General features: G+C 41.5%; 3 protein-coding genes and 1 non-coding gene across 5 annotated transcripts in view; 1 reads left to right on the top strand and 3 right to left on the bottom strand.

Moving 5' to 3' along the window:
• The window catches only part of LOC126470153 (plastin-2), a 237,643-nt gene extending 127,864 nt beyond the window's left edge, over positions 1-109,779 (bottom strand). The window contains exons 1-3 of one of the 2 annotated variants that reach the window (XM_050097772.1): positions 109,681-109,779; positions 20,757-20,921; positions 1,917-2,179 (exon numbers count right to left, since the gene is read on the bottom strand). In XM_050097772.1, coding sequence (XP_049953729.1) covers positions 1,917-2,179; positions 20,757-20,921; positions 109,681-109,743 — 491 coding nt within the window. In that variant the 5' untranslated portion in view covers positions 109,744-109,779. Of the gene's footprint in view, positions 1-1,916; positions 2,180-20,756; positions 20,922-24,326; positions 24,460-109,680 lie in introns of those variants that run through there. The other variant, XM_050097771.1, reaches the window with a different exon arrangement.
• Positions 62,392-62,466, bottom strand: Trnas-cga (transfer RNA serine (anticodon CGA)). Its single transcript has one exon. It is a non-coding gene; the product is annotated as a tRNA-Ser (tRNA).
• Positions 109,780-126,261: 16,482 nt separating the features above from the next.
• LOC126470152 (sorting nexin-7-like) lies at positions 126,262-270,674 on the top strand. Its single transcript, XM_050097770.1, has 10 exons — positions 126,262-126,526; positions 126,634-126,789; positions 126,862-126,972; positions 174,745-174,909; positions 174,992-175,187; positions 202,618-202,778; positions 202,859-202,984; positions 240,746-240,895; positions 244,355-244,489; positions 266,933-270,674. Exons 1-10 carry the CDS (start codon positions 126,398-126,400, stop codon positions 267,020-267,022), a joined length of 1,419 nt encoding a protein of 472 aa, XP_049953727.1. The 5' UTR covers positions 126,262-126,397; the 3' UTR covers positions 267,023-270,674.
• Positions 270,675-275,061: 4,387 nt separating this feature from the next.
• The window catches only part of LOC126470818 (uncharacterized), a 15,108-nt gene continuing 1,811 nt past the window's right edge, over positions 275,062-288,358 (bottom strand). The window contains exons 2-3 of the mRNA XM_050098830.1: positions 288,280-288,358; positions 275,062-275,768 (exon numbers count right to left, since the gene is read on the bottom strand). The exon at positions 288,280-288,358 is cut by the window's right edge and continues 120 nt beyond it. Of these exons, the coding sequence (XP_049954787.1) occupies positions 275,062-275,768; positions 288,280-288,358 (786 nt within the window). The remainder of the gene's footprint in view (positions 275,769-288,279) is intronic.

Here is a 288,358-nt window from a genome sequence, read left to right as displayed (position 1 = left end):
GCACTGCAACACAGGACTGAAAGGAAGGTTAAAATCTTAACATCCCTTCCCCAAGACCAATGGGCACTAACATTTGTCTTAAGTGGGCAAGGATGAGGAATAAATCAGATACAGCCTTACTAGATCACCCATTCCATTGCCATACATATTAATTTAAGGACGTAATGAAAAACTTAAATATGGATGGCTAAATGGGGATATGAACCCACCTTCGTGTGTCTTACCACTGTGTCACTCCAATCAACAGACAAATTGGATTGGCAATGTAAATGAACAGGACATTCTTTCATTAGAACAACAAGAAAGGGCAACTCCTTTCATTTGTGAAATGGGTGACTAGAAATAGACTCAAAGAAAAAATAATGCATTCACTATTTGTGCAGCAAGCTAAAATCATTGTGATCAAAGATATTGCTGCATCAATGACAACAATCAAAGCACCAACATTTCACTTCACTTAGCATAATGAAACTATTCTACCAAAATGATGACTGAACCATCATCTTCTAGTCTAGTCTAACTCAACCCCCCCCCCCCCCCCCCCGACCGCCACAGAGTTCTCGACTGCTCCATTACATAAATGCTTACAAGAACAATATGTCTAGTCACACAGCAGAATAGTAAGGCACTGAAAACTTACACTGTGAAGGTAAATCTCAACACAAAATATAAGAAAGGAGCATAGTGACTGATTTTCTCATCTTAGACTAATACATTCACAACTAGTGAGAAGACATTACTGAATGAATGAATGAATGAATGAATGACCAATGAACTGCAACTTTGAGAACACACATTACAGTTTTAAACGTTTCTACTAACATGATTACTTGCTTTTGCCCTGTAGTCAAGTGTACACTGCAATTAACAATGTGAGAATTTAAAACTTTTATAACATTCTACTTAAGGACACAATTCACACTGGTTGTCAACCACAAGGCAGTGGTTGCAGAATTATATGATGAAATCCAAGTGTTCCTATGCAAACTTCCATTGCTGGTCACACACAATGTTCCAGCCAACAAGATAATGCCCACTTTTACACATTTCCAATCTGCAACCTCCTATTGACATATAAGTTATATTATTATAATTAAACGCTAGCTAGCAGGGTTTTTTAAGCCCTCATTACACCTCAAATATAGTTTGAATATATTCTACTGTAGCAATTTATTGATATTTAGTTCAACGAACTTAGGAAAATGAAACTATCAGGAATGATACTACTACTACTACTACTACTACTACTACTGTTGCTGCTGCTGCTGCTGCTGCTACTACTACTATTACTACTACTACTACTACTACTACGAGAGAAACAAGATGTCAAACACTGAACTTTTAAAACCACGTTCAGGATTTGTCAAGTGGTGATGTAATTACCAACCACTGTATAAATCAAGTTTTGTAAACTCAGTGCATTTTTATCATACCCAAGCAAAGAGTTTCAGCTAACCTCTTAATAATAATTCCCGAAATCTATGGAGGGAGCGAGGTGATGGTCGGGCGGGTGGGGGTGGGGGTGGGGGGCGTGTGCATGACACCAAGAACAGAAAAATAAACACAAAGAAAATACACACCATACATCTTTGCAAGCACACTATCATTAACAGTTTACACATAAAGGTTACAAACTACTTTACAAATGTTACAAATAGCAATAACAAAAGCTAACAACAATCAAATCACAATAATCATTTGGTTGTACTTTACAGTAATATTTTCATGAAAGGCGATTGGTCTCTTCCCATCAAGGAATGATTTACAGTCTTATGTAACCAGAGTAAGTTTCTAACTATATCTCAAATTATTCATTGAGTACTTATCTTACCAGTGAAGATATATTGGTGTTCAAACAGAAGCACACCACAGCAAATATACAATAATATCAGAAAATGGTAAAGGACATTACTTACCATAACAAAATACCATCTTTTACTTTCTCATAAAGTGTCTTGCCCTCTGAGTCAATTGGTAGTAAGTGCTTCAGATCAGGATCAAGCCTCAGATTTGTGTTAATCCAATCAGAAAATGCCAGTTGCTCCTCCAACCTCACTGAATGTGTTGTACCTTCACTAGATGCATCTGACATTCCTCCAAGTGTTTCTAAATTCTCTTTTTTCGACACAACTTTCTTAAATGTGTTTCCAACTTCATTTGATTTTAGATCTAAACAGAGCTGCAGAAAACAAATAACATGCTGTTTAATAAAATCTTTTACTACATAAAGTGAAATTTATACAGGTGGCAAATGACTTAGTCTTTCAACATATGCAACAATTCATGGCATTTTTGATTATTCAAGTCAAGTTTCTTGTCTCAAGAATGAGCAGAAAATCTCTTTTATTCAGAATGTAATCTAGTCCATCGATGCCCTTGAGCAGATCTGTGGTGCTGGCAGGTTGCATGGTGTTCGTGTTATCTGGAATGTACATGTTGAGCGTATCAGATAGGTAAGCTTTCCAATGAGCAGAATTTAAATTTAACACATTTTAGTGTAGCAAGGGTGAAGATCATTGTGGAAAAGTAGAAGTCTGCAAAATGCATTCTGACAAGTCCGAGACTGTGCAATTTTTAACAGTGGACTTCGATTAAAGCCTTTTGCAAGACACTGTAGTACAAGAACTGCAGCTATCACTGACAAACAGCTGCACTTATTTCTTGGAAGATAGCTACTTCATTCCCCAATACCATGAAGTAATTCTTAAGGTTTTATACAAATTGCGACAAGTCATTTCCGTGACCTACATCTTTATAATTGTGGCACATTTCATTTCCTGATTGAATGTGACAAAGAAAAATTGAAGGACAACACATAGTTACAACATAATCACAAAATTGTAAATAAGAACTCAAGAATGCCAAAATATCTTGTTAAAATATGTGATTGTAAATTATACAATCCTTTGACTTTTTCACCAACTTAATGATGGTATCATTTTTTGTTATTCATTAAAAATTAGAAGTGTCCAGAAAACAGACATTTCTAATTACAAACACATGCTACAGAGAACACTTTCCTGTTTTAGGGGTATTGGTAGTCATTTAACCCTTTATTTACTTGCAGGACTTAGCTGTCCCGGCATGTTTTGTGCAGAATTATGTAACTCAACAGCCCGTTAGACCTGTAGGGACACACAGGTCACATTCCTAAAAGTTCATGCTTCCTACACTAGATGTCAGCACAGACTATGCAACATTTGAAAGCGTACACAGCAGACTCTAATATAAACGTCTGTGCTGCAAATAGCTGCTTGGTGTGCGAAATAATGCTGTGAAGTTACGAAAATAAAAATTAGGTTTATAGATACACTGATGTGAGTGAAAATATTTATTTAGTAACTTTTATAAATACTAATGTTAATTCTGATAAAATGTCTGTACAGTGCCGTTGTACTACTCAATCATAATGCGAAATATGACTGGTACTTAGGAGTCACAATCTGAGGTTGTATTGACGTTAGGTTACTTTTGACATATGTAGCTTTTTCACGTTTCATATTCTTTTAAAATAAAAATGTTTCATTGCTGATGACAGTAAGGCAATTCATTTTATATAAAAAAATAAAAATGCTATTTATTTTGTTTTAGGCTATGGCAACCTATTACAGAAGAGGTCTTACAGACGACGAAATTCTTACTGAACTAGACAATTTTCCAGATGATATTGACACACCATTTGAATGTAGTGATGGCAGTGAAGATGAAACAATGATTAGTAATTCAAAGAATAATAATGCAAAAACTCTTCAGGCATGTGCTAGCTCTACACAAAATACAGCAATACCTACAGTAAATGCAAATGAAGAAGAGGAGGAGAATGAAAAGAAAATATTCAAGCTGTACCTGCCTCTGCTGTGCAGTGGAAGAAAAGGAATTTCTCCACAAAAATACCCATCTTTAGTCAACATTCAGAAGTAGTTTTAGAATACTTTGAGGACTGATACATCAGTTAACTTTTTCCTGTGTTATTTTGACATCGACATTGTAGAAAATCTTTTTTTCCAAAGCAGTTTATATTCCCAGCAGAAACAAAGATGCATACCAGTAATAACCTCCAATGACATATATGCACTTCTTGGCCTACAGTTTCTTTTTGGTTACCACCGTTTACCCAGAATCCGAGATTACTGGTCCTGCGACCCAAATTTAGGTGTTCCACTAGTAAAGCATACAATGACAAGCAATATTTCCAAATTATTGACAACCTCCATGTAAATGACAATCTTTCAATCCCAGACACCAACTCTGATAAACTGTATACGGTGCACCCACTAGTATTGAGTTTGAGCAAGAATTTCATGAAACTTAGGGATCCAGCAAGAGTACAATGTATTGATGAAAGAATGGTGGTGTTCAAAGGAAGGTTTCCAATCAAATAATATAATCTCATGAAGCCCATCAAAAGAGGATATGAACTCTGGTGCACATCATCAGACATGTCTCAGTATATTTATGAATTTGAAATATACCAAGGAAAGCAGAATAAATTCCACTAAAATCTCCAAAAATAATGTTGGTTTAGAGGGTTCTGTAGTATTGAATTTGACAAAATCTTTAGAAGGAAAAGGCTAATCATTATGATGGATAACTATTTTTCCTCTCCTAAGCTTTTTGAGCAGCTGAAGGACGTTGGCATTTATTCCTGTGGTACTGTATGACCAAAACGTGAAGGACTTCCAGAGTTTGTAGCAGGTAAGTGTCTGAAGAGAGGAGAGTTTGATTTTAGATTCTCAGACACGGACCTCTTGTTTGTCAAGTGGGTGGACAATTGTGCAGTTCACTTTCTTTCAAATTATCATGGAAATGAAATATGCACTGTACCCAGAACCCAGAAAGAGGGAACAAAGATTGAAGTGGGAGCACTGATAGCTGTACGAGATTATAATGAACACACGGGTGGCGTAGATAAAGCTGACATGTTTAGGTGTCTTTATGAAATAGACAAAGTCAAAAAAGTATTTGTACGGATTGTTTTGTGCAATGGTAGAAATGACCCTTGTGAATTCCTGTATTTCATACTGTGACACAAAAGGAACACCTCCACTGTGACTTGAAACATAAAACTACACTTGGGCTACTCACACTTGGAAAGCAAATGTCCAAAAAATGGGGAAGGCCAAAAGATGATCAAACTTCTCCTCTTTCCATTCCAAATAGAAGAAAGGTAGCATTTTCAGTACCAAATGACATATGTTTTCAGAATACTGGATCTCATTGGCCAACATTTGTCAATTCGAGAGGCAGATGTGACCTTTGTTCATCTACAGAAGTGGAATTTCTACCTCATTCAAAGTGTAATATCATCTTGTGTGTCAATAATAATAATAATAATAATAATAATAATAATAATAATAATAATAATAATAATAATAATAATAATAAACCTCACAATAATAATAAATCCCGTGGAGGCCCGGGAAAAGAATAGGCCTCCAGTATGTTCTGCCAGTCGTAAAAGGCGACGAAAAGAACAAACCACTAATAGGGCTAACCCCCCTTTTAGTGTGATTAGTTGGTTCAGGACAGAACTAATGAAGCCTCGGACAAGCGCCGTCATGGTCGGGGACGGCGCTTGAACCCTATGCCCGCCCACAATGGTAACGACACTGCTAGCCAACTGGAAAATGATTTAAATCCGAATAGAGGTGTTTTGCAGGATATGCTTCCTGCAACCACCCTAGAAGGAAAACAAAGACAGAGGATGAGATGGTCAGATGAAGTTAATCGACACCTCATGTTCTGTTATTACCAAGCAACAAACCTAGGAACCAACACAACTGGATACAGATCACAAGTATACACAACATTTATTACCAGATACCCAGAATTAAAATTTTTAACAGAACAACGACTAGCTGATCAGATCCGTGTAATAATCAAAAATAACAGGATACCCCAGTCAGAATTAGATAACATCAAACAACAAGTACAACAAATACTGGAACAAAATAATGTGCAATCAGAAGAAGAAGAAAATACAGTAATTGACTCAAACATCCCAGAGCAAACAAACAAAGAACAACAAGCACCAATTAAACAATCAGAGGAAAACGAAATCTTAAGGCAGCCACCAGAACAAGCACAAATAGAACACAAAGTGACACACATGTTAGATATAGAAGAAAAATTTCAGCTAACATATATAGAATACAAAGACACAAATACAGACATTAGACCATTCTTGCATAGACCACCAAATAACCCACAAGTCGAAACAACAATAAAAACTATCAACACAATCATGCACAACAAAATAAATGAAAACACAACTGTGGAAGAGTTACAACTACTGGTATATATAGGAGCACTCACTACACTAAATATACACACTGGGTAGAGATCAGAACCAACCAACACACAGAAGAAACCCACAAAACCAGCATGGCAACACAGGCTACAGATCAGAATAGCAAAACTGAGACAAGACATCGGACAGCTAACACAATTTATAAGAAATGAAATCTCGGAAAAACAAACGAAAAAGGTTAGGTAAAATCTCACAAGAAGAAGCGACAGAGCTATTAGATGAAAAGAAACAGAAATTACAAGCATTGGCCAAACGACTTAGAAGATACAAAAAAAAGTGAAAATAGAAGGAAACAAAACCAAACATTCAACACAAACCAAAAGAAATTTTACCAGACAATAGATAACACACACATTGAAATAAACAATCCATCAAACATAACAGACATGGAACACTTCTGGAGCAACATATGGTCAAACCCGGTACAACATAACAGGCATGCACGGTGGATACAAGCAGAAAAAGACACATACAAGATGATACCACAAATGCCTGAAGTGACAATTTTGCAACATGAAGTCACCCAAGCAATTAATTCTACTCACAATTGGAAAGCCCCTGGAAATGATAAAATAGCAAATTTCTGGTTAAAGAAGTTCACCTCAACACATTCACATCTAACTAAATTATTTAACAGTTACATTGCAGACCCATACACATTCCCTGATACACTTACACATGGAATAACTTATCTGAAACCTAAAGATCAAGCAGACACAGTGAACCCAGCAAAATATCGCCCCATAACATGCCTACCAACAATATACAAAATATTAACTTCAGTCATTAAACAGAAACTAGTGACACATACAACACAGAACAAAATTATAAATGAAGAACAAAAAGGCTGTTGCGAAGGAGCACGAGGATGTAAAGAGCAACTGATAATAGATGCAGAGGTGACATATCAAGCTAAAACTAAGCAAAGGTCACTACACTATGCATACATTGATTACCAAAAAGCTTTTGATAGTGTACCCCACTCATGGTTACTACAAATATTGGAAATATATAAAGTAGATCCTAAATTGATACAGTTCCTAAACATAGTAATGAAAAACTGGAAAACCACACTTAATATCCAAACAAATTCAAATAATATCACATCACAGCCAATACAGATTAAGCGTTGAATATACCAAGGAGATTCATTAAGTCCTTTCTGGTTCTGCCTTGCTCTGAACCCACTATCCAACATGCTAAATAATACAAATTATGGTTACAATATTACTGGAACATACCCACACAAAATCACACATTTGCTATACATGGATGATCTAAAACTACTGGCAGCAACAAATCAACAACTCAACCAATTACTAAAGATAACAGAAGTATTTAGCAATGATATAAATATGGCTTTTGGAACAGACAAATGTAAGAAAAATAGCATAGTCAAGGGAAAACACACTAAACAAGAAGATTACATATTGGATAACCACAGCGACTGCACAGAAGCGATGGAAAAAACAGATGCCTATAAATATCTAGGATACAGACAAAAAATAGGAATAGATGATAGAAATATTAAGGAAGAGCTAAAAGAAAAATATAGACAAAGACTAACAAAAATACTGAAAACAGAATTGACAGCAAGAAACAAGACAAAAGCTATAAATACCTACGCTATACCAATATTGACCTACTCATTTGGAGTAGTGAAATGGAGTAACACAGACCTAGAAGCACTCAATACACTTACACGATCACAATGCCACAAATATAGAATACATCACATACATTCAGCAACAGAAAGATTCACATTAAGCAGAAAGGAAGGAGGAAGGGGATTTATCGACATAAAAAACCTACATTATGGACAGGTAGACAATTTAAGAAAATTCTTTCTAGAACGAGCAGAAACTAGCAAAATACACAAAGCAATCACCCACATAAATACATCGGCTACACCACTACAATTTCATAACCACCTCTACAACCCTTTAGATCACATAACATCAACAGATACGAAGAAAGTAAATTGGAAAAAGAAAACACTACATGGCAAGCACCCGTATCATCTAACACAGCCACACATCGATCAAGACGCATCCAACACATGGCTAAGAAGAGGCAATATATACAGTGAGACAGAAGGATTCATGATTGCAATACAGGATCAAACAATAAACACCAGATATTACAGCAAGCATATTATTAAAGATCCCAATACCACAACAGATAAATGCAGAATTTGCAAACAACAAATAGAAACAGTAGATCACATCACAAGCGGATGTATAATACTAGCAAATACAGAATACCCCAGAAGACATGACAACGTCGCAAAAATAATACATCAACAGCTTGCCTTACAACATAAACTTTTAAAACAACACGTTCCTACATACAAGTATACACCACAAAATGTACTGGAGAATGATGAATACAAATTATACTGGAACAGAACCATTATAATAGATAAAACAACGCCACATAACAAACCTGACATCATACTCACCAATAAAAAGAAGAAATTAACACAACTAATTGAAATATCCATACCCAATACAGCAAATATACAGAAGAAAACAGGAGAAAAAATTGAAAAATACATCCAACTGGCTGAGGAAGTCAAGGACATGTGGCATCAGGATAAAGTGGACATTATACCAATTATACTTTCAACTACAGGAGTCATACCACGCAATATCCACCAGTACATCAATGCAATACAGCTACATCCAAACTTATATATACAACTTCAGAAATCCGTAATTATTGATACATGTTCAATTACCCGAAAGTTCTTAAACGCAATGTAACATATACCGTACAGTTAAAAGGAAGTGACGCTTGATCAAGGTCCGCGTCACTTTCATTCCGAACCAGACCTAAGGTCTGAGAAAGGAAAGATAATAATAATAACTGTTTTTATAAGTATCACCAAAAGCAATAACACTAGCCGTATGATTTTTTTGGGACTTCCGCCTGTATAATCCTGTCAAGACTTTTATGTGTTTTAATAACTTTGTATGATTTTTTAAATTAATTTGGTATTAATTCAATAACAGTTGAAGTATTGAAGTAAAAATTTTGAGCCCTGATTTTATATTTTTTAGCATTCCAGTAAATAGAGGGTTAAAATCCGTATATTGAAGCACATTCACAGTCAAACCTGCAGTAGTACTCAACAAATACTGAAACTTCAAAGATGGTAAATGTAGACCAAAAATACAATATCACAACAAGAAAACAAAAAACAGAATCTCAGCGATTCCTGAAGCAGTTCGAGCTTTGTGTGCACACGCACAGAAGGGTTCACTGGCTGTCACTGGCCTTCAGTGTAGATGCACACCAAGCTCAAACTCTTAAGGGAATCAATGAGATGCCACAAGTAATGAGGCCCATGAGCAGGGGCACTGCATCAGTAGTGTGTGGTGTAAGTTGAGAATTTGGGTCTGACGGTAGGCGTGCTAGAGTTGCCTGTGTCCAGATGGCATAGTAGTCGGTGCATCTGCCTGGTGAACAGGAGATTTGGGTTTGATTCACAGTCCGGTACAAATTTTTAACTTGCCCCAATGATGTAAGTCAATGGCCACTGACAGCTAATGTGTTTTATTCCTTTTCGTCTCAATTCATAGTGGCCGCAGGATCAAAATGGTGTCTGTTCTTTGCGACATGTCTGAAATAACAGACACCAGAGTTACAGGTATAGTTAGCTGAATGTAGCCATTACTGGAAGATGGCCTAATTAACTTACCATTCAGGTAATTAACACTATTCAAGGACATTACACATGCCAGTCTTCACTGCCAGAGTAGTTTTTTTAACTACCAAAGTGTTAAAAAGAGAATGAAATATACAGGGTTATTACAAATGATTGAAGCGATTTCACAGCTCTACAATAACTTTATTATTTGAGATATTTTCACAATGCTTTGCACACACATACAAAAACTCAAAAAGTTTTTTTAGACATTCACAAATGTTCGATATGTGCCCCTTTAGTGATTCGGCAGACATCAAGCCGATAATCAAGTTCCTCCCACACTCAGCGCAGCATATCCCCATCAATGAGTTTGAAAGCATCATTGATGCGAGCTCGCAGTTCTGGCACGTTTCTTGGTAGAGGAGGTTTAAACACTGAATCTTTCACATAACCCCACAGAAAGAAATCGCATGGGGTTAAGACGGGAGAGCGTGGAGGCCATGACATGAATTGCTGATCATGATTTCCACCACGACCGATCCATCGGTTTTCCAATCTCCTGTTTAAGAAATGCCGAACATCATGATGGAAATGTGGTGGAGACCATCCTATGGTACATTTAGCTCCCTGCTTGCTTTATTCATCGACTTCCGCGGGCTACGCGTGAAACTTGCCCGCACGCGTTCAACCGTTTCTTCGCTCACTGCAGGCCAACCCGTTGATTTCCCCTTACAGAGGCATCCAGAAGCTTTAAACCGCGCATACCATCGCCGAATGGAGTTAGCAGTTGGTGGATCTTTGTTGAACTTCGTCCTGAAGTGTCGTTGCACTGTTATGACTGACTGATGTGAGTGCATTTCATTACAAGCACAACAAACGCTTTCTCAGCTCCTGTCGCCATTTTGTCTCACTGCGCTCTCGAGCGCTCTGGCGGCAGAAACCTGAAGTGCGGCTTCAGCCGAACAAAACTTTATGAGTTTTTCTACGTATCTGTAGTGTGTCGTGACCGTATGTCAATGAATGGAGCTACAGTGAATTTATGAAATCGCTTCAATCATTTGTAATAGCCCTGTATATGAATGAGCAGAGCCTACACAAATATATTAAAGGCATGTCCACCTATTTGCTTTCTTTTTAAAAGTATGAAAATGAGATTTATACATAATTTCGACCTAAGAAACCTGATTATACCTCCCCCCCCCCCCCCCCCCACACACACCCCTTTTTCTGCTCCTCAAGTTGTTATTCCTGTAATGGTACATATTTCAGTGTATTTTAAATCAGGCAGAGAATCGAATGTAGGCCCAATCAATTTCTGAAAAACATTCTTTTAAAATGACTCATTTGCAGTAATCCTCACACTACTGGGTTACTATATTTTTATTTGAACACTCCATCTTAATAATATCAGCTCTTAATCAGTGCAATTTATTCCCTCCCACTCACTTCCAGCACTGTTTTCACATACATCATTGCTTACCTCCAGTAATTGCTTACCTTCAGTACTAAAATCCTCAAAACACTGGTAATATCAGTTAGCATTACACAACACTTAAATATTTGCTTAGAACTTACCAAGACAGCAGTACTGGTAATACTTGTTACAAGCAGCATAACAATGGTTCGCATGATACTTGCTGTATAAATACCAGAGCCAAAAACACTATATGTTGACTGAAGAAGAACTATATGAAAATGCAGTCCTATGTAGTTGTTACAATGTTTTACTTTTTATAAGAACTGTTTGAAGTAGTTTCCTGGCCCATGTTATGTATCCAGATTTCAATGACAGAACTTGGCCTATAATACATCATTCCAAGTCCTATACTACATCATCAAACAGCGTATTTGGGTAAATAAAAGTTTTGCACTCAGTGATACATGCAAATGTCTTTATTACAATCCTTTTTCTTCCATATTCGTGACTTTAAAAAAATCACCACCTTGTGATCAGATCTGTGGAAAATAACGATTTTGAAATGAGTTATTAATACAAACTAAAAACCAATACACCCCACTTCTTTAAAGAATCAAACTACCATGCATAAAACAGCTTCAAATGTCTGATTACATTACATATAAATTAATGTGTTAAATATTCGACATTAACCATTTAAGTGAGAAAATTTGTGAAAATATTTGAAATTATGCTTGCTTAAAGTTTATTGGAAGTCGCTAAGTGCCCTCACTGTGCTCCATTTTAAGCAAAACCAAGTTTTTCATGCATGTCAGTGTACAGGACATCGTAGTTCCTGCACCGGGTATCTTACAGTGACATAATTCTGCAGATATTGGTTAAAAACAATCTTGGTTGCAATTTTAGGTTTTTATTTTTCAACAATGCGTTTTGCCTTATTTAGGTATCTTTAGGTTATCTTTTCTAGATGGACTCGAGAGCCACCAAGATCTGCATAATGTGTTCCCGTTCACAGGAGCGAGTAACAGTAAGCCCCCATCTTACTCTGTTACTCGCTCCTGTGAACGGGAATGCGTTATGCAGATCTTGGTGCCTCTTGCGTCCATCGCTGAAAAATAAACTAAAATTGCAACCAAGACTATTTTTAACCAATACTGTTAAGCACTGGTTTGCTGTATGCCACATATGGATTGGAAGAAGTTCTAATTTTGCACATATATTCAGTTGTATATGTGGATACCGTCTGCAAACTGTGTTATGAACACAGTTGGCAATAGAGAAGTAAAAAATTAAAACGTGTCTGATGTGGAGTTTTATTGAATGAACAGCAAAAAAAATGTGGTAAGTGATAAAATCATTTTCCTTTCATCCTTCTGAGGAAGATGTCAGTGACAAAAAGTTTGATAAAGGTTTCAAATTTTGTGTGAAGTTTGTTGGAAATCGCTAAGTGCCCTCATTCTCAAATACTGGATGAATCAAGTCCAGGTAGTTGCATGCCATCGGTTATGCTGCCTCACAACAAACGGTTTCTGGCTGTAATACTTGTCTTATTGTTTTAAAACTTTTCACGTAACATTATACCTCTTAATGAATAGATTATGACAACATTTTAAATTTTTAAATTTGTCAATAATGTGAAATACTGAAAATCAAATTTTTGTTGCTCATGGAAGCTTTTGGGTAGGCAACTTGCAACTGGTAATGGGTTCTGGGATAGTCACTTAGTAACACAGTCGCCATCAAGAAAATTCCTTTAAATCTTTCACTGATAATCTATAATGGCCGTTTACCTCTGAAGGGAGGGTCTTTCTTCTGTTAAGGGGGAAACTGAACTACGTACAAAGAATGAACTATAAACATATTAACAACTGATATAATTGTATCTGTTATACATGACATTTCACTGGTCAGTTACAATTCATTAAAAATGTTACATACATGATAAATATTTCATGAATAAATAAGGTAGGATAATTAGATGTAGGAGTCACTTGAGTTGGTTTTCTACCTTGATAAGTGATCATATAGAAATGCACTGACAAACTGCCTATTGGCAAATGCCTATTGGTAAATGCATTGTTACCAAATACTAACACCACACGTCACATGTAAATGACAATTTATAATGACAGACCACGACATATTGTCTTACAAAACATTCTATCCAGTAGTGGCGTACGTGACAAGAACACTGCATGTGTTACTGCTGCATTCATGGACTGATCATACAGATTCGATGATTCACATACTTCCACAAATTTTTGCATTTCTCGAATTTTAATTTTTTATGTGATCGAGGTATTTGCATAGCACAGGCAACATGATCTCAATCAGTATAGTGAATCATTTACAAGCACTAGTGCATCAACTTTCTTCTTCCCTAACAGTATTCCCGTTGAGACTGTATACATAGCACATGACCTACAGATGGTTGCATAATATGAACCAAGTGCTTTCACTCTAGCAATGTTGTCTGGCTAGCCATTCTACTTACTTTTGTAATGCTTCAACCTACAATTCAATATCATACTGAACATTTTCCATTGTCCTCGCATGTCACTTTTAACAACCCATCCTTCCTCAATCACATTTATCTTGTTTGCACTTTTATCTTTCTCACTACCTGCACAACATGGCATTTTCCCCTCTGCATCCAGTAGCAGTTGCTACAAATAACTGACACAGTGGTTTATTCAGCCAGAACACAATAGGAGCACAGAAAAATGTGAGTTTCTGCTTTTTGTTCTAATACAAGAATTACACCACCTGCAGTTAATTTCATCAATTGACGGTTGTTGCCATAACTGATCACGATCACATGTTACTGAGTAGTAGTAGCCCTCTCCACTACTTCAGCCAGTCGATAATAATGAAACAATATGAATTCAACATCAAAGACAGAAAGGACCAAATTTGGTACAACTTAAAGCTCTGAAGTGCTAAACCTCCAACAAGAAATTTACTCCATTGAAAATCATGAATGACATCCTACAAGAAAACCCTAATTGGGCAGGTATATTTAATTTATTTCTCTGATTTAAGCAGTACTCAGACTGATACTGTTGCTCAGAGTTCTTTTACATATTCAATTATATCTCCCATTTGTCTGCCAGCTTTATTCAAGATACCTGGAACCCCTCTCAAACCAGAAATAAAGTCATCAGGTGAGGTATGTCATTCATGCTCTGAAGGAGATGAGCTGAAAAATTTATACATAAGGAAAAATATATCAGTCCAAGGGAGCATGTATGGCATCAACTGGGGTTCAAGTCGCTGTCCTCTACATCTGTAACATGAAGCCAACCAGTTCTGACAAGCAAGAATTCTGTATTTACCCACAGTAGTCACCACCTTATATATATGTCAATTACAGTCATAAAAAGGTATTTAATGTCAAATGCATTTGAATTTTTTTGGTTACATCTTTAGTTGCTGTCTACAGTCACAGTGTAATTCTGCATCTGCTGTTTAGTACTGTTTCTATGCTGTGAAGTTGCTCAAATTGCTGAAGCACATGCACACTTGTGTGGTGGCGATCCACTATGAGGCACACAGTTCAAATCCTTGGGCTGGAAAAAAAGTTCATCAAAAGTATTGGCCTGGCAAGGTTCCAATGCCCTGCTCTAAATTCCAAACCTCTCTGCAGAGTCTCATGGAGTGAGAGAGATATGATAACAGAGGTGTTTATTTGTCCATTAGATGGTGGATCACTCACTCACTCACTCACTCACTCACTCACTCACTCACTCTCTCTCTCTCTCTCTCTCTCTCTCTTTACTTAACCCTAAGATGTTTGGACTGTCCGGTAGTGTTGCCATGGGAAGTCTTCTGCCCCTCGCCGACAGCCACTTTTTTTTTACATATAACTCTTCCCACTCCAACATCGAGTGGTGCTACACATTGTGAATTTTGTTTTCCGCTCCAATGTTGATCTTCATTCAACATAATTTTTCGCAGTTCTCACACGCTCAATTCTCGAAGCTGACAATGCTAGCTATCAATGGTGCTTCGTGCTGCCATCTAGGGGAATCTGTGTTAACTCTGTGTTAAACTGCTGCAGTTACGTTTAAATGAATGTTTGAATTATTACATTCAAGTTTGCCTACGTGCAGTGGCTAATTGCTCATGTTCAGTTCTGAAGAAGAGATTTTACAGCTTTTAAAGGAATCTCTAAGATACAGTGATAGTGACAGTGATTTTGATGATGAGAGTTGTTCATTTCTAAACAATTCTAGTGAAGATGACAGTGAAAACATTGAAAATGTGCATTTTTCTGGTAATTCAGCAGAAGATTTGTGGCAAATGTGAGGCGAAAATGATTCCAACATTACATATTTTGCCTTTTGACAATTCAAAGTGTGGTTTTATCACTGAAACTGGTAATGTTCCATCACTGCCAGTCTGTTTCTGTTAATTTTTATACAGACAACCTATTTCAACACATAGCACACCAAAATACATAACATGACCACTTCTACAACATTCTGTGTGGTGTAACCAAGGAAGAAATAAAATTCTGGCACGGTGCGCTACTGAATATGGCATTACAAATATTTCGGTAAAATTTTCATTCACTGTGTTTAATTTCGTTGAGTGTTCCAGTGGCAACTTGAATTTTTGGTTGTAGCTAAGAAATTTTGTGAAGTTTTGGTGATATTGGTGTTAATTGTGGTTTAGTAGTATTTATAGAAGTTGTTGCTTTCTTAGTAGAGAGAATTTTGAGAGCACTATTGTAAGTTCTTTAAACAGTTCTACTGTTGCAATTGAACTTAGGTAACATAGACATTCTGTTTTTTCAGTAAATGTTAAAATTTTTTCATGAGTGAGAAGTGTGGGCTTTCTTGTAGGTTTGTGAGTAAAGGGTTATTGTGTGGGATTTGTTCAAAGAATTTTCATTTGGGGGAGGGGGGGAATGCAGTCGGGAAGCCAATGGGCATCCTAGCGAGATTTTTCCTGGAAATGTACAATTTGTAGCAGAAATAAGTTGAGAGAAGAGCAGGAGAGTAAGATCTGTGTCCTTCACTTGAAGTTACAAGACACAAAGGAGGAACTAGATAGGTCGAGGAGGGTAAAGGGTGCTGTGGAATGAGAACTTGCAGTTGGTAAGAAGGCAGCTAGGAGGAGCAGTTATCCAGACAGTTGTACTTTGCGTATAACCAATAGATTTGACCAACTGTCAGAATTGAGTGGGGAAGAGCCTCTTGTAGCTGTAAGAAACCTGTAGCAGTCCTCAGCAGTTAGAAAGCCTTAGTCAATAGCAATTTCTAACATAAAGAAGAAAGTTCTGCTGCTAGGTACTTCGCATGGCAGAGGTGTGGGCCAGCAGTTGCAGGAAGTCTTGGGTAGTGAGTACCAGGTGACCAGCATTGTGAAGCCAAGTGTAGGGTTGGCTTAGGTGACTGACAGCATAGCCGAGTAATATAGGAATTTTACAAAAGAGGATCAGGTAGCGACTGTGGATGGAGTGAGAAACTGTCTTTATATGGACAGGGAATATGATTTAGGCGGTGACCTGGTAAAGATAGCTGCTAAAACTGGTGGCACTAATGTGCACTTCAACCAACTGTTTCAGCATCATGATTGGCTTCATGTTAATGCTGCTGTTAGGTGTATTAACATGGGGCTGGAGAAAGCACTGATGGCAGAGGGTGCCAGCTGTGTCTATCAATAGATAGTTTCACTAGGCATGGCCTGCACCTCAAAAGGTATGGGAAGGGGAAGCTGGCAAAGCTCATAGGTGACAGTGTAGTGGGTGGTGGTGGGAGCACTCACTGAAAAATTCCTGTAGTAATTTGTGTTAGAGCTGCACCTTTTTTAGCTTTAAGTCAGCTGATAGGTATATCTGCTTGAAAGAAGCCCTCTAACAAAGGAATCACTTTCACAGGAGGTCAGGTACCCAAGTAGAGAAGGGATTAGCATATTTCATCAAAATATAAGAGGTATTAGAGGTAAAGTTAGTGGACTGCTTATAGATGATGACTGACATTATTGGTATATTGGAGCACCACTTACATAATTTGACAATTCATATGCTTCCTTTACCACGATACAGATTAACTGGCTGTTTCTCAAGGAGTTCTTTGCAGAATGGGGGAGTGGGCATGTATGTAAAAAAACAGTATTCCATTTGAGTCCATAAACGTATCACGGCACTGCACTGAAGAGGTATTTGAATGTTGTGCAGGGGCAGTTGAATTTAGTGAAACTAAACTACTTATTGTTCTTTTTTGTAGGCCCCCTAGCCCTGACTTCAGAGCATTTCTGCCCAAGCTAGAGAGGGTTCTTTGTTCACCTTATAAGAAGTACCAAAAATTAGTTATACGTGGTGACTTCAATTTTAATTTTCTATGTGATTGTGCAAGAAAAAGGATGTTGGAAGACCTCCTAAACTCATAAGATCTGATGCAGACTGTGTTTTTTCCAACCAGTGTGCAGGTGAACAGTAGCACAAGCATAGACAATATTTTCATTCATTCTTCATTACTAGATGGCCATTCTGTTAATAAAAGGGTGAACAGCCTTTTAGACCATGCTGCACAAATTTTAATTCGAAAAGGCTTTTATACTCCAACAAATGTCACATTTACACCTCATTACAGAAGAAGAGTGGCAGGATGTTTATAATGCCGATAAAATAGGTGACAAATATAATGCTTTCCTTAACACATTTCTCATGATCTTGAGAGTTGCTTTCCATTAGAGTGTTCTAAATGGGATACTAGCACTAATAGAGAGCCTGGGTGGCTGACTAGTGGTATATGGATATCTTGCAAAATGAAGTGGAAATTATATCAAAATTTTTGAAGTGGTCACAATCAAGCTACAGTAGTCCATTACAAACAATACTGTAAGGTGCTTAAAAATGTTATTAGGAAGGAAGAGAGTATATGGTACGCAAATAGAATAGCTAATTCACAGAATAAAATTAAAACAATATGGTCAGTTTTGAAGAAAGAACAAGATCAACAATATAAATTCAGTTCGTAGTAAAAATATTTCTGTTACTAGTAAGTCAGATATATGTACAATATTTAACAATCATTTCCTGAGCATTGCTGGTGAATTAAATAAAAACTTAACTTTCTACAGGGAATCGTATAACTCCCTTGGAAAATGCCTTACCAAGATTGAGGTCTGAAATATTCGTCAATCATACTGACAAGGGGGAGTGAGTCAATAATTTAAAACACTGAAGACTAAGAACTCTCATGGATCTGATGGAGTGCGCCCTGTACTTAGCCATATTTGTAATTTCTCCTTTGGGAATGGTCAGTTTCCTGAACCATTAACATACTCAGTGGTAAAGCAACTTCATAAAAAGGGATAATGTAGACAATTTTAGACCTACTTTATGCCATCAGTGTTTGCTAAAGTTATTGAAAAGGCTGCATATGTAAGGATAATTGATCATTTTATATGACAATTTGCTATCAAATGTACAGTTCAGCTCTAGAAGTCATTTAACAACTGAAAGTGCTATATTCTCTTCTCTCTCTGAGGTACTGGACAGATTAAACAATAGCTTTCAAACACAAGGCATCTTTTATGATTTAATTAAGTCATTTCATTGTGTCAATCACAAAATATTGCTCCGGAAGTTGGACCATTATGGAATATGGGAGTAGCTCACAATTGGTTCACCTCTTACTTTAGCAACAGACAGCAAAGCGTCATTATTGATGTTGTGTGCAACATTGGCTCTGTTTCAAATAGTGCAGTTCATACTTATAAGTTCATGAACTTATACGTTCATGACATGTAGAAAACCTTATTCCCAAGAGTTACCAGCTTTCACTCAGTTAATACTAGACAAAAATCCAATCTGTATTTGGATCCCACATCCTTTGTTCTTGTGCAGAAACGTGTGCAGTATACTGCTGCATCCACTTTCAATTAGCTACCACAAGAATTCAAAAATTCTAGCAGTAATTCACGTGCTTTCAAATCAAAAGCGAAGCATTTCCTCATGCATCAGTCGTCCTATGCCATTGAGGAGATCCTTGAAAAATTAAGCTGTTTCTTATGTTATATTGTTGATTGCATTTACTTAAACTTATGACTTGTCTCTTTTTGGGTTCATAAACATTTTATTTTATCTGTTATTGCTTTTATATTGTAATTCATGTACTGGAACATTTTATGAGCTTGGAGATTTGCTGTTGAATTTGGTCCTATGGAACTACACATGTAAAATAAAAATGAACAGAAGTGCAAGAACCTGCAGGACTTTTTTCAAGACAGTGCTTATAATCATCTGACTTCTTTTCAGATTGTTTCACTTGCAGATGATTTATGCAATTTTTCTGGGCACTTCATGTTTCTAATCCGGAGTGCTACACATGTCAACACTTAGGTTCAGTCACTTCTGAGTCAAGTGAAGTATGTGATTACTTGTCTCTCAAGTTTCTCAAAATTTATGAACCATATAGGTATTCAGCTGCTGATGAATCTACAGCATCATTCAAGGGTGGTGTGTTATTCAAAATGCACAGAGATTGAATTTAATAAGCATCTACCAGCCATACTTTGCTGAATTGTTTGTACTTTGTCACTTGGCATCCAGTCATAAATGTCATTTGGCACACAATTTGTGAAGTGAGAAACAAGCATTAACACTTTTACACTGGAATCCACCGTTTCCTACAAATACTGCACCTAAACTACAATTAAAAGATCAGAGCATCAATTCAGTGTGCACAAGGCAACTGAACGCTGTTTACAACCTCAGTCACCTTTCCTGCCGACTATAGGTGCCCAGTGACTCCCTATGACAATTCTTAAAACAATAAATGAACATCAAATACATAAGAAATCCAAAAAACATCATTTTCATTTTTCAAACCAGTGACTGGTATCATCTTTATATTTCTCCCACGAATTGTTCAATATATAACGCTAGAAATGACACTACAGTTATCAAGTAACCTCTCTTGGGTTCAAACTCCCACTATATCTTGTGCAAACTTTTACTTATTTATGAGCTGAAGTGGCCACAGAAAAATTGCATTACCTTTCATTATTTAGGTAAGTTACATGGTTAATTGAATTACAATTGATTTCAGGTCTTCCAGCAGATTTGCCTTATGAAACCATGAAGAGCAACCAGGGCACTAAATTGTGGTTAAGCATGGAGTAAAAGACCAATGTCACAGATGCATTTTTACGAAAATATCTATCCACTTAAATCACAGGATCATAACTTGCATAACCAGGAATGAAATGTCACAACAGTCTGACTGGGAGGATACTTCTGCTTGTACCTGCCTACTGTCACAACTACATAGTATATCACTCTACATTGTAGCATTATTTTATGAACAACTTTCCACAAGCCACCTAATCACAGCAACAAACAAATAATAATGTTGTACAAATACCTTCTCAAATTCATCAAAGGAGAGGCGGCCAGAATGGTTAGAACCACGGCTGTTAAATTCTGCTATTATTTTTCTAACTTCCCATCCAGGAATTTTGAATCCACAAACCTCCAGGGCTTCTCGTAACTCTGACAAATCAATGAAACCATCTCCATTTTTGTCGATCTGTAACAACAACAAAAAATTATAAATCACTCAATGTACAAACCTTAACTTAATGATTAATTATATATCATGTAATACTGTGTTTAGTATCAAAACAAGAACAAGACAATAACACCGAAAGACAATGAAGCCAACTGTTACTAAGGCATAATGACAGTGAGATTCATCTAAGTTCCCCTCTACATTTTACTTGTTTTTGCCTACTTAAGTTTGGCTGCAAGTGTTTCAGAAATAAAGCACTTAGTTAATAATAATATGAAGGCAATATAGTTTCAAACCACAGACGGAATTTTAAATTTTTAAATTCTTTCTAAAAAGTCTGATTGTCTGACTTATTTACATGCTTCTTGAAAAGTACATTTGTTATTTTATTAGCCTATTCTGAATGTTTCCAGCTATCTTCTGCTTATAAAACAGAAATCTTTCTGTAGTCCTGATTTTCAACGCCCATTATTTCTCCTTAAATAATAGGAAACCACATTTACCAAGGAAGTGAACTTAACCATGCTTTGAATACAGTAAACGCAATAAATTTGTGGATGGTTCATAATTGTGTAAGCATGATATGATTAGTATCTAAGTGCACTGCTTCTGAAGCCTCCATGGCTAAACTCCAGTAGACAAAAACTAATGTTTTTCTGAACATTTTAAGTATATTTTGGTTAATGGATAAACTCAACTGAACTTTCACTCTGTCACAAGCCAGAAAGAAATGAACTTTAAGATGAGGTGACTTCCATTCAGAATTTCTCCTTCACCTTTTTTGAGAAAATTTGGCCATTTATTATACAAAATGGAGTTTAAGTGCTGCTGAGCAGCCCTATCGGACACTTTCTGCCTGATCTGAATGATTGAATGAATGTGTCAAGCGTCACAATAGCATATAATCACACCAGTACAAAGAATACCTATTCCTGTTACACAATTACAGGTACATTTTATAGGGTTGCACTGTAGGGCTCATGAAGCTGAACAGCATTCATGGAGTGCTGCAAATATGGATCACAATATAATTGTGTGCTGCCTATTTCACTGATGGTTCGTGGAACAGTAGCGCATTCAAAGACCAGATTCTGGACGGCAACACATCAAAATTACTGTGACTGCCTTTTATGGTCTGCACTGGTTATCACAACACCATCTATGGAAGAGCTCTGGAATTATTTAATACCTGAAGTTTAAATGTGGGCCATCAGAAATCACTTTTTGGCAGAAGAATTTTAAGCTTGAGGTAGAAATTGCAGGTAAGTCAAAGTGCGGATGATGCAACTGTAACAATGGTAAGTTGGTATTTTATGCAGTCACGTAAAAATTCTGAAAATATCCGTTCAGATTATTACAGTCTTTAAGACAACAAGAGTTGTGTCACAGGATCCATCAATCATGTTTCAGCAGGTTTTCTGTGAAATTAACTTTATAGCCTTTTCACTTCCCTGAATTCCTTTCCTTTCCTTCGAAATAGTGGACCTTATTACAGTGTCACCTCATTATACTTTTTGCACAGTCTGCATTATCTTCAAGATGCATTTTTATACCTAACTAGTGGATACAATTTACAAGGAAAGTAGTAGTGCTTGACTAAATCCGAGTAATAATACTGACACCACATACATTTACACCTGGAAGAAAAAGTGAAATAACCACAGAGTGAACATATCTGTGACACTACTGTCACAGAAAGAGTACTGGTTCAGAACGAAACACACAGGAAGCAATTAGAATTAGCCTTTTTAATGGCACTGCCTGAGTTATTCCACAATTTGCCCCAACTGATTTAGGAACATTTATTAAATCAGGTTGGTGAGGTATAGATTTGCCCGTGAGAGACGGAACAAGAGCAGAGAGCAAGAGATTCCTACCAACAAGCCTAGAATTTGCTTGTGTAAAGGATTACAGCAAGTCTCAGATCCATTATCTGAGAAATTATTAGTATATAGAAATGAAGCTGAATATACTGTGTTTTATGAGTCATGAAATTAATTAAAAGATAATCTTTAAAAATGTGCAAAACCATGTCAAATCCATTAATTGTTTCTTCTAGTGTAGTTTGGTTAAAAGTAAAGTTAAATACCCTATTTCAGCTAACTACACATAGGAGGCTTACACTGGAGTGCTATATTTAAAATCATCTGAAGATCAGCATCATCAGAGTAGTGAAGACACTCATCAGCTACAGTTATCAGAAATTGTCTTCTTGTCCCCATTCTTTGGCATCATACAAAGTGGTTCAATATGCTAACCCAATTCTCAAGTCACATAAGACTTGCTTAGCTTGAACTCAAGCCACTAGAAGAATAAATTTATTTCACAGACCTGACAAATGCTTCTCAGGATTCTAGCAATAACTTAATTTTAGGTTAATTGTCACAAATTTAATATTAAAAACTTTAATCTCTTTACAAACTGACTTCTGCATACACACTGAAAACTTGACAAATATTTCAGATGATAGCACTATATGTTGAATAAGACAGCAGCATTAAAGCATCCAGTTTTTACAGAGACCTGTCATGGAAGTGTGGTTATCCCATATTAACAAACATTTAAAGTTTAACTGGTTCATCCAATCCACCATTCGCTAAGGATTTTGAAGAACCTCCCACAATTCTGTCATTCTCCCTCAATGAACTGTGTATCAATTTTATATGAACTGTTCTTATCTAACATCCTTCCCAAAATTTTTCTCAGTAACTGACATTTTTTTTTTACACACAACAATCAAAACTGAAGATTTAAAAGCACGAATACAAAAAGTAAGTAAATCAAAGTCTACATAAAAGTTGTAGAAGACTGCTATAATGGGAAATACATTTACTTCAATTTGGTTATGAATAACAATGCTCTTTTTATAGTGGGAGTATACTGTTATTCAGGTTAATAACCACATTTTGACTGTCTTTTGCACAAGCCAAAATACATTATGTGACACAAAAATGTTACATCAATCATAGTGTCAAGCTCACTCTTAAATGCTTTGGTGGATGATATAGGTTACTTAAAGTACAGTTATTTATCATACTGCACACATTCTGATTAACAGTGTTGAGTTGTTTTTCATAGTAGTAAAGCTGATCTAGTCACATTGCAAAGAATGTTAGTGATGACCATGGTAAAACTAATATCTAGGAACCAGTGGCTGTGAGGAGGCTGAAGTGCAGTCCAAATTAAAACGACACCAAGTTTTAGTTCTGCCACACAACTTATATCAAGAACGAAACATGACTGTACCACATATAATCTGTGTGAGGAATAAATTTTAAACTGGTTCTGATGAACAACGGTCAATTAGTAAAGATGACAACCATCTGAAGGATTTTAACGACAACGTTATGTGAACCCATTTCCTGATCTGAGCCGAAAGGTTCCCACGCATTTTCCGTGCGCTGAGTAATAAAATTAACTCACGCGAGAAAAGAATTCGTACGCGTCTTCGTCTAGCTCGTCGAATATGGAAACGTAACCGTTGCTTTCCATCGTGCCCAACGAACTGCCATCTACCACCTATTTGCTTCTGAGACAGGTATTTCGTCCCGTGCTGATAACCACTTACGTAAGCTGATAAAGGCGACGTCACGATAGCAGATTTTGTACGGAATGCATCTTTCATATTTTTCCGTTATAGCTATGAACGATTAAAGACTGTCCCTTCCGCTGCCAACTCTAAGTGGAAATTAATTTGTTTGAGAAATAATTTGATTGTCGCCAGTACCACTACGAGAAATTACTGTTTCTCCCTAATTAGTAGGTGTTAATATATCGGCTAATTTATGAGAGGCTGTCTCAGTAGCCTACAAATCAAATTGTTATTCTCTCTACATATCTACGTAGATTACTGAAGATACATAGCATCAACCAGGAAAAATACATTTGCTAGAATCCACTGAATAATTTCAGTTACTGAAGACTAAATCAAATAATTTAGTAACCAGGGGAACTAAATTGGTTCTAACTTGATCATAAAATAAGTGATAAAATAGGAAAGCTATGAGTATACGCCAAAACTGGAGCCTCCACTAAAACGATTATGGGGAAAAAAAAAAGACAGCAACAGTCCAACTAACCATCTTGTGATGTATTTCTCTTTTTCCGATGGCTTGGGACAATAATATTTCTGCTCCCGGTATTTTATTTATTTAGTTTACTACACTCCTCGAGTCATGTCACCGACTCACCTTATATATGGCTCCACGATTATTAGCCCAAACGCTGGAAGAAGAAATATTGCTGTCCCGGAAGCATGACAAAGATGACGGCATAACTGTCTATGTAGAAACACACAGATGACATAATACATCCAGATGTAAACATCTGAATTAACATGCTTAAAATAATGTGCTCCGATTCATTGCTAAACGGACGCGCATAGCGTGCATAATTATTTTCAGGAGAAATGCGCATCATTCGTCATGCAGTGCTAGCTAGACTCCTTTCCGCCAGCAATGATAGGGGACGGTATCTGCATCGGATTGCACAGGCGCTCACGAATGCTCGAAAATGTTGAAGGGAGTAGTACATGTTCAATTAGGAGCAGTCTAACAAGACGCGAGCTGGTCGAACTGTAGGGTCGCGCTGCAGCCGCTATATTGCACACGACTGGATCCCCGACCGCTGTCAGCAAAGTGTAAACAGTGAAAAGTGAAAAATTAATTTCGTGTGCATAAATATATATTCCTAAGACGCACGCATTGTTTACAACGTCGGAAGATAGCTACAAACACATTTTTAAAGCTTCCTCACATAGTAAACTGTGCATCTAGAAAGCAGAGGCATTTAGCTAGCTAGGCATTTGCAGTAAGCTGCAAATCTTATCGCCGGAAGAAATTAAGGGAGAAACCTTGCTAATTCTGGAACCAGTCAGCCTACAGCAAAATGTGAGAGCCCAGCAAATGCTAAGGCGGTGCTAGTGAAAACTCCCTAACACAAACGACTACACATCTTGTGAACGGTTGTGCGAAAATATGCAGAAACTAGTGAACTGAAAATTTTTTGTTCCTAACAACTTCCACTATGTATGCAGACGAATTTTTATGGTAACGTACAGAGGAAAATATTTATTACTGTACAAACTCGTCTGTAACTACTGTGGTCACCAATCCTACAAAAAGGGTTCTTGCAGCTGACTGTTTACGATCATTTTGAAGTACTGCGAAAACCGATGTTCTCTACGAGAAATGTTCTCAAAAATTACTAACCCTAATACTGGTTAGATGCAGTTAGCTTGGCAGCTATCCTCATTTCAACCTAGCTTCTGCATGCTGTTTCACCAGCGATCGTCCCAACGCACTCTCACTCAGACCTGCTCTTGTGGTTCCTACCTTACACCATCCCATCTACAAGCATTTCCAGAAACGACTCGTGCAATTATCAGTGTCCATCCATTCTATCTGGTCGAGTCATTGTGTTCTTTATTAGCTATTTTTTTCTAATTAAAGCGTTCCAGGACAACTTCATTCCTAGCTCCACATCTACACAGATACTCTGCAAATCACATGTAAGTGCCTGGCACAGGATTCATCGAACCAGCTTCACAATTCTGTTATTCCACCTTCACAATTATCTTTTATTCCAATCTCATATACTGCGCGGAAAGAACGAACACTTATCTTTCAGTACGAGCTCTGATTTCCCTATTTTATCATGGCGGTCGTTTCTTCCTATGTAGGTCGGCGTCAACAAAATACTTTCGTATTCGGAGTAGAAAGCTGGCGATTGGAATTTCGTGAGAAGATTCCTCCGCAGCGAAAAACGCCTTTGTTTTAATGATTTCCATTCCAAATCCTGTATCACTACAGTGACACACTCCCGTATTTCGCGATAATACAAAACGTGCTGCCCTTTTTTGCACTTTTTCAATGTACACTGTCAATTCTATTAGGTAAGGATCCCACTCAGCGCAGCAGTATTCTAAAAAGAGTACGAACAACCGTGGTGTAGGCAGTCTCCTTCGATCTGTTACGCTTCGTAAGAGTCCTGCCAACACAACACAACACAATCTTTGGTTAGCCTTCCCCACAACATTTTCTGTGTGTTCCTTCCAATGTAAGTTGTTCGTAATTGTAATTCCTAAGTATTTAGTTGAATTTACGGCCTTTATATTTGACTGCTTTATCGTGTAACCGAAGTTTAACGGATTCCTTTTAGCACTCATGTGGATGACCTCGCTTTTCGTTATTTAGGGTCAACTGCCAATTTTCGCACCATATACATATCTTTTATAAATCGTTTTGCAAGTTGTTTTGATTTTCTGATGACTTTACTAGTCAATAAACGACAGCGCCATCTGCAAACAATCAACCCATCCGATCGTTTTAGTCTCCTGTGAACACATTTATACAGCCACTGATCGAAGCTGCTGCTGCCGCCGCTGCAAATATAGCCGATGAGGCGTTGTCAGACAAAAGTAGCGGCAACGAGTCCGGTAACCCAAGATTTCGTCGCTGGGCAGTCAAAGTGGGACAGTGCACCAGAATATGGGCCACTGTCAACCGGGCGCCGCACTGACACTCAGGCGGGTCTTCACGGCGCAGGAGGTAACCGTGGGTCGCCAAATGGCTCTGAGCACTATGGGACTTAACTGCTGAGGCCATCAGTCCCCCAGAACTTAGAACTACTTAAACCAACTAACCTAAGGACATCACACACATCCATGCGCGAGGCAGGATTCGAAGCTGCGACCGTAGCGGTCGCGCGGTTCCAGACTGTAGCGCCTAGAACCGCTCGGCCACTTCGGCCGGCCGTGGGTCGCTAAAGCGTGGCCAATGCGGAGCAGGCAGAGGACAACTGATTCCCTGCGAGAGGCCAACATGGAAGACATTCGTAAGTCTCCTTAATGACACGCAGTTTGTTGTGTGTACTGTCATGCTATTCCGTCTCCCAAAGCCGAAAAACCCTTCGGCCTAAGTCAGAACGCAGGTTCAGAGATACCAATCTCCAGAAGCGGTTTCCACGTAGCTTGTTTGGCTAGCCTGTCGGCAAGTTCGTTGCCTGGGATGTAGACGTGTCATGAGGTCCACACAAATACCACTGAACGACGGGACCGGTCCTGGGCATCGACGGACTCCTGGATGGACGCTTCCAAAGTATGGCAAGGGTAGCACTGGTCGATAGCTTGTAGGCTGCTCAAGGAGTCAGTACACAGAAGAAACTATTCCCCGCGGCATGAACGGATATACTGAAGCGCACGAGATGGCCACCAGCTCTGCAGTGAATACAATGCAGCCAGCGGGCAAGGAATGCTGTTCAAAATGGCCTTTGTGGACGTAGGCGAAGCCAACATGACCTTCAGCCATTGAACCGTCGGTGTAAACGGCTTCAGAGCACCTGAACACGTCAAGAATTGAGAGGAAGTGACAGTGGGGAGTGGCAAGTGTAACTGAGTCCTTAGGGTCATGCGAAAGGTCTAGACGAATCTGCGGCCTAGGTGTACACCATGGAGGTGTATGCAGACAGACATGGATGGGAGGTGGCAAAGGAAATGACCCAGACAGAAGGGATCGCACGCGAACCATAATCGTTAGCCCTGACCTGGACCGCCGATGCGGGAGATGAACTGCCGTGGGTGGAACAAAGTGAAAGCAATTCGGATGCTCAGGAGAACTATGCTTGTGTGCAACATAACTGGCGAGCAGATGTGCGCGTCGGATCTGCAATGGCAGCCTCCACCAGGACACTGGTCACCGGACTCTTTCTAAAAGCTCCCGTCGCTAGGCGAACGCCACAGTGGTGCACTGGGTCGAGTACACGCAACGCTGAGGGCGCCGCCGAACCATAAACCACACCCCCATAGTCAAGACGCGATTGAACAAGGGCTTTGTAGAGCTGCAGCAGAGTAGAGCGATCTGCACCCCATTTGGTGTTGCTCAGGCAGCGGAGGGCATTGAGGTGCTGCCAGAACTTCCGCTTAAGCTGATGATGGTGAGGTAGCCAAGTCAATCTGACGTCGAAAACCAGTCCTAAGAATCAATATGTCTCCACTACAGTGAGTGGATCGTCATGAAGGTAAGGTTCTGGTTCCGGATGAACGGTCCGACACCGACAGAAGTGCATGACACACGCCTTAGCGGCCGAAAACTGGAAGCCGTGGGCGAGAGCCCATGACTGCGCGTTGTGGATGGCTCCCTGCAGGCGCCGCTCAGCAACACCAGTACTGGTGGAGCAGTACGAAATGCAGAAGTCGTCTGCATACAGAGAGGGTAAGACAGACGGCCCTACAGCTACTGCTAGACCGTTAATGGCCACTAAAAATAGTGATACACTCAATACAGAGCCCTGCAGGACCCCATTCTTCTGAATATGGGGGCAACTATGGGAGCATCAACTTTGACATGGAAAGTATGGAGCGACAGGTAATTCTGGACAAAAATTGATAGTGGGCCCGGAGACCCCACCGTATAATGGGGCAAGGATATGATGTCGCCAGGTGGTTTCATACACTTTACGTATGATCAAAAAAGAGAGCAACAAAGTGTTGGCGTCTGGAAAAGGCTGTTCAGATGGCAGAATCGAGGGACACAAGATTATCAGTGGTAGAGCGACCCTGGCAGAAGCCACCCCGACATGGAGCCAGTACGTCACGTGGCTCCAGGACCCAGCCCAACCGCCGACACACCATACGGTCCAGCAGCTTAAAACAACGTTGGTGAGGCTGACAGCTACCCACATCAAGCGATTTTTACCGGATTCGACCACCGGAACGATGGTGCTCTCCCGCCATTGCGATGGAAAGACGCCATCGCACCAGATCCGGTTGAAGATGACAAGGAGACGGCGCTTGTAGTCAGACGAGAGATGTTTAATCATCTGACTGTGGACCGATCTGGCCCAGGAGCTGCGTCAGGGCAATGTGCAAGGGCGCTGACGAGTTCCCACTCTGTAAATGGGGCATTATAAGGTTCACTGTGGTGTGTAGTATGCTCAGGAGAACTACGAATGTGTGCAACTAATTGGCGAGCGGTTGTGCACGTCTGATTCACAATGTTGGGACTCCAGCCTCCACTTTGACACTGGTCACCGGACTCTTTCTAAAAGCTCCCGTCACTAGTCGAACGCCACAGTGGTGCACCGGGTGGAGGAAACGCAACGCTGAGGGCGGCGCCAAATCGTAAACCACACTCCCATAATCAAGACGCGATTGAACAAGGCCTCTGTAGAGCTGCAGCAGCGTAGAGCGATCTACACCCCAGTTGGTGTTGCTCAGGTAGCGGAGAGCATTGAGGTGCTGCCAGCACTCCCGCTCAAGCTGAAGATGAGGTAGCGAAGTCAATTGGGCGTCGAAAACTAGTCCTAACAATCGATACGTCTCCACTACAGTGAGTGGATCGTCATTAAGATAGAGTTCATGTTTCAGATAAACGGTACGACGCCTACAGAAGTGCATGACACACGACTTCACAACTGAAAACTGGAAGTGGTGGGCTAGAGCCCATGACTACAACTTGTGGATGGCTCGCTGTAGGCGCCACTCTGCAACACCAGTACTAAAGGATCCCTACGAAATGCAGAAGTCATCCGCATACAGAGAAGGGGAGACCGACACCTCTACAGCTGCTGCTAAGCCGCTGATAAGACACTAAAAAGAGAGACACACTCAATATGGAACAGCGCGGAACGCCATTCTCCTGAATATGGGGGAACTATGGGAGGCACCGACTTGTACGCGGGAAGTACGGAGCGGCAGGAAGTTTTGGATAAAAATCGGGAGTGGGCCCTGGAGACCCCACTCATACATTGTGGCAAGGATACGATGTCGCCAAGTCGTGTCGTATGCTTTATGTAAGTAAAAAAAACTGTAACCAGATGTTGGCATCTGGAAAGGGCTGTTCAGATGGCAGACTCGAGGGGCACAAGACTATCAGTGGTAGAGCAACCTTGGCGGGAGCTGCCCTGACACGGAGCCACTAGGCCGCGTGACTCCAGGACCCAACCCAACTGCCGACACACCATACGTTACGTTCCAGGAGCTTACAAACAACGTTGGTGAGGCTGGTGGGCCGATAGCTATCCATATCAAGCGGATGTTTAGCAGGTTTTAGCACCGAAATGACGGTGCTCTCCCGCTATTGCGAGGGAAAGACGCCATCGCACCAGATCTGGTTGAAGATGACGAGAAGATGTCGCTTGTAGTAAGACGAGAGATGTTTAATCATCTGACTGTGGACCGATCTGGCCCAGGAGCTGTGTCAGGGCAATGTGCAAGGGCGCTGACGAGTTCCCACTCTGTAAATGGGGCGTTATAAGGTTCACTGTGGTGTGTAGTGAACGACAGGAGTTTGCTTTCCATCTGCTGTTTTAGGGTGTGGAAAGCTGGGGGGTATTTCTCCAACACAGAGGCTCGAGCACAGTGCTCAGCAAAGTGCTTGGCAATCGAGTTTGCGTCGGTACAGAGCACGCCACTGACGATAACGCCAGTGACACCTGTTGGGGTCTGGTACCCAAAAAGACATCTGCGTCCAGACCTGGGAAGGTGACTTATGGCACGCAATGGTCGACAAGTACCTCTCCCAACACTCCTATTTCCGTCGTTTTATAAGCAGGCGAACGCAGGCAAGGAGCCACTTAAAGGCTATGAGGTGCTCCAGGGAAGGGTGCCGCATATGTCACTGTACAGCTCGTCGACGCTCTTTAATGCATCAACGATTTCCGGCGACCACCAAGGCACTGTCTTTCGCCGCAGGCACTCTAGAGAACGAGGGATCGCGTTTTCCGCCGCAGAAATTATCGTTGTAGTGACCTGCTCAATCATAACATCGATGGCACCATGTGGGGGGAGATTGAATCCTGAATTACAAGAACCGTAGCGAATACAATAGTGTGTCAGGTGGAGTTTTCGTTTATGTCCTGAACTCTGTATGTAGTGAACCTGTACCCTTTCAAATTCCTTTTGAAGTTGTGGCTGACAGGATACGGACGTCGCAGGAAATAACTGTCTGCAACGTATATCTCCCTCTAGATGGTGTGGTACCCCTGAATGTATTGGCTGCACTGATACAATTACTCCCTAAACCTTTCCTACTTTAGGGAGATTTTAACGCCCATAACCCCTTGTGGAGTAGCACCATGCTCACTGGCTGTGGCAGATACGCCGATAATTTACTGTCCCAACTCGACCTCAGCCTCTTAAATACTGGGGCCGCCACACATTTCATTGTGGCTCGAGGTTACTCGGCTATTGATTTCAGTTTGCAGCCCAGGATTCCTCCCATCTATGCACTGAAGAGCACATGACGACCTGTGTGGTAGCGACCACTTCCCCATCTTCCTGTCACTCCCCCAGCGTCATGCTCACGGACGCCTATCCAGGCCTATTCTAACCCGCAGACCCTCAGCGGGGGTCTTCGTGTTTTACTGTCCCTTTTAATACATATCAATGAAGCATATATAGGCTAGACTAATTTGGGGAAAAAACGCACGCACGCGAACAAAAGCGCGCGCGCTTGTTGATAGCTCCATGAGGCTGTTCGCACACGATACAGTTGCCACTAAGAAGGTAGCAAACGCCAGAAAGTGAAGCAAACCTGCAGGAAGACATGCACAGCATCGATGGTTGATGCAGTGAGTAGCAGCTGATCCTGAGTGTAAATGAATGTTACGTATTACCACTCCCTGCAACAGGTGTCGGTCCTCTGCAAGTCTTCCTGCTCTTGGCTAAGTTTTCTAGCGTTGCGACTTCTCTGTAGACAGCAGCGTCATCCATGAAATGACCCTTACAGCATCCGACATTCTACACTAGGTCATTTATCTACATTTTGAAAATTAACGATCGTATAACATTCCCTTAGGATGCACCCGAAGTTGCTCTTACGTCTCTGAAGATTTTTCTCCATTAAGAATAACATACTAAGTTCTGTTCCCTAAGCACTCTTCAATCCAGTCAAACAGATGGCCTGGTAAAAGTTTTTGTCAAGTATCCGGCAAACTGTAGGAAATGGAGCTGCCTGGCTGAGATTCATTGGAAAGATCTTAAGGAAACATAATTCATCCACGAAAGAAGTGGTTTATATATACACGAGAGAGAGAGAGAGAGAGAGAGAGAGAGAGAGAGAGAGAGAGAGAGAGAGAGAGAGAGAGACGTTGTTAGTCAGCCGTTGTGCATCACAGAGACATTTACCAGACATTTTAAGACAGTACAAGAAGATTAAGACTATTTTACTTCTGTCATGTACGTTTCGTGAAAATACCACAACGAAAAGTCAGAAAAATTAGAAGTAATAGGGAGGGTTACCAACCATCATTGTACCCACACAAGTGGGAGTGGAATAGGGAAGAAGGGTTGGTGTGGGTGGGAGGGAGGGAAGGGACATAGTGGTACCAGGAGTACCCTCTGCCACATGCCGTAAGGTGGCTTGTGTAGTTTAGACATAATGATATCACGGTGTAATAATCCCACAGAAAAACCTAGCTGGATAGCTGTGTGGGTCACGTGCCGCTCTCTGGACAGGGATGCTCGCCGACCATGGATCGAATCCGCCTGAGGGATAAATGGCGAGGGTCGGTATGCCAGCCAGCCTGGATGTACATTTTAAGCTATTTCCGAAATTCTGCACGATTGATACATATTTACGGAACTCCTCCCACCGGAGGTACGAGTCCTCCCTCAGGTATGGTTGTGTGTACTTTAAGTAGTGTGGAAGTCTAGGGACCGATGACCTCAGCTGTTTGTCTCTTAGGAATTTAAACACATTCTAACAGCTTTTAGGGAACTTATGCTCACACTCACATGAATAACACGACAGGCAGACTTTTAAGGTACACACACTTCGTCCTGGGGAGGGAGGGAGGGAACAGGGGGGTGGTGATAGGAAAGGTATCCGCCCACCCCTTAAATTAAACATGGCAAATCCATTAATAACCATGCTGACCCAGCGCCAATACGGGACGGAGGAGGAGGAGGAGGAGGAGGAGTAGTAATTATCTTGTGTAAGCCCGTGGACAGGTACTGAGAAGGTATGTTGGAGGACCTTGTTGATTTTGTGTATTTTTGAGGAGCAGATGTGTGGCGGCTTTATATCAGAACCAGAGTTTCAGCCCTCCATGCTCATGCGATACACAGGCTGGCAGGACGATACAGGTAAGCACAGCATTCAGGGCAAGTCCGGGCAGCTTGATGCGCCTCACTGGCAAGTAGTTTCCTGAGGTCAGCGGGTCATGCTCTGCGGTTACTCACCGGACCAGCCTGTTCCTTATTCTGCTGAAGACGACGGACGGTTTATCCAACGAGCTCAACATCGTTGTCATTAGTCCCTTCATCTTCATCCTTTTATCATCCAAAAGAAAAGTTTCACGAGTAATACAGAGTCTGATCAAGAGCAGTGCATGTCACAAATAATGACCTCCACCAAACTCATTAAAAAAGAAAAATTTAATGCACTGTTAAGTGATAAGGACACATTCTAAGATTCCTAGTACAGTAAGGTAAGACTTGCAGTTTACATCTACACTGGGGTGGAGCTGAGTCAGTATCACCAGAGGGCGGAACAAGCGGTAAGACGTCAGTAGTACGGCTACACGGGTGCGAGCACATTTTGTTTGTACAGGTTGCCTACATCTGGGGCAGGTATGCACTCAGAGGCAAACCTATTGTTCTTCTGGGATTGACAGGTACTTAACCTATAGTTCTCCTTTGCTGACAGGTAATTGACCTATTGTTCTGTTAAGTGGTTTTCCATGTCACTGCACTTAACCTATTGTTCCCCATCCCCTCAGGACACCCCCACCCCTCATTGCTACAGGTACACTTTCAGGTCAGTTATTTGAATAGACCCCACTCTCACTATTATCAATTTGACTGGCTACTTAATTAAATTGATCAATTAATTAATCTTTCTGGTGGGAAAGTGCCATGCCCTCTGGCGGGAAGTTCAAATTCCATCAGGTTGGCAACCTCTACAAACCTAAGAAAATGGCAGGAAAGAAAGGGCACTTGGGCTACCTCCACTAACCTAAGTCACCCGACTGCCACCTCTTCCTAGGGATAGGTGGGGAAGAACTTTACCTGTGCTGGACTTAACTCTATTTTGCATGCACCAGTCTTTATTTACACAATTAGAGGCAGTACCACCATCCAGTGTTTTCGCCACGAGATCTGGACTCCAACTGACCTAGTACACAGTACTGCCACCAGAGGGCACAGTCATCTGTTCTGTGATGTAATCCAAGATGGCGGGGAAAATGGCAGGAAACAGTGTGATCACCATGGGCTCCGGAATCCAACTGACCTAGTACACGGAAGCGCCACCAGAGGGCGCTGTCATCCCTTCAATGATGTAATCCAAGATGGCGTTCTGTTGGTGGAGAGGAAGGGTCGCATAACGGGAAATTCAAGCGTATATTGTTTATTTATAAAAAAAATCAGTCTGTGAGGGTTGGATTTCTCTTGTTCATCATTCTCTGCTACTAGGAAACATGTAGCTCTTGTAAGAAGTAATTACATGGAGCCCCATGTCACCCACATTTCCTTAAAGTATTCTACGCCTTTGATACCAAATAAAGTAATTAGTTGTCCTCTCACCATTTTCTGGTACACTTTCCGAATTTTACATGCTTTTGAAAGCCATTTCTGGCGAATTATTCTTTGTCACCCACCCCCACTTAAACTTTTGTGCTGCGTTTTTCATAAAAATTATGCAAATTAGCCAAGTGTTCTGAACTTCAGCTGCTGTTCTGCTCCATTCCCCCAATCATGCACACCTCCCCCCTTAACTATTTTACTCCTAACACCACAATGATGTAAAAAAATTTATGAAAATTAATTAAATCGATATTTTTCACTTGCATGGGGTAGTTTTTTTTAATTCGCAGCATCTTATTGGTAGGTGAAATAAATGGAATACAGTTTAAACAAAAGATCGCTAATAAAAAAAACACACCCCACTATTCGGCACCCGGCGCGCCGCTGCCCCTGGCCCCTACCCCATCCCAGCTGCCGCAGCCGCCGCAGCCGCCGCAGCCGCCACAGCAAACCCTTTTACATCATTCATACCTACACCAGGAAGACAGACAGCATCGTCTATTCCATATTCCTTACAGCACTACATATCTCTCCCCCCCCCCCCCCATTTTAATTTTTAATGGTAGACTGATGATGCATTCTAGACAGGGGGAAAGTTGTGATCCTTAACGGTAAACCTGTCGTTCATCAGAGGACTTCCATCTCAAGGGTGATGAAACGTGACACTTTCCTCTAAACGAACTTTGATTTATGATATGTACTACATCCCACTGTCGCATCTTGGGTGTAGAATAGGGACTTCAGCTTCATAACTAAGTTAGCAAAAGGTGCTTGTGAGGCACTGCAATACCCGTGTAAACATTTGCCAACAGACATGCTATTTACAGACTTAGTGGCGCAATTACTTTTAATATTCACATGTTGGACGCTGCTGCTATGCATTTATCTGTTTCCTTGTAAGAGGTATTCGCCGTTACTAACGATCATTTTATATAGGGCTGATGCAGGAATAGTATAATTTTCGAACCGTGATCGGATGTGAGCAGTGGACGTTATACATCTCCGGAAAGCTATATTGTACTCTTACCACACAGAGCCAATGTTTTAAGGAAGTAGTTTATTTGTTTTACAGTTTGTTACCATAGTTTATGGTACAGAAACCTGCAAGAAGGATGCATGTCATGCACTTTAAACATATTTCTTACACTGGAATATTAACAGCGCTACATTCCATACGACTGATAGATCAGAAATGAAAGTGATCTAATATTATGGCCCATTTTAAGTGCAGAAAGTTGTAGCCTTAGAAGTGCATGTGTTTATGTTCTCTCTTACCAGTACCTTCCAGGTAATGATCCTAGACTCTAGAACAATACTTTTAGAGTTGATAGCTTGGCTGATTTACGTAAAAATGCGTCTGTCTGCATAAAAATCAACTATTTCTTGTTGTTCTTAACCGTCTGCTATTACATCACGACACTTTCAAATCTGTTACTATACACTGATAAGGGGTGCTAACGTCCTCAACATGAGCACATCTTGAGAAATCTTGTGTACTTGGATGGGTGAAGACTCTGATAGCTCCATTCATTCACGAGACGTTGAGTGTAACAGCCTACTTCTGGTTGGTTGCAGATTAATCCGTAACGGTGCTGCACGGTGGGTTAGTCAGTCACAGTGTGAGAGGGTCTTTCACACTCTAATTTTACCATAAGACAGCGAGAATGCTCTGTGACTCCCATACGCAGAGAAAGATGATATAAATTAAGCACTATGCTCGAGGTGTCAAATATGTAGAGTGCTGCCCGATATCCTTTGATGGTGGATGAGTACGAGAATTAACAATGAATAGAGGTAATGCATAGTCATCTATCCACGTTCGCAATGATACTCGCAAAGTGGAGAAGGGGTGGTTTAGCTATGGTACTGGAATTGGGAAACATGCTGTCGCATCATTGGTCTGTGTTGAAATTACTGTAAAAGTGCTGAAGTTGTTCGCACTATCAACTGTGATGCTTATTATTAGAGTACATCGATGGTGTCTTTTCCATCCCATCCGTCCACTGGCACGCTGTTGGTTACGACATAATGATTGACTGATGTCGCTTCTTTGAGTAGAAGAAAAAGTTTTGGGGGATGGAGAACACCTTCTGGGATGGATAGCACCGAAACAGTGATCACGTACATGACTGCAATATGATGAATCAGTCGAAATGGAACGTACAGTCATCAGCTATTCCATGACTGTGACAGAGGAGTTTAAATGTTGAGCTCGTGAATCACTTTCAGACTGTAGTTTTGAAATAATCCACAAGGCTGCAAAAACTCACCCAATTTGCTTATGTTGTAACTCTTATTTAAAATCATCCAGTGTTTGTGGTGTGTTACGGTAGCCATAGTAACGATATGATTTACATTGTGCGACATCTAGTTCCCTGCGAGAGGCTGTGAATCAGAATGTCTTAATGTCAGTTTAGAACATGACACAGACTTCGAAGTCATGGCAGAAAAACAAAATGTAATGCAGTGTACAAAGCGCGTTACAGCAGAAAAACTAATGTTTCAAACAATGAGACAGGGCCACAGGAAGCATCTGTTACTATTTACGGTATAGTCCACGGGATACGATCATCCTCCTGCAGTACAGGCGATGAAACCTTAAACTAGCCTCTGCAGTGGATCAAGAGCTGTATATTTAATAGGATCGTTCTGCACCGGCAGCAGCAGTTTCACAGGTAAATTCAATGACGGACACGGTGCACTGTTAGGACTGCTAGGAGAAATGCTATTCTGGGAAGCATTGCAACATCTCTCTCTCTCTCTCTCTCTCTCTCTCTCTCTCTCTCTCTCTCTCTCAGCACTTGACCCACGTCGCAGCTATGTGTCATCGTGTCAGTAACAGCGCCTAGATGAGTTCTATATCAGATGAAGTTAGTGGAGCTTTTATAGTTCATAATTTTTCTCTGTTGGATGGTACAGAATAACGATGATAGCATGTTGGGCTGATAGATGTGTATGGACTCTGATCTTCTTCGGACTGTAGTATCTGTATCTGGTTTGGAGACGCACCACAATGTGTACATTTCCACCGAATGGTCGAAACACTGTCCTCTTGCACTAACTCACGTCATTCTGTTTCTACACGGGTTGCAGTAGATGCTGGATATGGCTTTCTCCGACTTCTGCTCAGTTCAGACTTAAATTGGAACTATCAGATGCGCAAAGCTGCAGAAATGGGAGCAGTTGCAGGATGCGTAGGGACTGATTGAAACCACATTGGAATTTTACTGTAGCAGATAGGTTCGAGAAAGGTGACTCGTTTCGAGATATGGAAGTGCCAGAAATATGATATGGCAATGAGACAGAATGCGTAACAAATACTGCAGAAATATCTAGTGGCGGTGGCGTGAGAGAGGGGGGAGGGGGCTGCAAATACCTATTTCATACCACGCTCCTTAGCCGAATCACTTTCAAAATTCGATGATTTTATTACGAGGGCGCATCTGGGGCTACGTGTAACCGCACTGCTGGTGTGATAACACACACTCCTACAATCACCGTCCCGGTATTTGTCTGGAGAAACCAATTCATTTGGAGGTAATGCCATACCTTGATTTATAAAGCCAGTATAGTTTTTAACATGGATACTCGTGTGCACCTGTAGAACCAAGACCTTTTGTGACAGTAACATAAAAGTTGTTGCGATGGTTTTTTTTAACATCTGGCTGATTACGTCTCTCTAAGACACAGTGGTAGTCAGCATTATTTTGTATCATATGTATTCATTTATTGGCGAAGTACTACACTTAGTAGTAGTAGTAGTAGTAGTAGTAGTAGTAGTAGGGATTGCGTGATAGGTTCATCTTGAGCACCAGGCTTATAATGTATGTGTGAGTTCAGACATGTGCAAAGGAGATGACTGTGGAATACTGTGATAGCAGAGGGAAGAGTATCTAAACTGATAACGATGGTACAGATATTTCTATTTCCAGAGCCACTGCCCTCAGCAGGGTGTATTTCTGATACTTCACTCATTGTCAAATGTCCTTCAATTGAGAAGGCAATCCTAAAATTTAGTTGTAAGTACATGCATAAAATATTTATGAGGGTGGTTTCTTAGGAGGATGGTTCTGCCTCTGTGTGCAGAGTAGGTTACCTGTGCACAAATTATTCATGTTTTCCATTAACGGTAGGAGCTGTCAGAGTGGAGAGGCCTGTTGGAGTGTACGAATGTAGATGAATTAACCGTGTTGTCCTCTAGACGACCAAATAGCGAACTAATACTTAGAATGTGTTGCACAGCTTTCGTGATAGCGAGGAAATTTGAGAAGATTGAATAAGGTGTGTGTTTGCGCTGGACCGTTATTCCCTCCCATGTAAATTGTTTGGTTGACTGCTTCTGCACATTTCGCGCCTTTATTTAGTTGAGAGAATATCGATTGAGGTGTGTGCATCTAGCATGTGGAAGACACGTTTTCCAGTTCTCTAGACATGAGAAACACCTAAGTTGACCTAGTAAATTGTAGGGATGATTTAGAATCTGCTACATCACCGATATTGGCATTCGCGAGTAGAAATATCCGTTTGCTCTTTTTTTTTTCGAGTAAAATGTCTTTGCACACGGAATAAGTTTCTAGTTAGTCAGTGGTTTACAGAATGCCACACCAAGCTAATGTTTCGGGTTTCTAGAGAAAATTTCCAGTCTATATCTTGGGAATTATCAGTATGATACTGCTGTGGGCAAACTATGCGAAAATATATTTGTTCTTCTAATCCCAGAATCTGGAAATGGGTGTAGGAAAGAAAGCAAGCAAGCAGGGAATCATGTCCAGACCAGAAAAAGTAACGCCTTTGTGCCGGGAGGGGGGGGGGGGTTGGGGAGAAGGGGAGGCCGAATTTCTGGAACAGTTCTGAGGGCACTCTGGTCACCTGCTGGGGATGGATAGCCGCCGACCTCACAGGGGAATACCTAGTGCTGTAATGAGTGCATACAAGGCTGTCTGTCTTAGTGGTACATGTACGAATGATATAAAAGGGCCGATTTTGTATGTTTACTACATTGAGACGGTATGTGGTGATATTTTGATGGGTTGGGGATCTGTTTCGTGTTCTAATATTCAAGCTCCTGTCCTCAGTGGGAGAGCAGTGTAATTGAGTAAGAGTCTTTCCGTATTTGACTAGATGTAGGGCATGCTGCAGGGTTTAATTGCTGGTGCAATATGGTGACCAGTACAAAATACAATCACAATGCTCTATTCATTCACAATACATCCTTTGTGCTGGGACGTAGGAGCATGTACATACTGATTCAAAAAAAAAAAATGGCGGGGGGGCAAGGTATGTATGGAAAGTTCTGAGAAAGCAAGTGTTAAAAGACAGGATGAAGCAGACAATTCATCTCTGGTGGGGATGCTGTCACTGGCCACTGTGGCATTAAGACATCTCCAGACCTGTAGCTGTACGATACCGAAAAATCTGGCCATTTTTTTCTCTTCTGTATGACAGTGCTTCGAAGGACGACGCCGGAAGCCTCGTGCAGCGCCGCGAATTTCGTGAGCACAGCGGACAGCGCAACGGGTTGGTGAGCCGACTGGCACCGTGCACGCCTCTATTCAGGCAATAGGTACCTTTCTTCGATTCTCTCGAGATGAATGATAATCAGATCCATTAGTTTCTCCTAAAAGCATTTTAATTTTTGTTCTTACCTAAGCTATCCAAGTGTTTAATGATGAATGTCTCACGCTGCCAGCTACCTGTTCCAAAAGGTAATTACTCGCTCTTTTGTTAGAAAGCTACTTTTTTCCTGCCGTCCTTGCTTTCTTAATGCAAGTTTTTCTCCGACTTACAGGGCTAGAAGAAATCGAAAGAAGCTCAACTCTCCGGTTTGTGTCTGGAGGTCCGCGCATAATGCAGACAGTTTTTATTAAAGAATACTCAATCTGCTTCGGTGTTTCCTTTCGCTCTTGTCGCAGGGCGTGTACTCTGTATTTCCTGAACGTTTCATCCTCTTTGAATTCTTACTATTCACACGTGCTTCCAGCCTTATATAAGGGGTGTTCAAAAAAGAAACGAGCCAGAGGCATAATTACAGAAAGCAGTACCTATATGTTAGAAGTATTGACACTGACTGTTGAGCACTTGTCCCACTGTGACAAGGCGGTGAATGGCTGCGATGTTAACCAGTTCCGCGCGTACAGGTGGACATCGTCGTCCGAGGTGAATCGTCTGCCCCTCAGAGCCTTTTTAGGGGGACCAAAACTGGCGTAATCACGGGGAGAGAGGTCCGGACTGTATGGATGGTGGCCGAGAACCTCCCATTTGAATTTCTGCAGGAGTGCCGCGACTGTATTGGCCGCATGAGGCTTTGCATTGTCGTGAAGCAGAATGACCCCACGGGTGAGACTGGTCGTTTTGATTTGATCGCTTGGCGAAGGGTGGTCAAGGTTTGCGAGTAACGCTGGGCATTCACTGTTGTCTCGTCCGTGCAGCAGGCATTGAATCAGAAGGAGGCCATCTTGGTCAATGAAGAACGTCAACATAACCTTTCCTGCACTCGTGTGGACGGCAACGTCCAGCCGTACATGTGGAACTAGTTAACATCGCAGCCCCGGGAATTTTATGAGACAGCTATTCACCAGCCGGGGTCAATACTTTAACATATAGGTACTGCTTTCTGTAATTATGCCTCCGGTTCGTTTCACTTTGAACGCCCCTTATATTTCTCCCCTCTCAGGGTTGTAACCTCTTTCACCACCCGGCACAAAGCTACTGATCTTCCTATGTGTCAGTTTCTTCCACTGGTCACTCGCGTTTGAGCAGCAACGGTATCTCAATGTTCTACAAAATGCAGGTCCCGAGATGGTTGCCGATCCTCAAGTATGACTATATCTTCGTTCATTATACCGGCATTTGTATGTTGTTGAGGTATTAATGGTCAGTAAGTGGCATCTGTTCTTTCGAATCAAATTGTCGCTCAAGGTATTTCAGTTTACTGATTTTCGGTGTCTCCAGTTTCTGTCGTCTGAACTGATCTGATCCAGATGCAGCCGTATCGACAAATGTGGTCATTTTTCAGTCTGTTCCTTGTTCTGAAATGAAAGGTTGTCTTCATCTGACAGCAGCGTCCTTTCCATTTCTGATACTTTTTAGCTTCAGGAATCTTATCGTTTTTCCTAGCGAGTCTGAAGTACCAGTTGCGAGAAATTCAGGAAATGAACTTGTGAACTGTGCATGTATCATCACGTATCCAGCTGTTATTCGTCCTCTACTAATAAATATAAATTAAGTACATAATGTTTCTTTGATTGTGATGCCATTCCATTTTCAATGTCGTCTAATCATACGTGGATGATAGCAGGTGACAACCTTGAGGGAGCAATCACGGCAGATAAAGTCGCAGGTGATACTTTAGTTCCTTCTTACGTTGACTGGGTTTTACGACGAATTGTTTATTGTTCTTGGCTGCTGACTAATGTGTTTCTCGATAGACAGATAAATCCAATTAATGGAGGCTTTTTGTCGGGAGCGTCTCTACTACTGCACCTTCTAGTTTTTCGACATGTGCAAACTCGCAAGTAGCTCCGAGTCTTTTTACAACCAGGTGTCACCAGATATTTGGAAAGCATTGATTGTATCACAGGACCAGGCATATTCTTGGCAAGACTGCTTCCCACCTGCGACTGGGGATTTACTATCGGGATATAGCCCTGTATATTGGCTGACTTTTTTACGGAGTACCGTAGTGCAGACTATGATATTTGAAAGAGATTACTTAACTCAGTTTTCAACCATTCTGCAAGAGAGATTACTGGTCACTTCATTACTTCTTAGGGATAAAACTAGGCATGAGCAAAGTGAAAGACGCATAGGTTTAAAATAACTTTGAAAAACTACATTACGTCAAAAACGGAAATTCAGCAGGTACTATCAATGCTGTCCTTAGCCGGCAGCAAATGCCGATACACTAGATAGGTCTATGCTGAGCGATCTTATAATCGCCAGAAAAAAAGTTTCCTAGTGGCGTTCTCGTAAGGAATGCTTGATACGTGAACTTATCACTCGACAAGAACTTATGGCCACAATCAGTTCCGCTGCTGCAGCAGTGCCGCAATGTGTACCTTCCGCGTTAAGGCGTCTTTTCACGGGCGCGGATGTCTACAAGACCAGACGGTGCAAGTGGTCTACCAGTTCGAACAGCGTGTAGGTCGACGTTCATCTGTATCAAGTCTGTCTAGTCAGCCCTTTCGAAGGAACGCTCGCGTGATGTTGACTTTTGAAGTGCTCGCTGTGGGACGGTCGCGGCGACGATCGAAGCGATCAGCCGTCAAACCGGTCTGCCGGGCCCATTCACAAGGGGGACAACGCCTGCTTCAACCATCCTCTCCACAGCCCTAACCCGTCTGGCTGTGAGAGAGACGGATCGACAGACCGACCCAATCATGTGCCCAGTCAAGTGGTGCCACTCATCTCTCACGAATTCGAAGGGGAAATGCTGGTGTTATGTTTAAATGAAGACGAAAATAAAGGACGCTTATGAATGAAAGAACTGTTACGAGAAAGACTTAGGTTGCCTCGCAAAGATGTTGCATACCTTACGGTTCAAGAGCCTGCAGACAAAAAATATTTACTTATGACTTCAACGGTTAACTGGAATAAGTGATACGCCCTGTAAAAGAAGGAAATGCACACGTGGACTACCACTACTGATGAAACGGTAGTCTCAGAAATTTTGTTTTCTGGCTACAGGCAGAGGTCGTGTAGTCATGAAATTTATCAGTGCGATTTCACTTCAATTCCATGCAAAAAAACACCTCTGGAATAGGATGCGCCCGTTTCGGTAACGTACAGCCACATTCCTTCGAGTAAGTACACTATCTTATATTCTGGCTGTTTGTGTACGTGTAATATGCAACCAGTCGCAGTTCGTAATGCACGATTGATATAATCAATGCTACATTTAATTACATCATTGTAATAATTTAAGTTTTTTATTAAATTGTACAACTTTACGAAGAAAATTTTAATTTAGTTTTTACGTGAAAATTGCTTATTTCTCGAGTTCCAAAGTCGATTGTTATATAACTGCGCCGTAGTATGGTGACGCTACAGCTAAACAAACATCAAAACACACGACGTCAGTCGACTGCAGTGCACGGAAGAGAGAGTATTCCTGCTAACGAGGCTCCCTGGCTGGCAGTTGAGTGTTCGCTACTTTGGACGAGAGTGCATTAAATACGTGAGATGTATTCCGTGGGCAATATGAATCCAGCAAATATAGCTCGCGACCTCAATAACAAGGTCAATGAATATTTTCCTGTGGAGGAATCGGTTGACCTATGACCTTGCGATCAAATGTTTTCGGTTCCCATTGGAGAGGCACGTCCTTTCGTCCACTAATCGCACGGTTTTGCGGTGCGGTCGTAAAACACATACACTGAACTTATTACAGTGAACAGAGACATCAATGAACGAACGGACAGATCATAACTTTGCAAAAATAAAGAAATTAAACTTTTCACTCGAGGCAAGACTTGAACCAAGGACCTCTCGTTCCGCAGCTGCTCACGCTAACCACGGGACCACGGCGCTCCGCAGCGTGCTCTCTCCTTAATGCTGCGTATCTTGCACATGGACTACTCAGTTTGTGTATTTTGCTTATTTTTTCATAGTTCCACACAACTTCTTCCTGTTTTCTCGATTGATCTGTGTTCAGTTTTTCAAGGCCTATCCACTGTGCCAACTTATAACTAAATCTGAGAGGGGTGCGATGGGGAGGTTCCCTTGTTAGAACAAATCTTCAGTATGTGTGTTAGTTTGGTCAGATGCACAAAATACGTATGCTTCCTAGCCACCTACTGGCCGTTAAGCCCCAGAACATTTACGTGCATGCACGCACCTTTAATATTCTGAATTCACTTCACGTCTCCATAGAAAAATAAAACGCTACACGGAACAGTCCATACTCTGCTGCTATTAATAGTCTAATAATTAGGAGTTCACAGAGTCACCAGAATTTTTTTATTTCTCAGTCTCGTTGGTCGTACAGGTATAGTCCAAATTTAACACGCTGAAGTACGAAATTTCTATATAGAAACGGTGTGTGTTCATCACTGTCATGAAATCGATGCGAATCGATGCTTAAAATGTGTCGGAAACTGTGAAGAAGTGCAATGAAGGGAATGAAAAACTACAGCAATTAGATAAAAGATAAAGCTGACCGTTCTCTACTGATACAAATATATTTTAAAAAGTTATGTTGCAAAAGAAAGCGTTCTGCAAGTAACCTGTAACAGATATTACTGCAAGGTCTTATGAACTAATGAACTACGAGTATGGGCTTAGCTACTTAACTACACGAATTTCGGAATAAAATATAAATAAGAGATATTGTGAGGCGTGTCACAGAAGCAACTAAGGTCCAGGTAGCAGTTCACTGACTAAACAGCAACGATGTTGCTGGCCCAACTGGTGCAATAAATGATCACTGATGATTTTGACTGACTACTGCAAGAAATTGAATCAAAATGTCTTGTGCAAAATCGCCTTCATGGATTCTTCGCAGAACGCTTTCTAAAGTGAAAAGGAGATGAGGCCACCGGACATTGAAAGCAAACTGGTGTAATAACTGGATCTATGAAATTTAAGTCCTTAAATACTTAAAATGAGATGCCGAGTATTATAGTAAAGATACTCTGATTGGCCAAAACATTATGACAACTGGACAGTACGAAACACTAAGAGAAGTAAAGGGTGTTATCAGTGGATCGATTCGTCTTTGTTGGTACTGTTAAGTGCTATATACGTTTTACCATACGAAATATAAAACTACTGAACGAATAGCCTTAGTGATTCAGTATAAGGATATTTTTATATCGTTCTTTGGAAACAGTACATTGCAACTGGAGCTACACCATACGTTTTGTAAGGAATATACATCAGTAGAGGACGATAGTACGGTTTTATTAGTTGTACCTGACTAAATTAGCTTTCTCATGTTGACATTCAATAATTTACCATGATGTTAACAAATCTACATAAAAACAATGTATGAATTCTTATATTTCTTTTATATTGATTATTTAGTGGATCGCTTAACCAGTACGGTACGAGCGACTACGCTAGATTTTAGCGTCTTGACGATTACCAAATGGGTACGTATTAGGCATATTTTATCAAGACGATTTTTTTTCCTTTTATTGTGATTTAACAGTTCTGTGTAGGTAAGTTGTATGAGCCAATTAATGATCTTTTGCATAAAATTTGGTGTATAACTTCCTCACCAATATGTAAGCTGAACAAACATTTCTTGATGCAGTTTAAAGGTGATATGCGACTATCTTCGCTGATGGTATTTCATTAAAACCGGTTTTTTTTTTTACCTACAACATCGGAAAGAAACAAGGTGATTAGCTTGCAATATTGAGCGCGTTACTGACACTATACGACGCAAACTGAGAAGTATACGGAGACATGTACTGCTGCGAGTTCGTTGTATTATGACTCGATCAAATGGTATGTCGACTATAATGGAGCACTGCTATTGGGTAACGTGGTGGTTTTCATAAATCAGTTCTGATTCTGTAATTTCCTTGTATTTTAGCACTGAAGATGGCTATTTATAGCTGAAATATTGATATGCAAGACTAAAAACTCTATGGGACTACGACTGACGGTTGTGTTCCTATCCTTTCTTGTAATAGTCTACAGTCGCTGTGCGCAACAATTCCTTATGGAATCAAAGGTGACTATTTACTGAAATTTCCACAGTTGCTATTTCGATTTTCAAGTCGTTATGATGCTAAAGACATCAGCTGTCAACATTGGCACCTGCCACTTGAAATTTACGTAAAAGCCGAAAGGCAATTGTGGAAATTTTAATGAACAGTGCAGTCGATGGCGTAGATGTCAGTGAAAAATTCAACGAAACTGCGATCCTAAAGACAATTTAAAGGGAATGAACACTCATTTCTATAATATAGATGCACGAAATAGTTGATCACAAGAATGGCAAACATTAATAGGTCAGTATGCCTTTCTTAAGTAACCTTCATACGGAAAATTTATTAGGGTTACAATCTGTAGCGGGCAGGCGAAATATTACGGTACCGGTGAGACACGATACAACGCTGTTGAGTCGACCTAAAAATAACAGGCTTAAATGACATATGCAGGCCAGCGTGAATCACGCTGACGGTTCTGCGCATGTTTATGGCCGCGGTCACGTCGTTCTCAATGCGCTTACCATTTGCGGCAACTGGCTACGCTACCACGCATGTCGGACGGCGCGCACAACTCAGTTTTCCCCGTGTAAAAACCAAAATCTGACAACTTCTAATATGCTCTTTTTACGTCGGTATAGATAGAATTAATGTCTTACTCGTTTATCTTTGTATCTGTACTGCACTGAAAATATCTGCACAACAGTACAAATGTCGATAGTATGCACTGTGTCTTGTTTGCAAACAAACTTTTTACATTTATTAACGAGACAAATGTCTTACTTTAATTTTCGTCCTCAGGCTTCCTTTCTTTCAGTACTTTTCAGGTGTAGTTTGTTTTCCCGCAGTGTTAGATTTACGTTAACAGACATACACAGCAATAGGGTTAGGTGGCAGAAACACACCTTGTGAAGGGGTTCACTAAATCAGTACGACTAAGCTATTTTGAGCCCTTCCCACAGCGACGGCAACAACATCGCAGTACTTTTGCATTTGCACACATGTGTCTACGAGAAACCAGATCCTTGCGTTTTAGGATTGCATTTTCGTTGTAAATTCCTATTAGACCAAACTGCTGAGGTTATCGGTCCCTAGGATTACACACTATTTAATCTAATTTAAACTAACTTACGCTAAGGACAAAACAAACACAAACACGGACGCACACGCACGCACGCGCACGCACGAGGGAGGACTGTAATCTCCGACGAGGAGAGCCGCGCAAACCGTGGCAAGGTGCCTCAGAACACACGACTTCCCAACGCGGTTAGTATTGCATACTACTGGCTCTTTATCTACTGTGTAGTTATTCTCACAGAAACAAACATAACTCGGATAAAAAAATCCAATAAATCAATTATATTATTCTTCTACATCGAGACACCGAAGACAACGGGTCGTTTATACCTAAATACTCAAAATCTCTCTTGAATAACAAACGATGATTAGGAAGTGACAGGATCACTGGGAAGTGGTCACTGTCACAAATATCGTCATGTAGCGGCCACTGTAGGGAAGCCGTGAAATTAGGGGGAGTGATCGTTTGGCTGATAGCCGGAAATGCACCATTAGCGGCACTGAAGTTGGTGTAAGTACAGTCACTGAGGAGACAAAAAATCGGAACGAAGCTAGTCAATCATAAGGCCACTACCAGAGGTCATGGTACATTGCCACAGAGGGTGATGCGCACTTAAGTTCCCAAGTAGGAGGAAAATGCGTGGGGGGGGGGGGGGGGGGGGTCGTTGGATTAAGGTCTCAAGACACGCCTGTCTGGGTGTAAACTTACAGCTACAAATAGTGATCGCTGGAGTGGTTTTCATTTTCATTACTATTGCTTCCGATATAGTACAGAGGAGAATCCACTCACTAACGACATCTGTGCGAAGCAATAAACAGAACCTTCCAGTTGCCCTCCCAGGGCCAGCATGATTCAGACAGAATGCACGGTAACCATGAATTGTTGGGGGAATGGTCAACAGTGAAGTGAGTTTATTGGATATCAACACAAACGGCAAAACAGGGGGATATTAGTTTTTGTGTTTCTGGCATTTAATATCATCCAAAACATATCCATTTAATTCTTTCGTTGAGGCTGTCCTGGTTAGGCCTGAAGGGGTCAGGTGGTCACGTCACGCTCCAGGATCATTATCACCAGTAGGTGTGGAACAACATGGCGAACATAGGTTCGCAGTCTGATGGCGTGGGGAGTTCAAGTGTCTCCGGGGTGACGGCAGTAGCCTTCTCCCGACATCTCCGCCCCCCCCCCCCTCTCTCTCTCTCTCTCTCTCTCTCTCTCTCTCTCTCTCTCTCTGCGCTTGTGGCGGTCGTGAATCCTGCGACGGCTTATCCGCTGTGGGTGTAGGAGCAGCAGAGGTGGAGGTAGCGCTTGGACCCAAAGTCGCTGGTTCATTCAGCCTCAGGTGCGTGACGTGGTACCGAAGATGGTGGTGCAGGAACCACGAGATGGGAGAGCCTATCGCCCTCGACGTGGAGGAAGTAAATACGCCAGGCACTGCCGACAATCTGGTCACAATAGTGACAAAGGTCTATGCCACAGAGGGGATATTAACTATTATGCTTTCTCCCAGATTCAGAATACGGCAGGCGATCGGCGACCTTCAATTCCTGAATTTTGCGTTATTAATTATGGCAAAATACTTCATGGATCTGGGAGGGTGGTTGTTCCTGCAACTGACACTGACAGGTAGTAGTGTACACGGTAGATTTTCGTGAAGTGGCCGGTCAAAATCTCTAGACGAATCAGGTCGCATGTACACCACGAAGACTCATGCACAAAGCTCTGGAATTTACAGCACCGCATCGGCGGGGGGAAATGCCGCTTCGCGTCTCAACAGTAAATCATGACCACTGGACGCCAAATATTCTCAGAAACGAGGATGCCTATTCCGCTCTCAATCATATCGTCTGGTGGGCCTAGACGTACATGAAGTATGAAGTAGATCCCTCACTTGGGCAATTGTTCACGTCGTTCTTCATCCGTCTACAGCGTTAGGTTCCGGTGAAAAACCTTGCATCATGTTTAGTTCTGGGGTGCATCACCACTTTCTTTACAAGAGGATACCGCCTGAGACTGGGTAGGATTTGCGGTCAGAACGAAGATCGTACCATTTCATAATTTGCTAAGTGAAGAGCTTTCACCAAATAAGTTTCCAACATTCTCCACAAAAATGTTAGTTTAGCAGAGAGAAAAGACCCGACTGATAACTGGTCGTTTCATCACATCAAATCTCCTGCTCCTGCTCCTCCTCCTCCTCCTCCTCCTCCTCCACGATGCCGCTAACTCTGAACGATGACCGTCCCCACGTGCGCCACCCAGCCAGAGCACAGGCCATCTGGCATGCTGGCCAGTGGCCGGAGTCGCAGCGCTCCCAAGCAGGTAGGCACCTACCCCTCAGCATGCGCGGGGAGGTAGCAGCTCAGGCATCAATAGTGCAAATCCATGTGTGATCAAAGGGATACTGCCGTACGAGTACCTGACGCCCCCATCCTCCCCCACTCCCTACAAGAACTGGCTACCATGCTGGATATTGAGCGACCTTCCCAGCACTGCCCACATAATATGTAAGTAAATGTTGAAATAGTAGAGGTCAAACCTAGATATGAAGGCTGAACGTAGGTTAACCGAAATATGTGGTGTGCAATAAGAGAGAAAGTAGGAGAAGCCAGAATAAAGTGCAACAAGCGAGTTACGTTGTCATCGGAGAATATGTCCTAGAAGAAAATTCGGAGAAAAGATAGTCAGAGAGTAAAAACGGCTGCATAGGAAAGGAAGTACTGGAATGGATTGGGAACCCATGCTCGCCACCCATATACTCACGAAAGAGTTGAGCCTCTCAGGGGATGGGAGGCAATGCGTACGTTTAGTGATCATTACATCATTCTTTTACGTAAGGCATTGCTTAATTCAACTGTCCAACAAATAACCGGTTTCCCTGCGCCAATGGCTGCTTTTAGAGCAGTCGTAAGGTCCATCCTCCAGCTGCTTCCAAGAATTCAGGTACAAAATCCATCTACAATGTCAGTGTAATCGAGTACTTTATTCAGGAATGGACGCGTAGGAAGCTCTCAAAATAATAGGAACACCAATGGCATACAACACAGTATTACTGCTAACCACAATCTGACTACTCGTGCATTGACTATACTTTGCCACTAGAGTGAGGTAAACTTTAATAGTACGCTAAGCAATGTATTACACAGTAATCTATGAAACTGAAGATAAAGATGAGGCAAATGCATTCAAAAAGCTGCCGTAGTTGACAGTAAGTTTGAGCGACTGCGTCGTAGATTGTGTGTGTCTTCGGTGTAGCTAGAGCAACAGTGTCCACGCGAAGTGTTGTCACGATTCGTGACTGGAATTACGATCAGTCAAGCGTAATAAATTAAAATAATCGTGTGGTTCGTATTGCCGATTGCTGTGAAAGGGACTGGAAATAAAAAGAATTAAGGGTGGATGTAGTACGCGACCCAAGCGCGACCCAACTGTAAAAGGGAGGGCGGCAATACTGTATCACCGATTTTGTTGGTACATGCTGTAATATCCACCCCCCCTCCTTCCTAATTCCTGCTATTGTCCACAATAAACAAAGTCCTTTATAAAGAATTTGAAAGGAGCGAAGATTACAATACACTTTCTAGTTTACTCAGCTTTTCATGTAAGGTTGGCTCCAGTTCTCCTTGTCTAGGGGTCTGAGTCTTGAAGCTGAAATTCTCACGTTTTAGGTACTCATGCTTGAACTGATCTAAATAAATTTTAAGATTGTTGTTGTAGAATTTTTGTTGTTACGTTAATATATTTTGTCACATTTTAGTATATTAAAGCCTTTTGAATTTTCACATTAACAAAGCCGAAATTACAAAAATATGTCCGATCACATCAGAAGCATGCTTACTACCACCTGACTCTGCGGTAGTAACCGTATTCCAAAGGGTTTAAAAGTTTTCCTGACAAATGAATCTCTGACTAGTTTCGATTATTATTTTATAACTGAATCCAGAAATAAACATGGTAAACAGTACTAGATTGCGTAATTATTAATAGAAATTTTAAGTGTGCCAAATAATTCGTAATTTCAAATATTTCTAAATAATTTAATTGTACATTCAGAGCTAGCTACCGATTGTAACACAGAAAATAAAGTAATTCCTTTTTATAAATTTTAGCTTCAAATACAACATATTGTGCATAAAATTACATGAAAGTTTTCAGAAAAGCAGTTGAGATACTGACCTGTCCAAAATACGAAAAATAATAATGGTATCGACTACTACTGTTGCGGAAAAGTAATGTTAGAGGAGGATGTCCCGTTACAAGGCGCAGGTTTTCGTCAATGGAGAAAAATGTGCCTTTACAGCTTTAGATCTACAGTCTGCAGTTTTCGATCAAATTAACGCAAGTGTTTTTGTCTCACTACAGTTCTAATGCCTCAGCCACTTGGTGGTTTAGGAGACGAGAATGCCCCGCACTTCAGATTTGCTAATTGTGGTAAAGATAAGAAAAAATTTTAACAGGTAGGGCAGTCCCAGCTAATCCGCGCCCTCTTCAGTTCTCCGTTGGGCTAACGGTGAAAGTTATGTCGACTGGGAGAGCGGTATGCTGACCACATGCCTCTCCACATCACATACCCGATGATGCTATGGACAGAGGATGACACGGCAGTCCGTCGGGACCGAACGCGAAACCTTACGTACCTTATGTGTGTTTCGCATGCCCGAACACAACTCCTCCCGATTTCTAGTATGGAGAAAGACAGTGTCCGTCCAAACTGAAAGTCTTGTCACGATTCGCGACTGCTTTTATAATCCCCAAAAAGTCCATATTTCTGATTTTAATACTACACTCCGCAGTTTTTGATAAAACCTACGTAAGTTTTCTGTGTCCCCGCAGCCTTAATATCTAAAACCATTTGGTGGTCTTTATGTTTTGATAAAACTAATTTCTATAAAAAAAGTCAAAATGCACGTTAACTCTAATCCAAAGTAAAAAGAACTGCAAAGCCCTCCTTTTACTGATAGTATTTATTTAAAAAATAGCGTCGTTGGCAATTTCGAGCCGACAGGGTCATCACCGATTACTCTTTTTCTCATTTAAACTGTGCTGCACGCAACAAGTGTGCTGTTTCAGGCTGTGGAGAAAGTTTCCTGGGTGTTCCACGTGCAATCTTAAGATCCTGCGTCTTTTTATGACACTTGAATGTTGCTAAAGAACTTCATATCCCATGGAACAAAAAAAAAACAAAAAAAAGCACTTCGACCATATGGATGGTTTTGTCAAAAATTGCATTATTAACAATGAATATAGCACTTTTAGCCAAAGTGCTTGTGCCTAATACACTGTAACTGTTTACAACAGCATCCCATTTCGAAATTCCATCATCAGTGCCATATCAATTTGCTACTAATTACTGAGCGATTTTAAAATGTAACTTTTGTATGTCACTTTGCGTTCACGTCGCCAACATTTAAAACAGGTCTTGGACCAGTGGTTGTGCGCAAACCATTTGACAAACGCAACTTCACCCACATGGTACCGCTGATTATGTTGACTGTGGCTGTACTACGCCTTCAACAGCACCGTTATTTGCGCCAAATGTGAGACCCAAGTTTTGTAAATCCAAGAAAATAACAGGAGATTAAAACCTTCGTTATAAAACACCTTTCCCGTCTTTCCCGTCCCCCAGCCACCTTCATGTCTTACTCATAGTCTAAATTTTCAATTTGTTCATGTGAAATATACTGATAAAATATTGTCAGAGTAACAGGATAATAGTAAATCAGGGGAAAAAATCATCGATTACTAACGACGAAGAACCAGCGTTCGTGGAAATGTTATCACCAGCAATTAAGGATAGTGTTTGACCTAAACACTAATTCATGTGTCATCATTATCTAAAATACAACGCATATATCAGATAAACTGGTGGCTACCATCCCGTCAGTGTATATACTGAATGTATATTTCACCGAAATTTTACGCCACAGGCATCGAGCACTGGTGGCTATATTCGTTGGAGAAGGAATGCATGAGTCATCAGTCAACGCCCCATTCGGAGGTTGGTTAAGACTACTGTATACTGCCAGAGCGACCAGGAGGCATAACAAAACTAGCTGATGTATCATAAATTACAGCTAATTACAACGCCCAACATTACTACCCGACTCAGTTGCGGAAGTCTTTAACGCCCGCTAATGCGGTGGTGCTCTACTCTGAGATAGCAGATTCGAAACCTCGTCACTGAAGACACGTCCAGCGTCAGTATTTCACCGGCAAGGCGAGGAAACGCGATGGCGTGAAGTTACTTTCATCACAGGTACTGGGTTAAATCGCAAACATCTCCGTCTTGTGTCTGAATGGGAGCGTGTGACATTGGTGAGAGACGATGAATGCTTCAGACTCGTGGTCAACGCCCTAAAAATGAAAAAATAAAAAAACCAATACCAGAAATGCAGTACTAAGTAATTTATGACGTCATCACTCTGAATAGTTATATTTCATATTAACACTTCGTAAAGGAAGGTGTCTAATTTACTATTTTTTTCCAATTTAGACAGTCTAACTCTTACAGAACTTCGCAGCGTTACTAAAGGTCCCCACACACTTTCCTTCGGTATCATCGTAAATATATTTCCTGAAATCATTTCGTGCCTAATTAGGCTGACCAGATGTCCCAGTTTTGCCGGGACGGTCCCAGTTTTCACATGAATGTGCTCGTGTCCTGAGAAAAATCATTCGGTACACACAATTGTCTCCGTTTTTAATCGAGAAACAAAATGGGTGCAACAATATTTCTCATTTAATTAAATGTTTGTGAAAGATAAGTTTCCTGGAAGTAGAACGTTATAGAAACACACTTTTTCGCAATATGTAGGCCGACCGCATTTGGTTTATCTCATCTTATGCTTAAAGAAAGAGTAAGATCTTTTGAAAAGAAAAGCAGCTACTGTTTACTACCGCCTCTTACTTGCCGACCTTCCACTTTATGGCCATGGAGACAAGTAAAAACAAAACCAAAGGAGGTACAAAGCAGCATCACTTTAATCATTTCTTCTAACGGGAATGCAGCCATCTGGGAGTTAACTTTGTGAGGAATGTGATTGATGCGGCTTGTGTTACCAGTGCTTACTGAATACTGTTTGGCATGTCTACACGCTTACCCTAACAGTCAAAGGAAATCTTAAATTTTAGTACGAAATGTATAATTTGCATCTGATTACTGGTTAGTAACATTACATAATTTTTAGGATTAACAAATTGTACCTGAGAACTTGGCAAGTGACAAAACATAGCACCAAATACCTCCAGGCAATTACAATACGGAAGTATCTATCAGTCCCTTTTTTTCTGGCGAAATGAATTTTATTCCTGTGTAACGTACCTACATTTTCCTTTCCAATTCGCGAAACGGAGATACATTCTTGCTATGGGTTTTTCAGCTGGGGTATCGTCATAGGCCTATTATCGATTTCAAAATATCACTATAATCGATAAGAAAGGTGTTAACATAAGTATCCGGTTTCTCTGTTTGTAGTATGGTCAGCCTATGCCTCATCAAATAATGTTACTCTACTTTCTTCCACATACACCGTATTTTCTAATGTGATAGAAGCGTGTGAAATTGATTCTGTGACTAAGGATAATTAAAAAAGAACGAGTAATAAAGCAACAGGCCGCCTGGCCTCGCGGATGGAGCCGAAATTATAAAAAAAAAAAAAAGGCGGCGTCAACAAGTGTTCCCTGCTAGAAACGGTTCCTCAATAGAAAAGGGCGGAAGGCTTTATACAGGGCTGGTATCAGTAATGAGCGAGATAAAAAAGGTGCGCCAAGGTCAAGAACGGCGCAGTGCAGCGAGGCGAGGCGAGAGGTGACAACGGAGTGCGTCGCCACTGGGCGTCGCCGTCTGCAGGCATGCGCGTCACGCCCGGGCGGCCGCACAGCGCTGCTGCTGTCTGCGCTCAGGCCTCCAAACTACGCACACAATCAGTCACTCGTCTCAACGCAAGCCCAGCTCTGACGATGTATCATCTTGCTGCATAGTTAATCACTAATTACTAGTGTAGCTTCAAATTGCATCTACATCTACATTTACATTTATATTCCGCAAGCCACGCAACGGTGTGTGGCGGAGGGCACCTTACGTGCCACTGTCATTACCTCCCTTTCCTGTTCCAGTCGCGTATGGTTTGCGTGAAGAACGACTGCCGGAAAGCCTCCGTGCACGCTCGAATCTCTCTAATTTTGCATTCGTGATCTCCTCGGGAGGTATAAGTAGGGGGAAGCAATATATTCGATACCTCATCCAGAAACGTACCCTATCGAAACCTGGACAGCGAGCTACACCGCGATGCAGAGCGCCTCTCTTGCAGAGTCTGCCACTCGAGTTTGCTAAACATCTCCGTAACGCTATCACGCTTACCAAATAACCCTGTGACGAAACGCTTGCGCAGCTACCATGACGTAGGAAGCCCGTATGTACGTACGTGTAAAACATGAAAGGTCATACATTATGTCATAAAAGAAACATGACATCAGAGGGTACTACAAGAGCATCGGAATTTCGTGAACCATACTAAAATGTGCACATTTAAAGTGCATACTTAAAACGCACATTCGAATGTCCAGAGTCCCTATGAAGTAGACCTCGACCTGATATTAAGCTTTTCAGTGTGGTTTTCGGGATGTACATTTTCTTGGAGCAACAGTACAGTATTCTATCATGTTTGGTTCTTTATTCTGGCAAAATGCCATATGTGCTAGAAGATGAAAACGTGTTGAAATGCAGCGAATAGTTGAAACTGGGCAGTACTGTAAAATTAAACATTTCGTTTCAAATACATTGACGGCCTCTGCGGAAAAGGTTAATAAAAGTAAAATTTCTTTAACAGACAGACAAAAATAAATTCATTGTTCTGCAAGGCAATTAATGCTTGCCTGTCAGAAAGGTGGAAATAAAATCTGAAACTAATAACATATTTTAGCCTTCCGTAATTAGGTGAAAGTATTTTAATTAACTTGATAGTTCCCGGCCACAGATATCCGTTTTGTTATCATTTGACGTGAGAGTAAACGCAGGGGAAACAGCAAAATCACTAAATGTAAACATGGATCACTTTGAGACTACCCACTGTAACTCAGATTGCTCTGCCCATTAGCCCCAGGTCTACGATATTTGCTAACCGGGTCAATAATAACAAAATCGAATTTTCAAAAATACGTTCATCTAAGAGGACAATTTTAGTAATCAAAATGGATAACGGCACAAATGGGCTATAATTTTTCCAAAATGACGATGATGCGCTAATGTTACCCTAGAAGAGATTCGACTTTCTGGTTTGAAACTGTTCCCTTAAAGGTCTTACTGTCGAAAACTTTGCTGTCACATATCAGAAAGTTTAGTTCTCAGTTGGGTGTAATACATGCATATAAATAAGCATAAAACGTTTAAGTTTTGTCTGAAACTGCTTTATTTCAGAGTTATGCTGTAGAGTAAGAACCACAAATGCATCACAAACACAAAATTAATTCTTCTTGGGAAGCAACAACACGAAACGAATCGAAATACAGTACAACTATTTACATTTACCGTAGAACGTGCTCAAGATAATGTGCATGTTGACGAAGAGTGTGAAGTGCTCGACATTGTACAGCTCTCTGAATGCTGCAAGCTCTGTTCATCTCATTCTGCACAGCTGCACAACCATTTTCAATTCGCTACTGTATTTGTGCTACATTATCGCTTCCAACGCCATAAAGAGCTCCTTGAGACGGCCCCAATGGTAGAAGTCCAGGGGTTAAGACCCGGTGATCTGGTGGGCCAAGCAACTGGGCCCGCACGACCTATCCACTTATCGGGGATAAGCAACACTGGGATACTCTCTTGCCTCCCAACTGAAAGGTGCAGGGACACCGTCGTGCATCAATCATAAGTTCGTTCGTGTAGCGAGTATGACGTGAAGCAGACCACCCAATTCGTCTTCCAAAAACTGTCGATATACTCTGCCAGTAAGGCGCTGTGGAATAACGTGCGGGCCGAGAAACTGACTGTCCACTATAACACAATGCTCACTGCAATAGGTATCATCGTACTGTAGTTACGCGAGGATTCTCCTATACCCACTCGTGCCCCACAGAGTACAATGGACCACGCCGAAGTGAACGGCATTTCGTACCAGAATCAACCGAGGAGTGTAGAGGAGTGTACGAAGTAACATCAGTCGATTTTCGAATAAGACACACCGAAACGGTGCACTGGTCAAGAGTGTAATGCCTACCACAAATGACATGGTGTATCATAGCTCGGAAACAAAGCAATTTTCAGTGTACGGTTACTTTTGAATCATCTTGGATAAAGATCTAGTTTTCGCTTTCTTCCGTTTCTAAGTGGGAGGTAAACTCTTTCGTCAGTGTGGTCATTTTCTAATTATAGTTGTGGAACTCCTACGAAGAAAATACGTAAGATATCTTTCTTACCGGGTCTTATAATGAAACCTATTCACAGTGGTTGTTAAAAAACTGTATGACATTATTTGCTGTACGACGCAGGCACTCCATAAAACTTTGTTCACAGTGGAGGGAAATTGTGTAATGAATCAACATTTCATGTCAACAGCGCGATGAAGGTTGCATACAAAGCATGCACTATCCTCTGAAGATGAACAATTCTGTTTCGAAACTGGTGATTGCTCTGTTGCATTCAAATAAAAGTAGTAAATAACAGTGGCTGGTTTCTGTCTTACTATCAGTAATTCTTCGAAGGAATTACGGCAGTACTTGCATCACTAATCAAACATTTTCCCTATCAGAAAGTGGTCGAAAAGCTTATAATGATCCACTCCGCGAGCAAAATATTTGATAGATATCGAGCTAAGGCTTACTATCTCGTGGCGCAAATTCTGTAGTTCCTGATACACAGTTACATCAAGACCAGGCAGATCTCATGTACTGACTGACAGCGACCGTCGGTCAGTATGGAGGGCGATCGTGAAAATGGCACGAAATCGGCTGAAGGAATCACTTTTGAGCTGGAAGTCCAGCTAGCTCAATGACTCTGCGTAGGGAGCTAATAAGAATGAGCAGCTCCTCATAAGCCGCACATTTCTGTACTCAATGCTATGCGACGCTTGAAAAGCGACGTCACTATACAGTGGATGACTGGAAACTAGTGATCTCGACTAATCAATCACGTTGTAACCAGTGGCAATCCGGTGGGAAGGTTTGCGGAGTTTTCATAGTTAACATGTGGTGTCGTCACAGCGCTTAATTAAACGCTAAATGGGAATGGATATGAACACATTTAACAGCACTGTGTACTGTGTACAGCGCAGGAACAATTCGGAGATTATAATTTTATAATCATGACAATGCACACTGTCATAAAGCGGCATCTGGGAGGCAATGGTTTCTGGACGATAAAATTCCTGAAATGGACTCGTCTGCTCATAGACTACACCTGAACCCAATGGAAACTTTTGAGTTGAGTCAGAACGACGGTTCGCTCCGGACGCCAGCGTCCAACATCATTACCTTTTCTGGTTTCGGGTCTTTACAAATAGTGGGCTACCACCTCCACAAAAATTCAAAACTCATTGTCAACTTCATAATGGGGAGGGAGCTACACACTCCATATTAATGCCCACTAACAAGTATACGGATACTTTTAATCAATATCCTCCTCAGATCCTCAACCCTCTAAACTTAATTTTACTAAAAAAAATCAGTTTTATTTGATGTTATGGTCAACATTAGTAAGGAAACATTGTTTTTTAAAAAAAATTTTGATTGGTTTTTTTGAAAATCTGATGTGTCATAACGACACACTGGTACTGAAGGCAGACAATTATGGAATGAATGTATGTGACTCCGTATGTTATAATATAGATTTATTTGGCAGGTTTAGTAAAGGAACAAATTTCACTGTACAATATCAAAGTGTTAATATTTTTAAATTACATTATTTTAACATCCGCTGATTTTTCTTGGCGAGTTCAGTTCGTGTGAAAATCTCGAAAACAATTTCTACCCTTCACGAGGCACAAATGAATCTTGCATTCTGTGCAGAAAACTCATCCTCTTACACTTTTACATCCTGGTCGCCTACAATGATGTGTCTTTTCATCGTTCGTGACCTTTGGCATGTGAATAACACTGCTCTTTCGTTTTAGCATCACTCGGAATTTGTGCTGGAAGACTTTTTCTTTTCAAGGAGCTGGAGGCAATATCCACTTCTTTATCTTCATCTGTAGTTTCGTCATTAATATCAGATAGATCATTTCCTGAATGGATAAGCCACTCTGATACCTCAATTTTAAATTGTAGGTAGTCCATCGTATTTTTCCTTCTTTTCTTCAGTGCATTACAGTCTCTCCTGTACTCTATCCACGCTGCAGCACTTGCAAAGTCAAAGAGATGCAGGATCATTCGCACTGTCCACTTTCTTGATCTTGCACTTTGTCTGTAAACAGCAATGATACGATATAGCATGTCGACCCCCACCTATATTTTCATTATATTTCTCGATAGCAAGAGGCCTGCTGATATTTACGTATTGTTTGTCTTGCTTTGACCAACGCCTGCACCGTCCTAGAGGCAATTTTCCTTCTGCAGATGAGGCAACAATTACAGATTTGTTGTCATACCATTTAATAATGGCAATTTGTCCATCACCACAAACAGACTGATCAACTGCACCCCGACCTGCCTTTTTCATTTCCGACTGAAGATCGCTCACTCTTGGAACTTTACAAGACTGTATTGTCCCTGTAGCCTGACAGCCTCTGTCTGAGTGTAGACAGTCTAGGAGCTCAACTGACGTAAATTATCAGTCCATATAAATTATAGACCCTTCAGGTAGAGTAGTTTCCAGTCTCATTACTACCTTTCCGCCAATGTTCAAGTAATCATAGCCTTCCAGTATACTGTCACCTTTCCCTTCATACACGAAAAAGTCAAGTGGTAATCCATCTGGAGATGTGGAAACAAAATTCTTGAGGCCACACGGATTAGGCTTTCCACGAATGTATTGCCGCAGCGTTGTCTTGCCCCAGAAAGGAATCATCTGTTCATCAATGGACACCTGTGTCCTAGGATTTTGTAAACAGCCTGCTCTGACGGTATTTAGCAAAGGACGAATTTTTCAATATTTATCTTTTGCTCTCACATCACTAGACACATCATTGTCTGTAAATAGTTTCAGTGCACTTCTGATTGCAAAAAACCGCTTCCTTGACATTTTCCCTGCTACATCAGTCACTCTTGTCCCGAGAGCCCAATACATATTTAATCTGGGGTAGCCAAGGCATGACATCTTGACTGAGATGCCAAAATATGTCATAATCTCTTGACGAGTTGTATTTAGTGATTTCCCTGTGCGTGAAAAAGATGACTACAGGATGACACATCTCAAAAACACTGTAAGGAATATATTTAAGAAAATATTCTCTCGTCTCACAATGTTTCCCTTGCCAAACAGTTTCTTCAAATGCTGGTGCAGGTGGTAACGGCTCAAAGACGTCTGTATGGTGCCAAGGGGGGACGTCTCTGGATTTCTGTATGCCAAACTGATCAGACACAGTATCTGAGACAGCTTCACACGAATCGTCATCACTTTCCGCTTCTGGTGCTAAAACAGTATCTTCATTGCATTCTTCATCACTGGATAAACATTCAAGTTCTGAGATGTCTCCATCGAACTCCAGAGGTCTGTCCAACTCTTCAAGGATCTGTGCATCTGACACTGAAGAAGTCAAGAAAGGTTTAATTACTTTAAATGAAACCAAAACCTGTAATTATAATTACAGCATCAAACAATTAATGCAACGTTTGTAAAATAAGTCTAAGGATAATGATTGACTATTGCTCAATAATTTTTAGGACATGTATTTTAGTGTACACAGAAATACACATTCAGTTCCAATGTGTCCTATTCGACACACGTGTACAAAGTCTTTTGTAGTACAGTGAAAAATATTATTTCGTGGTTTTAAAATGCTCACATACCGAGTAGTAGTATTTGCCTCAAACATTATGCACCTTAAGGTAACACAAAATGTAAATAACTTTACATAAATGGGTACTTACAATATCTCGACATCATTTTGTCCGCCTTTTCACGCATGCACTCAGGAAACAAAGCTTACACTCGTCACTTTACGCACCAGACCGCTGAAACTCACAGGAATCCATGCTGACATCTCGCGGACGTCTGGGAAACTACTTATACATGCAGAATGAGATTTTCACTCTGCAGCGGAGTGTGCGCTGATATGAAACTTCCTGGCAGATTAAAACTGTGTGCCCGACCGAGACTCGAACTCGGGACCTTTGCCTTTCGCGGGCAAGCGCTCTACCAACTGAGCTACCGAAGCACGACTCACGCCCGGTACTCACAGCTTTACTTCTGCCAGTACCTCGTCTCCTTATACATGTGTCTCTGGCGTTACATCGGAGCTGTGGCTAAACAAAATTCACCAATTTGGTGTGTCGTATAGGACACGCGGGATCTGAGGAGGATATAGTTCATCGCCGGTAATTTACTTTTAGTACTATTATGTTAGTAAAATATGGGAAACCAAGTAAAATGGCTATTACGTGACCGAAGCGTATGCAAAAGGAAACACTTAAGCACTTATAAGCTTCAGTAGTTATGGAAGCATAGAACACAGACAATACAAGCTATCCGATTTGAAGGGACATATCAGTACCGTTTTTTTCTTGTAAATATAGTTTCTGTTCCATTTATTTACTGTAGTAAGTCTAAATTTTTTGCTTATTTTCCTTGCTACTGTTGAGTTGTCGTCAAGCTTCAATTTCATGAAGAAACAGCTTATCTGCATACCTGAACCTCGCATACTATTGGGTTGGTGCATAAGTTAGTAGCGTTTTCCGTAAGTTTGATAAGCACGACATATACACATAACAGAGACTTTCGTCATCAATAATATATTGTCCTTTACTATTTACAACAGTCGGTCAAAGCAGACTTAACTCGATTCCGTGACTGCAGAAACCACATGGTTCTGAGGCGAAGACCTCGTCGAACAATGTTCGGAGTGCATTTTCATCCGGAAAGTTCCTTGAAGGTAGTTCGATAGTGGGCGAAAAATGTGAAAATCTGAAGGCGCAATATCAGGCGAATAATGTGCGTGCGGAATGACTTCCCACCCCAACTCCTACGCAGTGTTTTTTGTCAGTCTAGCAGAAAGCGGATGGACGTTATCGTGGAGTAGCATCACTTCCTGGTCGTTGTTCTTTGATTTCGTCGGCAAGATGTCTAAACTATTGACAATAAATGTCAGCAGTGATGGTTACACTTCGGGAAAGCAATTCTTAGTACACCATACCGTCATTGCTCCATCAGATGCATAACTTTATCTTTTGAGGATGTGTGCAGGTTTTGTATGGGAAGTTGCTGCTTTGTTTGGGCTCAACCATTCATTCTTATGTTAGCATAAAGGCACCATATATCGTCACCAGTAACGATATAGTAGGGGAATGGTCGGTGTTCTTCACGCACCAACTGATGATGTGCAAGCAGATATGCACATATGGCCACCCGCTGATTTTTGTGAGTTTGGCTTAGAGCTTAGGGTACGTATACTGTTGTGTCTAGACAAGACAGCCTAGACACAATGAGAGGAAGCCGAAAGGCACGCGCTAAGTTAAAGCAGGAGGGCGTGAGATCTGAAACAGGATACGTAATGAATGCTATAAAGAAAAGTACGTAGCGTCTGGAATACTTAACTTTAATCCATCCTTTTGGTACATCTGGAGATTGTGGCGATACAAGTGAGACTCTTTAGATACATGCAATGTTACTAATGGCGCCTTGCTAGGTCGTAGCCATTGACTTAGCTGAAGGCTATTCTAACTATCTGCTCGGCAAAGGAGCGAGGCTTCGTCAGTGTAGTCGCTAGCTACGTCGTCCGTACAACTGGTGCGAGTGCTAGTCCGTCTCTCGAGACCTGCCTTGTGGTGGCGCTCGGTCTGCGATCACACAGTGGCGACACGCGGGTCCGACAGGTACTAATGGACCGCGGCCGATTTAAAACTACCACCTAGCAAGTGTGGTGTCTGGCGGTGACACCACATATACACCCGATTTTTGAACGTTCCCCACTGCATGCAAATGTCGCACGAAGGCGAAATGATCACAGTACAACACATTTTCCAATCCTCGAGTACACACTCGTGGATAATTGTGGATTAATGCGTTTAAACGATCATCAAACCCCGAAGGTCTTCCTGGAGGTGTAGGGCCACTAATGCCGAAACGATTCTCCTTAAAACGAGAAAATCATTTTCTTGCCGTGCTCTGTCCAGTAGCATTATCCCCATACACGATGCAAATATTTCTGGCTGCTTCCGCTGTCACCCCTCTATCAAACAGAAGAATATGTCTGAAATGTTCGGAGCGTCCATAGCTACACTCATTATCGACCAAATGACAATATGTGAACTCAAATGGCAACAGAACTACAAATAAAAAATTACAATGTATAAATAAACACACAGAAAACGGAATACTAACATGCAAAAGCTTACGCGTCAACCTAATAGTAACGATATATATCCGCCTCATTCCACACCACTGTCTCCACCGATCAGAATGCGGAAATGTATGAATGACATCAGCCGAAATGGGACATTTTATGTTAAACGATCTCTTAAGAAATATCCCATTCCTACGAAACTTTGCGTTTTATTAACGGAAGGCAAACATCCCCATTTTTAAATCGTATTCTCCAGAAACTACAGTGTCAAGTGAGTATAGCCCAGTTACAGGTATACTACTCATGCTACGTACAAATTACGTTTACATGTTGAGTCTCATTAGCGTATCATCGGCCTTTTATGAAAAGAATCAGTCACATTGATTAAATTTCTAGCGTACCATTACGAAGTTACAAAAAGGATCAAACATATATCAACTGTGCTATGGGCGCATGGAAACTTGAAAGAGTTGCGGGGGTAACGCAAGGAATGTTTCCCACAAGTCTATTCCCAACCCAGTGTCCCTGCCATAGACGTTTATGTGCAGTTGAAGTGTTATGCATACGCGAAACTGGAAATAGAGGAAACAATTGAAACTGAAGTATAAAGCGAAAATAACCACCATAATGGAAGGATATAAACTACTACTGGTAAAAGAGCAAGCTATTGCAGATGTGCGAGTAAAGCTTACATATTGAATACAGTGTATCTAAAAAATTTGGCTATGACTTGGGAATACAGAATATCAGTGTCTACTGTTAATACCAATGGAAAGTGGACATATAATGGAGTACTTGCACAAGTCAGTGCATCCATGCACATTTACTATATTAAAGAACACATTGTTTTTATAAATATCCCATTAATATTTAGATTTGCTTAAAGAATGACTGTTACACTGTATCTAAATGTGGTGGATTGGAAGTTGTACACCTAAATGTCAGAGCTCCATGAGACTGGTCAGAGATGATGTGGTTGTCTGTAGGAGAATAGCAGTGAATTTCAGAGGACTGCCAGTTGGTACAGAGACTGGATATCAATAAATAATACATCATACATACAGGAGAAGAAATCCTGTACTGAACATTTACACTATTGGCAACACACTACTGAGAACAGTAACTACCTTATAATACCTAATAGTAATTGTCCAGATCGACCTAAATTTGAATGACTCATAAGACAACTTAGAGGAAACACATATTCTATGCTGTGGTTCACTGGGAGAATCTTAGGGAAATGTAATTAATTCACAAAAATAAGTATGTTAGCAAAACACTTTTTCGACTGATTTGTCAGTACTGCTAATCAGCCTGGGACCTTTACGATATTGGATTAATAAATGAGATGAGATAAATAGTAGCGCACTTCATTGTGGGATTGTTATGGAGATGATAACCAACAAACTCCAGTTTTAGATACTACAATAGAGGTGTTGTCACTCATATGTTTACTACTGAAAAATCTGTGGGACTAAGTTCCAGGCAATATATTATTTACTTCCATGTACATCTTACGAAATGACCACTTCAAGAAATTACACCATACACTGTGAAGTGGTACACAAGTGTTGCAAGTCTTATTTCCAGTACAGACAATAGCACCATCTGGTGAATAAGACAAAATGGTCTGCCTCCAATTAGCATATTTGTTCCACAACACTTTAATAGCTACACCAATAATTAACCACTGATTAATGGCAGTGTGATCCATATTTGATGCTGACCAAGCTGTGGCCACATACGGTAGTGGGTGTGAGGAAGTTTAAGTGGTATAAAAACTAGTGGAATAATTAAAGTTTCCAGCAATTTGTTTGCTAGAGTGGTTAACTTACACATAGACTATGTGGAAACAACACTATTTATGATTTGCTAATCATATTACCAAATTTATAAAGTACCCTGACTAAAGATTATATTAAGCTATAGTTTATAGCTCTAATGTTTAATTCTACAAAAACAAACACTAAAGAAGTTGAAAGAATTGGTATGCGACACTTGAAAAAAGGAGTCTTTGTACCTAGACTGATACATTCATTGAGAATCATTCTGCTGGAATGAGGGGAAAATACCAACTGCAAAACTTTAACTGAAAACGAATTTTGTAAAACTTTGAAGCCATATACTTCTAAAACAAGTATAGGGTTACTGTGTCATAGAATTGATGATGTAGGTGTAAATAGTATAGTAATAGTATACCTCTCCAACGTAATGCGATCTGGATTGTTGGGAATCGCCGGCCGGTGTGGACGTGCGGTTCTAAGCACGTCAGTTTGGAACCGCGTGACCGCTACGGTCGCAGGTTCGAATCCTGCCTCGGGCATGGATGTGTGTGATGTCCTTAGGTTAGTTAGGTTTAAGTATTTCTAAGTTCTAGGGGACTGATGACCTCAGTAGTTAAGTCCCATAGTGCTCAGAGCCATTTTGTTGGGAATCATTCCCACATTTTGTTTCAGATGAAGACATAATTGTCTTCATCGTATCTTATACTGGTGGTGGTGGTGGTGGTGGCCCAAGTGTGGCAAATTGATTAAACTTTGTGTACTAGTGTAATCTGTACATAGCAACAATGTATTTGAGTAATGCACTGTAGTAATGTGTTAAACACTAGAAGTCTCCCATTTACAATAATGGTGACTACCTTGAGAGGCATTTGAAAATGAAAAATTGGGCAAAAATTGTAAGAAATTGCCTCGAAACTGATTTCTGCTGTTGTTACCAAAACATTATGCTGATCGACCAATGTACAGAGCACAAATTACAAGTCCAGCTTGTGATTATGGCTGTTATGCCCTGACGAGTGGTGGGGTAAGACAACTTTGACTGGTGGCGGGGGTCAAATCCCACAGATGGGGTAACCCAATTGGCCTAGGAGTGTGGGGATTTTGAAGGTGGCCATTTTGGGTCAAATTATGATAACTAAGATAATGCTAAAAGTATCTGATCATAAGTTAACCTAACTTGAGAGCACAAGTGAGTGGTTTGTTTACACTAGACTAGAGCTATAAATTGTCCTAAACAATGGAGGGGCTTACTGGGGTGCTGTTTGTTCACATAAAGAAGCTAGACAATGTGGCTGGTTTGTTTACATAAGGAGAGTAGTCCCACTGCTACTGAACCAGCTCCGTTCCTCTACTACATGAAAGGGGAAAACTGAGGCACTGCAAGTAATATTGATGCCAGAGAAGAGCAATAACTGACAGAGTTTTAAGTAACGGATTGTATCAGTATGCGTATCAGAGAGCAGACAAGTGCTACACAGCGCTGATCTGTGGCGAGAAAGACCTCTCCCACATCTGTTCCTCCAACAACCTAATGAAGGGCTAGGACAGAAATGCAATAAATAAATCCTTCTAGCTGAGGGTTACATAATAGCAGAAGTGAGAAGCTTAAAAATGTAATAAATGTAAGTAGGACTGACAAAAGAAAAAAAGGTGAAAGAAATAATCAGGACAGTAAGCGTGCAGTCTAATGTCTCCCAGGATTCAGCAAGCAGTGGAAGGGCATCCCTTCCACAATCACTGCAGCCCCCAACCCAATGGGAATAGAACCCACTCAGAGAGAAACCTTAAACACCTTTTTAACTGTGTTTTTTTGCTATCAGTGTCAAGGACAGGGAATCATTACACTCATGTATTCACTGGTGTTCGCCTATGAAGTAAAATAGGATAAGGTAGGAAAAATGCTAACTGCATCTAAAAATAATTAAAGAAGAGAAAAGGAGATGATCAAGGCATCTGATGGTAAAGATAGGGTCGAGGGCACCACTGATCCCCATTCAGTGGGAGACACACTAGCTCCAACCACACTGCTCCCACCCCAAAAAGAGTTTAAAACTGAGGGGGGGAAAATAATTCTCAGAGGAAACGAAGAACCAGTTCAACTATCCACCAATATTACTGGCCAAGAATCTGGAAGGCCTTGCTTGGTACGGAGAGCCAAGACGAGAGGGCACTACACCAGGATGTGAGCTACTGTCTGCAAGTCTCCGCAAACGGAATGTGAGGAAGGCTCATTACATGAGATTAAACTCTGGGTTATTGCAATGGCTAATGCGGAAAACATAGGATGGAGGATTCCTTCTGTGAGGAACAGGAGGAGGAGCACCATGTGACCCTAGTCTCTCATTGTGTGGCGTTTATTAGAGGGGCGTAGTCCATCATCTACTGTTCCGTCTGCAAATAAGTAGAAGTCTGCTTTGCAAATGCAAATCTGTGCCTGGAATTCTCAAAGTGAACATCGGATGAGTACTCTTATTTCTAATCAAACCGGTCTGTAGCTCATTTCCCAGGATACCCACACGATTTTGGACCCAGAGAAAGACAAGCAAGCAGGTAGTACTGCTAAGGTCACACACAAGATCATAAACAGCAGATATTGCAGGCAGACAAGGGTAACAGTGATCAATACAATGGAGACTGCTCATTGAGCCACTAGTGAAAACTTTGTTTGGTGGAGGTCTATTTAATAAAATGTAGGGCTCTGCTAATTGCTATAATCTTCGTCATACAAACACTGCACATTCCCGAAAATGAAAATTGTTCCCAATAGCAGGAGATGTAAAAGCATATCCTATCATATCCAGGGTTCTAGAGAAATCAGTGTAAATGGCTGCAGAATCCTGATACTCCCAAAGAGATAAGAGGCATATATGCTGAAATGTCATGGGGACAAGTGGAACTTCAGATACTTCCATCTCTTGACAGGTCAGCCCTAATTTATGGTCTGGGAACTAACCAAGGAGTGCACAAGAATACATAGGGAGCACATTCTAAAGGAAATAGGTGGAGGCCTTAGCATAGGGCCTCAAGTCACATTCCAACTGGTTATGCCATCTGAGGGTGACTGTCATGCAGCTAATGCCCCTTATATGAAAAATAATAATAATAATAATATAATTTGGATAGTTAGAATACTGTATGGTGTTTCCAAAAGTGAGCAAGATTTGGCTCTGAACAGGTAAGAACCCCACTTCAGCAAGGAGAGTCTACAGGATCAGCCTGGAAAGTGCTCGTGGCCAATTTTTCTCCACAATGATGAACTTGGTCCAACAATTTCAAAGCTGTAGGTGTCACAGAGCCATAAACCTGACAACCATACCCATGTCAGTATGGTATTTGGGTACACTAAATATGGATTAGAGTAGTGTAATATGTAGTGCAAGAGGTATGGGTGAAAAACAATAAGCATTTAACTTTCACATAAAGCTGGTCTTCAGTTGACGAATCTTTTTATCAAACTAAAGTCACATAAATCGATATTTAACAACAACAGCCAAGTGCTGAGTATGCAAATACAGTGCTGTGTTAGGATGAACTGTGCTACAAATACACAATTTGTGTTTTCACAAGAAAATTAGATTCCGAGGACAACAGTCCAACTTGAGGTCCTTCGGGTGGCTCCTTGGTGCTGACATTCAGCTGAGCCTACAGATTGCAAACTATATCAAGGGAAAAGGTCGTTGACATATGTCACATGTTAACCACTTGCCTGACAAAGGTCAAAAGCCCACTGATGGAGATTAAGAGACACACTCATCACAGAGCCCCCAGCGAAGACGTTCTCTTCGACTTGTGGGAAGCTGAGTTGATTTAACTGTAGCCACAAACAATTTGTGGAATAAAAACTGGCTAATGAAAATCAGTAGGAAGTCTCTAATACCTGATTCATGGAGGGCACATAAAATGTGATGGTACCAATTAGTAGTCTCTTATACTTTATGCATACGAAAGAAAGACTGAAATGAATGTTGGCATTTACAAAATGCCTATCAGACTGCTGTTTCCAACCAAACTATCTCATTGATTGTGCATCCTCCTTCCCAGAAACCATCATGGGGGAGGAAAGACCTCCTGATTTGAGAACCCAGATTAATCATCAGGTTACCAGCCTTTCAAGCATTTTTCAGAGCACACCGATGAGGCTAATCCATCAGTAGCTCTTGATGGACATAGGTTTTCACTTGGTTTTAGGCTTGAGACAATGATACTGTGTCAACACTTTGAAATAACAACACCTTTTAGTCAAGGATGATTGAAGACCTTGAGCAGCTGGAGTATGTGAAACAGAGACTCAGGTACTGGATCATCTGCTTATTAATGTACTCCGGGTCTGGGGCTGTATCACGTGCTTAGTAAATTCCTGAAACAGTTTGATGTGACTGGGGTGGGGGAGCGGGAGTTGGTAGGTGGTACATGATAGGGATAGGTCTTCAACATGTCTTGAGTGTTCTTAAGGTATTTAGGTAAGAGGAGAACATTGACACTGCCACAAAATGAAGTGTGAGGTGTTCAGCAAGAACTGAAGCATTCATACAAATACCATCATGAAGGAGGACACCCAGACAGTTTATTTCTGGCAACCCAGTAGTCTACGGAGTATGGTTCAGACCTGGGATGAAGGGGCATACATTCCCTAGGAGGAGACAGGCAAGACTTTCCATGGAACTGCTTAGAAGTTATGAGGGCAATATGTGAAGGGTCACACTCAAGACATTGTAAAGCCCTTCAGAGTGTTGACTATCTGTCACACTGCATTTGGTTTACCACAGCACCAGTCGCTGGAGAAGGGATACCTGCAGAAAGGGCGACAGCAGTTACAATGGAGCAAGTGATCATGTCACCTCGTAGATGCAATCAGACAGAAAGGGTACAAAGGCGATAGCAGAGATCAACAACTGCTAGCTGGCTATCTACTGCCCAATGTAGTAATTGGTCCCTCAGGTGGTGAAAAGTGACAATCACTGAAAAGCAGTCACTGTCACAAGGATTATTGTTTAGCATCCATTGTAGGGAAGCTATAATATTGGGGGAAGAGATTGAAAGATCAGTAACAGGAGACACGTGTACTATCATAACGTGTGTCAATCAGAAGATACCTACGAGAGGACGTAGTACTCCCCAAAAGGGGTAGTGTGCATTGAAATTCTTAAGTAGAAGAAAATGGTGGGGGGGGGGGGGGGGGGGGTGAGGACAGAATGAGTGCAAGAGTTGTCCGATTTGGTGCCCATCTCAAGAAAGTAAATACCACGCTTAGCGGCAGATCAGTGTTACAAATGGTTATCAATGGGGCCATTTACACTCTCGCTGCCATGGAACGGAATCCGCTCACTGACACCATCTGTATGAACCAAAGTATAGACCCCTCCAGATGCTCTCAGGGCCAATACAGTTCTGACAGAAGGCACCTCCAGGAGTTGAATGGTCATCATTGAAATGTGATTCTTGGAGATCAACAGGGATGGAAGAACAAGAGAAAATTATTTGTTTTCGTTCTTGCAATACAGTACCAATTTTATCATGTTAAGGGTGTCCTGATTAGATGTGAAAGGACCAGGCAAATCATGTGTGAGGATCACTTTGTCATCAGTGGGGTGGAACGATACTGATGGACTGTAGTCCAATGGCACGAGATATGGCATCACCAGTTTCACTGGAGTAGCTTCATCCCAAAATTTATTCTTTTTCTCTTCAATTACTTTAGAAGGGCAGGCCTCTTGCAAGGGCTTATCCACTGTGGCAGAAGGAACTTAAGAAGAGTAGGCAGCCCTGGAACCCACATTCCATGGTTCAGCCACTGGCTGGTGTTGGGTCATTGGTCTGTTTTCATGAGGAGTTGTCTATAGGGAGCCCCATCACTGACAGACCCCGAAGTAGACTGCTGCTTTTCTGGGTGGATGTGAGTTGAGGTCTCTGAAAATGGTGCTTCAGGAACCTCAATTGGGGAGTGTCTACCCGATCCATAAGCTAATTTACTTGCACGACTACCAGAGGCTGATGTTCAGGGGACAGTGAGAGTAAATGCATGACATACTGCTAATGACTGACATTTCGAGCACCATATCACAGGTGCGAAATAAGGTTCCACATGAAAACAGTAAACCACAATTTTGACTCTCAGGAAGTGCGACCCATCAAACGTTATGAGGATTGCTGTAGTGAGAAAATTGTTGTCTCGCAGGCTTAAAATACACAACATACCAAGAGGATCCTCTGCTTAACCAAGTGTTTGTGTAGTTCTTCAGTCATCTGCAGCATTAAATCCCAGTGAAAAATTAAACTCGCTGCCAAGTTCAGTCTCTTACAGGGTGTTGTGGTAACAGGTACATCATGAAGTTTTTTTTTTTTTATCCAAGACTGATGCCTGCAACTGGGTAGGATTTGGTATTTTAATAGAGACAGAAGCACTTTGTAGTTTAACAAGGGATGAGATTTCTCCAACTAAATTTTTAATGTTCTCCATAAATAACAAACAACAGTAGATATGATCATCTGTCTGGTTGCAAACAAGAACAGAGATTAGTACGTTTCTTCAGTTTGCTTGAATTTGCTTACCTCAATGTTATGACCAAAAAGTGAAAATTCGTACAGTACTAATAACCTGCACCGAAGAATTCCTGTGTATCCGAAGAGACTGCCAGACTCATTGCCACTGGTAATTTTGGTCTTTTCACTGCACCAGACGTTCGTAATTATGCCATTTACTCATACTGAGGGCTCTCCTCACAGGTGCCACCAAAGCCCATCAAAGCCAGAGTAATGGCCAAACAGATTGATCACCATTGCCCACAATCCTGGTGTCCCAAAATGGACAGGCATCTAATCCTTGGCAAGGGAGTAACAGTTTGAGCATCAATAGCGTATTCCTTGTGATATTGGGGGCTACCATATGGACTGACTAGCATCTCCACCAATGGTGGATACCCATCCCCATTCAGAGGTACAGCATATTTTGACTGACTATCGTTGTCAGGCAGTCATAGTCATGGAAAGAGAAATGATAGAGGTGAATGGCTAATTGACTTCTGCAGGGAAAGGCAGCTGATAGTGGCAAACACATGGTTCAAGAACCACAAGAGGCGGCTCCACACTTGGAAATCACCAGGGGATAAATACAAAAACCAAACTGATTTTATACTGGTAGAAGAAAGATACAGGAATGGAATTGAGAAGGTGCACACATTACCAGGTGCAGATATTAATAGCGACCACAGCTTACTTATGGCATAAACAGAAATTAGAATGAATAAACTAAGGTAGGCGACCATGGTGAAGAAGTGGGATCTAGAGAAGAGAAGATCCAACAAAGAACAAATTACAGAAATGCTGTCACTTGAGGTCTTAAACACATTACGAGACAAAGAACCACCTGATGATATCAACGAGTACTGGAATATGCTGAAAGAATGAATCATTGAAGCAGGACACCAAAATATAGGATATATCCAAGGGAAAGGGGCAAAAAAAAAAAAAAAACCATGGGTCACACAAGAAATGATTTCCAAGATGGAGGACAGAAGAAAATTTAAAAACAAGAACACTGAAGATGCAAGAAAGATGTACCCAAGGTTAAATAATGAACTGAAAAGAGAAAGAGCAGCTAGGAAAAAAATGGCTAAAATAGGAATGTGATGCAGAAGGAAGGGAAGATACGACTTACTATACAACAGAGTAAAGACTATGACACTGGATCAAAACAGAGCAGGAAGTGCTACTATGGAAATTTTTAGTGAAGACATAGAGGTAGTGTACAAAGATTGTGACAATGTCCTCCAGAGAGGGGAAGAATATCTAAACGGGCTACATGACACAGACCGCAAACCAGAAACTCTGGAACTTTAATCATTCAACAGTGTAAGTGATACGAGAAAGGACCAAGCCAGATGAGGGTGATTCATCTCTGGCTGAAGATAGGGATTGGTATCCCCGGTGGATGGGGAACAATTGTTCCAATATCAGGTGTGGGGGAAGCAGCAGGAGCCCCCCCAAGCCATCAGGGGGCAGCCCTGAGGGCTCACTGTAGGACACATAAGGGGTGAGAGTACTGTCATCAGAGGGGAGGATGTCGTAGCTGTAGCTTACAACACTGTCAATACATTTAGATGATCTTATTTTTTCTTGAACTCTTGGTATTTCAGTCACTCAAGAGTCTCACTTTCCTGTTTTTTCCCCCCCCTCTGTGAAAGACAGCAGAGTCTGGTGAGTAGGGAAAATGGTTCTGTCCATTGTTGATGCAGACATGGGGAGGGGCACAAAGGGCATTCATGTGCAACCATTGTCCACCTTCCCTACAGACTGGACTGGTGTCATAGCATGAAGACATGTGCCTAAATTTCAAATGTTCGAAGCACCGCATAGGGGAAGGGGAGGACATACAGTTTCACATCATATCGGTATACTATCACCTTGACCTTTTCAGGCAGTGAATAGCTCTCGAAGGCCAAGATGAAGGTCCCAGTAGCAACCCTATTGTACTCTGGTGCTCTAGGGACACTATGGACAAAACACGCGACCCTTCACTCAAGTCAGACTAAGAGGTGGTCACGATGGAAATGATGCGTTGAACCATATTTAGAGTATTATGGGGAGGGACAGTCACCAGAATGTTACTCAGCTTGTCAGAAGCAAGGAACACCCATGACTGGGCAGGGGGGTACTGTTTTAATCGAAACTGACCCACTCTTTATTTTGGAGATGGCTGCCACTTCCCAGACTTGTCCTCTATATTCTCTACAAAGAATACAAGCTTTGTAGTCCATCCCCCATCTCTCCTTGTACAAACATGTATGGGGGAGAGGTAGCATTTCTGTCACTTAGCCCTATGTTCTTCCCACAATGTAGCAAGGGAAGGAAACATTTTGGGGGCAAATGTCTGTGTTGAATATGCTCTTTCCTCCTGAAGAGATTGCTGGGGCTCCATGAGTACCAGTGGCAGAGAGCTTCCATCCACTTCATACGCAAGTCGTCTGCCATGCAGCCACCCAGTCCGAACAGGAGCTCTCCCCATGGACCCCATCCAACCTCAGCAATGGCTACATGGCCAATAATCCATTGCTTAGAGTTCCTTTGCCCACGCACAATGTGCACATACTCAGCATACATGGGGAGGTATCAGCTCCTGCACAAACAGTATGATCCCCGCATGGTCATGTGGCAGCCACCCTGCAGGTACTTTATGATCCCCCCAACCCACAACAGGATAGCTGCTGTGCTGGGTTTTTAGTGTATTACCACAGTGCAAAGCCACAAAGGTGGAACATACACCACACTGGGCAACTTTCCCTGCACGATCAGCACTGCGAAGGCTGGAAGCTCATGGCAGCCAAGTACGTACTCGCAGAAGAGTTTTAAGACCCCTAACAGTGGGTGGAAGGAGGGGGGGGGGGGGCAGGCATGTGGGTAATTGGCATTGTGGGGATATTGCTAGACACCATGCTATTTCCGTGACACTGCAAGGATTATAGCACAGTTAAATTGGGGTATGCGCAGTCGTTCACAGACAGCTGCATCTCTCTTCTGAATGGAACACAGTGCAGCTGAAAGCATTTCAGCACTCAACACTAGTTTCCAGTTATCATGAAGAGAGTGTGACAAACCATGTTTTCATATGTTTTGTCTGCATGCTAGCGAGAACTGAATATACTGAAGAGAAATGGCATAATTTTAGTGCAATTTCCAGCTCACATTCAAAGAGTAATGGTATAGTTTTAGTGCAATACTTACAGTGTGCTGCAGCACATTACTATCAGTCGCCCCTCCCCTACGGGTCTTTTCCCTAGAGGTGGAGGTGATGTCGTTGCCATCTGTGGTAGCATAGATGCATGTACTCGCTCCATCCTGACTTTCAGGTCATTGTTTTACTGTGTGGCTTCTAAATTAGACACAGTGCAGGTTCCCAGGTCTTATTGAGACTATAAACCCCCTTCCTGTTGACGAGACTGTCCCTGGAGTGAATTTCAATGGCCTCTACTGACACTGCCCCAGTATTTGGACGTCTGTGCTAAAATCCAGGCAAATTCATATTCCACTGCACAATTCTGGGACAAACTTTGACAACTGTCTTGTTGGGACTGATTAATTCAGTGTGCTGCTTGTGTTCTCAGCAATTTTCTTTGACAGTGTGTATTACTTGTCCAGTATATGTCTTGCCACAGTGGCATTTATCCGATATAATCCAGCTATCTGCAAACTGAGATCACCTTTAATGCTCCAGAAGTACGCCAGAGTTTTATTGGGTGAGTAAAAGACAGTTCTGACTTGGTGCTTTTTCAGCATGAAGAAATTTGACAAGCTATCCCACTGAAAATGCCATATGCTGAATGTTCTTGCATTTCTGAAGAGGTGTCATGCCGAGCAGGTTGTGACGCATGACCATGGCGAAGTTTGGCACATCCATTCAGCAGCAGCCAGGATACTTGAGAAGTGGGCCAGCCTTGCCTTGGTACATGAGTGGGTATACTTTACCTGCCAGAGTCTTGAGTACAACTCAAAGTACATTTACAGGTGGTGAATAACTAACCTCTAAACAACCTGAACTGATGGTGTTGCATGAATGACAGCCAATTCTGTACACAGGAAGGCCACAGACATCAAAGATCAAATTTTGTACAAAATTTACCATCACTGAAGGCCTTGTGCAGGGCTGTCATCAATCTGACAGATGCAGCTGAGTGGCAATAGAGAGGGAACTTAACTTTGCTCCCACCCCTATGTTCAAACCACCAAGAATGTGGAGAGAAAGACCAGGGCACTTCTCAAGGACTGATTTGCCACAGGGGGTCATCAAGAAATTGTTACTACAAGGACCCGCACAGTCAAGGCTTAAGAGATTCCCAATGTCCACAAAGTGGGGTGCCATTACACCCCATTGTCAGCACCATTAAAGGATTATACACTTATTGGCAAAATGCCCGATAGAAATACTAAGTCCTTATACAGGTAAATGAATGCATCACATCAGCAATTTTGTAAATAGCCTCAAAGACTTCACACTGAAAGACTCAGATATCCTGGCACATTTGGTTGTCATTTTGTTATTCATCAGACTGCCTCCACAAGAGTCACTAGAACTTTGAAATTTGATGGGAAGACCACCAACCTTTTCAGGCATGTCCTGGCCCATATGTATGAGGGCAAATAAAGTCTTTGCCCCTACTTTTTTAGCCAAATTATGGTTGTAAATGCAAACTAAACATACACATTTCCAGCAGTTGCTCCTTCTTGGACCAGTCCAGCCTTACCTGCCAGTAGCTCTGCAGACAGTGCTGCTATCAGTTGCTGAAGATGGTGGTTGTGCTTCCCACATACACAGCAAATGAACAATGAAGCATGGTTCGTTTTCTACAGAGAAAGTGACGAACCCTCATAGAAATCCAGAGGAGAAACGCACCACACATGTGAGGTAACATGTCTCACTTTGTGATGTGCGAGGTGGTGCTGTTGCACGTTCACAAAAGGACCTGAAGATCTGTGCGACTGATCATTTGTGGAGACTGTGTTCATTGATGAGTGACAACATTTCCCACATGGATAAAATGGTGAATGCAAATCGGCATGTGCAGCTCAAGGACATTTCTGGGAGCTTACTATTTCGTATGGAAATGCTCACATCATTCATGGATCCTTAGAGCACCAGAAGATTTCATGTTGGTGGGTACCTAAGCAGTTGGATGACATTATGAAAGACAAGCAAATGATTGCTTCACTGAATCACCTGGAACAGTATGCTGAGGAGTGTGAGTTTCTGGACCACACTGTTACTGACAATGCTGCAGTCCGAATCTAAGCAGCAAAGCATGGTGTGGAAACATCTGAGTTCACCAGTGACAAAAAGATTCTGTTCGGTGCCATCTGTTGAGAAAGTAATGTTAACTGTCTTCTGGGATCACCATCCTCCTGGATTTCATGTCACTAGATGCAACCATCAACGGCGACAGTTATTGCTCCACACCGTCATATCTGAGGGCTGCTATCAGGAAGTAACACTGAGGGATTCTAGATGTGGACAATGTAGTTATCCTCCACCACAGCGTGAGATTTCATGTGGCATTCATAACCAGTGACAAGCTCCAGTCATTTTGCTGGAATAGTCTGGACCCCCCCCCCCCCCCCCCCTTCATACAGTCTGGATCTCAACCCTAGTTATTTCCATGTTTTCAGTTCACTGAAAGAGTTCCTGGCACAACAGCGATTCATGGGCAATGATGAAGCTGAGACAACAGTCTGACTGGTTTCACAGTAAATGAGGCAGATTCTATCACCAGGGCTTCTCAAATTTAGTGCCGTGATGGGACATGAGCCTGAACCAAGGGGGGGACTATGTGGAAAAATAGTGTAAGGTACATAGAATAGTACATATATTTGTAATTACCTGTATGAACCTTATTTCAGCTAATAAAAATGGAGGAAACGACTGATTCACCCCCATATTACCTATTTAATGGAGAATATTATGAACAAAGTAAGGGAGTTGCAATATGCTGCCAACTTTTGCCCGTGGTTGTGAATTTGTATATGGAGCACTTTAAGGAAGAAGCCTTGAAGTCATCCAAATGGAAACCCACCCGATTTTTCTGTTACATGGATGTCACGTTCATCATATGGCCCCACGAAAGGAACGAACTTTTTTATTTCCTTGCGCAAGTGAACTCCATACATCCCAACATCAAATATGCTCTGGAGAGCAAAACAAGAAAACTAACCATTCTTAGTCATCGTGAGAGCTTATGGAACCATGGGCCACGGCGTGTGTCAGAAAAAAAATGCACAATAACCTTTATTTGCATGGAGACAGCTGCTACCATCCTGCATGGAGTAATGGGGTACTAAAAACACTAGTTCCCTGCGAGTGCACCATCTCAGACGCACAGAATGCTTCACGATCTAGAACAACACAATTGTGTTCAGAAACAACAGTTCCTCAGAATGGCACATGAGGCGCGTACTCCACCCCACCACTACAGTATAAACTGTGGAGATGCAAGAAATCACGGATGAAGAGGTAGCCACTGCCTTTATACCGAACACTGGCGCACTTTCGGAAAAAATCGGACGCATAGTGAAAAGTGCCGGGTAAGAACAGTATTTTCCCCTCCCAATAAAACTACGGTAGAAGTACTGGAGTGCGCCAAAGATGACCCATTTGCGGAAGGGCGGCGTATATCAGACTCCATGCCACAGTAACAAGACATATTGGTCAAATAGTGTGCACCATCGAAAATCGATGCCGAGAACACCGGTGGCACACATTACTAATGTGTCCAAACTAGTCGGCGGTATAACAGCATTGTTTGTTGGAAAATTATACCGTAGAACATGAACGTACCAGGATTTTAGCGTAGAATGAAATACTGTAGCAGCGTCGTTAGAGAGACCATCGAAATTCGCACTAGGGACAAACTCATTAACTGGAACTGTAGTCTCAACAAGGCTTGAGAACCAGCACCAGGTCTAAATAAGACGACAGAAAACAACGATCTGGTAGTTGGGGGCGGGCAGAGTATCTACACCTCCGCTACCACAGATACCGATGCCATCGCCTCTGCTGTTGCCGATGCGCGCCGTCGGCGCGGATCGTGTCGGTAACGGCTCGCGGCGGGAGAGGATGCAAGTTTGCCACGCGCCCTCAGGAGCTCAGTTTGTCAACGCACATAACGATGGCAACATGTCTGATCGCCAAACCATTGGGCCCGTTGGACACTATGGAACAGAATTACAAGCGTGTGCAGCTCCATAGACTTTCCTTATTCCTTCTACCCAGCTCACGACAACTTCGGCTTGGTTACAGATTACGCTTTAGTTCAGGAAACGGACATTTTAGCTACAATGCTGGGTAACGGGCGACTTTCCCTCCATGGCCCACCCTGTTGTAGAAGTGTTTGAAACGGTGAGGAAAAACCCAGATGTGAGGACGAAACATGAGTTAACGGATACGTTGTGCAAAACATAGAAAAAAGTGGGAAAAGCCATAATCTATGTTCTAAGAGCTACCTAGCTTGACAGCAAGGAATCTATCCTAGAGATCAAGTGCCACACATTCGGAGAGCATGATTGCATCACTTGAAAGGAAGTAGTACTGCAATCACGGGGGGGGGGGGGGGGGGGCAATCTCGCCACACATACTAGAGTTATGATGCACTGTGGGTTAAAAGGCAAGGCTCAATTATGTTTGCTATATTGGTGACTTTATTTTATGGGCATTAGGCCGTGGTCCAAGGTATAGGTCTCTGGCTAACGTTTCGTCTTTCAATGATCAGAGGCTACAATGACTCAAAGCAGTTACAACCTCAAAAAAGCTTAGCAAGCCAAACTGACAGATTATAACTATCTTCTGAGCCATTACAGTCTCTGACGATGTTTCCACCATTGGAAGACGAATTCAGAAAGATGCGTGCTATATGAATGTGTTGTGCTCATATATGTAATCTTCAAAGTATCGCAACAGTAATTGTTGGGGGAATAATTTCCAGACAATATCACAATATTATCTGTCTCTGGTGTCTGCAGCAGTAGAGTAAGCTTTTAAAGAGAGGTAAAGTTACGAGAACATTTTATCTCAGAGCCGGTTCCCGAAAATAACGCCGCCTTCCCTCCGCGGATTCCCCGTTTTGTTCGAACCTACCGTTAACAAATGTAGCAGCCATCCTCTGAATTGCTTCGATGTCTTCGTTCAATCCGGCCTAGTACGGATCCCAAACACTCTAGCAGTACTAAAGAATAGGTCGCACCAGCATCCTATATGAGGCCTCCTTTACAGGTGAACTACTCTTTCCTAAAATTGCCCCAATAAACCGAAGTCTACCATTTGCCTTCTCTACCACAGTTTTCACATGCTCGTTCCACTTCATATCGCTTTGCAGCGTTACACCCAGATATTTCAATGACTTGACTGTGTCAAGCTGGACTCAGAACGGAATATGGCTCTAAACACAGGAATCTGAGCGTTTAAAGTGGCTGACTCATACTGTGACTTCTCACACGGAGCATTTTCTTACCTTTTTGTACCATATGCTACGCCTTTCATACTAGCCAAGTTACTAAGACATAGTACCATCTTTCCGATTTAGAGGTAATTTCAGTTTCAGCGAAGTTCATTTTTCCCTTCTGAGATTACATTTATTTTTTTATCCTCTCTGAATCTAATTGAAACACCGAACCAAAACAAAAATTACATATTACAAACTTCTCTTTAAAGGCCTGGCAGTTGTCTAAGATGAGTTTGGATGACAAATTATTTTAACTTGTTTTGTGATTTACCTTTCCTAAAAATGAATTATACTAGTATGTAATTCCACAGAATATTGCTGAATGATAACAAGTACTTCCATTTGCTGTTTTTCTCTCTCTTCCAGAAATTCAAGGCCATGTAGTGTGAAAGTGGCTGAAATGACTTAAAAATTACCAGAATGTGAGAGTTTTTAGCTCTCAATTCAAAACTCGTCATTATGAAAAACAGGAACGAGAAGGTGCGTTTCTTATTAAATCTCAGCCACTTATCCAATTATTCATTACTGTTTTAAGCTATGGTCTGCAGTATATGCAGAATTTCAGACCATGGTTTTTGAGTTTACATTGATACAAAATACAGGAACATACAGGATTCTCTTTTACTGTTCTCATTCATATGGAATCAATTCAACTTGCAACTAAGTGATGCAATATAAATTTGAGGATGTCAAAGTAATGGCCAAGAACTGCGAAGGACTAACAACTCAAGATATGTCCGTTTTCCAATGTGGTTGCAGAGATTCTATATCTAATTACAATCATCACTAGCCATCATGAAGTAAACATAAAACTGTTTCTCATTTAAATGAATTTTCAACGCGAACGAATGTTTTTAGTATTGGAATCTTTCTATACTTGTGTACTGCGCCCACAGACTCTTTATGAAAAACATTTCCACACTAACTGATAACTTTTTAAGTTTGACCCTAGTGTTCATGATCAGAAGTCGAAATATCTTACTTTTAAGTGAGTCCATCACATTTTCTTCGTTTTCTATTACAGGCAATAGCAATTATTCTGTCCAGGTGGTGATTCATTCATTTAAGGCCACTCTCCCCTTTCCACGCACACAAAATCATCACTTTTCCGCCTCTATTTGCATTCAAGGGGGCCTTAAAATATTTGGTCACACGCATTTATCCTTCAATCTGCTGTATCTTCATCAGTGTATTGATCTTCACTAGCTGTCAAATCCTCAAGTCACTGGACCCGGAAATTCTTTAACAATTACTGCAATTAGTTAAAAGAACAGAAAGAAATTACAAGAGTACTGGGGTCTCCTGCGAGATTTTATCGACTATTAAAATAGCATTCGTACAAGAAGGCGAACAGAGTGCCAATTGCTAATGAATTGTTTGAACGGTGATAAGAGATGACTGGATGTTCAGATAATGCGAAAGATAAAGGATCAATTTAATTTACGTGTGAAACGACCTTCCTGTAGTGGAAAAATATTTACCGACGCAATGAGAGCCTGAAGCTACAATTATTCTGAATATTTTATTTGCTTGGCAAAAAATTATTAAGTGGCCAGATAATTCAGTGACACCCGGGTATTAGTGAGAAATGTCAGAGCTGCCCCAAGATGCCTCAAACAGGAAGAATAAGTTTCCATAGCAGCTCTGTTTCTTGCGCGGATCATAGTGGCTCGCGCTGCTGAGCAGAGTCCGCGCTGTCCAGCACTGGGCATGAGACCCGAAGCTGAAGAAACAAAATACGAGTACTAAAAGATTTACAGCATCGGGTTTTATCCAAAGCTACGATAATATCTTAATGTCTAGCTTGGAATAATATTCTGAGACAGTGCGGGCAACCTATTCCATCAACTGAGATATGTCAAACTGAGAAGCCTACGCAATCTCTTTGTCAGTAGAGTTTGCTCTAATGTAATCGCTAGGAGTTTCATACCAACGACTCATTTTAGGTTAACAATATTTATACAATTATTGAAGTTTAACTATAAGAACAGACTGCTTCAAAAGACTGAGTTTGTAGCTAAATGACTCGTGGGCGAGGCTCGCTTTACCGAGTAATTTCCTGTAGCGACATACGATTTCGAATACAATTCAGAGATCTTTTGGAAACCACCATTCAATGTCATGTATAAGCAGCAATAGCACAATTACTCATATCTGGATTTCTGTTTCTACAGCAGCCGATACAGCCTCCTGTTTTCGTGAAACGCAATTTGATTCACCGTCATATTTGCATATTTCCGCTTTAGTCCTGCAATGCTACATGCACCTACATGTAGGAACATACAGTTCCTACATTCAAAGAGTAAATTTCTAACTACTCCATGACGTTCCAAGCACACTTTCTGTCGTTACTTTTCCTTTTTTAAAATAAACACTGCATAAGCTAATAAGAGGACACTATTCGAATTTTGAAGTGATTGCAAGTTATACATTTAGATATTACTTACATAACACCTTGCACGAACAACTCAACGTTACTCACCTTGTCACTGCATTTCGAAATTTTTCTGACACGGGTGATTCAAACTACTAAGTTCGAATTTTCTTCCATACTAAGAAACTTCAGTCAACTGTGGAAAAATATAGTTCATTACATTTTTCAGGCAGCTGAAACTCTTCGTGAAACCCTTCATAGACCTCAAAAGCGGATGGTACGCCTGTGTTTCTATCTCACGTGTACGTCATGGTATTTATTCTGCTTACCCTACACAATTTCCAAACCAATAGTCAATCCTCCAAATTTCGCAAGGCATTGGGCAGTGGCCTGTGTCGGGACCAGAGGCGGCCGGTTTGTTTGTATGAGATGAAATGGAGCCTCTGCTGTGCTTTTAGCCTGGTTAACAACACAGGAAGCTACAGTCTAATCATTTGTACGTTTGTTTACTTACAGCACAGTAGTTAACTCGTACCTTTAGCAAGACAATCCATAAACCCCCAAAAAGTTGTGGACACTGATCAGGCTAGTTGCCAACTGTTTCAGTGGTGCGTGGTGTTCACCCCCATGATGTGCGGGCGCCGTTAGTTATAGTGTGTTCCGAAACATGGAGGACTTGTAGAGGGAAGCAAGTACATAATATTTTGAATAGGAACCCGTGTCTGGAAACGTCATCCAACGACACTACAGAGCGTCGAAGTTACACGCGTTGCCGTCTGTAGGTGTATGTATATGCAGGGTGATTCTGTGAAGATGATACAAACTTTAGTATGATTGAGAAGGATAAACATATCAGTTTTTGAGGTAAGGGTCCCTGTACCGAAAATTAACTAGTCTGAAGTTATAAGCTGAAATCTTTCTGATACCTGCGACTAGCAGAATGGATGTACTGGTAATGTTGTTGCTAAGATTGTAGAGTACGTAACTTTCTGAGGTTTTAGCATGGACCAAAACGTGGAAAAAATGTCCAGTACGCGTAGTCTCTAAAATGCATGTCTGTGGAGCTATGAGCACTACATCTTCGCTAATGTGAAACATCTATTCTATTGAAGAAGTGCTCATAGTTATCAACGTATGCATTTTAGAGCCCATGTTAACTGGACAGTTTCTTATTTTGGTCCATACCACAACCTCTGAAAGTTGCCTACCTTACAGTCTTAGCAACAACAGTACCAGTACATGGATTCCACCGTCAGATATCAGAACGGTTTTGCTTATAACTTTCGATTCGTTCGTTTCCGGTACAGGGATCCTTACCTCAAATTGATACTTTATCCTTGATCATCCTAGAAAGTTTGCACCACCACCACTGAATCACCTTGTATATACATACATCTAAAGGCGACAGGGCCTCTAACTGTGTACTACTCCCCTCTACAAATCCTACAAGTTTGCAACGGGAATTTCCGAACACCCTGTATAATGAATGCAGGAGTGTCGAATCCTATTTCTCACCCTTCTGTTTTTTATGCTCCAACAGCAGCCGTGTTTTCAGAATATATTATGGGAATTGGGTTGCGCCTGTTTACGCAAATCAATCTTCTTATGTAAATTTATTTGAGAAACACGTTTTGGCAAATTCGTGCCGCCGTAATGCCCCGTTTGGAACGACTTTTTATGTATATCAACAGATATCCATCAAACCGAATTAGTCTCACCAATTCCAGGGCCAACGCCAATAACGCTTTTATATGTACTTTGAACTTTGTTTCGAAATCCCTACAACCAAGAAAGACCGTACCATTTACAAAATCAGGAACAAAGTATTGACAAGCTTAGATTTTACGTAGATCCATGAAGCCCATTACGAATCTGAAGAGCGTTTATCTGTGGGCGCACAATTAACGGTATGATGGGCACGGCTAGAGTTCAATGTCAGGCTCGTCCAAACCCAGAGGATCTTTCATATCAGCAGTAGATGAACTACTTTCTGTATCGTACCGAAGGGAAGTAATCTGTCATCTGATGTGTCCACATGTTCTTCCGAGTTTCTAACAACACATCACTGCAATGTCGAGCATCGTACGGCATCCAGGACAGAGACCACAGACCAAACTAAACAGAAGTCGCCAATACGCATCAATATAATATTTCGCCAATGACACTTCACCTGAGTACCTGTGTTCCGGTACTAAACTATGAGGAAGCGTTACGTCAAGTTATTTCTGCCTTTTTCCTATATGCGCTACAGTATTTACAAATACAGTCACCTAGTCCCCCAGAATTGTCAAAACACAATTTAATCGCAATCAAGCCTGCATCGATAAAGATTCATGCCAGCGTTGAGTCTGAATCTTCGTAAGTACGAATGATTATGCCATGGCGTACATGCGTGTAGAGACGCATCATGAAACATTGTATAAACTACAGTAAAATGAAAACGAGACAGATAGAAAAAGATAAACTATTTATCATTTCAAAAGTAATCGCCGTAACTTAATATATATTTTCCCACTGTGAGGCAAGACGATCAATGCGTATATGGAAAAATGTTAACGGTTGCTTACACAAACAAGAGAGTACAGGCGTTTATCTCTTCGTTCGAAGCAAATCTACGGCCACTGACGCCTTTCTCCAGGCATCCAAAAATATGGAAACCGCATAGGGAGGGATTGGGACAATATGTAGGATGTGTTAGGATTTCCCAGCGAAGCTTCTGCAGTGTAGTGGAAACAACAGGCATTCCAACTTCAGGAAAGTCATGACTGACATCAAGAGCCCGCAGCTCATTGACTTTCTGGGACACGGCACCACAATTAACGCACAGCGGTACATGGACACTTTGCAAATATTTAAGAGCGCCAGCTAGTGCACGCGCCCAGAAATGTTGAAGAACGGCGTCAATCTGTTGCAGAATAATGCACGTCCATAATGTTATGTTGCCAAGGCCGTTTCGAGTACGCTGCAGAAGTTTCGATGGGAAGCCCTCGCCCATCCTAAATGCAGTCCCGATCTCTCCCATGCGATTTCTCTGCGTGGACATTCGCGGCCGTCAATTTGCTTCGGACGAAAGGTGCATGCCTCGGTAAAAACATGGTTCCGTAGGCAACTGCATTTTTCCGTTAAGGCATTGACAGTCTTGTGTTACACTGTGGTACATGTATTAACAGTTACGGCGATTACTTCTGAAATATTAAATTTATTTGCTTTTTCCATCTGTGTCTTTTCATTTGACTGCCCCTGTATTTAAAGTTTTGTCACTCGTTTGTGGCTGAGGAAAAGGAAACATTCGAAAACTTTGCGTTCATTCGAGCGAATGAGTGAGAATGACGAATCTTTACCAGAATTCTGTAACATCACTTTTACACACGCCCTCTGATAGTGCAGACCATTGTGATGGTTTTAGAAAATAATTATTTCTGAGTTCACAGGCTTCGACCTTCTCGCGGCTCGATAAATTAGAAATCATCAAGAGCCATTTTGGAAATGCGCACAACACTAAAGTATTGTAGCAGGTCGATTGACAGTCAGCGCTGAGGGTGTTCTCTTCAGTGAACGTTCTCTGGGGCAAGGCGGGTTGGTAGTATTTTTAGAGAACCGGTCTTCCCGCTTCTTATTCGCAGTTGCAATACAGAAGCGATGAGAACCCTCAATGTCAGTCACAAAAGCCGGGCTGATACCTGAAGCTTAGTCCTATGAAATACACTTTCTGACTGTCAGAGATGCGCAATTTCGCTTGCTACTGAACAGCAACATTTAGTAACTCGCGCGAGCTACTTTGTTTATCGGGTCTTTGTGTAGGTTGTGACTATCGTTATATGATCTTTGCTTTCCGTGCGTACTACGAACCTGTGGAGGAGCGCTAATGACAAAGCTGTTTACCGCCCAACAATTTTAATGCCCACAACCATCTGAAGCTTAGCGTTCCCTCAATAATGAATCCACCGCAGTCACACTGACGTAATTAATTGAAAAGCACGTCGCGGACGGAGAGCGGCCGCGCTATTTGTGTAAGCTGACCCCGCCCATGCTACGTTAACACCATACATGGCTGCCGTACTGACTCATTCCGCAGCACTTCCGCGCAGCGCATACGTCATGGGAACGCTGCTGTGTGTCACCAGCTCACTACGCTTCGCTTCCGTGTTCGTTTCTTTGTACTAGGCGGCAGCTTTAAATTTCCACTATGAGAGAGGTGGTTGTAGTATGGGAACATTCCATGGTTATCTTTATCGCTTGCATTCCAGGACTTACTAAGAGTGGAGCACAGCTCAAACCACACAGGGTATTACTACTACGCCGCCTAAATCGTAATCTTTCCAACTACGAAATCTGGAACAGGAAGACTTAACACCGAACAGTTTTCAAGATACGTCCGTCACAAGATAGGCGCGAATGAAAGAGTTCCAAGCAAAATCACATTAGGGGCCTGACTAACGTTACTCGTACAAGGAATTATAGGTGTCGATGCATTCTTTCATTTTTAACGCTTCACTTTGAAGATCACATAGTCTTCGCCCTTTTAAAAATACGACGTGTATCAGCTAAGCCATAGTGTACACAAATTGTTCACTGATCAGTTACAAACATCTGTAAAGCTCTCAAAGCAAAATTCTACCTTAACATGCTTCATTTTGGAGCATGTTGGTTCAGAATTTTTTAATTCTAATAAATCCATTGGAATGACTTTATAGCTAGAAGTAGGACTGACAACTTTTACCTCTGACAAACTTCTAGATTTGAAAAATACTCATTAGCAAAGTGAAGATCTAATACCGTAATACAGTATCCACCACCCATCCCAAACAAACTAATGTAACGGTGGGCTTTTACACGGGTAACAGCAAAGCAAGAACGCAACACATTTTGCATAACATTCAACTACATCTACATGATTACTCTACTATTCACAATCAAGTGCTTCTCAGAATGTTCAATGAACCACCTTCAAGCTGTCTCTCTACCGTTCCATACTCGAACGGCGCGCGGGAAAAAACGAGCACTTTTCTATGCGAGCCCTCTTACTTTATCGTGATGGCCATTTCTCCCTATGTAGGTGGGTGCCAACAAAGTTTTCGCAATCGGAGGAGAAAACTGGTGATTGAAATTTCATGAGAAAATTACGTCGCAACGAAAAACGCCTCTGTTTTAATGACTGCCACTCCAATTTACGTATCATGTCTGTGGCACTATCTCCCCTATTTCGCGATAATACAAAACAAGCTGCCCTTCTTTGAACTTTTTCGATGTCATCCGTCACTCACACCTGATGCGGATCCCACACCGCACAGCAGTACTCCAGAATAGGGCGGACAAGCGTGGTGTAAGCAGTCTCCTTAGTAGACCTGTCGCACCTTTTAAGTGTTCTGCCAGTGATTCGCAGTCTTTGGTTTGCTCTACCCACAACACTATATGATCGTTCCAATTTAGGTTATTTGTAACTGTATTCCCTTAAGTATTTAGTTGAATTTACAGCCTTCAGATTTGTAACTTATCGCGTAATCTAAATTAGCGAACGTGTGAATCCCTAAGGAACCAAACTGCTGAGGTCATCGGTCCCTAGACTAACACACTCCTTAACCTACACAAAGTACAACACACACACCCATGCCCGATGGAGGACTCGAACCTCCGGCGGGAGAGGCTGCGCAATCAGTGACATGGCGCCTCTAACCGCGCGGCTCGAAATTAGCAGATTTATTTTAGTACTCATGTGAATAACTTTACACTTTCCTTATTCAGGGTCAATTGCCACTTTTCGCACCATACAGACATCTTATCTAAATCATTTTGCAATTCGTTTTGGCCATCTGATAACTTCACAAGACGGTAAATGACAGCATAATCTGCGAACAATCTAAGACGGCTACTCAGATTGTCTCCTACGTCGTCAATATAGATCAGAAGCACTAGAATGCCTATAACACTTCCTTGGGGAACGCTGGATATTACTTCTGTTTTACTCGATGACTTTCCATCTATTACTACAAACTGTGACCTTTTTGACAGGGAATCACGAATCCAGTCGACAACTGCGGCGATATTCCATAGGCACGCAGTGTGGTTAGAAGACACTTGTGAGGAATATACATTCAGCAAATACTTCATGATGACAACTTTTGGGCAAGATCTACTGTACTTCACGTACCCAAGTTCTGTTTTGCTATGCACTGCTTAGAAACCTTATTCGCTTTTCTTTTAGGTTGGTGGGCCGAGAAACTAATACACTTTACTAGAAAAGAAACTAAGGGAGCCAAGAAACTAAGGGAGCCCTTCCATCTCTGGTAAGATGCGTAGATAAAGTAACGTAATCTCATGGTATATATTCAGTCAAAACATAATTCGTGTAAAGCAGTTGCTAATTCGCATTACAATTGACTTCTCACTGGATTTTTCCTCAATGCTGCACCGAAGGTGTTGCACAATTCCCAAAACCCTTAAATTAAGGGTTGACAAGTATCAACTGTCATCAGCCTACACAATTTTCACTTTAAGAGCGTTTGTAGATTGCGTGTTTCATACAAGTATCTGTCGCCTCTTTATCATTTTTATTACCAGTATATACATATATACATCCCCTAGGCTGTGGCTAAGCCATGTCTCCGCAATATCCTTTCTTTCAGGAGTGCTAGTTCTGCAGGATTCGCAGGAGAGCTTCTGTAAAGTTTGGAAGGTAGAAGACGAGATACTGACAGAAGTAAAGCTGTGAGGACGGGGCGTGAGTCGTGCTTGGGCAGCTCAGTTGGTAGAGCACTTGACCGCGAAAGGCAAAGGTCCCGAGTTCGAGTCTCAGTCTGGCACACAGTTTTAATCTGCCAGGAAGTTTCAAGTATATATACTATATGCATTTCAAGATTCTTCTGTGGAACATCATTAAATCAAATTGCAAACTATGTATTAAATAGCGTCAAAATAAATCACTGCTGAATTTATGTCACCTCAGCGACATTGTCAGTTGAAAATTTGCAACTCCCCTCTCCCCCCCTCCCTCCCCCCTCTCTCCCTCCCTCTCCCCCCCCCCCTCTCTCTCTCTCTCTCTCTCTCTCTCTCTCTCTCTCTCTCTCTCTCTCTCTCTCTTTCTTTCAACTCCAGTTATGTACTTCTGACTGTAGTTTCAGAAATTCATGTGCTGAAACTCCCTAACAGGCTTTTACCCTCATAATCAGCTGAAGTATATTCCTGCGTAGAAACATAATTAAGACCACTGAGTACCGAAGAAACATAGCCTACCCGAGCACAAGAAAGCTGAGTCAGTTTTACTACCATATATGCTAGTGTACTGATCCGAAACTATCGTTGGGCTTAGGCATTCGTTTCAAATTATTGTGTTTTAATGCGTAGAAATCTGTTTGCTCAGTAACGTGTACTGCCGTCGTATATGCTACGAACGCTCTTCGTTTATGCGCCATACCTCTCGGTATTGAATTTCGATTCTCTCCTCCTATAGGTTTAAAGACAGAAGGCTACAAGGTCCGAATCTGACACCAAGAATGAACAACGACAACGACAAGAAACTGACTGTCCTATCTCCACCACCATTGTACTGACTGCTATCAACGTAAGCTAGCTCCAATGATGACCGTTGCAAATTTATCGTCATTTACTGTTGAGATGTCGTAGAGTTAAAAATCTTTCCTTTGCCACATGAAAATTCGATCGAACGGGCCGTAACAGCAAATAACCACAACAGTTGATATGTTAACTTGTCACAACGGGCTGCACGAATATCTGGAGTCAAACTGTACGTCGCTTTACTATAAAACTACATTAGTTATTGATGTGGTCTTACTAGAGTATACGCTCTTATCTTCCTCTGAAGTGAGAACAGACTCAAGCAGAGCGTTTCGAAATGGGAGGCGGAGGGTAAAACGGCATCCAAACAACAGTAAGATTTGTAATTTATTAGATACACCAACTGACTGATATGGAATTAAGTGCCACAGTAACTCTTAACTATCCTGATAATGAACTTCGCAGTCAGAAAATATTAACATAGTAGTAAATCACAAGACAGTAAGCCATACCAGGGTAAGGAACTTTTGTGGAATGTCAAAGCTAATACACGACCGCAGCATAACTGTCAAACGTTTGCAATTGCCAAATAATACTAAAAATATTTAATACACCCTGTACTGAGTATCTCACAACAACACCCTAATAAAGTATACAAGATGTGTACAGCCCAAACTTTATACACATGGACGAATTTTGGGTACCAGTTGGATCATCATCCTCAGTGGATGTTTATTTTTAACAGAAGGTGCAGACGGGGACTCTTCAAGCTGCCACCTTTGCCACGCATTCTAATAAGCAACGTTATATTTCTGCCCTTTTTTTACTTTGGAGGACTGTAACAAAAAATGTGCACGCGTTCTCTCTGCAGTAACTAAACAAAACTTTTCGAAGGAAAATTGTGAATTAGTGGTGTGGTCAATTTTGGATTCGGTTTTACCAGAAAGATGTTTTCTTCAGTGTTTTGGAATTGTGTACAAAATACAATCTTTTAAAGCGGTATAACACTACCCTTTCAAAAGATGTATCTATGACTCCTGTGCTCTAATCTGTGAAATGACAATTCTAGTTCGGCTGCGAGTACCAGTAATTTCATTGCGATGCAGTTTTGGGTAGTTATTAATGACTGGTCGTTGTCATATCTACTATGGAGATTGTAGAGTATCCCGCAGTTTAATGCCGGTTAAATCGACTGTCTTCTGGTACAAGCGTTACGATGTCTTCGTTCAAAAACTGAGTGTATATGATGCCCCAACACCTGAATTCTACAACATGAAACATTTCCTCCATTTTTACGACGTACTGTTACTAATCCATGATCAGATGATAACGATGATCATTACCTGGCTAGAAACTAAAGAGTCATGGTGCGGCTACCGGGCATGGTACGCCTAAAATTGACTACAGTCTGGAAACACAGTGCTAATAATTTCTGCAATTGGTGAATCATTGTGGGGTAACTGATGAGAAGCTTCTCAATTCTGACACTAAAATTTTATTATTGGATTCTGGAATGTAATGGAAACTTGCCACTGGAATAACTTACCATTAGACGTACAAATATGAGAAAAATTCATCTCAATCGTGTTTTATTTGTAAACAATATAAAATTGGTTGATATATTTGTTTGGGTCGCTCAACCGGCTAGTTATCATTGGCCTTACAAATACTTTCATGAGTAATACGGTTACGGCATTTAAAATTAAAACAATGGCATAAAAATTAAGTAAAATCGCGTTCACTCTCTGAACTTCATATTCGTAAAAAATTACCTTCCCGTACAAAACGTAGACGTTACTTTAAAATGTACTGTACAAAAGAAATATGGTTAGTTAGTACGTTGATGAGACAGAAACCCTTGGAACAGACAATTTCTTTCTTACAATTTTGAAATACAAACTCAAACTCATCTCATGTTCACAAAGCTATTGCTAGTTTCTCTCTTACATTATAAATAGATGAGGTAGCCGCCTGAATTATGCAATCCGGTCTTCCACCTAATAGTTTCGGTATTAGCAATGTTTAACTACGTCAATAAACGTCATTTGGAATAGAGACGATGACCCAGTAGCTGCCCTCTTAGGATACGAAGTACACTCAAAATGTGCCGTACTGGTATCAGTACACCGCAAGAACGTGCGCCTGGTAAGGGCGTTAGGCCAGAGAAGGGAAGATGCGTCACTGAGGTGTGTCCTACTTGGAGACGTGTCAAGATGATTTCATCGTGTCAAGTGGCCGGAAAGAGAAGCGCCTCCTTTAAGTAGGTTTTACCGAAAACCTGTTATCCATCACCTCTAGACATTTTCCACGCTACAAGCATAAAACGGATCTATTCATCATTAGATCACGCTGATGCATAGTACACAGTCATACTGATTACTCTATATACCTCCTTAGCTGCAGTATCCTTTGCTTCATTCCAGCATACAGCAGGAGGGCAAACTGGAGAAGGGTGTCCTTGATATTATGGACTGTTTTGCCTACTGGGTATCTGTGCTGAATCGTCTGGAGAAAATCCCACAAATATATACATGTAAGCAATTTCGGCCCCTGATCAGATCACGTCCTTCCGAATTACGCAAATGTATGCATGAAGAGCATGAAACACATTAGGGAGACTGAAGACTATGTGGGAAAAACGGCTAAGCAGCTTGGAACCATTACTCTATACTATTTTAACACATCTGTACTAACTTATTATGTTAATAAATTTAATATTGAAAATGTAGTTTTGAGTAACCAAGTCTCTGAATTTATGATGTAGCATTATTTCTTCGCGTCCGGCGTCAGTACACCAAACACTCTCATACCAATGTCTGAAATGCTGCTGCACTCGTGTTCCGAACTACTTCGTCGCTCTTTAGTTATTTCTCTACAATCGCTACAAGGTTGCAGAGATACTAGTATTACCAACAGATTTACATGCTGTCCTTCTCTGTCCGTCCATACGGCTATCTTGTCCTGACGTACTTTAAGCCTAGAGCGATAACGGATGGGGGTGAGGTTATATTACTACTAAACCATCGTAAATTTTACTGCTCCAAATTATGTTCAAAGGAAGTCATAATTTATACTTTATGCACTTATTACTTACAACTATTAGACTTCCAGTGGTATCCTACACACAAAATAAGTACAGAAATCCTGTTTTATACATCATACTGACAATTTTACTGCTCAAAATGTTATCGGAAAACAAGACATAAGATACGCTATGCACTAGTTACAAATTATTGCAATTATGACTCCAAGTGTATTTTACACACAAAATGAGTAGAGAGCCATTGCTCTCTTCCATGGTCACCCAGGGATTCTTTATACGACTCCTTATTTGCTGCTTCAAGTCTGGGTATACATCGCTGTCATCTGCACACACAACAATGACTTCTTGAAAATCTTCTTCATTAAATAGTCCATTGATTTGTGCTAATTTCAGTAGCAAATAATACTAGCACTGAAGTGGGCTAATGTAACGATATAAGCTAACGCTGTGACTGCTTGATATTACATCTACAATGCCACACAAATTCTTCGCGATAAAACAAATATGCCGACTATTAAAAAACAGGCACCCCATTAGTAAATATTCGTAATATTTACGAAAGGGCGCCAGTGATAGCAAACCGCTGGAGTCAAATAATTCAGCCACTGTTTACTACTATGTTTTCCATGAAGGTACTAAGGAACAAGTGTCAGTAACGTGTCCATATTGGCAATAAGCACAAAGAAATACCAACCGCAATCTTAAATTTTACGAGAGTTAGTAATCTATGACTGAAGATGTGAAGATGTACAGCATATCGTGTGCTTACTACTTTACCTTTACCGTAAAAGACGTGTGACTAGAGCCTCCCGTCAGGTAGACCGTTCGCCGGGTGCAAATCTTTCGATTTGCCGCCACTTCGGCGACTTGCGCGTCGATGGGGATGAAATGATGAAGATTATGACAACACAACACCCGGACCCTTAGCGGAGAAAATCTCCGACCCAGCCGGGAATTGAACCAGGGTCCTTAGGATTGACATTCTGTTGCGCTGACAACTCAGCTATCGGGGGCGGACAGCTTTTTTTTTTTCGCCGATGTGAATGAAGTGACACTGGGGTTTAAAATCTCGTCGACGGAGAGATTAGAAAAGGAGCCAAAGCACAGACAGGTAAAGTATGTAGATGGGGAATGCTACGACCGTTTCAAAGTGACCATCGCTCCAATTGTCTCAATAGACTAATATGGAAGCCACGAAAACCCTGAATTTGGTTGGTTGGCTACGGATTCGAACCGCCATTCTCCCAAATGCGATGCAAGGCTTACCTCTACGCCACATCACTCTGCAGTTTTGAAAGATATTTACATAGCCCAAGCCACAAACGTTCTTAATTTGCTTGTAAGATCAAACTATTTAGTTTTTTCTTAAACATTGTAGACCATTTTTATTCTCTCGTTTATTTCTTCTGCTGTCCATCCAGTAATTGAAGACAACTGCCCTAAATACAAATGTTTATGTTAGATATAACAAGACATAAAATGACTGCTTAGATGCGCAAAGTGACGAAGAATATGATGGCTCATTATTGTAGGCACACCATCAACCTAAGTTATGACAGTCACATACATGCACAACCTCGTTTTAAGTCCAGCCACTTTCATCGTAGCAGTGGACTTCTGGATATTATATTACACTCTCCAATACGGAACTACTGAATATACCATAACCGAAGTATTTCTTAAGCACAGATCGTATTATAAACGCTACTCGGGTTTCTTGGCTGGCTTCGGACACCTGTGCTAAAACGAAACGTGCAGCCGTCAACGAAAGCTCCCACTGGAACTTAACTTCGGAACTGGAAATGTATCGTTTCGACAGATCTTCGTTCTGACCGGACTACGTGTATACATGGTGCCAGGTTATCTGTTTTAGCCCTAAATATTAGTCATTTCTGGCGCAAGTGAGCTTATAGCAGCCTGACAGCTACCTTCTGGTGCACTTTCAATACTACACAAGATGTAAAAGTAGACCACACGGAGGCTAGTAGCCTACACTCACTCCTTTACAAAATAGAATGCGTTTCGACTGAGCATATGAACGTGATCTTAAACCCATCAAAATATTATAAATGTGGCTGATTACAACACGCCAGAAACGTATATGGCTCCATTTGGAGAACGAGATACACTCCTGGAAACTGAAATAAGAACACCGTGAATTCATTGTCTCAGGAAGGGGAAACTTTATTGACACATTCCTGGGGTCAGATACATCACATGATCACACTGACAGAACCACAGGCCCATAGACACAGGCAACAGAGCATGCACAATGTCGGCACTAGTACAGTGTATAACCACCTTTCGCAGCAATGCAGGCTGCTATTCTCCCATGGAGACGATCGTAGAGATGCTGGATGTAGTCCTGTGGAACGGCTTGCCATGCCATTTCCACCTGGCGCCTCAGTTGGACCAGCGTTCGTGCTGGACGTGCAGACCGCGTGAGACGATGCTTCATCCAGTCCCAAACATGCTCAATGGGGGACAGATCCGGAGATCTTGCTGGCCAGGGTAGTTGACTTACACCTTCTAGAGCACGTTGGGTGGCACGGGATACATGCGGACGTGCATTGTCCTGTTGGAACAGCAAGTTCCCTTGCCGGTCTAGGAATGGTGGAACGATGGGTTCGATGACGGTTTGGATGTACCATGCACTATTCAGTGTCCCCTCGACGATCACCAGTGGTGTACGGCCAGTGTAGGAGATCGCTCCCCACACCATGATGCCGGGTGTTGGCCCTGTGTGCCTCGGTCGTATGCAGTCCTGATTGTGGCGCTCACCTGCACGGCGCCAAACACGCATACGACCACCATTGGCACCAAGGCAGAAGCGACTCTCATCGCTGAAGACGACACGTCTCCATTCGTCCCTCCATTCACGCCTGTCGCGACACCACCGGAGGCGGGCTGCACGATGTTGGGGCGTGAGCGGAAGACGGCCTAACGGTGTGCGGGACCGTAGCCCAGCTGCATGGAGACGGTTGCGAATGGTCCTCGCCGATACCCCAGGAGCAACAGTGTCCCTAATTTGCTGGGAAGTGGTGGTGCGGTCCCCTACGGTACTGCGTAGGATCCTACGGTCTTGGCGTGCATCCGTGCGTCGCTGCGGTCCGGTCCCAGGTCGACGGGCACGTGCACCTTCCGCCGACCACTGGCGACAACATCGATGTACTGTGGAGACCTCACGCCCCACGTGTTGAGCAATTCGGCGGTACGTCCACCCGGCCTCCCGCATGCCCACTATACGCCCTCGCTCAAAGTCCGTCAACTGCACATACGGTTCACGTCCACGCTGTCGCGGCATGCTACCAGTGTTAAAGACTGCGATGGAGCTCCGTATGCCACGGCAAACTGGCTGACACTGACGGCGGCGGTGCACAAATGCTGCGCAGCTAGCGCCATTCGACGGCCAACACAGCGGTTCCTGGTGTGTCCGCTGTGCCGTGCGTGTGATCATTGCTTGTACAGCCCTCTCGCAGTGTCCGGAGCAAGTATGGTGGGTCTGACACACCGGTGTCAATGTGTTCTTTTTTCCATTTCCAGGAGTGTATTTTAACGGTGCCCGAGCCATATGGAAGGGCGCTGCCAAAAAGGAACCATTCAACGTCCACTTCGGACTCCTGTCCTCACAGTGGGCAGACCCCCATCAATTTCAAAAGATTTTGGAAGATCTGTTAAGATACAAAGAAATCACACGATTGGTCCTGCGAGCTATAATAAGAAATGATCTCTCCGCCAGTTACGTCTATATTCTCTTTACGTGAAACAACATTGTAACACACAGTACAGGGAAGATAATCCTGCCGTCGCCAAGACCCTTCTAATCCTGGCGACTAGCCCCTGTTGCACGCTATCACCACTTCTTCAAACCAATATTCTTGTCTATATTTCGTTGAGTGTATCTCACTGCAATAAACACTTTTCAATTATTTGCACTGAAATAATAGTTTTGCCGCGTACACGCCAGTTATTCTCACAAACGCTTCATCAACTGCCGGCTTGGTAGACTGAAGCTTACGAAAATTGTCGAATTAAAGTGACGTTCAATAAGTATAAACCTAACTACGCTTCTATTTTAGTAGTAGTTCGCATCGCGCCGTAGAATTCAAAAGATTAAGGTACGCCATGTGGTATCCAAGACTATACAGGTTGACGTTCTTGTGAAAAGTGCTTAAATATCTCCAACTCCCATGGGGATTCCTTACACTAATGACGGGAAACTTTCTTGTTATCAGCAGACTACCATGATGGTAGTGACGACTCAACGGGAGAGCGCGACACACACACACACACACACACACACACACACACACACACACACAAAGCACTTCCTGTAAATGTGCGGAAGCACAGTTCCCACGCCACAATACCTCTGGCAGGTAAAGTTTAAAGACCGAAAGAATAGCACTGAATCAAAGCGTGCTCCACTACTGTGACCTAGAGGAATCACCTCGTTATCAGACGCTGACAGATGGCTACGTGCTTATCGAGCTTCTTGTAGCTATCAGCTCTCACCACAAGGAAAACTATGTAGAGGACACCTGTCAGTATCTAAGATATCGGCGTCTTATCCCAAGTAATTATCAATGCATTAAAACGTGATAACCATATCTCTCATATAAAAGGCGGCTTTTTCACGAACTATAAGCACTATAAATGACAATGCGATTAATTATACCAATTAAAGATGATGCCGTTGATTGTGAAATCATTATCACCAGAACCAAAGTGGCGCCAGAAGTAGTGGTTCTACACCTAAAGAGTGGCCGGAATACTGATATTTTGAAATCCAGTGAAAGTTTAGAATTACGCACATTCACAAAGCAGAACTGGCGGATGCAGTTACATAAAGAAAAACTGTTTCATGAGAATCAATTGAAGCCTCTAACTGCACATGTTACAATGATTATTACAACGAAGTCACGAGCGGTTCTAGCGAAGAAACGCTATTACCAAATGCACTGGACGTCAAAATGAAGGAAATACTTATATTCTGGAAAACAGCACAATTGATACGTTGTATAATTCATACACTGCGGCTCTCGTCTAATCCTGCAATGAAACTGCGTAGACTACAATACATTAAACAGGGGAAAATACTTACTCGTGTGTCCAATGAACTCAAGAGAGATTTGACTGATACACAACGAGAACAGTGATGCAGCGTGGTTAGTCGTAAGCAGTTGAATGTAGAACTTCAGTGTGGGGCTAACGCAACTGAGACAAACTTCAAACTTAACAAAATAAAAGGGGAGGTTAATATTGGAAGAATACTAACTAGAATCGCGGACTGTGAAGAGAACTGTCGCCAACAGATGGTGAGCAAATGTGACGTCAAAATTTGAGTAGCACCCGCGGCTAGGAGGTCCTCTCCCAGCATCAACCGACCACGACCTAGGAACGCACCGACACGGCGTACGTAAATGGTACAGAGTTCATGCATAATTTAAGATTAGTACGATCCGATTAGTCATATCCGCTGATTCCACCTATGCTCATGGTTTATGGAAAGCGAATCGACAAATAAGCTAATGCATTGTCTGACCTGGTGGTCTGCCGGTAAAACGCGTGTCTGGGAACCGAAAGGGCACGGGATCGAAGGATCGAATCATGGCCCGACGACGGTTTTCTTTTCAGTTTGCTTTTAACTCAGCCATCACCTCTAAATTACGTGAAGGTTTTCCAGACACGACATGTGGTTCGGATTCCACGTTTAATAGTAGGCCCCCTTTCCCCATTTGGCTAACTGGAGTAGGCTAGGGACACTATGTCGCGAAAGTGAGCCGTTGAGCATATGCCAGCGTATTACAGTGAACACGGAGTAACCGATGCTGTGGGCCACAGTTTCATGGCACTCCGATGACCTATTTGTAACTGAAGATGATTATGAAGACAATTATTATTTGGACATTTTAGTACACCAAATGCATCATATGATACAGGTGATGTTCACAAACAATGTCGCCACCCCCCCCCCCCCTCCCTCACTGTACAAGACGTCACTGTACATTACGAAGGATTTAAGGCCAAGGCGTGGTTCAACGTATTTTTAGGTAAAATACAATTTTTCGGCCCTGCCACTCACACAACAGTACCTTTGTTCGCGTTAGACCAAAAAACTTCTGAATTTTCACTTCCCCTTGTTGCTGCCTGATACATACGTCATGCAAAAAAGTGTGCGAAGCCCTCCTAAAAACTACTCAAAAGTTATGCACACGTGCCGCAATGATTTGCAATTGTTTTAAACTTGTTTACAGTGGTGGTTACAGCAGTTTGACAATGAGCCCAAACCGTGTCATTAAAGGCCATTTTTAGGTATCAGTAGATAAGCGTATCAGCAGTTGCAATGTGCATCTGTACACCGGGAAGGGTATACCGTGTACTACACTACCTATGAACACGGCACTAAACCACTGCCTTTTAAGGAAGCAAGACGCGCTGGCACCTTTGTGGAACAGGCGAGAGACTACTGAACCTCGAAATTACAACAAATCGACAGATTTCATCGACACTTAGAATCCACAGCTAAGTTACTATCTGCAGGGCAAAGCTATCATGAAGACGGGGACACCCACCGACTGACGGTATGATTATATCCTTAATTTATATTCATTTATTTGACCTTCATAAAATTTTGTGATCGTTGGACATAATAACCAAAATGAATGATGGTAAATTCTTTACGTCTAGCAAATACACGCAAGTAATCGCGCCACAGATGTAAATGCTCCCAACTCATTTCAAGTACTTCCCAGAACAGTACAAGCAGCCATGACTCAACAATCTTGCATAGCGAGAAAACAGAACTGGGGACATTCCCGATAAAGAGGATATCTTCCATCTGCGTCGTTTCAGCTACTGAAGATAAGATAACCGCAGCCCCCAGAAGACGGGAAGTGCCCGAGAGGCTACAGCTCAACATGAGATTTCTACCAAAGTTTGGTCCCATCGTGCAGACATACCACGCAGACTTTTCCACGAGACAATAGCGGTTTTTACGTTTAAAACCCACTCGCTACTATAAACTGCCCATAATGTTACGGCTGGAATTTATCACAAATTTTGGGTTGCCATCTACAGCTGTAGTTTTTTTGCTTAGACTGCCACGTGCAAACTTGAGCTAACAATAATTCCTGTAACCCTACAGAAGTACGACGACACTGTCGTTTGTTGACTTTCTGAATTTAAACTGTCATAAGCAGACTGAATATTGCTCCACAGCAACGGAACAAGGTCAAGAAGTTTAAGGAAACTACAATTGTACCTAAATTATATTACCTTGCGACGGGTAGAATTTAACGTCCTTCACCGGTACCTCACACGGCATATCGAACTTGGCAAATACGAGTAGCCTCTAGAACTGTCTGTGCTATTTAAAGCTTTATACAGCCACTTCACTTACATGGACAGTTACTGAAAATTTTTGATCCATAATTTGGTGACTTGTTTTGGGGCTCAAAACAAAAATCAATCAAAATGGGCTTCGTAGGGAGGCTGGTGGCAGTGGAGTAACGGATATATATGCACAAGGGGGGCGATTAAATTGTTTCCCATCGAAAGCTGTACAGTTCAGAATCGGTATACCAATCGGGCAAAATCGCCGTGAGCATTGAGGCATTTATCCCACCGACGCACCAGGTTGAAGACACCCGTTTGATGAAACACCGTGTCCTGCTGGCGTCAAGAAGTCGCTAACTGCCTTCTGCACATCCTCGTCCGACAGGAATCGTCGACCCTTCAAGGCTTCTTTTAAGAGATCGAAGGCGCGATAATCGCATGGGGAAGCGATCAGGGCTAAAGGGCGTGTGCTCGAGTGCTTCCCACTTGAGTTGGCGGAACATTTGAGATATGGAGACGTGCGTTTTCATGAAGCAGCAGCAACGCTTCCTTTTTCACAACAGTGCTTTTTAACAGCCCTACTACTTCCTACAAATTCTTCATTGTCCGATGTATGTCTACCGGTGTTTTTCCTTCGACAGGTAAGGAAAGAATAACAGCACGCTGGTCGTGTTTGAAGGCCTTTGGTATTAACACCGCCATATTTCACGTTTCCGCATTTACGGCACGCACGTAGGAAAGACGCGAATGCCACACTAATCCCTTGCCTACATGTCGGTGCTTATATACACGTATCGGTGTGGTGGTACGTTGCGTATGCGTTGCTGCAACGCCCTATAGCACATTTTTTGATCGTCCCCTTATATGCTACTTCCACGAAGCTATACTTTAATGCATTACGCATGACTGACATATTTGGGAAATCTGGCGACAAGGCTGAGGTTGTCTTCAAAAGCAAAGTTCTATGTCATCTCGAATGAAATTTAACGTAACCATAAGTGCGATGACACCACTGCCAAAATACCGGGTGATCAAAAAGTCAGTATAAATTTGAAAACTTAATAAACCACGGAATAATGTAGATAGAGGGGTAAAAAATTGACACACATGCTTGGAATGACATGGGGTTTTATTAGAACAAAAAACAGTATTGCTAGACGCGTGAAAGATCTCTTGCGCGCGTCGTTTGGTGATGATCGTGTGCTCAGCCTCCACTTTCGTCATGCTTGGCCTCCCAGGTCCCCAGACCTCAATCCGTGCGATTATTGGCTTTGGAGTTACCTGAAGTCGCAAGTGTCTCGTGATCGACAGACATATCTAGGGATGCTGAATAACAACATCTGACGCCAATGCCTCACCATAACTCCGGACATGCTTTACAGTGCTGTTCACAACATTATTCCTCGACTACAGCTATTGTTGAGAAATGATGGACATATTGAGCATTTCCTGTAAAGATCGTCATCTTTGCTTTGTCTTACTTTGTTATGCTAATTATTGATATTCTGATCAGATGAAGCGCTATCTGTTGGACTTTTTTGAACTTTTGTATTTTTTTGGTTCTAATAAAATCCTATGTCATTCCAAGCGTGTGTGTCCAGTTGTACCTCTCTATCTACATTATTCGGTGATTTATTCAGTTTTCAAATTTATACTGACTTTTTGATCACCCGGTACATGTGAATTATTTAAGACAATATATGAAATCGCGTAAGAACTTTTAGCAACAGATGAATAAAAGCAACTGCAAACAATCTACGAAATAGCCCTCAGTTTCACCATAGCCAGCCAACAGTTCGGCGCAGGTTGGCATAAACAAAACCACACTAAAAACTGCACACCAAATACAAATCTCTACATAATGCAACGACTGTTCAAAGCATTGATGTCAATTTTCTGGTCCGTAATGACTGGTGTTCTGCGAGTGCTAATACCACAGTTGACTAAACCATGCTTCACCTGAAGCCATGAAAAACTAAAGAGCCCAATGATCTGATGGCACGTCGATCAAAAGTGACTAACAGAACTGAACACATGCAGATTGGTCTGAATGCGTCAGCCCTGCACAACAGAAAATCTGGACAGTTAAAGACGCAGGTCCTTTCAGCAAAGTTCTGACCTGACAATATCTGAATTCCCGTTTGCTTAGCTAACTGGATACTTTTCTTCAGCCCATATTTCACTGGTGTGATGTTTGTCTGGTATTTAGATTCGTCTACTAAGTTTTCTAGAGATCTCTCTGCTGTTTAGCCTACGTTGTCACGAAACTTCTAAAACTTCTTGTATTTGAGAAATGTAAAAAGTGGTACAACAATAAAAAGTGATATTAACAAATACATTATTAGAAGGAAACATTACCTTTAGTGAACTCTAGTGTATGTAACTTCAGCAAAGAAAGGAGTTACACACGCAGTTGTATAACAATGTAGCTACGGAAATAAAAAGTTTGACAGACGGCTAATTTTTTTGTTTTCAAATACAGATTGAAATGGTTTCGCCTTAACAGCTCTTCCTATACCGCACTGGAATTCTATAGAACTTTGACAAACTGACATATACAGGACACTTAACTACATGAAAAAAACTGTAATTAGTTACAAACCACAGTCACACTTTATTCAACATGTTAACGTCACTACTGATATTCGGACTTAGGTTATGACATGTTCGTTATGCCTGCCATCATTGGTGATGTGGCGCAGACTAAGAGTGAAATTCTGCATGACCCGCTGAAGTGTCGGAACATCGATGCTGTCGATGACCTCATGAATGGCTGTTTTCAGATCAGCAATTGCTTGCGTGGACGTAAAAAACAAAATTTTCCACTTGCTGGACGACTTAAGGAACAAACTTAGAAGAGAGATTCGTTATGTTAAACACTCGTTCGTAATAAGAGGTTAGTCAGGCTACAGTACTTTGACGCTTATTGTCCAAAACTCTGTACAAGTATGTGGGGCAACATTCATTCTGCTTTAAGAACTTCGTCACTTTTCATGTTTATGTTTGTTGTTTCACTTTTTTTGCGTTCCACTACATAATACTCTCCCGGTTCCTCCTATGTCCGCTGCTGCTGAAACATCTCCGGATATTGCGGAGACCTGGCTTAGTCACAGCCTGGGTGATGTTTCCAGAATGAGATTTCCACACTGCAGTGGAGTGTGCGCTGACATGAAACTTCCTGGCGGATTAAAACTGTGTGCCCGAGCGAGACTCGAACTCGGGACCTTTGCCTTTCGCGGGCAATATCCTTTCTTTCAGGAGTGCTAGCTCTGCAAGGTTCGCAGGAGAGCTTCTGTAAAGTTTGGAAGGTATGAGACGAGGTACTGGCAGAAGTAAAGCTGTGAGTACCGGGCGTGAGTCGTGCTTCGGTAGCTCAGATGGTAGAGCACTTGACCGCGAAAGGCAAAAGTCCCAAGTTCGAGTCTCGGTCGGGCACACAGTTTTAATCTGCCAGGAAATTTCAGAAAGTTGGTTACTGTAATTTCATGAGCAGATACCGCCGCACCGAAAAATTCCTTTGTTTTGATGATTGCCACTCCAATTCGCGTTATCATATCCGTCGCACACACTCGTCCCCCCCCCCCCCCCCCCTCTGTTTCGTGAAAACGAGGTGCCTTTCTCTGAAATTTTCGATGTCCTCCGTCAGTACTATCTGATGAGGTGATGAGGATCCCACACCACCCAGCAAAACTCCAGAAGAGGACGGACAAGCGTAGTGTTGGCAGTGCAATAATTATGTTTGTGTGGAAGGCAAACCAAAGAAAGTGCTTTATTAGCAAAAGATTTAGAAGATGGAACAGGTCTACAGTAGACCTTTCTCATCTTCTAAGTCTTTTGCTAATAAAGCACCATTTTTGGTTTGCCTTCCACATAAACATAATTATTGGATACCAAAATGTGTTTGCATAGTAGTCGATGGCACTACTGACTGAGCATTAGCGAAGGCATTGGAAGTACATTGGCCCGGGCAGTATTACAGGAACTATCGTCTCTTTTACTTAGCGTAGTTACGGAAAAAAAACCTTGAAGACCAGTCATAAATCTGAAATCGCTATTTCATAACAAGGCCAGCGTCAAATGCTGTACCACTCCGCACGCAAAGTTAATTTACAATTACATCATGTCATTATGACTAGATCCGAAAGCGTTGACTTTAATGTTAGGCTATTGGCGAACATGACAATGAATCTAACAGTGTTTTAGTAGCATACACATCATTCACATGTAGAAGACTGCGGATCTAATTATTCAACTGTGGGAAACGAAGGGGAGCAACGTCTCAGTGCCATAAACTAACGACGGTGAGGTGCACGAAGATCGCACAATTTAAATGTGGATGGCCTGACAAGGATTTAAACTGCTTTCATCCAGAATGGAATTTCATTTTTGTTGGCCTTCAGGACGTGCCCATTCAGCCATCTGAATAGTGGTATGTCAATTATAGCGACACGAAAGTAATGAATACAACATTCAGTCCCCGAGTGAAGAAACTATGCAACCCGGTTGGGAATCAGACCCGGGCCCCTTCGCTTAGCATTCCGCTGAGCTGAACGCGCAACTACCGAGGAGGGTCTCTTGTGTCTTACCACTGCCCCATCTCGCTCGGGCCACTATGGAGAAACCAAATTACAGCAACCTAACCCTTTCCGGTTGAACTGTTCATCAGATATGGCTAAATAAGCTCCTCAAGAATCAAACAGCATATTTTAATATTACTTTATACAGGACAAATCAGCTAAGACGGGACACCATAAATATATCAGCAACAAGTGAACGTACAGTGGCACCCTATCTTTTTTTCTTCGAATACTACATTACAACTCACTTCTTTCTTTCTTGAGAACCTCTTACAGTTTCCAAACTGTGTCTCCTTCAATAAAACTATGTCCATTCTAGCAGTCTCAATAATGATACAATGCTGCCTGCTTTCCTACCTCACTCTTGATATTAGGGAGGAATTTATATTTTGCTTTTAACAAATGTCAGATGAAAAAGTGCTACTAACATAATGCAATTGATAACTTGTGACACTGCCTGCACAACATTGGGGAAAAAACTGCTAAATCACAACATAAAGGAATCCCCAGCTAAAAAAGGAAAGGAAGATTTGTTACATTACCAGCATTAGGAAAAACCACCACCTCAAGGGCATACCTACACTCACCACCACCACCACCACCACCACCACCACCACCACCACCAAGAAAATTAATTAACATTTGCTCACTATGTATATTCATCATGTAGTGATTCTACCTACATTTTTCAATAATTTTCTGTAATTACTTTGTGCATGCACTATTCCAACAAGTTAAATGTTAATGCAGATCTTTTACTCATGCTTCCCACAGGTTTTATTTCCAAATCTTATTGTCACTGCTTGGAACTATAGTAAGGCTTTCCAGCATGGATTCCGTGTCTGAAATGCTGACAGTTTGGTCTTGGATAACAGCAACAAAAACTGTACAGCTATCCAAAAAGCAACAGGCCACTTAGCACACACAGGATACAGCAAGTCTTTCTCTGGTGACATCACTACTACATCTAACACTGGCTGTTGAGTGCTCATTTATTTCATAATTTTTGTTCCATTTGAAGCCATATAACAGAAAATGCCCTGAATTAACATGACTTTACAAATAAAGTTGCAAAATCCAACCATTTGGTTACCAATCTACTCAGAAAATTTCCACATCAAACTTAACCACTGAATATACTGTAAAAGCCTCCAATGCAACTGCATTAGTAATACAATTGCTCTTGTGATGCATTTTTTTCTGGTTCAGCCACATCTTCCACCTAAACTGTGCATTTTGCCTGTTGCAATAACTGCAAACATTAATCTACTCACGGAAAAAATGCCACAATATCGAAACCAAATGAAAACAAATTCATAAAGAAACAATTGTTTTAGAAAAAAGCATAGTACAGAATATTTTAACAAATTTGTACTAGCAAGGGCACTTACTTCAAGTGTGCCAATAACAGTAACAATGTCACAGTTTCAACACATACAAACTTATGAAGAAATATTCCAGACCCCATTACGTTTGCACTTATTAACTGTCTGAAATAATTAAAACATGGAAATAAACTATTAGGATTCATAGAAGACATGTGCTGACTTAGAGCCATCATGGAATCTGGTCAAAACTAAGTTTCCTTGATGTGAGGTATTACCCAAGTCTCTGCAGATTTGCTCCATCTGAAGTTTGTCACCTTCTCTCTTTAACAACCATCTTTCCACATCAATGGTCGGAGCGAAGTGTGCTACTTGCATGCTATATACTTTGATAACTCTTTTGCTCTTATAGGTACTTTTTGGCTCTTTGTAGTCCAAATAATGACACAATTCTGTACCCATCCTGTGTCTGTGTGTGTGTGTGTGTGTGTGTGTGTGTGTGTGTGTGTGTGTGTGTGTGTGTGTTAGGGGAGGGAATTTTCAACTATTTGTAAAATAACAAACTTGACACCTAGAACCAGTCAGTTACTCTGTCCTCTGTCAACATACTGAACAATTATAGGGGTGAAAGCTTATGATATATAAATATTGTGGAATTCTCTAGTTCCAATCACAGTGTCACACCTTCACATGTGTGAGGCAAAACAACAACAAAGTAGACCTACTGTAGTTCAGGGGAACATAAAGAAGCAGGCATCATAAGTCAGTCATCAACCTGAAAATTTCTAGTTCAGTCAAAAGCACAAAAAAACAATTCAGTACTTTTCATTTTACTTTACATTTTCTGAGGTCCGAGTCCTTGTTAACAGAAAAATTCAGTGACACTGTCCAGTAAGACTGTGCTTAAAATGTCGTCATGAGAATTTACACCAGAAAACCAAGCAATGTGGTCTGATATCTTATCACAATGGGAAACACCAATTGCAAAATACTTCTATAAAGTATATGATGCCAAAGTGTTTCACATAAGGCTACGAATTCCTTGACAAAATTGTTTAACTACCTCCCTGATACAGTAGGTAGCCTCCAAGTGCAAACTGCTTCTTTGACCAGGATAACAAGAAGAACTATAATATCGTTTTCATTGCATATCAGTTGCTATCAAAAGAAATGTTTACTGAAGAGTTCTAAACATCTTTGCCAAAAATATCACCAACACATTAATATCACATATTACATCAACACACCACATTTGTGCAATGAAAATTTCATGATTGTGCGATATTTTCAAACTTATGTTTTAAAATCAAGCACGGGCAGAACAGCTTTTCACACTTCCATTTATTAACAAAGTGGAGGATCCTGCTGAACTACTGTATCATACGCTGGCCAACGCCCACTCTCTTTAATTCACAATACAGCCACCAAGCAAGGTATGTAAATACAACCTTAAAAGTATCTATCAGAAAGTACACAATACTAATTTCAAATGCACCCTAAACACTGAAGATATAGCAATATTTAGAACACGAGTCTTTGCGGCACGAATCAATGCCGTACGCACAAAAACGCTTTGATTGCTGGGAGGACTTTTCATTGAAACAACAGTAGTTAATGGACATACATCACAGACTGTTGCATCGTTTTCGAAAATTAAGTATTCTCAGGCTGTACAATACCTTACCTAACTTCGGTGACTGACGAGCCAAAATTCTGATCACAACACTGCTTATATATTTAACGAATACAATAATATCGTTTTAATACGTAATCAAAGAGACGAACGCCGACAAACAATACGAAGAAAGTGATATGCATTAATTCTGCAACGTCAAAAATCACTAAAAGATGACAAATAAGATGCCTAAAACTGCTATATTGCTTTACACTAAGACTTTGATTACAAAATGTTATTTCTGTGAAATTTATGCACTACAAACACAATCCGAAAACTGCACAGTACACTACTCAGCCTACACGTTTATTAATGTAAATACGACACCGTATCCATATACACACACAAGACATTGAGGAGGCTATCCCTTCACGCAACTTCTGAAAATCTACCCAAATGACAAATGTTTGAACCACGCGCCACAAGTAAGCACAAACATTGTGAGATTATACAGCTACTGGATTCTTTTTGATAAGATAACTCACGGCAGTAAATTGTTCTTGCAGTTCTGATCGCTCCTCTTCCGTCAACGGACCTCGCGACGCCATAGCTACTTCACTACTACTGTTTCTTCACCCTCGAACCAAAGATTCCTCGCGTTTCTTAGGCAACGATGTACCACAACATATTCCAGCAACTACCAACCCGTATCCAGAACAGACTGTAGTCAGTTTCCGGGTGAACAGTCATATCCTAACCGTTGAAAAGCACAACACAGTCAAGACTGGTAGTAGCGTGAAGTGAACGAATAGTGCATACGTACTTACGACATTCATTATTCCGTATTAACACGTAAAGGGGTGCCCATTGCTTCCACCAAAATTTGTAATCGTAATAAAAGTTTGACAGACAGGAAAATTAAATTTAAAAACAAACTGAAAAAGTTTCTCCTTGAAAACTCCCATCTATTTCGTAGGTGAACTTCTATTTATGTAACGGCAACCAACCAGCTCTGTTCACTCAACGATAATCTTCAGATCAAAAAGTAAAAGTAAAACGTTCATACGAATTAATTATCAAAAAATTAATAAGCATCTATTAAGTAATTACAATAGGCAATCCAGGATGGAATAACGACAGTATTATGAAAAGGACAGAGTGCTACTCACCATACAGAGGAGACATTGACTCACAAACAGGCACAATAAAAAGACAGCTATACATTTGAGCTTTCGGCCACAAGACCTTCTACTAAAACGCACACACACATAACCGCTGTCTCTGGTTTCAAAGTATATAATTGCATTAAATGTTGTTAAACATTAATTCAGTTGCAGCATCTCTCATGATATATATACTCCATTATCAATTTATAAAGCTACAGAAGCATGTATATTTACAGTGAAAGATAGGTGCTGCCTATAGGAAAATTAAAGAAACCATTGTAGGAAACAGAGGCCCCTTTATGAAAATTAAGACCCTCAATGACAAACCTGTACTAAGAAAAGAAGTCAAGGCTGAAATGTGGATGGAATGCACAGAATGGCGTCGTGAGGGAAATTGATTGGAAGATTATGTTATAAAAACAGCGAGATCATCAGCCCCATCAGATTAGTGAGGGGTGGGGAAGGAAGTCGGGCGTGCCCTATCAGAGGAACCAATCCCACATTTGCCTGAAGTGATTAAGGGAAATCACAGAAAACCTAAATCAGGATGGCCGGACGCAGGTTTCAACCACCGTCCTCCTGAATGCGAGTCCAGTGTCTACTACATCACCTCGCTAAAAGTAGTGTCATGGAGGTAAGGACTAGTTTCATGCACACTTTGTGCCTTCATGACTCCTCCTTTCAATTGCTGAATTGATGCCTGGCAAATGTGGATACCACCACTCCATATGCTCAATGTGACATGTGATAAAGCTTCAACATCTACTGGTGGAGGTGCTCAGGGATGACCACCTTGTAGTATGAGTAGCCAAAGTGAGGGCATCGCTCTTTGTGTTGTGCCAATTGCACATTGAGTTGATTGTCTGTAGAGAAAGTGGGGCCTTGGTAGGACGATGTTCCAGCTGCTCCACCTACCTGCATTGATTCATTAATATTTCAGCCACCACTTCTCTTGATATGAGGGTAAAAACATACAGAGGCTGCTATAAGTTTTTGTGTAGTTGAAATCAAAATTTCTTTAAAGTTAAATGAGCATCTACATCTTCATGACTAGTCTGCAGTTCACACTTAAGTGCTTGGTTGAGGATACATAGGACCACTTTCAGCATATTTCTCGTCTATTCAACTCTTGAATAGCATCTGGGAAAAATGAACACCCAAATCTTTCCGTGCAATATCCGATTTCTCATATTTTATCATTATGGTCATTTCTCCCTATGAATGAAGATGTGCTGAAAAGTAATGCCTCAGAATCTTCCATGTGAACGCATATAGTTTTTCAATAAAACAAAGTGTATTAACATTTTACATTTTTATTCTTCATATTTATTTGAGGACATAGTCACCCTGGCAATGAAAACATTTCTCCCAATTTAAAGACCAGTTTGTTGATACCATCACTGTAGAATGTTTGATTTTTTTGATGGAGCCACAACCTTACCTCTGCCTTCACTGCTTCATCACTATCAAAGTGTTCTCTAAGTTTTTGAAACAGATGAAAATCTGATGTGACCAATTCGGGATTGTATGCAGGATGGTCAATGGCAGTGAACACAAAAAATTGTATTGTTGCAGATGTCGAAGTGCTCGTGTTTGTGTTCAGGCAAAGTCATGCTGAAGGAGAGAGTGATCCATGTGAGGATGAACTCTTTGAAGTTAGGTTTTCGGTTTTCTGAGGCATTAGAGGACACCATTCCTCATGCATCGACAAATTTATGCTCTACACCGCCATGTTACCCTACAGTTCAGAGTCCTCTAGCAACAGAGGGTTACAGCTTGGATCAGCAAAGCGTAAAAATTGACTGAGCAATAAGCGTATATATCAACCAATATTGAGAAAAGAATAAATAAATTCTATGACATTACTGTCCACCATACCCTTGCAGTTGGGAGGCAGCAAAATATTTTCCCATTTGGATGAGAAACTTGGTGATCGAAATTTCGTAAAAACATCTTGACAAAGCTACAAACGCCTTCATATTAGTCGCTCCAACATCAACTTGCATATCAGATTCGTGATACTCTTTCCCGTATGTCGCAATAATACGAAACGAGCTGCCTTTCTCTAAAGGTTTTCAATGTCCTCTGTGAATTCCATGTATCAATTTGTCCAAGAAAACAAAGTATTTGATTTACTTTCCCACAACATTTTCTGTGTGATTGTTACAATTCAAATTGTTTGTAATTGTAATCGCTAGGTCGTTAGATGAATGAATAATAGTAGAATGGCTATGGCTACTCTCGTTCACTTTATTGCAGTGTAAAAATCATCAAGATAAGACGGCCCCTTTATCTGTGACATCATTATCATGGTGTCATAAGCCACCTCCTTATCTGTGACGTAATGATGATGACATCACAAGCCACACTGCCTTCTCAGTGATATAATAATAATCAAATGATCTCATATTTGTGGGAGAATTTTAGAAAAGCAAGATGGCAATGGCAGGAAAATAAAAAACTCCAAGATGGCATAATATGCACAGTTACACTTTGACAGAACACTGATGCTACAATCCAAGCTGGCGCCATATTCAAAAGTATCTGAACATCCTGAATTTCTTTGTTGAAAAGTATTTGATAGTATATCAAAAATACATAACACACACACACACACACACACACACACACACACACACACACACACACACACACACACACACACACCTCACAAGTATACTCATGTCATAAAAAATTTTGTAAATGCGTAACTTACAGCATTTCCACATCTGCTTTATGATCAGTAAATTTCACCTGCCTGTTTTGTACATCACTACAAAAAATCTCAAATACTGTTCTAGCTCAGTTAATTTCGTCTCACTCTCCTATGTATTATTCTTTTCTAAAAATGTTTATAACAAATACTGCAGTCCCTTGAAAATAAATTTCATCAATAGTTACTTGACTGAGGCATCAACAATATGAGATATTACAGAGGGAAATATACGAAAAAATCCGAACAAAAATACTCTCTATACAAATTTCATTTTTTACAACATCATTACATTACAAAGAAAATTTAGAAGCACATTTGGTTGACTGCACACAGTTTAAGCTAATCATTTGTAACAGAACCAGTGGTAAGGAAAGGTAGATAATTTACCAAGTTTAGCAGCAAACTAAATTTGCCTTTTTTTAATTTATCCTGATATAGAAAGCATACTTGAACCAGTTGCTACTTGCAGTCAAAGTAGTAACTGTGGTTTACATTCCAGTTAAGCACCTTTACATATGCTATTCACTATAGCCTGTTACAGACACCAGCTATGACGAAACATATTTAGAGTTTAAATCGTATAATGCTTTTACAATAAAATCAGTTATGAATCACACTTAATGGCTTTACATCTCACACACACATAATAAAATTAGTGATCGTCATGTTTCCAGTGCTAGCGACTTCCAAGCTAAGGTATTCATATCAGTTACATATCACGTTTAAAGGTTTTACTTTTTCACACATGCACAATAAGATTAGTGATCATCATTTTTCAGGTGGCAGTTACCCCCAACTACTGTATTAACGTTATCTAGAAATATAAATCATGTATTATGTTGTGCTGATAAATCTAGTCTGTCATTTACAAGTAGAAATTACGTGGCGCTGTGGTCAGTTAACATGTTGTGCAGGTGTTTTAAATTCGGAATTGCACGTACAATCAGCAATTATTAATGGCTAATTCCTTAACAGATGACTGTTCAACACCCTTTGCTCTGTGCATTATACATCCTGAAACAGGCTCGAGTGCATAAATTATAGCTCATAGACCAACAAATTCGATACCGGTAATAGGTTCACCTTTCAACTCAACTTTCATTAATCAACTTCCGTTTTATTTACATGTGGAGTGTTATATCTGTTATTTACAAGGATACCTAAATTATCAGAGCATGTGTGTATATCACATTTGACATATTCATAAATATCTGAAGTTTAAATATGATAAATTAAGCTATAGCATTGTGTGGAACAGTGTCTTCCATACTTTGCCAGCAAACTTGTTTAGTATCTGTCCATAATGAAAGTCTATAAGAAGATCTTTGAAATATATAAAATAGCCATTTCTACTGCTATGCACTTATCAAACACTACATTAATCATGCTTAACTCAGTACCAACTAAATTTTCATTAAAATAACACTCCTTTGAAAATTAGGGCTTGCAATCAATGCAGCTGCTTCTTACCTACCTGCACAGGATGTCACTAGTATTATGTTCCTCATCTTTTGCACATTTTTCATACTGTTCTGAACAAAAGTTTATTTATCAGTTTGAAAATATTTTTTTCAAAATCATTGCTTGTATTCATATATTTATGTGTATTAATCTTAATGTATGACTTCATCCAAAGAATTTGCCTAAATTAGAAAATTCTATGAAGCTTTTTTATACTAATTTATGATGCAGACATTCTTTAAATTTATTTAGTGAATGACATAGTTTTTCTTATCATATAAAATCGAAATTAAATTCTTTGGTTTGCTACTTTCAGATAGTGAAATCTTTTTCTTTTTTTCAAGAAATATCGGCAAAAATGAATAAAAATCGTGAATACTCTCAGGATATTCGAATTCTACTTCCAAATGTATTCATTGTCATAAGCAGCTAGTACATTTTTTATATCTGTGTAGAAAACCATACAAAACTTGGCACTACAGGCATTGTAACACTGCTGAGCTGTAGATACTATTCACATCCAGATACACTGTCCAGTCACAACAACGTGACCACCTGTCAAAAGCCCGAATATCCACCTTTTCCAGTGCCCACCTCTGCTGTACATGCAGGAAGACTGTTAGCAAGGTTCTGGAATGTACTGACATAGCTGTGGTACCATGTCAACCCTAGTGCCACAGCCATCTGTGTTACGTTTCCTGCTTGAGGATCCAGGGCGTGAATAGCCCAATTGAGGTGGTGACACAGATTCTCAGTTGGGTTTAAATTCAGGGAGTTTGGTAGCCAGAGTAGTATGGTACAGTCATCCTGATGCTCTTCAAACCAAGTACATACGCTGTGAGCTGTGTTACACGTTGCATTGCCCTGCTACTAAATGTCATGATGCTGAGGGTAAAAAACCTGCATCTAGGAGTGGATATGGTCCCCAAGGGTAGATGCATACTGTATTGATTCATTGTGCCTTCCAGAATGACAAGATCACACAGGGAATGACATGAAAACATTCCCCAGACCATTACACTCTTTCCTAGTTTGATTTCAGACGTCTCATATTATGTCTGATGGAGTACAAAACGTGATTCATCTGAAAAGTCAGCTGTCGCATCGCAGTGGACGTCCAGCTGTGATACTGGCTTGCAACTCTAGGGGGTTGCTAGCAGTGAAAAAGTGATCGCGTACATGAGTGCAATATGAGGAATGAGCCGAAAGGGTACGCATAGTCGTCACTGTGAGAGACTAGCCTTCACGGCTGATGGACAGCAGTCAGCATGGATGCATGAACCAGGCGCTCGCTGTGTAAGTCCATACACAGCAACGTCCACTGAACTGTCATTGAGGAGACATAGCTGGTTGCCCCTTGGTTCATCTGGGCAGTCAGTTGCTCAACATCTACACGTCTATTCGTTGATATACATCACCGCAACTGTCATTCACCAGAATCGACTATGGTCTGTAGTGCACCACAGCTGCCTCGGCACCGGGTTTGAACACCGCCACTTTACTATCCACCTCATACTTCAACCACAGCGGTACACAAACAGCTTACAAACTTAGCTGTTTCGGAAAAGCTTCCATCCGTTGCCTGAAAGCAAAAGATCATGCCCTTTTAGATGTCAGATAAATCACTCCATTTCCACATTACATCAATGACTTGACTGTTTTCCATGTCCCCCAACATGTTTTATATACCCTTCAACACTAGTGCTGCCTCCTGCCATCTGTGAGTGGGGAGCACATTGATGTTGAACGTAGTTGGTGGTCACATTTATGTGAGTGGAGCGTGTATATAATGTAAGATTCGTCAGTATTATCGTCATAACTAGCCATGAAACTATTGTCTCCAACAGCTTGTCTGCAAGAGGAATGAACAGTATCACTTCTTGTGCCTCATTCATTAAACTGCAATTGTTCAATATCGGTAATAATCAGCAATTCTGCTCTAGTAATTTTCGGAAGATTATCCAATGCCAATCCAGGTGAAGTAATGTAATGAGCAGCAACCAGTTAATATATTCTAAGACACAGGCTACAAAAGTTTTTGAACGCATCAACCAGTAATAGTACATAAGCTTTTAAATATAAATTAGAACTCTCTCCTAGTGTCTTTCATTTCAGTAAATTACATACACTGCAGTCTCTTTGGTATTAACGTTCTGTTACCGTTTCACCTGTAAACTTCTCCATTGGAGAGAAATGATGATGAAAGTATATTACTCACATACTTATACAGAAAATATGCTTTCCTGACTGTCTGAATTAAACTCATAATCATCTGACTTCAGGTATGATGCACACTTTTTAGAGACTATGTAAAAAATTAAGTTAATCTATAAATTGGAAATGTGCGCAATGTGGTACATCCCCAAACTACATACAAGAACTACAGATCCGCGCCCATTCAAATCAGTCAGCCCAATATGCTGTCATCGTTATTCTCTACCTCCCAACAGAGAAAAACTGCGAACTATAAAAGCTCATCTCATTTAGAAGTCAACTAGGCACCGATGCTGGCACACTGATGCACAGATGTGCTGCGGTCTAGCACAGAGAAAGAGATTTCACAATACTCCTCAGAATAGCGCAGGGTGCAGCCAGCCAAGCACTCCTAGCGATATACACAGTCCCTCTGCGAATTTTCAACTCAAACTGCTGCTGCTACTGGCTCCTGTGTCTTACAACAAAAAACCATAACACGCCACACATCTGCTGATTTTAAATAAAAGACACTTACAACATAAGCAAACTCAAAGACTTTTATGGTGTTGGCATAGGTCTCCAAACTATAGTCCAAAGTTTATTCACGAGCTCTACATTTAGACTAGTCTCTCACACTGATGGAATAGCTGACGACTGTGCGTAGCCGTTCCTCTCATTCCACATATTGCACTCATGTATGTGATCACTGTTTAACTGCTAGCAACCCCCAGAAGTTGCTGTCCATCCACCAAAACTTTTTCCCCAACTCAAACAAGCCATATCAGTCAATTATTATCGGCTAACCAATGCAGGGATAGGATGGAAAAGACACCATCCATGTACTCTAATAATACACTTGATAGCGCGAAGAATTTTACACTAAGTTCAACACTGGCCAATGATGTGACAGTATGTTTCCCCAATTTCAGTATCATAGCTAAACATGCCCTCTCCACATTCCGAGTATCATTGCAAACATGGATAGATGACTGAGCAGCACGTCCATTCAGTCTTAATTCTCGAACACATAAATCATCAAAGTATACGAGACAGTGCTCCACATATTTCTATCACCTCAAGCATAGTGTTTAATTTACTATCTATCTCTCTGTGTATGAGAGTCACAGAGCATTCTCGCTGTCTTAGGGTAAAATTAGAGAGTGAAAGATCCTCAACACAGTGTCATTGACCAACCAGCCCTGCTGCACAGTTAGCGAATTAATCTCCAACCGACCAGAAGAAGACCGCTACACTCCACATCTCGTGAATGAATTGAGCTTTCCGAGTCCTAACCCGTCCAAGTGCACGAGATTTCTCAAGATGTGACCATGTCGAGGAGGTTAGTATTCCTTATTGATGTACAGTAACAGATTTCAAAGTGCCATCATATAATAGTAGACAGTTAAGAAGAACAACAAACGATTGATTTTTATATGCGATGGAGCCTCAGACAGATGGAGTTCGACGCATTTTTACGTAAATCGACCAAGCTATCTACTCTAAAGTATTGTTCTAGAGTCTAGGAGCGGCACTTGGAAAGTATTCGTAAGAGAGAGAACATAAACACACGCACTCCTAAGGATACAACGCTCTGCACTTAAAACGGGCCTATAATATTAGATCTCATGCGTTTTCGATCTATCAGATGTATGGAACTGTAGCATTGTTAATATTCCAATGTGAGAAATATATTTCAAGCGCTTGACATACATCCTTCTTCCCAGTTTCTCTACCATAAATTACCTTATCGAACCGTAAAACAAAAAAAAACTACTTTCTTAAAACACTTGCTCTGCGTGATACGAGCACAATATAGGTTCCCTGATACGTATAGTGTCCACTGTTCACATCCTATCACGGTTCAGAAATTATACTATGCCTGCATCTGGCCTATATAAAATGATCGTTAGTAGCTGGGTACACATCCTACAAGGAAACACATAAGTGCACAGCAGCAGCGTCTGACATGTGAAAATTACAAGTCATTCTGTCACTAACTATGTAAACCGCACATGTATCGGGCAATTGTGTACACTGGGACTGCAGCGCCTCACAAGCTCCTATCGCTAACTTAGTTATGACGCTGAAGTCTCAAATTTACACTCAGGATGCGACAGGAAGGATCGCATAAATCAAAGTTCGTTTAGAGGAATGTGTCAAGTTTAATCACACATGAGATGGAAGTCCTCTGATGACCGACATGTTTACCATCAACGATCGCAAGTAGACAGTACTTTAAACCACATACAGAACACGTGGCTATATACGACTAGAACGACTGATGCATCCGGAGAGAACAGGGGGAAAAAATTGACCTGCAGTAACTTCTCCTTCTCTGGAATGAATCAGTCAACCATTAAATCATACCTCGTTAGAGCTCTATCTCAGTTGATCACCCTGTCCACTCTCGGTTGTCCTTTAACGCAGGTGCAAGTAATTTTAGACACGAATCGTTCTCTGTCTTCCTGAAAAGCATCAAATACAGTAGTCAACTCACGTGTATTACTGGTACCTCAATAGGCATACAGTATAATACTGCCTCGACGAAAAAAAAATTGACTACCTCCCTGATTCCATTCGTTTCGATGTCGACGTTTTCCCAGATTCCTACTGCTGCCCCATACTTGCTCCTATGAACAAACTGTTCGGCACAAACCGGAAGATATCCAAGTATTTCCTCAATATCACAGCACTTCAGTGTATATTCTGTCAATTTATACCTATTCCGTCGTCATTTTCGCAATTATATCGATTTTAGGTCAGATCTGTCCATGCGATCACAACATAATAACCTCGTTCTGTGTTCTACATTTGCCTGTAAATGTAGCACATCCGCCAACACCTAGCCCAAATGCACTGATAGGGAAGCGTAATATAGCGCTGTACTCGACTGTATCCAGTCACCTCCACATTCGGAGAGTGTTTGCCCTGTTTCCTGCATGTCCATGTATATGAATACCTCATGCACGGCTCCCAGGAGACAGCCCCCTCCACTGGTGGACCAAACTTTGAACATAGAATACATGGCCGAACGTAACGCATGGTTGGTCCACCTGCGAACCCTACTGCAGATGTGGTGTGTGGTGGATCCATCTCCGAACTAGGTCCTTATACAGGGTGTTACAAAAAGGTAAGGCCAAACTTTCAGGAAACATTCCTCACACACAAATAAAGAAAAGATGTTATGTGGACATCTGTCTGGAAACGCTTAATTTCCATGTTAGAGCTCATTTTAGTTTCGTCACTATGTACTGTACTTCCTCGATTCACCGCCAGTTGGCCCAATTGAAGGAAGGTAATGTTGACTTCGGTGCTTGTGTTGACATGCGACTCATTGCTCTACAGTACTAGCATCAAGCACATCAGTACATAGCATCAACAGGTTAGTGTTCATCACGAACGTGGTTTTGCACTCAGTGCAATGTTTACAAATGCGGAGTTGGCAGATGCCCATTTGATGTATGGATTAGCAGGGGGCAATAGCCGTGGCGCGCTGCGTTTGTATCGAGACAGATTTCCAGAACGAAAGTGTCCCGACAGGAAAACTTTCGAAGCAATTCATCGGCGTCTTAGGGAGCACGGAACATTCCAGCCAACGACTCGCGACTGGGGAAGACCTAGAACGACGAGGACACCTGCAATGGACGAGGCAATTCTTCGTGCAGTTGACGATAACCCTAATGTCAGCGTCACAGAAGTTGCTGCTGTACAAGGTAACGTTGACCACGTCACTGTATGGAGAGTGCTATGGGAGAACCAGTTGTTTCCGTACCATGTACAGCGTGTGCAGGCACTATCAGCAGCTGATTGGCCTCCACGGGTACACTTCTGCGAATGGTTCATCCAACAATGTGTCAATCCTCATTTCAGTGCAAATGTTCTCTTTACAGATGAGGCTTCAGTCCAACGTGATCAAATTGTAAATTTTCACAGTCAACATGTGTGGGCTGACGAGAATCCGCACGCAATTGTGCAATCACGTCATCAACACAGATTTTCTGTGAACGTTTGGGCAGCCATTGCTGGTGATGTCTTGATTGGGCCCCATGTTCTTCCACCTACGCTCAATGGAGCATGTTATCATGATTTTATACGGGATACTCTACCTGTGCTGCGAGAACATGTGCATTTACAAGTACGACACAACATGTGGTTCATGCACGATGGAGCTCCTGCACATTTCAGTCGAAGTGTTTGTATGCTTCTCAACAACAAATTCGGTGACCGATGGATTGGTAGAGGCGGACCAATTCCATGGCCTCCACGCTCTCCTGACCTCAACCCTCTTGACTTTCATTTATGGGGGTATTTGGAAGCCCTTGTCTACGCAACCCCCGTACCAAATGTAGGGACTCTTCGTGCTCGTATTGTGAATGGCTGTGATACAATACGCCATTCTGCAGGGCTGCATCAGCGCATCAGGGATTCCACACGACAGAGGGTGGATGCATGTATCCTCGCTAATGGAGGACATTTTGAACATTTCCTGTAACAAAGTGTTTGAAGTCACGCCGGTACGTTCTGTTGCTGTGTGTTTCCATTCCATGATTAATGTGATTTGAAGAGAAGTAATAAAATGAGCTCTAACATGGAAAGTAAGTGTTTCCGGACATATGCCCACATAACACATTTTCTTTCTTGGTGTGTGAGGAATGTTTCCTGAAAGTTTGGCCATACCTTTTTGTAACACCCTGTATATAGTATGCAGCAGATCCACCATTGAACGCTAACATGGATGTGGTATATTGTGGATCTGCATCCCAACACCTCTTTGTACATTGCACGTAACAGAGCCACCTACAAACCCTATCCTATTCATGCAATATTGTGGATCCACATCTCAACATCGATCCGGATATATCATGTGGGGGATCCACATTCGAACGCTAACTCGTGTCTACTGCGACTCCATTCATGAATGAATGAACACTGTGCTCATAGTGGGAAAATGTGAAACTTCTCATTTGATCATTGAATATTGAAATTGTAAATTGTGTTATTGGACATGATTAAAATTGAAATGGAACTAAGTACTTAGGTAATACGTTAGAAGAGCGACGTTGGTGTCACTTGTGTTCAGTTAAATTCGTTAGCATATCTACACAAGGCTATGTCTAGCACGAGTATAAAGGTCTAGGCTGGAGGCTGTGAGGATAACAGTCACGCACTTGCGGACCACTGACGCGTCACATGTCTGGTTATAACGCAGGAGAGAGAGAGAGCAGACGATCTTGTTGCATCACCCGACATCACGGTAGCGCCCTCTGGTGGCCACGATATGAACTAAGTCAGTTGGGCTCTGGAGATCATGGTGAACACACTGGTTGCCAGCATCTAGATAATGGTACTTGCATCATGGTCTGACATCAGGACAGCGCCCTCTGGTGGCGACGATATGAACTAAGCCAGTTGGAGCCCAGATCCAGTGGCGAAGATATTGGGTCCCGCCATCTTGCATAACGGTACTTGCGTCATGATCTGACGTCAGGCAGGCGCCCTCTGGTGGCGACGATATGAACTAATCCAGTTCGAGTCCAGACCTAGTGGCGAACACATCTGCTTGAAATTGGTTACACAATAAAGAGAAGTTCTTTTCCCACCATTTACTTTGGCTAGTAGAGACAACCGAGGTGTGGTGCATTATCGTGATGGAATTTGAACTTTGCGCCATTTTTCTGGGGGAGGGGCCGTCGTGGCACTTTTCCGCCAAAATTAAAACTTCCCCCCAAAATCCGCCATCTTGATTGTCGTCATCGCCTCCATATTGGATGACGTCATCGTCACCATCTTGGATGACGTCATCGCCGCCATCTTCGATAACGATACTTTTGACTGTGAGTGCCCTTGTCCCAATACTCACAATATGGACTGGTGATGGGGAATTTCAAAGAACACAAGGTCTGCTTCAAGTTATATTCCTAAGACCTTCGAAAACACTAAATTATTCAGCTAAAGAACTCAAAATGCACTGTGAATTGTTGCATTTGATTTATCTACATAAGAAAGCAAACTGAGTACCAAAAAGTAAAAGCAGTGTGAAATACAGAACCATTATAAAACCTATAAGAGGGTAAAAATAGCAGCAGTGATGGTACTGACATTCAGCATAAAAGAGTGAACAATTATTCTCGCAGTGTGTACGTGATGACCAACCCAATGAGTTAATACATTGGCTACAATTTTTCATGGCATCAGCTGCTGCTTTTAACACAGCTCATTTGAATGTGCTTGTTTCAGTAATTTGAGAGCCTAGAGAAAGAGATATCACTGAATAAATATGGAGACAGTGGTTCGAGAACTACACAAACCAGCATGCAAAACATACCTCGTAGACGAGTTATGATTAATGATTTGGATGGCCTATGGCAGGCTGGTCTTATTGACATCAAGGAGTATTCTTGTGTGAAAAACTATTCCAAGTATATTTTAATGCTCATTGATAAATACTTTAAACTTGCGTCGGCATTACTTGTGAAAACAAAAATGGGGAGAGATGTTGCAGAGGTGTTTGAGCGTTTGTCGCAGACAGGGTCTGGACATCTTTTCCATAATACAGCTTCTTGATCTATCAACACTTAAGGCAGTTCAAAATGGTTCAAATGGCTCTGAGTACTATGGGACTCAACTGCTGAGGTCATTAGTCCCCTAGAACTTAGAACTATTTAAACCTAACTAACCTAAGGACATCACAAACAGCCATGCCCAAGGCAGGATTCGAACCTGCGACCGTAGCGGTCTTGCGGTTCCAGACTGCAGCGCCTTTAACCGCACGGCCACTTCGGCCGGCTAAGGCAGTTCAGTATGTTGTATCATCGGTACTATACGGTTTTGAAAATAGGCAGCACACTTATGCCATTGTAGTAGATCTAAGAAAGCTATCTGGCACTCTCACAGATAGAATTTAAATTAAGGAACTTGAAGGATATGGAATAAGTGAAATAGAACTAGTACTACCGTATTTGACAAACAGAAACCAAACAGTTGTATATCAAACTCTTCTTTGTATACATAGAAGATAGATGTTAATTTCAGGCAGTCTGGAAATGTTCTGTCTCTAAACTTCCTACTTATAAGGTGAGACAGTGGAATGTGTATAGAATCTACAACATTTTTAAGATAAAATTACAGAAACCATGTATGTCTTCAGTTCTGGGATTGCTCAGTGATCTGACTACATCCAGTGTATCCTTAGGATAGATAGTTCGTCACCCAAATTTTGACATGTCTACCTCCAGCTCTGTTTCCTGTGAACTGAGGAGACTGTCCACATCGTCATTGATACTATGTGCTGAGCTACTGGATGAAAATAGCGGCGTGTTACTTGCAACAAATTTCATTAAGCAATAAATATACTGGGAAGCAGTGGCTAAAATACTTAGATCCTTGAACAGGTTTCTACATGATATTCTTGAATTTACACCAGCATTGAGCCTTATTACACAGTTCTGCACTCTAAAAACTTTTGCTCAGTTTGTTGAGTTACCCCAGAATATGATCCCATATGGCATAACAGAATGAAACTAAACAAAGTATGCAAGCTTTTTTATATTTTTATCTTCTACATCTGGCATCACTGGTATTGCAAATACAGGCTTTTTTAGCAGCTTCATTCTGTTTTATGCACTTCCCAACTGAATTTATTATTAAGCTGTAATCCAAGAAATTTAACAGGGTCAACCTCTTCTATCAGCATGTCCTCGTATATCATACACATGCTGGACGGAAATCTCTTACAGGTTCTGAACTGCACATTGTGGGTCTTTTCAAATTTTAATGACAGTGAATTATCTTTAAACTATTTATTAATGTCAGCGAAAATTTGATTAGCAGCCATTCCTAAATCTCTGCTTGAGTTGCTATTTATTGCAATGTCTGTATCATCTCTGAACAAAATAAACTTAGCATCTGGCAATGTAACGGACAAGAGACTATTAATTAACACAAGAAAAAGCAGTGGACCTAACACGAGACCTTAGGGAAGACCACAGGTAATTAATTAACAATCAGATGAAGACTGATTGGTTACACTACAGGCATTTCGCAATGACACCCTTTGTTTCGTGTTAGTTACATAAGACTCAAATCATTTTGCAGCACTGCCAGTGACACTATAATATTCTAATTTGCTTAAGAGAATGTTGTGATTCACACATTCAAAGGCTTTTGACAGGTCACACAGAATTCCAGTAGCCTCTGATTTGTTATCTAATGAATTAAGTACATTCTCACTGAATGTGACGCTTCAACACAACCTGTGCAAATATTTTTACAGTTCTTTAACAGAGAAATTCCAAGAGGTTGACCCGCTGGCAAACAGTGAATCACTACATAAAAAAAGTTCGATGCCGACTGTTTATTGCAAAGAGCAAGCAAAGTAGTGAAATCTTTTCGGTCTAGTCTTCGGGGACTTGCTAGCTCACTTTCACTCAGTACTGTGGTATGCCAAATTTAATGTGAGTTGTGAGAATGTAGAAAATAAGATAGGCTCTGTTTGTGCTAAGGAAGAGTGCAGTCAGAATATTATGTTAAGCTGATGATGGAAAATCTTGCTGGTAGGCTTCTGGCAGAGAATTGGAAATCTCAAATAGGAACAAACTGAACTATAGCTCAATAGCCACATATATAACTTCTAAAAATATACTGTGTCTCAAACAAGTCTAAAACTGTAGAAATATTATCTGTAACGTTTCAGAATAGGGGTACAGTATTTTACTTTCTTTTATGAAATCAACCTTCAGGACAACGTAAGTAGTTCAAGTGTATTGGGTATGATTTTATTCATACTTGTTTCGAAATTGCAGTACCAAATCCTAGATATTTGTAGCCTAGCTCCTATTGCAGATATTTGTAGCCTAGTTCCTATTGCCAGGAATCTTAACTTCACCATCAGCCACTCATATGGCGAAATTGCTCTCCTCATACAAGTTTGATTACTAGGATTTGTCAGAGTCAAAAGACAACTACACATTTCTAAATCCATACTCAAATAAGTACCCAAGTCGTGGAGTTCGCCCTGCAACATGTGAAGTAAATTTATGCGCGACAACGCCTTCCTTTAAGTAGCCACTATGTAGAGCATTTTAATTTGTCTTTCTGTTTCTCGCATTTTGTTTGCATATTTTTAGCAACACAAATTAGGAACACAGACCGTAATAGAATTTCCTCCATTTTTGAATAGATGATATAGACTTACTGTACGAGGGTGTAGTCGCTTGTCATTGAAATTTCTTTTTTATGCCGGTAGATGGCGGTCGAGCAATACATTGGAACTTGTGTGTGAACATACATTTTCAGCGATCTAATACATGCACAGTTATGTGCGCAGATATCTGCGCATCTGCACATACACATTGTTGCATTTGGACGAAATATGTATGTTATGCGAGTGCTTTGTCTATTTGTTTTACATCAGTGTGCCTCTTCAACTAAATTTGCTGAAAACGATAACATACTTAATAACACCGGATATTAGTTTACATTGTAGCAATGTGCATCTATTCCGATTTCCATGAACAAATGTTTCTCCTTGCTATGGGAAAGATTTCATCCGGGAATGCGCGTTCCTTCATGCACTCTTTGCATTGCTTTAGCAAAGTTCATAGGTGGAAACAAAGATTCTAGACTTCTTAGGCTATTGACTTACCACCCTGACCTCTATTGGAAGTGTAAATCTTATGGGAATTGACAGTTCGAGCTTCAGTGTTGATTGCGAGGAGAGGGAGAATGTCGGAAATAGACGATACGGCTGTTTTGGACGTGTCATCCGAATGCAAGTCCTTAATGTTGCAGAGGCAGTGTAGCAGGGATACAGATGTCATGTCTAATTACAGTACTTCATTGGATGATTCCGTGGTACGATGATATTATCTCAATATAATGTGCCGAAATATGCCTCACATAGAAAAGCTTTGAATGACCCTCTAAATATTTCGTAGTAGTAACTTCCATAATCCTTTCAGGTTGCTTCCCCATCAGTTGAGAGCTTTTCAACGCTGCCAGACCAGGAATTGTCAGAGTTTGGTGTTGATACAAGGGATTTGGTGGTGAAAGTTGATAATCCACAGAAGCACCTTGACACACTGGAAACATACATAACATTTCGTATTACAACAAAGGTACGTCAACGACACATTGCGTATTGAACTGCGACATTGACGTTGCGCATAACTTACAGAAACATTTTTCAGACGACGCGAACCGAGTACGAGGAAACTGAATACGTAGTTAGGAGGAGGTACAATGATTTCGTTTGGCTTCGTCTGAAACTGGTTGAAGCGTTTCCAACTCATCTAATTCCAGTAAGTGTAAAAATCATGCTTACAGGATAATACTTCCGTAGTTATCGGTAAGTTATGCCTTTGTCAAGACGAAACACGTCCCCAATCTCTCTGTAGTGTTTATTCACATAAAGCAGTCATAATCAACAAATTGGCTGTTATGACACATTATTGTCGATAAACATAGCGTGTGTTAGCACACGCCAGAAACGAGATTTTGTATCAGTTTTAGCTGAAGTATTTGATTGGCATGAGAAATAGCTAAATGTAAGCTGTTAGATATATACAATAAACCAAAAAGTGCTCATTTTACTATTGTGTAACAGAAGACAGGTTCACTGAATTTTAGACCAATATTTCTAACATCCATCTCTTGCAGACTCCTAGAGTTTATTCTGTGCCCTTAAGATCATGATGTTTCTAAAGGAAAAGCTTTTCTCTAAGAATTGAGGAAAAACAGAACGCAGTAATTATACAAGATAATCATGCAAACAGTAGCTGTAGGTGAACAGCTAGATTGTCTTCTTTAATTTCTGGAAGACATTTGGCACTATACTACATTGATGTGCAAGATCAGCACAAATATGTGATTGACTCAAAGGATATTTATCAGTTGGAAACTGGTATGTTACACTGGACGGCAAACTTTCAACAGAAAAAAAGTGACATGGAGTTTGCTGCCAGAAAGTGTAATAGGACTGCTAATGCTCTGTGTATACAGATAGCAGATAATGTCAACACACTGTATGATTGTAAGGCAATGCATTGAAATTTGTTCGCTGTTTGCACTTGATGTGATGAATGGCAGCTGTGGGTCATTTAAGTGTAATGTCCAACCAGAAGCAGATAGTATTACAAAATTAGCGGTAAAATTCTAGGACTTCTTGGGTAGTTCAAAAATCTGATTATAGGACTAGGAAGTGATAGAAAATTAAATGAATATATGAAATCAGTAGCCGGGAAGACGGATGAAAGTCAGATTTAGTTCAATGGTTCTTATAAAGTTCTGTAAAGGAAACTTAAGTCTAGTGTGACAAAACTCTTGATTTGTAGGCGGCCTAAAGTGTTAAGTCCTTTAAAGTGCGAGTGGCAGTGAACACTGAAAAACTTTAAGCACACACCTCTAGGATGGATAAGTCAATACATCTGCACAAATGTATAACACAGGTGCTCAGGGAATTTGATTCAGTTGGTCAGTGATGTCCTCTTGAAAACCTAGTGCATAAATTTAGAGAACCAGTGTACAAATAACTTGAATTGGAACTCTCACATAGCTAATGTTGTGGGGAAAGCTAGCTGAAGACTGATTTATTGGTGAAACACTTAGAAGATGCAACAGGTCTGCTAAAGGGACTGCCTACACTAAGCTTGTTCAACCTCTGCTAGAGCATTGCTGTGCTGTATGGGATCTTTACCAGATAGGATTGATGGAAGACACAGAAAAAGTCAAAGGAGGGCAGCTCATTATGCATTATCACAAGGGGGGGGGGGGATGTCAGATATAAATGAGTTTTGGTTGACAGTCATTAAAACAAAGGTATTTTTCATTGCAGTGAGATCTTTTCACAATATTTCAATCAACAACTTTCCCCTCCAAATGAGGAAATAGTGCCTGCTGACAGGAGGAGTTATTGTAATAAAATACATTACAGCTTCCTCAGAATGATTTAAGTGTTTGTTCTTCCCTGTGTGCTGTTAGTGTGGAACAATAGAGAATTAACTGTGAATTGCAGAGAAGTATGTTGCTGTAGAATATCCAAACGACACTGCAGACATTCTGCTGCCTCCGCTGCATGTATTAAGTGACAGTGTAGCAGTTAAGACAACAGATTCACATTGAAGAGGATTAGGTTTCAAATCCTTGTCTGTCCATAGAGATCTAAGGTGTGAAATTGATATCCTGTCCTGTGCTAGCACACTAATATGCTTTGCTGGTGACTACAGTGTTGATTGGTATTGTATTGGTTTCAAATGCTGCTGTTTAGTTATGTATGGTTGCACTGCACATGGTCTAATGTTGCATCTGTATCAGCACTAAGGATTTTGACCTGCCACCTGTAATATTGCAGCAAGCTGTTAGTGCCACATGTTTCATAATTGTCCTGCAGCTGTATGTGGTATGCAAGAGAAATTATTTGGAACCACCCATATGGAATAGTCATTTGGGAACCAAACAAAATGACTAGAGCTTGATGCAGTTGGCTTGCATGTTGGTAAAAAGGTATGGACAGAGCCTCACCCAAGCTTGCTTATGAACCCTGGACCACAGCTGTAGTAGTTTACACACACTCTTCATCATATATTATTAATTATATTTAACTCAAGATGAAAGCATACTCTAATGCAGGATGAATTACATTGATCTATTTTATAGAATTGGTAATATTATGGCAACAAACGTTGAAAATAAAATAGCTTGATGGTAGGCAGCTTCAGTTTTTCAATTGCTCCACATAAAAAAAATTCGTGATGTGTTGACTACTTCACTGTTCTAAACTGAATACTGTTTTTTTGCCACCTTCATACCATGTACTCAGTAACGCTGTACTGTGGCATGGTCTCATGGCTCACGAATAAAGCGCTTGTTCTTTAAGTACGTAAATGAACTTTAAAACTGTACTGTCATTCATTGCCGTAGACTGTAGACTACTACTGGCATCTGTGATGGCTGCCATAATGTGGCTAGCATGTGGAGTATAGTCTATCATGCCACACTGTTCTGCAGGAAAACCACTCCCTCATGATTCTCGAGTGATGTGGAGGTGTGTGTAAGGAAGTAAAGCACTTTGCCTCCACATTTGTTCATGTATACATCTTTTTTGCAAGAATGAAAGTTTTGGAGATAGTATATGGACATACTCCATATCTCATACTCTGCAGAGAAAGAATGTTGTCAATCCTGTAAGGCTGCTGGTAGTGTTGTGAACAGTACCAGACTGTGTGATTTGAATCCCCAGTAACATTTCATTGTATTATTACACTCTCCATCAGCTGCAAATATAATGTTTTGTGGTTTTCTAAAGAAACAATAAAGTTCTTTTGTTTGAGAATAATTTGTCAGTAACTGCAGTGTAATATTATATTGTGGTTGGTAACTATTACTGAAACTGTTCTCAGACAATTTACTTTCAATAACTGATCAGAGATTCAGGGAGAGCATAAGGGAACAATTGACAGGAATGGGGGAAATAAATACAGTAGAAGAAGAATGGGTAGCTTTGAGGGATGAAATAGTGAAGGCAGCAGAGGATCAAGTAGGTAAAAAGACGAGGCCTAGTAGAAATCCTTGGGTAACAGAAGAAATATTGAATTTAATTGATGAAAGGAGAAAATATAAAAATGCAGTAAGTGAAACAGGCAAAAAGGAATACAAACGTCTCAAAAATGAGATCGACAGGAAGTGCAAAATGGCTAAGCAGGGATGGCTAGAGGAGAAATGTAAGGATGTAGAGGCCTATCTCACTAGGGGTAAGATAGATACCGCCTACAGGAAAATTAAAGAGACCTTTGGAGATAAGAGAACGTCTTGTATGAATATCAAGAGCTCAGATGGAAACCCAGTTCTAAGCAAAGAAGGGAAAGCAGAAAGGTGGAAGGAGTATATAGAGGGTCTATACAAGGGCGATGTACTTGAGGACAATATTATGGAAAAGGAAGAGGATGTAGATGAAGATGAAATGGGAGATATGATACTGCGTGAAGAGTTTGACAGAGCACTGAAAGACCTGAGTCGAAACAAGGCCCCCGGAGTAGACAATATTCCATTGGAACTACTGACGGCAGTGGGAGAGCCAGTCCTGACAAAACTCTACCATCTGGTGAGCAAGATGTATGAAACAGGCGAAATACCCTCAGACTTCAAGAAGAATATAATAATTCCAATCCCAAAGAAAGCAGGTGTTGACAGATGTGAAAATTACCGAACTATCAGCTTAATAAGTCACAGCTGCAAAATACTAACACGAATTCTTTACAGACGAATGGAAAAACTAGTAGAAGCCAACCTCGGGGAAGATCAGTTTGGATTCCGTAAAAACACTGGAACACGTGAGGCAATACTGACCTTATGACTTATCTTAGAAGAAAGATTAAGGAAAGGCAAACCTACATTTCTAGCATTTGTAGACTTAGAGAAAGCTTTTGACAATGTTGACTGGAATACTCTCTTTAAAATTCTAAAGGTGGCAGGGGTAAAATACAGGGAGCGAAAGGCTATTTACAATTTGTACAGAAACCAGATGGCAGTTATAAGAGTCGAGGGACATGAAAGGGAAGCAGTGGTTGGGAAGGGAGTAAGACAGGGTTGTAGCCTCTCCCCGATGTTGTTCAATATGTATATTGAGCAAGCAGTAAAGGAAACAAAAGAAAAATTCGGAGTAGGTATTAAAATTCATGGAGAAGAAATAAAAACTTTGAGGTTCGCCGATGACATTGTAATTCTGTCAGAGACAGCAAAGGACTTGGAAGAGCAGTTGAATGGAATGGACAGTGTCTTGAAAGGAGGATATAAGATGAACATCAACAAAAGCAAAACAAGGATAATGGAATGTAGTCTAATTAAGTCGGGTGATGCTGAGGGAATTAGATTAGGAAATGAGGCACTTAAAGTAGTAAAGGAGTTTTGCTATTTGGGGAGCAAAATAACTGATGATGGTCGAAGTAGAGAGGATATAAAATGTAGGCTGGCAATGGCAAGGAAAGCGTTTCTGAAGAAGAGAAATTTGTTAACATCCAGTATTGATTTAACTGTCAGGAAGTCATTTCTGAAAGTATTTGTATGGAGTGTAGCCATGTATGGAAGTGAAACATGGACGATAAATAGTTTGGACAAGAAGAGAACAGAAGCTTTCGAAATGTGGTGCTACAGAAGAATGCTGAAGATTAGATGGGTAGATCACATAACTAATGAGGAAGTATTGAATAGGATTGGGGAGAAGAGAAGTTTGTGGCACAACTTGACCAGAAGAAGGGATCGGTTGGTGGGACATGTTCTGAGGCATCAAGGGATCACCAATTTAGTATTGGAAGGCAGCGTGGAGGGTAAAAATCGTAGAGGGAGACCAAGAGATGAATACACTAAGCAGATTCAGAAGGATGTAGGTTGCAGTAGGTACTGGGAGATGAAAAAGCTTGCACAGGATAGAGTAGCATGGAGAGCTGCATCAAACTAGTCTCAGGACTGAAGACCACAACAACAACAACAACTGATCCTGTTACATACATTAACAACATTCATGAAATAAACATTTTATGTTGTATATTTGATTTCATAACAACGTAGAGTTTTTTCTGCAGGTGAAACAGAAACTAAGAACGCAATCGAAAATTTTCACAAGCTGGTTGTGGGCAGTTATTTCATCTAGGTATATTTGGGATTAGTAAACAAGGTAATACTGCACTGAAAGACTGATGATGTAATGAACATGGCAGAGAAAAAAAGCCTCAAGAAATTAATAAATGATGGTCTCACTAGCAGTATGAAAACATTAGTAAAGCAAAAGCTGAAAAACTAATTGGACCACCTTGGGAATAGGGGATTTTGGGTGGAGATGTTATTAACACCTTGAAACTTCTTAAAGACTGGAAAATATAAAGGCACAGTGAAAAAAAGGTTTTAACCAGGGATGTAATTGTAACAATGGTGTAATGAATGAATGAATGAATGAATGAATGAATGAATGAATGAAATTTTATTGTCGTTTAGCTATTACAGCAATTGACAAAGTAAAGTTACATATATACAAGTTATACAGCATATATATACATGGGTTAAAGATCAATATGTGGTATAGGTTTTACATAAAATACAATATTTAAAATGAAATAATATGAAAGCATTGCATCATAACTGATTCAGTTAAAGAAATTATGCTGCACACTCCAAATCGGTACCACTATGATATTTTACAGTCGTAAAATTCCTGAAGTGAGTAGTATGGATTTGCAGCTAACCAACTGAACAATTTGTCTTTAAATAAATCAAATGGAGCTTCTACCCATTCTAGTGGCAAATTATTAAACATCTTCATACCCACCACTTCGTAGCTGTTCAATGACTTGGATAATCTGTAGTAAGGTATGTCAAGATTGCTACTATTTCTGGTTCCATGAGAGTGTACATCTCTTCTATGCTGGTATTCTGATAAGTTGCTCTTTATATGCAGTAGGGCAGTGTAAATATACCAGTTAATATTTTTAAGTTGACAAACAGTGGTTTGCAGTGGGCCAGTTTATCACTGTTTGTGATAATTCGAATTACTTTCTTCTGAAGTACCAAAATGTCCTGAAGGTGTGAGCTATTGCCCCTTATTAAAAGCCCATAAGATATAATACTTTGAAAAAAAAGCAAAGTAGGCTGATCTTAAATAGGCCGCAGGTACATGGTTTATTAAATTCTTTAACAAATACACCACTCTAGACAGCCTTGAACTAATGTATTTAATATGTGGCTCCCAAGTCAGTTTAGTATCTATAACAATACCTAAGAACTTAACACTATTCTTGAAGTCTTCTGCTGGCGGATCTCTCAAATTAAATACAATCTTTTGAGTTTTACTCTCATTAAGCAGGAACCCATTAGCTCGGAACCAGACTGATGCCTGTGATATTGTCGTTTGCCACAGTTTGGAGCATATCAATGTCTGAGCTGATATTGAAAAAAGTGGTATCATCTGCATAGAGAATGGAATGAGTATTTATGTAGGATGGTAGATCGTTTGTCATTAGGATTAATGGCAGAGGTCCTAATACTGAGCCTTGTGGCACACCGCACTTAACTTCAGCTAGCTGTGATCTCTGTTTACCAATACAAACAATTTGTCTATGGTTGCTGAGGAAAGATTCAAAAATGTTGTAAACTTCACTGTTTTGATTCCGTAATAAACTAGTTTGTTGAGGAGTGAAATATGCTCCACAGAATCGAAGGCTTTGCTAAGATCACAAAAGGTAGCCTGAGCAAAATTTTTTTCCTTCATAAGCATTAAGCGCTTTTTTAATCAGGGAGTCAATGGCATGGACTGTGGATTTGCCCTTCCTAAAGCCAAATTGTACCGCAGTAATAATGTTATTACATGTCAGATTATCACACAACTGGGAGTTGATGATGGATTCCAAAACTTTAGATAAAATAGGTGTCAGGGATATTGGGCGATAGCTAGATGGGCAATTTTTGTCTCCTTTCTTGTAAATTGGCACTACCCTAGATAATTTTAATACTTCGGGGAATACTCCTTCAATTAGACATCTATTTATACATTTAGTAAAAGGATATACTATGTAGCCAATTATCTTTTTTAACATATTACAAGAAATACCATATATATATCTTCACTATCAGAGGGTCTAAAGTTATTTTCGTACATCTGGTGTGACCTCTTTTAAAAGGAATTTATCGTTCAGGGTGTAGTCTACATTATGGTATTTAATGAGATCAGCAACAGTCTCTTGTGGCCTCACAATGCTTTCCCTAATTTGGTTAACAGATTTTATACAATAGTTATTAAATTCGTCTGCTGAAGTCACTACCTCAACTTTCTGCTTGCTTTTGGCCACTGAATTTATTATAGTCCATGCTTTTCTGCATTTATTTTTTGATGACTCAATGCTGACTAGGTTATGTTGTTTTTTGGCCTCATTTAAAGCATACTTATATTCCTTTTGTGCTCTTGAGTACCTTTGTTTAGCCATATCAGTTTTCTGAAGTCTGTAAGAATCTCTATACAACAACAGCCTTCTTTTCATATTGGCTAGTTCAGCGGTATACCATGGACTCTTATCCCTATGTCTATTACTGTTACTTTTAGGGTTAACTTTACATTTGTATTGAGGACAGTTGGTCTCGAATATATTTAAGAAATAATGAAAAAATCTATCAAACAATGTATTGGCAGAGCCCTGAGCATTATTGTTAAACAGATGTGACCAATCATAATTACTGAGTGAGACCATGAAATTAGACAATTTTTCTTGCGTTATTGGTCTTGTGATGACTATTTTAGGCTCTTTAAACTCCTTATACTCCATGTTATGCCTATCTGTACCTATTTTTACCCAAACTGACTCGTGGTCCAAGAAATCGAAGACAGCTACATCTGAAGACAGTAACTCTCTATTGACATTTGTAAGTATGTTGTCGAGACAAGCGGACTGTCTTGTGGGTTTGCAGTTCGTAAAAATGAAGTTGAATTGTCGTAACAGGATTTTAAATTCATTTACAGTTTGCACATCTTTGTTTACATCAAATGCGGCATTGATGCCACCACCAATCACAATACTATATTTCTTCCACTGAGGACTAAGAAAGAAATTTAGTAAAGTCTCAAGTTTTTCTAAAAATATTATAAAGAGATACAATAGCAATTTTTAAATGATCCAGATATATGCCTGTGGCTTCAAAATGTATCTCACTGCACAAAAATCCTAGATCTAGCTCATTACTACAATTTATTAATCCCTTCTTAATGTAAATTGATACACCCCCATGAATATCTTGCTCTCGGCTAAAACTGTTTGCTGAGTGTAAATCATCTAGTACATGAAAAGATATTTCATTTCCTTTACACCAGTGCTCACTTAAGCATAATGCATCAAATAAGTTCTCATTTGCAAATTCGTTTAAAATTGTGTGTTTTCCACTTATACTTTCAATATTGAGATAACCTATCTTGAAAGACAAAGTTGGTGAGTGGTTTTTGTTAATGGGGCATTCATCATTACTGCTATATTTCTCTCTAGTGTTACTGACATTTATTATATTATTCTTATCTTTAATCTGGTCATCCAGTGTGAATCTGGGCAAAGCTGTTGGTCTCGGCCCTTCTTTGCTACCTCTAAAAAAGAGTTTTCCTTAAATCGAAGTGGTATTGACTTAGAGCTCTCGATTTTTGCTATGCCTAATTCATTGGCTAGTTTTATGATTTCATTACTCACATACTTCTTTCCGAGTTGATTCAGATGGAGACCATGAACAGTGTGAAATCTTGTACCTAAGTTAGTTATGTTTACAAAACAGACATTTTTAAAGTATTTACAAATTTTCTTCATTTACTCTTGTCACTTCAACATTCACACACGACCAGGATGGAAGATCATGCCGAAATGGTATTGAAAAGATGAGGATACGTGAAATATAAACAGACTGTCATGGCACTTTATTTGGTTTGCGAACTCTCAACTGTCACCTTACAATCTAACCTAAGCCTTAGACAATGCTGCAGCTCAGTCTCATTACTGTCTCGATAAATAATTGGATTTTTACATAAACACGTTTGTTGGCTTCAACTCACAACCAAACCTAAACCTCAGATTACACTTCAGATCATCTGTCATGACCACGAGAGAGAGAGAGAGAGAGAGAGAGAGAGAGAGAGAGAGAGAAACCTAAACCTAAACCTAAACCTCAGATTACACTACAGATCATCTGTCATGACCACGAGAGAGAGAGAGAGAGAGAGAGAGAGAGAGAGAGAGAGAGAGAGAGAGAGAATGGCAGTATTACAATCTTCTATGCACATGCTATTGCCAGTGGATCTGCACATTGCCAGTGGATCTGCACAGCTCTAGTATCCAACACAATGTAATCTACCACGCAAAGTAATTAATGGCATGTTGTAAAAACACACAAATGACATAACAACTGAAACATACAAACAAAATATCAGATGCCAGTTATGTAACACATGACTGCATTTGTGGCTTGTGTTGTTCACTGGAACCAAACTTTTTATGTGGTATTTCATTCTGAATGCATTTGCTGCTGTTATTAGCTACTCATTTTTACACAGTATTGATACAATGACAGTATAACATGTCGACTGACACAGACGGCCACAGCAGAGCCTCATGCCTTATCTCAGGAGCTACCCTGGACTGGTGATGAAACATGCATCTCTATTCCTGTGGTAGTCAACACATTAAATAACAAGTTCTAGGTGATGTAGACTCTTTAGTTTGCCTTGGGATAGTGCCAGAGTCCAATATTACAACTTGTATTATTGTTCCCACATGGCTTTTCTTTCACCTGCGAGATCCCTGTTTCTTTTCATCTTCTCATTGCAGGCAATTTGCAAATGCTGTGTGTTGTATACAGCAAGGTATATAAAGCAAGTTGGCACATTTTATTGGTTGCTTGCATCAGGATGCCTTATCGGTTTTTATGCTGAGGTTCCAGTAAATGTAGAAATTTTTATTTTCTTCTGTTTAGAGTATCGTAACGGTAGTATGGACAGAAGACTTTCATTAACACATATTGCTGCCATAACTTTTGCTGGGTTATTTTTGACAATTCCATAATGTTATTTTCAAATAAGTATGTTGGTGATTGAACGGTTTATCTTATAAATCTACTGGATTTTAGTAAGCCATGTATGCGAAACAGGACTAAATCCTTCTTTTTAAAAATTGCAGATCCTAAACACGTTAAGTTCTTTATTTGCTAAATTAGTATGACAATCTGTGATGAGCTGTTCTTTGCTATCTTGAGGTTTCTTCAGTCAGTTTATTATTCTGCCAGTACCTTAATTTGCAGCATTTGTGTATACATAATTTTGCCTGTACAGGATGTGAACAATTTGTATATTGTGCACAAGTGTGTGACAGGGCAGTTTTCGGAGAAGCTATTACATATCTTTCTTTTGGTAAGAGGCATGTTTTTGCCCTGCATTGGGTATTTTGGTATGGTATTTAGCAGTTCAAAGAAGTTACTGAAATGCTGAGTGAAGTAGACACAGCTTCTTGTGTCCACATAGAAAGGTGTGTGTGTGTGTGTGTGTGTGTGTGTGTGTGTGTGTGTGTGTTTTTCCGGGGTGGGGGTATTTAAAAATCCCATTTCATGTTTTTTTAATAATTTGAAAGCATGACTTCTAGTGAAAATGTTTCCCAGTACAGAATAAAATTGCATTCAATTTCCTGAATTTCCTGCCAAAAGGCTGCTATTCATTTTTTCTCTAGGGCTAATAGTTTCCACATCACAGAGGTTGGAAAAATCACATATCATTAAAAATTGTTTATCTTTAATGTATTGGCTTAAAAATGAATATTATGTATGGGTAACACATCTATATGCAGTAGAGCTATATTAAGGGATAAATTGTGTTCTGGGGGTGTAACTGGTTGGAGGGGGGTGGCATGTGTGGAATAAAAGTGCAAGGCAAGTTAGGTTGCCAGATTGCGATCGTGCACTTCCCTTCTTCATAGGTATGCGAGCTGGAGATGTTGATGTGATCTTCAGTCTAAAGACTGGTTGATGCAGTTCACCATGCTACTGTATCCTGTACAAGCCTCATCATCTGCAAATAACTACTGCAACTTATATCCTTCCGAATCTGCTTAATGTACTCATCTCTTCATCTCCCTCTACAATGTTTGCCCCTCGCACTTTCCTCCAGTACTAAATTGGTGATCTGTTGGTGTCTCAGAATGTGTGCTATAAACTGATCCTTTCTTCTGAAGATAAGCAGGTGATTTCTACCTACCCCCGTAGATCACAAGAAGCAACTACATGATATTTAACAAAGTTACACTGACGCTCCACAGTGTGTGTTATGAATCACTGGCAATGCAGAATGTTTCTTAGTTGGTTGCATGTTCCATTGATCAGTTGCACAGTACGGTAGCTGTTATGAGGTGGAACATGTCAAGTGCACAAGAAATGCACATATGAAACAAGATTTTTTTCTCTCTCTCTCTCTCTCTCTCTCTCTCTCTCTCTCTCTCTCTCTCTCTCTCACTCACACACACACACACACACACACACACACACACACACACACACACACACACAGAGTTAAAGATTAATATTTCTACTATTTACCCCATTCCCTTAAATGGCACAAAATGCATATACTATATTTATAGATTTATCTATTTCTATTCAAGAATTCATCTATGGTATAGAAGGAGTTGTCAAGGAGATATGATCTCAATTTATTTTTGAAGCTATTACTGCTGTCTGTCAGATATTTTATTTCGTCTGGAGGGTGTTTGTTTTTCATAAAATGCCTGAACACTAGATAGAATGCAGGTATCAGTTACTAATTATGCTAATGCAAGAACACACACGGACAGAATCTACATAAATCTCTGCACACTGTTATACACTGCTCTAGAGGAAATTGATTTTTAGATATACTGTACAGCAGCTTTAGTGTTCTTCTGAGAAACGCGACTTCCTGCACCACGAGCACAACTTGATTTTCAGTTTGTGGACAGATAGACTATACCTCCCGAGCATATCCTGTCCAGTTGTCTTATTTGAATAGGCAAAACAGCTTCACTGAGCACACGTTTATGTAGTGGAGTTATTTTAATTTTATTAAAAGAGTACTTATTTGCAGTTGTTGAGTGAGCTTTGATGTATAATACATCCCTATAAAAATGGCTGAGAAATGTATAATTTGTAAATGTGATATTGTCGGTGACCTTTGTAGTGTTTGTGCGATGGGTATTGGGTAGGTAAATGTGGCACTTTTCTGCTTTCTACTGACAGCACGTTGCATTGTGAAGCCATATAATTGGGTTATAGTCACTTGGTGGTTATCAGGGAGGTGCTGCACTTAGTTCACCATTGTGTTACTGGTAGACTGCATAAATGTTTTCCAGTCAGGAATACTGTAGAGTTGACTCCACCTAGTGAAGCCACTTACCACACCACTGTACTACGTCTTCAAAGATAGGTGAATATCTATGATGGAATGGGACTGGCCATGTTAGTCTAGATCAGCAATCTACTTTAATGCATTGCTTGAATTATGTTGAAATACCTGAAGTCCTAGAACACCTAGATGAACTACTTCCATTTCGGAGGGAGATGATTGAAGCCTCTGGGTGTCTTCAGATGTTGAGAGAGCTGAGGCTGAGGTGATAAATCTGATATCCCTAGTGCTGTGAAAAGTATTTGAGATAAAGACAGTGGAGACAATGATATCAACATTGTTGAATAGATATTGACAGCATGTTACACTTGGGACAGGCTTTTCAGGGTGGTGAACAGTTGACAGTTCCAACAGTTAAGCTTTCTTACACATAGCAACTGTTAATAAGTACTTACTTAATGAATTAAAAAAAGCTCCACTGTGTAAATAAAAGCTCAGTGTAGTTATTTTGTCTACTCAGATAAGAGAACTGTACAGAAAAAACGCTGGGGATGTGTAGGCTGTCTGTAAACTGAAAAGTGAGCAGCTTTCATGGTGGGGAAACTGACTCCTCCAGAAGAACATTAAAGCAGCTGTACAGATGACTAAGAATCAATTTCCACTCCATCAGTGTTGAGCAGTGTGCAGGGATTTATGTAGATTCTGTCTATATGCATTTGTTGTGTTTGTGTTATGAAAAACTCATACTTGCCTTTCACGCACTGTTAAAGTATTTTGTGGAAAATAAACACCCCGAGAGCATGTCTACACACTGCATCACCAGTGATTCATGAGACGCGCTGTGGAGGGTCGGTATAGCTTTGTGAAACATTGTGTAGTTGCTTCTTATGATGTAGTGAGAAATCACCTTCTTGATCTTCAGTTTGTGGACCTACCATCCATTGTACTCCTACCCGCTCCATCCCACTCTATTACGTCCCTGGAACCCAATTTATCCCTTAATACCGGGTGATCAAAAAATCAGTATAAATTTGAAAACTGAATAAATCACGGAATAATGTAGGTAGAGAGGTACAAATTGACACACATGCTTCGAATGACATGGGGTTTTATTAGAAAAAAAAATACAAAAGTGCAAAAAATGTCAGGCAGATGGCACTTCATCTGATCAGAATAGCAATAATTAGCATAACAAAGTAAGACAAAGCAAAGATGATGTTCTTTACAGGAAATGCTCAGTATGTCCACCATCATTCCTCAACAATAGCTGTAGTCGAGGAATAATGTTGTGAACAGCACTGTAAAGCATGTCCAGAGTTATGGTGAGGCATTGGCGTCGGATGTTATCTTTCATCATCACTAGAGATGTTGGTCGATCACGATACACTTGCGACTTCAGGTAACCCCAAAACCAATAATCGCACGGACTGAGGTCTGGGGACCTGAGAGGCCAAGCATGACGGAAGTGGAGGCTGAGCACACGATCATCACCAAACGACGCGCTCAAGAGATCTTTCACGCGTCTAGCAATACTGTTTTTTGTTCTAATAAAACCCCATGTCATTCCAAGCATGTGTCAATTTTTACCCCTCTATCTACATTATTCTGTGGTTTATTAAGTTTTCAAATTTGTACTGACTTTTTGATCACCCGGTATAACTCTACTGCACATTTAATATTTGTTTTTAACCCACTTCATTTAAAGATGATCATTAATTTTAAACTGTTAAAACAATAGTTTTGATAATTATGATTTTTCTAATCCTTGCAGTACAGAAACTATTGGTTGTAGAGAAAAAATGAATAGTGTACTAGCTGATGATGCTTACAAGGGAACCTCCCCATCACACCCCCCCTCAGATTTAGTTATAGGTTGGCACATTCGATAGGCCTTGAAAAACTGAACACAGATCAATCGAGAAAACAGGAAGAAGTTGTGTGGAACTATGAAAAAATAAGCAAAATATACAAACTGAGTAGTCCATGTGCAAGATAAGCAACATCAAGGATAGCCCGAGCTCAGGAGCGCCGTAGTCTCGTGGTTAGCGTGAGCAGCTGCGGAATGAGAGGTCCATGGTTCAAGTCTTTCCTCGGGTGAAAATTTTTACCTACTTTATTTTCGCAAAGTTATGATCTGTCTGTTCGTTCATTGACGTCTCTGTTCACTGTAATAAGTTTAGTGTCTGTGTTTTGCGACCGCACCGCAAAACAGTGCGATTAGTAGACAAAAGGACGTGCCTCTCCAATGGGAACCGAAAACATTTGATCACAAGGTCATAGGTCAACCGATTCCTCCACAGGAAAACACGTCTGATATATTCTATACGACACTGGCGACGGCATGTGCGTCATATGACAAGAATATGTTGTCGACTCACCTAACTTGTACACTTGGCGAATGGGTAAAAAGATTCTTTTACCTTGCCCAATTTAGGTTTTCTTGTGGATGTGATAATCACTCCCAAAAAAGTGATCGCATCGGACGGACAGATAATAATTGTCTGAAAATAAAAAATTAAAATTTTCGCTCGAGGGTAGATTTGAACCAAGGATCTCTCGCACTGCAGCTGCTAACGCTAACCACCGGACCACGGCGCACATAAGATCAGATTGTCCTTGATGTTGTATATCATATGCATAGACTATTCAGTTTGTATATTTTGCTTATTTTTTTCATACTTCCACACAACTTCTTCCTGTTTTCTCGATTGATCTGTGTTCAGTTTTTCAAGGCCTATCCACTGTGCCAACTTATAATTAAAACTGAGGGGGGTGCGATGGGGAGGTTCCCTTGTTAGTATGGTAGTTTTTATATGTGGTCTAAAAAGTGTTCCATTGATATGCAATATTATTTGTGCAGCAAACATTCGGTCTGGGAAGGCAAGCAGTCAGATCTAATGTGTGATTTAGGTAAATTCAGTTTTCTGTGGGTAAAATTTCAAGGGGTAGGTCAGATACACAAATCAATGTGTGGGCTACATTCAGGATGGTAGTTGTGTAATGGTGGCGGGTAATGGGAAGGTGGGTCTGGATATATCACATTGGGTGCCATGAACAACCCCAACATTGTAGTTCAATACACAGTGTGCCACAAGGTCGACCTTGTTTGTAACAGGTATAAAGAAGTTAAGAAATTTTTCCCACAGGAAAATCGGACAAAAGTACGATTGTTTGACCATCGAACAGGCTCTCATATGGAAAACATAGTAATAAGCATCCGTGGCATAGATTAACAACTGAAAGAGTTGAAAGCAAACAAGTCACCAGGTCTGGATGGAATCCCAATTTTCTTTTTCAAAGAGCACTCTACAGCATTTGGCTCCATACCTAGCTTGCATTTATCATGAATTTGTCGCCCAAGACAAAGTCCCAAGTGATTGGAAAAAAGTGCAGGTGGCTCCTGTGTATAAGAAGGGCAAAACAATGGGCCCGCAAAATTATGGACCAATATACCCAACGTCAGTTTGCTGCAGAATCTTTGAACACATTCTCAGTTCGAATATAATAAATTTTCTTGAGACCAAGAATCTTATGTCCACAAATCAGCATGGTTTTAGAAAGCATTGCTTGTGTGAAACTCAACTTGTCCCTTTTTCACGTGATATATTGTGAACTATGGATGAAGGGTGACAGGCAGCATCCATACTTCTAGATTTCCAGAAAGCATTTGAAAAGTGGTGCCCCATTGCAGGCTGTTAAAGCAGGTACAAATGTATGGAATAGCTTCACAAATATGTAAGTGGACCAAAGACTTCTTAAGTTGTAGAACCCAGTATGTTGTCCTTGACGGCAAGTGTTCATTAGAGACAAGTGTATCATAAGCAGTGCTCCAGGGAAGTGTGATAGGACTGCTATTATTCAAGATTTACATAAATGATTTGGTGTACTAGTTGGGCAGTACTTTGCAGTTGTTAGCTAGTGATGCTATGGGGTACAATAAGGTGTTGAAGTTGACTTGTATGAGGATACAAGACGATTTAGACAAAATTTGTAGTTGGTGTGATGAATAGTAACTTACTACAAATGTAGAAAAATATAAGTTAATACGGATGAGTAGGGAAAACGTACCTGTAATGTTCAGATACAGCATTAGTTGTGTGCTGCATGACACAGACACATTGTTTAACCCTTTAAGGCTTGGAGGCTAAATTTTTAGCCACCAAATTTATCTCTGAATGGGCAAATTATTTTTTTTAATTCAGAGAGACTGTTTTTGGGAAATTTAATTCTAAGTTACTCAGGACACCATAAGCTGTAATTTTCTAGTGAATATTATTTCTAGTTATCTCACTATTGGGTGGCGTAATATTTGGCCACTGTTCCCTTAAAGCGACACATAGTAAGTGGCTAAATATATGGAAACCTTCTGAACTTTGCATTACTCATTTTGGTTTATTTATTCAGTATAAAGAAGAATACATTGCTTAATTGCCGAATGAAATTTAATGTAAACTTAAAACCATACAATTAGTATTTCAAAACAATGTCTCTTGAAACTACACTGAATTTATCACAACACATGAAAAATGACAAAGAAAACTAACCATGAAATGGTACAAAACAATCTAAACACAATGCCACTTCACAGGTTTTGCAGATAATGTTTGACAGCTTTGTTTGTGCTGCAGTAAGCACATCTTTTGCAACTACCTCTGACTGGTAAATGCTCCCCAACATTAGTAAATTGCAGCAATGATCTTATAGCTCTGCCACTCTTCTTTTTTATCTTGTAACTTGAACTTGTTACTACAACATTTGGTCTTCTCCCTTTCTGAACTCTACTGCTGTAACTTCGAATCAGCTCATCTGCAAGCAGCCTGCGGAACCTCAAATGTGTCATTGGCTTTTCTCTAAATGTTGACAGTTGCATAGTTGTCTTGTATATAATGTATGCGTTAACAATAGCAGAATCTATGAGAAAGGAGAACACTTTCATCCACCATCTCCTAGACTTCCAGGAAATACAGTAGCAAGACATAAGTTGGTCAAACAGGTCGACACCCCCCGTATGCCAGCCGGAGTGGCTGAGCGGTTCTAGGTGCTACAGTCTGGAGCCGCGCGACGGCGAAAACCTGGGACACAGCGTGTATCGAAAACCGACACACACGGACCGATACCTGCACAAACTGTCAAACCACCACCCGAGCCAGAAAAGAGGCATGATTAGTACGCTCGTAATGAGAGCAGGACAAATATGTGAGCCGCAACACCTCAAACGAGAAATGCAACACCTGGAAACTGTCCTGAGGAGCAATGGGTACTCCAAAAATTATATTAGAAGTGTAACAGAGCCAAACACTCGGCGAAGTAAGGAACCAGAAAAAGAAATGTCAGGTACGGCTTTTCTGCCATACATTCCCAGCGTGACGGACAGAATCGGCCGTATGTTGCGCAACCATGGCATAAAGACGATTTTAAAACCGACAAAGAAGATCAAAGAGTGTCTTAGATTGGCGAAGGAGAAAAGAGACCCACTTGCAATGTCGGGAATATACCGTATACCATGCACATGCGGAAAAGTTTATGTCGGAATGACTGGACGATCCATCAACACCAGGATCAATGAGCATAAACGACATTGTAGGTTGGGGCAGGTGGAGAAATCGGCCGTGGCAGAGCACGCACTCAATGAGACCAACCACGTAATAAAATTCGCCGACACGGAAGTTCTGGCTGTAGAGAAGCACTATCACACGCGCTTGTTCAGAGAAGCTGTAGAAATACAAAAACACACGAACAGTTTGAACAAGAAAGAGGAAAGCCTTAAGGTCAACGGATCCTGGCTTTCTGTACTGCAGCGAACGACCGTCGCAGGTAGCAAGAGGAGAACCTCACCGGAAATGACCGCGGAGAAGCCCTCGGACGTTGGCGCGCCAGGTACATATAGTCTGCGCCCGCGAGCTCGGCTCCAGTTCACCACCGGCAATGGAGGGTGAAGCTTTGACAATGCCAGCCACTCGTGCTGGCGAAACGTCAGAAAATCATTAGATGAACGTCGGCCAAAGAACCCGAGACAGAAGCCAATAGGCAGTTTGTCACCAGTAATAATGTTGCATTGCTCTGCCTTCTGTTGCCCTTCAACCAATGTGTCAGGCTAAAATAGTCACAGGTCTCAATACCTCGTTTCTTAACTCCACTGGTACTACTGTGTGTAACCTGCATCTCATCTTTCTGTACAGCACTCTTGTTTTTCATACTGAATTGCAACTGTCTGAACAGCTGACAGTATAAGTCATTGCTCTGTGCTCCCTTCCACTCATCCTCGTTTATGCCAACCCATTCCATGGTGCTTATTTTGTGGTTTAGACCCTCTGTGTGTGACTTCCCTGGATGATGTATTACTTCAAAATCAAACTCACTGATATGCAACAAACACCCAACTAATCTGCTAGTTGAATCCGTAAATCCTAATAACCATTTGAGTTCTGCATGATCAGTTGTTATGCTAAAATATCATTTGCATAAATAATGTCTGAAATAAGTTAAACCATATACTAATGCAAGCTTTTCTTTCTCAGTTGCTAAATAATTCATTCCTGCTCTATTAAGCTGTCTGGATGTGTGCATTATGGGGTGGTCTTGTCCTCTATCTCCTGACTTCAAATGCAACCTAAGGCTAAATTGCTAGAGTTGCATCACAGTATAAACTATTTCTGGTAATCGGGAAAGGCAAGAAAAGACTATATATTAATACATTTTTTTAATTTTAGAAATGCTGCTTGACAATTGAACAACCAGTGAAACTTCATTCATGTGTTACTGACCTTGATCTGGAGATGTGCAGTTATCAGGAGATTGAGGGAAGAGTGAGGCTGAATGGTCTAGTGCATACCCAGACGTGTCTATGCTGTAACGTTATCTGTAATAAGTTTTGCTGGCTGAGCAGTGTTTACAAAGGTATAACTGTCATCAGAGCTGTAGAAAGTGGCGAAGAGCGGTTGCACGTGCCGTGAAGGGATGCTGATGCCTTGTCAGCGAGTCATGATGCTGTCACAGCAGGTCAGTACCATGGCTGCATCCTTTGCTGGTGACAGTAGTGGCACGAGAAAGGCACAGCCCACCCAGACATATTGCAATGACTCAGTGTGGCTACCATCTCAATGCTTTCGAAGACTGCCTGTCAGGTGCTCAGGTGGAGACTGCCGACTGTGGTCCAGGATGCCGGTTGTCATGAAGACTAGGCCCTGGTCACCCACCGGGGATCAACCAAGACTGCAGCAGATGTTCACAAGTTGGCCAAGGGATGGTGGAAATGCACCTCACCTGGTCACTGCGAAGATGGCAGCTTGTCGATCATCTGTGATGACCCAGTAGTGAAGGAGGGCTGGCTGCTCACCTGTCTTACAATCCGTCATGTCCCAGTGGGTAACAGTGGCAGACCATAGCTGTGATATGCATCAGGTTGACTGATTCTCGGTGTTGAAGATAGCAAGCAAGTAGCAGGCTAGCCATCATAGATCAGCATTTCATAGTTCCACTGAAACTCAACAGACTATCATTCTCTCTGGTTTTAGCAACATGGACAGAATGGCTGCATGACAGAATGTGTTCTTGAGCTCCACAAGCATCTCTGTTTAATGGGTCAAGCCTGCATCTGTGATGTAGTGGCTCTTGTTGTATGAGCATATTTGTCCCTATTATTGGACCCATGACCACTACTTGGATTGCTGTGATAAGTTCAGTAATGATTCTGGGTCACTGAGGTTGGTCTTTCCTGTCTGTGCATGGTTTTGTAGCAGTGCTTGGGCAGTGACATTATGTGGTGTTATCTCAATGTTTGAAGTAACACAGTAGTGCTTGCATTTCTGCCAGCCCAGTTCAGAATTCTGTTTCATCGGCGGCGAGCCGTGTTCACATAATGATTAGCACTAACTTATGCTGCTTCGAGCTTGCCGGTTAGAACTTTAACAACATTTTAAGCCTGCCCAATAAAACTATTTTGCTGTGCAGCATTCTTCCCCTATTTCAAAAAATTCATCCTGAATTTTCCCTCTGACTCTCCTCTACACTATTTCATAGATCTGCTTACATAACTGTACTTGGTGCCGAATATAGTTGCTCTTGGGAACTGACTCTCACGTTTTTTCCCCTAATTCTAGAGTTTTGGCTTCCTGAGCCCTATTTTACAATTACATTCATTACCCTTGTTTCCTTTCCTTACAAGCTATACTAATTTACAATTCCCTTATTCTACACTTCCTATCTTATGCTAGTTAACCACCCAACAGGTATCTTAAGTGTCGGTAAGTCTGGAGGATGTATACTCCTACGTCTGAGACAAAAAGTGAAGTATGCAAATTGTTATCAGTAACATGGCAAAACTACAAGTCATAATGGTGGCAGTATGTCGGATGCTTTCTCTGGCGAGTACAGTGCAGAGGGAATGAATTGGAGTGCTGTCATACCCATGAGTGTAGCAGAGAGGCAGAAGTTTGTCCCAGATATCTCACCAAAATACCACTATCACATAACTCAAACTTTATCATGCCATAATTACAGTTTCTTGTGAAAAGACTTAGTATGTCCATCATGCTAGTATCTTTTGAAAATGAGGCCGTGGTGCCAGTATTTCTTTATGGCATTCCACTGCATTTGTTCTCCCCAGAAACAGTTGCATCTCACTGTCTGTTCATCAGTCTGCACTTCTATGGCTGGAGAAATGGTAATATTCTCCCTCAAACACTCCTGTAGGTTGCTCAGTGACATAAGTCTGATATTGAGTGCAATGGAGGTTAAATGCCTACTGGAGGAGATGGATTTAGATAGCTTTTAAAGGGTACCACGGCTGTGCTGTGCTAATGAGCAAGTGTGCCACTGTCTCCCCATGTGAGTATGGCGGCCAGCACTTTCTCACACAGCCGGTATACAGGCAGCCGCCCAGTGCACAGCTGGTCAGTTCAGTGCCCATGCTTGATATTTCCTGATAGATCTTCACTGTACTAGGACTGCTTGGTAGCTGCCATGCTTGTCACATGGTTACTCTCTTTGATGATATCTTGAATTTGTCTCTCCACTGCTCATCTTGTTGTCATTGCGTCGACAGTTTTGCATACTGCCTCGTTCTCGTGTGGGTTGTTTGTCCTCCTCCTTGTCCTGCTCTGTTGTCTTGTCCACAGTGTGCCTATCGCATTTTGTTTGCCTACTGTTAGTTTGAGTTACTCTTCTGCAGGTGGCTCTCCTGTCTGACAAATTCCGCCATTTCTCCATTCTTCCATAACTCCAACTTATCCAGCTTCCTGCAGATACACTATAGGCGGCGAGGATAAAGGAAGTTATTTAGTAATATGGATGCTCAACTGGTTTGCCTGTTGGAGTGACAACAGCAGCAAGCAATGCAGCAGCAGCTCCAGTTAGACTTGTTACAAAAATCACATCAGTTTCAGGCAGACAAATTTAGAGCTCTCAAGGCCCAATTGCACCAGGCCTCAGTGCCTGCTGCTACTGGCACCTTCCCACATCCTCCATCATTTCCATCTTTCGGTGTTGCTAAGGGGGCCTGGGATACATACTTGTATTGTCTGGAACAGTATCTCATGGTTTCAAGTATTAGATCATATGTTGTAGCGAACTTTCTGTGCTGAAACTTGACCCCTCCATCAGACCCTGTAGTGTTTTTTCAGGAGGTCTGCATTCTGTTGACTAATTACTGTTCCCAGAGATCCCATGTGATTGCCTCCAGGTTCGAGTTCCATCAATTCCATGAACACTCGGGACAATTGTATTGCTTGTAGGTCACCGGCTTGCAAGGCCTCAGCTGCAAACGCAATTTCACTTGCACCATCCAGGGCTGCAAGGCTTTATATGTAGACTCCTTGACTTGTGAATAGTGGTCCAGCTTGCATCAGATCTGGAGGTCCGCACTGTAGCTTTGAAACAAGATAACCCCTTCCTTTGAGGGCATTTTGCTCATTTCACAGTTCACAATCTCACAGGTGGCTAATGAATGAGTCATGCCAAGGCCACAAGTTGTGTTGGTCAACACACTTCTACTTGCTCCACTCTCATGCTGCATGTATAGGATAATCCCTGGAAAGAAAAGTCGTGATTTGTGTTTGTCTGCCTTCCGTGGCATCTGAGCCTCCAGTTGCACCTTTTCACAGTTTTTCTCCAATCACTCCCGGGCGGTCTGTCCATGTTACTATGTGTCCATCACACTTTGTGGCAGAGGCACATCTTCAGTTGGTGTCTCGCAGCCACACAACTCGGCCCTGTCCCACCCCACAAGGCCATTGGGGCACTGTACATGGGCTGCAGTCAGTAGCCCTACTGGATGACCCTTTCATGTGGAAGTTATTATTCACACTCCATATTTATAATGAGGATGTACATTTTCAGATGGACACGAGCTACCATCTGCTTTATCAGTCTGGCAATGTATGCACAATTGGGCTCAGCCGAGTTGTCTCCATCCTTGTGGCATTTGGTGATCTAGGGGGACAATTCTATTCCCCTTCATTGGTAGTTCTTAGTCACTGCTGCCTACAAACACCTTACATGGCTCATTAAGATATCTCTCTCTGCAGTGGAGTGTGTGCTGATATGAAACTTCCTGGCAGATTAAAACTGTGTGCCGGACTGAGACTCAAACTCGGGAATCTGCCAGGAAGTCTCATATCAGCGCACACCCTGCTGCAGAGTGAAAATCTCATTCTGGAAACATCCCCCAGGCTGCGGCTAAGCCATGTCTCCGCAACATCCTTTCTTTCAGGAGTGCTAGTTCTGAAAGGTTTGCAGGAGAGCTTCTGTAAAGTTTGGAAAGTAGGAGACGAGGTACTGGCAGAAGTAAAGCTGTGAGGACGGGGTGTGAGTCGTGCTTGGGTAACTCATATGCTAGAGCACTTGCCTGTGAAAGGCAAAGGTCCCGAGTTCGAGTCTCGGTCCGGTACACAGTTTTAATCTGCCAGGAAGTTTCACTGCACAACAATGCCCCCCTGCAGGTTCGGGGGTAAAAATAGGCCCCCGGTATTCCTGCCTGTCGTAAGAGATGACTAAAAGGAGTCTCAACTGTTTCTGCCTCTAATGTGATGGTCCCCATTAGGATTTGACCTCCATCTTTCCAAATTCTTCTGCAGACCGAGCCAATTGGGGAAGGACGCCTTACATTGTGCATTTTGTCCATCGTGCATTGAGACCTCTAGCCAGCTTTATCGTCGTCGCATTGCCATCCCACTTGTTCTCCATCTCTTGGGCGAGGATGTGTTCCTGGGTGCAATTTTCACTATGCTCTGTGTAGTGTTGCTTTTTGCGGAGATGACGACCATGGCCTTTGTGGCACCTAATATCCAGCACAGTAGCCAGTCCGTTGTGGTGGGGCCGCCATGTATCCTGTTGGTTGTAGCCCCCTGACAACATGGGGATCGCTTTACTGATGCCTGCGCCGTTAACTCCCCATGTATGCCCAGGAGTAGATGCCCATCTCCCTGGGGCATCAGGACTCCCGACAATGGCCATCCTGCCAGGTGGCCTTTGCTGTGGCTGGGTGGCGCCCGTGGGGAGGGCCCTCGGTTGGAGTAGGTGGCATCAGGGTGGATGACAAGCAATGAAGCGTGGCACATCTTCTCTTGCTGGTGGCCAGTCGCCAGCAGTCTCTAAGTGTTCAAAAGCTCACTTTAAGGCTAATGTGTATGACCCCAAATCGTTCCCCTCCCTGGCCACACCATGGGAGGAACGACAGGCTATGAATGACAGCGAAAGCTATTCGCCCCGGTATCTCGTCTGTACCAGAGCTGACTGGGACTCCTTTGTGTCCATGAAGCCTCAGTTCTTTGTAGAACATTTAGAGGACAAGTTTGGGGAGGTGGAGGGCTTGTCCAAAATGCGGTCAGGGTCAGTCTTAATCAAAACAGCATCCTCTGCCCAGTCACTAGCCATGCTCGCTTGTACGAAGCTGGGGGATGTTTATGTTACTATCACCCTGCATAAAAGCTTAAATATGGTCCAGGGCATTATTTTCCACAGAGATCTTCTTTTACAGTCCAATGATGAGCTGCGCGCCAACATAGAGTGACGTGGTGTCCATTTCATCCGGTGCGTCCACCGGGGTCAGAGGGATCATCAAGTTGCCACCAGTGCCTTCATCTTGGCCTTTGAGGGTGACACATTGCCTGAGAAGGTCAAGGTGATGGTCTACTGTTGTGATGTCAAGCCATATATCCCTCCCATGATGCGGTGCTTCAAGTGTTGGAAGTTCGGCCATATGTCTTCTCGCTGTGCTTCCAGCCTCATATGTCACGATTGTGGTCAACCATCCCATCCTGATACTCCATGTGCCCTGCCTCCCAACTGCGTCAACTACGGAGAGCACCGTCCCCCTTGCTCGCCGGACTGTAAGATCCTACAGAAGGAACGGAAAATAATGGAATACAAGACCCTGGATAGACTGACCTACATTGAGGCTAAGCGGAAATTTGAATGGCTTCATCCCGTGCACATCATGTCATCTCATGCCGCCACTGTCACTCCTGCTCCAGTTCCATCAGCTGCACCACATACAGTCAGCTCTCAGAGTCAGAGGACATCACCTGTCCCCTTGACGGTGGGGGCCACTTCTCTTGCTGTTGCTCCCACACCACCTACCTCGGGAGCAGCACCTCTCAACCACCGGGGACACCAGTCCCCACTTCTAAGCTGGAGAATTGTAAGTTTTCTTCGGCTTCTCTCGCTCGTAAGGGATCCCTTGGGTCACTCCCTTCCCAGGTTCCTACCAGTGGCACAGCAGACACCCACCAGTGGCTGAAGAAGCCACAGGTCGCTGGTCGTCGAGCTTCGCGATCACCTTTGGTCCCAGAGACTGACTCCAATAAGCTCTCTCAGCAACGGCAACCAAAGGAACAGCGAGGGAAAACAACATTGAAGACCCGTAAGACCAAGGCACCTGCGGTGGCACCTACTCCATCGCTACCTACAAGCTCTGCGCCTGAGGATGAGGTGGAGATTCTTGCATCCGCTGAGGACCTCGATCTCGCCGGTCCCTCAGACACAATGGATATCACTTGCACAGGTGCTCCATCAGAGGCAGTAGGTGACCCAGTGCCGTAATCTGCCTCCCCAGTCCCTTCACACCTTTCTCAGCCATGGACGATGTCATCCTACAGTGGACTGCGGCAGTTTCTTCCATCATCTTGCTGAGCTCTGACACCTACTCAGCCTTCACCCTTTCTTCTGCATTGCTCTTCAAGAAACTTGGTGTCCGGCAATGCGAATCCCCGCCCTCCGTGGCTATCGGGGTTATTATAAGAACCGGGCAGCTTATGAAAGAGTGTCTGGTGGTGTCTGCATCTATGTCCTTCACTCTCTTCACAGCGAGTCTGTCCCTCTGAAAACACCTTTAGAGGCTGTCTCTGTTCGGGTGTGGACGCCACAGGCGTCTGCAGTCTCTATCTTCCACCAGATGATGATGTCCCACAGCATGTTCTGGCGGCGCTGATAGCCCAATTGCCACCACCTTTCCTGTTACTGGGTGACTTTAACACCCATAACCCTCTGTGGGGTGGGTCAGTGGCAACAGGTCGAGGCTCAACTGTTGAGAACGTATTGGAACAGCTCGACCTCTCCTTTTTGAACAATGGTGCCTTCACACATTTCAGTGTGGCACATGGCACGTACTCCGCCATCGACCGTTCGATCTGCAGCCCTAGCCTCTTACCGTCTGTTCAGTGGATTGTACATGACGACCTGTGTGGTAGTGACCACTTTCAGATCTTTCTGTCACTGCCACATCGTCACTCTTCTGGGCGCCCTTGCAGGTGGGCCCAGGCTGATTGGGACTTGTTCTCCTCCATGGCCGCTATTGCGCCTCTTTCTAATGAAGCCATTGATGTGGTGGTTCACTTGGTCAGCACTGGCATCGTTACTGCTGCAGAATCTGCCATTCCCTGTTCTTCTGGGTCCCCTCGGCAGAGGACTGTGCCTTGGTGGTCGCCAGCGTCACAAGCGGCATCCATCTTTAGAAAACCTTATCCCTTTAAACGGCTCTGTGCGCGGGCCCGCCGCATCATTTGCCAACACAAGCAGGAGTGCTGGGAACGGTATGTCTCCACCATTGGCCTCCATATCTCTCCATCGCAGGTATGGGCCAAGATTAGATGCCTCTGTAGCTATCGGACCCCTGTCAGTGTATCTGCGCTGTCACTGAATGGAACAGTTTGTACTGCCCCGACATCATTGCAAACCACTTAGCAGACCACTTTTCTCTCAGTTCCGCTTCTGTGAATTACCTGCTGGCCTTTTGCTCCATTAAAGATCGGGTGGAACGTCGGAGCCTTTCATTTCACACCGCCATCCTGAATTCTACATTGTTCCAGTCAGTGAGTGGGAATTTCACAGTGCCCTAGCAACTTGCCGTGATACAGCTCCTGGGCCAGATCGCATCCACTGTCGGATGCTGAAACACCTCTCAGTGGACTGCCAGTGACGCCTCCTTGACCTTTACAGCCGTATTTGGGCCGAGGGTGAGTTTCCGTTGCAATGGCGGGAAAGCATTGTTATCCCCGTTTTGAAACCTGGCAAGAACCCATTGGAGGCAGACAGCTACCGCCCCATTAGCCTCACCAATGTTCTTTGAAATATGCTCGAATGCATGGTGAGCCGGCAGTTGAGTTGGGTACTCGAGTCTCGGGGCCTTTTGGCTCCGTCTCAGGGTGGGTTCCGTAGAGTCCGCTCTGCCGCCGACAATCTGGTGAGCCTGGAGTTAGCCAACCATATGGCCTTTGCTCACTGTCAGCACCTCGTTGCCGTCTTTTTCGACATGCGGAAGGTGTATGATACGACATGGCGCCATCACATCCTCTTTACGCTTCATGGTTGGGGTCTTCGGGGTCCGCTGCCGATTTTCATAAGAAATTTTCTGTCACATCGTACCTTCCACGTGCAAGTCGCGACGTCCTGTAGTTCACCCTGAGTTCAGGAGAACAGGGTACCGCAGGGGTCTGTCTTAAGTGTCTGCCTGTTTTAAATTGCAATTAACGGGCTCGCTGCGGCGGTGGGAACGTCTGTCTCAGCTTCCTTGTATGCTGACGACTTCTGCCTCTACTATAGCTCCACTGGCATTGCAGCTGCTGAACGTGAGCTGCAGGGCGCTATCCGCAAGGCGCAGTCTTGGGCCGTAGCGCATGGCTTCCAGTTTGCGGCTGCCAAGACCTGCGTTATGCATTTCTGACAGCAACGAACAGTTCACCCTGAGCCGCAGCTTTATCTTGCTGGCAAACTTCTTGCTGTGGTGGAGACCATCGGTTTTTGGGTGTGGTTTTTGATACCCGGTTGACTTGGCTCCCACATATTCGGCAGCTTAAACAGATGTGTTGGCGGCATCTTAATGCTCTGTAATGCTTGAGCCACACCAGCTGGGGCGCTGACCGCTCTACCCTCTTATGGCTCTACCAGGCGTTAATCCAGACCTGTCTGGATTATGGGAGCCTGGCTTATGGTTCAGCATCCCCATCTGCATTGCAGGTGCTGGACCCAATCCTTCACAGTGGGATCCGACTTGCCACTGGTGCTTTCTGGACCAGCCCTGTGGACAGCATATTTGTGGAGGCAGGTGTCCCTCCACTGCGGTTACAGCGCCAACGTTTACTGGCTGCTTATGCTACGCATGTTTGTAGCTTGCCCGGGCATCCTGTTCCCACAGTCGGTCGTCCATCTCCCAGAACGTCGGCCCCGGTTGGGTTGTATGATCGCGGTCCGCGTCAAAGAGCTTCTCTCTGGGCTTGGGGTTTTCCCTCTTCCACATCCTTTCCGGGCCCCTTTGCGTACACCCCCGTGGTGTGTGCCTCGCCCTCGCATTGGGTTTGAATTGGCTCAGGGCCCGAAGGACTCAGTCCCTCCAGAGGCCTTCCGCCGCTGTTTTCTTTCCATCCTTGCCACGTATCAGGGCTCTGGCATTGTTTACACTGACGGTTCGATGGTTGCTGGTCATGTCGGTTATGCTCTCACTCTAGGGGACCACTACAAACAACATTCATTGGTGGCTGGCTGCAGCGTTTTCACTGCTGAGCTGGTCGGCATCCTTCATGCCCTAGAGTCTATCCGCTTCTGCTCAGGTGAGTCCTTCGTTACCTGTAGCGACTCCCTTAGCAGTTTACGAGCTATCGACCAGTGTTTCCCTTGTTCTCGTCTGGTGATGGCTATCCAGGAGTCCCTGCATACTCTTGCCCGTTGCGGCCGCTCTGTGGTCTTTGTGTGGACCCCAGGCCATGTTGGGATACCTGGCAATGAAAATGTTGACCGGCTGGTGAAACAGGCCACCAGTAAACCATCTCTGGAGATTGGCCTCCCGGCGCCTGATTTGCGAGCACTCTTACGCCGCAAAGTTTTTGAACTTTTGGACACTGAATGGTGCTACCTGACCATACTAAACAAACTCCGCCCTATCAAGGAGACAACGGATGTGTGGCGGTCATCCCTGCGAGCCACTCACAGGGACTCAGTAGTCCTTTGCCGGCTCCGCATTGGCCACACCCGCTTGACACACAGCCACTTACTGCGGCATGAGGACCCGCCTCTATGTCGATGTGGGTCTGCTTTGATGGTGGTCCACATTTTGTTGGCACGTTTGCGCTGCCTGATACGCTCCCTGCCCTTTTAACTGATGACACTGCTATGGCAGGCTTAGTTTTGCGTTTTATTCGGGCAGGGGGCTTTTATCGCTTAATGTAAGTGTTTCTCTTTTTGTGTTGATTCTGGCCTATGGCCTATGATTTTAGTCTGATTTTTTAGTGTGTTTCTTGGTAGTTGGCTTATCCTTTTTTGTCGCTATGGTCGGCCACCCACTGTCACACTCTGTGTGATTTTAATTCCTTTTGTCTGGTATCTGTCTAAGTCTTTCTTGTCCTGTCATCTGTCGTCTTTTCCATTGTTCCCTTTTATTCTGTGTGGGTGTTTGAAATTTTGGAACAAGGGACCGATGACCGTAGCAGTCTGGTCCCTTTAATCCCCCAAACCAACCAACCAACCACAACAATGTACATTGGAGAGTTTCTCCATTACACCTGCATGTGTCGCTGCTGCCATATCCTACGATCTCATCCAGCAGCAGGTCTCCCTATACATGATGCGTGACTGGCCAACCTACCTCACCCGCTAGTTGGTGACCAAGTTCAAACAGTGTAAACTCATTTCTCACAGCCTCTCGTTTATCAATGACGTCATTCTCTTGGATACTGAGGCTGTCATGTGTCGGGTGATCATTCCAGCCGAATTGCAGTAGCGAGTTCTGAGCTTGCTGTGCTGGGGACATTGGGGGATGTCCCTCATGAAGGTGTTGGCATACCCACAAGTGGTATGCATGGGATTCAACATGACTGCATTGGCCGAGATTATGACCATCTAAAGGTTACCTTGCACTTTGGTCTGAGATAATGAGCCCCATCTCACAGCGTCTGCTTTCAAAGAGTTATCTATAAAAAATATTCTCAGCTTTCCATTCCATACTTCCCCAAGTGGTGAAGTGGACTCTCTCATTCAGACCTTTAAGCTATGAATGAAGAAAGCTGTTGAATCCCGTGCCGATACCCCAGCCCTCACCCTGTTTTTGAGTGCCTATCACACATTGATTGACAGTTGTAGCCACGCTGAGTTGCTGCACGGATGGCAGTTGCAGACCCTGCTTCATCTCCTGACACCACCTACTCCTGCACCCTACTCCCAGCTGTCCCATTTACAATATTACACACTTACCATCCTCCCTTCCCAAAACTAACAGTCGAGGAGTACAGGTGTTTACTATACCTTCTTGCCATCTCCCAAGGCACTGTCCAGGGCATCTCCACCTAAATGTGCGTTTTTCGGGTTGGGAAGGGGGGGGGGGTAGGTAGGTAGGTAGGTTGTCTGCCCCTCAGAGGAGATGCACTTAGGTAGCCATTGGAGGGTATTTTGGCTGCACTGTGCAGTGCTCACACAGTGAGAGTGCCACTGTATCAACATTGGAGTTTGGTGACCAACGCAGTTTCATGTGACTGGTAATTAGGCGGCTGTGTGGAGCTTGTCTAGGTTGTTTGTCCTTGTCCTGGTTTGTTGTCTTGTTCCCAGTCTGCCGCATTTTGTTCGCCTGCCATTAGTTTGGGTTACTCTTCCACTGGCGGCTCTCCTGCCTAGTGGCTTCCTCTGTTTCTCCATTCTTCCAGAACTCTGAAGTGACCGCCGATATTTTGCAACCCATGGATATAGTGATAAGAGCTTCTCCATGTTCAGAAATAATTAACACCTTTCTGGACTTTACTTCAACCCATTTTCGTATTACTGTCCATCTTACTGGATGAGGGTGAACCATTTAATGTCATACCGCGCATTTGTCCTTACTACTAGTAGTTGAAACAACATGTGTAACTTTGTTGTAGCAATAATTACTTCCATGTTTGCTATGTGGTAAAACATTTTTCTCCAACACATCTACTACATGCCATAGCTTTGCAGGGAATTCTTCTTTTGCTAGTTGCAACCGTGTCAAGAATTATGGTGGCAGTAACACAGAACTTAACTGTATGTTTAACGCATAATAGACTGCTTTCTGTTGTGACCTGACTTCAATTCTTGCATCGTTGAACTGATCTGCCAATGCTTGTAAGAGACTGGCTATTGCTAGTTTGCTATTCAGTAAGCTCAGCTGTGTTTGTTGTATTTCTCCTAAATCACTGTTCACAGCTTTCATCATATCCCATGTGTATTGGGTCAACCCCATGTTAACTTGTTTACCACCCAGAATGCCTTGCTCTAAGTTTGACAATTGCCTCATAGGCCATCCTACTATAGTTTTGGTAGCGTTTTCCAACGTTTGCACTTGCCTAACTGTGTTATTCAGCTCCCGGACATCATTATTTGCTGTCCCAAAAACTGTTTTTAAGATATTTCTCTCTTGTGTCCAACCAGTCTCTCTCTCTCTCTCTCTCTCTCTCTCTCTCTCTCTCTCTCTTTCTCTCTTTCTCTCTTTCTTTTTTTCTCTCCCTATGAACTAATGGCTGCTGTGCGATGTCAGTAATTTGCATCAGTTGAGCTCTCTGTTTGCCATATGACAGCCTCTGTTGCTAGTGTTCATCGTGCACCTTGGTGAGAATTTTGTTACCCTTCACTTCAAAATGCAGCTGCACGAATGCTACCTGCAATCTATGACCTTTGTTTCTTAGCTCCCACATATCAATTATCAATCTCAGTGTCCATTGGTGACTCATACGCATTGCTTCTCCATTGATGCTGTCAAGCCACATGTGTATTATCACACCGATCCCATTGCTCTTGGGGATTCGCCACCTAAGGAATGGGACTTCTGTCATCCCCTCTGTCCTTCGAAAACACATGTATGTATGGAAACAATTAAGAAATAATGCATGACTATTGTAGAACCATAACAACTCGTAGTGAAACACTGAATACATTTGAAAAGAATAGAGAAACTCGTAGGCATAACACAACTAAACTTAAATACTGCTGTTTGTTGTGTGATCTTAATGCATAAGGTACACTGTGCATTCTTCTTGTCTAATGGTATATGCTTCCAAACTTTTCTAGTCATTTTCATGCACCCTGACTCCATCGTTGGGACTTGTGACAATGCATCCACCATATCTATAAAGGGATTAACTTTACTCACATGGATGATAGACATTTTAGTCAAAAACTACACTTTAATGTTTACTGGAGAAGTCCTCTTGATGACCTTATGAGGATACTGATAATTAGTCAGAATTTTTTCTTCTTTCCTGTAGGCATTTAGGGGTTGGGGACAACATGCAGCTCTTTGCACAAAAGGCACAAAACCCTTTACCTATTGTTCAACATAACCTTTCCTGGTTCACCACCAGAATCTTTCTGCTACATGTCTGTTGGTCTTGCTCAGCATCCTCCATGACATGACAACACGTGGTAATGCATAGATGAGTTTGGGTGCCCATCTTGTTAACCAACTCAACGGGTCTTTTAGCACCAGCAACCATTTTAACCCTCCAGCAGGTGGCCTATTGTTGTCACATGAGCAAATTTACAACATGGGCAGTTGTCACTAAAAACAAGCCTGTGCTGAACAAACTATTATATTTATAACAAAAACTTTTGCTCCTTTAGTTTTTTTAATAACAGTTCAGCCAGTTATTCTGACATATGTTCACTTTCACAACACCTTCTCGAAACTGAGTAACAGGTGCATATTTTATCTTCGATGTCAATGCCACCTTTTGTCACATTGTAGTTAGTTATGATTTCCAGTTTGTGTGATTCCTCAACTGTCGCCATGTCATGCATAGTGGACAAAAGTATGGCAGAACAGTTTTTATGAGGAACATAAGGAACTAAGGTCTTAACCTGCTGAAATCCAAACATTACACTTTAAGTTTTTCATGTTTTGTTTGGGAGAAATTCGGGAGGGATTTCACATCTGTTCTTGCCCATTGTACCAATACAAGTGATTTTCTTCTGCGACAAATATTCAGAAAGGAGTTAGCTTGTGTACTAATTGTCGGTTGTAAGGTTCCTGTTAGTTTTCTAGAGGCACGAGAAGTCTTTCACTCAGGAGCATTAGATACCAGATATTGCCCCTATGATGCATGTCACAGCATGCATGTTACTGCAATAAGATGTTTTTGCATCACGAAGTGTAAACATTTTATCCTTTGTTTAGCTGGTTTGCTGGGAATGTACTGAATTCATCCACAATGGTCTCCGAAAGGATGAAGCAATTCATCTCTTGTGGTGAATTCGCCCAGGTTGTAAGAACTTTGACATTAGGCAACAAAAGTGTCCATTACTGTATGAACTGCAGCCAGCTTACCAGTTTTTTTTTCCCTGTAGTTCCTTGTTTTCATGTCATCAAACCACATACAGTGCAGAAGGAACAAAAACCTTCTGTAACTTATTGCAACTCTGATCAGTTGCATTCCCATTCCATCTGCTGCCCAGACTCCCAATACATTAGCATGATGGCCTTTTCTGGTTCCAGTTAAAAATTAAAAAAAAAAAATAAAAAACCCAAACACAGTCCTTCTTCTATGTCTCGATGTCCAGTCTATTGCATGGGAATTGATGTGTGCATCACTGTCTATTTATATACGTATTGATATAGTTCATGAATTCATCAATAATGTCAAGATTAGTTATTTTCAGGAAAGCACTAACTTCATCAAAGATATCCATCATGTTTCTCTTTGGATCTGGTAGAATTTGCAGAATGTTTTTTCTCTTGGTTTTTGACGTAGCATACTTGCTTTTACAGTGTAACTTTGTTTTTTCCAATAAAGAACTTCCAAATATCTGCTATCTCTTTGAGATCACCTTCAAGTTCAGGTTCACTGCCATGCTACTCGTACTCATTATTTTCGTTATTCAAATCCATTTCACTTTCCTTGAGGTCTGAAAACTCTGGATAGACTTCATAATCACTTTCTTCAAGTTGTTTGCAAATTTCCTTGTCTGACACACCCTCTAATCTCAGGAAATGAATAAATAAATTCAGATGCCAGTGTAACCAAATTAATATTTATTAATGAGCTTCTATACAAAATAAAAGAACAGTGAATAAGTAAAGTTAAGTTTTTATTACAGTTTCCTCTGCATATTGAGTGCCGAAACAAGACTTGCAACTGCGACACCAGCAGGCGCACATTGCACATTTTACAGCATTCAGCAGCTCATTGCTTCAGATAACAAACTGCGAAAGCTAATCAAAGGAACTGAAACCACTTCAATATTGTTGAGAAAACATCAATAATAGGATACACAGAAGTGGTGAAGCAGTAGCTCAAGGTTAGGCAGAAAAACCACTACTGTTGTACTTTTTACAACAGTGCGCCCACTCGAGGGTCAATGAAGCATGGTCTGTGACAATCTTAAACTTCAATCCATATAAATAGCAACAAAAGTACATCCTATATTGGAGCAGTTATATTCCACTTTATAAAATAACTTCATACATACAAGGTGCGTTCCATAAGTAATGCGACCAAATCAATAAAAAATCATTTATTGAATATATTAGTAGAAATAATGAGAAATTTTCAAAATAGCACCCTCTTGTGTTGATACACTTCTGGAGGCGGTGTTTCCATGCCTGGAAGGCATCCTGGAACGTCTTTTCCAGAATGTCCTTTAGAACTGATGTTACATGCGCCTGGATGCTTTCAATCGTGTTCCAATGTTTTCCTTTCATGACTCCATTTAATTGAGGAAACAAAAGAAAGTCAGCGGGGGCCAGGTCAGGACTGTAGGGAGGCTGAGGGACCAATGGGGTCTTGGTCCTGGCCAGGAAGTCGTTTACAATGAAGGCGCTGTGACTCGGTGCGTTGTTGTGGTAAACTTTCCACGTGTCCTTGATGTCGCTTTGGCAGTGCGAGACCCTTCTTTTCTGGCTTTTGAGCACTTCCAAGTAGAAAGCTGAGTTCACTGTAGTCCTGGTAGGTACGAATTCGTGGTGGACAATGCCTCTGATATCAAAGAAAACAATGAGCATGGTTTTGATCCTGGACTTGCTCATGCGTGCCTTCTTGGGATGGGGCGATGATGGGGTGTGCCACTCTGAACTCTATCTTTTTGTCTCAGGGTCGTACTCAAAATTCCACAGCTCATCACCAGTGATAACTGAGTTTAAAAAATGAGGCTCATTTTCACGCATTTCCAACATTTTCTGGCACCGAAGCACTCACATGTGCTTGTGTTCGTCGGTCTACACTTTTGGGACAACTTTGGCACACACCTTTCTCATGTTCAAATCTTCAGTCACAATGTGGAAAACTGTTGTTTTTGACATGTTTAGAGTTTGTAGTATCAAGTGAAGGCTCAGCCGTCTGTCAGAGTTCAAACAATCGCGCACACGTGTCACATTTTCATCGAGTCGTGCAGTTGATGGGCGTCCACTGCGAGGTTCGTCAGTGATCTCCTCTGGGCCCTCCATGAACGACTTGTGCCTTCGGAAAACTTGTGATTTGGACAAGCAATCATTCCCGAAGGCATGCTGAAGTAATGGAAGTGTTTCGGTGGTGGACTTCACAAGTTTAACGCAAAATTTGATAATGTACCGTTGCTTTACAGAATGATACATTGTGCTGTGTTACATAACCTCAAAACGGGTTGGCAGAAATGCACATCCTGACTCTCAAGGAGCTCACAGCTGAATGAGACAGAGCGTTTTGAAGCTAACACCGCCCTCCACTTAGCCCAGCCAGTTACAATATTCTGTGGTGTACCGTTGCATCAGAAAAAAATTGGTCACATTACTTATGGAACGCACTCTGTATGCCACTGGGTGTTCCTGGCCATCAGTGTTCTGGCTCAAAATACAACCAACTGCTCCATTGCTTTGATTACAGCATAGAATAAATTCCTTCTCAAAATCAGGAAAAGCTATTACCGGATCAGAAACTAATGCTGCCTTCAATGCCTCAGATGCTGGTTGAAATTCTCCTGTCCAGTGGAATTTCAGGCCCTTCCTCAACAACTGAATCAAGTGTTCTGTAATCTGTGCAGAATTTTTTATGAGTTTTCAATAATAATTGCATAAAGCCAGGAATGACTGTGGTTGCTTTGTTCTTTGTGGCACTGCGAAGTTCCGGATTGCCTCTGTTAGGTGAAGATCAGTTGGAACACCTTTCCCACTAATCACATCCCCACGGTAATTTACCTGTGTTTGTGCAAAATGACACTTGTCTGTGCTAAGTGTTAGATACGCAGATCACAACCTGCTGAATAAATTGTCCAAGCATATGACTTGCACGCATACCCTTTGGAAATATATTATCCAAATATATCATTCAAGTTTTCAGTTTCAACCCATATAAAACTCCATCCAGTAACCTTTGGAACATGTCTGGTGTGTTTTTCAGCCCAGAGAGCATCCATTTATGCTTCTAATATCTACTTGGTTCTGTGAAAGCTGACTTTGGTCCATCCTCAGGGACTACCTCCAGCTGGTGGCTCCTGCTTCTCAATTCCATTCATGTAAAGTACTGGCACTGTCATAGGTATAAAGTACTGCCACAGTCCTAGGTTGTTTCTGTAATACTAGGGACTGGATATGCATCCACATTTTATTACTAGTAATTGCAACATAATCTCTAATTCCTGGTACCATCTGTTGACTTTTTCTGTAGGACATCATCATTTCTGCCGTGTGGGCTATCACTGTACTGTGTAATACCTTCCACTACCTGCTAATCTGTAAACTTCATTATGGATTGAAGGTGCCTCACTGTGCTGTACAGCTTCCTATAAACTAGTTCATTGTTCAGTGTAGATATATGGTGCTGCATAATCACTATTGCTGATAAAGTACCCTTCGTGTTAAATAAATCCCCAAACTGTAGTAACAAAACTCCCATTGCCTTCCGATAAGTGCATTGCAAGTGACCTATCATTTTTGGTAATCCTGGTGCATCGAGAGACTGCTTGCAGATCTTATCACCTGACCTATCAATACCTTCCTCATCTAAAACCTCTAATGTGGCAGTCATTAGGTCCTTTGACAGACCAATGATGTCCATGCTGAAGTTAGCCAGGCTTCAGGAACCATAAACTCACTATTAATATTACTTACGTACACTACACTTCTATGCACGAAGCAATGCATTCTACGTAACTGTTTATTTTCCTATAGTGGCTCCACTACATATAACGCTGCCTTTGGCAAATTGGTATCAACGGAAACCCACGCTAGCTTCCCTGTACCTGCTGGTATTTTATCTTGAGAAACAGTCTCTAGGGTTTTTTTTTTTTTTTTTTACATGTGAAGTTCCATGGGACCAAATTGAGGAGCAAATCTCAAAGGTGATGGAATATGTCAGTACATGAAATTACAACATAAAAGTAATAACAGATAAAAATAAAATGTTTATGAAACCGAAAAAAGTCCATCCATAAGTTTAAGTAAACTCAATCAACAATACGACAAGAATCAGCTTAATTTTTCAAGGAACTCCTCGACAGAAATGAAGGAGTGACCCTTGAGGAAACTCTTCAGTTTCGATTTGAAAGCACATGGATTACTGCTAAGATTTTTGAATTCGAGTGGTAGCTGATTAAAAATGGATGCAGCAGTACACTGCACACCTTTCTGCACAAGAGTTACGGAAGTCTGATCCAAATGCAGGTCTGATTTCTGCCGATTATTAACTGAGTGAAAGTTGCTTATTCTTGGGAATAAGCTAATATTGTTAACAAGAAAGGACAATAAGGAATATGTATATTGGGAGGCCAATGTCAAAATACACAGATTTGTGAACAGAGGTCGACAAGAGGTTTGTGAACTTACAGCTTTTATTGTCTGGACCGATGGTTTCTTAGCCAAAAATATCATTTTAGAATGGGAAGAGTTACCCCACAATATAATACCATACGACATAAGTGAATGAAAATAAGCAAAGTAGACTAATTTTCATGTTGGGTGATCACTCACTTCAGATACCGTTCAAATAGTAAAAATGGTAGCATTAAGTCTTTGAAGAAGATCCTGAACATGGGCTTTTCATGACAGTTTACTATCTATCTGAACACCTAGAAATTTGAACTGTTCAGTTTCACTAATCATATCCCCATTATGTGAAATTAAAACGTCAGGTTTTGTTGAATTGTGTGTTAGAAACTGTAGAAACTGAGTTGTATGGTGATGTAGCATTAGTTTATTTTCTACAAGTCGTGAACTTAGGTCACAAGCTGCACTATTTGAAACAGCGCGAATGTAACACACATCATCTTTTACTACCAAGCTAGTGTCACCAGCAAACAGAAATATTTTAGTTACTCTTAATAATAGAGGGCATATTATTTATATAAATAAGGAACAGGAATGGTCCCTGGGGCACCCCCCACTTGACCGTACCCCACTCAGACTCCATATCACAGCCATTCTCAACATTGTGAATAATTACATTTTGCTGTCTGTTGCTAAAGTAAGAGGTGAACCAGTTGTGAGTTACTCCCCATATTCCATAATGGTCCAACTTCTGGAGCAATATTTTGTGATCAACACAATCAAATACCTTAGTTAAATCAAATATATGCCTAGTGTTGGAAACCTTTCGTTTAAGCCATCCAATACCTCACAGAGAAAAGAGAATATAGCATTTTCAGTTGTTAAATGACTTCTAAAGCCGAGCTGTACATTTGATAGCCAATCGTGTGATATAAAATCATCAATTATCCTTACATACACAGCCTTTCAATAACTTTAGCAAACACTGATGGCATAGAAATAGGTCTAGGATTATCTACCTTATTCCTTTATCCCTTTATAAAAAGCGGCTTTACTACTGAGTACTTCAATCGTTCAGGAAATTGGCCATTCCTAAAGGAAAAACTACAAATATGGCTAAATACAGGGCTAACTTGTGCAGCACAGTACTGTAATATTCTGCAAGGCACTCCGTTATATCCATGAGAGTCCTTAGTCTTCAGTGATTTAATTATTGACTCAATCTCCCCCTTGTCCATATCACAGTAGAGTAACTAAATTTTTATTTAATTCACCAGCAATGCTCAGAAAATGGTTGTTAATTACTGTACATATATCTGATTTATCAGTAACACAAATATTTTTACTACAAACTGACTTTATATCAACGACCTTGTGCTGCTGATAACACACTTCCTTCACAACTGACCATATGGTTTTAATTTTATCCTGTGAATTAGCTATTCTATTTGCATACCAAATACTCTTTGCCTTCCTAATAACATTTTTAAGCACCTTTCAATACTGTTTGTAATGGGCTACTGTAGCTCAACTACTTTTAACGTTTTGACATAATTCCCACTTAATTCAGCATGATATCCTTATCCCACTAGTTAGCCACTCGGGCTGTCTATTACTGCTAGTGCCCCATTTAGAACATTATAATGGAAAGCAACTCTCAAAGAGCATGAGAAATATGTTAAGGAAAGCATTACATTTATTATCTATGTTATTGACACAATAAACACCTTGCCACTCTTGTTCTTTGACAAGGTTTAAAAAATCTCTCTATTGCTGCTGGATTAACTGTCCTACATAGTTTGTAATTATACGTGACATTTGTTTGAGTACAGAAGCCTTTTAGTGTTGAAATTTGTGCATCATAGTCTGAAAAGCCATTCACCCTTTTACTATCGGAATGCCCCTCTAGTAATGAAGAATGAGTAAAAATATTGTCTATGGCTGTGCTACTGTTCCCCTGCGCCCTAGTTGGAAAAAAACAGTCTGTGTTCACAGTTTAGTCGGCAACACCTTGATGACATGTGCACCTCTGTGACATTGCCTTGCTTGCAGCTATGTCCCCCAATGAAGACAAAATCCCACTGAGTTCTACTGTATACTGTGAAAGATAGATTTCAGCATGATGTTTGTTGAGAAGATCTAGTGCAAGAATTGCTGAATACTCTTCACCTACGTACGTTAACATGTCCACGTACTTCATGAACTATCTACACTCCTGGAAATGGAAAAAGGAACACATTGACACCGGTGTGTCAGACCCACCATACTTGCTCCGGACACTGCGAGAGCGCTGTACAAGCAATGATCACACGCACGGCACAGCGGACACACCAGGAACCGCGGTGTTGGCCGTCGAATGGTGCTAGCTGCGCAGCATTTGTGCACCGCCGCCGTCAGTGTCAGCCAGTTTGCCGTGGCATACAGAGCTCCATCGCAGTCTTTAACACTGGTAGCATGCCGCGACAGCGTGGACGTGAACCGTATGTGCAGTTGATGGACTTTGAGCGAGGGCGTATAGTGGGCATGCGGGAGGCCAGGTGGACATACCGCCGAATTGCTCAACACGTGGGGCGTGAGGTCTCCACAGTACATCGATGTTGTCGCCAGTGGTCGGCGGAAGGTGCACGTGCCCGTCGACCTGGGACCGGACCGCAGCGACGCACGGATGCACGCCAAGACCGTAGGATCCTACGAAGTGCCGTAGGGGACCGCACCGCCACTTCCCAGCAAATTAGGGACACTGTTGCTCCTGGGGTATCGGCGAGGACCATTCGCAACCGTCTCCATGAAGCTGGGCTACGGTCCTGCACACCGTTAGGCCGTCTTCCGCTCACGCCCCAACATCGTGCAGCCCGCCTCCAGTGGTGTCGTGACAGGCATGAATGGAGGGACGAATGGAGACGTGTCGTCTTCAGCGATGAAAGTCGCTTCTGCCTTGGTGCCAATGATGGTCGTATGCGTGTTTGGCGCCGTGCAGGTGAGCGCCACAATCAGGACTGCATATGACCGAGGCACACAGGGCCAACACCCGGCATCATGGTGTGGGGACCGATCTCCTACACTGGCCGTACACCACTGGTGATCGTCGAGGGGACACTGAATAGTGTACGGTACATCCAAACCGTCATCGAACCCATCGTTCTACCATTCCTAGACCGGCAAGGGAACTTGCTGTTCCAACAGGACAATGCACGTCCGCATGTATCCCGTGCCACCCAACGTGCTCTAGAAGGTGTAAGTCAACTACCCTGGCCAGCAAGATCTCCGGATCTGTCCCCCATTGAGCATGTTTGGGACTGGATGAAGCATCGTCTCACGCGGTCTGCACGTCCAGCACGAACGCTGGTCCAACTGAGGCGCCAGGTGGAAATGGCATGGCAAGCCGTTCCACAGGACTACATCCAGCATCTCTACGATCGTCTCCATGGGAGAATAGCAGCCTGCATTGCTGCGAAAGGTGGATATACACTGTACTAGTGCCGACATTGTGCATGCTCTGTTGCCTGTGTCTATGTGCCTGTGGTTCTGTCAGTGTGATCATGTGCTGTATCTGACCCCAGGAATGTGTCAATAAAGTTTCCCCTTCCTGGGACAATGAATTCACGGTGTTCTTATTTCAATTTCCTGGAGTGTAGTTTCAATACTGAAACTGAACAAAGTTGAACCCAACGACTCTACATTATTATCACCCACTTCATGCAATTTGTTATTTGGGGACCCAGTCTCCTCGTGCTTACAAGATCCAGACTGACAACTGATACATGCACAGCTATGTCCACCAAGAATTTGTTTTCCTTGCCTCTTACACAGCCTGACAAGCAGAATTCTGTCTGTGCATCTATATTTGCAATTCTATGTCTTAGTGAGAATTTGTGATGGTTGAAATAAATCCCATTTGCATTTAAAGGCTGCTACTGATGCCATTGCTTTCCCTTCCTATTCTTCCCACAATCCTGTGCTCGGTGTCCAGTTTGGCCACACTTGTAGCATTCTGGCTGCTGACACTGCTTCCATACCTACCCTTTACATCTGCACCTGTAACATTCCAACTGTGCAGAAAGAACTGCTGTGGGCCATATTTGTTCTAATCTCAGTGTCAGATTCCTCTAATTGCTTTGTGACACTAAGAACTGCAGTTAAATCCACAGGATTTTCCATTCTTACCGTATGTGACATCTCTGTGGAGATACCAAATAGAAAAAATCCAAAGCCCTATTTTTGGCTTCCCACAACAAGACACTATCTTTTTTCGCATTTTGCGTCAGTTGGCATGTTTGTACAGTGATCCTCTGGATCCTATCTGAAAAGGTTTCTGCAGACTCATTATATTTCTCTGCTAAGGTACTCAATTTTTTCCTAGAAAAAACCTTGTGGTGTTCTATTTTTGATAATTTTCTTGTAACCTGTCACTTAACCACTGGAATGTTTCTGCCTTACCATGAACTTCACAGTACAATATGTATGTATTTGCTTCACCTGTCAATTGTAAATTAGCCACGTGGAGAGTAATCTCGTCTGACCTACCGCTCATTGTGGCGGTAGCCCTAACATTGTCAATGAATGGTGTATGTCCTCTGCTGCGATGCCAGAAAAAGTTGTTATTACAGGGTGTTCAGCATCCTGGAAAACAGGGAGTTTTTTTGTTCTGGAAAACTTGGGGAACTCAGGGAATTTTTGCAGTTTTCCTAAAAACCCTGGAAAAGGTATGGTGCCTCATTTGATTTTGGGCACAGGCATTTGCTTGCCTTCTGCTTGGCTTGATGAAGTGCCGTGCTCACTGTTCACACTCTGCTCAGTGCTGTGAGACCACCCTCCGCCATGGTTTTGGCATCCTCCAACCCCTCCCCTCACTCAGTCCAGTGCAGTGGCCAGTCAACCAACACGTCCTGGCAGAGTCCAGACAAGCTGTGTGGAGGTATGTTGTTGTTGACATTGAATAGCTTGCATGCCTATCACTGCAGCCTGGCCTTGCTACTCTTGTTCGTTGATGTGTCGTGATTTTTTTGTATTTGTGACACAATGTGACCAGCAAGGATCTGTGATGAGTATTTGGTGTGACTTACATTTATATCTGTGCAAACATACTGCCTTATTTGCTAACATGATGTTATCATGAAGATGTGTGCTTTTAGGGGAGTTTTTGGCCTATTCAGATACATTTATTTTGAACCAGGAATACTAGAGCATTATAGGTTTGCATACAGTACATTTTTTTGGGATACATACCGAAAAATTACTGTTGTACATGCCAACAGCTCTGTCTAATTGCATTGTATATGAATAAGATTGATTATAGAACGAGCAGTTATTGGGTTTTGTTGTGCAATTGTTTGTTAAATTAGTATTGAGATGATGCCTGCAGTGCAGTGTAGGTGGCCGGAGGGTGTGTGGGGACTGTGGGCGTAGGCGCCTAGGACATGGAGGGGAGGGGGTGATTCTTAGCATCTTTTCTATCCTCACTGGCTAACGTCCACAATGCTGGTGAGAGTCTTAGTCAACATAAACTACTTTCAGTTACTCACATGCAAGGAAGATTTTATTACCTTATTTTGGATCCACTCAGGGAGAGATGTAGACAAGAAGGTGGGGCGGAAGTTGCTCATAGGAAATAAAAATGCACAGGTTGGGACATTTTTTAGTGGCTTTCTTTCTTTGTGAACTCTTGGCCACATCTCACTACTTGTTCAGGTGCGGTGCTCTCTAATGCATATGTTACCTCAGATCTTACTTGATAAACTGGAAGTGTGCATTCAACCCCTGCTGGACTGAGGATCCAGAATTTAGGTGGCTCACAAAGCACACGTGTGAAAAATTCAGTGCCTGTAAAACCAACTTCTCACTCAGCAGTATAGGCAGCAGGCCTTGTCCAGTTATACTAGGAAAAGAAGCGTGCTGGGCTTGAGGCTACTGGGAAAGTTAGTGTGTATATACATGCTAATTGCCACAAATGGCCATGGCCTCAATGCTAATGCACCAGACGTAGCCCCTGCAGAGCCACCTGCCATCTCTGGATGCACTCAGGTGATTATCTCTGACAATGGAAAGGACAATCCTGATGGTGCCCTTGATTTGGGGGTGCAGGTACACTGGAAAATAAAATTATCAGTTTTAATGAAGAAAAGTAGTATTTCTAATTAGCCTCCATGTATTTTTAGTCTGCAGGGAGTGCATCATGCAGTTGTGATGTGTCCCAGCAGCCAGGTGTTACCCCAAGCCAGTTAAAACAAGCACCTTGTGCGGGAACTTCTGGACAACAACCAACAATGCTAGATTACATGCAGAGGGATGCTGTAAATGAAGGCAAAGATTCATTTGTGTCTGTTGGCTACTGCATGACTCCAATCTTCTCAGGACACTGGCATGTTGTGAATCTCTCACCAGATTTCCCAGACAGTAACATTGCCTCCAAAATGCAGCTTCAAAACCCAAAAGTAAGTTATGGCATTGCGTTTGGATGGGAGCCATTTTTCACTAAACAAATACAGGAGAGAGTTGCTGCCTGGTACATGCTAGTGATTGAGATTGATCTCTTTGTACAATTTTGGGATAGTGCATTGGACCAGATTTTGAGCAGATACCTCACTTTAGTGTTTTTGAGAAAAAGTACTGCAAAATATTTAGTTGAAGGATTTGAGGCAGGAGCATCCCAATATGAGGTAAATTTTAAAAAGGCAAGTTGTTTAGGTGTCCATGGATGACCCTAATGTTAATAAGGCATTCCTAAGAGAGATAGAAAGTGAAATCAAAGTTGAGGGTGATCCAGAGGGTCCTATGTTTTTGGGCTTTGTGACATGTGACATGGTGACTTTAATACAGGTTGTACTAGCATTGGTTTGACTCTTGTTTGTTAAGTTTCTGAGATCTGTACGTAATGCATTTAAAAATGCTCCCTCATGCCAAACTAATTTCAATAATATTACAAGCACCTCTGTTTTTCAACAAACATTTTTTGCTGTTTGGTGGGTGGAAAATAAAATGGTATCAGTCTGGACTCAGCAGATATTAACATATCTTGGCATTCCAGAATGAGTGACTTGCATTTATGAAAATTTCGGATATATTGCTCGCCTTTCTTATTTCTTTACGAAGGTCACTCCATGTTTAGTCCCAGAAGTGGCAATTAATGCTGACCATGAAAAGAGACAATTAGACATAGCATTGGCACATCCCACTACCTTAAAATGCTTTGGTGGTCAGGAGGCTGACGCCATTGCCCATGAGTTCCAAAATCTAATGGAGATCGTGTCAGTGAAGGAAATCCTCAAAGAATTTGATGGGGATGGTGTTTGCATCACTCAGTTCTGGGTGATGGTCATCAGGCTCGTAATTGGACATGAAGATGTGAAAAGTTTTATCAAGGTTGCTTTCGGTCTCTTCCATAGCAATGCCAGCCATGAGAAAGAGGTTTCTCTGATGATTTCATTCTGGTCAAAAAATTGACTGAAGCCTCTCTCATAGATGTTGGTGCTGCTCACGATGCAGTCAGGGTCACTGGAGGTGATGGATATGTAACTATCACAAAGCAGTTAATACACAGCCTCCATAATGCACATGGTAGGTACACTGAAACAGGAGCAGAGAAAAGGACAGCTGACAAGTCCTCAAAAGGAAACGAGAAGAAGAAGAAGAAAGTGATTAGAGAAAAGCTAAGAGCTCTACCAAGTATGAAAACAAAACTCATGGGAAGTGCTGAGAAAGAGGTTTCTCAGATTGAAGTCATAGTTCTCTCACTAAAAACTACCTGCTTGTGACTTCACTTAATGTCCATGTATGTGGCCTTACCAGGCTAGTGTATTATTGTTTCTCCTATAGTCATTTTGTTCAATTGGTATTTAGATTTTTTCTTCAGATCTCTTCAATGAAAGGGTAATTTTTTACTGAAATATTTAATGCTTTTCAATTTTATGTCTGTATGCTCCCAGTAGCTGAGTGTTCCTAATTGACCACCCATCAGAACCGTGAATATGACCCCCAAGAATACATACATACTTGTGTTGATCCATTATGCCTTCTAGAATGATGTAATCACCCAAGGAATGCCCAAAAACATTCCCCAGAACATAACACTTGGTCCTGGATCCTTCTGATGATTTGCTTTCAGACGTTTTATGCGTTCATGCATACAGCCATCTATTTGATGTAGCATAAAACTCGATTAATCTGAAAGTTCACCTGTTGCCACTCAGTGGACATCCGGTTGCTGTATTGGTGTGCAAGTTCCAGCCTTTGTCCTCAATGAACAGCAATCAGCATAGGTGTGTGGACTAGGTGCCTGCTACAGAGGTTTATACGCAGCAATGTTCACTGAATGGTCATTGATGAGGCTTTGTTGTTAGCGCTGTGGTTTATCTGGGCAGTCAGTTCCTGAATACAGGGTGTGGCACTTAAATACAGACAAATTTCAATTTGAATTTCCTGCCGTATCGTAGTTCCACCAGAGGTAGTGGTTGATGTTGTTGAAAGCCATAGGCATCTAGTAAAGAGTTAGAACCTAGAAATGACAGAGATGTTACAGACAAGTGGGGAGTACAACCGTAGAGTCGCAGTTATCGAAAGCCTTCGTGCTAGGTGTTCGCCCACTGAAATAGTTAGATTCTTCAGGTACTCGAGATCAACTATTTATGATATTGTGGCCAAGTATAATGATTCGGAGAACTCTGGGTAAGGTTCTGCTAACCTGGTGGGTTAACCTCGTTCGAGGAAATACGTCACGAACTGCGGCAGTCGTCGAAAAGGCTCAGGCGCTGATTTTGGAGGACCCGGGGCCATCACTGAGGAAATTGGCATCAGTATTGAGTGTCAGCAAGCGAACAGTGCATCAGAAGTTAGAGGAGGACCTCATACAAGCCATTTAGTTCAAAACGCTCTCGGGTAACGTTGACGTGTTCTGGTCAAAGGAGTTATGGCCTACGAATAGCTCGGATTAGAGCCCCCTCAATTATTATGTGTAGACCGTAGTTGAAAGAGTTACCAGTAAGATGAGGCACCCCCATCTGTACACACCACTACTGAAGCAGCATCCACAAATGTGGATAGCGCTGTTTTAAAGAGCACATGCAATTGCTTCAGGACGAGATTGGAGGCAGTCAATGCGGCCGAAGGGGGTTGCATCGAGTAATGTTACTCTTGAAGGATAACACTACTTATAAATAAAAGAATTTTCATTTTCTTTTGTATTTTGTTATAATAAATTTGCTTTTTAAAAAATGTTTCATTTGTCCGGATTTAAGTGCCACACCCTGTAATTGCGCGTCTATTCACCCATACACACCTCCATAGCTGTTGTTCAACCCAATCTTCTGTGGCCTGTGGTGCACCACTGTTACGTCTACTCCGGTTATGGATAGTGTCATTTTGCCATGGACAATATACTTTAACCATGCGTCTATCTCAAACTACAATTCCATTTTCAAAGTCTGTTAATTCCTGCTGTGGGGCCATAAGCATGTTGGAGACCTTTTCATATGAAACATTTAGTACAAATGACAGATCTACCAATGCACTGCCCTTTTATACCTTGTGTATGTTACACTTCTGCCATTTGCATATATTCATGTTTCTATCTCATGGCTTTCATCACCTCAATGTATTACCCAACTACTGAATGACTAATATATGCTCTGCCACTGCTACAATAATATAATGAATAGGGAGCTTTGATGAGCCTTTACTAGCTAACTGTTGGCTCAGCTGTTGGTTCTAGTCCATAAGCTGTAAGTGGAAGACAATGATGGTTGACACCGAGATTTTTGATAGGCTGTGCAAGGGGTGAAATACATGGGATTTAACTTCACTGACTTTTTACATGCTTGAATTAATATAAAATAGTTATTTACTGCAAGTTCCTCATGTAACATGATTCCGATGCATTCCATAGTCTCCTGGCACCCACTATTCACTAGCTAGTGTGAACTAGAATGGGCTACATAATAAATTTTATATTGATATTTGAACATGACTGTTGTATTAATAATTAAAAACATAATTTATTTTCTATTATGTAGTTATTGTGAACAGTGATTGCATTTTCATGTGTTACAGCCCCTTCCAGCTAAACACACCTTAATAGCTCAGTTGGATCGGTACTCAAAAGAGTTCATTATAGCAAGAATGGCTCTTCTCCATCGCTTTCTTAATAGAATTGCAAGTCATCCTGTTCTGAGCTGTAACTTGAGTCTCAAAATATTTCTGACTGCAAAACCATCAGTGAGTATATAAAATGTGTGGTGGATCTTTCTGTTGACAGCCCTGCATGTAATAGTAATATTTTATTCATTTATTGCTGCAGGAATTTTCAATACACCGTAAATGCCGACTCAGTCTTCTTGGAAGAGTGTCAAACTCTTTGCAGAACTTGGCTTCAGTGTACATGATGCATCAGAAGAATTCAGAGTTTGACCGTATTAGGGACTATTTGACATCACTTGGAGAAAAACTTACAAATATAGACAAAATAGCACAAAGGATTCAAAAGGAAAGACAAGGTAAATGTAAATGTGCTACCTTAATTTCTCTCTCTCTCTCTCTCTCTCTCTCTCTCTCTCTGTCTCTCTGTCTCTCTGTGCACATGCATGCACATACGTATGCACGTGCATGTGTACTATGTCCTCTTTGCCTTTATGTTGTTATTTACTTGTAAACATCCCTGTTTCACTCACAGATGGAGTGAGGGGAAGAAAGATTGTCTACAGGTCCCTTCCAAGCCCTAATTTCTCCTATCTTGTCTTTGTGGTTTATGCAAAATGTACATTGGCAGCAGTTGAATCATTCTGCAATCAGTCACAAATGCCAGTTCTCTGAATTTTCTCAATAGCGTTTTGTGAAAGGAATGTCTTCCCTCCAGGGACCCCGCCATTTGGGTTTACAACCATCTCCATAGTACTTGTGCGTCGACCGAACCTGCCAGTAACATATCTAGCTGTACACCTCTGAATTGATTCAATGTCTTCCTTTAATTCGAGTGGGTAAGGATACCAAACATGAACAGTACTCAAGAATGGGTTGCACTTACGTTGTATACCCAATCTCCTTTATAAATGAGCTACACTTTCCTAAAATTCTCCCAATAAACTGAAGTTGACCATTCACCTTCCCTACTCCCAACCTTATGTGCTTCATCCATTTTATATTGGTTTGCAACATTATGCCTAGATCCCCCCAGGGGTCCACAACTCTTTTGTGGATACATGCGTAGCGAGCACGGGACCCTGAGCTAATGTGGCCCTCCTTCCTTTCCGGGCTGCATATCTTCCTTTTCCGCATCCTTCCCCATCCCCATCCCCATCTCTGCACCCCCCCCCCCCCCCCCCCCCGGCACCTCCACCTCTTTCCTTCCCTTTCTCCCCCTCTGGGCTCTGGGAGTATGTTTTGTGCCTACGTCCGGAGACGGACGCTCGAAAATGTAAAATAGTGTCTCTTCTTCGCTTTCTCTGCTGGCAAGTCTTTGTCCTTCCCTTGTCATTCTCTTTTCCTTTCCTCTTCTCTTCACCCATTTCTTCGCTGCGGCATTTGAAACCACTCTTCTTTCCTTTCCCTTTCTTTGTTTCTCCCTTTCTCTTTTTTCCTCCCTGTGTGTGTCTGAAGGCCAGCCCACGCATTCCCATGCATAGCTGGTGACAAGGTAACACGTAATTCCCTACCCCGAGTAGACATGTAGGACACGTACGTACCCTCTGGTAACGGCCAGTCCCAGGGAGGAGTGATTACCCGAGCTGATACCTTCCGAAAGTGCCGATTGGTTCCTCCGTCCGTTTCTTGGGAGGTGTGACCTGAGGTGTGAACAATCATCTAAGGCGGGAGTGCCCTCAGTGAGGGCCCCCACAAGGAAGGAGCACGCCATCGGAGACGTCGGTAATCATGGGGGATACTTCCGCAATGGTTTCCTCATAATCTACTATGTCTGCTCACAAGCGTAAGTTCAATGAGTCTCAGCCACAGACAGTTCTTCCATCGTTGCCACAGTTCCTTATTGTTTCTCGGTCAGACGAAGGTCACGACTTCTCCACGGTCAACCCTTTCATTATTCAGAAAGGTGTCGACGCAGTTGCAGGCCCTGTAAAGTCTTGTTCCAGATTACGAAATGCTACCTTGTTGTTAGAAACAGTCAGTGCCCTCCAGGCACAAAAATTGCTGCATACTTCACTGCTACACACCTTCCCTGCCCGGGTAGAAGTGCACCGCACTTTAAATTCATCACCTTGGGTTGTTCATACACGCTCCCTTGACGGATTGTCCGACGAGGAAATTCAAAACTACCTGTCTGACCAGGGCATCACGGCTGTTCATAGAGTCATGAAAAGGGTTGAGACGAACATTGTTCGAACCCGTATTGTCTACTTGACATTTGATAGAGTTCAACTCCCATCGAACATAAAAGCAGGCTATGAGATAATTTCCGTTCGCCCTTACATCCCGAACCCTACGCATTGCTATCGGTGTCAGCGGCTCAGTCATACCAGCCAGTCCTGTTCCAATCCGGCCAAATGCGTTACGTGTGCCAAAGATGCCCATGAGGGTGCTTGTCCACCTCCATCCCCTCGTTTCATCAGCTGTATGGGTGACCACACTGCTTCCTCTAGAGATTGCCCCATTTTTAAAGACAAATGGCTCATTCAGGAAATCAGAGTGAAGGAAAAGGTGTTCACCTTTGCTGCTCGAAAGTTATTCGCCAGTCGAAAGCCCATTGTGCCTCACACAGGTAAATACAGCACTGTCCTTGCCTCCCCTCGGTCAACAAAGGAGGCAGTCACTCAGACTTGTAATCTCACCTATAGTGCCACGGTCGTCAGATCGGCCAGCACAAAGATCGCCCGTTCAGCCTCCCCACTCTCACCTGCTCACTCTATGGCTCACCTTTCATTGGGTTCTGCTAAATCTTGAGCCCCAAAATCAGACACCCAGACTTCCAAAAAAGAGCCTACTTTTGAAGATTTTTTACGTATCCCAACTTCACAACCATTGGTTCCTCCTTCATCTCAACACTCTGTTTCCAAAAAGGCTAATTAGAAACCCAGTTCCTCTCCTTCTCTGCCACAGTGTGTCTCATCTACAGCACTGGCTGGTGGTAACTGCCCTCGGCTGTCTTCTGTGTCGCTGAGGCGCACTGCTGGCGGCCAATCAACCAGCCGATCGCTGGTGGCAGGAGCTGCCCCTGAACAACCTATGGATCAGGATCTTCTGCCTTTGGCTGAATGCCGTTCCATGCTGTCGGCTGCAAGCTCTGAGCAGTCGTTAAGGGCAACTTTGGTCACATTCTTCCATTTTCTGTCCACCCTATGTCCATTATCCATTGGAATATCCACGGCATTCGAGCCAATCGGGATGAATTGTCGATCCTCTTACGATCCTACTCGCCGGTCATCTTTTGTCTTCAGGAAACAAAGATGTGTCCCCACGACCACTTTGTTTTCCCCCATGTTCAGTCAGTTCAATTTGATCTACCCTCTGTTGAAGGCACTCCAGCACATGGACTCATGATTCTTCTCCATGATACTCCCAATCCCCTTACACACTTCCTTCCAAGCTGTCGCTGTCCGTCTTTCCATTTCTGGATACATCTTCTCTCTTTGTACTGTCTACATTCCATCGTCCACACCAATGGCACGAGCTGATCTTCATCTTCTTGGTCAGCTTCCGCCCCCCTATTTACTGGTTGGGGACTTCAATGCTCACCACCCGCTGGGGTGATCTCCGAATCCTTGTTCGCGCAGCTCACTATTAATAGACGTCTTCCACCAAGCTGATCTTGTTTGCCTCAACACTGGGGACCCTACGTTTTTGTCTGCCTCCACGACAAATTTCTCTCATTTGGACCTTTCGGTCGGTACTGTACCGCTAGCCCGGTGCTTCGAATGGTTCGCTCTTGCTCATACACACTCAAGTGACCACTTTCCATGTGTCCTTAGATTGCAGCCACAACTGCCATATATATGCCCAAGACGCTGGAAGTTTGCCCAAGCCGATTGGACACTTTTCGTCTCTAGCGACATTCGATGACCGTCACTTTCCTAGTGTCGACGATGAGGTCACTCATATTACAGAAGTTATTCTTACAGCTGCAGAACGTTCAATACCTCGCACCTCCGAATTGCTCCGGCGCCGCCCCGTTCCTTGATGGAACGAGGCATGCCGCGCCGCAATACATGAGCGGCGACATGCTCTTCGCATTTTCAGACACCATCCTACTTTGGCCAACTGTATCTGCTACAAGCAGTTCCGTGTGTGATGCCGTCACGTAATCCGCGATAGCAAGAAGGCAAGCTGTGACTTCTTTACTAGCTCCTTTAACACCTTCACTCCCTCCTCGGTTGTTTGTTGTCGGATTCGGGGGTTAACTGGTGCGCCTAGTTTCTCCCCAGTCCCTGGGCTCACTGTCACGCATGATAAATTAGTGGACTCTGGTGCAATTTCTAACTCATTGGGTCAACACCTTGCTGAGATTTCGAGCTCTTCAAATTACCCGCCAGCGTTTCTCCCAAAGAAGCATGCAGCGGAAGTGCAACCTCTTGCCTTCTCCTCGCAGAATTGCGAAAGCTACAATACTGTTTTCTCCATGTGGGAACTCCAACATGCACTCTCTTCTTCTCGCTCTTCCCCCCAGGACCGGATGGTATCCACATCCAAATGTTGCTGCATTTATCATACCATAGTCTCCGCTACCTCCTTCACCTTTAATCAAATTTGGACCGACAGTACTTTTCCCAGACAATGGCGGGAAGCTATCGTCGTTCCTGTCCCAAAACCTGGAAAGGACAAACATCTCCCCTGTAGCTATCGCCCCATTTCTCTCAAGAGTAGTGTATGTAAGGTTTTGGAGCGTATGGTGAATTGTCATTTAGCCTGGTGGCTGGAGTCCTGAAGTCTTAACACCTGCCCAATGCAGTTTCCGAAAGCATCGTTCTGCAGTTGACCATCTTGTTGCTCTCTCCACTTATATCATGAACAATTTTCTCCGGAAACACCAAACAATAGCGATATTTTTTGATCTGGAGTGAGCATACGATACCTGTTGGAGGACAGGCATCCTCCGCACACTGTTCTCTTGGGGCTTTCGAGGTCGGCTGCCCCTTTTTATTCGTGAATTTATGGCAGAGCGCACATTTAAAGTGTGGGTGAACACTACTCTCTCCCGTACCTTCTCCCAAGAAAACGGGGTACCCCAGGGCTCCGTGCCAAGTGTTGTACTGTTTGCCATTGCCATAAATCCAATTATGGATTGTCTCCTTCCTGATGTCTCGGGCTCCCTCTTTGTGGACGATTTTGCGATCTACTACAGCTCTCAACGGACCAGCCTTCTTGAACGACGTCTTCAAGGATGTCTCGATCGCCTCCACTCTTGGAGCATCGAAACTGGCTTCTGCTTTTCTCCCAGTAAGACCATTTGTGTTAATTTTTGGCACCGTACGGAGTTTCTTCCGCCTTCCTTACATCTAGGCCCTGTCAACCTTCGGTTGGTGGACATCGCTAAGTTCTTGGGTCTTGTGTTTGACAGAAAACTGTGCTGGTCCTCCCACGTTTCCTATCTTTCGGCTCGCTGTCTGCGATCCCTCAACACCCTCCGTGTCGTGAATGGTACCTCCCGGGGAGTGGACCGAGTGGTCCTTCTCCGCCTCTATCGCGCCTTAGTGCGCTCGAAATTGGATTATGGAAGCATAGTTTATTCCTCTGCTCGGCCATCTATTCTTCGGCGTCTCAACTCTATCCACCACCGTGGATTACGTTTAGTGTTTGGAGCTTTTTACACCAGCCCTTATGCTGAGACTGCTGAACCTCCGCTGTCCAATCGGCAAGCTCTCCTTCTGAGTCGTTACGCTAGCCATCTGTCTTCCATTCCTAGAAATCCGGCCCATGACATTTTTTTCAACGCCTCCTTGGATTTAGGGTATGCTGGCTGCCCTTCCTTCCTACTACCACCGGGAGTCCGCTTCCATCAACTGCTCCATTCTCTTTCCTTCCACTTTCCTAAAACTTTCTTGACAACTTGGGGTACATCACCACCTTGGCTCCGGCCCCGGACCTGCCTGCTCCATGACCTTTGTCAATTTCCCAAGGATAGTACCCCTTCTCTTGTTTACTGTTGGGCATTTGCTGCTCTCTGCACACAAATGAAGGATGCCACGTTTATTTACACTGATGGCTCAAAAACATCGTTAGGTGTTGGGAGTGCCTATATTGTTGGCGACACCCCAAATCGATTTTGGCTTCCCGACCAGTGTTCGGCTTATACTGCGGAGCTTTGCACTGTTCTCCAGGCTGTCCAATACATCCTTCGCCATCAGCGGATACAATATGTTATCTGCTCAGACACTCTCAGCTCTCTCCTCAGTCTCCAAGCTCTCTACCCTGTACACCTTCTGGTCCACCGGATTCAGGACTGCCTCAACTTGCTCCACTTGGGGGATGGCTTTGTGGCGTTCCTCTGGATCCCAGGACATGTTGGAAATGAGGTGGCCGATATAGCGGCCAAGGCTGCAGTCTCTCTTCTTTGGCCAGCTATTCGCATGATTCCCTTCGCCAGTCTATGGTGTGTTTTATATCGTCGTCGTTGCTCTTTTATGGCATGCACATTGGTCGACACTTCCCAATAATAAATTGCGGGATGTGAAAGCTCTTCCTTGTGCTTGGACCTCTTCCTCCCAAACTCATTGTCGGGAGGAGGTAATTTTAACTAGACTCCGGATAGGGCACTGTCTTTTTAACCATCAACATCTTTTAAGTGGTGATCCTCCCCCACTCTGTCCCCACTGCTCTCAACTGTGGACGGTGAGACACCATTTAATTGAGTGCCCCTATTTTACTCCGTTACGTGCCCGTCTACAGCTGTCACCTGATATATCGTCAATTTTAGCAGATGACACGCGCTCGGCCGATCGCGTTCTCGAGTTCATTAGTGCCAGTGAGATGACGTCAGCAATCTGAAGCTCTTTTTGGGGACAAACAAACCCCCTTCTATTTTTGGTTTCCCCACTTTTTTGAGTTTTGCTCCCATTGCTTTTTTGTCACAGACCGGGCGCTAATGACCGTAGCAGTTTTGCGCTCTAAAACCATAACAAAAAAAGTCAAATTAACCGCCATTATAGTGGACACTCTACAATCTTCATAGTAGATATGACAACGACCAGTCATTAATAACAACCCAAAACTGCATCACAATGAAATTACTGGTACTCGCAGCCGAACTAGAGTTGTCATTTCACAGATTAGAGCACAGGAGTCATAGATACATCTTTTGAAAGGGTAGTGTTATACCACTTTAAAAGATTGTATGGTGTACACAATGCCAAAACACTGAAGAAAATATCTTTCTGGTAGAACTGAATCCAAAATTGACCACACCACTAATTCACGATTTTCCTTTGAAAATTTTTGTTTAGTTACTGCAGAGAGAACACGTGCACAATTTTTGTTAAAATCCTCCAAAGTAAAAAAAAAGGGCAGAAATATAACGTTGCTTATTAGATTGCGTGGGGAAGGTGGCAGCTTGAAGAGTCCCAGTCTGCACCTTCTGTTAAAAATAAACATCCACTGAGGATGATGATCCAACTGGTACCCAAAATTCGTCCATGTGTATAAAGTTCGGGCTGTACACATCTTGTATACTTTATTAGGGTGGTGTTGTGAGATACTCAGTACAGGGTGTATTAAATATTTTTAGTATTATTTGGCAATTGCAAACGTTTGACAGTTATGCTGCGGTCGTGTATTAGCTTTGACATTCCACAAAAGTTCCTTCCCTGGTATGGCTTACTGTCTTGTGATTTACTACCATGTTGATATTTTCTGACTACGAAGTTCATTTTCAGGATAGTTAAGAGTTACTGTGGCACTTAATTCCATATCAGTCAGTTGGTGTATCTAATAAATTACAAATCTTACTGTTGTTTGGATGCCGTTTTACCCTCCGCCTCCCATTTCGAAACGCTCTGCTTGAGTCTGTTCTCACTTCAGAGGAAGATAAGAGCGTATACTCTAGTAAGACCACATCAATAACTAATGTAGTTTTATAGTAAAGCGACGTACAGTTTGACTCCAGATATTCGTGCAGCCCGTTGTGACAAGTTAACATCTCAACTGTTGTGGTTATTTGCTGTTATGGGCTGTTTGATCGAATTTTCATGTGGCAAAGGAAAGATTTTTAACTCTGTGACATCTCAACAGTAAATGAAGATAGATTTGCCACGGTCATCATTGGAGCTAGCTTACTTTGATAGCAGTCAGTACGATGGTGATGGAGATAGGACGGTCAGATTCTTGTCACTGTCGTTGTTCATTCTTGGTGTCAGATTGTAGACTTGTCTTTAAACCTACAGGAGGAGAGAATGGAAATTAAATATCGAGAGGTATGGCGCAAAACGAGGAGCGTTCGTAGTATACATGACGGCAGTACACGTTATTGAGCAAACAGAATTCTACACATTAAAACACAATAATTTGAAACGTATGCCTAAACCTAACAATAATTTCGGATCAGTACACTAGCGTATATGGTAGTAAAACTGACTCAGCTTTCTAGTGCTCGGGCAGGCTATGTTTCTTCGGTACTCTGTGGTCTTAAATATGTTTCTAGGCAGGAATATACTACAGAGGCTCTCCTGCGAATCCTGCAGAACTAGCACTCCTGAAAGAAAGGATATTGTGGAGACAAGGCTTAGCCACAGCCTGGGGGATGTATATATTCTGGTAATAAAAATGATAAAGAGGAGACACATACTTGTATGAAACACGCAATCTACAAACGCTCTTAAAGTGAAAATTGTGTAGGCTGATGACAGTTGATACTTGTCAACCCTTAATGTAAGGGTTTTGGGAATTGTGCAACACCTTCGGTGCAGCATTGAGGAAAAATCCAGTGAGAAGTCAATTGCAATGCAAATTAGCAACTGCTTTACACAAATTATGTTTTGACTGAATATATACCATGAGATTACGTTACTTTATCTACGCATCTTGCCTGAGATGGAAGGGCTCTCTTAGTCTCTTTCCTAGTAAAGTGTGTTAGTTTCTCGGCCCACCAACCTAAAAAAAGTTGACTATTTGAAGTGAATAAGGTTTCTAAGCAGTGCATAGCAAAACAGAACGTGGGTCCGTGAAGTACAGTAGATCTTGCCCAAAAGTGTCTTCTAACCACACTGCGTGCCTATGGAATATCGCCTCAGTTGTTGACTGGATTCGTGATTCCCTGTCAGAAAGGTCACAGTTCGTAGTAATAGATGGAAAGTCATCGAGTAAAACAGAAGTAATATCCAGTGTTCCCCAAGGAAGTGTTATAGGCATTCTAGTGCTTCTGATATATATTGACGACGTAGGAGACAATCTGAGTAGCTGTCTTAGATTGTTTGTAGATTATGCTGTCATTTACCGTCTTGTGAAGTTATCAGATGGCCAAAACAAATTGCAAAATGATTCAGATACGATATCTGTATGGTGCAAAAAGTGGCCCTCAATAAGGAAAAGTGTGAAGTTATTCACATGAGTACTAAAATAAACCAGCTAAATTTATATTATGCGGTAAGTCACACAAATCTGAAGGCTGTAAATTCAACTAAATACTTAGGGATTACAATTACAAATAACCTGAATTGGAATGATCACATAGATAATATTGTGGGTAGAGCAAACCAAAGACTGCAATTCATTGGCAGAACGCTTAGAAGGTGCAACAGGTCTACTAAAGAGACTTCTTACACCACACTTGTCCGCACTATTCTGGAGTATTGCTGTGTGGTGTGGGATCCACATCAGGTGGGACTGATGGATGATATCGAAAAAGTAGAAAGATGGGCAGTTCATTTTGTGTTATCGCGAAATAGGGGAGATAGTGTCACAGACATGATACGTGAGTTCGAGCGGCAATCATTAAAACAAAGGCATTTTTCATTGCGATGGGATCTTCTCATGAAATTTCAGTCACCAGTTTTCTCCTCCAATTGCGAAATCATTCTTTTGGTACCCACCTACATAAGGAGAAATGATCATCACGATAAAATAAGAGAAATTAGGGCTCGCACAGAAAAATTTAAGTGCTCGTTTCTCCCACATGCCGTTCGAGAGTGGAACGGTAGAGAGACAGCTTGAAGGTGGTTCATTGAACCCTCTGCCAGGCACTTTATTGTGAATAGCAGAGTAATCATGTAGATTTTGTCTGTCTTTCTTGTTCTGTGTCATCCCTTGTTACCTCTGTTGCCTAGTTTTTATTCCTTGTGGGTTTTCATGGTCGTGGAAACAGGGACCGATGACCTTTGCAATCTGGTCCCTTCAACCCCACCAACCAACCAACCACAGTACACATAGTCAAAAGTAGTCACCAAATCTGTTGGCACATTTATCCCATTGTGACATTAGCTGGTAGATTGCATCCTTGAAGAAGCTAGTAGGCTGCTGTCGGATACAGGCCAGGACCCAGTCTCACACTTCATCGTCCGTTGCGAATCGATGTTTTAGAGGTAGAAACACATGAGTCACATAGTGAAAGGTCGAGACAGTACAGTGGATGTTTCGGCATTTGCCACCGAAACTGCTGCAATGTTATCTTCACCGCATTGGCCGTGAGTGGGCAGGCATTATCATATAGGAGGATAATGCCATTGGACAACATGCCTCAGCATTTCGATTTGATCGGTCATCTAAGGTTATGTGAAGTGGCTTGATAATGCTGGGAATTAGAAGGTGCAACAGGTCTACTAAAGAGACTTCTTACACCACACTTGTCCGCACTATTCTGGAGTATTGCTGTGTGGTGTGGGATCCACATCAGGTGGGACTGATGGATGATATCAAAAAAGTAGAAAGATGGGCAGGAATTCTAGGAACTCGACAAGCAGTGGGCCCTTGTCAAAAAGGACGACGTCATGACCGTACCAGAACTGGTGTGCATGGCCTTTGATTTCTTTGGAGGTGGTGAAGTCATATGTTTCCACTGCATGCTTTGATGCTTGCTTTCCGGTTCAAACTGATGACACTGTTTCGTCACCTGTGACAATATGCAACAGAAAGCCATATTCCTCCTCATGATAATGTTGCAGATGACACAGACAGTGCCATTCGAGCATTGTGCTGTTTGGCAGTAAGTTAGTGGTGAACCCACTGTGCACACATTTTTGGGAAGTTAAAGTGTTGATGCATTATGGGCGGTGCTCACGCTAATATCCAGCAACCGATGGATTGCGTCCATGGTGATTCTGTGGATGTCCTAGACTAAAGCATTCACTTCCGCAACCATTTCTAGTGTGATGACACAATGAACCTGTCCAGGACGAGCATTGTCTTCCACTGACTCGCGCCCCTCAAGGAATCGTTTGTGCCATTACACAACAGTTAAGAATGACTCAGACTGTACTCACCATACACAGCCTTCATCCATAAATACAGCTCCCTCCTCCTCCAAAAATAGAATCACTCCTTGTTGTTTCTGCTTACTCACCTGCATGTTCGGTAGTGGGCGATAAGTTGTGAGACCGCCTTCTCTTCGGTGTGAAACCACACTGGCACTATGCAACACCAAGTGGAATGCACACGTCAGTCTCTCTACCAGTAGATGGGCACCACCATACCTGCTGTTACGGGATGCTACCTTGTGTGTAAGGCAAAGGTAGACACACTAGCCAGGTTTCATTTGAATGAGCCTCATATATCCAACCCCACCATGCTGTTTCAGCAGGTGAATAAAGCAAATTAATTAATGCGCTTCAAACCATTAAGCCTTTACCTTCAACGTAAAAAGAGAAAATGTACATAAAATCAGCAGATTGGGGAAAAATTGCGTCACACCACAAATGGGCTTTCTGTTAAATTATGATCACAGCAAAGTTGTACTTGGTCAGCCTGAAGGAACCAAAAAGCTCATGATGTAAACTACTGGTTTCCACAAGTTTTCTTGTTTGATAGAAGACAAAATGCAAGGAAAACCATCACCACTACAGAGGCTCTCATAATACAGGTAAGCATGGGTTCAGGTCATATGTGGATGAATTGATACCATCAGCACAGGGAAGACCTTTGTGGCTGTCTTGCAGGAAGCATGTTTTAATGACATTAAATGTATCTGCAGTTGCAAATATGGACAACTATCAGCTATATAATTAAATGACAGTGAAAATTTGTGCCGGACCAGGATTCAAACCCAGATTTGCAACTTACCGTGAATATGTCGTACTTCTGAAGAACACAGGCACTGCGATATGCTATAGTCATCACATTTTAGGGAGTGTCTATCCATTCAGTATTTAAGAATGTGTGTTAACAAAGGGGAGAGTGCAAAACGGAAATGGCTGTATTTGCTGGTGATTAACTTGCTGTCATGGTGAATGTATTAAGTAGAAAAATATGTAATAAATACTACATGCCTCCACATGATTCCCCTAGGCAAGTCTCCTTGACCTGACAGTTTCAGTGCCCCCTCCCCTTCATCATGTGCAGTAACATAAGTACACATGGTGCAGTACGGCTTTTTGCAATAACCACCTGCTCTGAAGAGTGAGTTTCAGATAGCATTTTGGTTTTGGAAGACATGTTTTTTGAGCATGTAGCACACTTCATTGCTGCTACAGGGTCATTCAGTCATTGATCTCTTGGTTGCACCCTGGCACCTGAACACATTTCTCAGAGGGAAGTGGTTGATGATCCGTGGTTAACAGAACGCATCCCAATTTGGATACAACCGCCAGACCATGGTGCCTGAAATAAAATGATCAGGATCAGGATGAGGTCCCATCAAGGCAAACTGGGCACTGTACATCTTAACTTGCTGTGCTTGGACATTAGGACAGCGTCCAGGGCTGGGCATATCAAATTAACATCATTCATCATACCACTGAAGCACCCATTCTACAGTCTTCAAACAAGCTATAAAACTAGTCTGTTGTCTGGTGGAGAGGTAAGTGCTGCTACAATGTTGGTGGTTTATAGGTAACACTTCATATGTTCTGGAGCCACCCTATTGAAGAGAACCACATACGCATTTGTTTAAGGAGGACAAAATATAACAGAATTATTATGGAGAACTCACAACAGCAGCTCCTGAATACCATAACCTGTTCTACTAAACTAACATAGGTATAGGAAGCAGTTAGTATTATTTCCGAAAGAGGTATAAAATGCTGTATTAATGCTGTAATGAGAAATGGGACTCTGCTGATCAGTAAATGAGTCATTCCATGCCGTGTGGTCTGGAGGTTCCTGCATGACCATCATTAATTTTTGCTGAAATTTTGTGTAAACATTTTGTACATGTTACTTATTGGTAAAGTTTCATGATAAATAATTCAATACTTCTGGATATAGTCATTTGTTTGACACCGTAGTGCAGCTATCAATGGAGCACCCACAAGTTTTTGCCAAAGTTGAGACATAATATCTTCGGCTATATTTTCTTGAAAGAAACCAAACTAGGCCACATTGTACAACTTTTTGTGTTGTCTTAAGCAAAATAATAAAAACAGATTTCCTGAACAGTTTTCGTATAGATAATTTGAAGAAATGTTGGCCGAAAAAAAATAGACGCTCGGAAAAATGTGAAGTTTAGCTTTTTATCCTCGGGAACTAACTGCAGGATCGATACACAACTTTGCACTTAATGACCTACCAATACAAGGTCTCCGAAAATAAAACTTCATTCTCCTACTGCTTTCCATGAGTTACACATTGAGGGCAAAGTTAGTGATTTTTCCAGAAAAAGCAAAAAATGTGTATTTTTGGCCCACTTTCACAAAAAAGTGTCATCTGCAAACTCCTCCAAACCATTTTCATTAGAAAGACCTTGTTCTAAACCACCTAAAAACTAGATTTAGTTCTACAATCTTGAGCTTATAAGGCCACAGAAAGCAATGATAAGGTGGAGGTGCATTGAAAATGGGCCCATACTGCACTGGTACTCAAATTAAACCTTACACACTTTACCAAATTGTATGACTGTTTGGTACTCTGGGAAAGGTAATATCAGTAGTCCTGGGGACTAGGAAGTGAGTTAGTCCAAGTAACTCAATAAACTTCAAAAAGGAGTGTCTTTTGCGACCACTCATTGTGAAACATTTGTCTGTTTTTATGCTGTACCTACAAAATCAGACTGGTTGTAAACTTAAAAATTTAACTGTGCAGTACCAAGACAGTGGAGACCATGCTAGTGTAATTGTTGCATAACAATTCCAGGTTGCACTGTATAAATGGCCCTCAGGTTTTTCACATTATATAAATTTTGGTGAAGTTCATAGCAGTCTGTATGACATTTTTTGGAATAGTTTTGTGTTATAGAGAATTGTTAGTATGTCTTTTTATTGTTTAATGTTATTGACATGCTAGTTTAATTCCAGTTTAGGGTGTAGCATACTTCATGTTAGCAAAGTTTGCAGTTTATATGGAACATTAGTGTACTGATGAAAAATTGTGCAAATGTGTTGCTATGGTCCATGGTGGCTTAACCACTGCTGGTTCCTTTTAAAATGGGAAAAACCATCATCCCTATCACCATAGGGCCCACACCAAATAGCTTTGCAACAGCAGCCACGGTCGGGTTTCTTTATCACAAGTTCCCAAGCCTGATATGTGTTTCTTTACAGAGGATCCCAAGGCTGATGATGCCTCTCTATAAGTGTGAGGCCAAAGATAGAAGAGGTCTTTTTTAGGATTCTAAGCTTATGTTTACTTCAAGCTGCTCGGGTTTCTTACAGGTTTCATTAATTTACTGTTGAATGTCACGAGGAAAACTTTACTGCCAGCCATATGATGTCACTGATGTGATTGTGCGGGGAGAAATTTTGATAAGGCAGAACCCAAAAAAATTAGTTTCCAGCAGTGATTGCCTCAAATTATTAGAGCCACAAAAAAGAGAAAACTATTCTTTCTATCGGATTCCTTATTCTATATAATTTTTTATAAAAAGAATTTTGAAGAGATGAATGCTATAGAGATATCTAAAAAACAAAAGCTACTTATGTGCAGTTTTTCTGGCTCAACCTCATTTTGATATTACTTTCCACAGAGAGTTCTAAAACAATTGTACAACTAATAAAATATGTCAGATTTGAGTACCAGCAGAATATGGGCACATTTTCAATGCACCTCCACATTTTTCTTGTTTTTAGGACCTTAAATGCTCACACAGTAAAACAAACTAGTTTTTAGGTGATTTAGAACATGATATTTCTAATGAAAATGGTTTAAAAGAGTTCTCAGAAGACTTGTTTTTTGTAAAAGTGGGCCAATAATAGCCATTTTTGGCGTTTTTAGGGAAATTGTCAACTTTGCCCTCAGACTCTAAACTACTGGAAAACAGGAGATTGAAATTGTGTATTCTAAGACCTTGTATGGGTAAGTTATGTGCAAAGTTTCAGGTGTATCCCACAATTACTTCCAGAGATATAAAAAGCTAAACTTCTCATTTTTTTGAGTATCAGTTTTTTATCCATATGAAATTTGCTCAGGAAATCTGTTTTATTATTTCACTTAAGAGAGCGCAAAAAGTTGTACAAGACTGCCTAGTTTTTTCTCTCATGAAAATATTGCCAGAGATAAGTCTCAAAGGGTGCACTGTTGATTGGTGAAAGTATTGAATTAGTTATGAAACTTTACCAATAGTTGTTGGGAACATGTGCAAATGTTCACACAAAATTTCAGCAAAATCCATGGTGGTCATGCTGGAATGTTTTCCAAAATTACACCACTTGGAAACTCTTTAACTTGATGTGAGACACAGGGCAATTCCCAACTCATTAAAGGAAGCTGTTTTAATATACCATTCTTGAGCCAAAATTCTTGAGTAGCTATCATAGTGTGACACCTAACTAGCTCCATTTCAACTTTATTCTTGCATTTATCTTCGCCACTTTTCTTCTGGATACAGGAAGTAGTGATATCACTAAGAACCTTACCTTGCTGAAGGTATTAACTGCAGTTTACTGTGGAGGAATTGGGTTTGCTGCTGGGCTGCCACTTCACAATAGACAGCAGCATCTCATGGTGCAACAAATATACGAAATATACACTGAGGTGACAAAAGTGATGGAATACCTGCTAGTATCATGTGTTGGATCTCCTTTAGTGGAGCAATTCAACATGGCATGGACTCAACAAGACTCTGGAAGTCCCCTGCAAAAATATCGAGCCGTGCTGCCTCTATATCCATCCATAATTGCGAAAGAGTTGCCAGTGCAGGATTTTATTCACGGACTGACCTCTTGATTATAGCCCATAAATGTTCATGGTATTGACATTCAGTGATCTGTGTGGTCAAACCATCCACTCAAATTTTCCAGAAAGTTCTTGAGACCAGTCACGAGCAACCGTAGTTTGGTGACATGGTGCATTGTCATCCATAAAAATTCCATTGTTCGGTGGCAACGTAAAGTCCATGAGTGTCTGAAAATGGTCTCAGAGTAGCTGAACGTAACATTCTGAGTCAATGATCAGTTCAGTTGGATCAGAGGACCCAGTCCATTCCGTGAAAACTCAACCTACACACAATTATGGATCCACCAACAAATTTCACAGTACCTTGTTGGGGTCTGCACCACACTCGAGCCCTACCATCAGCTCTTACCAACTGAAATCAGACCAGTTGTCAAGAGTCCATCTGATACGCTTATGAGCCCTGGAGAGGTGCTGCAGGTGTAATCATGCTGTTAGCAAAGGCAGTTGCATCAGTTGTTACTTGCCATAGCTCATTACTGCCAAATTTTGCCACAGTGGATATATTCATCATATTCCCTCATTGATTTCTGCGGTTATTTCACACAGTGTTGCTTGTCTGTTAGCACTGACAACTATATGCAAACGCTGCTGCTCTAGGTCATTAAGTGAAGGCTGTCTGCCACTGTATTGTCCGTGGCGAGAGGTAATGGCACACTTTTGGCCCTGCGGATCTCGCAGTATTGAATTCACTTAAAGATTTCTGAAATGAAACGTCCCGTGCACCTAGCACCAACTACCATTCTGCATTCAAAGTCTGTTAATTCTTGTCATGTGGCCATAATCACTTCGGAAACTTTTCTCACGAAGTACCCGAGTACAAATGGCAGTTCAGTTGTTTTAAACATATGTACACAGTACTGCTGTCATCTGTATATATGCATATCGTTATCTCATGACTTATGTCACTTCAGTTTATTTTGTACCCTGGCACTTGTATGCTGTACAAATTCTCATCTAACCATGGAGTGACTGTTCAGTAACCAGCTTTTGGCATTTCAAGTGCCAGTTTAAGGCACAAATGACAGAAGCTGCTGCTTGAGGCACCTAAGTGCAAGTTTTGTATACAGTGTTTATCACAATTAGTAGTGAAAACTGATAAGGGTGAAAGTGTACAAGGGAAAGGGGATGCCAGATAATAAGGTGCAAGTGTGGAAGAATCTTCTTGAATCAGTCTTGGGTGTTTCTGTGTTGCTACAAATAATTCTTTTAGATGTGTGTGTGACGAGTATTAATATATTACAGAAAACTCAAGCAAATCTACTACTACTTTCTTTTGAGGCATAGAAGTATTTTAAATCTAAGTTTAGAGAATAAAGCAATCCACACTCAAGTTTTAGATCTTTTGTTAATAATTTTTTAAGGTGAGCCTAATAGTTTAATGTTGTATTTGTGGAAAGGTCAAAATGGAGAGACACCTTTGGCTATCCACTATTTTTTCCAGATAAAGTCTTCAGCTTCTGCTTACTAGATATGTTTAATGAAAGGCTGAATTGTGTGTGATCTGTAAGCCATTAGGGCAGATGAGGCTTCGCTGAGGAAAGATCATCTGTTGTGGTTCATACAGCAGCCAAAAAGGTGAATTGGTGTGACAGGGTTGAAAATGTGCCATTCTACTTTCGGCTCCAATAAACTGATGGAAAAAATCATAACACCAAAAAATAATCAGTGTGGAGTAATGAAATTTTGGAAATATATATGTCTGAGTAAAATATTTAAGTAATTAACACTGCAAGTTCACAGGTCAATGTAAGTGGGAGATAAGCTATTGCTTGTTGTGTCGTGCAGGTGCCAGACGTCAGTTTGTGGGATGGAGTTCCATGCCTGTTGCACTTGGTTGGTCACTACTGTTTGTGGAAGGTGCTGTAGTTGTCGTCCCTTGATTTCACATATGTGCTCGATTGGAGACTGACCTGGTGATTGAGCAGGCCAAGGCAACATGTCAACACACTGTAAATCATGTCGGGTTACAGCAGTGGTATGTGGGTGAGCATTATGCTGGTGTAAAACACTCACTGGAATGCTGTTCATGAGTGGCATCACAGCAGATTGATGTACAATTTTGCAGTCGGGGTGCATGGGATAACCCCAAGAATGCTACTACTGTCACATGAAATCGCACCCCAGACAATAACTCCAATTGTAGGTCCATTGTGTCTAACACAAAGACAGGTTGGTTGCAGGCCCTCAATTGGCCACCTCCTGACCAACACACGGCCATCACTGACACCGAGGCAAAAGCAGCTTTCATCAGAAAACACAAGACCTCCACCCTGCCATCCAGTGAGTTCTCGGGTGACATAACTGAAGTCTCACAAAGGGCACTGGTCAGTGGAATGTATGCTACAGGGCATCTGGTTCAGAATTGTCCATGAAGTAACCAGTTTGTAACAGTTCGTTGTGTCATTATGGTACCAACTGATGCTCAAATTGCTGCTGCATAAGTATTACGATGTAGCAGAGCCATATGCTGAACCAGATGGTCTTTCCTCCCAGTAGTACCATGTAGCTGTCTGGAGCCCAGTCTTCTTGTGACCATATATTCTTGTGACCACTGCTGCCAGCAATCGTTTACAGTGGTGACATTCCTGACAGAACTTTCTGCAGTATCGCAGAAGGTTCTGTGATACTGCAGAAAGACTTGTCAGGAATCCAGCTTCTTGTAGCCCTATTACACAACCTCGTTCAAAGTCTGTGAGGTGTTGATAGTGGCATGTTTGTCACCTTAAAGGCATTCTTGAGTAACATCAACTCACCACATCCAATCTCAAACGTAAATAATGCTCATGACTTTTAAAATGTGTATTTGCATAGTCATAGTGGCACTACTAATCCCACTGTTAAGTGACTAGCAGGAAATTTGAATAATCATCATCTCTCAGATGTGGTAACATGCCTGCCAACTTTCATTTATGTCACACAACTCCTCCTTGGTGCTGCAATTTCTTTTTACCATCAGTGTATTTACAGGATTAAAAAAAAAGCTTCATTTTATGAGGCTTTTGATGACTTCATTATCCACAACCTTAAATGTTGTTATGATACATCAAACTATGCTCTTGTTGCTGCTTCAGGTTCTTCATCTGAAGCCAACATGTGGACAGTTTTATTAATGCTCAAATAGATAGTGAAGTCTCACAAGTTTTCATTAGCATTAACATTTCTGTTACTGCCAGAGTTAAATGAGTTGTAGATATGCTTCACAGCATACATGAAAATACTCAATGATCATTGATTTCCTCAATCAAATTTTTCTATTAGAAAGGTTGCTTCTCTGTGCAGCTATGAATCTACATCTTCTTGGAGCATGTTGAAGATATTGATTTTGTCGCTGATTGCCATTTAGATTTACTTTTTCTGGGTATACTTTTTCACCTCTTAAACTTTCTCTTTCACTATTTAGATATATCAATGTAGGACATACTTTTCATTAAGCTGTACCATTTTGCTATCAATATCCACCCAGTCCTAAAGTCTATCATCTGACAAATTTGTCATCTGCTTGTTTAACTGTTTCTCTGTTCACTCAAGGAGATAATTAATCTCCTCTCTTTGATGTATGTAGAAGAAGTTCTTTAAGTAAATTTGCTGTCTTCATTGGTATGTCTCTTAGTAACTCAGTTCATTTTTGTACCACCTCTAGATCCTGCTTATGATGTTGCTTTTGGTTTAATACAGACCACCTCACCTCTTCAGATAGGAGCTATGATAATTCTGCTATTGCTGCACTGCATGTCTAATTCTGTTATATAACTTCTTTTATTACACTTAGAAATGTCTCACAGAATGTTATCAATAATGAGATCACAAACAGTGGGATTTGACTCTGATCAAGAATGGAATCAGTTGGATACTGTTTTAAGTAGATTTCATATGCCTTCTTGATCGATGTACATGACAATTGAAACTGAGACAGTCAGTCAAACAAGTGATATTCATGATGTTTTAATTATGACCTCAAAGAAATAAAGTTGTGTAATTAATTTTTTGTTGGTTTGCATCTACATGTCTGCAGTCATGGCACATATTCAATCTATGTACCACAATTCTGTCATGCACTGCCAAAATAAAAAGACGCAGCCCATTGATAAAGTGGAGTATCATATCATATTTTGTTTTCTGAATTTGATGATGGACAATGCTGCAACAGTCCATGCAGAATTGATGGAAGTGTGCAGTTGCAGTGCACCATCTTGCGATACAGTGGTTAGGTGACATAGACACTTTCAGTGTGGTCAAACGAGACTGAATAATGAATAACGATGTAGCAGACTATTTCTCTGTGAAGAACGAGGAATCACAAGACAAGTGGAGGCCGTGACGCTTGAAGACCAGTGTATTGACATTAAGAAAATAAAATGAAAATGAAAATTAGCTGTGGATGAGTTTTCAATATCGTGCAAAACATTTTGAACACGACAGAGGTTGCAGCCAGGTGGGTTCAATACTGTCCACACCCATTCAAAAAGCGTGCTAACTGACACAGCATCTGAAATGTTGCAGCCATGTCAGACTGCTTCTAAAGCCACCTAATGACAATGAACAAGTGCTAGATGTAAGATTATGATCCCGAGACACAGAAGCAAACTGCACAGGATAAATATATGGATTCACCACCACCCATACCAGTAAACGTGAAGATACAACTATCACCAGTCAGGGTGATGCCGAGTGTACTCTGGGACTGCTATGTTTTGGTTCAAATAGATAATGCCTGCAAGAGGCATGCTGTCACAGGAGCATACTACAGAAATCTCTGGATGAGATTACAGGACAAAGTGTTGTGTGAAGCTGCCAAAGGGCTTCTTTTGCTCCACATTACCACCTCAGCTCACTCTGAATAGGACACACAGTAACACATGCTGCTTGTTTGGGCTATCAGATTTCACCTCAATCTGTCATGTTTTCCTGCAATGGCACACAGTGACTTCTTCTTTCCACAGATGAGAGAGAACAGTCAAAATGCAGACTTCCAGAACCATGGTATCATTGAAGTAATCTGTTAGTGGGGAAGATGTCACATTGAAGGGTGTGCAGGTAGAAAAAGAATAACACCATTACCACATATCATGGCTGCAGTTAGACATACCCCCCCCCCTCCCACCCCCCCAAGTCAGCACTAAACTTGAGTAAAGTATCACTCATATAACATTTGCAGTGCTGAAATGACTCAGTTACAGAACAAAACATCATCAAATGGTGTATGATATAAAGCCAAGGTAAACATACACACAAGAAATGTGTGTACTTATTATCAGGGTTATTCTAAATGATGGACTCATTTTCAAAAATTCATATGTATTCAAGTACAAATCCAAAATTAACAAGATTTATACGAGTTGAAAAGAGGAAGTTTCAAAGTTTTTGGCAGGTGGCAGTGGGCGGGCAGTGATGGTTTCAGAAGTGGCTGGTAGAGATCGTGTGGCAATAGGGCCGTCATTCTGTTTTACTGTCAAGTTGTGTGTGAGATGGTGACTGTTGAGCACAAGGTTTTCTGTGTTATTGAGTTCGCGAAAAGTGAGGCGGAAATTGCTGAGCAGGGGGCATTTCATACCAAATTCAGTGTTCAACAACTCGCAAAAGTATTAGCCATTGATTTAAGCAGTTTAAACAGACTGTGAGTGTGTGAAAAGGAAGAAGCACAGGCAATCGCATGTATCAGAGGATGATGTCCAATGCATTCAAGAAAGTTTTGTGCACAGGCCCACTAAGTCTACCAATAGAGCCAGTTGAGAACTTGGAATACCCCAACCAACTGTATGGAACATTCTGAGACCGCGTTTGCTGTACAAACCCTACCGATTACAACTTGTGCAGGTTCTCGACCCCAATGACAAAGAGAAGAGTCTCGCATTTTGTGGTTATGTGCTAGCAAAGATGGAGGATGGCGCATTTCTATAGCGTGTAAGTTTTAGCAGTAAATCGATGTTCCACCTTAGTGGAAAAGTTAACAGACACAATGTTCACTTATGGGGTTTGGAAAGTCCACATCCTCTATTGCAACACAAAAGAGGCTCACCGAAGATCAATGTGTTCTGTGTCATAACTCATACAAAGGTTTATGGACCATTTTTCTTTGTGGAAATAACTGTAATGGGAATCACGTGCCTGGACATGTTGGAACAATGGCTGTTCCCTCAAGTCATGGAAGATTCCCAGGACTTCATTTTCCAACAGGCTGGAACTCTGCTCCATTGGCTCTGTGATGTATGAGGCTTTTTGAATGACTCCCTTCCTCAGCACTGAATCGGTTGCAGGGGACTTCAGGACCTGGCTCTGCACTTCCGGTGACCAAGATCTCCTAATCTCACACTCTGAGACTATTTCTTATAGGGCTATGTGAATTAAACTGTTTATATCCCACCTCTGCCAACCACTCTGAACAATCTGCACAACTGGATCACTGCTGCTGTGCACTCAGTAACAGCAGTTACGCTTTTGCGTGTGTATGACGAATTTGGCTAACGCGTCAATCTTTGCTGTGCAGCCAACAGTGGGCACATTGAACTTTTCTAACATTTATCACATTTATAATTATTAAATAATTATTAAAAACTAATTCAATACAAATTATTAAATTTATTAAATTGATATCAAACATTATGAAAAAAATTTTGAAACCTCATCTTTTCATTGGTATAAATCTTGTTCAGTTTGGATTTGTACTTGAATAAATACAAAGTTTTGAAAATGAGTCCATCATAATCCTGTACTTATAGGACAACCCTGTACTTATACCTCAAATTAATCAGACATAAGAAAGATCTGAGCCCATTTACTGAAAGCACCTGTCACATTTTGAACATGTTATTGCTTATGTGAATAAGATAACCAAAAGCATTAGATGTGTACTATGTTACACTACTGTAAACTTACAATGAAAAAACTTTACTGAAAATTTGGTAGAATTCTCCTTAAGAAAATTTTGAGATATATTTAACAATGAAAATGGGATCCAGTAGATGGAAAGAGGAAAATTGAAATAAAACAAGCCCCAGTATTATGCAGAATATTACGAAAGAGAGGCCCCAGCCTCTGTCTACAAAACAGTTCTCATCATTTCCCTGTTGTGAAATTTGATTTATGAACATTATCCTGGCATTAGGAGAGAAAGTGGGTTCTGTTTCTTGAACTTGAGAACTTCGGTATTTTCCCGAATAAGTACCATGTGTTCATTCATTGTGGTTCCCAGAAATAGCTCAATGGGAATTCTGGGATGGTTTCTTTGAAAAGACTGATTTCTTGTCCTATCTTTTTCTAGTGTGAGTATTTGCTGAGTCTGTAATGACTTCATTTTCAGTAAGATGTTGTACATTAGTCTGCCTTCCATCTGTCCAACATTCCTCGCAGAGGAAAGAGCTTTGCACAAACTATTTAAATAACTTAACTCAGAAATTGAATTTTGTGTTCTCATATGGTTCTTCAGTGTAGTGTGAAGTACAGGAGTAAAACACTTACAGGTACATATACATTTGTGAGCAATGTCCTTAACAGTCCCGTGGGGAAAAATAAAAAATGAAACGGTGAACCTTGCCTGAGCATTCTTTGGACCACATTGCTCACAACTATGTAGACACCCTTATGCTCTCTAGGAAAACTGACAGCAGGTGTTTCACGCTGAGAAACATACATGCTTTCAGGCAATATACAACTTGCAAGTGTGTATACATTCAGAAATAAACATGATTTCATTATTTATTGTGGCTTCTGTGGGTGTTGTATCATTTCATAATAATTTTTTGTGGGTTCTCATTATTGATTTGATAGACTGATTTCCTCGATGACTGTGTTTGAGTTACCAGTTATGAAATCGTCAAATCATTGAATACTTAAACATCCTTCTATCTACATTTAAGCAATGGATCATTGTGCTGCAAGTTCTTAAAGATAACTTTTGGAATGTACTTTGGTACTTCCTGTACTCGTGGATGTTCAAATTCCAATTACTTGCTTGTAAAGTAATCTCTCTCAGAACAAAATCTGAAAATCTCTCACAAAATAAAAAGGATTAGCAATGGAAAAAAATATTCATTACTGTTGGTGGTGATTCTTGCTGTATGTTGTTGACGACCTAATTTGTGTGTGTGTGTGTGTGTGTGTGTGTGTGTGTGTGTGTGCGCGCGCGCGCGTACACACCTGAGAACACTTCTGGTGAGATGTCTGAATGTCTGTAGAGGAATGGCAGCCAGTTCTTAGAGAGAGAAAACTAGGCAAGGTAATGATGTAGGACTCTGTCTGCACCAGATTAAACAGTCTAATTCATTCCAAAATTGTTTCATGTGTTCATATCAAGTTTGGGCAGGTAAGTCCACTTCAGGAATGTTATTGTCCACTTCAGGGATGTTATTGTCCACAGAGTATTGTCCTAAAGAAGCTGTTTTATGACAGGGTGCATTGTCATGCTGAAACAATCATCATTTCCAGGCTGTTCCTCTACTATACACAATGCTGCAAAATGTGTTCATATCCTGCATTTAGCATTTTCTTAATCAAAATCAAGGGACCTTGAAAAACACCCGTATACTGTAACACTGCCTCCTTCATACTATTCCACTTATTGGCATTACTTATGAAAGAAGGTAATGTTCAAGGCATTTTCCAAATCCAAACCCTTTCATTGGATTGCCACAGGGTATAGTGTGGTGCATTACTCCAAATGACTTGTTTTCAGTCGTCCACTGTCCAATGGAGTAGCTCTTCATACCACCTCCAGCTTTGCATAGCCTTGAGTACAGAAATGTGTACTAGACCATTGCACCCCCATTCTTCAGAACTTCCTAGGCATAGTCACTGTGCTAGCTGGATTGCTAGCAGCAATTCAAAACTCCAGCGATATTTTACAACCACACTCCACAATGCTCTTCAATGGTCCCTGTCCATCAGTAAATGAGGTCTTCCTGGTCTTTGTTTAGCTGTAGTTGTTCCTTTGCATTTCCTCTTCAGTCACATCAGAAACAGTCAATTTGGACAGCTTTAGAATTGTTGAAATGTCCCTGATGGATTTGCTACTCAGGTGACGTCTAATGACTAGTCCTCATATGAAGTCACTAAGCTCTCCTAACTGACCCAGTCTGCTGTTACTTCTTCTATACTGACAACACAGTACCCACATTTCCTTTTATACTGGTGACATCCAGTGGTCAATTCCACATTACATAGGGTTGTCTGATTAGCTGTGATCAGGTAGTGTATATTAATGATAATAATGCAGTTGTATAACATGATTATTAATTTCAAGGGTTGAGCAGTATGATCTAGTTAAATTGAGTTATGCGTTTTTTCTATCAGTTTTGCTTTATCCAGAAGAATGAATATTCTCTTATAAAGTTGGTTATTTTTATCCTGGAATAATCCTAAAGTGTTGTAAATTCAAGCCGCTATCTGCACAAATGTTAAGCATGTTCATTACTATCTACTGCTGTAAAAAAACTGACTTTTAAAAGATGTGACTTTGAAATTTTGATAGTATTGTTAATATAATTTGCATAGTTCTGGTATTTTATTTCTTCTTCCCATATTGCTGATGCACCACAGACAAAAATAAATTGGGTGTGAGAGGAAGGTGGTGATTTCTCATCGTGACGATGGAATACCTTGTCCCCTTCCACCCTCTACCACCACGTTCAGTTAATGAAGTTAAGTTTCAAATTTTTGTGTGGTTTGATTTATTAGGTCTAGGTGACATGTACAGCTTTTTCTAGGGAGTGGATTTTATCTTCCAAGTGAAAGTCCTAGAGGTCTGCAAAATACCAGTTCCGTAACGCCAAAATTTGACCCAGAACAATTCCAGCAATAAATCTGTAACTGTTAGATTACTGGGAAGACAGCAGGTGCCATATCTGATGTAGATGTTCCAATAACTTGGTCTCTGTTACCTTTGTGCTGGAACATCGTGTGTAGAAGCATTGGTTGAAAGGAAGAGGATTTATTTTTTTCTTTCCTTTTGCAATGGAGGCATCTTAAGCACGAGGTCTGTTCAAAAAATTCCAGAACATTCATAATTCCGTGCCAGTGGTGTGGTCGAGCGAAATGCAGTTGGCATCCCTGCACAACCCTGTGTTTCATGTGTAACTGCCGGAAGTTTCATTACTGTATGTCTGTTAGTGATCATTCAGAGCTGTACTGAGTGCGCGTGCACACCAAATGATGCAGGAAGCCTATGGTGATGAGTAACTAAACCTTACTCAGTGTTACAAATGGTTCACACAGTTTAAAAATGGCCAGACAGAAGTTAAAGATGACCCTCGTTCAGGACGCCTTCCAACGTCTATCAGCGACGTTGATGTCAGGAACATCAATGAAATTGTGTGTGCCAATCGAAGACTGACTGTCAGAGAGATTGTAGAAGAATGTAACATTTTAGTTGGGTCATATCATGAAATGCTCACGCAGCATCTTGGAATGCAGCACGTTGCTGCCAAGTTGTTCCCACGGCTCATGAGTCAAGACCAGAAAGATCTTCACCTTGCAGTCTGTGCTTTTGTATTGTGCAAATGAGAACGAGATGTTCTATAAGATAATCGTAACTGGTGATCAGTCATGGATCTATTGTTATGATATTGATATGTGGAAAGGACAAAGATTTGCGACGATAGACGAGACTAAAGAAAATTCACAAATGGCGCTTCATGTGATCTGGCAAAAGCCATACCAAGACTGGAAGTGGAAACAATGTCGGGAGTGGTGTATCAATTGTGGAGGAGAGTATTTTGAAGGAGACGATGCACAATAAGTAAAAGGTAAGTATAGAAAAATTTTGTGGACAAATTTATGGAATTTTTTGTACAGACCTCGTATTTCTTCATGCATGTCTGAAAGAACACATGACCCACAGCTATACAGAATACTTCAAAATTAATTTTCTGACAGCAAATTCAGATATCAGCTGTTTTAGGTATAAATCTACTACCCATTACTGACGTGTGAACCTGGGTTTCAGACCTTATTGTGGGAGGCTGCCTTAATTACTTCAGCTATCAATACAGGCTTCCTGGACCGACCAAAACTTCCACATGTCACACTGTTTACATCCTTACACTGTTGCCCAAAAAGTCGTCACCATCATCTGCTCACAACGTTGCTTGGAATCTTGCAACAGGGAAGCAAATAGTGCTAGTGGTACAGGTAACAACTTGCCATATAGTTTGCACTGATCTGTTGGCAGGCACATGAAAATACTGAAAATGTAACTCAGCTTTGCAAAGTAATAACATGTGCAGGTGCGCACACACACATGGCTACATTGACCCATCCAACGCCAGTGACCTGGCACTGCAGTCCACCTTTGTGTGTGTGTGTGTGTGACTGTTTTGAATTCAGCTGACCATTTATTATCTATTGAAAATGAAGGAGGGCAAATTCCTTATAACCCTTCATCAACTTTCAATGAATTTCTGTTTTCACTGCCCAAAAACAGAATTTTAAGATTTCATATCATCATAGTTTAGCCATTTGAATGAAATGTGTGGCACTTCATGCTGTGCTAGGAACTTTTCATCTTGTCATAGTATAGCAGTATTAAGATCTCATTGTTTCAGAGAATTAGAGTATTGTGACTAGTTACAATTATGAATTACTTTTTGTTAATCAAGATTAGCGAATCTAAAAATCTTCCGAAAAATTAATGTATTTGTGGTAATGAGCCACATTTTGCAAATATGCTATTATGAGATGTGAACCTCTAAAATATTATTCTTTCTATGTACCTTATAATTCTCACTTGAATTTATAATTTTCCAGAATATTTATATGAGATGCACCAGATGCACCCTATATTTACCTTGTGGTCTGCATCTGAGCCAGAACTTAGTCCAGTATTGCTTGCTTTGGCAAGTGCTGTTGAACATAATTCTCGTTCGCTGCATAATGTTCTTGCTGCTGCTAACCCGAGCTTTGTACAGGTAAACAATCGTTTTTCTACATTATTAATAGTATCTTAAAGAAAGTATTTTTTGTTTTTCATTACTTTTTATATTTTTAGCCATTGAAGGAGTATCTGCTATACATTCAAGCAGTGAAAGAAGCCCTGCAACGCCGAGATGCCTTTGAAATAGAGTATGAGTTGGCAGTGGATGAGCTTAAGAAAAAAAGAGCAGAAAAGGAACAGGTAACAAAATCCCACCTAATTAATGCATAATTAACTAATCAGTTGATGTTAGTAAGATTACTCTTCATTTCAAAACAGTCTATCTTCAAATTACATTAGAAACATCTTACCTGACTCTGTTCATCGACTGAAATATATGTACTAGTCCTCTCTGGGTTTTTAAAAAATTCAGTATGATTTTGCAAACAAATAAATTTGAAGAAATGGATTGCAGAATCCTACTTGCTTTTGTGTGTATATAAAAAGTAAAAGAGAGCTGTTATTTGTGATGAAATGTTTTTCAACAAAATATGAACAATATGGGAGAAAATCATGTTAAACAGTCATTACATTGACAGCTTCAGTTGCTGAAGTGAACAGGTGACAGCAGATGTATGGATCAGCATGTTTCATCTGGAAGAGTTTCTTGCTGAAGGGAAGAACAGCAGTGTCTGTTAAAAATAATTTATTTAAATATGCATGGATTCAGGTGTTTACCCTAATGGCAACACTGGAATGAATGTAATTGCACTACAGCTGCAGTTTTGCAAAAGGGGTATTTGAAACTCATAATTTATTTAAAAGACTACTACACCATTGGAAAGAGCAGCCCTTAATTCTATTGTCAATTGTGTTGGAAACTTGCACCAGACTATCTGTTAGATATGAGACAAGTGCTTGACAGTATTAGTTGGGTCAGTGGGCAGGTCATGTGTGGTGTTTGATATTATCAGCATCTTTTGCAGATTGAATTTGAACATAACTATCAGTCTAAATTGGCACAGTGTCTGATTGTAGTACTGTATAGACAAGAATGTAATACACTGCCTAACATGATGCAGACTACCCACCTTCTCTGCAATATTATCACAGGTGCTGTATGGTAGTCGTCCAAAATGTTTCTTAATTCTTTTGTCATAATTTTCTATAGATGCCAAACAGTAGTGGCTGTGAGATACAAGGAAACTGTGAGGAAGTTATGATTAAGGATTTTGTGCATAATGGTGAACACCTCAGGGAATTTGGGAGAAGTGCCAGGGTTTTAGTTTAGGGTCATAAAGTTTTCTGGAAACCAGTCAGCACCACAAGTGTATTGTTCCTGTAAAGCCTCAAAAAACATGCTAAAGTGACATAAATCGATGTGATGTTCAAAAATGTTTCAGCTTCCCATAATAGTTCCACACAATTGAATGAGCAATTCACTGAAACTGTGATTGGCTTCAATGGATCTCCAGACATTATTGTCATCAAAGGCAGATCTTCGGAAACTGACAGCAAAGTAGTTTCATGGTGATGTTTCAGGACACAGGTTGCTTGACTGAGTGCAGTTGTTAATGGAGAAGGAGAAAGTATTGAAAACCTTTTACTTTTTTTACATCCAGAGGAGTCAGAAACAGCTGATGTGTTGGACTTGACTGAAAGATTATAGAATTTGACTCTAATGCAAAATATCTTGTTGGGGACTGTGGTATCATCTATTGATACCACCGCATGGGCATCAAAGTTGGCAATGTAATTGTAAGTTTCCATCAGACGCTGATAGTGGTCGCGCGGCATCTGGTGGACCCTATGGAGCATGCCCGCTGAGCTACATCTCTGCCAGCTTGGTACCACAAGCACTCTTTGCCGCTGCATTATGGGATGGCTGGTGGCAGGTGAAACCCACTCGCGCTTGGAGCATCTGCACTACATGACACTATGTCTAGTCATGGCTCGGAGACCGATGTTCGTGCTTAAGTTCAGAGAGCCTAATAATTGTTGATATTGAGAACTGGATGTTATTCCTTGCTGCAGTGTTTGTAATGAGTCGTCATATGCTTGGAGAAATACAAGTTAAGTAAATCTTCTGTTTACTCTGCGAACTTGGTCGCTAATCATTTCTGCTCCTGTCTGGCTTTCCCATGGTGACAGTCCGTGCACCACTCTGTAGCCCACCTCTTCTTACTGTTGTGTATGAAGTTTTACACAACAGGGACATTGGATAATAACAGATCTGCACAGTACCTTCTTGCTCCAGTGAGAAGACCCTCCAGTATGTGGTGCTTGTGGTGTACAGATAACTGTGTTTTATTTTCAGACCAGAGGGCAGTCACCAATTTGCTGACAGAGCTATCATTTATCTTAAGTGACATTCAAACAAATGTGCTTAGAGTTTTAAGGTTTTGTTATATGTCCAACTTGTTTCCTAAAATTTTAGAGAGATATTCTTAATGTGTTAACGGGTGACTGGCTCACCCATATTTTTTGTAACTGGTCTGCCAATCACATTTCTCTGTGCTGTTATTTTAGCTATACCGTCATTTTTCTTATGTTTTAGTCCCAGGTTTAGCATCTTTCACCCTTTCTCTTGTCTTATGGCATGTGAGATACAGTAATTGTGAGTGTCCGTGCACATGGTTTGGGAGGGAGTATATGAGTGAGTCTCATTTTTAGGATTATGCCTCATGGTGTGACAACATTCTTAGCCCTTTCATTTGTGTTTGTTTGTTTCAATATTTGTAAGGGCGTTGATAACCTCATTGTTAAGTGCCCATAAACTCTCAAAGTGTGCACGCACATGCGCGCGCACGTGCCCACACAAATAAAACAATTACCCAGTGGGGCAACAGATCTCTCATTAATTAGAGCAACATATCTGGAGTGAATCTTATGACATCACCTCAAAGAGTATGTCAAATAAAGTTACATTTCAGACTTAAAAAAGTTTCAGTTGTTTTCTCGGGTCTTGACATTGCCATCCAAAACACTGCCAAGCCATGTCACTGGAGCATAAGCAACCCCTTCACAGGAGATGGCTTCACAGGAGATGGAGACACTGGATCACCATCACACTTGGCCAGTGTTCTGTGTCCACGCTTATTTAATCCTCAAAGTGTGCACAGTTGTGTGATCCCTGTCTACTAGCTACTAACTACCTAAAGTAAGTTTTCAACTTTCACAAGCATCTTTAGTTGACCTAAGAGGATAGTAGTGGAGCATGTTATTCCTGAGAATCTCGTGCTACACTACACTGTGGAGGGGGAGGGGGGGGGGGGTGATGGCTTGATACCAGGACAGAAATGAAGCTAAGGTTGAGTAGATCATCGGCTTTATTTGTTTCCCAGGCCAAGTTGCCTTTGGATCCGAAGTCAAATCTGAAAGGGAGACTGGATCTTCGGTACCTCATCTGTCGTACATGTGTTGAACAGGCAAATATTCCAGTTCACTGTTCACTCTCTCTTGGATTCACGAAACTGGTGTGAAAAGGAAACTTGGTGTAAAATGCGTTAGCCTCTGGAATAAGCTTTATGAAACTAAATACCTTTACTGTGAAATAAAAACAAAATTATATGAAGGCAGTCTATTCATAAATGCACATCTTCGCAGATCCGTGGATCCAAGCAGCCTGCCCTGCCTCCAAGAAGCCACTACAAAGTTCTGTTTGCATTCTTCTTAGTGTATGTATGAGCCATAATTTGTATGTAGCAGTAATAATGTGGTGCTCTTCACTGTGGGCAACAACTTTAAGTGAGATTGCCAGTATTTTGTTTGTCCCAATAACAGTCAAATGTTCAAAGTTCTTTGATACATCATATGCAAATTTGGAGGGCAACTTTCCTTGCTGACAACCCTTTTTGCCCTAAAGTGACAGTGCACATATGGTGTCGGCTTAAATTTACTTTTAGAGGCGCATTGTGAGACTGAACTGTAAAAACTGCTCTTCTTCTCTTCATTTTTAGAGGCACAGCGTGCTCTGCTGAACTGCACTTGATTGCAGATTTTCTTTTATGTCAGTTAATACTGTATGCAGTACATAATGATTTCCTGTGGTCAAGAAGAGAGGTTTCTGATTACTCACATACACTATGCAAGTCATGAGAGTGCAGCAATTTTTTGTTTGCTGCATTTGTTTTGTAAGTTTGCACTTTTCAAATACTTCTTGAATTTCTCAGTTGCTTTTGAGTGTGAGTGCTTGGCTGAAAGGTGGAGACTCAATGGCAGATGAAAATGAAAGATGAATTCCTGTTAAGGGGAGCTGGAACGATCCATCACCTCCATGTTAATTTTAGCAGATAAAAGGAACATTTTTTCCAAAACCATTAAACACATTGCTCTGAAATTTGGACTACATGTTCAGTGAATATTTCTCTAAAACGTTATAATGCCATGTTAAGAAATATTTATTGATTTTTGTTTTACAATTTTTTGAGAACAGATGCTTATTTTTTCTCTGAGATTTTGCACATTTTCTTCTATAAGTCTTGAATTATACAATATTTTTTACAATTTGTTATAAAAACCAAGGAAAAGAAATAAACAATATTGTCTATAAATTTTATTGATATACTGTTAGCAGTTTTTGAGAAAATATTCCTCAAAGATGAAAATTTTAAAGTTACAGGAAGTGGCTTCAAAAGTTTTTTAATACGTTCCTGTCCCATATGATGGATTATCAGCATCATCCTCTTTTCCAGTGTTAGTTTCCTTTTCACTGGTCTTTTCTTCCCTTTTGCTGCATGTTGTAAGCTTTTGTCTCTTCTTCCTGCACCTCTTAGTCTTCCATCAATTAGGCACATTGTGGAAATGGTGTTGTGTCCTGGTTGGAAACCTAAACGTTTCAAAATAATCACATTTGATAATGTTTCCTTCATTGTATGGTGCCACTGCATCATACACTTCAAAATGCAATGTTTTTATCTGTACAAACACACTTTTGGGAATCCTAATCCAAATTAAATTATTTACACTTTCATTTGGATTTTGTTTTCCCATGTAAACACGTTTCCAATAAACTTGGCTATGATAAATCTCTGAATATGGACTTAATTGCATTAATTACAACATTTGGCAAACAGTTTTTATGGGCATATTCCTTTCCTGATTGGTACTTACACCATGAGTCATCACCAGAGGGGCACAGTGCATGTTGTGGGTGCTCATTTGTTGATGCAGTATGAAAAAATAATGCCCATACTCCTCTCCTCATATGCTCAATGCTTCTTGTATTTTGCCGAATTGCACCCCATAATAACTCTGCCCCCCCCCCCCCCCCCTACTCCCCCGCCAGTGAACCATAGACCTTGCCGTTGGTGGGGAGGCTTGCGTGCCTCATAGATACAGATAGCCGTACCGTAGGTGCAACCACAACAGAGGGGTATCTGTTGAGAGGCCAGACAAACGTGTGGTTCCTGAAGAGGGGCAGCAGCCTTTTCAGTAGTTGCAGGGGCAACAGTCTGGATGATTGACTGATCTGGCCCTGTAACACTAACGAAAACGGCCTTGCGGAGGTAAAATAGTCCCCCATTTGGATCTCCGGGAGGGACTACTCAAGAGGGCGTCATTATCAGGAGAAAGAAAACTGGCATTCTACGGATCGGAGCGTGGAATGTCAGATCCTTTAATCGGGCAGGTAGGTTAGAAAATTTAAAAAGGGAAATGGATAGGTTAAAGTTAGATATAGTGGGAATTAGTGAAGTTCGGTGGCAGGAGGAACAAGACTTCTGGTCAGGTTAATACAGGGTAATAAATACAGAATCAAATAGGGGTAATGCAGGAGTGGGTTTAATAATGAATAAAAAAATAGGAGTGCGAGTAAGCTACTACAAACAGCATAGTGAACGCATTATTGTGGCCAAGATAGACACGGAACCCACGCCTACTACAGTAGTACAAGTTTACATGCCAACTATCTCTGCAGATGATGAAGAAATTGATGAAATGTGTGATGAGATAAAAGAATATATTCAGGTAGTAGTGAAGGGAGATGAAAATTTAATAGTCATGGGTGACTGGAATTTGAGAGTAGGAAAAGGGAGAGAAGGAAACGTAGGTGAATATGGATTAGGGCTAAAAAATGAAAGAGGAAGCCGCCTGGTAGAATTTTGCACAGAGCATAACTTAATCATATCTAACACTTGGTTTAAGAATCATGAAAGAAGGTTGTATACATGGAAGAACCCTGGAGATACTAAAAGGTATCAAATAGTTTAAATAATGGTAAGACAGAGATTTAGGAACCAGGTTTTAAATTGTAATGCATTTCCAGGGGCAGATGTGGACTCTGACCACAATCTATTGGTCATGACCTGTAGATTAAAACTGAAGAAACTGCAAAAAGGTGGGAATTTAAGGAGATGGAACCTGGATAAACTGACTAAACCAGAGGTTGTACAGAATTTCAGGAAGAGCATAAGGGAACAATTGACAGGAATGGGGAAAAGAAATACAGTAGAAGGAGAATGAAATAGTCTAGGCAGCAGAGGATCAAGTAGATAAAAAGACTAGGGCTAGTAGAAATCCTTGGGTAACAGAAGAGATACTGAATTGAATTGATGAAAGGAGAAAATACAAAAATGCAGTAAGTGAAGCAGGCAAAAAGGAATACAAACGTCTCAAATATGAGATGGACAGGAAGTGCAAAATGGCTAAGCAGGGATGGCTAGAGGACAAATGTAAGGATGTAGAGGCTTATCTCACGAGGGTGGATAGATACTGCCTACAGGAAAATTAAAGAGACCTTAGTAGAAAAGAGAACCACTTATATGAATATCAAGAGCTTAGATGGAAACTCAGTTCTAAGCAAAGAAGGGAAAGCAGAAAGGTGGAAGGAGTATATAGAGGGTCTATACAGGGGCGATGTTCTCGAGGACAATATTATGGAAATGGAAGAGCAGGTAGATGAAAATGAAATCGGGGATATGATACTGCGTGAAGAGTGTGACAGAGCACTGAGAGACCTGAGTCAAAACAAGACCCCGGGAGTAGACAACATTCCATTAGAACTACTGACGGCGTTGGGAGAGCCAGTCCTGACAAAACTCTACCATCTGGTGAGCAAGATGTACGATACAGGCTTAATACCCTCAGACTTCAAGACGAATATAATAATTCCAATCCCAAAGAAAGCAGGTGTTGACAGATGTGAAAATTACCGAACTATCAGTTTAATAAGTCACAGCTGCAAAATACTAACGTGAATCATTTACAGATGAATGTAAAAACTGGTAGAAGCCGACCTCGGGAAAGATCAGTTTGGATTCCGTAGAAATGTTCGAACATGCGAGGCGATACTGACCCTACGACTTATCTTAGAAGAAAGATTAAGGAAAAGCAAACCTACATTTCTAGCATTTGTAGACTCAGAGAAAGCTTTTGAAAATGTTGACTGGAATGCTCTCTTTCAAATTCTGAAGGTGGCAGGGGTAAAATACAGGGAGCAAAAGGCTATTTACAATTTGTACAGAAAGCAGATGGCAGTTATAGGAGTCGAGGGGTATGAAACGGAAGCAGTGGTTGGGAAGTGAGTGAGACAGGGTTGTAGCCTATCCCTGTTGTTATTCAATCTGTATATTGAGCAAGCAGTAAAGGAAACAAAAGAAAAGTTCGGAGTAGGTATTAAAACCCATGGAGAAGAAATAAAAACTTTGAGGTTCGCCAATGACGTTGTAATTATGTCAGAGACAGCAAAGGACTTGGAAGAGCAGTTGAACGGAATGGACAGTGTCTTGAAAGGAGGGTATAAGATGAACATCAACAAAAGCAAAACGAGTATAATGGAATGTAGTCAAATTAAGTTGAGTGATGCTGAGGGAATTAGATTAGGAACCGAGACATTTAAAGTAGTAAAGGAGTTTTGCTATTTGGGGAGCAAAATAACTGATGGTCGAGGTAGAGAGGATATAAAATGTAGACTGGCAATGGCAAGGGAAGCGTCTTTGAAGAAGAGAAATTTGTTAACATCGAGTATAGATTTAAGTGTCAGGAAGTCGTTTCTGAAAGTATTTGAATGGAGTGTAGCCATGTATGGAAGTGAAACATGGACGATAAATAGTTTGGACAAGAAGAGAATAGAAGCTTTCAAAATGTCGTGCTACAGAAGAATGCTGAAGATTAGATGGGTAGATCACATAACTAATGAGGAGGTATTGAATAGAATTGGGGAGAAGAGGAGTTTCTGGCACAACTTGACTAGAAGGAGGAATCGGTTGGTAGGACACGTTCTGAGGCATCAAGGGATCACCAGTTTAGTACTGGAGGGCAGCATGGCAAACCAGTTTCAGGACTGAAGACAACAACAACAACAACACCTCTGCAATCTATCAATTGCTTCATCTGTCAATCTTCCTCTTCCTCCAATGGTCTTGCCATCACTAAGCTTCTGGGATGCTAGTAACTGCTTTAGTTCACACAAGCAAGCCCCCATGCACTTCTCCACATGTCCAGTGTACTCATGTTTCTTAATGTGAATCTCATTGGCATAAGGTTCGAGTTCCTCTACAGCTTTATATCCCTTAGAATCACCATCTCCTAGATAGTTAGTGTATCATACATTATACCACTACTGTGATCTGGAAAATATTGCTTTCACTCCCTCTACTTCCATCGCTTCTCTCATGTCGTGAAAATTTGCTTCACAACTTTCACTTTGTTTGTCCTTGGTATTGCCCTTACATCTATGTTGTTTTGAGAGAATTACGTCAATTACTTTGCAACTGTCTCCACTGGTAGCTGTCACAACTCCATTTAGAGATTTATGGCCTCTATGTTGCCATGATCCATCTAAAGCAACAGTTAAATATCTACAATTCCCATTATCTGTCACAGCTTCAACTGCTTTCTTCATTGTTGCTTGAGCAATATCTTCAGCAGAAGATCCCACCAATTCATTATAAAATCCAAACTTGGTTGGTGGTTTTGGCAAGTTCATAATTCCGCATAACATTGTCCCTGCAGCACTGTCCTTTCCAATGCAATGCAAGCCATACACTAGCCTAACATTTATATCATACACCTTCTTTCCACTATTACTACTATGAGGAATACTGTTAGAATTAGAAAACAAAACTTCTTCAGCACATTTGTTACACTTCAATAACATTTTACATGCCAAACCAATGTGTGAAGTTATTTTCAATTTCAGTCCTCTTTCTTTGCAAACTTGGCATAATATGTTATGTTTCAAGATATTAGAGAGCAAGGAAATGTTAATTATTTCATTCACATCATTACTGTCACTTTCATAGTTTTCAAATTTTTCTTTGCTATCACAAAGTTTCTTGCTGGAAGGAGTTCTATCACATTCATTTGGAGTAGTCGGTGAAGCAGTCTGAGCAGCATCTCCCTTTGAAACAACAAAAGATTTCTTCTTCCACTCGTGCCTTTTCTTAAACACTCGATTGCTGAAACGGGTCATATTGATATCCACAAATCAAATACGTAAAACAGGTACAAGCAAAATTCGTCAAATACATAAAATTGAACAGCTAAACAACACAAAGCAAACTCCTCAAGTCAACACACATGGTATAGCGTTTATGTTTACTGATATGAACAGTCACTTGTCACACAGATAAAGCCATACACTGTTGTAAACCAAAACACTGTCTAATGCCGCAAAGATACCCTGCTTGCAGCCAGTGAGTGGTGCTGTCAGAGATGACACACCAAGTCTCTACAACAGTTTACGCTGTGCGTCAACTTTGCAGCAATAAAAAGCACACTTAGAATTCACTTAGAAGGGTGAAACTTGATTTGTTTTATTCAGAAAATTCCAAGTAATTTTATAATGGAAAAAACCAAAAAACGTTAATTTTGTCATTTTCATCATTCAGGCTCCCATTAATGACTATCATAATAAACACCTGCAGCTGAGTATAATTATCTGTCATACAGCTGTAGAATTTATTCAGTGACTTTCTAGTGAAAAATGTGGTGTACAAAAATGTTATCTGTAGTAGTATTTTTAATACCCATAATCCTGGTTGTGTGTTAAGATTTTAAGAGAAGCCGTCTCTCAGATTGAGACAATGGTGAATGCTGAGACAGCTCATCACAATCAGTCGACTGGGCGAGGAAATTAGTTAGGCTGGTGGCTGGCCACCAAATACAGGGACTTTCACCAAGGCCTGAGTCTGAGTGCTTGGCTGAAGGGTGGAGACTCGATGGCAGATGAAATGAAAAATTAATATTATATTTACAACACAACTACAATAAAGATTATGTGCAAAACTAAATACACCGCAAAAATCATGGCAATGAGACAAGTTCATTGCAATTCAAAGCATGATTCTAAGATAGAGATTAAGAAAGTTGCAGTTGTTTTTTAATTACAGCAGATTATAAAATTGATAACAACTGATCCTCTGGAGAAATCTTATCATATGAAGTGTCAAATAAAATATGGCGATAGCAGTAAACATTCCAAGAAGCTACTTTTCGAAAAAGAAAGTTGATGTGTATTCTCTCTCTCTCTCTCTCTCTCTCTCTCTCTCTCTCTCTCTCTCTCTCGTGTGTGTGTGTGTGTGTTTGTGTTTGTGTTTGTGTTTGTGTTTGTGTGTGTGTGTGTGTGTGTAATTTTTATGTTCAGCATGAAATTCTGAACAGGTAGCAAAAAATAAAAAAATAAAAAATCTTTGAGTGAGTTATGAAAGGTTTAATATTTGTGATAGAACAGATGAGTTCTGAGATAATGCGAATTAAGTCTAAACATACTTTGTCAAACAGTGCAGAGTTTTTGAAGTTAACATTACACATTAAGTGGTTAACACCTCCAGACCTGTAGGACATTACAGTGTACAGAAATTTAAAACCATATAAATTGTCCCCAAATTGGGGAAAATTAGTAAACCCTTCGCTGCTTTTTTTTCCAGAATTTGTTATTTTTGTGTCTTTTGGAACAAATTTTGATTTTAGAGCCATTAGTGGGCACAACCAAAAGTAAATTTTCGAGTTACCAAGACCTCCAAAAAGACTACAAAAGTTGTTTTTTTTATAGTGGCCAACGGATTTGATTTTCTACTTCTGAAGACTTGTGCTTGAAGGGGGAAACTCAAGGGGTCCATTGTCTTTGGGAAAGAGCGCAGTGCATGAATCCATTTCCGTCAATGTTCATTTTGCAATGTATGAAACCTTTGTAGCTAAAATTGAACTCACAGTGGATATAATTAGTTATGTAAGATACTTTGTTAGCTTTACTATTCTTAAAGAACTTTAGCAAGTCATATGTATTCAACCTTTACGTTTCCAACAACACTAGAGTTATTATGGGTTGTAGGTATAGATTTCTCAATAAGTGAATTCTTGTACGAAAGAGACATAAGTAACCCTAAAGTATCTCTTCTTTAAAAGTCCAAATCCCACAAATTTTGTGTGGTGTACTGCCATGAATGACAAAACAGTTCTCTTGCTTTGTTACTACAGATTCTCCAATCAAGATACCCTAATAAAATACTGTTCGTGTTTGTCCTACACAATTAGCAGCACGACTGTAGTTTTCAAATAACTGTAGAAAATACTAAGTGTTGAATCCCTATGTTGTTCTTAGAGTTTCTGAGACTCACCAGTACATTTGTTTGTGCAGTCTCACACACAACCCCAGTTACTCCGATTCTGAATGGAACCCAGAAATCGAGCGGGGTAGCGCAGTGGATAGGACACTGGTCTCTCATTTGGGGGTACAACAGCGCAAACTCATGTTCGGCCATCCTGATTAAGGTCTCCCGTGATTTCCTTAAATTGATTCAGGCAAATGCTGGGGTAATTCCTTTGAAAGACCATGATTGCTGTCCTTCTCCATCATTCCCTAATCTGAGCTTGTGCTCCATCTTCAATGACCTCATTGTCAGTGGGATGTTAAACACTAATCTCCTTCTCCTCCTCCTCCTCCTCCTCCTCCTCCTGGGCCCAAGAAATAAATAGGACCAGGCTGTAATGGGTTACTGGGTACGTGAACATATTGGATCATGTCAAAACTGTAGTGTCAGGGTGTATATGTCCTGAGACAAGTTGGAAATCTGGGAAAAATCTGGGATTTTTTTTCATCACAGAGAAGACTAGGAAAAAGTGAGAATTTTTTAGAATTTCAGCAATTTTTCATTGTGTAAGTTTTCAGTTACATTTTTGTAATTTTGATTGATAAGAACTGATATTCTAACAAATAATTTTTTTATAGCCCACTACTGCAGAATCATACTGCAGCAATAAAACATAAATGAGAGAAAAACACCAAAACAAAACTTAAATTGCAAAAAATGTGTCATTTACAACAAAACACAGTGCACAAACAAGTGTGTGCCAACAACAAAATGTGTCAAAGGTTTTAGGATGAAAACTGTGCTATGCTTAGTAACAACAAACTGCTTTCGATGAGTGTGGTGTCACAACTGTTTACATTAGTTTTGTTTGAGCAGTTGCCAAAGGGCTCACACACATGTGCGGAGCTAAAGTTGCATACGAGCAGCATCTTCTCCCGCTTCTGACTACTTGAAGTGTGGCTGTTAGCTGTATAAGCAGTGGCAGCAAGCAGCCAAATACTAGCTTGAAAATTTTTCTAACATGCTGAAGCTGCCAGATTTGTGCATGCACAGAGCAGTCAGAGTTATAGTGGTGGGGAGGGGGGGAGAGGAGGAGGAGGAGGGGGGCTAGTAGTCTCCACATGCCCCATGTTTACGTTTGGTGATTTCGCTGTTTTCACTTCATTTACAACTTTCATGTCAAACGAAAACAAAATTGATTTCTGTGGCTGGGAACTACAAAGTGAATTACAACACATTCTCGTAATCACAGAAGACTAAAATATGTTGTTAGTTTCCATTTTGTGATTTTAATTTACTTCCACATATTGGCAATCAACCATTAATCATCTTGCAGAACAATGAAGTTGTTTTGTTGATTTGCTAAAGAAATTTGGTTCTTACTAATTTTTTCTGCAGAGGTAGCCAATTTATTTGAAATTAAGTGTTTCATTTCACATTACTGGCTAGTTTCTGCTGTTTGCTGAATTTCAAGTGGATGTTTTCATCTTCTAGCACATATTTCATAATGCCATAATAAAGAACCAAATGTGAGGTAATATAGTGCTGGTAATCCAAGAAAACTGGCATCCTGAAAGCTTAATATCCTGTAGAGGCCTACTTCACTGTGAATCTGGACATACGGATGTGCAGTTTAAGCCAAATTATGCATTTAAGTATGGTTTACGAAATTCTAATGTTCTTGGAGTATTCTGATGTCCTGTTTCTTTTATGAAATAGTGTAAGATCTGTTAATGCCATATACATATGAACATATGTAAATGTTCACTTGAAGCTGACTAAGAAGGCAAATTTGGTCAGCAGTATGGAACAAAATGTTTTGTTTCAAATAAATTGACAGCCTTAGGAGAAACTTACAAACCTGTTTTCTGTGAAACACAATGTTCTTCAATCGCAAAACATGTTTATTTTTGCAGGAAATTTTTAGTCCTTGTTATCAGCTGTTTGCAGTGCTGTGCAGCTGGAAACCTGATTGGAAATGCTAGAAAACAGTATTGCAGAGAACATTTTTTTAAAGAAAAATAAAAAAAAACCCATGTTAATGTCACCATACAACAAAATATTTGGGTACTTTGAGTTGCAGAGTCTACTTTGAGATGAATATTATGCCAAAGACTGATTTCTTGTTTTGTATTCTGTATCTGCATAGGCTATGATAAAACATTTGACCTAAGTACAATAACTCTGTTTGTGCTCTTCAAACAACATGCTGCAGTGCTACACGTGGTCATCTGACATCCAAGTATGCAGAAAATTCCAAGCAGAAATGCATCGAAAAGAATATGAGCTGGCCAAACACTGAGCACAGGTTTTCTGTGTTTTATAGCTATGCATGTGCAGTAACACCTGTCTTCTGGATTTCTCTGGCAACTACTCAAATTAATTTATTTCTAACAGGTCATGGGAAGATATTGTGAATGGTGTTTGAGAAGCATTGCTTTCAAAGTAAATTATTTTTTTTTTTTTTTTTTTTTTTTTTTTACACAAAATTAAGTTGGGAAAGTACAGTGAACTTCAACCACAGAGCATTTGACTGTCATTTAAAACTTAACACTTTGAGGATCAGCCACATTAGAAAAAAATGTGGCCCAGAAGACAAGCCATTTAAAATTTTACAGGCACATTTGTATTTGATATATCTTAAAGGGCAACACACACAAAAAAGGACCAATATTACATGTGAAAGCTTAGATTTACTTGTAGGTATAGTACATGTCCATTAATTTAAACTGTTAACTTTTCATAAATGTGTGTACACGCTACTTAATAGTGGTGTTGCTGTTGGCCGACTACATTACATGTCGTTATGCTCTGAATATCTGCTGTTATTGACTGGCAAGCTCTTGTGACATGAGCTATGGTTGGCTGACAAAAGTGCTTCGCAATCTCGATTTTGGTGCTTTGGAAACTAATGTGCTGTATTTGATGGGAATCATCATTACACTTTAGTAATAATAAAATATGCAGTGTAAATGTTGCTGAACATCAAACATCTTTCCAAAACACGTTGTTTCATTTCCTAAAGTGCCAGGAAGCTCTAAGCTGGTGTATAAAACCTTTACCATTCAAAGGATAGACAAGTTTTACAGATATATACTGTCACTTAATGCAGAAGTAGCGTATCTTCACTCCTGAAAAAGTGTTGTATTTTCATGTGGGAAAAAGTTTATTTTTAAGGGGAAGTCTGAGAAAAATCTTTTTTTTGTATGTGTATGCACTCTTGAGTGTACCCTAAGTGTTTTCACCATCTTCAAAATTTTCCTTAGTATGAACTAGAAAATTATGATTTTGGTTCTGCATCAGCTGTAGAATATTTGAGAACAAATGAAAATTTGTGCCAGACGGGGACTCTAACCTGGATATCTAGCTTGTCATGAGCGGCTGCATCAACCACTTCGGCTACCCAAGCACGCTTCCAGAAGGGCGCCAAATCTCCATTTGTCGTGGGCTCTACTCTCCCTTGTGCTTGCACTACTTTACCATGACTCCCACATTGGGTGAGACTGTTCTCTCACATCATTGCCTTACTGTGTCATGAAATACTATTGTGCAATGTTTGAGACAATGCATTGACAACCAACAGCTATATTCAATTAAGAATGAACTTGAAAACTGTAATTACATTTCTGCATAAACTGTAGAATCTCCATGGAGATTGGGGCCGCTTCTGGAAGTGTGCTCGGATAGCTTAAGTGGTTGAGGTGACTGCTTGTGACAGGTGGGAAATCCAGGTTCAAGGCGTGGTCTGGCACAAATTTTTGTTTTGCAGTCACTAGTGAGGTTCAAACATGGGTTGCCTACTTGGCAATCCAACACTGTGACCATGTAGCCTCGATGCTGATGCTCTCTGAAGCTCCTCTATATTGCACTTCTTCTCCTTGGACCATTTATTTTTTCTAATTTGCTTTTTTTTTCACAGTTCAGTACACCTTCCTGTTTTCTTGCTTGATCTTTGTTCAGGTGTTGGTGGGCTTTCCACTGGGTCTTCTTACCACTAAATTTGGGGGAGGGGGGGGGGGGATGCAATGGGGAGTGTCTTTTGTAGGTATGAATATTAGCTGTAAGCCTTGTAACTTAGGTAGAGATACACAGTGCGAACCACTTTCTTCAGTCCCCTAAGAGGTCATACACACAGAGAAACCTCTGATTCAACACTGACTGTGGATTGGAGGTATAAAACAACACAATCATGTCTCATCTGTAAGCAGACAGCCCCAAATACCATATATAGAGACCCTCAAACATCAAGCAAGGTAGAGTTCTAGTGAACATCAAAGTCCCAGACCGAGAAGGGTTCCAGATAGAGCAGCATGGATGACCGCAGCCTACAGAAGATCCCATGAAAGGGAGCATTATCTTCAGTTAAGCTTGTATACTAAGGTGGACTTGCAAAGCTAACCTGTACATACCTCTGGACAAAAGTTGTTGTCTACATGTGCCTTTGTCTTAGGTTGTAATGAGTGCTTGAACCTGAGGATTTGATCAGAGCAATAGAATCTGGCTTTTCCATGATATGCTGGCTTTTCCATGATTTGTGGTCTGTAGTACCATTTGTTACTGTCTATGCCCGAAACTTGACAAAGTTAAAGGCCAGGCTGCCCATTTGTTCTGGTAATCGATTGTAGACTCTAGTAAGCCTCATCTTTGTTTTTGTATACTAGTGTCTTCGCTCTGTTGCATGTTCATTGCAAACATATGAAGAAGCAGTAAAAAGCAGACCAGTAAGCCATCCCAGAGTCTCATTTCCCTATTATGACCAAACCTACCTCCTTAGCAAGTCATTCTGTACTGTCTCCAACCACATAGACCCTATTGCTGTTTCACTCCTGTACACAGCCCTTTGTGTACAATGAAAGGGATGACCAAAAATCCTCCATCACCTCTGATCTTAGAATGTGCAAGTAAGTACATACGCTGTGATCTACTTCAGGTTACAACAAGGGTGTAAGCATGTTTTTGTTGCTACAGTAATGTCAGCTGTTGTTTTAGGGCAGTCAGCTGCAAATTGGCAACATTCCTAGGCATTTGTAACTCTCATATAATACGAAACCATTTGTCTTGTTGGCATTATTGTAATCACAAAATGTTTCTCTTTTCTACAAAATGACTCTGCTATTGTTACAATGCATGTAAACTTTAGGAGGCACTATTTTGTGAAGCATTACATATTTAGTTGCAAGATTCAGAAAAGGAGCACCCTGTTGGGCCAGTGTTACTTCTCCGTAATGACAGGAGTTCCGGTTTTAGAAGATTGGCATAAATTGCTTTTAATGTGATATTGGCCCCTATTGGATTCAAACAGCTTTAAAATCATTATGAGCATGTACAGAATTATATTGAAAATAAATGAAACTACATACGTTTGGCATTATCAAACATTTTTGCTTGTACTGAAAATTTTAGTTCTGGCCCATTTCACTTTCGGTTTCTCATATATTTAATCTAATTGAAGTAGTTAAACATGAAATAATTAAAGTTGATAAACAAATGTGTCAGTACTATAAATCCTCCATAGTTATAAGTAGTAGTGTTGCGCTGCAGAAAGAGATACTGGGTGAATGTTAAAATTTCTTAAAATTTTCAAAGACATCTCGGAGCCAAACCAAGACAGGCTTGAGCACAGTATCATTACCAGAATGTCAAACAGGCAGTAGAGCTGATACTGCAAATATAGTGACACACAGTGGAGGCCACTGCCACACCTGTCTATGTATGAATCACCAGTTCAGCAATATGACCTCACTGTGAAGGGAACATAACATCACTTTGACAGCCCAACAAGGTGCTGTAACACAAAAGTCTGACACAAGAATGCCTTACAGCCCACTGACATTGTGGAAAGCATCCAGCTGAAGAGTTCAAAGGCACACTTCAGACACAGAACAACAGTGAAGAATGCTGACAAGCCCAGAGAAGTAGGCCACATTCGGTCATCCTCACCGAGGGATAACTTCATTGCACCAGACAGATAGGTACAATTAGTCTGGCTCCCAAAGCCTTCTCTAATCCAATTGCAGTGAATCAGCTTCGAGGCAGGATCTGTGATTTGCTGACTACCAGTTGGTAGATGACTACTGCCTTGAAGACTGCAGCCAGCCTGGTCTGCTGGACATAGCTGTTGTGAGCTGCCAGCCTCTCCTCCACTTATGTTAAGACTTGGAGTCTTCCACTGACTCATTGGGGGCCAAAGTCATGTTGTTTGGTACACTGTCAAACTGTCCTTGTACGGGGGAGGTGTGGTAGCTGCTGCTGCCAATCCCCCCATTCCTCCAACTTGCATCTATGAGCAGGCTCTGGCATCTATGGCCTTCCTCTTGTGGAGAGGCCATGATGTTAATCTACACCACCACTGCTGTCCTGTGCAGAGTTGCTTGAAACTTACTGGGGCACTCCTTAGATGTCAACGAGTGTGCCCTTGTAAAAAGTGTCGTGAAGCTGTGGAGTGTCACCTCCAGACAAACAGTGCCTGCTACCATCTGGATCGGCCACTTTCACAGTGCCACTTCTGCTGCTGTAGCAGCTCTGACCCCCGGTATGGCCTCAAGACTGTTGGGATGGACACGTTGGTGCATTCCAATCCTGTGTGCTGCCTGTGCTACCCTCGCTGCTGCCATGAAGGTGATGATGATTTTGTTGTAAAACAAAAACTGATAAATGTCTAAACCACTAATGCTGTCTCATTAACACCCCGGGTGCAGACCCTTAACACCATGTTCCACACCTCAATATCCAGGATCTGTAAGGGTTATAGCACAACCCTTATGATAGGAAGGCAGCCTGAGTGTCCCAACCTAAGCTTCCTAGTTGATGAGTACCCACAATTTATGATTTGATATGTTTTAATTCAGACTGTTTCAGCTCATGAGCCCACCAGTGAGTAACTGGGCCCACCCACGAGCACAGGTGGGCAGGAGTGGGCAATCGGCAGATGTGTGAGCCATTGGGTAACCAGGCCGTAGCCTTGGGATGGTTGTGCACCAGCCATATGCATGCAGGCAGGGTTTGTCAAGAGGTTTGGACATACACATACACATGCACAAAATACCTGTGCAAAATACATGTAATAGGGCAGTGCGGCACATAGCCTATACTTGCTGCACCTGCCCTCGAGTGAGCTGAGGGGTGCCCCAGTGTGTCTGCACCCTCTGGGGCAGGATTGGAACAGCCTGCTTTAATCGATTAGTAATATAAATTGCCGTTAATAAAATTGTATAAAACAACCATGGAGGGATGGATTATAATGAAAAAAGTAAATAAATAAATTCAAACTAAAGAGCAGGATGATACTTGTTCTTCAAATTGGCCACATGTATTTATAGTTTTATGTAGTTTCTAGTCACATTGTAAAAGCAGATGTAGGCATGCTTTGTGAATATCATTGATCCTCGTCATCATCATCATCATCATCATCATCATCATCATCATCATTATCTTGGACAATTTCCAGCCTCTGGCCGGGTCTGTATGGAACATAGGCCTCTCTATTGTCTTCTGTCTTGCCACCATCTCTCCGTCTTCAGCTTGATCGAGTCTTCTCCTATCTTCTGGACACATTCCTGTACTCCTTTCAGCCATCTGTCTCTCGGTCTTCCTCTTGGTCTCTTTCCTTTCAGTTCCATCTTGTGTATCCTCCTGGGTATCCTCTTCTCCTCCATTCTCTTAACATGTCCATACCATCTCAGCCTTGATTTCTCTATCTCCTCCTATTGAGTTGATAACATGTTTAATATTGTTTCTTCAATAAAAGGTCGCAAAAACACGACAATAATTTTAATATTAGTGTGTGTGTGTGTGTGTGTGTGTGTGTGTGTGTGTGTGTGTGTGTGTGTGTGTGTGTGTGTGTGTGTGTGTGTGATAAGCTGTAGATGTGAACAACAGTCATCATTCAAGTGTCTGATACGGATTCTGTAGTGTGTGACATCAGAAAATATTTATGGGTTAGCTGTAGGACACATGTCTTTCGCTGGTCAGTGCACATTGTGCTTAGGTCAGTCTTTGTTGGTAAATCTGTTCATAGGACTGTGGGGCCCATCAGCTGCATGTGCTATGTACTTTCTTTCTGCTGGTCTTAAAGTATTTGACACTGTTTTTGTGGATTAATTTTGCATGATTTTACAAAATTTAACTTTATTTTTGGACTTGGTGCTTTTTCACTGTAGTTATTCAGGATAACAAACTTTAGTTCGTCGTGATTGACGATGGAAAACTACATTTGCAGGCTGTGAATGTTTGCTGTTAACTTTCTTGAATTACTCTGCAGTTAAATGAACTTTGCTCACACATCCTCTGTTTTTGATGGAATGCAGATGCTACATGTAGGGTGGTTATAATTAAAGTTCATTTCAAAACACTGTAAAAAAAAAAAAGAACTGCTCTTCAGAATGACGGCACATTTGAACAGAATATTGTTGATGAAGGGGGGAACATTACAGCTACAAATGATGGATGAATCGCAATATGGGAGTTATGGTGCGAGTTGCACATTAAACCAACTGTACTGTGCAATGTGCATGTCCACACAAGTTTGGCAGTCAACAGTTGTTAGTAAGTCCAAAAGCCCATCCACCATTGGAAGGTCACAGCACATCAGATAGGGAAAAATCTATTCTTAACTGCCCCAAGGCTAAACACCACATAAAAAGGAAATAAAACATTGGTTTTTAATTTTCATGAGGCAAAAAATTGCATAACATGCAACAGTGAACTGTTTGCTGTCCATTGTTTTCTGCCACAAGTTGAAATTGAGAAACAGCATGTTCCACAACAGGTTGGAGTGTCTCAGGGGTTGTGTTCAGAATGTGTTGTGCAGTGTATCCCTTCATTTCAACTGTGTTTGTAATCTGAGCATTGAACACATCATCTTTCAGATAACTCCACAGCCGGAAGTCACTCAGGTTAAGATCGGGTGATCTGGACAACCAGCATGAAGGAAAATGACAGCTGATAATTCTAGCATTGCCAAAATATCTTTGCAGTGACTGCTTCACTGGCTGTGCAATGAATGGTGGAGCGCCATCTTGCATAAAAATGATCCTACCGATAGATCCACACTGTTGAAGAGTTTTAATTATGTTGGTGCACAGCAGGATCTCATAGCATTCAACAGTGATATTACAGGTAACAGGACCCATCTCCTTGGAAAAATATGACCCTATGATAAACGATGGTGTCAATCCTCATCACACAGTTACCTCTGCAGAATGACGTGGTACCGGTTGATGTGCGAGTGGATTTTCCGTGTCCGTATTCAGCAATTCTATGTATTGACATGTCTATGGAGATGGAAATGAGCTTTTCCTATCCACAGGATTTTCCGTGGCCATTCATTGTCCACTTCCATCCGAGGAAGTAGTTCTTGAGCAATCATTTGTCTCACAGGTAGGTCAATATGAAGCAACTCTGAAAATGGTTAATTTTGTATGGATAAGAAATGCGGGCTCTTTCATAGATTTTATTAATCATGCTCACAGGTATGTCCAAAGTTTGGGCAACTTCCCATGTACTGCGTGTTTGTACATCACCACTTGACCCCTCCTGCAGTGCTGTGGCCGCATTTTCAATAGATGTTGGATCAGTTGTTTTCCTCCCTCTGCCACATTGCACTTCTAAAGTAGCTGCCTTTACAAATTTCATATCATTTTCTCCATACCCTTGGTGGACATAGGACCAACACCTTTTTTTTGTACCCTTGAGTGTCTCGAACTTCTGCAGAGCTACTGGCACACAATCACTGTTTTTTAAAAAAAAAATTTACCAACAGCTCACAATCCTGCATTGAGACTGTTATGTTGAGCAGCTCAGACACAAACTGAGGAATAGCCGTCCGTGTACCCTGTGTCTTTTATTTTGCATATTCTGCTGCCTACAGTGTCATCTAGTGGTAAAATTTTCATTAAATTGTTTTTGTTTCTATAATGCTTCCACCTTCTTCACTAATATTCTGTTCAAATTTGGCACCATTCTGAGTAGTGGTGCTTTTATTTACAGCATTTTGAAATTGGAACTCCAATATTATAATCCCCCTGTTCATTAATTATTGTTAAGTTGCTTTTCATTTGAATCCACATTTGTTTTTGACGCCACCACTGACACAAGTTAATTTTATTGAATAAACATTTATTTGGTTTAGGTTATAATCCTCTGATTTCATCAACATTATTAATCCTGTGGGAGTTACCCAGCCATTTTATTTATTTACATATACTATCTGCCCTTACTTAAAAGGTTTAAGGATAAATTATGTAACAAGCATATGGCCTTTGTTGGACTCTGATACCATAATGAGTAAAGTCAGCAAGTTAGGTCATGCATTGCCCACACTCTTACTGACCAATAAAATTGCCATTGTGGTTGTAAATTGGGTTTCTCGATCAGTCTTGATCCTTGTGATTAAAGTTTCTGCCAAGGTTAGGACTATAGTTTTGAGTTGTGATTTTTTTTATTGAGAATTTTAGTTTTGACACTGGTTGCATGATTAAAAGAATAATCAAAACCTGTTGTAGAACATGCAGTTACTATGGGGACTTGAGAACTGTATGTAGTCCAGCATCAGCAACATGGTATGCAGTCGTGAACAAAGAAGTGTGGGTCTGACAGAGGCAGAAAAGGTGAACAGTGACCTGCCCAGTCACCTATGAGGCACTAGATATGAACATCACACCACTCCACATCCTGGGAGCAGCCTACTAGTAGTTGCTTCACATTGTGACACAGTGGCTAGTGGCAACTACACGTTGCACAGCAAGGAGCAGAGATAGCCTGCTGTCACCAATAAGGCACTGGGCACATAAATTGCATTGCTCCATGGCAGTCCATAGCATTATGTTGCAGCAGCTGACAGGATCTGCAAGCTGCATTGTCAGTGGAGCGGATAGCAGAGATAGGCAGTGTCACGTCAGAGTATACCCACATGGTACCCAGCACATAATTTGTGTGGCTCCACATCTAGAGTGATTCACGAGGGCCAGATTTGCACAACAGCATGGTGCTGCCGTAGGCAACAGTTTCATGTGGCTGGTGACATGTACATGTCATGGACAGCAGCTTTGCATCACAGTGGTAGCAGACAGTGACAGTGTTTCACACTGGACTGACAGTAGCAGAAGCAGCATATGATGGATGAGAAATCGAGATAAGACAGGCAACAGTTGAGGTGTACAATTTGTTTTTTCTGACCATCAGCTGTGGCTGATGCTGTTAAGTAATTGTTTTTCTGAGGTGTAGCAAGTGACTGAGGCAGCCTTAAAATGCAAACAGTAGATATGAAAAGTCAGTGGATGATAGGAAATTATAGTTGTTAATTTTAAACACAGTAAATGGGTTAAAGATGGAAGTGGAAACAATTTGTCTAGAATGAAATCTATCTGTGGCAGTAACTTTGGGGAGATGAAGTCAAACATTAGGGGAATTGAAATCAGAACTCCGTGGTAAAATAAATGTAGTCAGTGAGAAATTTAATCAGTAGAAGGATATGTTCAAAAAAGGTCAGTGAGAAATTTAATCAGTTGAAGGATATGTTCAAAGGAATTAAAGATAAAATTGGGGAAAATGTTAAAGTGGTAGAGGGAATCAATAATAAAGTGGATTAAGTAGAAATGGCAGTTGTAACAAAGGTGGGAGCTATGGAAAGTGATCTTGGGGGAATGAATTGAGGCAGAACAACAGAAATGTAAGAAGTAAGAGTTGGAAGCAAATGCAGCAGTAAATTCATTTATTGTGTGCATATCTGAGGATAATAGAAGCACAAGAACCAATCATGAGAATATTGAAGAGCAGATAAATAATTTCAAAGAAACAATAAATAACGTAGCTGGATGAGTAGGTTTACCAGTGGGGGTATCCCATGGGGCAGGGGCTGTGGGCTAAACTGGTGAAAATAAACAGTGTGATGTGGATTTCTTGAGAGCAAGTAAAGTTAATTTTATTGCTGGTATGATTGATGTTGCCAAGGTTAAATTTGTAAAGAGACAGAAAGGGGAACTCAGACATATGCTGATCACCATGCAGAGCATTCCAGATTATAAAGTCTTTTAAGCTAGGCTTTTAAATAAATACTGAGGGCAAGCCACTCAACTCAGATTACAGAATGATTTCTTAAATGAGCTGTGTCACAAGAGTGGAAAGAAAAGAAAAAAAGAATTTTGAGAGAGAGAACTAAATTGATTCATTTGGACAGGCCATTGAAGGGACTGACAGAAACTTATACCTTGAAAAGGAGACTTCCAGAGTCATTGCAGTGTGAACTTATCCACACTCCTCCTGATGCTGTGGAGGAATGCCCGAATTTTATTGAACAGACGGATAGGTATCTCTTGTAGGCCTAAGATAGTATGACATAGGGAGAACCATAACAACAGAAAACAACCATAAGAGTGGTGGTGGTTGTGATGATAGTAATAATAAAAGGGCCCACTGAAAAGTAATACCTCAGAATTTTTAATTAGAAAACTCTTAAAGCTTTTTGAATAAAAACAAATGTTATTAACACTCCACATCTTTATTCTTTATGTTTATACATCTGCAGCCCTCTGTGGCTCTGAATTGTAGCGAGTAATATGGAGTGTGTAATGTACTTATGTCAGTGTTTGAGAGACAGCATGCTGTAATTGAGTTTTGAATTCAAAGAGTTCATCCGCAATTGGAGCACCATCACATTTAGCATGACAATGCCATACCATGCGTGAGCACTGCATCATCTGCAGCTATACAGCATCTTGTGTTCACTGTAATCAATTATCCTACAGTCAATTCTGAGTCAGCCCCATCAGATTATCATCTGTTTCCAAAACTTAAAAGAACACCATCGAGGACTTTGCTTCGATAGTGATGAAGTGGTGCAAGCATAGGTGAGGTGGTGGGTCCCTCAACAAAGTCAAACATTCTACAGTGACGGTATCAAAAAACTAGTCTCCCTTCAGTAAAAATGTATTCTTCACCAGGATAACTATGTTCAGAAATAAGTATGTTGTCATAAAGAATAAAGATACAGAATATTAATAACATTAATTATGTTTAAAAAGCATGAAGAGTTTTCACATAAAAAGTTCAGAGGCATTACTTTCCAGCACATCCTCAATAATAATAATAATAATAATAATAATAATAATAATAAACCCTGTGGAGGTCCGGGAAAAGAATAAGCCTTCGGTATGTTCTGCCAGTCGTAAAAGGCGACGAAAAGAACAAACCACTAATAGGGCTAATCCCCCTTTTAGTGTGATTAATTGGTTCAGGACAGAACTAATGAAGCCTCGGACAAGCGCTGTCATGGTCGGGGACGACGCTTGAACCCTATGCCCGTCCACAATGGTAACGACACTGCTAGCCACACGGAAAATGATTTAAACCCAAATAGAGGTGTTTTGCAGGATATGCTTCCTGCAACCACTCTAGAAGGAAAACAAAGACAAAGGATGAGATGGTCAGATGAAGTTAAGACACCTCATGTTCTGTTACTACCAAGCAACAAACTTAGGAACCAACACAACTGGATACAGATCACAAGTAGACACAACATTTATTACCAGATACCCAGAATTAAAATTTTTAACAGAACGACGACTAGCTGATCAGATCCGTGTAACAATAAAAAAATAACATGATACCCCAGTCAGAATTAGAAAACATCAAACAACATGTACAACAGATACTGGAACAAAATAATGTGCAATCAGAAGAAGAAGAAAATACAGTAATTGACTCAAACATCCCAGAGCAAACAAACAAAGAACACCACACATCAATTAAACAATCAGAGGAAAACGAAATCTTAAGACAGCCACCAGAACAAGCACAAATAGAACATGAAGTGACACACATGTTAGATATAGAAGAAAAATTTCAGCTAACATATATAGAATACAAAGACACAAATACAGACATTAGACCATTCTTGCATAGACCACCAAATAACCCACAAGTCGAAACAACAACAACAACTACTATCAACACAATCATACACAACAAAATAAATGAAAATACAACTATGGAAGAGTTACAACTACTGGTTTATATAGGAGCACTCACTACACTAAATATACACACTAGGCAGAGATCAGAACAAATCAACACACAGAAGAAACCCACAAAACCAGCATGGCAACACAGGCTACAGATCAGAATAGAAAAACTGAGAAAAGACATCGGACAGCTGACACAATTTATAAGAAATGAAATGTCAGAAAAAAAAAAAACGAAAAAGCTCTCACAACATGAAGTGATAGAGCAATTAGATGAAAAGAAGCAGAAATTACAAGCATTGGCCAAACGACTTGGAAGATACAAAAAAAGTGAAAATAGAAGGAAACAAAACCAAACATTCAACACAAACCAAAAGAAATTTTATCAGACAATAGATAACACGTTAAAATAGACAATCCACCAAACATAACAGCCATGGAACATTTCTGGAGCAACATATGGTCAAACCCGGTACAACATAACAGGCACGCACGGTGGATACAAGCAGAAACAGACACATACAAGATGATACCACAAATAGCTGAAGTGATAATTTTGCAACATGAAGTCACTCGAGCAATTAATTATATGCACAATTGGAAAGCCCCTGGAAAAGATAAAATAGCAAATTTCTGGCTAAAGAAGTTCACCTCACACATTCACATCTAACTAAATTATTTAACAGTTACATTGCAGACCCATACACATTCCCTGATACACTTACACTTGGAATAACTTATCTGAAACCTAAAGATCAAGCAGACACAGCAAACCCGGCAAAATATCGCCCCATAACATGCCTACCAACAATATACAAAATATTAACTTCAGTCATTACACAGACATTAATGACACATACATCACAGAACAAAATTATAAATGAAGAACAAAAAGGCTGTTGCAAAGGAGCACGAGGATGTAAAGAGCAACTGATAATAGATGCAGAGGTGACATATCAAGGTAAAACTAAACAAAGGTCACTACACTACGCATACAATGATTACCGAAAAGCTTTTGATAGTGTACCCCACTCATGGTTACTACAAATATTGGAAATATACAATAGATCCCAAATTGATACAGTTCCTGAACATTGTGATGAAAAATTGGAAAACCACACTTCATATCCAAACAAATTCAAATAATATCACATCATAGCCAATACAGATTAAGCGTGGAATATACCAAGGAGACTCATTAAGTCCTTTCTGTTTCTGCCTTGCTCTGAACCCCCTATCCAACATGCTAAATAATACAAATTATGGATACAATATAATAGAAGGAAACATTCCACGTGGGAAAAATTATATATAAAAACAAAGATGAGGTGACTTACCGAACAAAAGCGCTGGCAGGTCGATAGACACACAAACAAACACAAACATACACACAAAATTCAAGCTTTCGCAACAAACTGTTGCCTCATCAGGAAAGAGGGAAGGAGAGGGGAAGACGAAAGGAAGTGGGTTTTAAGGGAGAGGGTAAGGAGTCATTCCAATCCCGGGAGCAGAAAGACTTACCTTAGGGGGAAAAAAGGACAGGTATACACTCGCACACACGCACATATCCATCCACACATACAGACACAAGCAGACATATTTAAAGACAAAGAGTTTTCAACTTTGTCTTTAAATATGTCTGCTTGTGTCTGTATGTGTGGATGGATATGTGCGTGTGTGCGAGTGTATACCTGTCCTTTTTTCCCCCTAAGGTAAGTCTTTCCGCTCCCGGGATTGGAATGACTCCTTACCCTCTCCCTTAAAACCCACTTCCTTTCGTCTTCCCCTCTCCTTCCCTCTTTCCTGATGAGGCAACAGTTTGTTGCGAAAGCTTGAATTTTGTGTGTATATTTGTGTTTGTTTGTGTGTCTATCGACCTGCCAGCGCTTTTGTTCGGTAAGTCACCTCATCTTTGTTTTTATATATAAATTATGGATACAATATTATTGGAACATACCCACACAAAATCACACATTTTCTATACATGGATGATCTAAAACTACTGGCAGCAACAAATCAACAACTCAATCAATTACTAAAGATAACAGAAGTATTCAGCAATCATATAAATATGGCTTTTGGAACAGACAAATGTAAGAAAAATAGCATAGTCAAGGGAAAACACAGTAAACAAGAAGGTTACATATTGGATAACCACAGTGACTGCATAAAAGTGATGGAAAAAACAGATGCCTATAAATATCTAAGATACAGACAAAAAATAGGAATAGATAATACAAATGTTAAAGAAGAACTAAAAGAAAAATATAGACAAAGACTAACAAAAATACTGAAAACAGAATTGACAGCAAGAAATGAGACAAAAGCTATAAATACTTATGCTATACCAATATTGACCTACTCATTTGGAGTGGTGAAATGGAGTAACACAGACCTTTTTCTTTTTTGGTCATCAGTCTACTGACTGGTTTGATGCGGCCCGCCACGAATTCCTTTCCTGTGCTAACCTCTTCATCTCAGAGTAGCACTTGCAACCTATGTCCTCAATTATTTGCTTGACGTATTCCAATCTCTGCCTTCCTCTACAGTTTTTGCCCTCTACAGCTCCCTCTAGTACCATGGAAGTCATTCCCTCATGTCTTAGCAGATGCCCTATCATCCTGTCCCTTCTCCTTATCAGTGTTTTCCACATATTCCTTTCCTCTCCGATTCTGCGTAGAACCTCCTTATTCCTTACCTTATCAGTCCACCTAATTTTCAACATTCGTCTATAGCACCACATCTCAAACGCTTCGATTCTCTTCTGTTCTGGTTTTCCCACAGTCCATGTTTCACTACCATACAATGCTGTACTCCAGACGTACATTCTCAGAAATTTCTTCCTCAAATTAAGGCCGGTATTTGATATTAGTAGACTTCTCTTGGCCAGAAATGCCTTTTTTGCCATAGTGAGTCTGCTTTTGATGTCCTCCTTGCTCTGTCCGTCATTGGTTATTTTACTGCCTAGGTAGCAGAATTCCTTAACTTCATTGACTTCATGACCATCAATCCTGATGTTAAGTTTCTCGCTGTTCTCATTTGTACTACTTCTCATTACCTTCGTCTTTCTCCGATTTACTCTCAAACCATACTGTGTACTCATTAGACTGTTCATTCCTTTCAGCAGATCATTTAATTCTTCTTCACTTTCACTCAGGATAGCAATGTCATCAGCGAATCGTATCATTGATATCCTTTCACCTTGTATTTTAATTCCACTCCTGAACCTTTCTTTTATTTCCATCATTGCTTCCTCGATGTACAGATTGAAGAGTAGGGGCGAAAGGCTACAGCCTTGTCTTACACCCTTCTTAATACGAGTACTTCGTTCTTGAGCGTCCACTCTTATTATTCCCTCTTGGTTGTTGTACATATTGTATATGACCCATCTCTCCCTATAGCTTACCCCTACTTTTTTCAGAATCTCGAACAGCTTGCACCATTTTATATTGTCGAACACTTTTTCCGGGTCGACAAATCCTATGAAAGTGTCTTGATTTTTCTTTAGCCTTGCTTCCATTATTAGCCGTAACGTCAGAATTGCCTCTCTCGTCCCTTTACTTTTCCTAAAGCCAAACTGATCGTCACCTAGCGCATTCTCAATTTTCTTTTCCAGTCTTCTGTATATTATTCTTGTAAGCAGCTTTGATGCATGAGCTGTTAAGCTGATTGTGCGATAATTCTCGCACTTGTCAGCTCTTGCCGTCTTCGGAATTGTGTGGTTGATGCTTTTCCAAAAATCAGATGGTATATCGCCAGACTCATATATTCTACACACCAACGTGAATAGTTTTGTTGCCACTTCCCCAAATGATTTTAGAAATTCTGATGGAATGTTATCTATCCCTTCTGCCTTATTTGACCGTAAGTCCTCCAAAGCTCTTTTAAATTCTGATTCTAATACTGGATCCCCTATCTCTTCTAAATCGACTCCTGTTTCTTCTTCTATACATCAGACAAATCTTCACCCTCATAGAGGCTTTCAATGTATTTTTACCACCTATCTGCTCTCTCCTCTGCATTTAACAGTGGAATTCCCATTGCACTCTTAATGTTACCACTGTTGCTTTTAATGTCACCAAAGTTTGTTTTGACTTTCCTGTATGTCGAGTCTGTCCTTCCGACAATCATATCTTTTTCGATGTCTTCACATTTTTCCTGCAGCCATTTCGTCTTAGCTTCCCTGCACTTCCTATTTATTTCATTCCTCAGCGACTTGTATTTGTGTATTCCTGATTTTCCTGGAACATGTTTGTACTTCCTCCTTTCATCAATCAACTGAAGTATTTCTTCTGTTACCCATGGTTTCTTCGCAGCTACCTTCTTTGTACCTATGTTTTCCTTCCCAACTTCTGTGATGGCCCATTTTAGAGATGTCCATTCCTCTTCAACTGTACTGCCTACTGCGCTATTCCTTATTGCTGTGTCTATAGCGTTAGAGAACTTCAAACATATCTCGTCATTCCTTAGTACTTCCATATCCCACTTCTTTGCGTATTGATTCTTCCTGACTAATGTCTTGAACTTCAGCCTACTCTTCATCACTACTATATTGTGATCTGAGTCTATATCTGCTCCTGGGTACGCCTTACAATCCAGTATCTGATTTTGGAATCTCTGTCTGACCATGATGTAATCTAATTGAAATCTTCCCATATCTCCCGGCCTTTTCCAAGTATACCTCCTCCTCTTGTGATTCTTGAACAGGGTATTCGCTATTACTAACTGAAACTTGTTGCAGAACTCAATTAGTCTTTCTCCTCTTTCATTCCTTGTTCCAAGCCCATATTCTCCTGTAACCTTTTCTTTTACTCCTTCCCCTACAACTGCATTCCAGTCGCCCATGACTATTAGATTTTCGTCCCCCTTTACATACTGCATTACCTTTTCAATATCCTCATACACTTTCTCTATCTGTTCATCTTCAGCTTGCGACGTCGGCATATATACCTGGACTATCGTTGTCGGTGTTGGTCTGCTGTCGATTCTGATTAGAACAACCTGGTCACCTAACTGTTCACAGTAACACACCCTCTGCCCTACCTTCCTATTCATAACGAATCCTACACCTGTTATACCATTTTCTGCTGCTGTTGATATTACCCGATACTCATCTGACCAGAAATCCTTGTCTTCCTTCCACTTCACTTCACTGACCCCTACTATATCTAGATTGAGCCTTTGCATTTCCCTTTTCAGATTTTCTAGTTTCCCTACCACGTTCAAGCTTCTGACATTCCACGCCCCGACTCGTAGAACGTTATCCTTTCGTTGATTAACAATCTTTTTCTCATGGTAACCTCCCCCTTGGCAGTCCCCTCCCAGAGATCCGAATGGGGGACTATTCCGGAATCTTTTGCCAATGGAGAGATCATCATGACACTTCTTCAATTACAGGCCACATGTCCTGTGGATACACGTTACGTGTCTTTAATGCAGTGGTTTCCATTGCCTTCTGCATCCTCATGTCGTTGATCATTGCTGATTTTTCCGCCTTTAGGGACAATTTCCCACCCCTAGGACAAGAGAGTGCCCTGAATCTCTATCCGCTCCTCCGCCCTCTTTGACGAGGCCGTTGGCAGAATGAGGCTGACTTCTTATGCCGGAAGTCTTCAGCCGCCAATGCTGATTATTTATCAAAATTTAGGCAGTGGTGGGTATCAAACCCGGGACCGAAGACGTTCTGATTATGAATCAAAGATGTTACCCCTAGAAGCACTCAATACACTTACACGATCACAATGCCACAAATATAGAATACATCACATACATTCAACTACAGACAGATTCACAGTAAGCAGAAAGGAAGGAGGAAGGGGATTTATAGACATAAAAAACCTACATTATGGGCAGGTAGACAATTTAAGAAAATTCTTTCTAGAACAAGCAGAAACGAGCAAAATACACAAAGCAATCACTCATATAAATACATCGGCTACACCACTGCAATTTCATAACCACTGCTACAACCCTTTAGATCACATAACATCAACAGATACAAAGAAAGTAAATTGGAAAAAGAAAACACTGCATGGCAAGCACCCGTATCATGTAACACAGCCACACATCGATCAAGACTCATCCAACACATGGCTAAGAAAAGGCAATATATACAGTGAGACGGAAGGATTCATGATTGCAATACAGGATCAAACAATAAACACCATATATTACAGCAAGCATATTATTAAAGATCCCAGTACCACAACAGATAAATGCAGACTTTGCAAACAACAAATAGAAACAGTAGATCACATCACAAGCGGATGTACAATACTAGCAAATATAGAATACCCCAGAAGACATGACAATGTAGCAAAAAAATACATTAACTACTTGCCATACAACATAAACTAATAAAACAACACGTTCCCACATACAAGTATGCACCACAAAATGTACTGGAGAATGATGAATACAAATTATACTGGAACAGAACCATTATAACAGATAAAACACCACCACATAACAAACCTGACATCATACTCACCAATAAAAAGAAGAAATTAACACAACTAATGGAAATATCCATACCCAATACAACAAATATACAGAAGAAAACAGGAGAAAAAATTGAAAAATACATCCAACTGGCTGAGGAAGTCAAGGACATGTGGCATCAGGATAAAGTTGACATTATACCAATTATACTATAAACTACAGGAGTCATACCACACAATATCCACCAGTACATCAACGCAATACAGCTACATCCAAACGTATATATACAACTACAGAAATCTGTAATTATTGATACATGTTCAATTACATGAAAGTTTCTAAATGCAACGTAACATATACCGTACAGTTAAAAGGAAGTCACGCTTGATCAAGGTCTGTGTCACTTTCCATTTTTAACCAGACCTAAGGTCTGAGAAAGGAAAGAAGATAATAATAATATTTGTTGTTGTTGTTGTTACTCGAGATTGATGGAAACTGTTTTTCTTCTAAATGTTTTGTGGTGCCTGGTTTGACTAAGAAGATTACTTTGTGGATGGATTTCTTGCATATTGTTAAGAATAAGATTTTAGATTTTGATGCTGGAGGATATAAGAAAACAATGATTGTAAAGGGAATTAACAAGGAGTAAATAAAAGCACACTTGCAGAGAAAAAGTTAAGGAAATGACATGTTCAATAGAGCAGATAAAAAAATAAATAAGATGAAAGGCAACATTTGTCTGAAGAACAGAGATCAGAGCTATTTTAACTGTTGCGCAAACATCAGAATTCGTGTTCTAATAAACCTGGGCAGGTGACTAACTTTGAGTCACTGAGTGATAACCCATGATGTAATAAAAGTAAAACATTTTTCTGTTGTTGTGGCAAATAAGGAAACAGTCATGGCCAGAATTCAAAAGATGTTGCATTGGAAATAATAGAGCTAGGCAGGAGTTAGTGTCACATTCCAGTGGTAATTTTTTAAAAAGAAAAATGGATCAGTGAGGATTTTATTGAATACTAGAATAAAACAAACTGGTGTAAGAGATGCATTGGCTAACTTATTGATGAGTGTGTGTGTTGCCCACAGTTTGACTTTCTGTAGAGAAGCTGTCCATGCCTTTTGGCACCATATTGTTTGACTAATTATGGTTAAAACAAGGAGTGTGGTTTGAGAATGGGTGTGTCAACCTGAAACCAGTAACCCCTGCAGAAAAGATTGTATATCCATGCAACTTACAGGGACAGAATAAAAAAAAGTTACCAAATTTCTTCGTCACCATAAATATTTATTTATGGACTTTACCTGCTTACTCTGTATGGGAAAGGAATACTCTGTGTTGTGAATAGTGCCATAACCAAAAGGTAATAAAAACAATACCACTCATGTTTGTCTTGTTTGTCCATTCATGGCGAGCAGAGTGCAGTCTCTTTATGAAGTTGACAACATAATGTCACAAAGACGCTACTTGGACCAGGTTTTGCTGGGTAGAATACTAGTCTGCCTGGAAGCAGACTAGACACGTACTGAAGTCTCAGTATCCTTGGATGTGCCAGCAAGTGTCATTTCAAGGCTTTGGCAACAGTCTCGAGACACCGGAGAAGTTCGTCATAGGACTGTACAAGGTCGATGAAGAATAATCACGCCACAGCAGGACCAATAATTGGTCGTAACTGTCCAATGAAACTGGAGTACACATGCAGGAGAATTGGCTGCAGAGTGTGCAGATGCCTCAGAAGTTGCTGTTTCCTGACAAACTGTGTATCAGAGGCTCAGAATGGCAACACTGTTTGCCATATGTCCATCCTGCTCAATGCTGGACAGTTTTGGACCTGAGTATTGTGGAGTTGGCAGCATCAAAATTGGGCAATGAGTGAATGGAGGAATGTACTCTTCACTGATTAATCCTGCTTCAGTTTGCAAAATGATTCTTGTCACACGTTAGTCTGAACAGAACATGGTAGCTGATACAACCCAAGGAACATTTGGGAAAGAGACTGGTTTGGTGGTGATGGTGTGAGGAGGCATCATGTTAAATGGCGTATCTTTGTTGGTGGTCAAAGGAATACCGTAAACGCTCAGATACAGAGGTAAGGTACTGGTACCACATGTTAGCAGTTTCAGAGGTGTGTTTTGTCCAGACTTCCTCTTTATGGATGATAGGGAGGCATGTGGCAACTCATCAGCCTCCACCAAGGACACTTCCAGACTTGCGCATCATTCTTGCTGAGGAATGGGTTCTACTACCAAGATAGCTCTTGAACCATGTCATAGAGAGCATGCCACACAGTTATGCAGCATGTGTGGCTGTTAGCAGTAACCATATCCACTCTTAACAGCTTCTTTTGTTGCAGAAGAGATTTCCCAATTGTGTTGTTGTCTCACAAATTTGTATCTTAGCTATCAGAACTTTCCTAACGTTGTGTTTTGGACGCTGCTGTTTGCCAAATGTCTTGTGATTAAGCTGTAGGTTGTTAAGTAATCCTTTGGACATCCTGAAGACAGTATGTCCTCTTTTTTGTGATTATGCTTACCTTTTTGGACACATACTTCTTCTGATGGCTCCATTTTATGGTGTCCTCATTAAATGCCCAAAGAACAAAATACATCTCCTGGTATTTTTTAGCTATGCATTTTGTGATATTATTCTTTCTTTCTCGAGTAGTCTGTCTATTTTGCTGTGTTGTTTTGAAATCAGTATCATTTGCGTGTGCTATTTATTTATTTATTACTATTTGTGTTTTAAATTTCTGGCTGTTGCATGGCACCTTTTATTTGCTTGTATTCATGGTGATATATATCATGGTTTAATCTGTTATGTCTTATAAGTTTTGGTTGAGAATTATTTTATTTCTCTTCAGTATTTAAATTTCTTTACACTGATAGAACTTTTTAAGCTTATTCTGATGCCAATTTTCTGTACTATTTTCTATAGTGATTTAACTTGTTGTTGAGTTTCCTGAATGTTTTTGTAGAGCAAAGTCATCAACAAATATCAAGTGATTTAAAGTTATGTTGACTTTGGATTTTCCCATTTTACTATTCTGTGAGTTAACCCTCTTATTAAGTAGTCCAACACACAATAAAACACTATTCCAACAAATAACAGAACACCAGAGGTGAAGAACAGTCTCCAACTTAAAACTGTTTTTATGAGGCAAGGACCAGCAAAACTTAAACCTGTTTTTATGAGGCAAGGACAAGCAAATCCTACTCTGAACTTATCTTCACATTTTCCAAAATTTCTTGAGATTTGAAATATTGAAGATCAGTGGACACAATCATACATCTTCTATAATCTACAATGGTAAATCAAAGAGGCTCATTTGATAGACTGTAATATGCCGTGGCTAACTTTAAAGCGATGATTTGCTGTGCACAGCTTCTCCAGGGTCTGAAACCTTCCAGTTATTAACTTACATCTTCTCCTGTTGTTTAAACCTATTATATAAAATTCTGTAGAAAATCTTTTATGTGCAGTACCTCTGTAGTTATGTGGAACACTCTTATCTCCTTTTTGTGTGGAATGGGTGGATTAAAGTCATGGTCCAATGTTAAAGGAATTTTTCTGTTGTTCATATTTTGTATGGTGCCATGTGGTTTCCAGCACCTTGAGAGTTGCTTCCAGAATTTGGGCTGGTGGCAGAATTTTTTTGTTAAGGTAATTTTGAAAAGTTTCTGGGTTCTTCACAGTTCAAAATTTTCTTGAACGCTTCTGCAGTGATTTTGGCCCTTTCATTATTGCTGTGCACAATTATTCTTCCTTACTTTTTGGCACTAATGAGGGGGATTTGTAGTTTTTTGTTGGTTTCCAGAGATTTTGAAATAGCTTCTGGAATTGCACAAATTAAGTATTCTGTTTTACAGAAGCACAGTGACTGATTTCTAGATCTGAGGTAGAATATATAGTGAAAAAGCCTTAGGAAAAGGTTTTGTGGTTGATTCCTTCTGTTCAGCGGATCACAGCATTCTGATATTGTCTCGTGATTTGTCTGATAATTTTGGTGAATTTTTTTCTGAAATTTTTGAGAATGATGACATTTTCTACCATTTTGCAGAATTGAAATTTTAACCATGTCTGCTGTCTTTGTTCATGAAATTTGTCACATTTTGAAGTTCATCAGCCATCTCTGATGTTTTAAGGGGGCTAAATTTTCAGCAGTTGTTAGGAAATTGGTATCAGTTTTTCTAAATTGTTTGTTAATTTTATGGTTCAGGTTATTTCTTGATAATTGTCATTTCTGATTAATTGGTGAGAGTTGTAAGTCTTGTTTTCTTCATTAGTATTCTATTTCTTCATCCTTAGAAGTGTGAATTTGATTTTGCTTTAGACTATGTCTATTCCTTTTAGCACTTGGTTTTAGGTCTGTCTGGCCTTCATGTGTAGTATGTAGACTTTGAGATGTTGTGTTGTCTGCAGAGTTTGACAAGTGTATGGCCATTCCTATTGATATGTTAGCATAGAACTAATTTCCCAGTTATGTCTCAGTATTTTTTCTTTTTTTATCTTCATAGTTGGGCACTGAAGTCCACTGATGAGATCTTAATATCATTTTTATTTATGTGGGTTATTGTGCACTTGAGGAGATCACAAAAGTTTTCCCTCATCTTTCCTGGTATTCAATAAGGCTAGAAGTTGAAGTAATGAATTAAAATTTGTCCAAGGCTGGGACATGAATCTGGGTCTCCTGTTTACTAGACAGATGTCCTATCCACTACACCATCGTGGCATTGTACCTAACATAGCTGCATGGACTGCTCTAGTCCAGTGGCCTCCCCAACACAAACTTCAATTCACAACTGTTTCCAGGGGTCTTGGATATTGCAATATAATTACATCAGATCAATAGATGATCTACACCTGAGGTACATGCAAGATTTCCCCATTATGTACAAAACTGGGGTACTATTCCAATATTGGAGAGCCTTGGCAATACTGATAATATAAAAAGGGGAAAATCAAGATTGTGTTGGGGAGGGCTTTGGACTAGGGTATTCTGTGCAGCTGTGTTAGCCACAGTGCCCAAGGTGGTGGTGTGGATAGCACATCTGCCTAGTAAGCAGGAGATGCGGTTTAAAGTCTTGGCCTTGGCTCAAATTGTAATTCATTACTTCAGCTTTTACCCTTATTGAAGATAAAGTTGAGACTCAGCATGTCTACAGGAAAATATAATTACATCAAATCAATAGATTTCCTGCTATTATAAAATTTTTCTCTTTGGTATGTTCATTGGCCCATATGATGATATAGATTTTGTTTATTGTTTCTTAAGTTCAGTTTGCAATGCTTGGTGAGATGGCTTGAGTATTGATTATACAATGTGCTACTTTTAAATTTACTATAAAATCCATTTCAAATCAGGGGAATTTTTTGTGACCTTCTGTTGAGATTTTCTATTGTTATATATATATATAACACACACACACACACACACACACACACACACACACACACACACACACACACACACACACACCCTTACCAGAGTGTGCATGCACACATACAGGCACATCTCTCCCGTGTACCTCAATGATTATTGTTATTACAAATGATTCTGATCTATACTTGAAAATCAGGTGCCACCAAAAATGTAATACTTATGTTATAGATGTGTGTCTGAACATTCTCTTCCGGTATATAGACAAAGCTTTCTGAACTGGTTGTAAAGAATGTTTTGTAGAATTTATCACTTCCAAAACTGTAAATGTTCAGATTTATTGTAAATTTATTTACCAGGACACTAGTGAATGAAGGTTTCCTGTAAAGTTTTTGGCTACTGCTATATGCACCTGACACAACATGATTTAAGAGTTTGATTTGCTGTATGACCAACATCTGTAATTTATATTTAGTGTATTTACACTTAAAATATAGGTTTAGGTAAGCAATAAAAGAATGTTTATAGCTACTGCCTTTCTATCTGGCACATCCAATACGTCTTGAATTCCATATTTCACCTTTCTTAGGCATCGCAGTTCCAGAGAATATGCATTGTCCTGTTAATTGTACATTCAGCTGTATCTAAAGATTTTACTGTTCTCTTCTTATTGTGAAAACCATAGTTTCATAAGAAATCGTTTTGCCTTAACAGCTGATGGCTATGGAGCAACAGGTTCCAATGAATTCTGGAGGGAACTTCAGTCTTGGAGGAGGCTCACTGTGGAGAAGTTCTGGTGAAGCAAGAGAGGAAAAAATACAAAAATTAGGTGCTTCTATACCACAACTAATCAAGCAAGTAGAGGTAAGTTAATAGATATCTGAATGATCTTTTAAACTAAATAAAAATTTTCCTTAAGTTGGTTTGTATATTTTTATTTATAAACATTGCATGAATTTTCACTCTGAGTGTGAATTGTTTTGAAACCTTGTAGCAAACTGAAACAGTGTGTATGACTAATTTCAGAACCTTGCCTTTCACAGGCAATGCTGCTTCTGACTGAGTTATACAAGCACAGCTGATGACCAGCCCTAACACTTCTACCAGTATCTTTCTACTGTCTTCCTGCCAGTACCTCTCTGCTAGCTTTTGTACTTCACAGGAGTTGCCCTGTGTACCTTGTAGAACTCCTTCAGGAGTGCTAGTCCTGAAAGATATGCAGGAGAACTTTGGAAGTAGTTTTGTGAGTAGGAAAGAGATACTGAGAGAAATGAAGCTGTGATGGTGGATCACGAGTTGTGCTTGGATAGCTCAGGTGGTATGAGCAATGTTATTGATTTGAGTCCTGGTCTGTAACACAGTTTTCATGTGGCAGGAAGTTTCATAGTCCTCTTGGAGGTTGAAACATTTTTTGTACAGTTGAAAGAAGTTGTGTTCAATAGTATGATACCCAAACAGGGTGGATGTTATGGACAGACAGTGGTGGCTACTTAAAAACAGTTCTAGTATAAATTGATAGTCTTGTAATGAAACAAAGCATAAATAGGTATGGTGATTCTCAACAAAGTTAATTAAAGAATGTGATTCTGAGCTAAGTAACATATTAGGCTATCTGTGTAACCAGTCGTTTATCAGTGGAATATTTCCTGAATGGCTGAAATATGCTGAAGTTAAGCCACTGTTTCAGAAGGCAGATAAAGAAATAGCATCAAATTTCCGTCCAATTTCACTGTTACCAGCATTCTCAAAAATTTTCGAAAAAGTAATGTACAGTCGTCTTTATAAACATCTTATCTCAAATAACATACTGTCAAAGTCACAGTTTGGATTTCTAAAAGGTTCTGATATTGAGAAGGCTATCTACACTTACAGTGAAAATGTGCTTAATTAATTAGACAAAAAATTGCAGGCAACTGGTACATTTTGTGATCTGTCAAAGGCATTTGACTGTGCAAATCACAATATCCTTTTAAGTAAATTAGAATATTATAGTGTAACAGGAAGTGCTGCAAAATGGTTCAAATCTTATATCTTGGCAGGAAACAAAGGGTGTTACTGGGAAAGAGACATGTATCAAGCTATCGGGCATCATCCAACCGGGAACTAATTACATGTGGGGTCCCACAAGGTTCCAATTTGGGGCCCTTACCTTTTCTTGTGTATATCAATGACCTTTCATCAGTAACATTACCAGATGCCAATTTTGTTTTGTTTGCCGATGATACAAACATTGCAATAAATAGCAAATCAAGTGTAGTCTTAGAAAGATCAGCCAATTAAATATTTGTGGACATTAATCACTGGTTCCTAGCCAATTCTTTGTCACTAAACTTTGAAAAAACACACTACATGCAGTTCAGAACTTGTAAGGGGTGTCCCACGAGTATGTGTCTAACATACAATGACAAGAAGATAGAAGAGGTGGACAGTGTTAAATTCTTGGGATTACAGCTTGATAATAAATTCAACTGGGAGAAGCACACCACAGAACTGCTGAAGCGTCTTAACAAATCTCTGTTTGCAATGCGAATTTTGTCAGACATAGGGGATATAAAAATGATAAAGCCGGCAAACTATGCTTACTTTCATTCCATAATGTCATATGGTATTATTTTTTGGGGTAATTCATCAAGCCAAGCTAAAGTTTTCTGGGCACAAAAACGTGAAGTAAGAGTTATATGTGGTGTGAACTCAAGAACATCCTGCAGAAGCCTGTTTAGGGAACTAGGGATACTAACTACTGCTTCCCAATATATTTATTCCTTAATGAAATTTGTCATTAAAAATATATCACTTTTTCAAACCAACAGCTCAATTCATGGAATCAATACTAGAAATAAGAATAATCTTCACAAGGATTTAAAGTCACTTAGTCTTGTACAAAAAGGTGTGCATTATTCAGGAACACACATTTTCAATAACTTGCCAGCAGCCATAAAAAGCTTAACAACCAATGAAATTCAGTTTAAGAGAAGCCTAAAGGATTTATTGGTGGCCAACTCCTTCTACTCCATTGATGAATTTCTTAGTAAAACCAACTGATTTGTATATAAGTACAATATAACTTCTGCACCATTTCAGTGCAGTAATGTGTTCATTGTAAATAAGTATTATAGTAGTTGTATTACATGTTTATTACCCTATAAATAAATAAAAAACTTTTTTTATTTTAAATTCAGTGCATTAGTATTTGTAAAATGACTCATATAGTGTTCATTAAAAAATGACGATCATTCCACTTGGGACCTGTGGAATGGTACATCAGCTTATTTGTTTTAGTTGTAAATATTTGTCATGTATTGTTGTTTTTCTGACATGTTCCACATCCTGGAGGACGTCCTCACTACGGATCAATTGGAATGAAAGTAAATCTAATCTAAATCTAATCTGGGCTTAGCAGAACTTGGTAATCTACCTTGCAGACTGTAGAATGTAAGACATGTAAACAGATATATAAGTGTAACACTAGTAGTAAGAACAACTTGTTTGTAAGTGAAAGATATGTCTGACTAAAACAACAAATGTGTTTTATTAATACTATTAACTTACATTGGTAAAGGAATCATTAATATTGAAGTCTTTTTTTGTATTAAATATGAGGGAGAGCTGAAATGTAATGCCTCCAAATTTTTATGTGAAAACCCATAAAACTTTTTAAACAAAACAAATGTTACTGACATTCTACATCTCTGTTCTTCATGTCTACATATTTGCAGCCCTCCACCACTAGAAGCATCTGAATTATAGCATGTAACAAAGTGGTGTTAAACATAACTGCATTGGTGCATGAGAAATAGTCTGCTGTAATAGAGTTTAGAGTTCTAAGAGTTCATCTGCACTCGAGTGCTGTGACATATGCAACAATCCATTTCCTTTGGTTCACTGTCACTAATCACCATCCCTACAGTCCCAAATTGGCCCCATCTCATTTTCATCTGTTTCCAGAACTTTAAGACCGTTTTTGAGGATTAACTTTGAAAGTGACGAAGTGGTGGAAGCAGAGCGGAGGTTGCGGGGCCATCAACAAAGCCAAAGCCAAAAGTGTGTGGGTCCGTCAAAAAAGTCAGACAACCTGCAGTGACGATATCAACAAACTGGTCTCTCATTGGGAGAAATGTGCTCATTGCCAGGGTGACTGTATTGAGAAATAAATATGTAGACATGAAGAATGAGGATGCGGAATGTCAATAATGTTTGTTTGTTGAAATATCTTTAAGAATTGTCAAATAAAGAATTTGGAGACATTACTTTTCAGTATGCCTTCATCATTTTAGTTTAACTGAAGAGAATTTGCTAACCAATTAAAATACCTACACTGTTTAGGAAAATCAAGACAAAGTTGAATGTGCAAATGAAGATCTGAGAGCTGATTTGGAGCGTTGGAACCACGAGAAAAAAGAAGATCTGAAGAAAATATTTCTTGCACTTGCAAATCAGCAGATTAAATATTATGAGCAGGTATTAATAGATTTTTTGAAGTTGATTTATGACTTCATTTCATCAGGAGCCTGAAAGTTGGAGTGAACTTTTTTTTTTTTAAAGAACAAGTGTCTTTGTGTATATCAGTTGAGTCTGTGTGAATTATTGTGTGTGAAATAGTTCCCTTTGGTTACATTTATGATATTTAAGACTTAACAGATCTACTAATGTTTGGCTATAGCAAAGTGTGACTTAATATCTTCATAAATGTGTGTAATTTATTTGCATTTTCTATTTTCTATCCATGACTGATGGACATGGCCATTGTATGTTTTACTTGTTGCTATGGATTTTTCTTGAGTTTGCTATAAACAGTGGTTGATGTTCACTCATTATTGCACTTTGTTACATTCTGGCAATATGTGCAGTGTTCCTGAATGTAACAGAACTTAAAAATATTTAAGAATTGAAATGCTTAATTATTCCTTACACAATGTCAATAACAATATCCTGTTGTTGACTTGTTGTTGTCGTGGTTTGCAACCCAGAGACTGGTTTGATGCAGCTCTCCATGCTACTATATCCTGTGCATGCTTCATCGCCCAGTACATACTGCAACCTACATCCTTCTGAATTTGCTTAGTATTCATCTCTTGGTCTCCCTCTACGATTTTTACCCTCCACACCGCCCTCCAGTACTAAATTGGTGATCCCTTGATACCTCAGAACATGTCCTACCAATCGATTCCTTCTTCTAATCAAGTTGTGCCACAAATTTCTCTTCTTCCCAATTCTCTTCAATACCCCCTCATTAGTTATGTGATCTACCGCTCTAATCTTCAGCATTCTTCTGTAGCACCACATTTCGAAAGATTCTATTCTCTTCTTGTCCAAACTATTTATTGTCCATGTTTTACTTCCATACATGGCTACAGTCCATACAAATACTTTCAGAAACGACTCCCTGACACTTAAATCTATACTCGATGTTAACAAATTTCTCTTCTTCAGAAACGCTTTCCTTGCCATTGCCAGTCAACATGTTATATCCTCTCTACTTCGACCATCATCAGTTATTTTGCTCCCCAAATAGCAAAACTCCTTTACTACTTTAAGTGTCTCATTTCCTAATCTAATTCCCTCAGCATCACCCGACTTAATTTGACTACATTCCATTATCCTTGTTTTGCTTTTGTTAATGTTCATCTTAAACCCTCCTTTCAAGACACTGTCCATTCCGTTCAGCTGCTCTTCCAGGTCCCTTGGTGTCTCTGACAGAATTACAATGTCATTGCCAAACCTCAAAGTTTTTATTTCTTCTCCATGGATTTTAATACCTACTCCAAATTTTTCTTTTGTCTCCTTTACTGCTCGCTCAGTATAAAGATTGAGTAACAACGGGGGTAGGCTACAACCCTGTCTCACTCCCTTCCCAACCACTGCTTCCCCTTCATGCCCCTCGACTCTTACAACTGCCATCGGGTTTCTGTACAAATTGTAAATAGCCCTTGGCTCCCTGTATTTTATTCCTGCCACCTTCAGAATTTGAAAGAGAGTATTCCAGTCAACATTGTCAAAAGCTTTCTCTAAGTCTACAAATACTAGAAATGTAGGTTTGCCTTTCCTTAATCTATCTTCTAAGATAAGTCATAGGGTCAGTATTGCCTAATGTGTTCCAACATTTCTACGGAATCCAAACTGATCTTCCCCGAGTTCGACTTCTACCAGTTTTTCCATTCGTTTATAAAGAATTTGTGTTATTATTTTGCAGCTGTGACTTATTAAACTGATAGTTCTGTAATTTTCACATCTGTCAACACCTGCTTTCTTTGGGATTGGAATTATTATGTTCTTCTTGAAGCCTGAGGGTATTTCACCTGTCTCATACAGCTTGCTCACCAGATGGTAGAGTTTTGTCAGGGCTGGCTCTCCCAAGGCTATAAGTAGTTCTAATGGAATGTTGTCTACTCTCGGGGCCTTGTTTCGACTTAGATCTTTCAGTGCTCTGTCAAACTCTTCATGCGGTATCATATCTCCCATTTCATTTTCATCTGCATCTTCTTCCTTTTCCATAATTTTGTCCTCAAGTACATCGCCCATATGTAGACCCTCTATATACTCCTTCCACCTTTCCGCTTTCCCTTCTTTGCTTAGAAGTGGGTTTCCATCTGAGCTCTTGATATTCATACAAGTGGTTCTCTTTTCTCCAAACGTGTCTTCAGTATTCCATGTAGGCAGTATCTATCTTACCCCTAGTGAGATAAGCCTCTACATCCTTACATTTGTCCTCTAGCCATCCCTGCTTAGCCATTTTGCACTTCCTGTCCATCTCATATTTGAGACGTTTGTATTCCTTTTTGCCCACTTCTTTTACTGCAATTTTATATTTTCTCCTTTCGCCAATTAAATTTAATATATCTTCTGTTACCCAAGGATTTCTACTAACCCTCGTCTTTTTACCTACTTGATCCTCTGCTGTCTTCACTACTTCATCCCTCAAAGCTACCCATTCTTCTTCTACTGTATTTCTTTCCCCATTCCTGTCAATCGTTTCCTTATGCTCTCCCTGAAACTCTGTACAATCTCTGGTTTAGTCAGTTTATCCAGGTCCCACTTCCTTAAATTCCCACCTTTTTGTAGTTTCTTCAGTTTTAATCTACAGGTCATAACCAACAGATTGTGGTCAGAGTCCACATCTGCCCGTGGAAATGTCTTAAAATTTAAAATCTGGTTCCTAAATCTCTGTCTTACCATTATATAATCTATTTGAAACCTTCCACTATCTCCAGGGTTCTTCCATGTATACAACCTTCTTTCATGTTTCTTGAACCAAGTGTTAGCTATGATTAAGTTATTCTCTGTGCAAAATTCTACCAGATGGCTTCCTCTTTCATTTCTTACCCCCAATCCATATTCACTTATGTTTCCTTCTCATCCTTTCCCTACTATCGAATTCCAGTCATCCATGACTATTAAATTTTCGTCTCCCTTCACTATCTGTATCTCATCATACATTTCATCAATCTCTTCATCTGCATAGCTAGTTGGCATATAAACTTGTACTACTGTGGTAGGCATGGGCTTTGTGTCTATCTTGGCCACAATAATGCATTTGCTATGGTGTTGGCAGTAGCTTACCCACACTGCTATTTTTTTATTCATTATTAAACCTACTCCAGCATTACCCCTATTTAATTTTGTATTTATAACCCTGTATTAACCTGACCAGAAGTCTTGTTCCTCGTGCCACCGAACTTCAATAATTGCCACTATATCTAACATTAACCTATCCATTTCCCTTCTTAAATTTTCTAACCTACATGTCCAATTAAGGGATCTGACATTCCACTCTCCGATCCGCAGAATGCCAGTTTTCTTTCTCCTGATGACGACGACGTCCTGAGTAGTCCCCGCCCGGAGATCCAAATGGGGGACTATTTTACCTCCGGAATATTTTACCTCCGGAATATTTTACCCAAGAGGACGCCATCATCATTTAACCATGCAGTAAAGCTGCATGCCCTCAGGAAAAATTACAGCTGTAGTTTCCCCTTGCTTTCAGCCGTTCGCAGTACCAGCACAGCAAGGCCATTTTGGTTAGTGTTACAAGGCCAGATCAGTCAGTCATCCAGACTGTTGCCCCGGCAACTACTGAAAAAGGGTGCTGCCACTCTTCAGGAACCACACGTTTGTCTTGCCTCTCAACAGATACTCCTCCGTTGGGGTTGCACCTACGGTACGGCTATCTGTATCATTGAGGCACGCAAGCACGCAATGGCAAAGTCCATTGTTCATTGGGGGGGAGGAAACCTATAAAACATGAAATTGCTGAACATTTTGTTTGGCCATATTTCCATATTCAGTTGACTCCTGATTGTTGTAAGAAGGGGAGGAGACTCACACTAAGTATAAATTCATGTTGACTGCATGGCCTTAATCAGAAAAATAATTAGCTCTGCTCATGAAACCCTGTTTAATTACTTAAGGCCCCCCCTCAAGGTTTGACTTCCATATTTTTTCTTAATTTTGCACTGTGTGTAACCCACCCACTGAGTGCAAAGATCCTGTGCACCCCTTATTGTTATGGATTTATGCATGCAGCTGACAACTGATGCACGAGCTGAAAACTCCCCATGGATGCTGCCTGTACCAAACACATGCAGAATATTCACTGCAAAGTTGATACCCATACTTAGACCCTCGCAACAAGTTGTAAAATCCTTGTGTGCAGCAACCACACGAGTTTCCTACAAAAATAGATATGTGCTATCCTGGTAACATTCTGTCTTTAACATATTACATCTTGTAATAGTATTTCTTTGATTAGCTACATAAATCATGTTTCATTTTACAAAATCTTCATATAATGTTAAACAGCCAAATAGTGTTATGTGAAACATACAACATGGCTCATCATAAGTGCAGACTTGGCATATTTAACACCAACTTTGCATTATATATTTCTGAGTGGGAAGTAATCAAACAATGGAAACTCCAAGCAGGAATATCAACAATATAGGGAAAGACAGATTGCTACTTACCATAAAGAAGACACTTCAAGTTGTTGACAGGCACAATTAAGACACTTACATAAAGCTTTTGGCCACAGCCTTCATCAGTAAAAGACACACACACACACACACACACACACACACACACACACACACACACAAGCGCCAACTCCAGTGTCTGTGGTGCGAGATGCTGGAATTGGCGGTCGTGTGTACGTGAGGTGTGCTTGCATGTGTGTCTGCCTCTTTACTGATGAATGCTGTGGCCGAAAGCCTTATGTATAAGTGTATTTTAACTGTGCCTGTGTGCAACTCGACATGTCTTTTTTACAGTAAGTAGCAATCTGTCAGTAGAAAGTAATAATTACAAATATTATTAAAGATAATTTTTTTTTTGTCATGACTTGGGAGATGCAAATGAACCATGACTTTGATTAAACTTCCAGGCAGATTAAAACTGTGTGCCCGACCGAGACTCAAACTCGGGACCTTTGCCTTTCGCGGGCAAGTGCTCTACCATCTGAGCTACCGAAGCACGACTCACGCCCGGTCCTCACAGCTTTACTTCTGCCAGTATCTCGTCTCCAAATGTCAGGCACACAGTTTTAATCTGCCAGGAAGTTTCATATCAGCGCACACTCCGCTGCAGAGTGAAAATCTCATTCTGGAAACATCCCCCAGGCTGTGACTAAGCCATGTCTCCGCTATACCCTTTCTTTCAGGAGTGCTAGTTCTGCAAGGTTCGCAGGAGAGCTTCTGTAAAGTTTGGAAGGTAGGAGACGAGATACTGGCAGAAGTAAAGCTGTGAGGACCAGGCGTGAGTCGTGCTTCGGTAGCTCAGATGGTAGAGCACTTGCCCGCGAAAGGCAAAGGTCCCGAGTTCGAGTCTCGGTCGGGCACACAGTTTTAATCTGCCAGGAAGTTTCATATCGGCGCACACTCCGCTGCAGAGTGAAAATCTCATTCATGACTTCGATGTTTGTTTGAAGTGGGTTTGATGTTATTGAAACATTTTTCTGCACATTAGTTGTTGACATTCATTTTCTCCCAAAATGATTTTTTAAAAGATCACCTAGAAAATACACATCACAAAGAAATTGTTTTATAGAACCTACAATATCTGAGTGCATATACATGTGAATACATAGGGAACATGTGACTGAGCAATTATGAAGTTGGTGCACTTTTCGTGTGCATATAACTTCTTTAGAAACACCAAAAAGTCCTAGAAACATAAGCTTTCTAATTACAAAACCTTTCTAATTATGCTTTCAGTTATAACAAAAGAATACATTTTAGGAAACTAGAATTTTGAATCTTCATAATGAAAGTTTTTGTTTTTTAAATAAATTTTGAATTTGCTATTGAAAACTCTAGTTTTTGTGGGTTTCTTTACTTTATAATTTTCAATAAGTTTCATCTAATAACATGTTTTTCACTGAAGCTAATTCTTATTTCAATCGGGTAACAAGCTTTTCAATAGTAAATTTCAGTCCAAAACATTCTTAAATTTTAAATTTCTACAATTTAGGAAATTTGTGCATTACTCATTTACTGTTCAACAGATTGTATAGGACTAAACCAAAATGTGAAACAAACTATTAAATAAATCTATCTCTTTGTTTGTAAGAAACTCTTCGGAGGAGATGACGAACTACTTCTTGTGACCGTGTGCATGCATGGGGGGGGTGTGTGTGTGTGTGTGTGTGTGTGTGTGTGTGTGTGTGTGTGTGTGTGTGTGTGTGTGTGTGTGTGTGTGTGTGTGTGTGGGTGGGTGGGTGGGTGGGTGGGTGCGCGCGCGTGCGCATGCACATACTTCACTTCCACATTTCACTTGTTCACTTATCCTACAGCCATGACACTGGCTATGTTGGGTGCTTGGGAACCTAAACTGGATGCAGTGTACCTGAACACTGAGCTAGTTTTTTGGAAGTACGGCTCATATTGCAAATGTGATCAGCCAACTGGTGGTGGTGGTGGCTTCTGTTGTTGTTTTTATTCATCCGTTTTATTTGTCTATGGATAACATTTACAAGTTACTGGACATATCATGGTATCACAAAGTTTGACTAGAATGGGACCTACTTACTGTAGGAACAATCCCATAATTCGCTTAAAATGATAGAAGAAAGTCATAGGAAACTTAAATCAGTACATGTGGATGGAGATCGGATTCTCCAGCCTTCCAGATATAAGGCCAGTCTCTTAGCAGCAGCACGATCTTGTTCAGTTTATTCCAAGTACATTGCTGTTTTATTTTCATGTTCTTGCAAAGCATTTAACCACTGTACACCAGTTCACAAAAGCAGTTGGGTCTCCTATCAGTAACATAACCTACAGCTGCCCCTATCAAAATGTAACTCCACCGAGTGAGGTGGCGCAGTGGTTAGCACACAGGACTCACATTCGGAGTATGGTGATTCAAACCTGTGTCCAGCCATCCTGATTTAGGTTTTCCATGATTTCCCTAAATTATGTAAGGCAAATTCTGGGATGGTCCCTTTTGAAGGGGCACTGCAGATTCCCTTCCCCAACCTTTTGTAAGTCGATAGAACTGATGACCTTGCTGTTTGGTCCCCTCCCCTGAATCAACCAACCAACTAAAATGTAACTTAGAACTGCCCATTTTTGGGCTGTGGTTGGCTGAAGCTTTCCCTCTCTTGCAGGTATTGCTCATGGCTGCCATACAGGAAGGCTGTGACTGTTATCTCTCAGAAATACAGTGTGAGGGCTCTCTAAAAAATTTACAAGCTGTGTCACAATTCCCAAAAATTTAGCACACCAAACCATATTAAAAATGAAGCATGCTGGAGAGATTTGTAACACTTTAAAGGTGAGGACCTCCAAATATGAGATAATAGCTTCATTGCATGTTTGATGTTTCAATTATGAACTTGACATTTAATGTTTCCAGTGTGTGCTCAGTTCATGGCTTTCATGAGTGACAAAACTGAGATGTTTCGGTGATGTCACAGGTCCTGTGCTGTGATGGGCTGAGAGAAGGAAACTGAGCAGTTATAACATACTGTAATTGATGGTTTTTTTGTGTTTTTTTCTTGCATATTAAAAATATGCAGGTTTAACTGATAGACCACATCAAAGAACTTTCCAAAATGTATCATTTTGTGTGGTTTCTTGTGCTAAAGCGTAAGGAAAGATGATGTTGGCTAAGCATATTGCTTGATATTACAGTTTTTAAGACTCTAGGTGTAATGCAGTTATTGACAATAAAATAATACTCACAGAAACTTGGGTACAATACACTCACAAAAAGAAACCTGCAAATAATGCATTTTATCCCACAAATTCCATTAACAGGCAAGAAAATTGTTAGCATCTGAAGATAATGGCACATGTTTCATGCAATTATTTGCTCTTGCCAGTTAGTGACACACATGTTCCCATATTCTGCTGCAATCTAGTGAGTTACAAGCGTAACATGCCTTTCGTCCTGTGGACTGCCAATGCCAGAAACAAAAATCTGTAACTTTGTCAAGACATTGATTAATGACGCATAAAACATGAGAGATTCAGAGATGAAGATTTGAGAGTGAAGGTTCAGCCACCCTTTTGATTCCCTTTTAAGCAGCAGAATGTGAAAATCATGTGGAGATTGGTGAGACACCTATAGGCTCTACAAACAGAGCCTTCAGGAAGCCCATAAGAACTGTCCTTAATGGAAGCCATGCTCCCATACGTCTATTACACGGAGTTAAATAGCATTTCAGGTACAACCTTCAGACTAGCTACTACCCATTCAAAAAAAATTTACTCTATTTAACCGTTCCAAAAATGTCACTGTTATTTAAATCTCTGAGAAATTTTCAGAAACATGTCCTGCTAATATGAATTCTGTAATACATTTTTGAGAAATATGTTTTATTTTGTATTTTGGTGTGGCTCCACCTGAGAGCCTTCAACTGCAGTCAGCTCCTGCTCCCTTCATACAATTCACTGTTTTGCTTTATGTGTGATGTGTGACACAACACCTGGTTCTTGATAGGACAAATCACAGACAAAATTAAATATCCTTGTTCTTATAATTTTTGTATATGTGGTAGAATAATTTTCCAACTCGTGGAAAGGTACTCTGTTTAGTACCCTCTGTAGAACAGGGAGAGGATGCTACATACCTTACTTAGTGTTGCCCTCACTAGTCATATACAGAAAACAATGTATTACATGGTAAACTGATATCCTACTGGGAGCCTTGTCGTAATACAGTTTCTATGTTAGTGCTTTTACAGTTTCAGGAGATAGCATTTCAGCACTGAGAACCTGTTCCCAATGGACAAAGCTTTATTGTTGAGAATTCACATAACAGATGTCTTTTTATGTTGAATACACATGTGATAATACTTGGAGACATATCAAACACATTCATTGAATACATACCAGATGACATTGTACCATCTTCGTGTGGTCCTTTATCTCAAAATTATTTGAAACGCTGAGCTTGTGGGGTCCTGTAAGGTAAATTCAGATAAGAGAAAAGTACCCTGTAGGTTAAGTGTGGCTAATTTTGACATTGCATTCACAGCAAGGACACCATTTCAGTACACCTTGTTCCTGGTGATACAAATTTTCAGGCTTGCAGCTGCCATATGCCAGGTGGGAGGCATAATATACCTAGGTCTCTCACCTAATCTATATTAAAATGCAGTCTCTACAAATAATCAAAATTTTAAAATATGTTAAGCCCAATGTAGTAGGAGCAGACCCAGTTACTGTTGCCTAATTTTACAAGGTCTCTGTCTTATCCTGTCTTGATTATGGGTGTCAGTGCATGAAACAAATTTAATTATTGTTTGCCAGAGAAGTTGAATCTCTAATTGATTTACAGTACTTAGAGCTGACACAAGTGTTATGACAAAGTGCTGCATAGAATACCATGTCACTGATGAAAGAAATTTATCAATGCTCAAATTCTCTTAGTGCTCTACAAATATCAACACAGGTAGACCCAACAGAAAAAAATATTTAAAATAACCAAGACTTTTTGTGGTGTGCTACAGCAAAGTAAGAAATACCAGTTTCATTGTTTGGTTCAAGGGCACAAATGAATTCAGGGAATCAGTGTGCCATTATTCAACAGGCTACAGTCTCACTGTTCAAAATAATTTATTTGCAAGTATTAGTAAGAATTTCTTGATGTTAATTGCAGTTTGCTGCAACCAGCTGACTGGCTTTGGCATATGGAATGAAGTCACACCTTCTGACCTCTGTGGTCACTGGCTACTTTGTACTCTGGTCTTTATGTGATGATTGTGCCAGACAAATCTCCATACAACATATTCTAACAGATTGCATTTTATAAGCTGGTTTGAGGACTTGTTAATCTAATGGCAAGTTATCAACTATACAGAAAGGCAGGTTCGGTTTTATAAATTTTAGTTTTATGACTTTTCTGTAGATTTTCCTATGCATTTAGATCGGCGTTTTTCTTCTTGTACGTTAATCAGCTATACGCAGGGCTAGTATGTTATTTTAGTTGCCTTTAGTGGTTTCTTTTCTACTGTAAATTTTAAAAAAGTCTAATTTCCTTTTCCTTGTTGTTGCAAGTTGATTGGGTTGAAATGATAAATATGTACAGATGTGGCAAGCCTTAAAACCTTTTAAGACTGAATACTAAAAGGAAAATTTTGTTTCGATTTCAAGAAATAACACCAATAAACTGACAACTAGTTCAACTTAAACCAGCCAGCCAGCCAGCCTTAAAACTTTTTACAATTGAAACAATTTCTTATTAAGAGAAGTAACAACGCATTGAAATGAGGCTTTCGTTCCATGTTTTAAAACCAATAAAATATTATTCCAATTCTAAGAAATAGCAATAATAAATTTTAAAACTGGTTTAACTATTATATGCCACTGTCTGACTCAGCAAAACGGTCAGCCTTAACACCTTTTGCAATTAAAACAATTCCTGACCAATAAACACAACAACTCTTTCAAATAAGGCAACCATTGCACTTTTAAAACTGAATGTCAAAATGAAAATTTTCTTCTAGGTTTAAGAAATGTCAATAATAAAGTTGACTATTAGTTCCTATCCATTAGCTGGCTCAGTAAAACTGACAATCTTACAATCCTTACTTGTAAACTGAATAGCGCCACAGGAGTAAAAACAATAAGTGATTTAATCAGTTAGTATTTTTGTCAGTTAATAGATAACACTTCATGGCTCAGCTACTATGTCACACAATACAACCACCTTTTCAAAAACTGAGAAATTCATTAACACAGACAGTATAAAACTAGAACAATTATTAGACAAATTAGGCAACTCCTACAGCTATATCCATACTCTGCAAACCTCTGAAGTGCATGGGAGAGGGTACATCATATTGTATCAGTTATTAGAGTTTTTTCTCATTCCATTCATGTATTGAGCGTGAGAAGAAAGATTGTTTAAATGCCTTTGTGTATGCTGTAGATTAATCTAATCTTGTCCTCATGATCCTGATGTGAGTGATAAGTGGAGGGTTGTTGTACAAGGGTTGCCCAGAAAGTAATGCACCACATTTTTTCTCCACTGAAAACAATGCTACAAATGCGAAACAGTACGTATGTATTATTTGAAGTGTCCTGAGTGAGTGTGCCAAGTTTCCATCACTTCCGACAGATAGCGTAGCTGCAGGACAGTTTCAGAATGGCATCCGTAGGTGATGTACATTGCAAGTAACATGCCGTCATTGAATTTTTCACTGCAGAGAAAGAAACTGTGGGGAGTATTCACAAATGCTTGTACGAAGTCTATGGAGCATCTTCTGTTAACAGAAGTACAGTTATTCACTGGGCACAGAGGGTGAGGTCATCAAATGGCAGTTTGGTGGAGTTACACAATTTGCAGGGGTCGGGGAGACCATCCACGGCTATCGCACTTGACATGTTGCAGCGAGCTGATTTGTCATTCACAAGGACCAATTAAAGGATGCCATTATTGAAAGACATTTTGAGAACGATGAGGTGGTGATTCACGCAGTGAAGCACTGGCTCCACCACCAGGACAAGGATTGCTACCGACAGGGCATACACACCCATGTTTCCTGCTGGAGGAAGGCCATAGAATCGGATGGAGATTACTTGGAAAAATAGGGCGTGTAGACAAAACACCATTCTTTTTTTTGTGTGTGTGTGTGTGTGTGTGTGTGTGTGTGTGTGTGTGTGTGTGTGTAATTCTCATTACGTTCAATAAAGAATTGTTGAAAGAAAAAAATGCGGAGCATTACTTTCTGGGCAACCCTCATATAATTTACTCGAAGCCGGTCCTTGAAACTTCGTAAGTAGGCTTTCTTGGACTAGTTTCTGTATAGACATCAACATCTACATCTACATCGCTACTCTGCAAGTCACACTTAAGTGCCTGGCAGAGGGTTCATCGAACCACCTTCACTCTAATTCTCCATTATTCCACTCTCAAACAGTGTATGAAAGAAACACACACACATCTTTTGGTATGAGCTATGGTTTCCATTATTTTATTGTGATGATAATTTCTCTGTAGCTTGGTGCCAACAAAATATTTTTTAATTCAGAGGAGAAAGTTGGTGATTGAAATTCCATGAGATCATCACATCGCAGTGAGAAACGCCTTTGTTTTAATGATGTCCGCCACAAATTCTGTACCGTATCAGACATTCTCACCCCTATTTCTCAATAATACAAAATGTGCTGCCCTTCTTTGAACTTCCTCAATGTACTCTATTAATCGTATCTGATAATAATTCAACACCATGCAGCAGTACTCCAAAAGAGAACAGACAAACTTAGTGCAGGGAGTCTGTGTAGTAGCTCTGTTGCATCTTATAAGCATTTTGCCAATAAAACACAATCTTTGGTTCGTTTTCCCCACATTATTTTCTGTGTTTTCTTTCAGATTTAAGTTGTTTGTAATAATAATTCCTAAGTATTTAGTTGAATTTACAGTGTTTAAATTTGATTGATTTATTGTGTAACTGAAATTTAATGGATTCCTTTCAGCACTCGTATGAATGACCTTATGCTTTTCATTATTTAGGATCAATTGCCAATTTTCACACTATACCAATATCTTATCTAAATTATTTTTTGATTTGTTTTGATCTTCTGATGAGTCTACTAGACAATAAACGATAGCGTCATGTGCAAATAACCTAAGATGACTGCTCAAATTGTCTCCTAAATTGTTTATATAGATAAGGAACCGCAGAAGGCCTATAATACTACCTTGGGGAATGCCAGAAATCATGTTTTGCAATGACTTTCCATCAGTTACTACGAATTGTGATTCTGACAGGAAATCTTGAATCCTGTCACATAACTAAGGTGACATTCCATAAGCATGCAATTTGATTACAAGCTGCTTGTGAGGTACGGTGTCAAAAGCTGTCTGGAAATCGAGAAATACAGAATCAATTTGAAATCCCTTGCTGATAGCATTCAGCACTTCATGTTAGTAAAGAGCTAGTTGTGTTCCGGAAGAGTGATGCTCCCTAAATCCTTGTTAACAGTGTGTTTACGGACCATTCTCTTTCAGGTAATTTATGATGTTCGAATATGTTTCAGAATCCTGCTACATATTGACATCAATGACATGAGCCTGTAATGTAGTGGATTACTCCTGTTGCCTTTTTTGAATATTGGTGTGAGCCATGCAGTTTTTCAGTCTTTGGGTATGGATCTTTCATCCAGCAAGCACTTCTACATGATTTTTAAGTATGCAGGTATTGCATCAGCATACACTGAAAGGTACATAATTGGCATACAATCTGGACCAGAAGACTTGCTTTTACTAAGTGATTTAAGTTGCTTCACTACTCCGAGGATATCTACTTCTAAGTTGCTCATGTTGGTAGCTTTTCTTGATTCGAATTGTGGAATATTCACTTCGTCTTCTTTGGTGAAGGAATTTTGGAAGGCTGTATATAGTAACTCTGCTATAGCAGCACTGTCATTGATAGTACTTAGATTACTATCACGCAGAGAAGGCATTTATTATGTCCTGTCAGTCACATACTTTACACATGTCACATACTTTACATATGACCAGAATCTCTTTGGATTTTCTGCTTGGTTTCGGGACAAAGTTTCATTGTGGAAACTAGAATAGTCTTATTTTATTGAAGCCCATGTTAACTTTTGAGCTTATGTGAAAGATCACCACTCTTGGAGATTTTGTGTTCATTTAAATTTGTCTTGCTTTTTTTGTTGTTTCTGCAACAGCATTCTGACCTGTTTTTTGTACCATGGGGAATCAGCTCCACTTTTTGTTGATTTATTTGATATAAATCTCTCAATTGCTGGTGATGCTTTTCTGTGAATACAAGCCACATCTAGGCTACACTTACATTGTTAACTTGGAAGGAGAGGAGATTCTCTCTCAGGAAGGCATAAAGTGAATTTTTATATGATTTTTTGAATAGATACTTTTTTGTTTATTTTTATTGGATTTGGGAGTTATAGTATTCAGTCTCACTGTGGCAACCCTGTGTTCACTAATCTGTGTATCTGTTTTGATGCTCGTTATTAGCTCAGAATTGTTTGTTGCTAAGGAGGGTTTAGTGTATTTTCACAACCGTTTACTATCCGAGTGGGCTTGCGAACTAATTGTTCGAAATTGTTTTCAGAGAATGTGTTTAGCACAATTTCTGGTGATGTTTTATGGATACTTCAGGATTTAAACATTTGTTTTCCTCAACATATTGAGGGTGAATTGGAGACACCCCCAACTATAAGTGTATGAGTCAGGTACGTGTTTGAAATTAGACTCAAGTTTTATTTGAACCTTTCAACAATTGTATCATTTGAGTTTGGAAGTCGGTAAAAGGATCAAATTATTATTTTATTCCAGTTGCCAAGAATGATGTCTACCCATACTAACTCATAGGATCTATCTCCTTCAATTTTGCTACAAGGTAAACTATTTCTAACAGTAACAAACACACCACTTCAAACTGTATTTAGCCCATCCTTTCTGAACATTGTTTAGGTCCTTTGCAACGCCAACTTTAAGTGCCTGTAACACTTTGAGCACCAGTGCTTTCTATTAGCACCTGGAGCTCTGCTGCTTTCGCAGCACAGTTATGACAATTTACAACTGTTATACTGATGGTTCCTAAATCTAGGTTCTTCCTGTGTTATATGGTTGCAGAACTAAGCCTCTGATTGAGACTGTCCACTCACATCTGTGTCGGAGGTCTGCAATCAGTACTGCTGACTATGCTGCAAGTTGGGAGCTCTGTTTTCACCTCGAAAGCTCGACTGGCAGCCTTTGCCACTTCAGATTGCTGCTCCAAACCGAGAAAAAACTCTTCTGGTCCAAAGCAACACACACAACTGGTACCGACATAGGCCACCACCTGCAGTTGGCTGCACCCTGTGCTCTTCATGGCATCCAGAAGGACCTGTTCCACATTTGGAATGACTCAACCCAGTATGTACACGGAGTGTGCACTGGCTGTCTTCCCCTCCTTGGTAGCCATGTCCCAAAGAGGCCCCATAAAGCGCCCAACATTGGAGCTCCCAAGTACCAATAATCTCAGCCTCTGTTATTACCCAGATCTAGCAGGCTGAGAGGTTTCCTCTGAAACAGGACAAGTGACTGGATGTGGCTGAGGGTCATCGCCAAGCACAGATAGCACCTGGAAGCTGTTCATCAGACTAACTAGAGGCCTTATATTTGGCCCCTTGGGAAGTCTTTTTTGCCACACCCCGAGGCGGCCTCCCACTTGACCATGGGTGAGGGATCTACCTCAATTCAAGCAGTAACAGGGCTGGCCACTGGTGTGGACCGATCAGCTGGACGTCTGTTGGATCTCCATGGTCGGTCCGCAACAGTGATGCCCATCCATTCATGCCTCAAGCTGTGCAACTGAAGCCAACATAGCTTGGAGCTGACAGCAAAGTGTCACCAACTTAGCTCGCATCTGCACACAGCAATCACAGTCCCTATCCATACTAAAGAAGGTGTGGTACTACACTTCACAGACAAACGAATGACTGTCAACACCCACTGTAGAACTCTACAGTAAACACTGATGAAAATGCAAGAACTGTGTCTACTAAATTAAATTCACAGGTGGAGATTCAAAAACTAAACTACCAAAGCTCACAGATGAGACTAAATAATTTGCTGCTGATTCGGAACTTGTAAAATGTCACAAAATCAGTTAATTTCTGACCCAAAACAAAAATGCGAGAACTGTGTCTATTAAATACCAAGTTCACACACACAAATTCAAAAACTAAACTACCAAAGCACACAGATGAAACTATATAATTTGCGCCTCACTAAGAAATTGTAAAAGTCACAACATCGGTTACTTCCTTGTTGCTGCTGTTTCCTGGCTGGTGGCAGCTGCCTGACTGACTACTGTGAATGAGCAGTCTATCTTCAAGAGTCTGCCTGTTAAGTTTCTTCAGCATGTCTGTGACAATCTCCCGTGGTCAAACAAATCTGAGGCTATTCATGCTGCCCTTCTCTGTATATGTTCAATACCCCATGTTAGTCTTATTTGTTAAAAGTCCCACTCACTTGACCAATATTCCTCAGGAGGTCACATGAATGATTTGTAAGCAACCTCCTTTGTAGAGTGATTGCACTTTCTCAGTATTCTACCAGTACGCTGAAGTCTACCACTTGCTTTACCAGGTATTTTTAAGAGTTTGCAGATTCTACCTGTGAATCACTAATATTATAGTCATAAGATACTACATTTCTTCATATTGTGTAGAGCACAGTTGTACATTTCTGAACATTTAAAGCAAGTTGCCAATCTTTGCACTTTGAAATCTTATCAAGATCTGGCTGAATATTTATGCACCTTCTTTCAGACAGTATTTCACTATAGATGACTGCATAATCTGCAAAAAGTCTGAGGTTACTATTAATATTGTCTGCAAGATCATTAATATACAAAACGAACAGCAAGGGTCCCAATGCAACTCCCTGGGGAACACTTGAAGTTATTTCTACATCTGATGATGACTCTAATGCAAGATAATCTGCTGTGTCCTCACTACCAAAAAATCCTTAATCCAGTCACAAATTTTGCTTGATACCCCCATATGATCGTACTTCTGACAACAAGTGTAACCGTCCCACCGCAACTTCCCTTCTCTGTGGCCTAGTCTGGTAACTGGGCAAGCTTTCCACAACTGTTGATTACATGTCAGTTAAGCTGGTCACATTCCATGCCCAATCACTCAAACAGGACTGTAGACTGCTCCAAGGATTCTTGGAACGCATTCCGCATGGACATTAAAGTGGCATACAGAACCCTTCAAGAGCTGTTGACAGACACCGCATGATGTGATCAAATCTTCACTCTGCTGGGCACGTTACATATAAAACTTCCTGCTCCACAATCACTGCAAGAGGGCACCTGCCGTGGCTGACTGTCAAAAAACAACTCTCCACTGCCTTTTTCACCAGCCATACACATTCGGCGTGGCTGAGACAACACTCCACACTCAAGCTAGGTAAATGCATTCGAAAAGAAATTATAGTGTTAGAATTGTTACAAATGTAAAATTTGGGAATTCAGTCTTGGACTTCCTCCACTTTGACAAATGTGCCCCTTAGTGTCTACTCAGAGAGAGAGAGAGAGAGAGAGAGAGAGAGAGAGAGAGAGAGAGTGTGCCTGCTACGTAGCAGGACTACAGAACTGACTACATAACACCACCAGATAATTTAACAAAACTGTGCAGATAGCATATTCAAATGATATCCTATACCTGAACTTTATGGAGTACTATACAGAAAATTGTGAAACAAAATGAAGCAGTATGTACGCAACACCAATGTCAGGCTGGAGTACATGAACAGCTGATGGGTTATGTTTAAAACATCACATTCATGATAAATGTCAGTAAGGTATTTTTAAAATGGAGTAATATAGCAACTGCATTAATCATAGTGATTAACACCATCAAATATGCTATGGGGAGACAGGAGGCAACCATTTTAACACTACTTACAAGGTCTGTTCAAAAAATTCCGGAACATTCATAATTTTGTGCCAGTGGTGTGTTGGAGTGAAAAGTGGTTGGCATCTCTGCACATACCTGTGTTTAATGTGTAACTGCCATAAGTTTCATTGATGTATGTCTGTCAGTTATTGTTCAGTTCTGTACTAAGTAGAACATTGTGTCGCACGGTTTGTGGATTTCGAAATGGCAGAGTTAGAGCAGCAAGGCGTCTGCATTAAATTTTGTATGAAACTTATGAAAACCTTCACAGAGACACACAAAGTGATGCAAGAAGCCTACAGTGATGAGTGCTTAAGCCATAATCTGTGTTATGAATGGTTCACATGGTTCCAAAATGGTAAAGATGGCCAGATGGGAGATTAAAGATGATCCTCGTTTAGAATGTTCTTTTGATGTATACCTACAATGCTCATGTCAAGAACGTCAATGAAATTGTGCATGCCAATGGAAGATTGACCATCAGAGAGATTGCAAAAGAATGTAACATTCCAGTGGGATCATGTCATGAAATCCTGACACAGCATCTTGGAAAGCATTGTGTTGCTACAAAGTTCATCCCACAACTCATGAGCCAAGACCAGAAAAATCTGCACCTTACAATCTGTGAACAGCTTTTATATCATGCAAATGAGAATGAGATGCTCCTTAACAGAATTGTAACTGGTGATGAGACGTGGGTCTATTGTTTGATGTTGAGACCAAGGTTCAATCTTCACAAGGGATCATGAAAGGTTTTCCAAGGCAAAGAAAAGCTCGTCAGGTCAGGTCAGGTCAGGTTAGATGTCAAAACCATACTGATAGTTCTCTTTGACTTTGGAGTATAAGTTCATCGTGCATTTGTGCCGCAGGGACAAACTGTTAATCAATGGTGTTGTGACACCTGTGAGAAAATGTGAGAAGGAAATGGCTTGAAATGTGGTGAGACAGTTCATGGCTCTTGCATTCAACCCTGTTGGCATATGACTATTGCACAAAAACGAAATCACTGTACAGCCTCATCATCTGTACTCTCCAGACCTGGCCTCTGCAGACTTTTTTCTATTTCCAAAGTTGAAAACCCAGGTGAAAGGATGAAGATTTGCAGTGATAGACGAGGTAAAAGAAAATTCGCAGGCGGTACTTGATGCAATCCAGCAAGAGGCGTACTAAGACTGCTTCTGGAAGTGGAAACGGATTTGGGAGCAGTGTATCAATTATGGAGGAGAGTATGTTGGAGGTGACCATGCACAATAAGTAAAAGGTAAGTATAGAAAAATTTTGTGGACTAAGTTCCAGAATTTTTTGAACAGACCCCATATTTAAGTACGACATTCGACACTTAAAATTGTTATTAGGAAGGCAAAAAAAATGTGACATGCCAATAGAGTAGCTAATTCTCAGGATAAAGTTAAAACCTTATGATCAGTCATCAAAGAAGTGTCTGGCCAACAGCGCAACGTCAAGGATATAATCTATGTGTAATGCAAATCTTTTGTTTCTGAAAAGTCAGGTATATGTACAGCATTTAACAATCACTTTCAGAATATAGCAGACTTATTAAATAAAACCTTAGTTGCTATAGGGAATCCTTTCTCTGTTAGAAAATGGCTTTCCAAGACAGACTGAAATATACCTCAGTGATAGTAATAAGAGGGAACTGGTGTCATATTGATGAAGACTAGGGACGCTTATGGTAAAGATGATGGCTCTAGCAGTCTACTAGATAACTGTGCTGCTTATGTTAGCCCAGTAATTAGCCTTATTTGTGATTTCTCCCCCCCCCCCCCCCCCCTGTAGGAATGGTCAGTTTCATGAATAATTAAAGTGCTCAGGAGTGAAACCACTTTATGAAAGAGGAGATAGGGATGAGATAGACAATTTTAGGCCTATTTCTGTGCCATCTGCATTTGCAAAAGTTATTGCAAAGGATGTATATATAAGGGCAACATGATCGTTCCAGTTCATGTAACTAGCTACCAAACATACAATTTGGTTTTTGAAGTGTTTTGACAACCAGAAATGCTGTATTCCCTTTTCTCTGTGAGGCAGTTGACAGATTAAACAAAAAGTTACAAACATTAAGTGTGTTGTTTGATTTAACTAAGGTGTTTGTTTGTGTTGATCTTGAAATATTTCTGCAGTTGGTTTCTCTCATACTTTTAAAAACAGATAGAAAAGATCATTCTCCACAGTAATGAAGATGGCTATGCCATCGAGCCTGATTGGGGCGCAATTAAATGAAAGGGGGTGGGGGGGAGTGTGGTCCCCAGGGATCAGTGCTGGAACCACAAATGTCTTATATTATATAAGTGGTGATTCTAAAATATCTCTTATTTGTTCGTGACACTAGCGTAGTAGTGAGGGATGTTGACTGCAACATAGGGGTAAAGTAGCAAATACTGTAATTCAAGACATAAGTTCATGCCTTCTGGAAAATAAATTTATGCTAAAACATAGTAAGACTCGGGTTTTTAAGTGTCCAACACACGTTTCAACTCAACTTATCTTTTGATTACACAGGATGGACATATGATTAGTTAGTATGAACTGTCAAAATTCCTAGGTCTTCAGATAGATGGTAAGCTGTCATGGGAAGCTCATGTTCAGGCTCCCATTCAAAAAATTGAATGCTGCTATATTTACCATTAGAACAGTATCTACAGTAACTATAGGCCAACGTGTAAATTAGACAGCTTTGCTTATTTTCATTCACTTACTACACACAGCATTGTATTTTGGGGTAACTCTTCTCATATACAAAGGGAATTTCAGTTCAGAAATGGGCAGTTCGAGTAATAAGTGTTATAAGTTTATAAATCTCTTGTTGACCTGTGTTCAGGAGTCTGGGAATTCTGACTTGACCTCTCAATATATATTTTGTTAGTTAAAAAATGAGCTTATTACCAAGAACTAGCAGCTTTCACTCACCTTGTCAGTTAATACTAAGCAAAAATCCAATGTGCATTTGCATCACACCACCTTGACTCACATGCAGAGGTGTGCAGTATTCTGCTGCCTCCATTTTCAGTAACTACCACAAGAATTTAAAAAAACCTTGGCAATAATCTACCCACTTTTAAGTCTAAATTGAAGACTTTCCATATGGCTCACTCCTGTTTTGTCAGATAGTTCTTTGAAGAAAAAAAAATAAAAAAGAAACCATTTCTGGTGTTACATTGTTGATTTGAGTGCGTACTCACCAGCTTGTCATCACCATAGAATTTGTGTAAATTTTATATAATCATTTATTAGCTTTATGGTGTTAATTGTGCCACAATTTACTGCTATGGAACTAGATGTGTAAAATAAATAAATAGGGTATCTAATCTGGGAACCACAAACTGTAACAGCTGGGAGAAAGTCTCTCTTCTCTTCATGAAATAAAAAATTCAAATAAATATTTCCACCTAAAATAAAAGAAAAACTTCTTGTACTCCTGCTGTATTTTAAGTGCTGTGATGTAGTTCAACGCAGCACAAATAGTGAAGACTTGAACAACTTGAACTAGCCATGAGTGATTGCATATGAAGATGTATAACATTGAGTTCTTTCCTTTCTGTACTCATCCAGGTTGCATGTGACCAGAGGGACAATGTATTTTTTTTTTTACATGCCCTACTTTCTTAATTGGTTTCTTTGTCTTTGGTGCCCTTAATACTTCTCCTTGTACATCCAATAGTTATCATTATTCCATAACATACATACAGGATCTTGCACATCGAGCATTTTGGGTGCACCTATGCCACTAAATCTTTCTCCATTTTCATTGTTTCAGCAATATAACTCTGAAACAAAACTATCCACTAATCTGCATCGGATGCAAACCCATGGTGCAAAAAACTTTTATCTATTGGCAATTCCCAGAGCAGTCAACTACTTATTCAGAGTTAACTCCTTCTTAATACATTACCATGCATTTCTGTTAGTATACATCTTAGTATCTCTCTATGCTATGAGAAAATTACTTAAAATGCTGTTTTCCCCCCTTAGATCTTGATTACTTTTGCATGAGTGTCTTGCATGAGTGTCATTAACGTTTGATCCTTCTTTGCTTATTTTACTTATTTTGTTCTGTGTACTGTTGTAAAAATACACTAAGAGCACACACAAATTTCATTGAGAAATCTATCGTATGTAAAAGACAAAAGTGACTCCAAATGAGGTAAATTAAGGTAAAAACTAAAATGTGATTTAAAAAATGATTATATGGAAAATAAGGAATAATTCTGTGCCATATTAGTCAGAATTTGTGTGTGTGTGTGTGTGTGTGTGTGTGTGTGTGTGTGTGTGTGTGTGTGTGTGTGTGAGAGAGAGAGAGAGAGAGAGAGAGAGAGAGAGAGAGGGGGGGGGGGAGGAGGAGGAGGAGGAGGAGGAGGAGGAGGATGAGTAGGAGGAGCATAAGATTAGCCTCTCTTGTAGCAGAGAGAAAGTGGGTAATGTGATACTTTCTTCAAACATCCTCCATTCAAAGCTTTGCAAAGGGTAACATGCCTATCATTTCCCTCAGCCTCCTCACCTTTTTCCTCCCTTTTTGTCATCAGTCTCTGTGAATATACTTCCAGTTAAGAAAGATTTGTGGAAATGCTGCCAGCATTTGTAGTATAAAATGGATTTGAGCAATTTTCATGTTGTTGCTGACTTCCCAGAATATCAAGAAAGAAAAGAGGACAGATGCAGGAAGCATATTATTCTTCCACTAATACTATCTTCAACCACTGACAAAATGGAGGACAAAGTGATCCCAGTCATAAAGTTTTATCATACATCTAGTCATAGCTTCCTGCTTAGTGACCATTAATTTCAAGCAAAGACTTCAGTCCTGTCATATTATTCTTACTGGTGTCTTAAAATATTATTCCTGTCATTACTCTTACTGAAGGAATTAAGTAACTTATATTTTTAGAAGTTTAGGCAATATTTTTATAGGACTGCAGTATGAGGTCAGTTATTTAAGAAGTAATTTTATATTGCTGTTTAATACTGTCATGCAGTTTTTTAAAGCCTTTTCTCTTCATTGCAGTGCCTTGGTGCATGGGAGGAGGTCCTTCCAGAAATTAGGGGTTGCAGTGAAACCTCACAACATAGCAAACCTCTTCAGGTGTCTAGCTAGTTTAGTCCATAGCCATTACGCTATTTTAAAAACACACACACACACACACACACACACACACACACACACACACACACACAGAGAGAGAGAGAGAGAGAGAGAGAGAGAGAGAGAGAGAGAGAGAGAGAGCAAGTGATATTGTGTTGTGGAAAGCTTTAGTCTTTTTCATTGTAGAATAGTGATGGAGTGCAATAATTATTTCTATTTTATTTCTGAGTCTGTAAAACTGAATCTTGTTTATCATCTGCATATGGTTGTGATATGGTCATTATAAGTGAGTTACATTTAATTGAATTGTTACTAGACTAATAGACTTTGTAGCTAAATTATTGATTTGTTTCTTTTTTTTTAGTTTAAAGTATATGAATGGTGATTGTGAGATGATGATGAAATTTTATTGTGAATTATTCTACAATTGTCATTTGTTGTTTTTTTGGTTGCTTAATTTGTCATAATTATGTTACATGGCTTAATGGCTGGGTATTTAGAAAAATAGTGAAGCACCATTTGGATAGGACAGTGATTTCCTGAATTAAAATGGACAAATGGTTGCATCTTGGAATTATTTTCATTCTACACCTGTCTGTGAAATTGTAAATGGGATTCCCTTTTAAAGTTTTCAAATGTTTTATCACCTTTTGTTAACTTGATAGTGTAACACAGTGCTGCTTTTGAATAAGTCTTGTAGGTTTTAATGAGTGTGGTGGTTAATATGGCATCATTAACCATACATGCTGCCTATGTTCTAGAATGTATTTACTTTTTCTGTGTAAACCTTTGAGTACATGACTTGGTCATCATTAAGAAAGTTTGTCAGTAGTATGTTATGAGTGATTTTCCTTCAAGTGATTTTTTATTTTTTCAAACCTTTTGTTGGTAGTTTCCCCATTATTTGGATGGTTGCCGAAGTTCTAAAACACACACACACACACACACACACACACACACACACACACACACACACAAATTCAGTAAACCGTATTTTCATACTGTTCAGTGTGCAGAATTTATACCATGAAACTTGAGTTGTTCACTGCCTAGGGTTTATTCTTCAGCACTTTGGTACCAGTGTTTCAGTGGTTTTTATCTTTAAAAGGCTGGCATCACGTAGCCATGAAAACGTACCATTCTGTGTACTTACTTACTGATAATCAGTTTCAACCAATAGACCATCTTAGTCACATCTGTCACTCGATGATCGTTTGACTGAAATTAGTTGTCCATAAATACACACACCTTACAACAGCATTTGGTGGTTTTGTGATGCCATTATCTAAATACGTTGTTGCTGTGCAGTACTGTTTACATAAAATGTTTTGGTTATTTTATCATTCTATGATATTATATTGTCTACATTTTATACGTAGTCCAAATACCCACCCTGCTTTAGCTTCAGAGCGCAAATCATTTTAGATTGTTGTACAACTAGCTACAAGGATTTGTTAATGTCTTTGTGTGTTGTCATGTTAAAGTGGTAGCTTAGTTCATTTCATTGTCATTGTCATGTTCATTAAGGTTTTCATAAGTTGTGGTCAGATAGTTATTTCCAAATTTGAAAATTTGCATGATACGTGTGGAGAATGAGAAAGTGAGCATATAATTATTATTCATATAGAGTTAAGATTTAAGAAAAAAAATATTCCTTGACTCAGGTAATAAGTTAAACAAAAATGTTGTTTGCTATGTCTTTTTTCTCAAACATATAGTACCCAGTAAAGTAGAATATGCTTATACTAATTAAGGCCAAAGCATCTTAAAAATGTAATTTTGTCTGTATTGTTCCTGTAAAGTAATGATTGCATCACTGTGCAGTGCTGCCATTGTGGAAAGTGCAATTACTAGTTCCAGTCTTATTTAGCGTTTGGTCTGGTACCAGGCAATTAAGGCATCTAATAGAACAAGTATTCATATAGCTTATTTTCCGGTCTGTAGAGATTGTTATTACAGTAAGAACAAGGCAAATTTAATAAATATTCAGATGTGTAAAGAACATGTACAGCCCTTATTTCAGCAGTCTCAATATGGTTCTAAGTATTCAGAAGGTCTGTACATACTATTAAATGCTTAGCATTCCTATCTGACAATCATTATAATTAGCACAATGAAGTATAGTTTATTAGATTCGAGACAAAATAAGCCAACCCTACATGTAGTGTGGATGAAGATGGATCTACTGAAATACTCAAAAGTACAAAATGTGAATTAATGAAGCATGGTACGTACAGCATTCAACATAGTTTGAAGTTTCATAATTCATTTACATTTACATTTGTGTGTGTGTGTGTGTGTGTGTGTGTGTGTGTGTGTGTGTGTGTGTGTGTGTGTGAGAGAGAGAGAGAGAGAGAGAGAGAGAGAGAGAGATTACAAATCGTCATATAAATACTACGTGGATTCATAATGGAATATTGATGAGAATATTGCTGACCCCCATTATAGTACAATTTTGCTATAGTAATGACACTTGCTGCACATTTTCTCTGGTTGGTGTTGCCTCATTCAGATTTTAATTCACCTTTTCACTTTAACTCACTGTTAAACAGCAAATTACTATTATGCTGTTTTAGATGACCATGAAGTCAGAGGCAAAGATCATAAATGTAGTTATTGTTATGGAAGACCATGTGAATACTATATGATGTGTGTTGATTGTGCAGTATTGTCCACATGATCTATTCCAGTGTCATTGGAAGAACGTGCTTTACTATGTCATATCTGTAGTTTTTTGTATCAGACTCCCCGTAATTTTCTTTGAACTGTAAATTAAAGTAATTTTATCTACATTGTGTTACTATAAGTCAAAAGTCAAGTACTCTTCTGGAAGTTCGTGTGATAGGTAAAAGCACATGGGAGAGTAAACAATAAATTTAAAAAATTCACAAGCTCTAACTTTTAATGGTATTTTCCAGCATATTTTCTAGCATTATAAAAGTTGAAGTATAGTAATATACAGTATTACTCTGTTCTAAATGATATTAACGTTTTGACACACACACACACACACACACACACACACACACACACACACACACACACACACAGTCAGTGATCCCCTTAAATATTTTACTTAAAATATAGGCAAGACTAATTGGTCTATAGGTTTTGCTGTCATCCATTGTTCCCTTTTTCTTGTTCCCAGTATTACCACCACTCCATTCCAGAAATCCGGGAGCAGACTATTATTTATACAATGGTATGATAGGTATCTTATGTAAAGCACAGTGCTCTAACCATGTTCTCTCTCTCTCTCTCTCTCTCTCTCTCTCTCTCTCTCTCTCTTTCTTGATGAGTTAGATTCAGGTTTATGATTCTGTCTCCACAAAATGTTACTAATTTGAAAATATGTGTGGCAAAGGGAAGAGAGTAATTTATTTTCATAATAACTGTTACACAGGTCACCTACCAGACTAAAGGTATCTATTTTGTTTTGGAAGTTGGCTGATGTGGTTACTGTTGGGTTTGTTGTGCTACCTCATGAATAACCCTGCATAAAGATGCTATAACACTGTTAATGGAAACATAAAAGATGAAATTTGTTGCATCATGAGATTTTGGAAATTGTGGAGTTGTTATTGTGGATTAAAGACAAAGTAGGAGAAATGAAGACAAAAGAGAGAAAAGCTGTCTAGGGCAAAAAGAAAGTAATTTTGATGCAGACTGGGAGAGGAGGGGGTGGGAGTGAGAGGTGGGGGAGAAGGGGCAGGAGTTAGCATGAAAATGGTAGGTGTAAAATCAAATTTTAATACTTGAGAAATAATAGGTTTCAGGTGTTAAACAAATGTTTAAAAGGTAAACAAATTAATGGAAAACGGCGTAAAAAAATAATGAAATTATAATATTAATGTGTTTGATTTTACAATCAATTTACATTGAAGATGCCTGTCTAGTTAGCTGATTATCCTGTTCACCTGTTTTGTGAGAGAAAACATATATTTTTCTTATTGGCATATTTGAGGCATATCATTTTGGGCAGCCCATTCCTGATTTCTTTTGTGTTGAAAAGTAGGTAAAGATTACGAGTGAAATATTGCTGAGATTATATGTGAAAAATTGATTACCTGATTGGGGTAGCTTCATGGCAGTCACAGTTCTAGTCATGGAACTAGTAATTTAAATCTTCTTTGCAATCTTAATTTCATCTACTTTGCTTTTGTGACCAGCTCCCTTCAGTTGCCACTAGTGCATCCCTTCCCATTTCTAAGTCGAGAAAAAATCTCTAATTTTGTTATGCTTCACTTCTCCTCAACAAACTTCTAAAAAGTGTGTATATACCACTAAATCTCTCGTTTGTGATAATATCTGCATCTTCTCTAGCCATAACTTAGCAGCTTTGTATGGTCCTGTGTTGTACATACTGTAGTTCCATATCATATGCAAATACACACATGTGTACCATTTTTAGACCTGTATGGGCAGTGTCTTTTTAAATTTTTAATTGGCAACATATTGTAGAAAATAAGTAGCTAGGTCAGTTAGGCAGAGTACAGACTGAAACATTTATACTTACATTAAACTGATGACATATTTTTACCGACGTTTTTGTGTGAAAGTAAGTTTTTAAACAGTAAAAACTTAGTGCAGCATTCAATCATTTAATGTCCAGAAGCCGGGCTTGACAGTGCCTTCTTGTAAGCATAATGCTGTGCTGTCCTAGCTGTCATCAGATGGGCCTACTTCATCCACATTGCAAATTTGAGTGGACTCGTCCATTTCATTTCCCCCTGGAATACAAATGGCAGATTTAGCAATAATATTTTATATGACATAAAGTAAATACTATTTATTCCATTATTTCTATATTCAAACAGTTTACCAATTGATTACAATTGATTTTAAAATCACATGGCTCCATATCAAATCACTAAATGAGGGGTCAGTGTACAGTAAATATGTATGTAGATCACTTGAGCATTAGGGAGTTCATTGAGCCATCAACATACATTATTATGGATGGATGAGCTGCCACATGCTCAGATGGTATACTTGCAGATGTACTACATGTAGATTGCCACGTTTATTGTCTATAGATGGAGTCTCGTGGCTTCAAAATTGTTCAAAATTTAATTTAAAAGTGATAAATACAAATGTTTGAATATGGAAATAAAACAAGGAATAAAATATTTATTTTCTGCCATGAAACTATCAGCAGCTGATGTCTCCTCTTCCATAACTGTGGAATCTGTAAGATGATAATTTGTGATGTTGCAGTTGTGTGCAAAATTCGATTAGAAAGCTCAACAGGTGAAGCAGTGTAACTGACCATTGCCGACTGAAATTTGTGTGCCTCAGTATTGATTTAAGAGTTTTTGTGTTAGATTTATAACTGTCCTTTTAAGAAAACCAACTGGACTTAATACTGTTTGATCAAACATGTTGATTATGTGCAAGTACCCTCTTTAACTACCTTCAAAATTTTTTCATCAGTAATTATTGCAGTGGCCAGGTAAAAATGTATTGAAGTTACTCTGGCTGTGGAATTGGTGAATTTATGTTAAATTTCTGAATTTTATTAAAATGTCCTACCTATTATACTACATAATAAATAAATTAATCCAAATCTAATGTGCCATAATTTGGATATCCAATAACTGAGGAAGAGTTTATGTACTATTATATCATTCAGTTATTAATTTTCATATGTGAGTGTTATGATTTCTTATTTCTGATGAAGGTCCCTTACGAGGTATCCAGAATAAGTTTTCATGATTCAAACTACTGGTTTGTCCAAACATTGATGTAGGAATGTTCAGTTATTTGTGGCCTAAGGTGCACATATAAATAGGAGACACTAGCCTTTTTGTGAGTGTGTGTATTTTCATATGTAATATTTCCTAAATTAACTTAGCCTGTCGCAGTATTTTTTTTAAACCTTTTTGTCTTTCATGTAATTGTAGTTACATCTTGAAAGTGGGCTGTGCCTAGATATAACTTAAATTCCTTGTGATAAAGTTAATATTCCAACTGTTTATTAACATAATTCTATCTCCAGGAATATTCTGGGGAGAGAAGAATGTTAGCTTAAATGTGATAAAGTACATTGTGACTAGAGTAACAGATTGCTAAATTGTAGAAAGCAAAAAAAATATTACTAATTGACAACTGAAAGAGGGACATACAAAATACGACCAGTTACAATTGTGGTTGGCTTAAGTTTATTGCAAGTGGGAGATAGATGTGGTATCATGGAAGAAGAAATATAGTACTGGAAATGGAAACTGATATAATCAGAAGGGCTGATCTATTTATACAAAAATCAAGGACACATTAACTATCAAAGTTGAAATGCAAATGATTACAGTGTAAGCACAGTCACATATGACACTGATTTTATCACAGATGAGTGACTTGCTATAGCTTTACTAACTCCAGCGATGTTTAATTCATTCCTATGTGCTGCAGCAACAGTAGTTAACCAATCTGTAAACTGTTTGTAATTTGGTAATCTCTAGATATGGCTGAGCCAATAGAAGTGTGTGCATAGTGACGTCACTATGCTATGTTGTAGTTTGGAAGGAAAGCAGCAGATGATGACTGAACTCAGTGTAAATGTAAAAGTAAACATGTAGTGCAATATTATAAAATTCTTATTGTTCTGCTTTCCAGACAAGCTGGTACCCAATAATAGTGTAAAGAGAGCCCTGGCTCTATTGAAGCACAGGTTACGTAAATGACTCCATCCAAGCACACACTTTGATTGGTGAGGCAATACTCTAATTAGAGTCATCTTGATGTAAATGTTAACAGACCATTACAAATATAACAATGTGGATTAATAATACCTTGCAGAAGACTTGAAATTGTCCTTTCCTGTGGTCTATTTTTGTATTAGATAGGAGAGGTTCATGTTAGTTCAGAAGTATCACAAAATTTATTGCAGAGATTCATTCACTTCAAATACCAACAGAAACATTTAAAAAAAAATCATAACTGCATGTCTTAGCCTATATGATTGTAGGCACAGCCATTACAATTGTGCAATAGATGAATGGAATTTTGCATAAATCATATTAGCACCATTTATATTACATTACTTCAAAGAAAGCATTAAAAAGCTACAGTATATTTACTTCTTCTTTCATGATTACATTCATTATTATTACTACTGACATGTTAGACTGCATGTCATATTTTGTAATTTCAGTATTAATTGGGTTTATAACTAGAATGTATTTGAAAAACTTGATAAGTGGAAAAGTTCAGTGATATGGAGAAAATGGTACTGGCTGTCACTTTCTAATAGGTGATATATGGGACCATATATTATATTGAGACAATTTGTTAAAACGTGTTGAGATATTTATCTGTAGGATTTATAAGTGGCAGTTTCTCCAGAACAATATTATGAACAAAACTGTTGCTTTCATTTCTTAATAGGATGACAGGCTTGTGCGTGTGCAGCTTTCATTGTAAATGTAGTGTATGCTACACAGTTCATGTGTACTTACGAACTTTCGTCATTGCAGTACTTTTTAGTTTCTGCATATACCAACATTTATACTTTGTCTAGTCCAGTTTTTGACTGATAGTTCTACTAATTTTTGTGTCTATACAATGTAGTTTTCGTGTGTTGTCTTTAAAATATAGTGTGGGTACAGTATAAATGCACTTGCAAATATAATGTTAATTGAAACAATTGTCATTTGGTGATTGAAAAATTAATTACTGTGGTACATATCGTTCATTGCAATTCAGGGTATGGCTTCTGCAGTACTTTAACCATGAAGTTAAAGTAATTTTGAACACCAGTAGTATAATTACAGGCTGAAATGAAGATATTTAATGTAATAGTAATACTTTTGAAAATAAATGTGTTCATTTGCATTACATAGTACATATTTTCTTCTTTTTTCAAGTGGCTGACAACATTTCTTTAAAGTTTACATGTGTAATGAAGTTCCTTTGGTGCAATTCTGAACAGTAGAAAATCAGATTTCAAAGAAAATGAGTTCAAGTCTATTGCAGGAAAGTTCTCAATTATGTAAACCACACCCACCAATCAATAATGGGGTTAGTTCTAACCATTTTTTCCAACCAGCATAGCACTACCCTAATTCATTTGCCACCACCATGTTGCTCTCAACCCAACTATCCATGAGTCTCCAGCCAACACCATCCTCCTCCAGCTGTGCTGCCCCCAGCCAATGCCATTCTCCTCCATCCGTGCTGCCCCCAGCCAATGCCATTCTCCTCCATCCATACTGACCCCAGCCAATGCCATTCTCCTCCATCCGTACTGACCGCCTCCTCCGGCCGTGCTGACCCCCTCCTCCGGCCGTGCCGTGCTGACCCCCTCCTCCGGCCGTGCGGTGCTGACCCCCTCCTCCGGCCGTGCGGTGCTGACCCCCTCCTCCGGCCGTGCGGTGCTGACCCCCTCCTCCGGCCGTGCGGTGCTGACCCCCTCCTCCGGCCGTGCGGTGCTGACCCCCTCCTCCGGCCGTGCGGTGCTGACCCCCTCCTCCGGCCGTGCGGTGCTGACCCCCTCCTCCGGCCGTGCGGTGCTGACCCCCTCCTCCGGCCGTGCCGTGCTGGCCCCCTCCTCCGGCCGTGCCGTGCTGGCCCCCTCCTCCGGCCGTGCCGTGCTGGCCCCCTCCTCCGGCCGTGCCGTGCTGGCCCCCTCCTCCGGCCGTGCCGTGCTGGCCCCCTCCTCCGGCCGTGCCGTGCTGGCACCCTCCTCCGGCCGTGCCGTGCTGGCACCCTCCTCCGGCCGTGCCGTGCTGGCACCCTCCTCCGGCCGTGCCGTGCTGGCACCCTCCTCCGGCCGTGCCGTGCTGGCACCCTCCTCCGGCCGTGCCGTGCCGTCCCCTCCCCCCCCCCCCCCCCCTTCCAGTCGTCCGCTCGTGATACACAGACAGTATTCAGATATCCATTTCCTATTGTTACTGAATTTTCGAAGTGCAGTAACTTTTCCGTTATTGAAGTTGTGTGTACATTATACAAACAAAATATTAAGATTACATCGCATTTATCATTTACTGCAAATGAGGATAATGTCAGAATTTTCAAACATGATTTAATTTCGGTTACATGTCCACAATGGTCCACTTGTGAGTTAAGTGTTATGCAGTCAAGCGTATAGCTTCATTACGAGAAACAGGTCACTAGGTTAATAATTAACCTGTTAGTAAGTTTTCTGATCCATGTACGTATTTCTGACATTTCAAAAAATAGAATTTCGGCATATTTATTGTGGTGAGAAAAGTTACCTTAAGTAGGTCAGTCAGCATTGGGAGAAAGAAGAAAAGTGCTCCAAAAACAGCAATTCAGTGTTGCAGCAATTATTTTGCAATCAGTGGTATTTATTTTGTACAATATAAATGGAATTCCTTAGATGAACTTCATTTGGCGTTAAATGTTGATAATAGTCTTCATACTAAAATATCAAAACTAGGGGAAATGTCGATATTCATGCAATGAATTTATCTTAAAAGTCATATCACTATCCAGCTCTGTCCCTCCTGTCAATCAACATCTTAGTCATAAAAATGTACATGGTGAAATACCAGGTTGTCCAACTTAGGGTTTGCCAAGCATGAACACGTGCAATAGAAACTTGTCATATGCAGGCAGGCATAATCTTGGTGAAATGTAAGCCCAGAATGGCTTGCCATGAAGGACAACAAAATGGGGCATAAAATATTATCAACATACCACAGCTGTAAGTGTACTGCAGATGACAACCAAAGTGCCCCTGCTGTGAAAAGAAATGGCACCTCAACCAGCACTTGTGGTTCTTGCGATGAATGGAGGACGGCAGTCAGGTTGATATTCCACTGCTGTCCAGGACATCCAGACGCCTCACCGGCCTGTGGCATACCAACCTGACTGTCGTCCACCATAGAGCACAACAACCTGAAGCGGTGGTCTGAGGTGCCATTTCTTTTCACAGCAGGACAATTTTGGTTGTCATCTGTGGCACACTATGCTCCATTTTCTTGCCCTCAATGGCAAGTCTCTCTGGGCTGAAATTTCAGCAAGATTGTGCCTATGTGCACATCATAAGAGTTTCTACTGCTTGTCTTCATGCTTGGTAAAACCTACCTTGGCCAGCAAGATCGCCAGATAACTCCCCAACTGTGAACATTGGGAATATTATCGGCAGGGCCCTACAACCATCTTGGGATTCTGATGAGCTAATGTGCCAATTGATAGAATTTGGCATGATATCTCTCAGGAGGACATCCAATAAATCAATCAATCAATCAGTGCAAAACCAAATAACTGCTTGCATAAGAGCCAGTGATGGACCAGTGCTTCACTGACATGCTCAGTTTGTGAAGCTCTTTGTCTTGAATAAAACATCCAATTTTTCTGAAATTGTAATTATTAGTTTGTCTGTACATGCATCACATGTACTGATTTCCATCCCATTTGGATAGTTCCTCCTGGGCATTTCCCCCTCCCCCTCCCCCCTCCCTCCTTAGAGTGTAGTAACAGAAGAGACACAGCAAGAAGAAATGCAGCAGTGTATGGCAGCCAGAATTGTCAGATCAAGTACACAAGAGATAGCAGCCATTAGTGTTGACCTCATATGTCAGAAGGTAATAGAGAATGTTAAAAAAGTGGTGTTTTGCTTTTTGGCACCAACCTCCATCACAAGTCAAACCCATCGTGAAGAATGGACTCAGACTTTGGCTACTGTTTTCAAACAACAACCCAGCATATGACCAAAACAGGTACAATCAACTTGTGCACCAAGTAAAATGTCCCGTAGTAGAACAGACATTTGGAGGATGGAGGACAAAATGCCCATCTGTTTTCACTGTGGATGCCCCGGACACAGTGTGCAGTACTGCAGAGAAAGAAGACTAGTGTTCAATTATTATTATGCTGAAAGACATCATGGACGATAGTTATCAATATGACAGGAAGTATCAACATTACCATTGATGACCATCCGGTTCAGACACTAATCAATCCAGGGACTTGTTTTTCTGTAAAGTCAAACGTTTGTCAATGACTCGGCATGGGTTTAGAAAGCATTTCGTGTGGGATACTCGGCTTTCCCTTTTCTCGCATGATATTATGTGAACCACGGATGGAGATCAACAGTCAGATTCTGTATTCTGAGATTTCTGGAAAGGTTTGACACGGTTGCCTATTGCAAGCTGTTAATGAAGGTACAAGCATACCGAGTAGGTTCCCAGGTATGTGAGTGGCTTGAAGACTTCTTAAGTGGTAGAACTGAGTACATTGTCATCGGCAGTGTGTTGATTAGAGACAAAGGTATCACCAGGAGTGCCACAGGGAAGTGTGATAGGACCACTCTTATTCTGTAGACACAGAAATTATCTGATGAGCAGGGTGAGTAACAGCCTGGCTGTTCGTATATTGACAACTGAAGAAAATAATGAAGGAAGATGTCTGTCTATTGCCTTGGACTGACGACGCCCTGGACTGCTTCAAAAGAGCAAAGTATTTGTGAGCCATGGCATAGAAACAGACTACTAACAAATGGAGGCTGATGAGACTGACCAGGAGAAGACTGCCTTCATACCTCCTGATGACCTCTGTGAGATTAAAGTTATGTCATTTGGACTATGAAATGCTCCAGCCACCTTTGAATGTATGATAGACATCTCCATGTTGTTGTGTGTTCAGATTACAGTATCTGCCTAATCAAAAAAAAAAAAAATAAAATAAAATAAAATGCCTCTTCACTCCTGGAGAGAGAAAAACCTTGGAGTATGTAGTGAATGATGGTGGAGTCCATCGTGATCCAGAGAAAATAAGAGTAGTCACAAGATTTTCTCACTACTTGGTATACTGATGATAGTTGTTTTCCAAGAATGAGCTTGTACTACTGGTGATCCACAAAGGACTTCTGTACAAAGGCATGTCCCTTGCAAGAACTCTACTGCTGGGAAATGATAAATTTTCCTGAAACAAAGTGGAAGAAAGATCTTCCTTTGTCATGGAGGAAGAACTAACATCATCTCCAGTTCTAGCATTGTATAATCAAAATGATAAGACAGAACCTTACACAAAAACTAATGGTTTTAGGATAGGGGCAGTTCTAGTATAAACTCAGGAAGGAGCTGCATGTTCTCTTCCACACAATGATTTGTTATTCCTGCTTATAACTTTTGTGACCTGTGATGTCATACAAGCTACGTTACCAATAAATTTCTTGTCAAAGTTGTATTGTCCCACACCAGTTTGTCCACTGGAAAATCTGCCGATACAGTATCTTAAATAATTCACACTTCATTCTTCCTCTTATGAAAGAAATTTTGATGCTGGACTATTTTTCTTTATCCAGTCATCAATTCCTTAGACTCGCCCACCTGCTTATTGCCAAGGAGTATATGCCCTCGAAAACTCCATCTATGTTTTAGTTTCTGACCTTAGCATTCATATGCTGGCCTTCCAAAGCTTGGGTAGCTGTGCTCTGCTTGGCATCCTGGCATCCTGGGGCACACTGTCACCAACTCATGGCTGTGGATGCCTTTGCACTTGGTGCACTATCGCAGATATTGATTTCAGTATTTGATTAAAATATAAATATCTTGCGATCCCTATTTTTCCAAGGGATTAATTTTTGTTAGCACCTGTTATCAGATGATAGCCCCCTTGCATTAAGAGGCTTAATCAATTTAAATAATTAGTGATGTACAGCATAAAAAATTTATCAGTACTCTACTTGCCCCTACTTCAGTTTTTTCCATAACGGCCACCTTCAGTTCACATAGCATCCATATTGTCTTTGTGGCTGGTTTTGTAATGGCCTTCCAATGACTGTTTCCGGAGCTCTTAATGTGTGATGAGATATTAAGCACTTTGCATGTCCTTCAGACTATAGAAAAGTTAAGTAATTTCAATGAAGCATTGAATAATGTGGTTTCTCCCCCCCCCCCTGCCTCCCTTCTTTTTCGTGTGGTTTTTTTTTTTACTAGTGCATTCCTAATCCAGAAAATAAATCTAATTTAACACAAGTAGTACTGTTAGTAAACTCTTTGGCATGTGACAAGGTGACACTCTTGCTGTAAAGGAGTTCAGCTGCAGCCTCCCTTTTCCCTCCCCGCCCCTCCCCTCCCAGACCCCTCCCAACTACTCACCACCCCTCACCACCCCTCCCCTCCCAACCCCACCCAACCCCTCCCCACCCCTCCCCGCCCCTCCCCTCCCAACCCCACCCAACCCGTCCCCACCACTCCCCTCCCAACCCCACCCAACCCCTCCCCACCCCTCCCCTCCCAACACCACCCAACCCCTCCCCAGCCCTCCCCTCCCAACCCCACCCAACCCCTACCCACCCAAACCCTCTCCTCCCCAACGCCTCCCCAACCCCTCCCCACCCCTCCCATTCCCTCCCCTCACCTCCCCTTCCTTTCCCGCCCCGCCCCACCACTCCCCTTCCTTTCCCGCCCCTCCCAACCCCTCCCCTTCCTTCCCCGCCCCCCACCCCTCCCAACCCCTCCCCTTCCTTCCCCGCCCACCACCCCTCCCAACCCCTCCCCTCCCCTACCCTCCCTTCCCCGCCCCGCCCCACCCCTCCCAACCCCTCCCCGCCCCGCCCCACCCCTCCCAACCCCTCCCCGCCCCAACCCTCCCAACCCTACCCTCCCCGCCCCTCACCCTCCCCTCCGCTCAGCTCCCCTCTGCTCGGCTCCCCTCTGCTCGGCTCCCCTCTGCTCGGCTCCCCTCTGCTCGGCTCCCCTCTGCTCGGCTCCCCTCTGCTCGGCTCCCCTCTGCTCGGCTCCCCTCTGCTCGGCTCCCCTCTGCTCGGCTCCCCTCTGCTCGGCTCCCCTCTGCTCGGCTCCCCTCTGCTCGGCTCCCCTCTGCTCGGCTCCCCTCTGCTCGGCTCCCCTCTGCTCGGCTCCCCTCTGCTCGGCTCCCCTCTGCTCGGCTCCCCTCTGCTCGGCTCCCCTCTGCTCGGCTCCCCTCTGCTCGGCTCCCCTCTGCTCGGCTCCCCTCTGCTCGGCTCCCCTCTGCTCGGCTCCCCTCTGCTCGGCTCCCCTCTGCTCGGCTCCCCTCTGCTCGGCTCCCCTCTGCTCGGCTCCCCTCTGCTCGGCTCCCCTCTGCTCGGCTCCCCTCTGCTCGGCTCCCCTCTGCTCGGCTCCCCTCTGCTCGGCTCCCCTCTGCTCGGCTCCCCTCTGCTCGGCTCCCCTCTGCTCGGCTCCCCTCTGCTCGGCTCCCCTCTGCTCGGCTCCCCTCTGCTCGGCTCGGCTCCCCTCTGCTCGGCTCGGCTCCCCTCTGCTCGGCTCGGCTCCCTCTGCTCGGCTCGGCTCCCCTCTGCTCGGCTCGGCTCCCCTCTGCTCGGCTCGGCTCCCCTCTGCTCGGCTCGGCTCCCCTCTGCTCGGCTCGGCTCCCCTCTGCTCCGCTCGGCTCCCCTCTGCTCCGCTCGGCTCCCCTCCGCTCCGCTCGGCTCCCCTCCGCTCCGCTCGGCTCCCCTCCGCTCCGCTCGGCTCCCCTCCGCTCCGCTCGGCTCCCCTCCGCTCCGCTCGGCTACCCTCCGCTCCGCTCGGCTCCCCTCCGCTCCGCTCGGCTACCCTCCGCTCCGCTCGGCTCCCCTCCGCTCCGCTCGGCTCCCCTCCGCTCCGCTCGGCTCCCCTCCGCTCCGCTCGGCTCCCCTCCGCTCCGCTCGGCTCCCCTCCGCTCCCCTCCGCTCCGCTCCGCTCCGCTCCGCTCCGCTCCGCTCCGCTCTGCTCCCCTCCGCTCCGCTCTGCTCCCCTCCGCTCCGCTCTGCTCCCCTCCGCTCGGCTCTGCTCCGCTCGGCTCCCCTCTGCTCCGCTCGGCTCCCCTCGGCTCCCCTCTGCTCCGCTCGGCTCCCCTCTGCTCCGCTCGGCTCCCCTCTGCTCCGCTCGGCTCCCCTCTGCTCCGCTCGGCTCCCCTCTGCTCCGCTCGGCTCCCCTCTGCTCCGCTCGGCTCCCCTCTGCTCCGCTCGGCTCCCCTCTGCTCCGCTCGGCTCCCCTCTGCTCCGCTCGGCTCCCCTCTGCTCCGCTCGGCTCCCCTCTGCTCCGCTCGGCTCCCCTCTGCTCCGCTCGGCTCCCCTCTGCTCCGCTCGGCTCCCCTCTGCTCCGCTCGGCTCCCCTCTGCTCCGCTCGGCTCCCCTCTGCTCCGCTCGGCTCCCCTCTGCTCCGCTCGGCTCCCCTCTGCTCCGCTCGGCTCCCCTCTGCTCCGCTCGGCTCCCCTCTGCTCCGCTCGGCTCCCCTCTGCTCCGCTCGGCTCCCCTCTGCTCCGCTCGGCTCCCCTCTGCTCCGCTCGGCTCCCCTCTGCTCCGCTCGGCTCCCCTCTGCTCCGCTCGGCTCCCCTCTGCTCCGCTCGGCTCCCCTCTGCTCCGCTCGGCTCCCCTCTGCTCCGCTCGGCTCCCCTCTGCTCCGCTCGGCTCCCCTCCGCTCCGCTCGGCTCCCCTCCGCTCCGCTCGGCTCCCCTCCGCTCCGCTCGGCTCCCCTCCGCTCCGCTCGGCTCCCCTCCGCTCCGCTCTGCTCCCCTCCGCTCCGCTCGGCTCCCCTCCGCTCCGCTCGGCTCCCCTCCGCTCCGCTCGGCTCCCCTCCGCTCCGCTCGGCTCCCCTCCGCTCCGCTCGGCTCCCCTCCGCTCCGCTCGGCTCCCCTCCGCTCCGCTCGGCTCCCCTCCGCTCCGCTCGGCTCCCCTCCGCTCCGCTCGGCTCCCCTCCGCTCCGCTCGGCTCCCCTCCGCTCCGCTCGGCTCCCCTCCGCTCCGCTCGGCTCCCCTCCGCTCCGCTCGGCTCCCCTCCGCTCCGCTCGGCTCCCCTCCGCTCCGCTCGGCTCCCCTCCGCTCCGCTCGGCTCCCCTCCGCTCCGCTCGGCTCCCCTCCGCTCCGCTCGGCTCCCCTCCGCTCCGCTCGGCTCCCCTCCGCTCCGCTCGGCTCCCCTCCGCTCCGCTCGGCTCCCCTCCGCTCCGCTCGGCTCCCCTCTGCTCCGCTCGGCTCCCCTCTGCTCCGCTCGGCTCCCCTCTGCTCCGCTCGGCTCCCCTCTGCTCCGCTCGGCTCCCCTCTGCTCCGCTCGGCTCCCCTCTGCTCCGCTCGGCTCCCCTCTGCTCCGCTCGGCTCCCCTCTGCTCCGCTCGGCTCCCCTCTGCTCCGCTCGGCTCCCCTCTGCTCCGCTCGGCTCCCCTCTGCTCCGCTCGGCTCCCCTCTGCTCCGCTCGGCTCCCCTCCGCACGGCTCCCCTCCGCTCGGCTCCCCTCCGCTCGGCTCCCCTCCGCTCGGCTCCCCTCCGCTCGGCTCCCCTCCGCTCCGCACGGCTCCCCTCCGCTCGGCTCCGCTCCGCACGGCTCCCCTCCGCTCCGCTCCGCACGGCTCCCCTCCGCTCCGCTCCGCACGGCTCCCCTCCGCTCCGCTCCGCACGGCTCCCCTCCGCTCCGCTCCGCACGGCTCCCCTCCGCTCCGCTCCGCACGGCTCCCCTCCGCTCCGCTCCGCACGGCTCCCCTCCGCTCCGCTCCGCACGGCTCCCCTCCGCTCCGCTCCGCACGGCTCCCCTCCGCTCCGCTCCGCACGGCTCCCCTCCGCTCCGCTCCGCACGGCTCCCCTCCGCTCCGCTCCGCACGGCTCCCCTCCGCTCCGCTCCGCACGGCTCCCCTCCGCTCCGCTCCGCACGGCTCCCCTCCGCTCCGCTCCGCACGGCTCCCCTCCGCTCCGCTCCGCACGGCTCCCCTCCGCTCCGCTCCGCACGGCTCCCCTCCGCTCCGCTCCGCACGGCTCCCCTCCGCTCCGCTCCGCACGGCTCCCCTCCGCTCCGCTCCGCACGGCTCCCCTCCGCTCCGCTCCGCACGGCTCCCCTCCGCTCCGCTCCGCACGGCTCCCCTCCGCTCCGCTCCGCACGGCTCCCCTCCGCTCCGCTCCGCACGGCTCCCCTCCGCTCCGCTCCGCACGGCTCCCCTCCGCTACGCTCCGCACGGCTCCCCTCCGCTCCGCTCCGCACGGCTCCCCTCCGCTCCGCTCCGCTCGGCTCCCCTCCGCTCCGCTCCGCTCGGCTCCCCTCCGCTCCGCTCCGCTCGGCTCCCCTCCGCTCCGCTCCGCTCGGCTCCCCTCCGCTCCGCTCCGCTCGGCTCCCCTCCGCTCGGCTCCGCTCGGCTCCCCTCCGCTCCGCTCCGCTCGGCTCCCCTCCGCTCCGCTCCGCTCGGCTCCCCTCCGCTCCGCTCCGCTCGGCTCCCCTCCGCTCCGCTCCGCTCGGCTCCCCTCCGCTCGGCTCGGCTCGGCTCGGCTCGGCTCGGCTCCGCTCCGCTCGGCTCGGCTCGGCTCCGCTCGGCTCGGCTCGGCTCCGCTCGGCTCGGCTCCGCTCCGCTCGGCTCGGCTCGGCTCCCCTCCGCTCGGCTCGGCTCGGCTCCCCTCCGCTCGGCTCGGCTCGGCTCCCCTCCGCTCGGCTCGGCTCGGCTCCCCTCCGCTCGGCTCGGCTCGGCTCCCCTCCCCTCGGCTCGGCTCGGCTCCCCTCCCCTCGGCTCGGCTCCCCTCCGCTCCGCTCGGCTCGGCTCCCCTCCGCTCCGCTCGGCTCGGCTCCCCTCCGCTCCGCTCGGCTCGGCTCCCCTCCGCTCCGCTCGGCTCGGCTCCCCTCCGCTCGGCTCGGCTCCCCTCCGCTCGGCTCGGATCCCCTCCGCTCGGCTCGGCTCCCCTCCGCTCGGCTCGGCTCCCCTCCGCTCGGCTCGCCTCACCTCCGCTCGGCTCGGCTCACCTCCGCTCGGCTCCCCTCCCCTCCGCTCGGCTCGGCTCGGCTCCCCTCCCCTCCGCTCGGCTCGGCTCGGCTCGGCTCCCCTCCCCTCCGCTCGGCTCGGCTCGGCTCCCCTCCCCTCCGCTCGGCTCGGCTCGGCTCCCCTCCCCTCCGCTCGGCTCGGCTCGGCTCCCCTCCCCTCCGCTCGGCTCGGCTCGGCTCCCCTCCGCTCGGCTCGGCTCCCCTCCCCTCCGCTCGGCTCGGCTCCCCTCCGCTCGGCTCGGCTCGGCTCCCCTCCCCTCGGCTCGGCTCGGCTCGGCTCCCCTCCCCTCGGCTCGGCTCGGCTCGGCTCCCCTCCCCTCGGCTCGGCTCGGCTCGGCTCGGCTCCCCTCCCCTCGGCTCGGCTCGGCTCGGCTCCCCTCCCCTCGGCTCGGCTCGGCTCGGCTCCCCTCCCCTCGGCTCGGCTCGGCTCGGCTCCCCTCCCCTCGGCTCGGCTCGGCTCGGCTCCCCTCCCCTCGGCTCGGCTCGGCTCGGCTCCCCTCCCCTCGGCTCGGCTCGGCTCGGCTCCCCTCCCCTCGGCTCGGCTCGGCTCGGCTCCCCTCCGCTCGGCTCGGCTCGGCTCCCCTCCCCTCCGCTCCCCTCCCCTCCGCTCGGCTCGGCTCCCCTCACCTCCGCTCGGCTCGGCTCCCCTCACCTCCGCTCGGCTCGGCTCCCCTCCCCTCCGCTCGGCTCGGCTCCCCTCCCCTCCGCTCGGCTCGGCTCCCCTCCCCTCCGCTCGGCTCGGCTCCCCTCACCTCCGCTCGGCTCGGCTCCCCTCACCTCCGCTCGGCTCGGCTCCCCTCCCCTCCGCTCGGCTCGGCTCCCCTCCCCTCCGCTCGGCTCGGCTCCCCTCCCCTCCCCTCGGCTCCCCTCCCCTCCCCTCGGCTCCCCTCCCCTCCCCTCGGCTCCCCTCCCCTCCCCTCGGCTCCCCTCCCCTCCCCTCGGCTCGGCTCCCCTCCCCTCCCCTCGGCTCGGCTCCCCTCCCCTCCCCTCGGCTCGGCTCCCCTCCCCTCCCCTCGGCTCGGCTCCCCTCCCCTCCGCTCGGCTCGGCTCCCCTCCCCTCCGCTCGGCTCGGCTCCCCTCCCCTCCGCTCGGCTCGGCTCCCCTCCCCTCCCCTCGGCTCCCCTCCCCTCCCCTCGGCTCCCCTCCCCTCCCCTCGGCTCCCCTCCCCTCGGCTCCCCTCCCCTCGGCTCCCCTCCCCTCGGCTCCCCTCCCCTCGGCTCCCCTCCGCTCCGCTCCGCTCGGCTCGGCTCGGCTCCCCTCCCGCTCGGTTCCCCTCCGCTCCGCTCCGCCCCGCCCGGCTCCCCAGGATTGATTAAATGTGGCTCTAATAGACCTTTCTACGCATTCACAATTGCAGAGATCATAAGTCGTATTCCCATTCAAGTTCATTAAACATTTCTGTAATCTGTATTAACTGTTCAGTGATAGTTATGAGAATCAGAGCCTGCTGTATCTTTTTGCTAGTACTATTCTCGTACTCCTCTACATGCATACTCAATTTTCCCATCCCTTCTGCAATTATCTGAGTATTTTTGGTTACTAGATTAAGTGTTTGGTTTACCCCAGTCAGAGAAGCTCTTACTATTGTTACTTGTTCTTTGGACAGCCGCAACAGCTCCCTCTGTTGCTCTTCTACCACGTCTATTTTGGTTTTGAAGAATGCTGCATCGTTGTCATCTAATATACCGAACAACACTTTACTTGTCTCTCAGACAATGTTTAATATTCCTCTTTTGGTCCTCGTTTGTTCATGCCTGGCCAACTGGTCAGTCAACCTTTTTGCTCCTGCAATTTTGCTTACATACCACTTCACTGTTTGCTGTGCATTCTCGCACTCTCCAGTGCTTATTTTCACCTGATTCAGTTTACTTATGCGATGTGAGATCACTCTGTTAGTGAGCACCTGTGTTTGCTCAAACTATTCATGCAGCTCTTAATAGCTAACGACTCTCAACGTTGTACTGTGCAAGCTAACTATACCTTGGTTATCGTAAGAAAACCACGGAGTGGACTGGAATTCGCGTACTCGTATGTCCTGCGGTGGTGCTTCTTGTCTCATGAGGCCGGTATGCAAGATAATGGCTGTCACCCACAGTGCCTTCATCCCTGACATCTGCAAGAGAAACGCGCTTGTCACTCCTCTGTTCCTACATTTTCTGTCTCGTCTCTTCTTTTACATTACGGCCCTCTAAGAAACTTCCCTATTTGTCCCTAGTAATATTTCTTTAATCTATTGGCATGCACTTTTATACATTTCGTTCCTTTGAGCCTAATTATAACGTTAGGTCCTTGTACATCAGCCACAGTAAATTGTTCTCGCCACTGGCTATCTAAGTTCTTCGATTGTCACCTACACACGCTCTCGTCATACAACAAAACTCGATCATTCTTTCTAAATTCCTTCAGGTTTTGTGTCTTGTGGTAATTACTCTTTTCTCCTTATGATCTTGTGTTGCCATATGGGCATCCTGGTGTAACACGTGCATCCGCTGTCAGAGCTCAGTCACATAATCCTCATAATTGTAGATCACGTTTGCTGGTTTCTTTAGTATCCAACTAGGTAAATTGCAATTTCTACCAAAAAACATCTCGAACGAGGTGTATCCAGTGATAGTGTGAGGGGTAGGGTTGTATACAAAACTTGCGAACGCAATCCATTCATCCCATTTCGTTTGATCTTTATTTAATATAATGTGTTAGCACCTCTGTCAGGGTACGGTGCATACGCTCTAATGCTCCATTGATGTTAGAATGGTACGGGATCCCAGACTTTAAAATTATGCTTTCCACTAATTTACGCACGACTGTATCAGCGTCTTGCTGGTCGATTGGTCCAGCTATAACAAACTTCATGAGTGAATCGTAAAATGTCAAAATATACCTGTTTCCAGATTGAATAATTGATAGTGGACCTACTAAATCAGTGTCGCATCTTTCAAAGAGGAATTCAGGGGCCAGAGTTAGCTCTAATGGTTGCTTAGTCTCTGCCGGTGTTATCTTGTTTTTCTGGCATCTTTCACACGTCCTTATGAATTTTGTATGTCGGCTTACATGCCGGGTCATGTATAGTACTGCTTTATTCACTCATACATTCTTCCCATTCCCTGACGTCCACCTATTGGAAATAAGTGCATCTCCTTTAGTATTGCCAATTTATCAGCACCACTCAGGGCTACTTCTCCGCTGAGCTTGGTCACGTCAGCTGTCTCTTCCTGGCTCGCTACTTTCTTTGCCTCTACTGTCCTCGCTACCTTGCCACTATCTGTCTCAGTGCTCATCTTCACATGTGCAGTCTCTCCCTGCTTATCTCCGCCATGGTCCTTCTCATCTGCGGCCTCCTCAGTTGCTAGCTGTGGTTGTCTGTCGCCATCCATCACACTTTGAATATGTGATAACGCTTTGCAATGCGGTTTTGTTTACCCTTCTTATACAGGATCTGATAATCGTATTCTTCCAACTTTAACCAAAACTTCATTAGTCTTGACAACGGACCTGTAATATTCCCAACCACACCACTGGTTTATGGTCCATAATTATTTTGAACTTTCTACTAAATAGGTATTGTCAGAAGTATTTAACTGCCTACAGTATCGCAAGCAATTTCCGTTCTACTGTACCATAATTCAGCTCTGCCTTGTTGAGCATAGGTGATACATATACAATTGGCAAGTCCTTTCCTATTGAACCTTGCCTCGG

The sequence above is a fragment of the Schistocerca serialis genome, chromosome 3 (assembly GCF_023864345.2).
Source record: "Schistocerca serialis cubense isolate TAMUIC-IGC-003099 chromosome 3, iqSchSeri2.2, whole genome shotgun sequence".
Classification (NCBI taxonomy): domain Eukaryota; kingdom Metazoa; phylum Arthropoda; class Insecta; order Orthoptera; family Acrididae; genus Schistocerca; species Schistocerca serialis.
Note: the sequence above shows the minus strand (reverse complement) of the source record. Positions and strands in the feature narration are given on the sequence as shown.

Excerpts from the sequence above, each read along its gene's own strand:
- LOC126470152 (XM_050097770.1), top strand. The coding sequence starts at position 126,398 with ATGTCGGAAATAGACGATACGGCTGTTTTGGACGTGTCATCCGAATGC. Across the intron at positions 175,188-202,617 it reads GATTCAAAAGGAAAGACAAG|AATATTTATATGAGATGCAC; the intron begins GTAAATGTAAAT and ends ATAATTTTCCAG. Across the intron at positions 244,490-266,932 it reads AGATTAAATATTATGAGCAG|TGCCTTGGTGCATGGGAGGA; the intron begins GTATTAATAGAT and ends TCTTCATTGCAG.